Genomic DNA, 243,793 nt, shown 5'->3' with positions numbered 1-243,793 from the left:
CCCATCCTTCTACCCCCACATTCAGGTGGTTAATAAAAATCACGAAAAGTAGAAGACCCAGAACCGATCCTTGTGGGACACCACTAGTCACCACCCTCTAATCTGAATGTACTCCCTCCACCACGACCCTCTGCCTTCTGCAGGCAATCCAATTCTGAATCTACCTTGCCAAACTTCCCTGGATATAATGCCATCTGACTCTCTGAATAAGCCTAGCGTGTGGAACCTTGTCAAATGCCTTACTAAAATCCATATAGATCACATCCAGTGCACTACTCTCATCTATATGCCTGGTCACCTCCTCAAAGAACTCTATCAGGCTTGTTAGACACAACCTGCCCTTCAGAAAGCTATACTGACAGTCCCTGATCACACCATGATTCTCTAAATGCTGTAGATCCTATCTCTAAGAATCTTTTCCAACAGCTTTCCCACCACAGACGCAAGACTCACTCGTCTATAGTTACCCGGACTATCCCTACTACCTTTTTTGAACAAGGGCACATTCGCCTCCCTCCAATCCTCCGGTACTATTCCCGTAGACAATGAGGACATAAAGATCCTAGCCAGAGGCTCTGCAATCTCTTCTCACCTCCTGGAGCAGCCTGGGGAATATTCCGTCAGGCCCCGGGGACTTATCTGTCCTATTGTATTTTAACAACTCCAACACATCCTCTCCCTTAATATCAACCTCTTTCACCATCATCAAGTTCCCTCTCATTGGTGAATACTGTTGCATACTTCATGGATATGTTGTGACTGTCTTATGAGGATGATGTAATGGTCTTGCGGAGGTCATATGATGTAATTTTCCCACCGATGTGAGGTCATGTGATGACCTGTTCTCACCAGGTATATAAGTGTAGAACCCTGGTGACGCAGTTAGTTTTCAGTTAGATCGTCAGTCAGATACTGCGCTATGCTGCTTATTAATCTCATGATGCAGTTTAATTTTAAAATGGAGATTTACTGTCTATTGTAAGGTACAGAAGTGTTGGGCCTGTAGTTTCACCAATAGCTGCCAGATTTGTTGATGTACCTTTTCAGTAATATTGGAGAGTGAAAACGGGAACCTGAAGGAGTCGTTCGATGGTTTTGGAAAGGATCAACCATTACTGAATTTGTTCAACTAAGAGTGATCTGCATGAGATAACCTCTGCTAAAAGCAGCAGAAAAGGTTGTGCAGTATCTAGTCTATTCCACAGAGAAAAAAAGATCAGTGCCTTTAAACCGTTTTATTTCCGTCATTGTGAATCCTGTGGACAAGGCAGGTTTCGGCTGGAATCGACAGTAACGTCGTGTCTTCGAGGAATTCTTTACCTCAGGAAAGTCTCTCCTAATTGACTGTATAAATCTTTTGGCCTTTCAAATTTACCATTCGAAGAACTGTGTTTGAATTACCCCTTTAAGACTGTTTTCGCATTTACTGCTTTAAGAACCAGTACTGAGTTTAGCGGTTTGTTAAATGGCCGCATAGCAGTCTACTTCTGGTTAAGGATTTTCACTTTTTTTAATATTGAGCAGAGTTTAATAAATGTTTGTTTTTATAAAAACCTGACTCAATTCCATATTCATTATTGCTGGTCACGTGACAATACTGAAGCGAAGTATGCATTGCCACATGCCAGTGAGGGTAAGAATGGGACAATTTGGCAGATGAATGCATGGCTGAGGAACTGGTGAAGGGGGAGGGGTTCAGATTTATGGATCATTGGGATCTCTTCTGGGCAGGACACAATCTGTGCAAAAGGGACAGATTACACCTGAATCCCATGTGTGGGGGGTGCAATATTCTTGTGGGTAGGTTTGTCAGAGCCGTTTGGGGGAGTTTAAACTAATTTGGCAGGGAGATGGGAAGTTGAGTGAGTGCTGAGGATGAGGGAGTTGATTTACAAACAGAGGCAGTGTGTAGCGAGGGCAAAGTTGCAGTCAACATGATGAGATGCAATGTAAGCTGCAGACGAAATCGAAAAGGGTGAATACAGGACTGAAGGTGTTATATTTGAATGCATGCAGTACATGGAATAAGGTAGATGAACTTGTAGCAGAGGTGCAGAATTCACAGTCATCACTGAATCATGGCTGAAAGATTATAACCGGGAGCTTAACATCCAAGCATACACAGTGTTGAAAGGTCAGACAGGTAGGCAGCAGAGGTCGCATGGGTCTGTTGATAAAAAATGAAATGAAATGTGACATAGGGTTGGAAGGTGTTGAGTCGTTGTGGGTAGAGCTAAGGAACTGCAAGGGTAAAAAGACCCTGATGGGAGTTATATACAGACCCCTCCCCAAAGTACTAAAAATGTGGTCTACAAATTACAAGGGGAGATAGAAAATGCATGCCAAAAGGGCAATGTTACAATAGTCATGGGGGATTTCAATATGTAGGTAGATTCAGAAAATAAGGTTGGTGCTAGATCCTAAGAGGGGGAATTCCTAGAATGCCTACGAGATGGCTCTTTAGAGCAGCTCATGGCTGAGCCCACTAGGTGATCAGTTATTCTGGATTAGGTGTTACATAATCAACCAGAATTGATTAGAGAGCCATAGGTACATTTAATGTCAAAGAAATGTATACAATACACATCTTGAAATTCTTTTTCTTCGCAAACATCCATGAAAACACAGGAGTGTCCCAAAGCATGAATAACAGTTGAAATGTTAGAACCCCAAAGACCTTCCCCCCCACCAGCTGGCCTTCCCACACACAAGCAAAGCAATGCCCCGCCCCCCCCCACACACTCACCAGCAAAAAAGCATCCATGCACTCAAGCATGCAGCAAGCATCAGTAAAGTCACAGACTTGCAGTACTCCTAAAAATACTCATTCACCTGGTGATTCAACATACCACAGGCTCTCTCGCTCCCTAATAAGGGAAAAAGAGGTGTCCTGTTTCACAGCGAGAGGGGAGAGGGGAGACATAACAAACAACTTACTGATTTACAATGTCAAAAGTCTGTTGCATCGCTTTTAATAAGCTCTGTGCCCAGAGAGTCGGCGCCATAAAGGCGCAGTTCTCTGAACACACAAGTCCAGGCAGCTAACCCGATGCTCTCAATGTTCTGTGTTCTCCCATGACACTTCAGTCAGGGGCACCAGCCTAGAATCGGCACGTCTCCAGAGCCAAGAAAATCTGGAACCCTGAAGGCACGGTTGCCGCATCCTAGGGATATCAAAAAGCGGCTGGTTGTGAGGCCCTGAGAGCGGGTCCCATTCCTGTAAAGAACCGAAGTCAGAGTGCAACTCCAGGTCGGGGTCTTCAAAAGAACCTTGACAAGGAAGAAAGAGGTATCAAAGACGTAGAGTTGTCCCCAAAGATGCAAGCAAAGAAATCACTGCTTAGTGCCGTCTTGACTTTGCTCCACCTCTCCACTAGGAGAGTAAAGGAACTCTGAGGGACAAGTGACCATAAAATGATGGAATTCACCCTGCAATTTGAGAAGGAAAGGCTAAAGTCCGATGTATCAGTGTTGCAGTTGAGTAAAGGGTGTTACAGAGCATGACAGCTGGCCAAAATTGATCAGAAAAGAACATTGGCAGGGGTGGACAGCAGAGCAGCAATGACTAGAATTTCTAGGAGCAATCTGGAAGGTGCAGGATAGATACACCCTAAAGAGGAAGTAGTATTCTAAGAGCAGGCCAACAAGAGGAGTCAAAGCCACCAGTAAAGTGAAAGAGAGGGCATATAATAGAGCAAAAATTTGTGGAAGGTTAGAGGAATGGGAAACTTTAAAAAAAAACACCAGAGGGCAACTATAGAAGTCATAAAATAGGAAAAGATGGAATAAGAGAGTACACTTGCCAATAATATTAAAAAGGATATCAGAAGTTTCTTCAGATACATAAAAAGTAAAAGAAGGACAAGAGTAGATATTGGACAATTGGGAAATGATGCTGGAAAGATAGTAACGGCTGACAAAACTCAAGAAATATTTTGCAACAGTCTTCACTCTGGAAGACACTAGCAGTATCAGGGTGTCAGGGAGCATAAGTGTGTGAAGTTGCCATTACCAGGGAGAAGGTGTTTGAGAAACTGAAAGAAGTGTCTGAAGAGATTGTGGAAGAATTACTAATGATCTTTCAAGAATCAATTGATTCATGAGATGGTTCTGGAGTAATGGAAAATTGCAAATGTCATTCCACTCTTCAAGAAGGGAGGTAGAAGGAAGGAAATTATAGGCCAGTCAGTCTGACCTCACCGGTCAGGAAGATGTTGGAGTCAATTGTTAAGGATGCAGTTTCAGGATACTTAGAGGTACATGATAAAATAGACTCTAGTCAGCAGGGCTTCCTCAAGAGAAAATCTTGCTTGACAAAATCTGTTGGAATTCTTTGAAGGAATAACAAGCAGGATAGACAAAGGAAAATTGGTGGATGTTATGTACTTGGATTTTCAGCAGGCCTTTGACAAGGTGCCACACATGAGGCTGCTGACTATGGGCTCTACTTGTTATTACAAGAAAGATACCAGCACGGATAGAGCATTGGCTGGTAGGCAGGGGGCACAGTGGGAATAAAGGGAGCCTTTTCTGGTTGGCTGCCAATGACTAGTGGTGTTCCACAGGGTTCAGACCACTTTTTATATTATGTGTCAATGACTTGGACGATGGATTGATGGCTTTGTGGCCAAGTCTGCGGATGATATGAAGATAGTGGGAAGGGCAAGTAGTTTTGAGAAAGTAGAAAGGCCACAGAAGGACTTGGATTAGGAGAATGTACAAAGAAGTGGTAGATGGAATACAGTGCTGGGAAATGTACTTTAGGAGTAGAAATAGAAGGTAGACTATTTTCTAAATGGAGAGAAAATTAAAAAAAAAATTGAGGCAAGGGGATGTGGGGGTTCTCATGCAGGATTCCCTAGAGGTTAATTTGAAGGCCGAGTCGGCGTGAGGAAGGCAAATGCGATGATACCATTCATTTCAAGAGGACTAGAATATAAAAGCAAGCATGTGATGTGGAGGCTTTATAAAGCACTGGTGAGGCCTTAATTGGAGTATTGAGAGCAGTTTTGGGCCCCGATCTAAGAAATGATGTGCTGACATTGGAGAGGGTTCAAAGGAGGTTCACAAAAATGATTCTGGGATTGAAAGGCTTGTCATATGAGAAGCATTTGATACCTTTGGGCCTCTACTCACTGGAATTCAGAAAAATGAGGAATGACCTCATTGAAACCAATCAAATGTTGAAAGGCATCAATAGAGCGATGTGGAGAGGATGTTTCCTATAGCGGCAGAGTCTAAGACCGGAGGGCATCCTTTTATAACAGAGACAAGGAGGAATTTCTTTAGTCAGGATGTACTGAATCTATGGAATTTGTTGCTACAGGGAGCTGTAGAGGCCAAGTGGTTGAGTATACACAAGGCAAAGGTTGATGGACCCTTGATTAGTCAGGGTAAAAAAAGATCCAGGAAAAAGGGCACAAGGTTGGGTCTGAGGGAAAATAGATCAACCATGATGAAATGGCGGAGCAGACTCGATGGGCAAAATAGCCTATTTCTGCTCCTATATCTTACGGTATCATGGAAATGCATTATTGATATTCCGATAGTATATTCCAATGTTAATAGAATTAGAGAAAATTTATACTCAATCGTCACTTTATTAGGTACACCTGCTCATTAATGTAAATATCTAATCATGTGGCAGCAACTCAATGCACATAAGCATGCAGCTGTGGTCAAGAGGTTCAGTTATTCAGAAGAAACATCAGGATGAGGAAGAAATGTGATTTAAGTGACTTTGACTGTGGAATGGTTGATGCTACCAGATGGGCTGGTTTGAGTATCTCAGAAGCTGCTGATCTCTTGGGATTTTCGTGCACAAGAGTTCAGAGAATGGTGCGAAAAACAAAAGAAAGCCAGTGAGTGGCAGCTCTGTGGGCAAAATTGTCTAGGAAATTGAGAGGTTGGAAGAGAATGGCAGGCTGGTTCAAGCTGCCAGGAAGGTGACAGTAACTCAAATAACCACATATCAGAACAATGATGTGCAGAAGAGTATCTCTGAATGCACCACACATTGAACCTTGAAGTGGATGGGCTCCACCAGTACAAGACCATGAACGAACACTCAGTGGTCACTTTATTAGGTACAAGAGATATCTAGTAAAGTGGCCAGAGTGTATAAATCAAGGAATAACTAACCAGGAGACACCAATGCAGACCACTCGGCCACAACAATTTATCGTGCCTTCAATGTAATAAAATTGCCCCAAAGCACTTTGTTAGGGGAGATCCAACAGCAAGCACATGGAAATAATATCTTGGTCAATGACTGTTTTTCTTCAATGCATTAGTGGTGGGGAATGCTTGAGCCTAGTGTTTTGGCACTTGATGAGGGATGAAAATTGAGGATGCACAAGATGTCAGAATTGGTGAAGCACAGAGATTGGGAGAGATGGTAAAAGGATTTGAAAACAAGAAGTTTAAGACATATTGTTAGACTGCAGTCAATGTCGTTCAGCAAGATAATGTTGATAGAAGCCCAAACTGGCATGTTTTATTAACAGTTGTACAGTATATTCAGGGATCCTTTGCCTGCAGGGAATAAACTGGCCACAGAGTACTGCATAAAAGGACCAGTCTTGTATTGTAGTGGGTTTCAAGATTTATGATCAAGTGATCAAACTAATAATCTCAAAACCTTTCGGCCAAAGCATTCTAAAGTTCAATAGGATGGGAAGATACAGACTTGCATACCTAAGTGTGGCAGAGTCCATCTGTCTCACATTGACCATATCAGCAACACCAGAAGTTATAGGTGTATACAAATCACTCTCAACTTCAAGGGACTAATTGCACAGCCCAATAAATCACATCAAGATGTATTAGTCAGCAGGAGACCAAAACACTACAAAACACTATTTATTCTCATTGTAATTTGCTTTACAAGTTACAAGTTTCCATTGTAAAAATTAAAACAGTGCAACATTATTAAATATCTCTAACATTTACACAATGTACATCATTTATAAAATGCCACCGAAACATAATCGTCTGTGGCATTAAAGGCTCTCGGCCACCAGTCATTACCAACAAGCCCCCATTACAATAAGACTGACAATTTCAACCACATGTGCAAGTGTAACTTAATGTGGGCCACAAATCCCAAAGCTATTGGATTTAATATGGCAGCATGCTGATTGGCAATACAAAGATTTACTTTGGAAATCTAGGAAGGAAAATAATGGGAGATTATAGACTACCTTTCTTAACAAAGCAATACAGTACTGAAAAGGAAAGTTCATCTTAATTACATCAGGAAGGCAGTTTAAAGCTTCAACTTTGAGTCACAAAAATAAGTGGTTATGAGTTTGGCCCTCTAGGATTTATAAAAGGGGGAGTAGTGAAAGTGCACAGATTTTTGTTGGAAGGGCAGATCAAATATGCAAAGTGGCATTACATAAGAATACAAGAAATAGGAGCAGGAGTGGGCCATTTGGCCTGTCAAGCCTACCTCATCACTGTTTGCCGAACAGGCCCTTCTGGCCCAACAAGCCATACCACCCAGCAACCCAGCTATTTAACCCTAGCCTAATCACAGGACAATTTACAATGATTAATCAGCATACATCTTTGGAATGTGGAAGGAAACTGGAGCACCCAGAGGAAATCCATGCACTCACGGGGAGGATTACAAACTCCTTACAGAAAATGTAGGAACTGAATTGCGAACTTTGATGTCCCAAACTGTAATAGCATCGTGCCAAATGGACAGGCTATGGACTCAGATTAATTTACCTGCTTTTTCCCCACAACCCTCAATTCCCCTGCTATGCAAAAAAAAAAATCTAATGGTGTCAAATATATTTAATGAGGTAGCCTTTACTTCTTCCCTGGGAAGAGAATTTTCAGATTCACTATTCTCTGGGGAAAAGCAGTTTCTCCTCATTTCCGTCCCACATAGGCTTAAATCCCTCATCTTCACGACAAACCTGGTTATAGAGTAAAACTCTGGCACCACCAAAATGGCAAAGATGCTGAATTAACAGATTTCCCAGACCACTGGTTGTTACTATTAATACAACACTATTTCAATTGCTTCGTTAAGATATTTCACAGCAATTTAATTTCTTGTGAATATAGCAAACTTAAAGGAGTACACGGCTACAGGGCTGTGATGAATTCAAAGGGAGCAGGGGAAACAGAGGCCCAGGCTGCTAAAACATCACAATTTCCTAACAGAGGATGGATGAGCAGAGTTTTATTTTACTGTAGCTTTCAGATCAGAGTTACTGATGGACAGTCCTTGCTACAAATCGAACCAGATGCCATTATTCAATGTAAATGTAAAAATGTAAAAATCTTATCAACTCATCCCAATGTACTTTAAAATAAGTTTAAAAATTATGCATTCACAAGCATACTTGGTGTTCACATTTCCGAGGATCTCACCTGGTCCCTGAACTCCTCCATCCTGATCAAAAAGGTGCAACAGCGCCTTTATTTCCTGCAGAGCATCAAGAAAGCTCACCTCTGTCCCAGGATACTGACGGACTTTTACCACTGTACCATTGAGAGCATACTCACCAACTGCATCTCAGTGTGGTACGGCAATTGTCCCGTATCGGACCACAAAGCACTCCAGCGTGTGGTGAAAACTGCCCAGCAGATTATCAGCACCCAATTGCCCACCATGGAGAACATCTACTATAAACGCTGCCTGGGCAGGGCAAAAAGCATTATCAAGGATGCATCTCACCCTAACCATGGACTTCTTTACCCTCCTCCCATCCGGTAGGTGCTACAGGAGCCTCCGCTCCTGCACCAGCAGGCACAGGAAGAGCTTCTTCCCTGAGGCTGTGACCCTGCTGAACCTCACATCACAGCGCTAAGCAGTATTGCACCCATATTGTACTGTCTCAGTACTTTTATATTTGTGTGCTGTAGCACTTACTTTTTATTCGCAGTTATTTCGTAAATAACACGATTCTTTGCATTTCTGGTCAGATGCTAACTGCATTTCATTGGCTTTATATCTGGACTCGGCACAACGACAGTAAAGTTGAATCTAATCTAATCTAATACAGTATTTACAAACTAATGGACAGATTACTATTGCACCAATATTTACTGCACTTTGCCTCATTCAGATCTAATGGTGGTCACTAATCAGATCACTGGAAGTTTTAACAATGCCGCTTTCAGCCTAAGAACTCTGGATCACCATGTCTGAGTGATCAACATTATGCAGTTAAATGCAGCCACAGTCATTCAAAACAGATCATTACGTACGCATGATAGGGCAGCGGGAAGCAGTGAGGAACTGAATTAACATTTGTGATAACCTGAAAAATGAGAATCATTAACTCATACACTGTTCACCACAGCTTCACTGAAAGAAACACCAGGATCAAGTCAGAGGTCCATCAGCTGCTGACAATTTTAAATTTATGACTCTGCATTTCAGCACATGGAACAGCAGTAAATATTTAAGCTTTAAACAGGGGAACTGGTTTAAGACTTAACTAAGGCAAAAAAAATTCTTTTAAAATGACAAACTTTCAAACTATTTCCCAGCCTGCTTCTGTAATCAGAGGCCAGACCTCTAAAGAAATGCACAGGCTTCAAAGTAACAAGGCATAAGCAGTAATATTGCCTTATTTTGCTCTTCACTGTAACCAGGGATCTGAATTATCTCCATGGAAAAGCACTTGGAGATTACTGTTGGCACTTCACAAGACTACAAGAACAAGGGTGTGCAGGAGAGTGGTAGCCATTATCTTATGGAATGATTGCACAGGTACGAGGGGCCAAATGGCCTAGTTCCATTTCTTCTCAGCTATTCAGTTTGGAACAGAGCACATTGCAATACCAACCTTGTGGGATGGTTGGATGAAAATAGAGCTCTTCCTCAGCTGCACATCAGGAGTTTGCCTCAGCTTTGTCATGAAATGCAACTTTACAGTGGGGCAACATAGGACAAGGTTCTGGTGAATAGAGCTGTAAGAAACCTCTGATGCACTTTAACTGGATTAAGGACATGCCCAACCTGGAGTCAGGCTGCTGCTGAGTAATTGACCAACTACAGGTTGAATAGAAGTCTCTACCACAACCTCGAGTGAGTGACCAATGACACTGACTCACTTTCTTCCCAGTAGACAAGCCCTTGTTTTCTAGCATCAGCTCCCTCCTTTCTCCATCACTGCCCCCTCACAGAGGGGTAAGTGAATGCTTGCACATCCTAATGGTCTGGGAACTGCACCACTGAAGCAGCTACAAGCTGTAGAACTTTCCTGCAAGGTGGTTTTGCCACCCTCTACAGGTTGGGGTGTATGGGGTGGTTGGGTCCTGACTAAATGTTAGGAAATGCTAATAGTGACTATATAGCTTCTACCACCCAAGACAACTCCACCATCATGTAGGACTTAGGTCCGGGTGCAACCTGCCTCGCTGAAGGAGCTCTGTCTATGGCGAGTGTTTGGCGCCAGGAAAATAACCAGACTAAAGGTGGTGGTGTCACCTAAAATCACTGAAGTCTTCGGCAGCAGAGAGATGGATTCCAAGCTTTGGTGGAGGATTGTCTTTGTACAACAACAGCAAAGGTTGGGCGACGTCTAGTGTATGGTTCCCAATTGGGAACACCAGTAGAGGTCAAATGCTCTAGTTAGGTGACCACTGGGGCAACAGGAGGCAACGGCAAACCACTGTTGAAATTTCTGCCTAGTCAATCATGGAAAGAAACAAAAGAAGGAAACCAGACAACAGCGTGAATGGGGTTGATTCTAATCAACGGAACAACACCTCACTCAGTAGGGATAGTCATGTGCTGCAGGTGACACCAGACTGTCATCCAGAGACTGTAAGCAATAGGGAAAGGCTAAGGGGTAGCAACATGGAACATCCGTACACTTTATCAGAAAGGAAAGTTGGACAACACATTAAATGAAATGAAAAGGTTGGAAGTTGATATCTTAGGCCTGCCTGTCAGAAATTAGATGAACTAACAGTGGCAAATTCACTAAGAATAGTTCTCTGATAATGTATTATGCTGTTGACCTCCAGATGTATGGAGTTGGAATTACTTTAAACAAACAAGTATCAAAATGTCTTACGGGATATTGGGCGATATCCGACTGGCTGCTTTTAGTTAAATTAAGGGATAACCCCTTTAACATTAGCATAATCCAAGCCTATGCGCCAACAAATGATACGGATGAAGATATCAACAAGTTTTATGAAGATCTCTACAGTGCTTATGAGCAATGTAAATCTCAGGATATAAAACTAGTCATGGGAGATTTTAACTCCAAAGTTGGACAGGAAAGGGTTGTTAAGGGTTGATGGATTTGTGAAAGGAAAATCATGTCTGACGAATCTCATAGAATTTTTTGAGGATGTAACTAGTAGAGTGGATAGGGGAGAAGCAGTGGATGTGGTATATTTGGATTTTCAAAAGGCTTTTGACAAGGTCCCACACAGGAGATTAGTGTGCAAACTTAAAGCACACGGTATTGGGGCTAAGGTATTGATGTGGATAGAGAATTGGTTAGCAGACAGGAAGCAAAGAGTGGGAATAAACGGGACCTTTTCAGAATGGCAGGCAGTGACTAGTGGGGTACTGCAAGGCTCAGTGCTGGGACCCCAGTTGTTTACAATATATATTAATGACTTGGATGTGGGAATTAAATGCAGCATCTCCAAGTTTGCGGATGACACGAAGCTGGGCGGCAGTGTTAGCTGTGAGGAGGATGCTAACAGGATGCAGGGTGACTTGGATAGGTTGGGTGAGTGGGCAAATTCATGGCAGATGCAATTTAATGTGGATAAATGTGAAGTTATCCACTTTGGTGGCAAAAATTCAGATTATTATCTGAATGGTGGCCGATTAGGAAAAGGGGAGGTGCAACGAGACCTGGGTGTCATTATACACCAGTCATTGAAAGTGGGCATGCAGGTACAGCAGGCGGTGAAAAAGGCGAATGGTATGCTGGCATTTATAGCGAGAGGATTCGAGTACAGGAGCAGGGAGGTACTACTGCAGTTGTATAAGGCCTTGGTGAGACCACACCTGGAGTATTGTGTGCAGTTTTGGTCCCCTAATCTGAGGAAAGACATCCTTGCCATAGAGAGTACAAAAAAGGTTCACCAGATAGATTCCTGGGATGGCAGGACTTTCATATGAAGAAAGACTGGATGAACTAGGCTTGTACTCATTGGAATTTAGAAGATTGAGGGGGGATCTGATTGAAATGTATAAAATCCTAAAGGGATTGGACAGGCTAGATGCAGGAAGATTGTTCCCGATGTTGGGGAAGTCCAGAACGAGGGGTCACAGTTTGAGGATAAAGGGAGAGCCTTTTAGGACTGAGATTAGGAAAAACTTCTTCACACAGAGAGTGGTGAATCTCTAGAATTCTCTGCCACAGGAAACAGTTGAGGCCGGTTCATTGGCTATATTTAAGAGGGAGTTAGATATGGCCCTTGTGGCTACAGGGATCAGGGGGTATTGAGGGAAGGCTGGTGCAGGGTTCTGAGTTGGATGATCAGACATGATCATAATAAATGGCGGTGCAGGCTCGAAGAGCCGAATGGCCTACTCCTGCACCTATTTTCTATGTTTCTATAACATCATAGGACCTTTTGGTTTGGGGGAGAAAAGTTAAAATGGAGGAAGGTTTACTAATTGGTGTGTCAGAAACAACCAAGTGATCACCAATACTTGGTATAAAAACCATTCACGTAGATTGTGTACTTGGATTAGCCCTGGAGACAGAACAAGGAATCAAACAGATTTCATTATCATCAATGAGCGCTTTAGAAATAATATCACAAATTCTAAAGCCTACCCAGGAGCAGACTGTGGTTCAGATCACCATAGCTACCATTAAAACAAAATTAAAGAAACTGAAATGTGGAAGGAAGAGAAAGAAGTATATGTTGGGAGAACTTAAAAATAATAGCATACTTAAAAAACAATTGAAAACAGCTTCCTAGAAGAACACTTCAAGGAAAATGAAACAACACCTATTTGGGACAGATTTAGATATGCTATATAGCAATCAGCAGAGGAGATAATTTCAGTACAAGAAATCCAACACACCAATATATACTGTGGATAACACAAGAAATTCTAGATCTGATGGAACAAAGGTGGTTAGTGAAGAGTAATGAAATGCAATACAGACAGCTAGACAGACAGACCAGACAATTGTGCACTATTGCAAAGGAAGAATGGCTGAATCAAAAATGCAATGAAGTAGAAGGCCATATTAACAACAGCAAAGAAATGCACAAGAAAATTAAGGAAATTACTGGAATTAAGAAAACCTCCTCTACAGGATGCACAAGATCAGCAGATGGATCCATACTAACAGACCCAGATAAAGTATGTGAGAGGTGGATTCAGTACATAGAGCAGCTTTTTGAAGATAATAGAGGGAAACCCCCAGATATTAAACACCCTAATTCTGGCCCACCTATTACCAGAGAAGAAATAACTAAAGCAATGAAAAGCATGAAACATGGTAAAGCCACTGAACCTCATGGAATTTTAGTGGAAATGATACAAGCCCGAGAAGATCTGGGCACAGATACTCTTTTTGAACTGTTTAATGGCATATACGAGGTTGGTGTATTGCCTGACGATCTCTTGAAATCAGTATTGATAACTCTGCCAAAAATTCCTGGAACTATTGACTGCGAAAATTATAGAACAATCAGTCTTATGAGTCACATAATTAAGAGTTTGTTAAGAATTGTTCCGAGTCGAATTAAAAACAAGTTAAAGCCAGAAGCTTCTAAACTGCAATATGGATTTATTGAGGATAGAGGAACTACGAAGACAATCTTCATACTATGAATGTTTTCAGAAAGGGCAATTGAATATCAAAATGATGTCTTTTTATGCTCTATTGATTTCACTAAAGCATTTGACAAAGTGCAACATGAAAAATTATTTCAAATTCTCGCTAAACTAAACATTGACGGAAGGGACCAACAACTGCTTCAAAATTTATATTGGAATCAAGCGGCGGTGGTAAAAATTGATGATAATATAAGCAGTTGGACTAAAATTCAAAGACGAGTTAGACACAGATGTGTTGCCTCACCGGAAATATTTAATATCTATAGTGAAATGATTCTCAGAGAAACAGAAGACCTAGATGGGATAAAAATTGGAGGTGTTAACATCAACAATATAAGATATGCAGACGATACCACCCGAAATAGCAAGTGCTGCAGAAGACCTACAAATCCTCCTAGACAAAGTAGTACAAACAAGTGCAGATTTTGGTCTAACCATCAACTGTTAAAAAAAATATCAAATGTATGGTAATATCAAAACAGCAGGATACTCCCAACAGCCAATTGTACATCGGTAACCAAGATATTGAACAAAAGACCAGCTTTAATTACCTTGGTAGCTTTATATCACAAGATGCTGCTAGAAGTAGAAATAAAAAGAATTGCCATTGCCAAAACCAACTTCCAAAAAATGAAACCCATTTTTACCAACAGACACATTTCTATGACAAGGCTTAGGCTACTAAAATGTTACATCTGGTCAATCTTGCTTCCAAAACATGGACTACAACACCACAGCTCCAAAGAAACTTAGAAGCAACAGAAATGTGGTTTCTTAGAAGAATGCCGAAAATATCATATAGAGATAGGGTAACTAATGCGACAGTACTCCAACGTGCCAACATAAAAAGATCTTTAGTGAGAACATTAAATGAGAGGAAACTTAAATTCCTGGGCCATGTCATCAGAAAGGGAGAAATAGAATGCCTTACATTACAAGGCCATATGCCTGGCAAATGCGGTAGAGGAAGGCAAAGAAGAAAATATATGGACACTGAAAGAACTAACAGATCGAAGAGTGAGAGATATCATTGACGCTGCGAGGCATTGTTGGATGTGGAGAGCCATGATCACCCAAGCATGTAACGCGCAAGGCACATGAAGAAGACAGGTTACACACAGTGGGGTTAGAAGCACTGAAAGGTTTGCTTTTTGGGTTAGAGTGATATCAGCATGAACCCTAAAATCCATCACATCCCTTGTGTTGTCAGAAGCCAAACTCAAAACTCCAAATTCTTTACAATTTTTACAAAGGCACGATGCATCTAGTAACCTTTCAGTGGTACCATCTGAAGCAGAGATATTAGAGCAAAATCTTCCTGCTTTTAGGAACTACAGGCTTCTTTGGTAAAGGTCCAAGTGCATGCTGTAAGCAATTACTCTTTCTTTTGCCAATTTATGTAGCTGCCACTGTCCCAGTGAATAAATAAACTGTTAGAGCACCAACTCTGAGTCCTTTCAGCATGAAATCTACTGACTTTAAGATGGGGTCAAAATAAATCCAAAGGTTTGGTTAGTAAGAAGATAAACCCTTTATTTCCAAATTACTATGATGGTCTGTATTTTGCTGATAATGATTCTGCTCTAAGATGGTTTTTAAACAAACCCAAAAGGTGCTTGGCAAGATAGAAACCATACCTGTCAAGACCTCTGCTGCAGGACTCTCCAGAGAGCCCACTGTGTCAGCTCAGTCCTGCTGGCATTCCCCAGCACTTACACTAGGCATCCTGAGCTCCTAGGCTTGCATTTCACTTCAATAGAGACTGAAGGGGTCCTGGAAAGGAAAGGGAAGGGCAGCTTCATTTCTTATTAACGAGATTTTCAAGATTTTATGATTTTAAATCACCAATGACTTTTGGCTGGTTTAATTTTAAAGTTTTTTTCCTCTTCAGTTAAAACACTCATTTTAACAACACAGCAAGACCCAGGGCAAAGTCTAGCTGACAGTGAAAGTTCAAGGGCAGGGTGAAGGTTTTGGCTCCTCTCAGGCCTGGTCACTAGAATCTGGGATGTTTCACTCCTGCAAGATAAGCTTTCTGAATCGGATTAGTTATGTTAGGGCAGCAGGTGGTAACTCGGGGCAGTGGACTTTACCTGCATATCCTGTCAGATGTCATTTTGGTGTGCAGTTCCCTGTGATTTGTTCCATGCAGGGCACACTTCATCAATCAGTAAAGGCAACATCATTCAAGAGTCTCCTTGTGTCACATATTTGTGGTTGGGCAACTGGCCTGCAGGCACATAAGCACACTTTCTGCATACAATGTGGTGTAGAAACTGAAAGCTGTGCTACATGTTTATTTTGTTTTGAAGCCCTTAATTGCTCCAGCCAAACAGCTGCTTGCTGACCTTGACCCTTGCACACAGCTGTTTTCTAAATGCAAAACACCTGTAATCCGAGTGTCTTCAAAAGCTGCTCATTGCCTGACAACCAGTTACAGGGCAACAAAAGAATGTGACAACGAGTAATAACATAAGAAATGTATAGTCTCACAGGAATGACATATGGAATAGTCTCACAATCAAAGAATGTTGGGCTTCCCAGCTGAGAAATATTAAATGTAAGGTATACATTTACCAGTATGGCAATGCTCTTGGAAAGAGCTGTTGCATATTCCCAAATATAAAGAATTTTCTACAATCACAGTGTTGCAAGAGAACTAATTTGGAATCTCTGAGAGCCTCGTGTAAGGACTTTCACAGCCATTGTGCAATACGCAATTCAAACAATTACTCCACTGTCTGTTCATTCTCCCATCTGGTAATGGTTCCGATTCCCACACCAAGCCTCACTGGAAACCAGACCACCTCCCTAAACTCACTGGAGTTTAGTGACTGTAACTTCTAGGGGGTAATGCACCGCACAAATCAGATGCTGGATGATGCCAATTTATGCCATTGTACTACTTTGTATGCTACATGTAACCAAGTGAGCAAGTCGTTAGCACCAGAGTAACAGGCCACATAGGTGAAGGAGTATGTGCAAAATTGTTTCAAGATTAGTAATCTTCATTAACGATTAGAATATATAACAACTCCTGCACTACATCAGTGAAAGGGTTGACTTGTCTCTGGAAAATATTAAAGACTCAACAGCTGCAAATAGGATCATGCGCAAACTGGAATGGTGATGGTAAAATGCAAATATGATTGTAAAGCAGTGCACAGCTATTTCATGAGATGAAGGGCACTAAACAACATCAAAGAACCACACAAAGCCAATTATCCCTACAACACAAAAGGTCAAATAATTAGCAATTCAACATGAGCTAACCAAGATGCCAATTTATTTTGAAGAAACTAAACTGGAGGCTCCCCTGTGCCCTTAAAGACACAGCAATCCACCAATGCATGGCACATTGTTTTAAAATTCAGTAGCAACAAAAGCCCAATGTGCTGAGTCCTAATGAAATGACAATGCACTAGGGTAGAACTGATCATACACCAGGGTACGATATTTTCCTACCACACTGCACCAATACAGACAGCATGACAGTAGATGGGTTCTGGGCAATTGCGATCACCAGCTAGTAGGAGGGATGCTTCAGTCTGGACTGTGATAAATCTCTGGGAGCAGGTGGCTTTTAAGTTGGGGTCTCCAATTTGAAATCTTGGGGTGTAATGGAGGGATGGACTGTGTTACGAGACTGACAGTGGTCAAGAGGAAAGTTGTTAGAGGAAATCCACAAAAGGCAAGCGATTCCAACCCAAATCATGTTCACAATGAGGAGCTAGGCCATGCTCAGAGGGTGGATACCTGGACGGGCTGAGAATTCCCAACAGCAGAGACACTGAAGAACCACAGTGATTTCTCTCAGTAATTATACTTAAAGAGGGTCACACAGGGGTGGTGTTATACTGTATACATCCGACAAAGAAGTGCATTGGCAGAAAAAAGTGGTTCATGACTATAAGTGCTCAGTCAAAACTCCAGAGTACAATTTAACCCAGAGATCATAATCACTTTTTGCTCCAGAGGAAGACATATCATTCTCCTCATTTGCACAGCTTAAAAAGACCATGTAACAATTTCCAAGGTGAACTTCAATTGCACATGTGCATTGAAAACTAAATTTACTGAGGTGGAAAGGACAAGCATTGGCTGGGGAGCAGGAAGGGGGGTTGAGTTCCTTCATCTGCAACTTAAACTACTCATTTAATGAACTAAAAGATGAATGCACTTCTATTATAGTTACTCTTTGCAATAACTTTTCAGAGTACCACTTTGCCTGAAACTTGTGGTGCAGTTCAGAGACAGAGCTGCTGTGACATTGTGATTTAAGCTCACCACACAGACTCAGTAAGCAGCTCACTTTGTATGATATCATGACATTCTGTGGCTCTATAATTGCAGAAATCTGGAACAGCTGAATACAAAGATGAGAAACTGCATCACTCTTTTGCTCTGTTCTGAATGGGTTTTGCAAGAGCAACTGTCTGACCATTACTACTATTTACCTTTCAACTTCTGTACTATGCATGTGAAATGGGAGTGATATGAGCTCTAGTGAAAAGTCATCAACCTGAAATACAAACCTCCCCTCAGTTTCTGCTAGAGTATTTCCAGCATTATGTTTTTACTTTGATTCCCAGTAGCTGCAGTGATTTGTTTTTGGCATGATCCAGTCAAGATGAGCTATCAATTCCTTCACTAAAAAAAATCGCACCAAATGAATCACTGATTTAAAACATTTAAGCCATCCCTTTACCTGGTCCAATATCGAGTTATATGGGTACAATGCACAAGTCCTCTCAAATTAAATAAGATCAGCCTGGCACTGCATATACAAGAAAATAAGAACAAATGCCCATTACTTTATTCATCTGGACGAGCATGACTGGGCTTGACAAAACAAATTCTGATTCTGGTGGAGTCTCTGATCTAAAATCATAAAGCACCTCTCAACAGAGTGCAGAAGCAGTCCTGGTTGAGTGTAAAGGGGTTCCCTGCTGCCTACTGGTTACTGCACCAGGAGCTCACAAGTCCATGAGATGGATGGAATTTAAAACTGGGAGGCAGTGATAAAACTCTTACTTCCTATTTCACTCATAATGGTTAAGGGCTCCAATATACTGGGCATCATTACATTACTGAATGCTACCTGAAGGCCCCAAAACTGGAAAGGTGGGTAAACAGATCCTTTTGTGGGAAAACTACATAATTTGTTTGTGAAGCCACAACCAATGTATTTTGCTTTACTGAAGTGTCAGTTCCTCACCTCTGGGCACAGGCTGACAGATGTGCACAGTGAGAAAGAGATGCAGTGTTGATGTTTTCTCCAATTACTGGAGACTGACTTTACATAGAGGACTTTTTCCACTTTAACTTGCATGAACGTGTACTTCCAGGTACCAGTTCCTGAAGCGCCATACACCTATCTCCGTGCCCTGTGTTTGTCTTGAGGTATCTGGTAAACCTCCTCAACTGATGAGAGGTTGTCAAGTTCTAGTGCAGTTTTGAAGTCTTCATGCAGCAGTAACGTGGTGTTTGTGGGCCAGCTCCTTGACCCGATCTGCCTGAGGTCGGCTCAGAAGCTACCACTCCTCTGCGATTGACAGTTTAGCACATTAGCAATTATCCTAGTGTCAGAATGGAGAATTCATTCCAAGCTTGGTTTCAAACTGCAGCTTTTGCCTCTTCTGGTAACGGTCTCGTACCCTTCAAGGAACAGGAGAGATATGCCCGTTAGGTAAACTTAAGTGCTGAATTAATGAAGTGTAGATTATCCCTAACAAATGCGAATAAATGTTTAGTTTTACAACACTCCTACAGGTTCACAGGCACTTTTGATTATGTAATTTTATTCACAGATCTTTTAAGCCAAGTTCAAATTCTCAAACTGAAGTAAAATCACATTAGTTATTACCTCTTCATTAATGTGTCCATCATAATTTCAACTATGTGTCTTCACATTTATAAATTTCATATCGGATCATTCTAAAGAAACAGTCAGTTAATGAGCACATAGAAAAGACTAAAGCATAACTCTGAGGACACCTCACTAGTCATTAAGGGATAAATTAACTGAAAGAAAGTGGCACCTGAACCACACAATACCTGGTAATAACTTCAATTTACCTGCACTTGCAGACTCATCAATGATTACTTTATTCACCAAAATATACAAGCTAACAAAAACTCAAGGGCAGCAAAACATATGCTTTTGAGTAGTGTGCTCCACCGTTCCAGCATGGCTGATTCATTATCCCTCTCAACCCCATTCTCTTGCCCTATCCCCATAATCTTTGACACCCTGACTAATCAAGAAACTAAGAACCTCTGCTTTAAATATATTCAATGACTTGGCCTCCATAGCAGTGTGTGGCAATAAATACCAGATTCACTGTCCTATGTCTATAAAACTTCCCTCATCTCTGTTCTAAATGGACTCCCCTCTATACTGAGGATCTCTTTCATTCTCAGAATCATTCTCATGAACTTCCTCTGGACCCTCTTCAATGTTGGCACATCTTTTCTTAGGTAAGGGGCCAAAACTGCTCGCTATACTCCAAGTGCAGTCTGACCAATGCTTTTATAAAACCTCAGCATCACATCCTTCCTCTTACATTCTAGTCCTCTTGAAATGAATGCTTGCATTGTATTTGCCTTTCTTACCAATAATTCAACCTGTAAGTTAACCTTTAGGGAACCCTGCACAAGGACTCCCAAGTCCTTTTGCACTTGTGATTTTTGAATTTTCTCCCCATTTAGAAAATAGTTTACAAAAATTCAAAGGGTGAAGTGAGAAGCAGAAGTAACGTTAGCAGCTCAAGTCACGATCATGAGTCTGCATTAACTTCCATGAGTCAGGAGGCCATCCATAAACATTAGAGCATTCTGGAGCTGCAGAGCAAACCCAGGGCATAGTAATAACCTGTGGATGAGGGCCTATCCCAAAATATTGCAGCACTGTGATGCTGGGAATGGAAGCAAGAAAAATACTGCATCTTATACACTAAAAAATGGTGTGGGACTAATCCTCGACACTGCAACATTCCGTGGGTTGAGAGAAGACAGTGTAATGTTACCCTGTGTAACATCCTGTAATTAATCCAAAAGGCCTACAAGATCTATTTATATTATGAACATATTTAGTTCATAAAAAAACTGCTTATACAAATACAGCATTAGCAAAAGATATCATGAATTAACCTGTCTTTAAATCATCACATCTTTAAGTTAAACTTTCCAGAAGCTCAAGTGGCAAGAATGTTCTCAGTTTTTTGTGGAAAGGACACTGAGCTTGTTCATAGCTTACAGCTAAAGGCAATGGCCATTTATGATCCTTGTAAACCTATGTGCTTACCTTATTTCATGTAGTTTGACCACTTCATTGATAAACACCACTAGAATGACAGATAGGAAGCCAAGGAGCCAAGAGATCAATGGGATGTCATACAGGTCAAAGATCAATTGGGTATCCACATTTTTCCACAGCTTTAAATCCACCACCACCAGTACAATTTGGCTCACCAACCTAGAGATCACAAAAGAACAAAGGATACTGTCTCAAGCACAGGCTAATGTAGGTAAGCCAATCCCAAGTCACAAACCCTTTAAAAAGCTCTCATCCATTATATGCATAATTGCAAAGTTGACAAAAAGTTTAAGGCACTGAAATACTTTACTCCACAGATGACCCTCATCTGTTTAATTCCACATCAATTACATGTTCTTGTATTCCTTTTCTATATTTTTTTCTTTATAAAGAAAGAATGCACCACAAAAAGCATCCTATCTGGATGCATCATGGCTTGATGTGACAACTGCTCTGCCAAGACTGCAAGAAACTGCAGAATTGTGGACACAGCCAGCACATCACAAAAACTAGCCTACCCTTCATGGACTCTGCCTACACCTCTTGCTGCCTTGGGAAAGCAGCCAGTGTAATCCAAGACCCCACCCACCCTGAACATACTTTCTTCTCCCCTCTCACAATGAACAGAAGATACAGAAGCCTGAAGCACAGTACATCAAGCTTACCATTGAATAGTAGCCTATGATAGATGGGAGACTTGACCCCACAATCTACCTTGTCAGCCTGCACTGCACTCTGTATTCCATTCTGTATTCTGTTGTTTTATATTGTACTACCTCAATGCACCATGTGAACAGAAGACAAGCTTTTCACTGTACCTCGGTAAATGTGGCAATACTAATCCAAGTTCAATTCTTTCACTTTTTTTTAAAGCAGTCTTTAAGTAAAGTGACCATCTCACCTTGATAGCCCTGTGCTGACAAGTGAAAAACAAGTGGAAACTACATCTCTATTAAACCGCTTCATAACTGGATACCTGACATCCATGAACTCAATAATTTTCCCATTAATTTTTCCATTAGACATTAACTCTCATCAGGCCAAAATGTGAACCCATTTCATGCAATTGACAAAACAGTACCTGCCAGTGAACAATTCACAGGAGCAGAGGCAAATTCTTGTGTCAGAAGTTCACAGGCAGATCAGACTCATGAACAAGAGAGAAATCAACAATTTTCAGAGCCCACAGATTGGATGAAATCAGCCAGTTTATCAGGAGCAGCATTTAAAAAGGAATCCTTGGTTACATTTGGTTCAGTTTATGGTGCACAGCTTTTGCAGTAGTTTCTGAAAATACTTTGCAGTTTGTTCTAATGTAAGGAATTATACATTCCCCCCAACCCACCCCAGGACTACTATACCGCTAGGCTGGCTTTATTTCCTTTGGAGGGGACTGTGGGAAGATCCAACTGAACTGTGCAAGGTTGTGAGTTATAAGGATGGGAGGAAAGTGGGAAACCTATTCCCAGTGGCAGTGGAGTCTAGGAGGACAGCGCTTGGATTGGGTAGGGATCTGCTGTGGGGCTTTCTCAGCCAACGAGTGATTGGAATCTGTGAGCGCGATGGAAGCAAAGACTCTCAGATCATTCGTATTTAGATGAGCCCTTGTGCTGACAAATGGTAAACAATGCCTGCATGGCCTCACTGGGTCAAAGGTCCTGTTTCCGTGTTGTATGACTATGATTCTGAACACTAGTTGACCTTGTGCACATGTTGTGTGTCTGTGGTTCAAGTAGCTTCTTAAAACTAATGCTGCATAAAACTTAACTGTCCAGAAAACAACTGGGTAGATTCCAAATGCATATCATTCCACATTACCCTAATGTGGTTTATAGACTCTTGAATCCCAAATGTTCAAGATTTTTAATTGAACTACATTATGTGAAATGCTATCTTCAAATAAAAGCTTATCCTTAAAGTAAATAATTAAATACAATTTGTTTAATTGTGGAATAAAGTAAGTGGCTAAAAATAGAATTAGATACATTTTCAGGGAGAATGATTTAAGCTGTATTATCATCCATATCAATGATCTATCTGGATGATAATATGGTAAAGTGGATCAACAAATTTGCAGATGACAAAATGGGATAGGGAGGGGGGTTATAGTGGACAATTAGGAATACCAAAGTTTGCAGCAGGATCTGGACCAGTTGGTGAAATGGGACTAAAAAATTGGCAGATGGAATTTCATGCGAACAAGTGTGAGGTGTTGCTCTTTGGGAGGACCAACCAGGGTAGATCTTACAAGGTGATGGCAGGGCACTGAGTAGTGCGGTAGAACAGACAAATCCATAGTTCTGAAATTGGCATCATAGGTAGATAGGGTCGTAATGAAAGCTTTTGGCAAGCTGGCCTTCATAAATCAATATATTTATTATAGGAGCTGAGATGTTATGTTGAGATTGTAAAATATACTGGTGAGGTCTAATTTGAGGTATTTTGTCCAGTTTTGGTCACCCATCTATAGGAAAGATATAAATAAGATTGAGTCTGATTAAGATTAAGGATGTTGCCAGGACTTGAGCACCTGGCTTATAGGGAAAGATTGAATAGTTTAGGAATTTATTGCCTAGAACATAGAAGATTGAGGGGAGGCCTACAGAAGTATGAGTACAGATATGGTAAATGCAAGCAGGCTTTTTCCAGAGGTTGGATGAGACTAGAACTACAGGTCATAGCTTATGGGTGAAAGGTGAAATGTTTAAGGGGAACAAGAGGGAGAACTTCTTCACTGCCCAAATGGTGAGAGTGTAGAACAAGCTGTCAGCACAAGTGGATGTGGGGTCAATTTCAACATTTAAGAGACATTTGGAATAGGTACATGGATGGGAGGGGTATGGTGGACTTTGGACTGGGTGCAGGTATTGATGGGACTCGGCAGATTAATGGTTCAGCACAGAGTAGATGGGCTGAAGGGCCTGTTTCTGTACTGTAGAGTGTTCTATTACTACAAGCTGCAAAGCAGTTACTGCACCATAACAGACAGAAAGCTAGAAAGCTGACATCTTGCCCTAGATGTCACCTAGAAGTACTAGAAAGGGGAACTTTCACTACACATCTCACCTAGGGTGTACGTTCAGACTGTAAAGTGATACTTACACTACAGGTAAAGTGAGACACCACCATAAGTTACTGAAGGGACTTTTTCTCCACAGTGTTTTGGACCGATGAACATGGCTGATGGAAATGCAAACTGCAAATCAAATTAAAAACCAATTAAGGTATGATCTATGCAAAGTAGACTGCTCTGTAGTTCTACTGAAATAAAGGTAAACAAACACTTGAATACCACCTCTTGTAATTCTTAACCTACTTTCTCCCCAGCTAATGTGCTTTGTGACCACATTAACCCTCAAGGTAGCACATGGTCAGAGATCATTGTGTGATACTAGAAAAATGGACCTTCAGCCCAGAGCCCATACCATCATCCTATTTACATTAATGCTACACATTTCTTATTTTTAAAATTTTTCCCACATTCTCATCAACTCTATCCAGATACAACCATGCTAGCAGCAATTTGTAGTGACCAATTAACGTACAATCTTTGATACATCAGAGGAAACCCAACAATCACAGGGAGAATGTGCAAATTCCACAAAGACAGCGCTTAAGGCCAGGACTGAATCTGGGTTTCCGTTGCTGAGGCAGTGGTTTTACCAGCTGCACTGCCCAAATGGTGATGACTGTTCTTTCACTTCAGCTGAGACAGCCTTTATCAGAACCAGAGTCTGGATGGATCTCCGCCAAAAGCATCCAATCCATGGACATACAGCTCAGCTCTTTGCTACTCTGGAGGAAGATGATAGCATGCAACACAGAGCTCGAGGCGAGGAAGACCAACATAGAGTTCAGAAAAATACCAGAACCTCCTGAAAAGGCAATATTGGCAAAATGGTAGAACATCTCACTTATATACATGGTACAGGGCATTAATTACTTTATAATTGTGGGTGGTGTGATATGATTTACAAATGAGCTCCATGAGCAACAGATACTTATTGCTAGAGCACACAAACTGCAAAAGGAACTCAGCGGGTCAGGCAACATCTATGGAGGGGAATAAACAGTTGACTTATCAGGCTGAGACCCTTCACCATACTGTCATGATGAAAGGTCTTGCATCAAAACATCATTATCAGTATCATGTGTTGTATGACGTGAGCGATCATGGTCCTTCCATGACCATGTTTGTTCTCGGCAATTTTTTCTCAAGAAGTGGTTTGCCATTACCTTCTTCTGGGCAACGTCTTTACAAGACGGGTGACCCCAGACATTATCAATACTTTCCAGAGATTGTCTCCCTGGCATCAGTGGTCACATAACCAGGACTTGTGATATGCACCACCTGCTCCCATGGCTTCATACGACCCTGATTGTGGAGCTAGGCAGGTGCTACACCTTGCCTAAGACTAGTGGAGGGAAGGAGCGCCTCACACCTCCTTTGGTAGAGATGCATCTCCATCCTTCATTTGTTTATTTCCCTCCACAGATGCTGCCTGACCTGCAGAATTCGTCCAGCATTCTGTGTGTTTCTCGAGTCCCAACGTCTACAGAATCCTGCAGAAGAGATTTAAAAAGCAAGAAATTTTTTCAGCAGGTGTTGTTGACTGGAGTACTGCGCAGGCACAGGAGAAGTGTTTCTGTGCAAGTCTGGCGAAGAGCTTTAAAAACCCAGTCTTCATAAAAGGAGAGTACTGTCTAGCAGAGCAGTCATCATAGGAGTGTTCTGAGTCAGAGTGATAAGGCTTTGGCTCAACAGGGCTTCAGCAAGAACAGGCAGAAGGTAAGTAGGTAAGTTCATACCTTTTTTTCTTATTTAATTCTTAAGAGAATGCGGGGGGATGTCTACAGGGCCAGTGTTCTGTTCTGGGTGTCAGTTGTGGAAATTCCAGGAAATTACCAGCCTCCCTGATAACCACATCTGCACTAGGTGCATCGAGATGCAGCTCCTTAGAGACCGAGTCAAAGAACTGGAGCTATAGCTTGGTGACCTTCAGCTTGTTAGGGAAAGTGAAGAGGTGATAGACCAGGAGCTACAGGGAGGTAGGGAGGTACTCACCCCAAGGCGCTCTCCTTGCTGTTCCCCTCAAAAATTTGTCTCCATTTTGGGGGAGGGAGGGTGAGAATGACCTACCTGGGCGAAGCAACAGTGGCATTGAGTCTGGCCCTGTGGCTCAGAAGGGTTGGGAACTGAAGTGGATGGCAGCAGTAATAGCGGACTCTATAGTTAGGGGGGGCAGATAGACAATTAGGTGGATGCTAAAAGGAAACATGGATTAACATGGATGGTAGTTTGCCTCCCTTGTGCCAAGGTCCACGATGTTTCCAAACATGTCCACTATATCCTGAAAAGGGAGGGTGAGCAGCCAGAAGTCGTGGTACATATTGGTACCAAAGAGATAGATAGAAAAAGGGAGGAGGTCCTAAAACAGAATATAGGGAGGTCAGAAGGAAGCTGAGAAGCAGGTGCTCAAGGGTAGTAATCTTGGGATTGCTGTTTGTGCTACGCAACAGTGAGGATAGGAGTAGAATGAGGTGGCTCATAAATGCGCAGCTGAAGAATTGGAGCAGAGGACAGGGATTCAGATTTCTGGATAATTGGGACCTCTTCTGGAGCATGTGTAACATGCACAAACGGATGGATTGCACTTGAATCCAAGGGGGACCAATATTCTTGCTGGCAGGTTTACTAGAGCTGTTGGGAGTGGTCTAAACTAATATGGCAGGGAGGTGGTAACCAGTATGATAGAGCTGAGGATGAGCAAGTAGGTTTACAAGTAGATGATGGAAGTAACATAAATGTAAGGAAAGGACAAGCCAATGACTGGGTACAAATGCAGACAGAGCAAAGAATTGTACCACAGAGGCAAAATTCATAACGGTAAAAAATGCAGGACTGAAGGTGCTGTACGTAAATGCATGTAGCATTTGGAATAAAGTGTATGAACTCGCGGTGCAATTAGAGATTGGTTGGGAAGACATTGTGAGAATCACTGAGTCATGGCTGAAAGGCGGCCATAGCTGGAAGCTTAACATCAAAGGATGTACTTTGTTTGTATCGAAAGGACAGGCAGGAAGGCATAGGCGGTGGTGTGGCTCTGTTGTTAAGAGGTGGAATTACATCTTTAGAAAGTGGTGACGTAGGGTCAGAGAATGTTGAATCTTTGTAGGTGGAGTTAAGAAACTGCAAGGGTAAAAAAGCAATTATGGGAATTATATATAAGCATCCAAATAGTTGGGTTGAGATCCCAAAGAGAGTTGGAAAACGCACATAATAAGGGTAATGTCACAATTGTGATGGGGTACTTCAAAATGCGAGGGGATTGGAAAAATCAGGTTGGTGTCAGATCGCAAGAGAGGGAATTAAATGTTGAATGCCTACGAGATGGCTTTTTAGAGCAGCTTGAGCCTACTCAGAGAAAGGCCAATTGGGTGTTGTGTAATAACCCATATCTGATTAGGGAGTTAATGTAAAGGAGCCCTTAGGAGGCAGTGATCATATTATAATTGAATTCATACTGTAATTTGAGAGTGAGAAGCATAAGCATCAGTATTGCAATGGAATAAAGGAAATGACAGAGGCATGAGAGAGGAGCTTTCCCAGGTGGACTGGAGGAGGACACTGGGGCGGGGGATGACAGCAGAGCAGAAATGGCTGAAGTTTCTGGGAATAGTTCAAAAGGCACAGGACAGATATATCCCACAGAAGTAGTAGTTCTCAAATGGCAGGGGTAGGCAACCGTGGCTGACAAAGGAAGTAAAGGACTGCATAAAAGCCAAGGAAATGGCATAAAAGGTAGCAAAAGTGAGTGGGAAGTTGGATGATTTTAAAGTTCAACAAGAGGCAACTAAAAAGATATAAGAAAGGAAAAGATGAAATATGAAGGCAAACTAGCCAATAATACAAAGCAGGATACCAAAAGTTTTTTCAGTTATATAAAGATTAAAAGGGAGGTGAGATTTGATATTGGACCACTGGAAAATGACGCTTGTGAGGTAGCAATTGGTGAACAAAGAAATGCCAGATGGACTTAATGGGTATCTTGCATCAGTTTTCACTGTGGAAAACATTAGCAGTGTGCCAGAGGTCATGAGTGTCATTGCTATTACAAAGAAAAAAGTGCTAGGGAAACTCAAAGGTCTTAAGGTGGATAAGTCACTTGGACCAGATGGATTACATCCTAGAGTCCTGAGAGGTTTCTGAAAAAAATAACAGATTCATTGGTCATGATCTTTCAAGAATCACTTTATTCTGGCATGGTACCGAAGGACTGGAAGATTGCAAATGTCACTCCACTCTTTAAGAGGGGAGGAAGGCAATAGAAAGGAAATTATAGGCCAGTTAGCCTAACCTCAGTAGTTGGGAAAGGGTTGGAGTCCATTATTAAGAATAAGGTTTCGGGGTTCTTGGAGAATAATGATAAAATAAATCAACGTCAACATGGTTTCTGCAAAGGGAAATCTTGCCTGACAAATCAGTTGGAATTCTTCAAGGAAGTAACAAGCAGTGTGGACAAAGGAGAGGAAGTAGATGCCATTTACTTGGATTTTCAGAAGGCATTTGATAAGGTGTGCCACATGAGGCTGCTTAACAAGATAAAATCCTATGGCATTACAGGAAAGATACTGGCATAGATAGAGGAATAGCTGACAGGCAGGAGGCAGAGAGCAAGAATAAAGGGGGCCTTTTCTGGTTGGGTGCCAGTGACTAGTGGTATTCCTCAGGGGTCAGTACTGGGGCTGCTACTTTTCACATTGTCAGTGATTTAGATAATGGAATTGGTAGCTTTGTGGCAAAGTTTGCAGATGATACAAAGATAGGTGAAGGGGTATGTAGTGCTGAGGAAGCAATGCAATTACAACAGGACTTAGACAAATTTCAAGAATGGGCAAAAAGTGGCAGATGGAATACAGTGCTGGGAAATGTAATCTAATGCATTTTGGTAAAAGGAACAATAGTGTGGGCTATTAACTAAAAAAAAAAGGCAGCAGGTCCTGATGAATGAGTAATGAACAAATTATCGCCCTTGAAGATTATGGAATTGAAAAACTTACTGACTTAATCAATGACATTTATGAGACTGGAATAATACCAAAAGAGACGAAAAAAATCTGCATTTATCACTCTTCCTAAGAAACCTACAGCAATAGAATATGAATTACATAGGACCATAAGTTTAATAAGTCATATCACCAAGATACTTTAAGAATTTTGATGACAAGAGCTAAAAGTAACTCAATATTGATGTTAAGGATACTATCAGAACGAGCTATTCAAGTGCAAAAAGATTTGTTTGTTTGTTTTATCGACTACACAAAAGAATTTGATAAAGTGAAGCACAATAAGTCAGCGGCCACAGACCAGTACCGGGCCGCAAAGCATGCGCTACCGGGCTGTGAGGAAACGATATGATTTGGCCATATGAGTCAGTTGCACCTTTCCTCATTCTTTGTCACGGCCACTGTTGAGCCACTACGCATGCGAGGTCATTACCCGCGTGTCACTCGTGTCAGCGCGGGAAGGAGATCAACTCCTCCAGCTTGCAAATGACGGCGGGCCGAAAAGTATGTTTGACATAACATCTCTGCTGGCATTCCGGATCAAAGTCAAGGCTAAATATCCTGAGATAGCCATAAAAGCACCGAAAACGTTGCTTCCCACATATTTCTGTGAAGCGGAGTTTTCTGCAATGAATGCAACAAAAACTAAATTGCGGAATAGACTGGACATAAGGAACCCCCTTCGAGTATCGCTGTCTCCCATCACCCTTCTACGGGATCGTGTTGTTGCAGGAAAACAAGCCCAGGGCTCCCACTGATTCAGCGACATTGGTGTGTTGCAATTATTTTATATGTTCATACGAGGAAAATATGCGCTGTGTGTTTAATATCCAAACGTTACGTAAAATATTATGATGCTATTGACTTATATAACCATATAACAATTACAGCACGGAAAAAGGCCATCTCTGCCCTTCTAGTCCGTGCCGAATGCTACTCTCACCTAGTCCCACTGACCTGCACTCAGCCCATAACCCTCCATTCCTTTCCTGTCCATATATCTATCCAATTTTTCTTTAAATGATAATATCGAACCTGCTTCTGCCATTTCTACTGGAAGCTCGTTCAACACTTACTTCAAGCTCCCCTGTCCTCCCCGATAACTGACTTATCACTATATTCATGCGAGGAAAATATGCGCTGTTTAATATTAAATTTGTTAGATAAACCCTTTTAGAAATGAAACTAAGTGTATTAGCTACTGATCACCTATATTCCGGTCGTGATTAACACCCCCCCCCCGAACAGAACCGCTAAAACCAATTTGCAGGGGAAAAAAAATTGATAGGTGCACGTGTACGCAGGTTACGCATGTGCACTGGTGCCCGTGCAAGGCTTCATGGTCACTGTAGACTTTCTCAGGATAAACACAACATATTTGACTGCTACTCTTGTCCGTTGGCAACCCTACCCGCCCCCTCCTCCCGGTCGGCTGGTCCGCAAGGATATTGTCAATATTAAACCGGTCCGCAGAGCAAAAAAGGTTGAGGACGCCTGCAATAAGTTATTTGAAATATTGCAGGAAACTCTAGATCCAGATTCGAAAGACCTCCGCCTAATCAGAAATCTGTACTGGGAATAAACTGCCGCTGTAAGAATAGATGGAGAAGTAAGTCAGTTTACGAAAATCAAGAGAGGCATTAGACAAGAGTGTGTTTTCTCCCGATTTATTTAATGTGTACAGTGAAACAATATTACAGAAAATAAGAGACATCCTCAAAGTTGGCGGTGAAAACATCAATAATTTCAGATATGCGGATTTCACTGTGTTAATTGAAAGTACGGAGGAAGAACTACAAAACTTAATTGATATAGTTGTTGAAGAAAGTGCAAAAATGGGTCTATCTATCAATTGCAAAAAGACAGAATGTATGGTGATATCCAAAAAGGAGAATCCTACCTACAGGCTGAGAATAAACGGGGAAGACATAAAACAACTACTGAACTTTTGCTACTTAGGAAGCTAGGTGACATCAGATGGCAGGTGTGACATGGACATCAAAAGAAGAATAGGGATGGCAAAAGACACCTTTACGAGAATGAAGAGTATACTGACTAATACTAAACTAGGCATGACAACCCACCTCAGAGTGCTGAAATGTTACGTTTATCCAGTTATGTTATATGGCTCAGACTGTTGGACAATATCTAGTAACATGAGGAAACGAATTGAAGCAGTAGAGATGTGGTTTTTGAGGAGGATGCAAAGAATATCACGGATGAAAAGAATATCTAACGAGGATGTCATGAACAGAGCAAACACAAAGAGAAATAGTGTATGAGACCATGAAAAGGCAACGTAACTTCATTGGACATGTGATTAGGAAAGAGGAGTTAGAGTGCACAGTAATTATGGGAAAGATTGAAGGGAAGAAAGCAAGAGGAAGACAAAGACAAATGATGATGGAGACAGCAGCCAGAGAACTGGAAATGAATACCAATGAATCGATCCACTTGACCTGAAACAGGAGTGTGTGGGCCATGGCAGTCAAAGCTCAAACTGGGCATGGCACCTGATGATGATGATGATTATCTAAATGGAGAGAAGGTTCAAACATCTGAGGTGCAGAGGACCTTTGGAGTCCATGTGCAAGACTCCCAGAGGTTAATTTACAGGTTGAGTCTGTGGTAAAGGTGGCAAATGCAACGTTGGCATTTATTTCAAGGGGAATAAAACATAAAAGCAAGGAGATAATGCTGAGGCTTTATAAGACACTAATCAGGTCGCACTTGGAGTATTGTCAACAGTTTAGGGCCCCATATCTGAGCAAGGATGTGTTGTTATTGGAGAGAATCCAAAGGAGGTTCACAAGATTGATTCAGGGCATGAAGGGGTTAACATATGGGGAACATTTGGCAGCTTTGGGCCTGTACTCACTGGAATTTAGAAGAATGCAGGGGGATCTTACTGAAACCTACCAAATGTTGAAAGGACTAGATGGGGTGGATGTGGAGAGGCTGCTTCCTATGGTTGGAGTATACAGAACTAGAGGGCACAGCTTCAAAATTTTAGAACAGAGATAAGGAGGAATTTTTTTCAGCCAGAGAGTAGTGAACCTGTAGAAAACTCTGCCACAGACTGTGGTGGAGGCCACATCCACGGGTATATTTAAAGCGGAAGTTGATAGTTTCCTGATCAGTCAAGACATTAAAAGATATGGCGAGAAGGTAGTTGGAGTTGAGTAGGATCCTGGATCAGCCATGATGGAATGGTGGAACAGACTCAATGAGCTGAATGGCCTAATTCAGCTCCTATGTCTTATGGTCTTAATCCCTTGTGGTGCTGATATATATTGGTAATTCTGTTTGAAATTGCTGAATTGCTAATAATGAATCGACACAAGAATTTAACTGACATATTTGCCCACTGCGACGGCAGTGGTACAACTGATGAAAATGCTGTCTCACAGCTTCAAGTGCCCCGGATTCAAGACTGAATTCTGGTGCTGGCTAGTGACAATATAGGTTTCCTTACACTTCACAAAGATATCGGGGTTGGAAGGATTCTCAGCCGCTGCAAATTACCCCTAGTTTGTACATGAGCGTAGAATCTGGCAGCAACTGATGCGAAGGTGGAGAATAAAGTGTATTTAGCTTTGGATTGGTGCAAACGGGGTATGGCAATTAGTAGAATCGATGCGTTGAAGCACTTATTTTCCTGCTCCATAGCTCAATGGATCTCTGACAGATATTTGATTCAAAAGTCTACTAAATGACAGGATGGCACATCCTAGGTCAGTGACTAGGTACCAGCAAAAGGAGGCGAGGGATTAAGACCACTAATACACAAATGATCCACTTTGTCTATAGTACCACAAAGTCCACCATGGCCCTTGTTAAAAAAAAGTTACAGTTACACAAAGAAATTTGTTTCCTCTCTACCCCCTTCTTTTGGTATTGAGTTAAATAGATTCAAGAACAAAATGGATGGTGGCTGTATTAGCAGGAATTTGTGCTAAAGTAGTTAATATATTATTGTAGGAGTCATGTATTGCGCTGTGCGTTTATTATGTGTATTATGGTAACTAGTCACATGGAGATAAGTTACATTTTCATGCCTGTGTTCGTGACAGCTGTAGCTTGGGACCCCAGAGGTCTTAGCTTTGCTGACCGCTGAGATAATGCTCAAAAATGTTTAATTGTATGTTTGCTAATAAAGGATCGGAATAGTGAATTTGACTCTTTGGAACAATCATTGGAGCTGTGGGCATGCCACACGAGTATAACAACTCCAAGGGATCGCAGGCTGGTGGTAACTGTTTTGTTTTGATTTTGGATCAGTTTTTGACAATACAATTATGATGAACACACAAGCTAGCCAAAATGCATCAATCTGTGGCCTAACTAACAAACAGTTCTGATAACTACTTAAACACTGTTATATCATGCTCTGCATGCAGTTATATTAAAGTCAGCAACAGCAGCAATAAAGCCTAAAGATGGAACTCATCCAGCAGAATTAGAATTACACAAATTAATCTTAACCCACCTGAAGTAAATCTTTGATAAACTAAATAGATAACACAATTTCTTAAATTGCAACTTTGTCGCACCCCATGAAACCATAACTACTACTTTAGTTTGTAGACAAAAAGCTATAGGAGCTGAGTCCCTAGGAATGAGGACAGGGAAGGTCCCACCACTGTACCTCTATAACTCTGCAGTTTTACAAGAAACTTTTACAAGCCATAACTGGATTTGAAAAAATGTGCAGCAGGAATTTAACTAGTATGCTTGAGCCTTATATCTCTCCAGTCATTGAGGCTACCCACGATAATTTTGAATGTAAGATCTGGAACTTTTGTTCAAACAAAACTTTTTTCAATCCCAGCAAAACACGTATAGCTTTCTCACATCACATATTATGGTATATTATCATGGGCCCAGCAGTGATAATAGCACAATTACATAACAACATTTTAACTGTTTATGATAATTACAAAAGGTACTTACCCTGACAAAATTACACTGGCAAATTCCACTTGTAAGACACACACAAGTGCTTTAACTAAAAGCACTTGGCAATAAACTGTACTGAAATTTGCCAGCAAGCTATTTCACAATTTTTTTTAATCCCATACTCGATAGAAAATCAGATCCAAGTAAACCATATCATTCCAAGCCTACTGAACAGTGTGAAATTTATTAAATCTAAATATCAGCTCACCATTAACCTTCACGGCCCTTGTACTGTAGAACAGGAACAATTTACTCAATCAATTTTCAGACTGGATTTAATAAAGTACTATGGTAAAGAATCTCCATAAACTATCGTGACATGTTTATTCTTTTATAATTGAAACCAGTAAATCACACATTTCTTTTTCACCTTCTCACCTTCAGTCAGAACTGCCAAAGGCATCTTCTTGAACCCTGCGTCACACAACTGAGAAATATATCACAACAGTAATTTCTTAAAAAATTTCTTCCCCCTCCTCCCATGTTCTTGATTTTTGTTTTTCTTTTCTTCTGCTGAGTGGAGATGCCTAGTGTGAAACATCAGCTACTGCAAGGCATGGAGCAGGCTAAAAGGAGCAATTGGCCTTTGACCCTGCAAATGCTAGAACCCGGAACAACAAACAAGATGCGGGTAAAATTGGGTCAGACAGCATCTGAAGGGAACTGGACTGTGGACTCTGGTCAAGAAACATCTGGCCTGAACCAGACAAAAGGGCTCAACCAGACATGCTGACTGTCCAATTCCCTTCTTAGATGCTGCCTGACCTGCTGAATTTCTCCACATCTTGTTTGTTGCAATTTTCTGTGTACATATGAATTACTAGTGTACCATGTAGCCTACTGTATAATATAGGGCTACTTTATGTTGTAGTAATACATCATATTGAGCATGCGCTATTAGGTGCGTATTGATCTGTACGTGTATCTTCAGTTCGGTTTTAGTTAGTAAAGAACCCTGTAGATTTAGCTCTTATCTCCAACATTTTATTTATAGCTTTGTGGTGTAAACCGGCCACATACACAACAAATTGGCGACGAGGTTAATGAACCTACATCGTATCAGAACGCCGCGTTATAAGTGATAACGACACTCGGAAGGACAGCAAGGTACAAGACAAGGAGCGGGAGAAGGAGGCCACGAGTCTGAAACGAAGTGAGAGTCGGAGCCGCAACACACCCAGCTGAGACCACAGCCGGCGCTGACCTCAGGGGCTGAAGGTCTGCCTGCTCCAGAAGGGAGATTAAAAAAAAAGCGACACATGCATCTAGCCAGAGTACGCTTGCGATGCTAGCAAAAAAAAAGGTCACATGTGTCAAAAAGAAAACAAGAGGCCAGGACTAAATTAACAAGGGACTGAGGCTTTTAAACCCCAAACCGCTGGTCATTGCTGAAAGATTTAAATCCCATAAACGGAATCAGAGCAAAAATGAAAGCATTTCTGAATATTGTGCTGAATTGCACAAATTATCAGAACATTGTCAATTTGGAGCTGGTCTATCAGACGCATTGAGGGACAGGTTAGTATGTGGCATGCACTGTGAAACCACACAGAAGAAGCTCCTGTGTGAAAAAGACCTTACATTCGAGAAAGTGCTAAACATCTCAATATCATTAGAAACAGCCGCATGAGGTGCTTCTGAGATACAACAAAAATCTATGGAATATGCCATAAATAAAATGTCACTGAACAGAAATGAAGGAACGAAATGTTACCGCTGTGGGAACAGGTCACATGACCCTGATTATTGTTAGTTTAAAGATAAAGAATGCAGAAACTGTGGCAAACAGGGCCACATTGGCAGAGTATGCAAAACAGCAGAAAAAGGACAAAATACAGAGAAACAAGAAACCCCAGAAAGGAAGATACAACAATGTGCACAAAATGAAAGAAAACAATGCTGATGAAAATGACTCAGACAAAAGTGAATTGTCTTGTCTGCAACTTCACAGCATGAAAGACACAGATGATCAAAGAGTAATATGGATCACTCCACAAGTGGCAGGCGTGAGACTGAAAATGGAGTTGGACACAGGCTCAGCTTTAACAGTAATTTCTGTACAAGACTACAATCGACTGTTTTCTCACATACCTCTGAAACAAACTAAACTATTGCTAAAGACTTGCACAGAACAGAAAGTGCGTTCCAAAGGCAAAATTAAAGTGACAGTGATCTACAGAGACAAAACACAGCAGCTGAACCTCTATGTACTGAAAAATGGAGGACCACTGTTGCTGGAACGTGAATGGCTCAGGAAAATTCAGTTGGATTGGCACACCATCAAGGCACTAGATGTGTCAGCAAAGGCGGGCAGCAAGGCTACATCTGAGAGACTGTCACAAATACTTGCTGACTCTGAAGAAGTGTTCATGAAAGGAATAGGAACACTTCAGGGCATGAAGGCAAAGATTGAGATTGAGGAAAATGCATGCCCAAAATTTTACAAAGCCAGACCAGTGCCATATGCAATCCGTCCAACAGTAGAGGCAGAGCAGAAAAATCTGGAGCAGACTGGGGTCCTATCAAGGGTGGATTGGAGTGAATGGGCCACACCCATTGTTCCAGTGATGAAGAAAACCTCCAGCACAAAACCAGGAAAACCAAGCAAGGTGTGGACTTTAAAGTGACTGTCAACCCAGTGCTCCGCACAGAACAGTATCCTCTACCCCGTATTGAGGATATTTTTGTTTCCCTGTCAGGAGGGGAACATTTCACAAAAATTGATTTGACCCAGGCTTACCTCCAAATGGAAATTGAGGAAGCATCCAAGAAATACCTGACAATAAATACACATAAAGGACTTTACCAGTACAACAGGTTGGTGTTTGGGTTAGCATCAGCGCCTGCAATCTGGCAAAGGGCAATGGACCAGGTTCTGCAGGGGATTCCAGGGACTCAGTATTACCTGGAGACGACGAACATCTTTCTAACCTAAAACTAGTGCTCACCAGATTACGAGAATATGGGCCCAGAGCTAATCGACAGAAATGTGAGTTTTTAAAAAGGAAATTTCATACAGTGGGCATGTGATCAATAAGAATGGCTTACACATGTCTCAAGACAAGATAGAAGCGGTGCTTAAGGCACCACCACCTGAAAATGTGTCTCAGCTGAGAGCATATCTTGGTCTAGTGAACTACTACTACAAGTTCTTTTTAAATCACCATCAATGCACATTCCAAATGGCCATTGGTCATTGAAATGAAGTCAACCTCATCAGAAAAGACCATTACAGTTCTGAGGACCATGTTCGCCAGGAATGGCATACCAGAACATATCTGCACAGACAATGGACGACAATTTGTCTCTGAAGAATTCCAAAAGTTTATGAAGAACAATGGAATCAAGCACTTTACATCTGCCCCTTATCATCCATCCACAAATGGCCTGGCAGAAAGATTTGTACACACATTCAAGAAAGCCATCAAGGCAATGGACAGCGAAAATCAACCACTGCAACACAAGATAGACAACTTCCTCCTGCCTATCGTAATGCAGTACATGCAACCACTAATCAGATTCCAGCAATGATGTTTCTGAACAGGAACCCAAGGTCCCGCATGGATCTTCTCAAACCAGATGTACGGCATGATGTGGCGAACAGACAGTTCTTGCACGTGATTACCGGACTGAAAAGTGGCAGCCGGGTACAATTTCCACCATAGACGAACCACTGATGTATAGAGTACAGGTGAGAGAACGTATGGAGACGTCATGTGGACCAAGTACTGGATGCTCAGGTGAAAAACTCAACAACACTTTGCCCGGACTCCCATGACATAGAAGCACGTCATGTGGATCAAATCCTGAATGCTCAGGTGAAAAACACAACAATACCTTGCCCTGACTCCCTGGACATGGAAACAAACACTCCTGATATGACCACATCAGCCTCATCCACAGATAAGCCTGTCATCAGTGCTGAGGACCTACCTGATGCACCTGTGGAGACTACTTCCCCAAAGCGAACTTTTCAGGGCAAACATTACCCAGAGAGGCAGAGAAGACCCCCCCCCCAAGAGACTTTAGTTATAATAATTATTGTGTTACTTTATTATAATTTGATATTATTAAGTTACTAAGTAAACAATTGGTAAACATTATATGTTAATATTTGTTTAGCATAGTGCCCCCAGTAAAAACTGTTGATACACTATTAAAATAAAAGGGGAGCGTTGTATGTTAATATTTGTTTAGCATAGTGCCCCCAGTAAAAACTGTTGATACATTATTAAAATAAAAGGGGAGGAGTGTACCATATAGCCTACTGTATAATATAGGACTACTTTATGTTGTAGTAATACGTCATATTGAACATATGTTATTAGGCACATATTGATCTGTACATGTATGTTCAGTTCGGTTTTAGTTAGTAAAGAACCCTGTTGATTTAGCTCCCGTCTCCAGCATTTTATTTATAGCTTTGTTCTGTAAACCGGCCACATACACAACAAATAGACTTCCAGCTGACATATAAGACCATAAGACAAAGGAGCAGAAGTAGGCCATTCGGCCCATCGAGTCTGCGCCGCCATTTTATCATGAGCTGATCCATTTTATCCTATTTAGTCCCACTGCCCCGCCTTCTCACCATAACCTTTGATACCCTGGCTACTCAGATACCTATCAATCTCTGCCTTAAAGACACCCAATGACTTGGCCTCCACTGCTGCCCGTGGCAACAAATTCCATAGATTCACCACCCTCTGACTAAAAATTTTTTTTCACATTTCTGTTCTGAAAGGGCGCCCTTCAATCCTGAAGTCAGACCCTCTCGTATTAGACTCCCCCATCATGGGAAACAACTTTGCCACATCCACTCTGTCCATGCCTTTTAACATTCAAAATGTTTCTATGAGGTCTCCCCTCATTCTTCTAAACTCCAAGGAATACAGTCCAAGAGCGGACAAACGTTCCTCATATGTTAACCCTCTCATTCCCAGAATCATTCTAGTGAATCTTCTCTGTACCCTCTCCAACGTCAGCACATCCTTTCTTAAATAAGGAGACCAAAACTGCCCACAGTACTCCAAGTGAGGTCTCACCAGCGCCTTATAAAGCCTCAACATCACATCCCTGCTCCTATACTCTATTCCTCTAGAAATGAATGCCAACATTGCATTCGCCTTCTTCACTACCAACTCAACCTGGAGGTTAACTTTAAGGGAATTCTGTACAAGGACTCCCAAGTCCCGTTGCATCTCAGAACTTTGAATTCTTTTTCCATTTAAATAATAGTCTGCCCGTTTATTTTTTCTGCCAAAGTGCATAACCATACACTTTCCAACATTGTATTTCATTTGCCACTTCTCTGCCCATTCTTCCAATCTATCCAAGTCTCTCTGCAGACTCTCCGTTTCCTCAGCACTACCGGCCCCTCCACCTATCTTCGTATCGTCAGCAAACTTAGCCACAAAGCCATCTATTCCATAATCCAAATCGTTGATGTACAATGTAAAAAGAAGCGGCCCCAACACTGATCCCTGTGGAACACCACTGGTAACCGGCAGCCAACCAGAATAGGATCCCTTTATTCCCACTCTCTGTTTCCTGCCAATCAGCCAACGCTCTATCCATGTATGTAACTTTCCTGTAATTCCATGGGCTCTTATCTTTATCAGTTATATTACTTAGTTTGGCAACAGTAATGACCCAGGCCTCAATATATGAAATGTTATTAACACATAACCTAAACCTACATGTCAACGTAGCACTGAATAGAAATGCACACTGAGTCAGAGTGTACAGAAACAGACCCTTCTATTCACTGAGTCAATACTGACTGTCAAGCACCTATTTACATTAATCTACACGTTAGGGGTAGTTCATCAAGAGATTGGGCAGTTGGGGTATGTATTCATTGGCAGTATAGAAGCGCGAGGGGTGACGCCATTCAAATATGCAAGATCCTAAGGGGGCTTGCTTATCAAGGTAGACATTAAGATGTTTTCTCTAGTGGGAAAGCCATGAACAAGGCGACAGTTACAAGAGGACGGTTATTTAACACTGAGGTGCAGAGAAACTTCTTAACTCAAAGGTAAATCTCTGTATTTCTCTGTTCCTGAAGGTGGCGGTGGGTAGATGATTAGAAACATTTAAAGTAGAAATAGGTTAATATTTGAAAAATTGAAGAATTCAAGGCTTTGGGAGCTGGCACAGTTGAGGCCAGCATTATGGCCTATGATTACCCCTAATCTGAGGAAAGACATCTTTGCCATAGAGGGAGTACAAAGAAGGTTCACCAGATTGATTCCTGGGATGGCAGGTCTTTCATATGAAGAAAGACTGGATGAACTGGGCTTGTACTCGTTGGAATTTAGAAGATTGAGGGGGGATCTGATTGAAACGTATAAGATCCTAAAGGGATTGGACAGGCTAGATGCAGGAAGATTGTTCCCGATGTTGGGGAGGTCTAGAACGAGGGGTCACAGTTTGAGGATAGAGGGGAAGCCTTTTAGGACCGAGGTTAGGAAAAACTTCTTCACACAGAGAGTGGTGAATCTGTGGAATTCTCTGCCACAGCAAACTGTTGAGGCCAGTTCATTAGCTATGTTTAAAAGGAAGTTAGATATGGCCCTTGTGGCTACAGGGGTCAGGGGGTATGGAGGGAAGGCTGGGTTCTGAGTTGGATGATCAGCCATGATCATAATAAATGGCGGTGCAGGCTCGAAGGGCCGAATGGCCTACTCCTGCACCTATTTTCTATGTTTCTATGTTTCTATGATTAGACTGAATGGTGGGTCAGGCTGGCCTACTCCTGTGTGGTGTACCAATCTTTAGCATAGGCACTAAGCACTCTGGAAAAAACACACGATAGGGCAATGTACAAACATTACACAGACAGCATCAGAGGTTGGGATTGAACGCGGGTCACTGGAGCTGCATGGCAGCTGCATTACCAGCTACACCATCCAAAATATGTTTGCACATTATATAACTAAAGCACTGGGTAATGCATAACAAACAATGAGATAGCTGGACCATCTGGATCTAGTTAACTAGGAATTTTGTCCTGCCTATATTTATTCCCGAGCAATGATCTGAGAAAGTTTTCAAATAACAAGATCTTCAATGGACTGGCAACTCACCTTGAAATTTAACTCAAAGTGCTGGAGAAAATCAGTAAATCAAGCAACATCAGTGGAGGCGAATAAACAGTTCATGTTTGGGCTGAATCCCTTCATCATAAATGGAAGGCAAGGTCATTGCTTGACCTTGTCCTTTAATAACCCAGAAAGCTGTGCTTTCTAGATATTCAGCTCCCCAGTAGAGAAACAAGGCAATACTAGATGAACGGCAAGGACACCTCTGATAATCACATTGTCTACAGTAATTTTAGAAGCAAAAATGATTACCTGTATGTAGAACTATGAAACAGGCCATCACCTTCTGAGCCAGCAACAATCCATTAGAATACTTGTCAAACCAGATTGGTGCTCCCTCTGCAGAACTAGAATAAAAGCAACGTTTTTAGAATAAAAGCATGTCATCAGTCCATCGTTACCTTTTGCTCACCTCAAACTTAACCCTTTACCACACTGTACAGGCAAAATGTAAAACAGATCAAGGAACTTTGTGCACCCATGGTTAATTGCTGTTTGATCACTTCAGTGTGAGCAGAAAGCTTCATCATCACCTCACAGTGATCAGAAACCATCATTAATGTCTTAGACTGAATAGAAACCTACAAATTCTGAATAGCACAATGTGAATTTGGAGGTGTCTGCAGAGTGCAGCTCAGATTATTTACATTTTCCTGATGGTTGTGGGATTAGCATCCAATTTGTGTTGTCTGGGAATAAACTCAATCTGCGGTTAAAAAGGAAACTACTCTTGCTATATGATCTGCTGGGTGTAAGGTGGTGATAACAAAAAGAAAGACACAAAGTTTTATCTGAAAATTTTCCATGCAGGTCCCAAGGAGTAGACTTGCACTTTATACTGTTTTTCCACACATGAATGTTGAAATTGATACCTTTCAGACTCCAAGAGATTAAATACTAAATCCACAATTTGTATTTAAAACTAACTGAAGAGTCCTCATAAACATAGCCATACTCCTCATGACTGAACAGTGCCACCTGTGGACAACTATATGCCTGGAATATCATCAGCTTTTCCAATGTATCACAGTTTTCCTGCATATCTATAGCTAAGCATGTGCTTCAATGCCATATGCAACTTCAGCAATGAGACTGGACACCTGCTTGAGTGGTGCTGCAATGTTTCACTCAACGCTAGTAAAACGCTTGTTGACTTCGAGGAGAGGACGGATGACGAACATGTGCCAGTCCATACTAGCAGCGGTGAGTGTCAGAAGCTTTAGACACTGTTAATATACCAGATGACCTGTCCTGGTAATGCAATCAGTAAAAAGGCTTTTACTTTTTTAGAAATTTAAGAAGAAATTCGGTATATTGCCAAACACCCTAACAAACTTCCACAGATGTACTGTTGTAAGTTTCCTAAATGGTTGCATCATCGTCTGGAATGGCAATTCCAATGCAGAGGAACCCAAGCTGCAGAGACTAGCAGATTCAACCCAATACAACACAGGCATATCCCTCCCCCCACCATCAGAAGTGGCTACATGAGATGTTGGCTCTATCATCAAAGATTCCCACCATGTTATCTTCTCACAGTTACCATTGGGCAGGAGGTACTGATGTCCGAAGTCCCACAACACCAGGTTCAAGAACAGCTTCCCTTCAACTATTTTACCAACTGCGCAACTCTAATACATAATCTCAATGCAGCAATAATATGACCACTTTGCACTTCAGCAAACTATGTTCTAACTGGGTTCTTTCTTATAAAAAGTTATGAAAATTTGTCTAATCGATTTTCTTGAAAATGTAGCTTCTCTGATGTTATGTGCCTGTGATGCTGCTCTAAGTTTTTCATTGCACTTGCTCATACATGTTTTTGTGCATGTGACAATAAACCCAACTTTGACAAGGGAAGCCATGTAGGTTAAAGATCGAAGAATCGATTTTAAAAGAAAATGTTTTTAGAATATAAACAATTTTAGTTAAAAAAAAGATCTATACCCACTACCAAAATCGAAGCTGTTTGGGGAAAAAAAAAAGAAAAAACTTATCAGATAATAATATATACTATTAACCGACTTCTGTATTTTAACAAGAGGTCAAAGATTATGAAAATAATTTAAAAATGGCCCCCACAAATTTTGAAAATCTTGGTTAGATTCAGAAATTGAACAACGAATCTTTTCTAAATTTAGGCATGCCTTAAGGAATAAGCAACCTTGGTTCTCAAGGGACATTGCAACTCTGATAAAGAAGAAGAGGGAGTTGTATGACATGTATAGGAAGCAGGGAGTAAATAAGGTGCTTGAGGAGTATAAGAAGTGCAAGAAAATACTTAAGCAAGAAATCAGGAGGGCTAAAAGAGGACATGAGGTTGCCTTGGCAGTCAAAGTGAAGGATAATTCAAAGAGCTTTTACAGGTATATTAAGAGCAAAAGGATTGTAAGGGATAAAATTGGTCCTCTTGAAGATCAGAGTGGTCGGCTATCTGCGGAACCAAAGGAAATAGGGGCAATCTTAAATAGGTTTTTTGCGTCTGTATTTACTAAGGAAACTGGCATGAAGTCTATGGAATTAAGGGAAACAAGTAGTGAGATCATGGAAACTGTACAGATTGAAAAGGAGGGGGTCCTTGCTGTCTTGAGGAAAATTAAAGTGGATAAATCCCCGGGACCTGACAGGTGTTCCCTTGGACCTTGAAGGAGACTAGTGTTGAAATTGCAGGGGCCCTGACTGAAATATTTAAAATGTCGCTGTCTACAGGTGAGGTGCCGGAGGATTGGAGAGTGGCTCATGTTGTTCCGTTGTTTAAAAAAAGGATCGAAAAGTAATCCGGGAAATTATAGGCCAGTAAGTTTAACGCTGGTAGTAGGTAAGTTACTGGAGGGAGTACTAAGAGATAGAATCTACAAGCATTTGGATAGACAGGGACTCATTAGTGAGAGTCAACATGGCTTTGTGCGTGGTAGGTCATGTTTGACCAATCTATTGGAGTTTTTCGAGGAGGTTACCAGGAAAGTGGATGAAGGGAAGGCAGTGGATATTGTCTACATGGACTTCCGTAAGGCCTTTGACAAGGTCCCGCATGGGAGGTTAGTTAGGAAAATTCATTCGCTAGGTATACATGGAGAGGTGGTAAATTGGATTAGACATTGGCTCAATGGAAGAAGCCAAAGAGTGGTAGCAGAGAATTGCTTCTCCGAGTGGAGGCCTGTGACTAGTGGTGTGCCACAGGGATCAGTGCTGGGTCCATCGTTATTCGTCATCTATATCAATGATCTGGATGATAATGTGGTAAATTGGATCAGTAAATTTGCTGATGATACAAAGATTGGAGGTGTAGTAGACAGTGAGGAAGATTTTCAGAGCCTGCAGAGGGACTTGGACCAGCTGGAAAAATGGGCTGAAAAATGGCAGATGGAGTTTAATACTGACAAGTGTGAGGTATTGCACGTTGGAAGGACAAACCAACGTAGAACATACAGGGTTAATGGTAAGGCACTGAGGAGTGCAGTGGAACAGAGGGATCTGGGAATACAGATACAAAATTTCCTAAAAGTAGCATCACAGGTAGATAGGGTCGTAAAAAGAGCTTTTGGTACATTGGCCTTTATTAATCAAAGTATTGAGTATAAGAGCTGGAATGTTATGATGAGGTTGTATAAGGCATTGGTGAGGCCAAATCTGGAGTATTGTGTTCAGTTTTGGTCACCAAATTACAGGAAGGATATTAATAAGGTTGAAAGAGTGCAGAGAAGGTTTACAAGGATGTTGCCGGGACTTGAGAAACTCAGTTACAGAGAAAGGTTGAATAGGTTAGGACTTTATTCCCTGGAGCGTAGAAGAATGAGGGGAGATTTGATAGGGGTATATAAAATTATGATGGGTATAGATAGAGTGAATGCAAGCAGGCTTTTTCCACTGAGGCAAGGGGAGAAAAAAACCAGAGGACATGGGTTAAGGGTGAGGGGGGAAAAGTTTAAAGGGAACATTAGGGGGGGGCTTCTTCACACAGAGAGTGGTGGGAGTATGGAATGAGCTGCCAGACGAGGTGGTAAGTGTGGGTTCTTTTCTAACATTTAAGAATAAATTGGACAGATACATGGATGGGAGGTGTATGGAGGGATATGGTCCGTGTGCAGGTCAGTGGGACTAGGCAAAAAATGGTTCGGCACAGCCAAGAAGGGCCAAAAGGCCTGTTTCTGTGCTGTAGTTTCTATGGTTTCTATAACATCCCGTAACCACTGAGCATGATTAGGCGGAAAAGCACCCTTCCATTTAAACAAAAGCGCCCTCCTAGCCATAAGAGAGATAAAAGACAGAATGTGCAAATCAGATGTCTTCAAAATGATATCTTTCCTTCCAACAATACCAAATAGGGCAAAGGATTGGGCTTAAAATTTATTTTAAAGAGTACAGAAAAAGTTTGGAGTACTTCCTTCCAATATTTTCCAAGACTTGGGCACGTCCAAAACATACGAATAAATGAAGCTTCTCCATTGTTACATCTATCACAGTAGGGAGATAAATCCATATATAAACGAGATAACTTATCCTTGGTCATATAAGCCCTATGAACCACTTTAAATTGTAGGAGGGAATGACGAGCACATAACGATGAAGTATTAACCAATTTAAAAATCTCATTCCAAGTTTCTTCAGAAATTGAGGTCTGTAAATCTTGTTGCCAAAGATTTTTGATTTCGTCTAAAGAATCATTTCTCATTCCCAACAACATATCATAAATATTGGATATTGAACCATTATAAAATGATTTCATGTTAAGAATTTCATCTAATATGTTCTTATCAGGACTATTAGGAAATGTATATAATTAAGATCACAGAAAATCTCTAATTTGTAAGTACCGAAAAAAAATGGATTTTTGGTAAACTATATTTAGTTGACAATTGTTTGAACGAAGAAAGACTTCCTCCAACAAACAGATCCCGGAAACATGTAATGCCCAATCCCAATGTTTATAAACTATATCAGTCATAGAAGGCTTAAAAAAAATTTAAAAACTGGGACTAGAAAGGGAGAATCTCAATAAACCAAAGTGTTTTTGAAATTGTATCCAAATCCTCAAAGTATGTTTGACTACCACATTTTCAGTTATTTTACTTAAGGATAAAGGTAGTGAAGAACCCAAAAGAGAGATAATAGAAAATCTATTAACCGAGTTAGCTTCTAAAGAAACCCACCCGGGACAGTCTTCATGATTAATATAGTATAACCAAAATGTGAGATTCCGTATATTAGCTGCCCAGTAATAAAACCTAAAATTTGGTAAAGCTAAACCTCCATTCTTTTTAACTTTCTGGAGATGGAGCCTATTTTATCCTGCTACATATGGAAAAATAAACATCCTCAATTGAATAGAGTCCAGAGAGTCAAAAAAGGATTTAGGAATAAAAACAGGTAAAGCCTGAAAGAGGTATATAAATTTAGGTAAAACATCCATTTTAATAGAATTAATTCGATCAATCAATGATAATGAAAGAGGCAACCAATTTGATAATGTTCTTTTCATATAATTTAATAAAGTAAGAAATTTTTCTTTAAATAGGTTATTTATAATTCTTAGTAATTGTTACACTCAAATAAGTGAATTGGTTTCTTACAATTTCAAAAGGAAGGTTAATGACAAATTATTCAAAGGAAAAAGTTCACTCTCGTGAAGGTTCAGTTTACATCCAGAAAACTGACTAAAACAAGAGAGTAAAGAAAGCACAGAAGGTAATGTCGAAGAGTCCATTTGAAAAATATTACAGGATGTCAATCCATACTTGTAATTAATCTACTTCGGTACAGAATCATTATTTACATGTTAGAAAATCTCTCCAAATAGTTTCAATGTCACTTATTGAATCATTAACACATAAATATGCAAGATTACCCTTTTTGTTATCACCATCATGGAGGAAACATGGGAGCGGGAAGGCCCAGACTCAATGACTCAGAAACAGCTTCGTTCACTTTGTCATGAGCTTTCTGAACAGTCCACAAATCCAATCGTGTTATTCACTTTACTTTATTATTTTTATAACTTACAGTAATTTCATGTCTTTGCACTGCACTGCTGCCTCAAATCATATAAAGCAGATTCTGATTAGCAGCCCAATGATGTACAGACACCCATCTCAAACTATTTAACCATAAATCTAAGAGGTGCGTGTTAACACTTCATTTGATGAAATAATGTAAATCACATCTTAAGCTCAAGAACTTAATTAAATTTGCCATGAAGTTTAAATACAAATTGGTGCTAGTCTTAAAACAAACAAGAATCCTAAAGCAAAGTTTCCCGGCTCGTCTACTGGGTGCAGAGTCAGACCAACAACATGCGTGCAACCTCTACTCCCTGCGGGCAGTTTATCTATGCTATTCTTTAGAAACTTTTAATTCTTGCAATAATATATGTATAATTTAGAAAGCATCAAAAGAAATCAGTGAAGACAAAAGACACTGTAGATGCTAAAATGTGGTACAGAAACAGAATACTGGAAGAACTGTCTTCTCCATTGCCACGGAGGAGCAAATTCAAATGAGAACATCTCATCCTTTGTTTGAACAGCAGAAGACTTTCTAACTTCAGGTACTCTCACCTCAGATACTCTCCTCCCACCTGTAACACTAAGTTTTCTTTTATTCAACCCTCCCATTACCCCCACCCCACTTCTGGTTCCATTTGCCCACATCTCCTCCCCATATGGAGAAATCTCAGTATGGAGCTTCTCCTAGAGTCAGCAGTAGAGACTGTTTTAACAGACGTGTTCACTCACCTGTTCATTATTGACACACAGTTGGTAATATTCACAGATATAGATTTATTACAAAACTCCTGCAGCATAAATCCAAAGCAAACGAGGTAGGCAAAAATAGTGAGGCTGAACTTGATCAGAAAGCACACAAGGAAGTGCTGCCGGGTCTGCAGAAAGGAACACAGACAAAAATACAATCAGATTTGGGATCAGTTGATACTGATATAAACAGTATATACTGATATACTGATTAAATAGAATTTCTTTCTTTTAAAGTAATAGACTTGTCACTGTGACACCTTACAACCACTTAGTGTTTATAATTAACTCAAGTGTGATACAGTCACAGAGTTATATTGGATGGAAACAGGTCCTTCAGCCCAACTCACTATGCTGACCAGATGTCTACCCAAGCCATCCTCATTTGCCAGGGTTTGGCCCACATATCTCCAAGTTTTTCTTATTTTGTAGGCACCCAAATGTATCTTAAACTTCTGTAATGTATCTGTACTTGACATTTCCTCTGGTAGCTCATTCCACCTGCCCACTACCATGTATGGAAAAACATGCCCAAGTACCCTTTAAATCTTTTCCCTTTCAGACTAAACTCATGCCCTTTAGTTTTAAGGACTTCCTTACCTCATGAACTTACTGTACATATCTCTGAAAAGTCACCCGAAGTTTCCTATGCTCCAAGAGAAAACAGCTCCAAACTATATAGTCATTCCTTACAAATGCAAGCCCTCCAGTCCTTGTGAATCTTTTCAGCACCATTTCCAGCTTAACAAGATCCATCCTATAGCTTGGTGACCTGAACTGCACACAACATTGCAAGTACAGAACACTGACATGTACATTTATAACACGCCCTCAACAGTTTGGCCAATGAAGACAAGCATGCCAAACACCTTTTTCACTGCCTTATCACCTTTGTGGCCACTTTCAGGGAAATACATACATGTACCCCAATGTCTGTGTTCCATTAACGCTTTCCAGAACCCTCCCACTCACAAAACAAATGAGTTATCTTCCATCTGCAAATCTTTAGCCCACTTTCCTAGTTCACTGTCCTCCTTCACTGTCCACATATGTACTGAGCACACCAACTGCAATCTCACCCAAACTGTTAATAGGGATGAACACCAGTAGTCATAGGCCTCCAATCTGAAAAACAACCCACCACTACCAACCTCTGACTGTTATTACCAAGCCAATTTTCTATCCAGTTGGCTAACTCACCTTGGATCGCATGTGATCTAACATTTCAGGATAGCCTACCATATGAGACATTGTCAAAAGCCTTGCTAAAATCCATGTAGACATCTACTGCTGTTTCTTCATGGATCTCCTCTTCAAACAACACAAATTCATGAGTAATTATTTCCCATGCACAAAGCCATGCTTCCTATTCCTCATCTGTCCTGGCCTTGCCAAATGTAGGTAGATCCTATCTCTCAGAATCCTTTCCATTAACTTTTCCACCACTGATGTTAAGATTGCTTACATTAAATGAACCATTTATTTTCAAGCATAGATACCAGAAGGGGTCAAAGAAAAACTAAGCCCGTATGTAACACAAGTATTCAAACAATTTAATTTTCAAGAAAATGAACTAAAACTATAACATATTTGTATCAGAAGCATGAAATGAGCTTTGCTGATTATCAGAGCCTAGATACAACCTACAGAAAGCTATCATAAGCAAAGTAAAGCTATTTTGATTGAAGATAGAGGTGCAATTGGATGCACATCAACTGTGCCAAACTTTGCATGCCATTACTTCCTATAAGGCAAAACCTAACTTCACAAATAGCTGTGATGCTTCACTCTCAAGTGAACTCAATACCTTTTATGCACACTTTGAGAAAGAGAATTGGATTGTACTTGTGTGAATCCCTGCAGCATCTGGCAACCCTACATTATCTGCCTTGGATGCCAACATCAGAGTAAGTTTCAAGTTTCCCTTGCAAGGCATCAGATCCCAATGGTGTACCTGACTTGATATTGAAAACCTGTGGCAAACAACTGGCTGTGTGTTCAAGACATCTTCAATCACTCATCTGCTTCAAAAGGTCATCAATCATACTGGTGCTCAAGAACTTCCCGGCAGGGAGGTTTGCTAAGGCTATTGGGGAAAGTTTAAACTAGAATTGCTGGGGAGTGGGAACCGAACTGAAGAGACAGAGGAAGAGGCGGTTGGCTCACAAATAGAGAAAGCTTGGAGACAGTGCGAAAGGGAGGATAGGCAGGTGACAGTGAAGGGATGCGCGCAAACCCATGGTTTGACATGTGTCTATTTTCATGCAAGGAGTATTATGAATAAAGCGGATGAGCTTACAGCGTGGATCAATACTTGGAGCTACGATGTTGTGGCCATTACAGAGACTTGGATGGCTCAGGGGCAGGAAAGCTCAGGGCCTGGATTGAGATGTTTCAGAAAGGACAGGGAAGGAGGTAAAAGTGGTGGGGGGCTTAGCACAGTTGATCAGAGATAGTGTCACAGCTGCAGAAAAGGAGAAAGTCATGAAGGGATTGTCTACAGAGTCTCTCTGGGTGGAAGTTAGGAACAGGAAGGGGTCAATAACTCCACTGGGTGTTTTTTTATAGACCACCCAATAGTAACAGGGACATCGAGGAGCACATAGGGAGACAGATTCTGGAAAAGTGTGCAGCCCCCCTGGCCACCCTCAGGGTCGCTTGGCTTGCTGTCGTCTAGGGTAATAGCCCTCGGCCCCGCCAAACTGGGTAATTAGTTTGTGTGGATGCTGTGTGATGTACCCCACCCCGCCCAAATAACAGACAATACACCGGATCGATTAAATGATTTACAGTTTATAGATATTACTGGAACTATACAACTAATAGAGAATAACATATAAAAGGAAAATAAAAGACGCCACACTTATCAAAGTTCAATCTCTTTGTGCACAAACAGTTGGAGCTCAGGACTCTTCTTCTTCACCCTGCGACCCCTCGGACCACCTTGACCGGCCGCCTGGGATCAACAACGGTGGTCGACCAGACGCTCCACACGAGTCCGTCTCCGTCTCCTCGCTGACCGCCCTCCTCGGGGTCCGACTCCGTTAGCGGACATCACAGCACCTGGTCCATCCTCTGTCTCTCTCTCCCACCTTCTGCCCCAAAACCCCGCGCATACAATATCTTCAGATACACCAAAAACATAACAACTATCCCAATTGGTTCGTAACATATTCTTATCACACTCTAACCCAAAACAAGCTGCTAGCGCAAGAACTTTCTCAGCGTTTAACATAACAAAGAAGCATTCCCAAGTATAACATAACAAAGAAGCCATTTTAATTAGCCTACGCAGTAACATAAAAGACGAAACCCCCTTACAAGTGTAATAACAACAGGTTTGTCGTGGTGGGAGATTTTAATTTCTAAAATATCAACTGGCATCTCCCTAGAGCAAAGGGTTTAGATGGGGTGGAGTTTGTTAGGTGTTTTCAGGAAGGTTTCTTGACACAATATGTAGAGAAGCCTACAAGAGAAGAGGCTGTACTTGATCTGGTATTTGGAAATAAACCTGGTCAGGTGTCAGATCGCTCAGTGGGAGAGCATTTTGGAGATGATGATCACAATTCTATCTCCTTTACCATAGCATTGGAACAGATAAGTCAGGAAAGTGTTTAATTGGAGTAAGGGGAAATACGAGGTTATCAGGCAGGAACTTGGAAGCATAAATTGGGAACAGATGTTGTCAGGGTAATGTATGGAATAAATATGGCAAATGTTCAGGGGATATCTGCATGGAGTTCTGCATAGGTACGTTCCAATGAGACAGGGAAAGGATAGTAGGGTACAGGAACTGTGCTGTACAAAGGCTGTTGAAAATCTAGTAAAGAAGAAAGGCTTACAAAAAAGGTTTCAAAAAAACTCCGTATTGATAGAGATCTAGAAGATTATTACGCTAGCAGGAAGGAGCTTAAGAATGAAATTAGGAGAGCCAGAAGGAGCCATGAGAAGGCCTTGGCGGAGAGGATTAAGGAAAACCCCAAGGCATTCTATAAGCATGTGAAGAGCAAGAGGATAAGACGTGAGAGAATAGGAACAATCAAGTGTGAAATGTGTGTATGGAACCAGAGGAGATAGCAGAGGTACTTAATGAATTCTTTGCTTCAGCATTCACTACAGAAGGAACTTGGCAATTGTAGGGATGACTTACAGCGGACTGAAAAGCTTGAGCATGTAGGTATTAAGAAAGAGGATATTAAGGTACCCCATGCAAGGCTCATTGAGAAAGTAAGGAAGCATGGGATCCAAGGGGATATTGATTTGTGGATCCAGAATTGGCTTGCCCACAGAAGGCAAAGAGTGGTTGTAGACAGGTCATATTCTGCATGGAGGTCGGTGACCAGTGGTATGCCTCAGGGATCTGCTCTGGGACCCCTACTCTTCGCGATTTTTATAAATGACCTGGATGAGGAAGTGGAGGGATAGGTTAGTAAATTTTCTGATGACACAAAGGTTGGGGGTGTTGTGAATAGTGTGGAGGGCTGTCAGAGGTTACAGCAGGACATTGATAGGATGCAAAACTGGTCTGAGAAGTGGCAGATGGAGTTCAACCCAGATAAGCGTGAAGTGGTTAATTTTGGTAGGTCAAATATGATGGCAGAATATAGTATTAATGGTAAGACCCTTGGCAGTGTGGAGCATCAGAGGGGTCTTTTGGTCGGAGTCCAGAGAACACTTAAAGCTGCTGCGCTGGTTGACTCAGGCATACGGTGTATTGGCCTTCATCAATCATGGGATTGAGTTTAGGAGCCAAGATGTAACGTTGCAGCTGTATAGGACATTGCTCAGACCCCACTTGGAGTACTGTGCTCAGGTCTGGTCACCTCACTACAGGAAGGATGTGGAAACCATAGACAGGATGCAGAGGAGATTTACAAGGATGTTGCCTGGATTGGGGAGCATGCCTTATGAGAATAGGTTGAGTGAACTCAGCCTTTTCTCCTTGGATCGATGGAAGATGAGAGGTGACCTGATAGAGGTGTACAAGATGATAAGAGGCATTGATCGGCTGGATAGTCAGAGGCTTTCTCCCAGTTAGTACTTCATAAGCCTCCTGTGTTCTCCCCCCCCGCCCATAAACATACCACCAAGAGTTCGAACAAGCGACGGAACTTTTTGGTGGGTGATGGACCCTTGGTTGATCCCGATACGGACACTGGGTATGACCCCGACACTGATGATGACCCAGAGGACCCGAACCCACCACCCACTTTAGATGAGGTTATTGAGGGCCCAATAGGTCCCCAAGGAAATGGGGTACAGAGACAATTTCCCAACAGAACGGTTCCCAACCCTAATGCAGGGAAAGGGCAGAATGCTAACCCTACCATTCAGGTGTATACTCCTTGGAAACCTCAGGACATGTGTCTAATTATGAGCCAAGTGCCAAACTGCAAGACTAATCCCAAAGTTTTTATAGAATACATAATCGGAACTGTTCAAATGTATCAGGCCACCCCCCCGCCCCCACAAAGACCTTTTTAGCACCCTTACCCAACATGAGCAGACTAAGTGGAAAGAGTACATGCAGTACTCTAACTGGCAGGAATTTGTGGCAGCAGTCCCAGAATCAGCTGACCAGACTGACAGAATCAAGCAGGCCCTTAAGGAAACGCTAACTATGGGCTTCCGCCGTCCAGGCCCCAGCAACTACCCTTAACAATTGGGTTACAGGATGCTACCACTTTGGCGCCTCTGATCATTGGCAAAGGGAATGTCCCAATTGCCAATGGCAGTCCAGGCCTCCAGGTCGGCGGCAACCATTCACCACCGATAACTCGTTTTCTGCCTTACTAGTTGATCAGTCGAATTCTGACTCCCCGTCCTCTCTGATATTGCTGAAGAAGAGCCCATATTTAACCTATTAGTGGAAGGCAACAATGTCCCCTTTATGCTAGATACTGCAGCAACTATGTCAACACTTGAATTTTCCTGCATCAATCTACATGGTTTCAGGATGTCCGACACCTCAGTGACTCTGAGCGGTTTAATGGGACAAGAAAAATCCTACCCACTGACGGAACCCCTACCAGTCCAATTTGGGGACCAACAGAGTACAATTCAGTTTGCCCAAACCCCGGACCTTGGAGTTAACCTAGGAGGGAGAGACCTGCTGTGCTCCCTCCAATTTAAAATAAAATGTCTTGTTGCTGGAATTACTATTAGTGGTCCCGACTCCAGAAGGACCACCATCCTCCTCGGTGGTGGGCTGTAGACCTTCGGCCCGGAGACTTCGACCCACCCCTGCAGGTGCCCGACCCACATGTAACTCTGGTGTATGACCCCTCAGGGGTCTCAAAGGAATTAGAAACCCGGTATGCCCCCTTTGTGGGCAACATGGTCAGCATTACAGTCCTGGGAGATAAAGGGTAAGGAGGGAGCAGCATTATTAGTTCAGGTACTTACTGAGATATGGAGCCAGTTGGGTCTTATGTCCCCCCACATCACCTTGTCAGTGGCTGCAGGACACAAACTAAAGGAGTTAGGGTTTCTAGCCTGCCGACTGCAGGAACAGGCAGACCCAAGCCTCCTCGGAACTCCCCACATGTTACCAGATGGAACTTTGACTTATTACCTTTCCCCTTTTTCGGTAACAGGCTGTGTCCATTGTCATCAGCCTCACCACCTCCCCTCAGATGAGCCAGCCCCTGACTTATGGCCGCATCAAAGGTTGAGGTAGGACTAACCTCTATGACCCCAGTACAAATTTGGGTGAAACAGGGAGTACAGCTGCCCTCCATTCCACAATACCCACTTTGGAAGGATGCTGTTGACAGTATTACTTCCCTGGCGGACTGTTTTTGCAAACAGGCATCTTGGTCCCCTGCCAATCACCTTGTAACACCCCTATTCTACCCGTTCCCCAAACCTGGACGGACGGAGTGGCGCCTGGTACAAGATTTACAGAAGATAAATGAAATAGTTGAACCTTTACACCCTGTCGTCCCCAACCCTGCCACCTTTTTAGAAAGCCCAACTGAGGACCTCACGGAACCACCCCATGACTGTTTAATGAGGAACCACTTTCTGACTGCTCCCCGCCTGGATGTCTCGGATAAAGCTTTCCCATCTGCAGATTTAATCCTTTTCGTTGACGGTAGTTCCTCTGTCTTTGAGCCAAGACCAATTTCTCTGCCGAGGAGACAATGTAAATGGCTGTTTGCGCCGCTAATCTGGCTTCCCTGTCCGCCCGGTTGTTTCCCAGAGAAACTGTGGAGCAATCGGAGAGGTGGCAGGTGGTCCTTTTGAATGCATCCAGCTTGTGTGTACAATGTTATAAGTATTGTTTAATAGTTGTAGGTGTGTTCAGTAGATGGATTGAAGCCTATCCGACCACCAACAAAGCCTCAGTGGTAGTGAGACTGCTACTCACAGAGATCATACCAAGATTTGGGGTACCCCGACAGATAAGCTCAAATAATGGCCCTCACTTTGTAGGAAGGATAAATAAGGAATTGTGTGAGGTACTGCATACCAAGCAACAGTTCCACTGTACCTACCACCCTCGGGCGGTGGGCATAGTGGAAAGAGCTAACTGCACCTTGAAAAACAAATTGGCCAAACTGATGTCTGAAACTGGCCTAAATTGGCTAAAGGTTCTCCCATTGTCACTGTACCACATGAGGATCACTCCCATTCGACTACTGGGGTGTCGGCCGCCGAGGTCATTTATGGGCGCCCAGGAAGAACCCTATGGGATGCCAATACCCAACCCCTCACCCAAGTTGATCTTAACATCATGGGGGACAAGTTACAAAGGTATTTCAGACAATTAACATCCTCTTTGAAGTTTCTTCATTCACAGGTGCAGGAGACGTTCACCCCACAAAGAGGACCTGAGGCAGAGTGGCCTAACTTAAAGATTGGAGACGCGGTACTGATAAGGGATTGGGAGCGTCCCAAGCTTGGACCTCGGTGGAAAGGACCCCTCCAGATACTTCTCCAGACACCCACAGCGGTAAAGGTACAAGGCCAAGGCCACGACCGTTGGATTCACCCGAGTGATTGCAAGCGATGACTGCCAGAAGAGAAATGATTATTGATAGACTTGGACTCTTTATCATTGCCATCACCTTTATGGTGACCACTCCAGAGGAAAATCTGTTCTATAAAACCCATATGCAGCTGCATGGTAATCATACTGTGTGTTATCCGCTTGCCCAGTCAGTAGAAGCCATGTTTGTAGCCACCCAAGGATGGAACCCTAAGAGTCTGTACACCACTGATACCTCAGACGCCCCCTGCACAGGAAGGACAGGCAGGGGACAATAGGGCAATGTGTAGAACTTGTATACAACGGTACGAGGGAATCCCCAAGACCCAACTGCATTGGGTCTCGTCCCATTAAAGGAACAAAGGCTAACTGTTCTGACCCACAGAGTTACCCCTACTGTTTTGGAGAAGGCTGGGGCTGTGTAGTAGGTCTGGTTCCAAACAATACCTCCTGGGCAATGACTCATTGCATACGCCGGAGATGCAGAATACAAAGAGGATGGTTTAGTAACGCATGTACAGAAGTGTCTTAATGTGACCATGGGACCGCAGAGGGTCTGTGGGAAGTGTAACAGGACACATGTTACTACAGATTCCCTGATATATCCATATAACACTTCAGATTTTAATCCATATGGAGGAACTGGTAACTGGCACAAAAAACAAACAACAGGAGCAGGGAAGTCTACCATAAAATGCTACCAGGCTAAGGAGGGATTCGTTTTCCTTCTTAGTGGGACTTTTACCACAGCCACATTCACTCTGCCAGCCCTGTTTACGGGGGGAACGATTGGGCTTGTCACAGTCCCTTGCCCCCAGAAGGCTCATGTCCCGGTCAGTAAGTAGGGAGTTCTGTACGAACTGGAAGGATCCTGTTACGCTGGGCTTCTCTTTAGGCTATGGGTTTCTGAGTACTCTCTCTCTCTAGGAGGTTCGGCAGGGACCATAGCTGCCCAGAATCAGAACTATCTTATTTGTGGGCTGACTATGCTGGGAAACAGTACCATGGAAGGACTGAAGGCCATAAATAAAGAACTGGTAGAGTTGCAACTGTACGCCCAACAGACCCGGTATGCTGTAGACTACCAGTTGGCTCAGCAAGGAGGAGTATGTGCTATAGTAGGGGACAAGTGTATCATCCACGTCACAGACGAATCATATAACACATGCTATTCAGTCTATTGAGAAACAATTAGATGATTTCAGGCAAGGTCCCAAACCAGGTGATGGGTGGTTAGGTTGGCTGTTAGGAGGTTCCTGGGGTTCCTATTTGCTATATGGGCCTATTACAGTCATAATCACTCTTACTGCAATGTGTGTTTTATTAGCTTGTATTAATACGTGTTGCAAGGTGTGCCTGCATCAGCTAAGAAATTCATTTTTGGCCCCACTCTGAACGTATTATCATGAAATGATAAAAGGAGGGAATGAGCTGTTAAGGAGTTAGCATCTCATAAGCCTCTTGTGACCCTGGCTATTTTGTAAAGGTCATAGCGCATAGCGGCTAAGACTTTGCAAAAAGTATAGAAGCACAAGTGTTTCTTACAAGATAAGCATTAAAAGGAATGCCTGTTTCAAGGGTAGGAGGCTCCGAGTGGCAAGCTTGTGTCTGGCTGTATCCAGACATAGGGACAATTAAACTGTTACATGAACAATTTATGGCTGATAAGCTAACAATAATCATCTGTACGGAAAACCAAGGGGGTTGAACCCACATGTATCTGGTGTATGTGACTGCATGTGTATTAAAGAGCTGCATTTGCTTTAGAAGCCAGAGACCTCCGAAGCAGCCTCCAAGAGAGTGCTTAAGGAGGGTTCTCTCCGGTAGCTTGCTACTAATAAAGAGTTAAAGTTCCATTCACCGTAGTACGTGATGTCTTCGCATCGGGTAGATCGAAAAGAAGGCTACTGAAATGGCTAGCACAAGAGGGCACAGTTTTTATGTGCTTAGAAGTAGGATTGTCAGGGTTAAGTTTTTTTTTAACGCAGAGAGTGGTGAGTGTGTGGAATGGGCTGTCAGCAATGGTGGTGGAGGCAGATATGACAGGGTCTTTTAAGAGACTTTTGGATAGGTACATGGAGCTTAGAAAAATAGAGGGCTATGGGTAACCCCGGTAATTTCTCAAGTAAGGACATGTTCAGCACAGTTTTGTGGGCCAAAGGGCCTGTGTTGTGCTGTAGGTTTTCTATGTCCAACTTCCTTAATGCTATCGCCCAGTAGCCATCAATTATACTGGTGCTCAAGAGCAGGGTAAACTTCCTTAATGACTATTGCCCAGTAGCACTCACATCTACTGTGATGAAGTACTTCGAGCGGTTGGTCATGGTTAGAATCAACTCCTGCCCAAGGACCTGGACCTACTGCAATTTGCCTATCACCACAACAAGTCTACAGCAGCGGCTCTCCACTTGGCCTTGGCCCTCTTCCTCACTCGCAATCAACACAGACGCACTTCAAGTATGCAGACTTAGCCCACTGCTCTACCCTTTCTACACTTATGACTGCATGGCTCGGCATAGCTCAAACTCCATCTATAAATTCACTGGTGACAACTATTATTGGCAGATTGTCAAGGAGACTTACAAGAGTGAGATAGATCAGTTGGTTGAGTGGTGTCACAACAACCTCATATTCAATGTCAGAAAGACCAAGGAATTGATTGTGGACTTAAGGGGGAAATGGGTGAATATACACCAATCCTCATTAAGGGGTCAGTAGTGAAAAGGGTGAACAGCTTCAAGTTGCTGGGCTTTAACATCTCAGAGAACCCATCCTGATGCAATTAAGGCAGCGGCACTATTGGTATGTCACCAAATACTTCAGCAAATTTCTACGGATGTACTGTGGAGAGCATTCTGACTGGTTCCACCACCACTTGGAGGCTCCAATGCACAAGATTAGAAACACTTCAGAGTAGACTCAGCCAGCTTCATCATTAGCTTCCATATTATCAAGAACATCTTCAAAAGGCAGTATCTCAATAAGGCAGTATTCATCATTAAGGGCTCACACCATCCAGGACATACCCTCTTCTTCTTACTACGATCAGGGAGAAAGTACAAGAGCTTGAAAACCACACTATACATCTTAGCTTTTTCCCCTCTGCCATCAGATTTTTGAATAGTCCATGAACACTACCTTATTATTTTGGGTTTTTTTTTTTGCACTATTTTTAATAATTTCTTATTATAATGTCTTACTGTAAAGTCAGCATGGTTTCCTGAAGGAAAAATCATGCCTGCTAAATCCGTGAGCATAGACTAAGAAGCACCAGTGAGGTTTTCAGAAAGCCTTTGACAAGGTGCCACACAAGGCTGCTCAACAAGAAAAGAGCCCATAGAATTACAGGAAATATACTAGCATGGATAGAAGAATGACTGACTGGCGGGAGGAAAACAGTCAGAATAAAAGGGCCATTTTCCAGTTGGCTGCCAGTGACCAGCAATACAGGGGTCTGTGTTGGGATCAGTTCCTTTCACGTTTTATGGCTTTGTGGCCGCGTTTGCAGACAATACGAAGAAAGGTGGAGGGGCAGGTAGCGTTGAGGAAGCAGGATGTCTGTAGGTGGACTGAGACAAATTCAGAGAATGGGTAAAGAAGTGGCAGATGGAAAATAATGTAGTGAAGTGCATGGTCATGCACTTAGGTAGAAGGAATAAAGGCATAGACTATTTTCTAAATGGGGAGAAAGTTCAAAAACCAGAGGCGCAAATGGACATTGGAGTCCTCATGCAGGATTAACTGCAGGTTAAGTCAGTGATAAGGAAGGCTCATGCAATGTTAGCAGTCATCTTGAGAGGACTAGAATACAAAAGCAAGGAGGTAATGCTGAAGCTTTAAAAGGCAATGGTCAGACCAAATTTGGGAGTATTATGAGCAGTTTTGGGCCCTTTATATAAGAAAAGATGTGCTGGGCAATCATGGGTACATAGAATGAAACAGTTAGAATATGAGGAATATCTAATGGCTTTGAACCTATACTCGCTGGAGCTTAGAAGAATGAGGAGGATTTTATTGAAGCCTATTGCATATTGAAATGTCTAGATAGAGTGGACGTGGAAAGAATGTTTCCTATAATGGGGAAGGGCATAGCCTCAGAATAGAGGGACATAACTTAGAACAGATATGAGGAAAAAGTTCTTTGGTGAATCTGTGGAATTAATTGTCACAAATGGCTGTCCAGGCCAAGGCATTGGGTATGTTTAAGGCAGAGGTTGATAGGTTTTTGATTTATTAGGGAGTCAAAGGTAACAGAAAGAAGACAGGAGAATGGAGTTGAGAAGGATAATAAAATCAGCCATGATTTACAGAGCTTATGGCCTAGTAATTTTTAAAAATGTAGTGCACTGTAATATTGCTACAAAACAACAAATTTTATGGCGCATGTCAGTGATAATAAACCTGATTTTGATGCGCACAAAATGTTGAGGACCTCAGCAAGATAGGCAGCATCTATGGTGTGAAGTAAACAGTCGACGTTTTGGGATGAAACTCTTCACCAGGACTGGAAAGGAAAAGGAGCAAAAGCCAGAAGGCGAGGGGAGGCAAAAGAGCACAAACTGGCAAGTGATAGGTGAGAGGGAAGAAGGATGAAGTAAGAAGCTGAGAGGTGAAAGATGGAAGAGATAAGGGGCTGAAAAGGAGTCTAATAGCAGGGGACAGTGGACCATGGAAGAAAGGAAAGAACATGTGTTACAGGTTACTACTGTTAATACGACCTACTAAAACATTCTTAATTTTGATATTTTTCAAGATTGGTAGGTCAGACTTTTAGCATAATAGGCACAGAAATATTTTAAAATAATGTACAGGGGTGGGGGGATGTCTCACCTTTTTTGGAATGGATAGAAAATTCTTTCCTGTTGCCACCGTCATCACCGAACTGTCTGGCGGTTTCCCCAACAAAGAAGCACTAATGACAAAACAAAAATGACAATGAAATCTCAGTTTGGTTGCCTACTTTTTAAAGTGCTCTTTCTCCAAAATGTTCATCATCTACTTTATCTTAAGTTGCTGTTTGTATTTAAACATTTCCAACACAGAGCTTCAACCGGTATCCAGTTTGAGTCACTTCAGGAAGGCATTGGTAGATTGATGTCAAATTGCTTGGAAATGATCAATGTGTGCTGATCAGAGACAGGCAATCTCTGATGTGGCAAAGTCCCCTATAGAGAGACTTTTACACATGTAAACTGCCCTTTCCAAAACCGCAATAAAATTAAAATAGTTGAGAACAATCAAAGGTAATCAAGCAAAGTTAAGATTTTCATGGGGCCTGGCAGGAACAATGGGTGCTATGTGCAGTGTTCTGTGTACAGTTGGTAATGTACCTTGGCCCTGGAGGAATGGAATGCTGTTTCGTTTGGATATATTCATGTATGATTACATGATAATTAAACATGAACTTGATTTTCCCCTGGCTAGGATACCTGGGATCTAAAATACAAATCAAAGCATGTTTTCAACCAGTGTGTGGGTAATTGTCTACCCAAGAGGACTAAGTCAGTAGTGGAGATTTGTAGATTTTTAGATGCAGATCAAGGGATATGCTGCTGAAGTGAAGGATTAGTCGTAATGTTACTGTATGGCTGAGCAGGTTTAAGAGGCTGAATATCCTTCACCTGCTTCCATTTCCCAGTTTCACATACAGAGACTAAACTTCAGATCACTAGTATTGAATTCAGAGCATTTTGCTTGCTCCGTCTTTCCAGTGGTTGTCAAAATATCTACAGTGGAATTAGTTCAGGGAGATAATACCTCTGCTTCCAGTCAATAACTCACAAGAACTTTTCAGATCTTGTAAATTCAGTTACATAAAATCCTATGAGCAGAGGAAGCTTTATGCCTAAAGAGAATATAATGCTGCAAGGAGGAAGACCTCCACTGAATCTAACTAAGGGGTGTCTAATAAAACTAACAAGAAGAGTTGAGTAAAATAACTAGTGGTCTTATTCCTCATGTAGGGATCGTTGCAGTGCTCTACCAAAAGCTCAAGCACTATTAAATTGTCTTACACGTGTAGGTAAGCAGTAGAATCTGCGGGGTGTTGACAGTTCATATGGGTGCCCGATGGTCAGTGTGGACTCATGGACTCAAGAACCTGTCTCCAGGCAATTTGATTCCAACACCTCAATAACTCCTTCAATTTATGCAGAAAAACAGCGATGGGCATAAATGATTGAGTTGGCTGGCATTAAATATGACTATAAATGTCCAGAAAAATTATACAAAACAAAAAGCAATAGCTACTTACTAACTTAATTTTACCTCAGCTCATTCTGACTACACAGAAACACACAGGTTCTTGTGCTTCATAGGTCAGTGACCAGGGCATACAACATTACATCTTTTCTGCAGATGTTGTCCACTGAAGCAATTAGACAAATCCATGCATCAACAAACTGGCAACCAATAGAGCAAATCAGTGCCTGCGGCAAAATCCAACAACCTGGTTAATGAGAATTTTTAGATTATGAGAACACTCAGTCCTCTTTTATTGTCATTTAGAAATGCATACGTGCATTAAGAAATGATACAATGTTTCTCCAGAGTGATATCACAGAAAACAGGACAAACTAAAGACTAACACTGACAGAACCATATAATTATAACATATAGTTACAGCAGTGCAAAGCAATACCATAATTTGATGAAGAACAAACCAGGGGCACAGTAAATAAAGTCTCAAAAGTCCCCGATTCGATCGACTCCCGAGTCCCCGATAGCAGATGGCAAAAGGGAGAAACTCCCTGCCATAAACCTCTAAGCACCGTCAACTAGCCGATGCCTTGGAAGCAGCCGACCACAGCCAACACTGAGTCCATCCGTCCGAAAACTTCGAGCTTCTGACCAGCCTCTACGATACAGCCTCCCGAGCGCCATACTCTGCCGAGTGCCTTCGACCTCGCCCCGGCCCTGAAACACGCAAGGCTGAGGATTTTGGGGCCTTCTGCTCCGGAGATTCCAGGTACCACACAGTAGCAGCGGCAGCGAAGCAGGCATTTCAGAAGTTTTCCAGATGTTCCTCCATACTCTCACGTCCGTCTCCATCAAATCAGAATTGTGCATGGTCCCCTACTTGGCAGATAACAGACATCACCACCGAAGTGGCTGCGCGTGCTGCCGTCGTGCCGCCATTTTCTCCTCCTACCTTTTCTAATGTAGAGAGATTAAGCAGAGAGCTGAAGGTATACTGCGCATTCCTTCCAAAGTTGGGAGGAAGTTACTGATAATTATTATGCCTACGTTTGTGTTGCATGTTACTAATTATAAGGAGTCTCACTGTAATTACTAGGGAATTAAACTTTGCCTCTCCTATTAGGAGAGTTTCAAGCTTAACTTGAGACTCTGTGATTGTGTTCCTTCCAATACAGAAGATTAATGGAAGATTTTGAACAGGAGTTCCAAATCACAAAGCATTTTGACAGAATAAATAGGCAGAAAACTATTAAGGTGATTGGAAAAAGCTAAACCAGCATTAAAATTTTGCTTCTGCAAAAGTGCATTACAAAAGTGTGATGGATGCAGGATCAGTAGCTATTATGAAAAGTGGACAAATACTTGGAGAGAACTTGCAGGGCTACGCAAAGGCAACAGATTGGAACTACATAGTTCTTTCAAAGTAGCACACTTCTGAAACCATGATCAGAATGGAGGCTTTAATTATTTTTCCACCAGTAATTTTATACCCAATTAAGTTCTTAATACATCAAGAGCATCGATACCATTTCCAACTTGATGATCAGCAGAAACTAATAGCTTTCAATGTGGATGTGTTGCTCACAGGTGCCATATGTACCTACCTGAGCAATGGGTAGCAGAAGCAGGATAGCCAGAGAACATCAGTGGTGCTGAGAGGTGGAGGCAACTGAACCAGACAGGCCAAAAACTGCTCAAATACAAGAGAGCCTAGTATAAACAATGGGTCATCATGCCTGCTAGCACATTAGTAGTGAACATATTAAAGAATTCTGTACAATTACAACAGTGATATGACCAAGTCGGACATACACCTGTCTTTTTCCAGCAAAAAGAGAATCAAGAACTAGAGGGCATAGATTTAAGATGAGAGTGGAAAGATTTAAAGAGAACTGAAGGGGGAAGAGGCAGCTGTGGGGGGGGGGAGAGAGAAGGACAGAGAGAGAGCAATGTCTAAAATGATGAATGTGGCAAATTGGCAGCGCTTCTTCTGTCTTAAAAGGGCTAGACCAAAAACACAAGATAAAACACCCTCACACGAGGAAGTCTGCAGATGCTGGAATTTCAAGCAACACACATAGAAGTTGCTGGTGAATGCAGCAGGCCAGGCAGCAACTCTAGGAAGAGGTACAGTCAACGTTTCGGGCTGAGACCTTTCCGTCGACTGCACCTCTTCCCAGAGATGCTGCCTGGCCTGCTGCGTTCACCAGCAACTTTTATGTGAAATAAAACACCTTCCAAGGATTTGCAAAGTTGACTTCATACTGGCAATTAGTTTATTGTTGCCACCTGTACCAAGATGCAAAGCTTTGCCTTGCATACCATCCACATGGATCATTTCACACCAGCACTTTGAGATAACACAAAGGGAAAAGCAATTGACAGAATGTAGTATATGTTGTTGCAGCAACAGTTACAGAGGAAGTGCATGTAGAGTAACAGATGCAAGGGCCACAAGGTAGAGTGAGATAAAGAGTTCATCTTTATCTTATAAGAAGTCCATTCAAGTCTTATAGAAGTGGGACAGAGTAAGACAGCCGTACCTTCTGCACAATGGGGGGGGGAGGGGGAGAGAGAAATGACCGAGGTAGGAGGGGTCCTTGATTATGATGACTGTGATAGCACAGGAATGAACAAAGAAGCAGGTGTGATTAAGAAGGAAGGCTAATGTGGGTGGGGAGAAAGCTCTGGCCAGGAGCAGGTGAAGTTGTTTACAGTGGAGGAGGGATGTCAGAGGCAAGGGGTTCAATAGGCAGAGAAGAGTTTATACTTCCTCTACTGATCACAGCCAAAACAGCAGGAAAATCTGAATATTTACAATTTTGATATGAGGATTTGCAGACTGAAGTAAAAAACGTGACCTATGCTACGTTCATGTGAACAGAAAATAAAAATCTATTCTCCTACCTGAATGAAGACAAGTGTAAGTTGACATTGCAACAGGAACAAAAAGCATTTCCTGATTCCATACGTTGTGTGCCGTGCCTATAGAAAAAATGGAAACACTTGTTAAATTAGAGTAGCAAAGTTGTGTTCAGTTCTGTTATATGCTTTACAAGTTATACGCAAGCACTATATAGGTGGATATCAGCCACTTGTGCATGGATGACATCTATATTTAAACTAAGTTTTATTTGGTTCTGACTGAGGAACAGTGAATGGGTGAACTAGCAATCTAGCCTAATGAAAAACAGTCAGGCCAACTGCAAGATTCGTTCAGCTTCAGAGAACAGTTTTCCCATTTGGAGATTCCTGAGATGAAAGCTCGTCCACTGGCCACACACTCAAAACCTTAATCAATGCCAGGTACAAAATTGTGGGCTGCATGCTTGTTGTTTTTCCATTAGTAATTCTACCAAACAGTTTTCTTACAAAGCACAATTGTCTCAAGTTAACTTGGCTTGCTTAAACTCTGTTACCTATTTACATTCTTACAAAGGAAGATGGATTAAGAGTAAATGTCAATGAATTTAGATTAGATTATGAGGACACTCAGTCCTTGTTTATTGTCATTTAGAAATGCATGCATTAAAAAATGATACAATGTTCCTCCAGAATATCACAGAAACACAGGACAAACCAAGACTAAAACTGACAAAACCACATAATTATAACATATAGTTACAACAGTGCAAAGCAATACCGTAATTTGATAAAGAGCAGACCATGGGCACGGTAAAAAAAAGTCTCAAGTCCTGATAGCCCCATCATCTCACGCAGATGGTAGAAAGGGAGAAACTCTCCCTGCCATGAACCTCCAAGCGCCGCAAACCATGCAGCACCATTGGAAGCACCTGACCGCAGCAGACCCTGAGTCCGTCCGAAAACTTCGAGACTCCGACCAGCCCTCCGACACCCAGCACCATCCTCTGCCGAGTGCTTCAACCCCGCCCCGGTCGCCGAGCAACAAGCAAAGCCGAGGACTCGGAGCCTTCCCCGCCGGAGATTCTGGATCACACAGTAGCAGCGACAGCGAAGCAGGCATTTCAGAAGTTTCACCAGATGTTCCTCTGTGCTCTCACATCTGTCTCCGTCAAATCAGGATTGTGCATGGCACACTACTTGACAGGTAACAGATATCACCACCGGAGTGGCCGCTGCGAGCTGCGTCACGCCGCCATCTTCTCCTCCCTCCTCCAGCCTTTTTAATTTTAAAAGATCAAGGCTAATTATTTTGCTACTTATGCAATGTCTTCTAACTTCTCCCACACAGATACCTTCAAAATCTCCCAAGGATTTATTAGTCATTTCCATTTCACTTATCCAGTCACACACATCAAAGTTGCTGGTGAACGCAGCAGGCCAGGCAGCATCTCTAGGAAGAGGCACAGTCGACGTTTCGGGCCGAGATCCTTCGTCAGGACTAACTGAAAGAAGAGTTAGTAAGAGATTTGAAAGTGGGAGATTTGAAAGCCTCCCACTTTCAAATCTTTTACTAGCTCTTCTTTCAGTTAGTCCTGACGAAGGGTCTCGGCCCGAAACGTCGACTGTACCCCTTCCTAGAGATGCTGCCTGGCCTGCTGCGTTCACCAGCAACTTTGATGTGTGTGGCTTGAATTTCCAGCATCTGCAGATTTCCTCGTGTTTGTGTCACTTATTCAGTCATTCACTTACTCACTTTTGAGTCACATCAGGTTCCATGTTTGTGGGATGACACCCAGCTGCCACTTGCAGCCATCTCACTGGAGCACTTAGATTATACCACATTGTTCTCTGAAATCTAAGTGCATGACAAGAAAAATCCTATAAATTGTGAGTCAGCTGAGGCCTTTACTCCTTAGAACAAAAAACAGAAGCCTTCATCACTAAACAGATGAACTTTGGCAGTAGTGACTACACTTAAAATATTAAAGTGACAGTTAATTTCTTCCTCTGATTCTTATCCAGAATTGTCCACAAAGAAGCAAGATGGGAACAGGCATTAGGTGTAATGCCTTCCATAGATGAATGGACCACCTACAGCAGAACCCTGGAACAATAGCACTAAAGAACGTTATGAAAAATTTTGAAGATCATCTGGAAGGACAGAAGTACTAAGATCAGTAAACTGGAAGAGGCTAACATGAACAGGATTTCTACCACGATAAAGCAACACCAACTCCTATGGACAGGTCTTGTCATTTGGATGCCTAACTCAAATCGCCCCAAACAGATCCTTTTGTCCCAGCTGCAGGTAGGTCAGCGAGCTCCTGGTTGGCAAAGGAAACACTTCAAAGATAACATCAAAATCAGCTTGAGGAAGTTCAATACTACACCTAAAACCTGGGAGAATATTGCTCTTAATAGATACACCCGGAGGAAATCTGTTCAAGAGGGAACTGTCCTACATGAGAGCGACCTCCGATGTGCCACAGAGAACAAAAGGCAGCAGTGAAAGAAGAGAATGAACAACCAAAAGACCCGACCACTAACCACAGGCAACACTTACTCTTGTCCACACTGCACCAGAAAACATGGATCCCAGATTGGCCTCTACAGCCAGCTGAGGACCCACCAATAGATAATCCCTTAGGAGAACATACTCGACTCGAGTGATCATACTACAATGGCTGAATTTTATGTATCATTAGAAATGTATTTACAGTAAACTGTGAAGGTATTAAAAGGCATTCAGAAAAGATGGACAGCAGTGATGCCTGGGATTAGGGTATATGGATACAAGGATGGATCGGAGGGGGTTGGGACTGTTTATTTTGTAAAGGAGGCTAACAAATTAATTACTATTAGTCCATAACTATTTAATAAAGTTAATGAGGATTAACAGCAACATGAGGAAAGCCATTTCAAAATAAGTATATGGTTGAAATCTGAAACACATTGCTTGCAGAGCTGGTTCAGGTATATTGCACTGTGGACTTCAAGAAGAATTTGGATAAACATATGGTGGAGCAGGAATTTCAACACTACAGACATGGGAGGGGAACTCGAGATTTGCTCTGGTACAATCAGCACAGACTTAGTGACCTCATTCTGTGCTGAACTCATTGTGATTTCCATGCCATGAGGTATGAGTGTGGTTATAAAAATGTAACTGATACATACATTTTCCAGAGATTTGGTTGTAAAATTATCATCCTGCTACAGAAACAATCCGTCTTAAAATATCCTCAGCATATTTCAAGTCCTCTCTAGATTAATGTCTGGCAGCCTCTGGGTAGGTACACAGCATAAACTGGTTGGCAACTGGCCACTGAGACTAAGTATATACAAAATTTAATCCAACTTGGTTCACTGCACATTGCTTCATAAATACCTCTCAAGTGACATGGATAGCTTTAACCTTGAAAATGCTGATCATCCAAAATACTTCAGCATATATTTAGACAGCAAGCTCTTCTTTAATGATCCCATTACCAAACACCAGTGGGATCATCACTAGAACTGGCATTTCAGCAATAGGTCAGGGATTCTGTTCACAAATGTTTCAGAATTTAGTATATGAACCTTGTATTGCATTATCAGTGGTATAAACTCTGAACCAATTAGTATGCAGCTTTAAATAATTAGTACATCCACCCATATGGTTACTTGCATAAATTTAGCTTGTACTCTGATAATGAATCAGAGTCTGATGACTTCAGCAGTTCATTCAGTAGAAAGTGCAACTGTTTCTTTCCCAGCTTGACTTGGAATGGGCATGAAACATTTAGCTGTAATTCTTGCCCACATCCAAGGGAACTTGCTGCCAGCATGATGAAAGTTAGGGGTAGGTAAGGGTGCGAGAGGTAGAAATTAGAGACAGAATTGGGCTTTATTTTGTAGGCTTCCATCGCAAATCTGGATGAACTAAAGGAATATATTCTTATTGCAATAAATGCTCTTCTCTTCCTCTCTGCCATTTTACAAACACTGCAGAATATTCAATACAGGAAACCCAAGATTGCTATCCATTTCCTAACTGTAAGGGATCATCCACAATGTATCAATGCAAGTTCTATACTATGCTTTTCCTGCCTCCAAACAAGCATCCTGACTGATGGAACTCTAACCAACTGTGCCAACGATGAATGCACAATGACAGTCTCTGTGCTGCTATGGGAACACTGAGCATTGACAACAGGCACATGAACTTCATTATTCTTCAAATGGAGGTCTCCCCAAATCCTTGAGCCCAACACTTTTGCAACTCTCACTTCGGCTAGCAGCTGATAGCTGATAGGGAGTTGATAGCCCCTGACCCAGCCAAACTTAAGAAATCGCATTTGCGTGGATGCTGCGTGATGTGTCCCCTGTTCCAAATCAGTACCCGGAAATAACAAACAGTATACAATATGCAATTAAATGATTAAGCATTATAATTCTTACTTTGACTATATGGTTAGTAAAGAAAACGGAGGAAAAGAAAGGGCCCAATCTTATGAAACAGTTTATTATGCAATGTTGGAGCTCACTGATAAGTCGATTGTCCACCATCGACCTCCTCTGATCATTGCTGCCCTTCAGACCCTCGCTCCAAGTCCACCCCGTCCGGCAGTCTACCAACTCTCTCCATTCACGTCTTCTCTCCTCATCTCTCCCCAGCAAAAGACCTTGAAAATCTCTCTTCCAGACTCACAAGAACAACACCATTCCAAACCCCGTTATTTCTAATCATAACCCAAACATTGCTGCTACAGAGAAACCACTACATTAACAGTGAAACCCTACAGCATGTTACACTTTCAATACCTGTTGTGAAGTATCTGTGCAGTGCACAAATGTTGGCATTGATATTTATGCTGCTTACTGATAAATGTAGTGCCCTACCTGCTAAGTTCCTACAATTCGCTTTGAAACAATGCACCCCTGTTGAAAACATTAACTTGCATTCTGAGGTCAGTGAAAAGTCTGTTCAACAGCTGATATGGCAAGGTGAAAAGTCTATCTTCCCATCTCATTCCACATTCTCAACTCACCAATGCCACAAAATTAGAGGGAGATTGCTCCAGAAATAAAGTTTCAAAATCACAATTGCTCAAAGTGTTACCCGACGATTCACTGCAAAAAATATTTGGCAAACACTTTAGATTACTCTTCATAATGCTGCTGCAGTACACATTTAAACAAAATGTCTTGGAAGGCATCCTTTACAGAATAACATAAAATACACAGAACCATCCATTTGGCTCCATTTCACGCGCAGTTCAAGTATGGAACTCGCTACTCCATGTAGTAATTGAGGCAAAGAGCATAAAAATGTTTAAGGAGGAGCAAAACAATACAATGTGGACAAAGAGTTAGAAACTTGCTGGTGTGACTAGCAGAGGGCTAAAGGAAGCATAAATGGCAAGATAAATCTGCTAAAATGGACAGTCTGCTTCTGTACTGCGAACAGCATACCCAAACATTGTTTACTAGTGTGAAAAATTTCACTTCAATATTTATTTGCTGCCTCTCAATGTGCTGTTTGTAATTCAAGTTCTGCACTGTGTGGATTTATCTTTAGATCCTGAGGCAGAAAATACTATAGTGATTTGATGACAGACATTTAATTCCTATTTGTTACTATTATCATGTAACAAGCTTTCTAATGCTTGATCCTTAGCTAGGAAGTAGTCATGTGCTTTACACAAATAGATTAACCACTCAACAATGACTGCCCTGTTTATTTTCCTATTATCCATTTTTAACCTGAGGTGCATCGTCAACACAAGTCAGGAGAAAAATCCTTTCCCATAAACATTGTATTTCAAGTGTAGAAGATACACAGAGAACACAGAATGCAACTTCATCAGAAGCAGGAACATTAGAACACAAGAGACCCTTCGGCTCAGCCTGAATCGTCGACTGTACTTTTTTCCCATGGATGCTGCCTGGCCTGCTGAGTTTCTCCAGCATTTTGTGTGTTTTGCTTGGATTTCCAGCATTTGCAGATTTTCTCTTCTTTGACATTACAACCCAAGTGGAGCATTCATCCAACTCTGGTCTACAGCTCTATTCAATTTGATATTGAGTGACAGGACACCTCAAATTCACTTGTCTGTTTTTTTACTTCACATCCACTTAGACTTTAATTGCCCTAATTGGCCTATTCACATTTCTCATACTTTGATTTTAAGAACACTTCTCAGTATTGACAACTGTACCCAAGAATAGTTTTTCCAATTCTACTCTACCAAATTCTGAAATAAATAACCAGTACATCCACCCAGATGGTTACTTGCATAAATTTAGCTTGTACTCTGTTAATGAATCAGAGAGGATTGTCAGTCTGATGACCTCAGAAGTTCATTCAGCAGAAGGTGCAACCGTTTCTTGCCCATCTTGACTAGTGATGGGCAGGAAACACTTAGCTGCAATTCGTGACAAGATCACCCCTTTTACACTCTGTTTGGTTATGCAGTAATTATGGCTTCTTAATGAAGAAAACCTGTCTTAAATTATTCAAAATCAATATATGGTATACATGAAATACGACACTGCAAGATCTCAGGTTAAGTAGCATCTGTGGAGCAAGAAACTACTAATGAATTCAAATCAATACTTTTTCCACAAAACTTGCGATGAAAAGCAAGCAACCACAAATATAAACTCCATTTCTCTCTCCAAAGATGCTGCCAGATCCAAATTAGGGATTTAAAAAAATGTTGGAAATATGAGAAATCAGTGATCCTCCATCATTGTTGCTTAGGGTAAATTGAACAATATGCAATCTCAGAGACTCCCTTTAAAAGAAGATGTATCTGACTTATATACAACCATCAGTGCACTCGATGCAACATTATTGTATTGGAATCTTTTTGAAGGGAGCAAGATTTTGTAGATAGAAGATGACAAATTCACAAAAGAAAAAATATTCCAGTTGTTTTTTAAAAAAATATATAAATATCCCAATGCTTATCTGTTCTAAAGCATCACCTCATTAAAAGGGGACTGGTCCTTGAAAAAGCATGCAACTATATTATAGGATGGTGTCAGCAGAAAAGAAACACAATTGAAGTTAGAGAGTTGGAGCGCTGAAGGGTAGTGTAGGGAAGTAGGAAAATAATTGCCTGTGTAGTGGGGGATTATTGTGCAGCTTGAAGATAATCACCTGCTCGATGAGTTTGATGATGCTGATGCTTTCTTCCTGGTGAAAGAAAATGGAGCATGGCAGGCTGTTCAAGAGGCCAGATAACTGCAGAGGGGAAAGTTCCTCAGAATCAAATGAAACATTTGCACTGGTGGCATAGCCAAAGGTCTCCCAGGAACAGCGGGATGGGTAGAGTGGATCCATAGCAACTCTGCAATAAGCAAAGAATCACAAGTCACAGATGGACAATAAATGTTTCATGACTGCCCAGTTTATTTTCCTTAAATCTGCAACACAGTAATTCACCACTGCCTATCATTCAGTAGCAAATCACCAACCATGATACAACACCTCTTAGTTTTCTTCTCTCCCCTCATGGCTGGTACCTATTGAAAGGCCCAATTATACAGTTCACAGCACTGCTAAAGGAAGAACACTAAAGAACACCACAAACCCCCGATCTCACCCTTTCTGAAACTGTTACCTGTAGAATCTCTCTGCATGTCCCCCCCCCACATTTGTCCAAGATGTAAATATTTCTCCCAATCATCAGCTATTTGTTAAGATACTTGAAGACTGATAGCAAGATACTAACCTGCCATTTTGTATAACCCTGCTGTAAATTTCCAACATTTCAGCATTATCTTATATTACCTGAATTACCCCATGTAAAAAAAATCAGGAAAATAGACCAATAAATTTTCTATTTTTTTTTAAATTGGCCTCCAGGTGGGTTAGGAATTTTTACTTCTTACCAAGCCCACACTTGTACCGACCATGATTTATATGCTGGTTTGCTATGACTGAATCAAACTGTCAGAACACTGGTCAGCTGCAACTGTATTTGCAACCAGATCTTCTACAAATCAATGTCCAATTTTCCTAATCAATTCTTCCTTATTCTATTCTTTATTGTTTACAAATGCAAAACACAATAATCACCATGTGAAAAGACTGCAATTTGTCAGCTCAGAAACAAACACTGATCCATTAGACTTTCAAAGCAGTCTGGGTGCTCTCAATGTTGGTGCCACTGTTCACCATGGTCAAGCATACACAGCCAGCTCCACTCAGTTCAAAGTACTCCTGCTTCAAAATCTAAAGCTGTGGAGCAAGACTCATCCTTGACTGTAATTCCTAGCATCTGAGGTGCCAACTTTTGCACAAAACCAGAGGTCAGAATTGTTTGTTCACTTGGGTATCAGGCCAACATTTGTCCAAAACTCTAACTTTTTTTTTTGAGGCCTTACTGACTGAGTCCTATTGTCTGTAGTCAAATGTTCAATTACTATATAAAAATCAAACAATCTTTCAAGATAACCCTGAAAAGTAGCTAATGCTAAGAGTGAGAAAAGTTCCCTGTGGCCATTTCCACCCTTCCACATTTGAGTTCTTCAGCACTTGCTAGAATGCATAAAAGAATACTATAAATCCACTTTTACATCAGCAGAATGGACACAGGAATCAATAAGTTCCCATTGATTCCTATCCAGTACTGGATTTTCTGCATCTAATTGTACAGTCTCTGACTGGTTTACAAATGCATGGTGAATAGAATCCTCACCCAATGTCACTCTGCAGGAAAAGGCAGTTGTTTCGAAAGTTAGCAGAGCTTCCCAGGCAGCAAATCACCTCCCCATACTCTTGCATGATTTTCATCATCTCGCACATTGCTGGGGGGGGGGAAAAGCTTACATGTAACAAAAACTTTCAGGGAATTACACAAAAAGCAGTTTCCTGCATGCAACAATCATAATGACCACAATGCAATCAAACTTCTTGCACTCTTTCCTAGAACTTCCAAAGTTTGGATCCTCCACCTGCCTTTCAGCAACCAATCTGCACATTGCTGAAGGGTTAAGCTTTAAAAGGTTTCGCATTCCTTTCTCCACCCCCGTTAAGCTTGGAGGAGTAGAAGCTGCAAGCTTTGACCTTTTACCAATATAAAAAATAGCTACCGAGTTTAAAGGTAGATGACTTTCATGAAATATAAGGGAGAGAACACAGTGTAACACCATCGCTGGACCAGGTTTCCTGTGTACTGCTGAATCACATTTGTACTGCGCATAGTCTTACAGACTTATGAAAATCTTGTGTTGCTTACATGACAAATACTAAGATCTTAGAAACTGATGAGTCTAAAACTATCCAATTAGACCTCTACCTCTTCAAATAGTTACAGCATGTTCTTTTGAAAACCACTATTCAGTCTGAACCAACACCCTCAAGGCAATACCTCATTACAATTCATTGTACATAAAATAAATTTCTCCCTAGATTTTGGCAATTCAGTTATATCAGTGCCCTTCAACTGAATAGAGTCATCTGACAATATATTATTACTGCGGCTGCAAGCATACAGCCGATGGTTACTTACTGTCCTGTGTGCAGTCTGTAAACAGAGGGACCAGTAAAGGCACATTATCAATGTTTTGGAGATGTGGTCGAACTTGGTGGATTCCTCGTGGCAGCTTAGCCTAAAAGTAAGGTAGTGTTTAATTTACTTTGCTGCAAAAGAAAAATTAAAAATGGCATATGCTGATTGTACTGGAGCTATCCAAGGAATGGTTTCAAATGAAAGCTAATAAATACACCCATCAATTCCATAGTTATATTTAATTTTGCTGGTCATTACTTCTGTGGAGCATTTTACTTTATTAAAGGCTGCAATAAAGGTATTTTGCTGTCATTGCTAAAGCTGTGCTACATGAATTAATTAAAAATGGTTTGCTTGGAACTCTCTGAACTTGTGGTGTTTAACAAATGATGTACAAAGGTTACAGATTCATCACTGCCTCATGAACTTGTAAACATTGCAGTTTTACATTTATTCCAGCCATTACATCTATGGCATAAAGGGTTCAAAGCAAAATTTCAGTTTATATAATGGAACTACTCTCCACAAATTCAGCACAGATCCATGACCAAACCTCCAACTTACCCGATTATGATCTTCCAGAAAGCTGGGCACATCACTGTCAGTGGGCTGGAAGCTAATGAGGTCAGAGTGTCTCTCTTCTTCCATTAGTAATGCTCCCTCTGCATCATCCTTCGAATCTATGCAGTTACAAAGATCAATGGCTATAATAAGATTCAGTAAGGTTCAATGTCTCTACTGACTTGAAGGAATAGACTGAAGACAGCTAAAACCTCCAAAGGCTGTGTTCTCAGCACAGGTGTTGTGTTGTCTTCCTTATCCAGTATGAAAAAATATATTGGCTCAAAGTAGCTCAGATCCACAATATTAAAGGTTGTAGGAATTTAGCAGTCTGTTGGGGTCAAACAGCTGTTATTCTTTAGCTGTTATGCATAAACTTACAATGAACATTAATGATAAAAAGCATTCAAATACAAGAATATTAAATATTTGTTTTGACTGGTCTCTAACACTTAACTTGGTTACCTACAAGAGAATGATTATAGGCAGATAGAAGAGGTGCAGAGATTGGGGGGTGGGGGTATATACACTTGCATCAATATACAATACACAGGTGCAACTCATGCACCAGATTTTATAGTAGAAATCACATTCTGCATATATTACACTGATCACATTTTCCCACAAACTTCAGTAGGAAGTATTAAAAGTTTGCCTACCCTGAAGGTTATCATGTAGGGAGCCAGCGTGGCTTGGGCTTGATTGTGGGATTTCGGAACCAGAGCATCCACCATATGGTAGCAGAGAAATATGACAATTCCAGCCTGTTTCTAAACCCATCTTTTCTGCAAATACCTGACCAAACAACAGATTATTATAAACTAAGTGCTCATCTGCATTGCTTTATATGAGACGACAATTGCGAAGATAAGCACAGATTAAATCATCTGGATATTTTCTTCCCTCCCCCACAAGCAAAGCAAATTTATGCATTCAAATAGAATTATATCACATGGTTAAAAAAAGAAACAAAGGTTAAATATGCACTTCCACGAGGAAATCTGCAGATGCTGGAATTTCAAGCAGCACACATAAAAATTGCTGGTGAACATAGCAGGCCAGGCAGCATCTATAGGAAGAGGTACAATCGACGTTTTGGGCCGAGACCCTTCATCAGGACTAACTGAAAGAAGAGATAGTAAGAGATTTGAAAGTGGGAGGAGGAGGGGAAGATCCGAAATGATAGGAGAAGACAGGAGGGGGAGGGATGAAGCTCAGAGATGGAAAGTTGATTGGCAAAAGGGATATGAGAGGATCATGGGACGGGAGGCCTGGGAGAGAGAGAAAAAAAATATATGAAGGGGAGGTGGGGTATTAACGGAAGTTCCCTTCGTACCCCATTCATTATTTATTTATTATTATTACATTTTTTTCCTCTCTTTTTCTCCCTCTGTCCCTCTCACTATACTCCTTGCCCATCCTCAGGGATCCCCCCTCCCCCTTTCTTTCTCCCTAGGTCTCCTGTCCCATGATCCTCTCATATCCCTTTTGCCAATCAACTTTCCAGCTCTTAGCTTCATCCCTCCCCCTCCTGTCTTCTCCTATCATTTTGGATCACCCCTCCCCCTCTCAAATCTCTTACTAGCTCTTCTTTCAGTTAGTCCTGATGAAGAGTCTCGGCCCAAAACGTCGACTGTACCCCTTCCAACAGAGGCTGCCTGGCCTGCTGCATTCACCAGCAATTTTTAAATATGCACTTAGTGATTTTCATCATTAGTACATCCGAATCAAAGAACTTTACAATCACTTACAGACACTGAAGTTTTAACTTGCCTCTCAAATTTCGGAGTTACACCACATGAAAAGAGGCAGCATAGTACATATTTCTAATGTTGGGAGACCAAGATTAGAACAGAAACCTGGAGAACTTTTTTTTCTCAGATTAATGCAAAGGGATCTTTTCCTTGACAAGGAAACTGAAGTTAGTTTCATTCCCCACATTAAAATTATCTTTTTCAGCAGTCACTTCAGATTACATATTCTAATTCTAATTCTGGATACGAACATTCAACAAAGGTATTGAAATCTTCCACAGCAAAAGTGGAAGTTGTATTACTGAGTGCAGGATTTAAATTTCCTGACACAGTACGTTCCCTGGAGAAATTTCAGGCAAATGACTCAACAGATTCTGGAAGTCCTGAGCAACACCCACAAATGTTGGAGGAATTCAGCAGGTCAGGAAGTACCTATAGATATTTTGGGCCAACACCCTTCACACAGGATTGGAAGCGAAGGGAGTGCAAGCCAGAATAAGAAGGTGCGGTGAGTGGGAGGAGTACAAGCAATTGGTGATAAGTGAGACGAAATAAGGAGGAAGGCTAGTGGTGGAAGAAAGATGTGAGAAGCTGGAAGGGATAGGTGAAAGACAAAGGCTGAAGCAGGAATCTAAATGATGAGTACGGTGAACCTTGGAATAAAGGGAAGGAGGTAGGGAACCAAAGGGAAGTGATGAGCAGGTCATGAAGACAAGAGGATAACCAGAATGGGAATGCAGAGGGAAGAAGGATGGGGGGAGTTAAAAACAGAGGGGAGTGGAAGTTAGAGAAATTGAGGTTCATGCCATCTGGTTGGAGGCTAACCACATGAACGAGATACTGCTCTTGACCTTCTAAGTTCCTTCAGCATTTTTTGTTACACTGGATGACTGCTTCCGCCCCCACCCCCCCCCCCCAGATTGAGGTTTTAAGTATAGAAGTTTTTTTTTTAAACAAACAGCCTTGGGGAGTTTAGTGCAATTTGTAGAACAGGCACAACACAGCCAAAATGCACAAAGAAAGTGAATGTTTACTGTAGTCGGCAGAGAACCGAGTGTTGTTGCTACACTCATCAGGCAAGAAATGTTCCACGATATACGTGGTAGAAAGGTTTTGGAAAGTCAGAGATAAATAACTCATGACAGGACATCACAACCTCTGACCTGGTCCAGCTATCATACATGATTGGTCCAGCTTTTAGCCAAAGTGCTGTCCTCATCCTACATTCCATTGAGTGTCACGGGTAGATAGTTGATTTCTCTTGTTGAAGGCTATTGGTACTATCAGCCTGAGCATGACTATCTGCATCACGCAGGTAAAGTTAATTTCACCAGAGAAGCTGTCTATAGAGTTGAGCATTATGGAAGCAAAGCACAACTGCAATTCTTTCAATCAGAAGGTCAGGAGGTAGGAGTGTTTACTGATGACAGCACAATGCTCAGCAGCATTCGCGACTCCTCAGTTAACAAAGCAGCCTACATCCTAATGCAGTGAAACCTAGACAATAATAGTCCTGGGCTGATGGGTAGCAAATAACATTTGCACCACACGAGTTTCATGTAATGATAATACCCCACAAGTTAAAACCCAGCTATCACCCTCTGACATTCAAAGGCATTACCATCACTAAATCCCTCACCATCAGTATCAGAGGAGTGGGGAGGGACTTACCATTAACCAGAAACTGTGACCAGCTGTTCAACCCCCATTCAACAGGAGTATCCATGTACAGAGGATCCAGGGATCCTGCAGCAAGTAACTCGATCAACTTCCAAAGCCAGTCCACCATTTGCAAAGGTTGAGTCAGCAAAGTGATGGGGTATCTCCACTTGCCTGGATGGGTGCCACTTCAACAATATTCAAGAAGCTGGACACCACAGGAGACGTAGCAGCCAGCATCAATAGTTGTGATGCCGCCCTTCACTTACCTCACCACCAAAACATGGTAGCAGCAGTTTGCACTATTTACAGGATACATTGCAATCTACCAAAATAGCACCTTCCAAATCCCTGGCTGTATATGCAAGAAGGACAGGGGAAGCAAAAGCATACCCCAGATACCCTCTAAGCCACACACCACGCTGACTTCACCAGATCAAAATCCTGGAACTCTTCTCCCCAAGAGGTAGAAAAGATCCCCCAAAAAGGCTGCAGCAGCTTGACGACCACCACCTAGCATGGTTCGGGAGGGTTTAAATTAATTTGCAAGGAGGTGGGACCCGGAGCAATAGAGCAGTGAAAGAAGTGCATGGAGTAAAGCCAGATCTAACATACAGAGATGCTTTGAGGAAAGAGAGGCAGAATAAAGGGTGTAAAGCTAGTAAGGTAGAAGGGTTAAAGTGTGTGTACCTCAATGCAAGAAGCATCAGGAACAAAGGTGATGAACTCAGAGCTTGAATGCATACATGGAATTATGATGTAGTGGCCATTAGAGAGACTTGGCTGGCACCAGGGCAGGAATGGACTCTCAATATTCCTGGATTTCAGTGTTTTCAAAGGGATAGAGAGGGGGAAAAAAGGGAAGGAGGGATGGCATTACTGGTCAGGGATACTATTACAGCTACAGAAAGGGTGGGTAATGTAGCAGGATCCTCTTTTGAATCAGTATGTGTGGAAGTCAGGAACAGAAAGGGAGCAGTTACTCTACTGGGGGTATTCTATAGGCCCCCTGGTAGCAGCAGAGATAACCAAGGAGCAGACTGGGAGGCAGATTTTGGAAAGGTGCAAAAATAACAGGGTTGTTATCATGGGTGACTTTAACTTCCCTAATATTGATTGGCACCTGAATAGTTCCAAGGGTTTAGATGGGGCAGAGTTTGTTAACTGTGTCCAGGACGGATTCCTGTCACAGTATGTTGACAGGCTGATTAGGGGGAATGCCATACTAGATCCAGTACTAGGTAACGAACCAGGTCAGGTCACAGATCTCTCAGTGGGTGAGCATCTGGGGGACAGTGACCACCGCTCCCTGGCCTTTACCATTATCATGGAAAAGGATAGTATCAGAGAGGACAGGAACATTTTCAATTGGGGAAGGCCAAATTATGAGGCTACAAGGCTGGAACTTGCGGGTGTGAATTGGGATGATGTTTCTGCAGGAAAATGTACTATGGACATGTGGTCGATGTTAAGGGATCTCTTGCAGGACGTTAGGGATAAATTTGTCCCGGTGAGGAAGATAAAGAATGGTAGGGTGAAGGAACCATGGGTGACAAGTGAGGTGGAAAATCTAGTCAGGTGGAAAAAGGCAGCATACATGAGGTTTAGGAAGCAAGGATCAGATGGGTCTATTGAGGAATATAGGGTAGCAAGAAAGGAGCTTAAGAAGGGGCTGAGAAGAGCAAGAAGGGGGCATGAGAAGGCCTTGGCGAGTAGGGTAAAGGAAAACCCCAAGGCATTCTTCAATTATGTGAAGAACAAAAGGATGACAGGAGTGAAGGTAGGATCAATTAGAGATGAAGGTGGGAAGATGTGCCTGGAGGTTGTGGAAGTGAGCGAGGTCCTCAATGAATATTTCTCTTCGGTATTCACCAATGAGAGGGAATTTGATGACAGCAAGGACAATATGAGTGAGGCTGATGTTCTGAAGCATGTTGCTATTAAGGTAGAGGAGGTGTTGAGAGTTGTTAAAATACATTAGGACGGATAAGTCCCCGGGGCCTGACGGAATATTCCCCAGGCTGCTCCACGAGGCGAGGGAAGAGATTGCTGAGCCTCTGGCTAGGATCTTTATGTCCTCGTTGTCCACGGGAATGATACCGGAGGATTGGAGGGAGGCGAATGTTGTCCCCTTGCTCAAAAAAGGCAGTAAGGATAGTCCGGGTGATTATAGACCAGTGAGCCTTACGTCTGTAGTGGGAAAGCTGTTGGAAAAGATTCCTAGAGGTAGGATCTAAGGGCATTTAGAGAATCATGGTCTGATCAGGGACAGTCAGCATGGCTTTGTGAAGGGCAGATCATGTCTAACTCACCTGATGGAGTTCTTTGAGGAGGTGACCAGGCATAAAGATGAGGGTAGTGCAATGGATGTGATCTACGTGGATTTTAGTAAGGCATTTGACAAGGTTCCACACAGTAGGCTTATTCAGAAAGTCAGTAGGCATGGGATCCAGGGAAGTATAGCCAGGTGAAGGCAGAGGGTTGTGGTGGAGGGAGTACGAACAGATTGGAGGGTTGTGACTAGTGGTGTCCCACAAGGATCTGTTCTGGGACCTCTACTTTTCGTGATTTTTATTAATGACCTGGATGTGGGGGTAGAAGGGTGGGTTGGCAAGTTTGCAGACGACACAAAGGTTGGTGGTGTTGTAGATAGTGTAGAGGATTGTCAAAGATTGCACAGAGACATTGATAGGATGCAGAAGTGGGCTGAGAAGTGGCAGATGGAGTTCAACCCGGAGAAGTGTGAGGTGATACACTTTGGAAGGACAAACTCCAAGGCAGAGTACAAAGTAAATGGCAGGATACTTGGTAGTGTGGAGGAGCAGGGGGATCTGGGGGTACATGTCCACAGATCCCTGAAAGTTGCCTCACAGGTAGATAGGGTAGTTAAGAAAGCTTATGCGGTGTTAGCTTTCATCAGTCGAAGGATAGAGTTTAAGAGTCGCGAGGTAATGATGCAGCTCTATAAAACTCTGGTTAGGCCACACTTGGAGTACTGTGTCCAGTTCTGGCCGCCTCACTATAGGAAGGATGAGGAAGCATTGGAAAGGGTGCAGAGGAGATTTACCAGGATGCTACCTGGTTTAGAGAGTATGGATTATGATCACAGATTAAGGGACCTGGGGCTTTACACTTTGGAGAGAAGGAAAATGAGAGGAGACATGATAGAGGTGTACAAGATAAGAAGAGGAATAGATAGAGTGGATAGCCAGCACCTCTTCCCCAGGGCACCACTGCTCAATACAAGAGGACATGGTTTTAAGGGAAGGGGTGGGAAGTTCAAGGGGGATATCAGAGGAAGGTTTTTTACTCAGAGAATGGTTGGTGCGTGGAATGCACTGCCTGAGTCAGTGGTGGAGGCAGATAGAGCAGTGAAGGTTAAGAGACTACTAGGCAGGTATACGGAGGAATTTAAGGTGGGGGGGTTATATGGGAGGCAGGGTTTGAGGGTTGGCACAACATTGTGGGACGAAGGGCCTGTAATGTGCTGTATTATTGTATGTTCTACCTTAAGGGTAATCAAATACCAGCTCAGCCTAAGAAGCCCACATCTCTTGAATTAAAAAAAGAAAAAAAAATAATGGGTGAAATTATTATGACCTCATGAACTTGGAGAAAACAAGAGCCTGCAGGTACTGATTGATGCAAGTCAGGCTGACTCTCTCAAGCTGTGGATGTGAAAAGCGTTCAAAACAAAAATTGAAACCGGTCCATTGTATTGCACTGCCAATTGGTGGTGGGTAGTTACCTGCAGGCAATTACTCATTGCTGGCTCATGCTGTATCTCATAAAACACTTGGACATCAGTGTGCACAGAAAATTGGCTGAATCTAGATTTTCTAAATAATGCTCACAGTCTAGCCTTGCTCAGCAAAACACAAATACTGAATGTCAAATGACTGCAAACGTCTGAGTTGCAATATTTCTTCAATTGTAACACAGCTATAGCCATCCCAGATACCACTAGGCTTTGGGCCAAAACAGCAGAATCTAAAACTGGAAACTGTACCTTGCTTTTTAATTCATCTTCCAGGGAGAAGTAGACAAATCTGATGCATGCATTCACAAGGCCATCTATTAGTCGGACTATGTCCAGCCGAGCCTGATACTGGGAGGAGACCATTCCTATGAAGATCTGTCCACTCAAGGCTTGTATGCAGTCTTCCTTCTCCATAACTTCCACTATTCCCTCTGAAACAAGTTAGGCATGAGGAGTAATGCTTGCAGCAGTTCAAATTAAGTTTTTCATTTGTCTCAATGTCAAAAATCAATTGATGCGAGTGTTAATGCTAAATAGAAATGCACAGATTTCAGGTTTGATTCTCTGCTCCATGCCGTTGAATTGCAGATCACACCATTTTGCTTTCATGAGGAGTTAAATGGCAACAAATCCCTGGATGGCAGTGCAGCTATGCTTCAGCAAACCTGTAATCATTGTGGGTGAGGCAGAGTCGAAAAATGGCATGTAACACAAGACATTGATGAAGCTTTAAAAAGGCAGAAGAAATGAAAATATACACACACACACAATATTTAATTTTGGGAAGACCAAAAGTACCATCAGAGCTCCAGCTGTTCCGTCTGCTGCCGTGTTTAATGGGTGTGGTCCCTGGTAAGTCATAAGAGGTGAAGATGGTATTCTGACCTGGCACCTGGACCAACTCGATGCATTTCCCATTCAGCTCAGAGGACAAGTTGCAGTGCATCGGCTTGTAAGCAAAAGCTGAACAGTACCCCGAGAGACAGGCTCGCTGGTAGAAATCTAGCACTTTTTTCCTATGGCAACAAAAATGAGGGTTAGTAATTTACAAAAGTATTATCCATTTATTCAAACATCAACAGAACATGCAAGTGGCTAACAATTTTTTGAAAATGTTTTTTTAAAACCCAACAGCGAATTTTTGCTTGGTAGCTACAACTGCATTGACCGAGTTTCCAATTTGAGTGCAAACAGTGATTCAGCAGATTACTCCCATTTTAAGTAGTTTAATTTCTTCTATAGTTTTCCCTCAGACTCATTTCCATACTGCTAATAAATACAAACTCTGCGATGAACTCACGTAATCAGATCATAGTTTAAAGTGATAAGAATTCGCTACATGAAAAGGATTATTACACCTTATAAGCTGACTAAAGACCAATTATCCTGGACATACAATGAAGTAACCTTCATCCTTGTACCTTCCCTGTCAAGCTCCTAAGAGTTTTCAATATTTAAAAAAAAAGTTACTTTTAGAAAGTAATGCATAGGACCAAGAAAATATAAAAAACTGCAGATGCCGGAAATCTAAAATAAATATGTTAGAAACCCTCAGCAGATCAGGCAACATCTATGGAAAGAAAAAACAAAGCTAACCCTTCAAGTGGAAGACTGTGCTTGCTTAACTTGTCCTTGCAGGGTAATGTCCACATACCAGGAATCAACTCAATTATACTTTCTCTACTGTAAACACATTAGAACATAGAAAACCTACAGCACAATACAGGACCTCCGACCTGTAAAGCTGTGCCAAACATGTCCTTACCTGAGAAATTACCTAGGGTTACCCATAGCCCTCTATTTTTCTGAGCTCCATATACCTGTCCAGGAGTCTCTTAAAAGACCCTATCATATCAGCCTCCACTACCATCGCTGGCAGCCCATTCCACGCACTCAGCACTCTCTGCGTAAAAAAACTTACCCCTGATATCTCCTCTGCACCTACTTCCAAGCACCTTAAAATAGTGCCCTCTCATGCTAGCCATTTCAGCCCTGGGGAAAAGCCTCTGACTTTCCACACCATCAATGCCTCTCATCATCTTATACACTTCTATCAGGTCACCTCTCATCCTCCGTCGCTCCAAGGAAAAAGGTTGAGTTCACTCAACCTAAGGCATGCTCCCCAATCCAGGCAACATCCTTGCAATTCTCTTCTGCACGCTTTCTGTGGTTTCCATATCCTTCCAATAATGAGTCAACCAGAACTAAGCACAGTCCTCCAAGTGGGTTCTGAGCAGGGTCTATATAGCTGCAACATTACCGCTCAGCTCCTAAACTCTATCACACGATTGATGAAAGCCATTGCACTGTATGCTTTCTTAACCACAGTCAACCCGCGCAGCAGCCTTGAGTCTCCTATGGACTTGGACCGCAAGATCCCTCTGATCCTCCACACTGCCAAGAGTCTTACCATTAATACTATATTCTGTCATCATATTTGACCTACCAAAATGAACCATGTCACACTTATCTGGGGTGAACTCCATCTGCCACTTCACAGCCCATTTTTGCATCCTATCAATATCCTGCTTTAATCTCTGACAGCCCTCCACACCATCCACAACACCTCTAACCTTTGTGTCATCAGCAAATTTACTAACCCATCCCTCCTCTTCTTCATCCAAGTCATTTATAAAAATCACAAAGATTAGGGGTCCGAGAACAGATCCCTGAGGCACACCACTGGTGACTGACCTCCATGCAGAATATGACCCGTCTACAACCAGTCTTTGCCTTCTGAGGGCCAGCCAGTTCTCAATCCACTAAGCAACTTCCCCTTGGATCCCATGCCTCCTTACTTTCTCAATAAGGCTTGCATGGGGTACCTCGTCAAATACCTTGCTGAAATCCATATACACTGCATCCACTGCTCTACCATCATCAATGTGTTCAGTTACATCATCAAAAAAATTCAATCAGGCTCGTAATGCATGATCTGTCTTTCACAAAGCCATGCTGACTATTCCTAATCATATTATGCCTCTCCAAATGTTCATAATTCCTGCCTCTCAGGATCTTCTCCATCAACTTACCAACCACTGAAGTAAGACTCACTGGTCTGTAAATTCCTGGGCTATCTTTACTCCGTTTCTTGAATAATGGAACAACATCTGCAAATCTCCAATCCTCCAAAACCTCTCCCATCCCCATTGATGACGCAAAGATCATTGCAAGACGCTTAGCAATCTCCTCCCTTGCCTCCCACGCCTGGGGTACATCTTGTCTGGTCTCGGTGACTTATCCAACTTGATGCTTTCCAAAAGCTCCCGCACATCCTCTTTCTTAATATCTACATGCTCAAGCTTTTCAGTCCGCTGTAAGTCATCCCTACAATCACCAAGATCCTTTTCCGCAGAGAATACTGAAGTAAGTACCCATTAAATACCTCTGCTATCTCCTCCGGTTCCATACACACTTTTCCACTGTCACACTTGATTAGTCCTATTCTGTCACATCTTATCCTCTTGCTCTTCACATACTTATAGAATGCCTTGGGGTTTTCCTTAACCCTGTCTGCCAAGGCCTTCTCATGGCCCCTTCTGCCTCTCCTAATTTCTGTCTTGAGCTCCTTCCTGCTAGCCTTATAATCTTCTAGCTCTCTATCACTACCTAGCTTTTTGAACCTTTCATAAGCTCTTCTTTTCTTCTTGACTAGATTTACAACAGCCTTTGTACACCACGGTTCCTGTACCCTACCATCCTTTCCCTGTCCCATTAGAACGTACTTATGCAGACTCCACGCAAATATCCCCAGAACATTTGCCACATTTCTTCTGTACATTTCCCTGAGAACATCTGTTTCCAATTTATGCTTCCAAGTTCCTACCTGATAGCCTTATATTTCCCCTTAATCCAATTAAACGCTTTCCTAACTTGTCTGTTCCTAACCCCCTCCAATGCTATGGTAAAGGAGATAGAGTTGTGATCACTATCTCCAAAATGCTCTCCCACTGAGAAATCTGACACCTGATCAGGTTCATTTCCCAATACCAGATCACGTACAGCCTCTCCTCTTGCAGGCTTATCTACATATCGTGTCAAGAAACCCCATCTAAACCCTTTGCTCTAGGGAGATGCCAATCAATATTTGGGAAATTAACATCCCCCAGCACGACAACCCTGTTATTATTACACTTTTCCAGAATCTGTCTCCCTATCTGCTCCTCGATGTCCAGGTTACTATTGGGTGGTCTATGAAAAAAACACCCAGTAGAGTTATTGACCCCTTCCTGTTCTTAACTTCCACCTACAGAGACTCCGTAGACAATCCCTCCATGGCTTCCTCCTCTTCCTTTGGTAGGAAGATCAATGGACAATACTCCAGGTGCAATGTTCTGCATTAATTGAAGCGAAATAAACTTATAATTCTGAGCATACCAACATACTGCTCGTCTTTAGCTGTGCTGATTTGTTGCACCATATTGTTAAACTGTCAGTGTGCAAGGACACCTATCTCCTTCTGAACACCAACATTTTTCAACCATTTAAATCTTTAAAAATACATTATTCCCAAAGTAATTAACCTCATTTTTTCCACATAATAAAATACCTGCAATGTCCATATCTATTTATTAAATCTATTTTTATTGCAGCAGTGGAACACAGCACGAAGTAACACAATTCATTACTTCCTAACCAACCCTTTCAAAACACAATGCAAGTCATCAACTCTAGAGATTTACTGAATTTCAGTAACACTACTCTCTACAGCTTTTTAAAACAATGCTAATTTCTTCTAGCTCTTCACCACCAGACTAGACTTATCATTCTCTATTTTACTAAGCATCTTCTTTCAAGACTTCAGACTTAATTGCTCTACTAGCTCCTTATTCCACAATATAATTTCTGCTGCCTCAATCACTAAGATTCTCACATTATCTTTCGCTAATCATTTCCTTTTTACACATCAATAGTAACTTGTGATTCTTGCTGACTTATTCTTTACGTTTCCTTACCAATTTTTCGTTGTCTTTCAGTGAATTCTGAAATCTTCCAATTTACTTTATTGGTGACATTATGAACCTTTACTGTTGATGTAATACTAGTTCTTACTTTACTGATAGTTATGGCACTTCTCGTTATATACAACTCTAATTTCATGATTATACCTCACATTACCATTACTGTTTGGGAACCTACTGTCAATATACACACCACAACCTCCACCTTTGAACCTTGCTGTCTCTTACCTTACCTCAACTGGATTCCTTTCTTTGTACCACTTTTATTCCATCCTTTGTTATCAGGGCTCTATCCATCCCATTTTGCTTTTCCCTTTAAGTTAAACAACCCAGAATATTGAGAGATTTATTTTACTTTATGTATCACATTAAGTAACAATGACCTGTCAGATCCAGAGAGGGGATAAATATCTGCACCATCCCAGAAATCTGTGCAGGCCTCCAGAATGACATCAGCTGTGCCATGAGATAACATCTGTACACTATCTGTGAAAGAGCACAGTAAAAGGATTTTCAATTCATGGGTCAATAAAACTTTTCATAATCTGTTAAACATATCTTAAAGAAATACTAAGAACTACAATGAATGAGCACATTGTTCTACAAACCCCATTTCCAGAAAAGTTGGGATATTTTCCAAAATGCAATAAAAACAAAAATCTGTGATATGTTAATTCACATGAACCTTTATTTAACTGACAAAAGTACAAAGAAAAGATTTTCAATAGTTTTACTGACCAACTTAATTGTATTTTGTAAATATACACAAATTTAGAATTTGATGGCTGCAACACACTCAAAAGTTGGGGCAGAGTTAAAATAAGATCGAAAAGTGCACAGAATATTCAAATAACACCAGTTTGGAAGACTCCACATTAAGCAGGCTAATTGGTAGCAGCTGAGGTATCACGACTGGGTATAAAAGTAGCGTCCATCAAAGGCTCAGCCTTTGCAAGCAAGGATGGGTCGTGGCTCACCCCTTTGTGCCAAAATTCGTGAGAGAATTGTTAGTCAATTCAAAAGTAACATTTCTCAACGCAAGACTGCGGAGAATTTAGGTCTTTCAACATCTACAGTACATAATATTCTGAAAAGATTCTGAGAATTCAGAGACATCTCAGTGCATAAAGGGCAAGATCGGATACCACTGTTGAATGCACGTGATCTTCGAGACCTCAGGCGGCACTGCCTCAGAAACCATCATGCTACTGTGACAATTATAGCCACCTGGGCCCAGGAGTACTTCGGAAAACCACTGTCACTCAACACAGTCCGTCGCTGCATCCAGAAATGCAACTTGAAACTGTATTACGCAAGGAGGAAGCCATACATCAACTCTATGCAGAAACGCCGGCAAGTTCTCTGGGCCCGAGCTCATCTCAGATGGACCAAAAGAATGTGGAACTGTGTGCTGTGGTCAGATGAGTCCACATTTCAGCTAGTTTTCAGAAAAAACGGGCGTCGAGTTCTCCATGCCAAAGATGAAAATGACTATCCAGATTGTTATCAGTGTAAGGTAAAAAAGTAAGCATCTGTGATGGTATGGGGGTGCATCAGTGCCCACGGCATGGGTGAGTTGCACGTATGTGAAGGTACCATTGACTCTGAGGTCCATATTAGGATTTTAGAGAGACATATGTTGCTACCAAGGCGACGTATCTTCCCGGGACGTCCATACTTATTTCAGCAGGACAATGCCAGACCACATTCTGCACGGGCTACAACAGCGTGGCTTTGTAGACACACAGTGCGTGTGCTTGACTGGCCTGCTGCCAGTCCAGATCTATCTCCTATTGAAAATGTATGGCGCATCATGAAGAGGAGAATCAGACAACGGAGACCACGGACTGTTGAGCAGCTGAAGACTTATATCAAGCAAGAATGGACAAAATTTCCAATTGCAAATCTACTACAATTAGTATCCTCAGTTCCAAAACGATTAAAAAGTGTCATTAAAAGGAAAGGTGATGTAACACAATGGTAAACATGCCTCTGTCCCAACTTCTGTTGAGTGTGTTGCAGCTATCAAATTCTAAATTTGTGTATGTTTACAAAATACAATTAAGTTGGTCAGTAAAACTATTGAAAATCTTTTCTTTGTACTTTTGTCAGTTAAATAAAGGTTCATGTGAATTAACCTGTCACAGATTTTTGTTTTTATTGCATTTTGGAAAATATCCCAACTTTTCTGGAAATGGGGTTTGTATATGCATGCACTGTTTTCAGATAATATCATCACTCTTAAGTCAATTAAAATACAGCTTAAAATAAACCAATATCAGGAGATTAACAGGGTCTTTCACCTACCAAATTCATATGCTGGGAGCTCACATTAAGTTTTGGCGAATTAAGTTTTAATTCACTTTCTGCTTAAACTTTAAAATGATGTTTTACAAAAAAGATCGGTGTGCCAAATGATCCATCAAATACATTGAAAACTTCCAAAATACACCATTTCCTAGTGATGTTTTGACATGTGAAATGCAGCAAGGTCTCCTTGATTTACAATAGCCTGGATTTCTACTAGATTTTGACAGCTAGTTACTCAAATAACTGCTGTAAAATTTGCAACACCCATGTAAATGCAAAAGCTCCAAACCACTGGCTATGCTGCATCCAATTACTCGGCATGAAAGTTTGGACAATCTACTCTATCAGTTTGCATGAGCAGATGCATTTCAATAAGTAAACACAAAATACTCTGCAGATGCTGAGGTCAAAGTAACACTCACAACACGCTCAGGACTCATGAGTCCTGCTGAAGGGTTCCGGCCCAAAACGTCAACTGATCGTTTCCACGGATGCTGCCTGACCTGCTGAGTTCCTCCAGCATGTTGTGAGTGTTGCATTTCAATAAGGTATGTTATGGTTGAATTTTACGTGTTATCTTTCAATTATTGAAGTAACTTTTTTAGGTCACTTTTAATAATATTGATACCTATTTTATCTTAATGTTTCTGCATTTATGTGACAGTGAGAAGTATTGAAAAAGTTTACAATTTTTAAGAAAATCATCCTCATTTGTTAACGGATTCTGAGACAGTTTCATTTAGATAGATTTGCTAATAGCAAAAACATCTTTAAAATTTTGCTTAGTCAAAAATGATGCACATTTTTGTCCAAAAAAATTTAAGAAGTCTTCTACATAAAAGGTAAATTACAAGATGAGCTAGTACTGATTTAATGTTTGGGGTCTTACACCTGGGAAAGAGGCCCTTTGACCTATCATCATATAATCTCATTTTTATATCTTGGCGTGAAAGTTTTTTGTTGGTATGAAATTCATCTATCAGTGTTCTCACCAAGTCTCTATTTTTCTGAGTTTTATTCAAGATATTTGAGGAAGTGGTTCAACAAAGAGATTTCAGCTGAATGCGAGGCCCATTACTATGGCTTGTGGCAGAGGTTAGCACTAGAGGAAAGTTTCCCCCATTATAACTCAAGTATTTTGAAATTAATATTCACCAGTTACTGTATCTCTCACAAAAAGGCTAATCAGGTGACTGAGTGGTGGTCGCCTCTTGGTTACATTCAAAAGTCGCCGAGTTACTGGTTCTTTGACTATCTCTGCTGTTGGAAGCTGATACATGGTCAGATGATTCTCTTGTTTGAAAAGTTCTTTAGCACCAGGAGTAAAACCTACAAAAAAAAACAACAACAATAAATTTGTTTCTGTTTTCTTCAAAAATTTCTTTTCTTCCCTCCTCAGGTCATCCTACAACTATGGGCTGTGGCCATTGTCTTGAGTTATTATTGAAAACTGTTCACTATGTTTAGGCTCTTTTGCATTCATTCACAATTCAACAAGTTTTGGCAAATAAACGATATAGATGCAACCTGACATACTACAAGCAAAATTGGGAAATTTAAGCTGATTTTAAAATTTCCTCAATAAACATATACGAATGCTGCATCATCCAAAACAACGGTTCTCAACCTAGGCCATATACCACCTCTTCCCCCCACCCCCACCCCCCAACAGGAAGCCATGCCGGATTTTGTAGTGACAATAAGTAATAAAAAACAAGGAACTGGGGACCACAAGAGTTTCTGAATGGGCCGCTAGTTTCCTGTCTTAATGAAATATTACTGAAATACACAGTATAAAAAAATATGAACATAATTTATTTAGAACCCTGAATAAAATGAATGGAAAAATATGTTAATGATGCAAATAAGGCATGTGAATCGCTTTCTCTGCTCCTGCTTGACCATGCAAAATGCACCATTCAAATCCTGCAAACACGAGAAAGTCTGCAGATGCTGGAATTTCAAGCAACACACATAAAAGGTGCTGGTGAATGCACCTGGCCAGGCAGCATCTCTAGAAAGAGGTACAGTCAACGTTTTGGACTGAGACCCTTCATCAGGACTAACTGAAAGAACAGCTAGTAAGAGACTTGAAAGTGGGAGGGGGGGGGGAGATCCGAAATGACAGAAGACAGGAGCCAAGAGCTGGAAAGTTAATTGGCAAAGGGGATATGAGAGGATCATGGGACAGGAGGCCGAGGGACGGGGGGGGGGGGGAGCCCAGAGGATGTGCAAGGGGTATAGTGAGAGGGACAGAGGGAGAAAAAGGAGAGAGAAAGAAAGAATGAATATGTACATATCATAATAAATAAATAAATAACGGATGGGTTACAAGGGGGAGATGGGGCATTAGCAGAAGTTTGAGAAGTCAATGTTCACGCCATCAGGTTGGAGGCTACCCAGACGGAATATAAGGTGTTGTTCCTCCAACCTGAGTGTGGCTTTATCTTATCTTTACGGTAGAGGAGGCCGTGGATAGACATATCAGAATGGGAATGGGATGTGGAATTAAAATGTGTGGCCACTGGGAGATCCTGCCTTCTCTGGCGGACAGAGCGTAGGTGTTCAGCAAAACGATCTCTCAGTCTGCGTTGGGTCTCACCAATATACAGAAGGCCACATCGGGAGCACTGGATGCAGTACATCACCCCAGCCGACCCACAGGTGAGTGTCACTTCACCTCAACTTCCACTAATGCCCCACCTCCCCCTTGTACCCTATCCGTTATTTATTTATATGCACACTATTCTTTTTCTCTCTCTCCTTTTTCTCCCTCTGTCCTTCTCACTATTCCCCTTGCCCATCCTCTGGGCTTCCCCCCTCCCCCTTTCTTTCTCCCTAGGCCTCCTGTCCCATGATCCTCTCATATCCCTTTTGCCAATCAACTGTCCAGCTCTTGGCTCCATCCCTCCCCCTCCTGTCTTCTCCTATCATTTTGTATCTCCCCCTCCCCCTTTCAAATTTCTTACCAGCTCTTCTTTCAGTTAGTCCTGATGAAGGGTCTCGGCCCGAAACATTGACTGTACCTCTTCCTAGAGATGCTGCCTGGCCTGCTGCGTTCACCAGCAACTTTTATGTATGTTGATTCAAATCCTGCAGGTCAGCCTGTTATTCTGAGCCCTTAAATAGTTTTAATTTTCATATACACTGGTAACATTACAATTAACATGTAATACCTATAATATGTGAAAACATTGACTGTATATTAAATTAGTATAGTTAACCAAAGAAAAACTTTAGCAACTAACAGAGCCTATGGAGGATGAGGGCCACAGAGGTAAATAAAAGTCACATGTGTGCTGCGAGCAGAAAAAAAGTTGTGAACCACTGATCTAAAAAAAAATTCAGTGCTATTGAAAATTCTGGATCTGCAAAAATATAATATACATGCAACTTCTCTCTCACATACTGTAGATGCATTAGTATTCTAAATGATAGCGTGGTTGCAAGCTGCAAAAGACTAATTTATAAACCAAATATGACATGAAGCCTACATCCAAGGACTGAGCACCAACACCAGAAGTGAGTACTTTACATGCAAATCAGAACAACAGTTTTGGGCAGTCATTTACTACTGCATTATCTAAAATTATGAATGAACTATTAAATTATAAATTAGTGTACAATGCAATGTAATAAATTTCATTAAAGATGGCAATGACAGGGTGTCACACATATGCAGATATTCAAATATAAAATTAGGATAACAAGTGTTAAATAACCTCAGATGTTTAATCTTAAAATTAACACATTAGGCACCTTAGAAACGCTAGACACATACCTATGAGCCTGGCCAATTCACAGAGCCCCCAAGGAACATGGACTGGCATGGCTGTGCCTGATGTCTCTTGCAGGGCGATATTGGACAAGTGATCAGAGAAGCGGCATACTTGCTCGGTAACAGTGGAATAACAGAGATTCAGGAGGATGTTGAGACCCAATGGTTTCAGCGAAGAGATGTGGAGTTGCCAGTTCGAGTCATCAAACTGAATACTGGCCGGGTTCTGCTGGTCTTGTGAGAGACTCAGCATTTCCAGGTGGTAATCACAGATATAATCTTCTGCTTCCAAGTCCAGGTCTTCACCAATACCACTCATCTGCAATATGTGCAGAATCAGATATATATGAATTTAGTACACATGACACATTTCTTGTAGTATCAAGGTCTGCTGTAGAAAGATGGTTGACGGATAAAGTACTGATGTCAGATTGAATCTAAATTGGAAAATAATCTTTGAGTTATAAACCATTGCCAGTTCTGGCCAAATCTAAGCTATTAAACAAAAAACTAGGATAAAAAATTTATTCAAAAATAAAAACACTTGGTTAAGCAGATACATCTCAGATAATTTTAATCTTCATTACCTGTGTCATATCATCCTCTCTTCCTTCTGTGTCTTTGCTGAAGCTGACGTTGGACCCTGACAAATGCTTACATCGTCGATTGTCACTACGTTTCCTCGAACGTGGAGTGCTTTCAATCTTTTCCTCTTTCTCCTGTCCATCCTCATTGGTGATGTTCACAAATTCCAGGCCGGTGTTGGGCAATAGGGCATCAGCTTCCCTGGGCTAGGAGTTTTTAAGTGTCAAAAAGTTGACTCATTTAGAACAATTTTGAAGCATACAAGGACTTTGTCTTTGAATAACTGGCCATCCCCCTGCTCTTATGATACATGATTTATTTTCTTTAAATACCTATTCAACTACCATTTACATTATTAAATCTGTTTTCACTCTTTAAAGACATAGAATTTTGAGTATAACTCAAAAAATTTTCTCATCTTCCCTCTGATTTATTGCCATAACCAGAAATCTGTACCCCTTCATTTCCAGACCCAGACTTGCCACTGGACTTTTTACTCCATTTACTCAAAACTTCTATTGAGTTCCTGAATGCTGACATGCCCAAGATGGCAACATTAGATCACAAAATTAAATACCTAAGACAGTAATTTCGAATCTTCAGTCAGTGAAATGTTACAATGGATGTTGTGCTCTGCTCAAAGCAGTTTCACACCCCTACTGATTTAGTGCCCGTCCAACATATCATACAGGCATTGAGCCCAGGGTTTGATTCCTACTCAAACCACACCTATTTTTAGAAGCATGCTAAGGATAAGGATGGAGAAAAGAGCAACAGGTCATCTGTTGTTCCAGAGTGATGTGGAAACAAGTTTAATGATGAATGCAATCTGAGGGAAGAATCAGGTCTGTGCACCATGAAAGGTGGAGTAAAACAGAAACATCAAAAACACATTCAAGGCATACCTTACAACAGGGGTCCCCAACCTTTCCCGTACTGCGGACCGGTTTCATATTGACAATACTCTTGCGGACTGACCAACGTACAAGAGTAGCAGTCAAATACGTTGGGTTTACCCCGAGAAAGACTACAATGACCATGAAGCCTTGCGCGGGCACCAGTGCGCATGTGTAACTTGCGCATGCGTTTACGTGCCGATTTCTTAAAAACTGTTTTTGCCGATTCTGTTGGCAGCGGCGGCGGGGGGGGGGGGGTGAAAATCACAACCAGAATATAGGTGATAAGTGGCTAATACACTCAATTTCGTTTCTAAAAGGGTTTATCTAACGAATTTAATATTAAACACACAGCGCATATTTTCCTCACATGAATATAGCGATAAGACAATTATCAAGGAGGGCAGGGGAGCTTGAAGTGTTGAACGAACTTCTAGTAGAAGTGGTAGAGGTAGGTTCGATATTATCATTTAAAGAAAAATTGGATGGGTATATGGACAGGAAAGGAATGGAGGGTTATGGGCTGAGTGCAGGTCGGTGGGACTAGGTGAGAGTAGCGTTCGGCATGGACTAGAAGGGCAGAGATTACCTGTTTCCATGCCGTAATTGTTACATGGTTATATAAGTCACTTATAATAGCATCATAACATTTTAAGTAACATTTGGATATCAAACACACAGCGCATATTTTCCTCGTATGAACATATAAAATCATTGCAATGCATCAATATCGCTGAATCAGTGGGAGCCCTGGGCTTGTTTTCCTGCAACAAGACGGTCCTATCGAGGGGTGATGGGAAACAGCAATACTCAAAGGGGTTTCCTTATGTCCAGTCTGTTCTGCAATTTAGTTTTCGTTGCATTCATTGCAGAGATATGTTGGAAATGGAAGCAACGTTTTCGGTGCTTTCCTGACTACCTCAGGATATTTAGCCTTGACTTTGATCTGGAATGCCGGCAGAGATGCTATGTCAAACATACTTTTCAGCCCGCCATCATTTGCAAGCTCGAGGAGTTGATCTCCTTCCTGCGCTGACATAGATGACGCGCGGGTAATGACCTCGCGTGCGTTCAAACTCAACAGTGGGCATGACAGGGAATGAGGAAAGGTGCAGCTGACTCATATTGCCAAATCATATCGTTTCCTCACAGCCCAGTAGCACATGACTTGTGGCCTGGTACCGGTCCGCGGCCTGGTGGTTGGGGACTGCTGCCCTACAACACACTGCAGGAAGTGAGGCATGCTCAGGTGCTGAGTAATACATGAACTTATCATTATTGCAATTACCTAACATTTCTCATTTGAAAATTGTGTTTTTAAATCTACACTTTAGATAACAATTTATTTTTACTTAAAAATGGAAGTTTAAAAATTTTTTAAATAGGAACATGAAAGTTTCCTGTAGGCCACACAGATGTAGAACTGGCAGTCTGAATAGCAGCTCAGGTTCTAACATATCAGGAAGAAACTTACCTCATCCTTCTCTTCTTCCATCTCTGTGTGACAAAATGATCGCAGGGATAAGTCATCTTTCAGGTCCTCTAGGCTATCATGGGGTGGCTCCACACGTCCACTGAAGAACAGAACTGTTTCTGGACTGGGATTAGGCCAGGACAGTATTCCTTGTTTGTCTACACAGCAAAGCACCTAATGATTCAAGTTGACATGATAATTATAACCTGAATTTTCTACCAAAACAAATCCAAGCTACCTGTAATGGTAACATGAATTTCAGGTATGAATATAGGTAAAGGGAAGATTTTGAAAGAAAGCGATGGAAAAAGTGCTTTTTACAGGTAGCAGAGTACTAGGACTAGGATCATGCCATTCTTATGAAAAGTTAGTGTTGTATGCAGTTCTCGTACAACCCCTCTACTCTTATATTGTATGTCTCAACTAGTAAAGCACAACATATCATTCTTATTTTCCTTTCTTGCTACTTAGATTCCTGGGTATACAGAACAACCTTCATTTGCTCTTCCATACCGTTCAATACCTTCCCTTCTCTTGCTTATTCTCTTGATTTTGTTATACCCAAATATCAGTATCCCATATTTTTATACATTAAATTCCATTTTTCACTTTCCTGCCCAACTGATCAAACCATCTTTCAGGTGGATGGAGCTCGTCAGCCTGGGAAGGCAATCTATCTAAGAGGGGGAAAACTCTGACTTCAAACCTCCTCTGCCTTGCGGCCATACCCACTCATGGGAAGGGCTTCAGGAGTAAACCTTGAGGACAAATCTGGAGCTGGAGTCCCTAAGACAGTCCGACGTTGCCTTCAACCTCGTTCTGGCAACTCCTGCGACGACACTGGTGTCAAGCTGTATCGGCCCTTGCCCTTCCCTTGGACAACATCGGTGTCGTGGAGAGGAGAAACTTGCTGCATAGGCAACTGCCGGTCTTCAATACAACTTTGCCCAGGCTTGCACCCTGGAAACTTCCAGGCGCAGATCCATGGTATCGCAAAGCTAACGGATGCCACCACAGTACAACTTACATAATCCTGCAACTCTTGGGACTTTGGTAGCATTTGCACTACATTTTTGGATGTTATTCTTACCACTAGCCAAACATTTAATTCAATATTTTTTTTACATACTACACTGTGGTAATAAAATTTCTAGTCAATCCAGTTTAAAAAGGTGCGAAGAATATACAAGTTCTCCAGATACTAATTCCAATTGTAAACCACACACATTCCTGACCCCAAACCTGGCACCAGCCACAGCTCAGAGTTCAGACCCCAGCCATACACTGGATTCCCAGCTCACATTCCAAACAAACATCTGAACTACTGGATTTTTTTCTACAGATCTTTCTGCTCTGAAGTCTTTTTCCTCAATGCCAATAAACAGATGAACTATTTACTTGTCCAATCTCTCAAAGACTATATATTTGATGGAGAAGATCCTAACAGGCAGGATTTATGAACATTTGGAGAGGTATAATATGATTAGGAATAGTCAGCATGGCTTTGTCAAGGGCAGGTTGTGCCTTATGAGCTTGATTGAATTTTTTGAGGATGTGACTAAACACATTGATGAAGGAAGAGCAGTAGATGTAGTATATATGGATTTCAGCAAGGCGTTTGATAAGGTACCACATGCAAGGCATATTGAGAAAGTAAGGAGGCATGGGATACAAGGGGACGTTGCTTTGTGGATCCAGAACTGGCTTGCCCACAGAAGGCAAAGAGTGGTTGTAGACCGGTCATATTCTGCATGGAGGTCGGTCACCAGTGATGTGCCTCAGGGATCTGTTCTGGGACCCTTACTCTTCGTGATTTTTATAAATGACCTGGATGAGAAAGTGAAGAGATGGGTTAGTAAGTTTGCTGATGACACAAAGGTTGGGGATGTTGTGGATAGTGTGGAGGGCTGTCAGAGATTGCAGTGGGACATTGATAGGATGCAAAACTGGGCTGAGAAGTGGCAGATGGAGTTCAACCCAGATAAGTGTGAGGTTGTTCACTTTGGTAGGTCAAATATGATGGCAGAATATAGTATTAATGGTAAGACTCTTGGCAGTGTGGAGGATCAGAGGGATCTTGGGGTCCGAGTCCATAGGACGCTCAAAGCAGCTGCATAGTTTGACTCTGTGGTTAAGAAAGCTTACGGTGTATTGGCCTTCATCCATCATGGAATTGAATTTAGGAGCCGAGAGGTAATGTTGCAGCTATATAGGATCCTGGTCAGACCCCACTTGGAGTACTGTGCTCAGTTCTGGTCGCTTCACTACAGGAAGGATGTGGAAGCCATAGAAAGGGTGCAGAGGCGATTTACAAGGATGTTGCCTGGATTGGGGAGCATGCCTTATGAGAATAGGTTGAGTGAACTTGGCCTTTTCTCCTCGAAGCGACGGAGGATGAGAGGTGACCTGATAGAGGTGTATAAGATGATGAGAGACATTGATCATGTGGATAGTAAGAGGCTTTTTCCAAGGGCTGAAATGGTTGCCGCAAGATGGAGATGGAGTTTAATCCTGATAAATGTGAGGTGCTACATTTTGATAGGACAAATCAAAATAGGACATACATGGTAAATGGTAGGGCATTGAAGAATGCAGTAGAACAGAGGGATCTAGGGATAATGGTGCATAGTTTCCTGAAGGTGGAATCTCATGTGGATAGGGTGGTGAAGAAAGCTTTTGGTATGCTAGCTTTTATAAATCAGAGCATTGAGTATAGGAGTTGGGATGTAATGTTGAAATTGTATAAGGCATTGGTAAGGCCAAATTTGGAGTATTGTGTACAGTTCTGGTCACCGAATTATAGGAAAGATGTCAACAAAATTGAGAGAGTACAGAGAAGATTTACTAGAATGTTGCTTGCGTTTCATCTCCTAAGTTACAGAGAAAGGTTGAACAAGTTGGGTCTTTATTCTTTGGAGCATAGAAGGTTGAGGGGGGACTAGATACAGGTATTTAAAATTATTAGGGGGATAGATAGAGAGTTGACGTGGATAGGCTTTTTCCATTGACAGTGGGGGAGATTCAAACAAGAGGACATGAGTTGAGAGTTGAAGGGCAAAAGTTTTGGGGTAACATGAGGGGAACTTCTTTACTCAGAGAGTGGTAGCTGTGTGGAACGAGCTTCCAGCAGAAGTGGTTGAGGCAGGTTTGATGTTGTCGTTTAAAGTTAAATTGGATAGCTATATGGACAGGAAAGGAATGGAGGGTTATGGGCTGAGTGCAGGTCGGTGGGACTAGGTGAGAGTAAGAGTTCGGCATGGACTAGAAGGGCCGAGATGGCCTGTTTCCGTGCTGTAATTGTTATATGGTTATAAGAGGACACAGGTTTAAGGTGCTGGTGAGTGCAGAGGAGATGTTGGGGTAAGTTGTTTTTTTTAAAAAAACGCAGACAGTGGTGAGTGCGTGGAATGGGCTGCCGGCGACTGTGGTGGAGGTGGAAGAGACTTTTGGATAGGTACATGGAACTTGGAAAAATAGAGGGCTATGGGTAAGCCTAGTAATTTCTAAGGTAGGGACATGTTCGGCACAACTTTGTGGGCCAAAGGGCCTGTATTGGGCTGCAGGTTTTCTATGTTTAAAGACTTCGTGAAGCCAAGTAATGCAAGCTAAAAGTCTTTCATCGCTAAAAGTAGTTGAAGGTAAACATAATTAAATCAAAATTAATAAGCTACACTTCCACATCTCCAGGCTGCCAATTTTTTCCCTATTTGTAAGGATTTGCTGTACTTGCAGACTCAGCTGCCAGCGTATGGAATTCCACAAACAAATGATGGCAAGTACTAATGTCAAGGAGCAAAATTCTCAGTCCTATATTTGAGCATTTTTCATGTGATTATCCTTCTCCTTTAAAGAGTATTAGAACATAGAATAGTACGGCACAGTACAAGCCCTTCGGCCCACAATGTTGTGCCGACTCTCAAACCTTGCCTCCCATATAAGCCCCCACCTTAAATTCCTCCATATACCTGTCTGGTAGTCTCTTAAACTTTACTAGTGTATCTGCCTCCACCACTGACTCAGGCAGTGCATTCCACGCACCAACCACTCTCTGAGTAAAAAACCTTCCTCTAATATCCCCTTTGAACTTCCTACCCCTTACCTTAAAGCCACGTCCTCTTGTATTGAGCAGTGTATTGACTTAGCTTCATCTGCCATTCACCCATCACCTCCCCTCCCCCCCAATTTCTTACCAATAGGATGCTAACAATTTGCCACAAATTAAAGATTCCCAAGCTGAAATATTAATATGATCTTTCTCTGCAAATTTGTCCTTCCATGGCACTTATATTATCATGAGAACTGTGTTTTCCAAGGGTAACAACGATTACCTCAAAATAAGTAATGACAATGGAATCTTGACCAGGTCCCACCATAGTAAAATCGGAGCAGTGGTAATGATTCAAAAAATTGCTGAACCTACTGTTGGGTTGCAAGCTTGAAAGTGCTTAACAGAACGATGGGACAATGTGCCTTCAGCTTCATTAATCAAGTCCAAGAGCAGAAAGCATAGAGAATTGAAGCGACAGGCAGTCACAAAAATGGAGACAAAACACAGAGGTGTTAGCAAAGTGGACTCAAGGTGTATTTAATACTAGGGAAGCCATATCGTGAGGAATGAAGACAGTATGCCAAATTGATAATTGCCATGTCGCAAGTAAAGAATTTTTAACAATCTTGATAATGGAAAGAAAATTAATAAGCCTACACAGTAAAACCTAACATCATGAATGGCTGTGATAATTCACTCCCAGGTGAGCTCAACCCCTCTTATGCACACTTTGAAAGGAAGAATAAAACTACACCCATGTGAATCCCAGCAGCATTTGGTGACCCTATGATCTCTGTCTTGGAGACAGACATCAGAACCTCTTTCAAGCGGGTGAACCCACACAAGGTGTCAGGTCCTGTGGCATACCTGGTAGTGAAAATGTGCCAACCAACAGCAGGAGTGTTCAAGGACATCTTCAGTCTCTCTCTGCTCCATTCTGAGGTTCCCACCCACTTCAGAAGGGCAACAACCATACCAATGCTCAAGAGCAACATGAGCTGCTTCAACAACCATCACCCCAGTGGCACACACACCTACTGTGATAAAGTGCACTGAGGTTGGTCATGGCTGGAATCTCTTTTCTCAGTTTCTTCACCTCCGCTGCATCTGTTCCCAGGACAAGGCTTTCCATTCAAGGACATCTCCTCCATGTTTTAAAAACAGTGTTTCCCTCCTTCTATCATTAATGCTGCCCTCATTCACATCCCCCGCATTTCCCATACATCGGCACTCACTCTATCTTCCCACCACCTTAATAATGATAGAATCCCTCTTGTTCTTACCTACCACCCCATCAACCTCTGCATCCAACACATTATCCTCTACAACTTCCACCATCTTCAAAGGGATCCTACCACTAAGTATATCTTTACCTCCACCCCTCCACTTTCTGCAGGGGTCACTCTCTCCGCAATTCCCTTGTCCATTTGTCCCTCCCCACTAACTCCCTCCAGGCGCTTATCCCACTTCATCGAGCATCTCCGTACCATTCGTCACAAAGGTGACTTCCAAGTGGCCAAACATTTTAATGCCCTATTCCCATTCCAAAATGTTGGTCCATGGTCTCCTCTTGTGCTAGGATGAGGCCACCCTCAGGGTGGGGAAGCAACACCTTATATTCCATCTGGGTATCATCCAACCTAATGGAATGTATATTGATGTCACCTTCTGGTAAAGAATTCAACCCTCTTCCTCCATTTCCCACTCTGACCTTTTACTTTTTCTCACATGCCTATTGCTCCCTCCTGGGTCCCCCTCCTCTTTCCCTTTCTCCTATGGTCCACTCCCCTCTATCAGATTCTTTCTTCTCCAACCTTTGACCTTTCCCACCCACCTGGTTTCACCTATCACCTTCCAGCTAGCTTCTTTCCCTTCCCACCATCTTTTTATTCTGGCATCTTCCCCCTTCCTTCTCAGTCCTAAAGAAGGGCTTCAGCTCGAAATGTTGACTGTTTATTCTTTTCCATCGATCCTGCCGAGTTCATCCAGTGTTCTGTGTGTGTTGCTTTAGAATCAACTCCTGCCTAAGGATCTCAACCCACTGCAATTTGCCCATCGCCACAATAAGTCTACAGTGGATTCAATCTCACTGGCTCACCACTTAGCCTTGGATCATCTAAACAATACTAATACCTATGTCAGGCTGCTGTTTATTGATTACTGTTAAATGTTCAACACAAATCATACCCTTAGTTCTAATCAACAAGCTCCACAATCTGGGCCTCTGTACCTCTCTCTATAACTGGATCCTCGACTTCCTCACTGGGAGACCACTGTCAGCGAGATGATGTTATTTCAACCTGCACCAGACTATTAACATTGGCGCAGCTCAAGAATGCATGCTTAGCCCACTGAGGTACTCTCTCTACACTCATGACTGTGTGGCTAGGCAGAGTTCAAACAGTATCTATAAATTTGCCAATGACACAAGTATTGAATTTCAGATGGTGACAAGGAGGCGCAGAGGAGCAAGACAGATCAACTGGTTGAGTTTGTCACAACCGGACTCTCTTGGGGCGCTAGATGGAGTAGGTCGCATCTTGGCTTTGCTCCGCTCCTTTTTCCATCTTTTTACCACCCTTTCACTATCTATCTCAAAGTGTTTATAACACTTCTATATGCTTGAGTTTTGATTTTTAATCGATGGAAATGACTACTAGAGGAAAAAAGGCATTACCTGAAGGCAAGGAAGCCGGTAATGGAAATGGAAGGGGAGGGGAGGGAATGTCGACTCAGACCATGACAGGCCTGCGTCGGGCATTTTCATGCCTTACGAGGCACAAATTGGAAGTCTGTGTGGGGCACCACTCCTTGCACAGACTAGAGCAATGTGTGATTAAGTGCCTTGCTCAAGGGCACAAACATGCTGCCACAGCTGAGGCTTGAACTAGCGACCTTGAGGTAACTAGACAAACGCCTTAACCATTTGGCCACGTGCCCAACACAAATGGAAAGGAAGGTTTTTTTGAACAGCCTAAACAGGCTCAACTTACTTTGGAGGCTATCTCCAAGCTCCTGGATGATAAATTCGATAAAAGATTTGCTACTTTGGAAGTATTGTTAAAGGAGATCGAAGGCAGGTTGGCAGTACTTAAGCGGGAGAGCGAAAAACAACAAATTTCCAAACTCGTTGAATCTGGGAGACAGAGAGATCGCAGACTGGATCTATTGGAAAACAAATTAACTTCGACCACTCAAACACTGGAACAGTATAAAATCAAGTATAAAATCGTAGTCAGAGACAGAATTTGCGAATAGTAGGACTCAGTGAAGATGCTGAGAGTGGTGACGGTGACCTTATTAAAGTTTTTTCTCAATTTTTAATGGAGGTGTTCAGTTCTGATGTTTTTTCTTCTCCCCCTATACTCGATCGCGCCCACCGGTCTTTAAGAGTTAAACCCCCTAAGGAGTTGAAACTCCGATTTCATTATGTACATACTAAGGAGCATTTGATTCAAATTGCTCGTCAGAAAGGGGTTATTGTGCATGCAGATCTCAAGCTTCGTCTGGTTGAAGACTACAGTCCTGAAGTAATGCAAGAAAGATCGCTTCTTAAACCGGTGATGTCTGAGTTATATCAAAGAAATTTCCTATCAGCTCTGCTATTTCCAGCTCGCCTAAGGGTTGTTCTGCCTGATAAATCGTGTAAATACTTTAAATCCGTGGACGAAGCACATCAATTTCTTGAGAATCAAAGTTCGAGCTCAGATGTCTAATAAATTTGCTGTTTCTTCATGTTTGTACTCATTTGGCTTATAAACTGGTGATGTCCGAGCTCTATCAAAGAAAGTTCCAACCAGTTCTACTATTTCCAGCTTGCCTCAGGGTTGTTCTGCCTGAAAAATCGCGTATATGGTTTAAATCCGTAGACGAAGCATATCAATTTCTTGAGGATCAAAGTTCGAGCTCAGCTGTCTAATAAATTTACTGTTTTTTCATGTCTGTATTCATTTGTTTGTAAGTTAATAATCAGTTCGTAGATTTGGACTTTTAAAGTTTGAAGAATTTTGCCCTTGGTTTGATAATGCACATACATTGTTTTGGAGTATGGATATTTATCATGCTTTTATGTTAAAGTTCCTTTTTCTTTCTTTCCCTTTATTATTTTAGTCTATTACTTTCAATTGTTTGTTTTTGAAAATAATTAAGAATCTGATTTGGTGACTGATTTTTTTTCCTAAAAATATTAATAAGTTTGTATTCTGTTTCACTTTTCAAGATCTTGCCTTTCAAAATGTTTTTTATGGTATTCTCTTCTCAATGTTTTGACTGTGGGTGGTGTTTTACATTCCTTTTTCATTGGAGACTTGCTTTCAAGAGAGATGGGGGTAGGAAAGTGTCTAGATAGCTTTCTGGCTGGCTATTGGCCAGTTTTCTGGCTTTTTTTGGGTGGGGGTGGGTCTATTTTTAGTTTACTTTTTTTTCATCTGGGCTAATTTGAAAATACAGATATGTCTGAATTGTCGTAACTTCTGGTTCCTCTTTAAACCTTTTTCCCTCTTCCTGATTCATGAGTTTCCTATGCAGTGAGGTTAACCCTTTACACACAATATGGTTTATTCAAGTACAATGGATAATATTATTAACTTTGTTTCATGGAATACGAATGGTTTGAATCATCCGATCAAACAGAAGAAGATTTTTAAAGTTTTTCATAGATTGAATGATCAGATTATCTTTGCCCAGGAGACTCATGTAAGGAAGGAGGATAATCAGCGTGTTTTTTTTATATATAGGTTTTGGAAAGATAATCAAGTTCACTCTAATTCACAGGATAAGGTGAAAGGAGTCTCTATTTTTATAGATTCCTCAATTTCATTTGTTCACTATGAAAAAACTTCAGACCTGAATGGTAGATTTCTATTAATTACTGGTTTACTTTATAACCAAAAAGTTGTTATGGTTAACATCTATGCACCAAATACCGATTATCCTGAATTCTTTAAGCATTTATTTGCATCTCTTCTTAATTTAAATGAATATACGTTGATAATGGGCGGAGATTTTAAACTGTTGCCTGAATCCCTCGATGGACAGGTCTGCGCCTAGTCAGGTACTTCCAAACAAATCCACCATTTTTATCAACTCCTTTTTAGTTGACTCCAGAATCTTAGAAGTTTGGAGGTTTTTATATCCTAACGATAAAGGGTTCTCATTCTTTTCTCGTGTATATCATAATTGATAGCACTGGCCACCCCAGACTCGTAGAATATCCTCAGCATCGTCTGGCAGATGTTAAAGGATCTCAGTCTCCTCAGGAGATAGAGACGGCTCTGACCCTTCTTGTAGACAGCCTCAGTGTTATTAGACCAGTCCAGTTTATTCTCAATTCGTATCCCCAGGTATTTGTAATCCTCCACCATGTCCACACTGACCCCCGGATGGAAACAGGGGTCAGCGGTACCTTAGTTCTCCTCAGGTCTACCACCAGCTCCTTAGTCTTTTTCACATTAAGCTGCAGATAATTCTGCTCACACCATGAGACAGAGTTTCCTACAGTCGCCCTGTACTCAGCCTCATCCCCCTTGCTGATGCATCCAACTATGGCAGAGTCATCTGAAAACTTCTGAAGATGACAAGACTCTGTGCAGTAGAACATAGAATAGTACAGCACAGTACAGGCCCTTCGGCCCACAATGTTGTGCCGACCCTCAAACCCTGCCTCCCATATAAGCCCCCACCTTAAATTCCTCCATATACTTGTCTAGTAGTCTCTTAAACTTCACTAGTGTATCTGCCTCCACCACTGACTCAGGCAGTGCATTCCACGCACCAACCACTCTCTGAGTAAAAAACCTTCCTCTAATATCCCCCTTGAACTTCCCATCCCTTATCTTAAAGCCATGTCCTCTTGTATTGAGCAGTGGTGCCCTGGGGAAGAGGCGCTGGCTATCCACTCTATCTATTCCTCTTCTTATCTTGTACACCTCTATCATGTCTCCTCTCATCCTCCTTCTTTCCAAAGAGTAAAGCCCTTGCTCCCTTATACTCTGATCATAATGCATACTTTCTAAACCAGGCAGCATCCTGGTAAATCTCCTCTGTACCCTTTCCAATGCTTCCACATCCTTCCTATAGTGAGGTAACCAGAATTGGACACAGTACTCCAGGTGTGGCCTAACCAGAGTTTTATAGAGCTGCATCATTACATCGTGACTCTTAAACTCTATCCCTCGACTTATGAAAGCTAACACCCCATAGGCTTTCTTAACTACCCTTGTAGTTGAAGTCCGAGGTGTAAATGGTGAAGAGAAAGGGAGACAAGACAGTCCCCTGTGGAGCCCCAGTACTGCTGATCACTCTGTCAGACACACTGTGGTCTGCCAGTCAGGTAATCAAGAATCCATGACACCAGGGAAGCATCCACCTGCATCGCTGTCAGCTTCTCCCCCAGCAGAGCAGGGCGGATGGTGTTGAGCGCACTGGAGAAGTCAAAAAACATGACCCTCACAGTGCTCGCTGGCTTGTCCAGGTGGGCGTAGACATGGTTCAGCAGGTAGACGATGGTATCCTCAACTCCTAGTCGGGGCTGGTAGGCGAACTGGAGGGGATCTAAGTGTGGTCTGACCATAGGCCGGAGCAGCTCCAGAACAAGTCTCTCCACGGTCTTCATGATGTGGGAGGTCAATGTCACCAGTCCGTAGTCATTGAGGCCGCTAGGGCGCGGCGTCTTCGGCACAGGGACAAGGCAGGACGTCTTCCACAGTACAGGAACCCTCTGGAGCCTCAGGCTCAGGTTGAATACATGGCGAAGTACTCCACATAGCTGAGGGGTACAGGCTTTGAGCACCCTGGTACTGACACCATCCGGTCCTGCAGCCTTGCTTGGGTTGAAACGTTTCAGCTGTCTTCTCACCTGTTCAACTGTGAAGACCACCGTGGTGGTTTCGTGTGGGGAAGGGGTATAGTCATGAGAGCAGGGTGGGGGACTGTGAGGAGGGGTAGGAGGAGAGAGTGGAATATGTGTTGGTTGGGGGCCGACAACAGATGGCTCATGTGGGGGATGGGCAGGGGCCACAATGTCAAATCTGTTAAAGAACAGGTTAACTTCATTGGCTCTGTCCACACTGCCTTCAGCTCCTCTGTTGCTAGTTTGCCGGAACCCAGTGATGGTCCTCATCCCCCTCCAGACCTCCCTCTACCACAATCTTTTTATGAAGCATCTATTTCTTTAATTCTGAAAAAAAGATAAAGACCCCACTGAATGTGCATCATATAGACCTAGATCTTTGATAAATGTGGACTCCAAAATTTTTTCCAAAATATTAGCAATTAGATTGGAAAATGTATTGCCACAAATTGTTTCTGACGACCAGACAAGATTTATTAAAAATCGTTATTCATATTTTAATGTTAGGAGGTTGATGAACATTGTGTATACTTCTTCTCCTAAACCGCCAGAATGTGTTATTTCACTTGATGCCGAGAAGACGTTTGATAGAGTTGAATGGGAATATTTATTTAACATCCTTGAGAAATTTAATTTTAGCCCAAAATTCACATCTTGGATTAAACTGATATATCATTTGGCTTCTGTACTTACTAATAATCAGAGATCCCCCTTTCTTAGGCTTTTTCGAGGTACTAGACAGGGCTGTCCTTTAAGCCGTTTACTATTTGATATTGCCTTGGAAACTTTGGCAATCGCTCTTCGTGATTCACCCAATATATTTGGCATTATTCGTGGGAACAAGACGCATAAGGTATCATTATATGCAGATGACCTGTTACTATATATCTCTCATCCAGAGAAATCCATCCCTGCAGTAATATTATTACTTGCTCAGTTTAGTAGTTTTTCTGGTTATAAATTGAATCTTAATAAGAGTGAGCTTTTCCCATTAAATATGCAAGTTCCAATCACCATTTAGACTGGTTACTGGTTATTTTACTTATTTGGGTGTTAAAATAAAGAAGCATAAGGATCGATTTAAAGTTAATTTTTTTACCCTTAATTGATCATGTTAAAGAACTGCTTACTAAATGGTCCTATTGTCCCTATCATTGATTGGTCGAATCAATGCTATTAAGATGATTATTTTACCTAAATTTCTGTATCTATTTCAGGTGGTACCAATCTTCATCTATACATCCTTTTTTGATATTATTGATTCTAAAATTTCTCTATATATATATGGCAGAATAAAAATCCTAGATTAAGTAAGAAATATTTACAGAAATCAAAAAAGGATGGCGGTTTGGCATTGCCGAACTTTAGATTCTATTATTGGGCAATTGATATTCAATACCTAACGTTCTGGACACAAGATTTGGATGAAATTCAATGTCCACGAGGGGTGAACCCCAAGTGAGAGTCTGTACAGGGGTTCTTATTGGCTTCTATTTTAGGGGCTTCGCTTCCCTTTGCACTTACTAAACTGAATAAACAAACGATTAATCCAATAATTAAACATACAATATGAATATGGTTTCAATTTCATAAATTTTTTGGGTTGAATAAATTTATCCTATCAAGTCCTATTATATCTAATCTTTTTCTTCCAACCATCCAGAACTGATCAAGCTTTTCTTTTATGGAAAACAAAGGGAATAATATGTTTTCGTGATTTATTCATGGATAATTGTCTCATGTCCTTTGAACAGTTGTCTAATAAGTATAATTTGCCTAGATCACATTTTTTCAGATATTTACAGATTAGAAACTTTTTGAAGATTATTTTCCTACTTTTCCGATAACACATCAAATTGAAATTACAGAAAATTTTTTAGGTTTAAACCCCTATCAGAAGAGTTTAATAGCAATTGTTTATGATTTAGTTACGAAAATACGTTTAGGTATGGCTGATAAAATTAAGAATGAATGGGAAAGAGAACTTCAGGTATCTTTACCCATAGAGAAATGGGAGAAAATTCTCCAACTAGTTAGCACTTCTTCAACGTGTGCTAGACACACTATGATACAACTTAAGGTGGTTCATAGGGCCCATATGCCTAAGGATAAGTTAGCCCATCTTTATGGTCATATAAATCCTGTCTGTGACAGAGGTAATTATGAGGTAGCTTCCTTGACGCATATGTTCTGGTCTTGCCGTCTTTTGGAAAAACATTGAAAAGACATTTTTGATATTATTTCAGTAGTTTTACGTATTGCTTTACAACCTCATCCTATTACTGCAGTTTTTGGATTACTTTAGTCATTTATCCCCTTCAGCTTGTCGTTTGATTGCATTCGTTACATTAATAGCCAGAAGATCCATTTTATTTAAATGGAAAGATTCTAATCCCCCTACATTTCAATGGTTTTCCCAAACTATAACATGCTTAAATTTGAAAAAAATTAGGAGTGGTACCATTGATCCTTCGGTTAAATTTGACGAAACTTGGAGGCCATTTATTCAACATCTTCATATGATGTAAGCTGACCTTTTCCGAATCCTTTTTAATAACTTTTTGTTGCATATAGAGGAGCGGAGTTCATGACAAATAATGATTTTAACCGATGAAATATGGCAGCCCAGTTTTTGTTTTGTTTTGTTTTTTTTAGTGTAGGGGGTAAAAACGTTTTTTTGGAATCTTTTTCACGTTGTTATTAAGAGATTGGGAGGTTTAAATTAAATATGTTACTCGGGGTCTGTGTCTGTATACGTTAACCGTTACTAATGTAATTCCGATCTCTTTGTATCATTATCATTGTTATGTTTAGCAATTTGAAACTCAATAAAAAAGATTGAAAAAGAGTTTGTCGCAACCATCTTGCACTCAACATCAGGAACACCAAGGATTGACTGTAGACTTCAGGGAGGGGAGTCAAGGGAACACACACCAGTCCTTATTGTGGGGCCAGCAGTGGAAAGGGCGAGCCGCATGAAAACCTATCCTGGGATCAACACATTGATGCAATTAGAAAGAAGGCATGACAGCAACTATATTTCATTAGTTGCTTTAGGAGATTTGGTTTGTCACCAAAGATACTTGCATATTTCTACAGATGTACCCTGGAGAGCATTCTAACTGGTTGCATAACTGACTCTTTTGGAGGGGCCCTTACACAGGATCAAAAAAAAACTGCAGAAAGTTATAAACTCAGCCAGCACCATCAAAGACACCTTCAAAAGACGATGCCTCAAAAAGGGAGCATTCACCCACATCATCCAGGATATGCCTTCTTCTCATTTCTACCATCAAGGAGGTGGTACAGGAGCCTGAAGACACACACTCAATGTTTCAGGAACAGCTTCTTCCCCTCTGCCGTCAGATTTCTGAATGGACAATGAAGCCATGAATATATCACTATTTCTTTTCCTGTTTTTGCACTTGTTTAATTTAAATATACTCTTACTGTAATTTTTTTTAAAAAATTAAGTATTGCAATGTACTGCTGCCAGCGATACTAAACCTGATTCTGACACAAGTGGAATCTTGCATGCTAATGACTGAGTAGATATACCTAAAGAATATCAAAGTGAAATGTAACATTCAAAGCAGATATATAAACGTAACATGCAAAAACTGAGTTTTTTTAACTTTAGTAGTAACCTTCTCTGGAAGGCAAATTACTGACATACAAAGATTAGATATGCCAGAGGAACTATCTGTTCAGTAACACTCTATTTAGAGTTAGCATTTGCTTATAAAAAGGTAATAATTCAGATATTATTTGAATAATAACATATACGAATAATATCAACACAGCAAAATATCCACAAAATCTGAAATCAAATCTGCTACAACAATCTGCTAAACTGGCCAAGATTAAACAGAATCCACATACTTATATCATAAGTGCTCACTGATAAAGGATGGACCGTGTTATGGCTCCAGCAGCAGAGAAACAAAATTATATCAAGCAGTGTAGACGTGCTAAAAACATTCTTAACCAATGCCACTTAAACATAAACTTTCTTGCAATATACTGGTGTTTTACCTCTTCCACTAAAATTAAAAGAAGCAAAAGATAATTTCTTTGTTGATTTTTCAATGATCATATTACCAGAGAACATCATTACTACTCCTAGAAATGGGGATGAAATTATGATCTTGGATGTCTTTCCTATAGAGTTTTCATATTTTCCCCGTGATTAGTTGGGCTTCTCCCAGGTGCTCCAGTTCCTTCATATTTATGGGTTGTTGGGCTATTGGTTAATGTAAACATTGCCTCCAGGATAGCAGCAAAATCAAAAGGCACTTGAGATAGGTTACAGGGAAATAAATGGGGCAATGGAACTGATGAAAATGTTGTGACAGCTAGCAAAGATTTGACAGGCCAGATGGCTTATGTCATAAAGAAATGTGAGAGGTAATTACACCAATATCCATCACTGCTTTTCACAAAATGTTTGTGTTACCTCTGACATCAGGTTAAGAATATGTCCATAATACTAGATAAATGTACTGACCGTTACAGAGCCCAAGTTCTGAAGCAGACTAGAAGTGTAGCAGAGGGTAAGAGATTTTCCTCGTAGTAGTGACCAGAAGTGACTCCAAATACAGAGCATCATTTCCTGTTGTGGAAGATGAGTATTTAACCAAGTACAGAACAGAAAGCAGGAGCATTCCCCGCCCCCCACCAAAAAAAAACATTCTGGTGCACGTACAAAATTCCTGCATTACTGAAATGTTTGGGAAGTTTATATTACGGTTATTCAACAGCTATTGCATTCCCCATATAAAAAGTGGAAAATGCAGGCTCCTGCCTCCCCTTTCATGATCACCAGATCCCCCTTCAGTTCACAGCCTCTCCATTCAGAATGCAGCACCCCATCCCTTGGCTCAAGCCAATCAATCTAACTCCATTAACACTTCTTTTGCAAATCATTCTCACAAATGCTCTCCCCCATGTCATTATCTGGATAGCTACAGAACTCAAGAACAGGGCTGCTCATAATTTAAAACAGCATTCTTTTGCCCCTTATTCTGCAGAACTAGCAAAATATATTACACTAACTTGACTGAGTAATGAGGAGAAAATTGTGAGAGATTATGCAGAATATTGTTTATAAAGTTCCCATAGACATCCTCATTATGAGTATGATATTACACATTCTTCTTTCTCTCGTTCTAAATATAGGAAAAAATGCAATCAAAGCAGCTGCATAGGAGGGAAGGCCACATCACATTATCTTCCTTGATTTCTTTCAGTCATTTACTTTTCAATCAAAAATATTTAAACAACCAAACAGCTAGAGCTGGCATCTAGCTGGGATGCATTAACAATTCCAAAATGAAATACAAGAAATGTCAAAAACCTAACTTGGTTTAGGACCCCTTTTTAAAAGAAAAATTTCCTTCCTCCCTGGGTAATCCAAGAGCTTGATCCCAGAGAGGAAGGATTACAGTAGGGGCTTAGCCATTCACAGAGGTATAAACAGGCATTATAAAATCTGATAAATAACTTATGCCATTTTTCAATGCTCTGTCCAAAGCAATAGCACTTGTGGCAGACTTGTGATTTCACATTGTTCAAATGACAATTCTGGATTGAATGGGAAATTAAATTCAACATTGTAATTGGTCACCACACTGCCACACTTGCAGAGGTGTTTTAACCACAGGCAATTTACATCCCAGTAAGATTGCCAGCAACCAACTTGGTTGGACACAAGGAAAACAGGAGCACACAGAATGAAATATGAAACTGATTGAAATACAAGGTTGGTAATAGTTGCCAAGGAAAATACCAAGTTTTATTGACAAATTTATATTTCTTCACCCCATCTTCTACAACACATGCTTTGCTTCACAACAAAGCAACAAAACCTGAATGAAATATTGCATCAGATGAATACAGATTCAGAACCCAAGAAAGTCTGGAGCTTGCTGTAACCAAAGGACTCTACCTTTGAAGAAACCACTTCTGTGTAACTGCTGAGTGTATCCTCGGAGAATTTCGCCAGCTGCATGGAAAGAAGCATCAGTAAATAGCAAGTTGAATTACTGAACTCACACCCCAGTATCGTGGAGTATCAAAACTAGTGATCAGTAATCTACATTATATTTAGCAATAGCTACAGTTTAGCAGTGCAACACAATGAAGAATCTGACTACCAAAATGGGCATTTTTTGTTCAAATTACGTTTTCGTGTAAAATATTGTATATAATTTATTTTTCTGTTGAATGCTGCTTATTGGATGTTATGTACCTATGTTGACATTGCAAGTAAGTTTTCATTGCTCCCATGGATACATGCACTTGTCCATATAATAAGGTCAACTGACAAAAGGCAATTGTCTTAACGAGTTCATTCACTTTTTCTATCTCCACTGACACTTATACCGAGCATTTCTAATATTTTGCATTTGTATATCAACTTGAACCAGAATAGCCTGCTCCTGCATTGTACATATTAACCTGAACACGTTATCCAAAACATATTAATCTTCCATCTTGAAGAAGTTACCTTTTGGGATTCCTAAAATTCAGGAAATTCAGGCAATCTGGGATTAACACTCAACACAGGCTACTCACATAGCACTCTTCACACCCAGACGGCGGAACTATTAACCCCACACAATACAAACGTATTCAGATACACTCCTTATCAGGTCCAAAAACTTTGACAAACAAACCATCACAGAATCCTTAAACAGGCATTGCTGCCTGATGTAGGGATATATTTTCATCCCACAAATACAAGCTTAAATTTTCTGTATCAATTTAATTAATGAGCAATGATTTCACAAAACAGATCTATATAGCTATACAAAAGCTTTAAACATTTTGAATGATCATCAAGAAAGGTTATTAAAAGTTTGTTTAAAATGATGTCAGCAAGTTTTGGCCTCCTCTGCACCTATCTAAGCTACTGGCATCCGCTGTTTGAGATGGGAGAAAACTTACCAGGCCAACAGGAGGAGCCTTGCTGAACTGTGCTAGAACTCTAGCTTCTCCATAGGCCGTGACCAACACCCACACCACAGGGAAGAACAAGGGAAGAATTGGCAGAACGCCATTCACCTAAACATAAAAAACAATCATTGCAAACTATAATTATCTTCTTTATACACACACATACATATACACACATACACATCCCCATTAAGATTGAAATCAACAAACATAGCATCACTTGTGAATGGAAATTAAAGCATGGATACAAGCAGGAGACAACTCAGTAGCAATGTTATGTCTTGGGAACAGCATTCTGAAGGTATTGATCCAAACACAGGTTCATATACACTACAAAAATAACTGGACTTAATGTCGATTAATTAGATTAGTCTGCCAATAAGAGAACATTATTCTAAAAAGTTAAAGCATTCTGATCATTAATATCCTTTAGCAAAAGTACATCTGCCATCTTCAAGAGGACTTCAGTATGATTAGTTCTTAATGCCTCAAAATGGCTTAGCTATCCACTCAGTTGTAAAACTTCACAAATTCAGAACCTGGTTTTGAATTACCGGAGGCAAATCTTACCTAGTTAACCCAAAAAGTCTTCCTTTCTGAGACCTTGGGACACATTTTAAAAAAGATCAAAGCTGCCTCAAAGACTAGTCAACAAACATGCAGGCAGACAGGCACAAAAAGAATAACAGAACACCGTAACTAGAGAGTCTCCAGTTAAACCTCAAAAATCATCAAAATACTTCTAAAAACAATGAATTACAGAGACTGACATATAAACACACAAATAACTGCCATTTAGCTCTCAAATATATCTCACAATAAAGTTAATTTTATTTTAGCTGGGTTAAGTTAATCAGGATATACTGAGCTCCACATATTTGTCCCTAACAGCAGCAGTATGAAATCCCTGTTATGTATGTGATCTAGAGATACAGGACTCAGAGATTCATCTGTCTTAAAAACTGATGTTATATCTTTCAGTGCAGTGGGGCTTATGAGCAAACCACTGAAATGTCAGCCCAACAAATAATGTACTTAAGACTTGCCGGGAGATATTAAATGCCACATTTTGGGATTGTCAAGAATAGCACAAGCTTTACTGCAACTTAAAGATAAGATTACCTGAAGTTGGAAGAAGGTAAATTTCCAGTTGCTTATTCCAGGAGCATCAAGAGCAAACCGTACAGTATTTGTAATCAGAAATGCAACCTACAACAAAAAAAAACTGTGGATAAAAACCCCTATTAATAGGAAACCCTTCATTATACAACAAGGTAAGAGATCCTCTAACAGAATGCAATTGCTGGCCAAACTAACCAAAACCAATTATGAAACTGATTTCAGCATTATATAAAATCATGCTAGAAATTTAACCGCTCGATGAAACTTCACCAGGCATTTGCAATTAATACCCCTCATCATTTATTCTGCAATGATGCAACCAAGGTTCCTTAAGGTTATTATAGCCGGGGGAGTGGGAGGTAATGGGGATAATTTATTAAATGCTCCCAATAAGCGCACCTCAAATAGTTTCTGACAGCTCCGGCCTTCACATGTGGCTTAGCTGTGGAACCGTTTTTACTGACATGAGAAGGGGCAAAGGCGGGTTGCTGGCACCTTATAACCAGTCACTTCGGGCAGATAGGGCTTGTTAACCGTGGTTGGCAGCTCATTTTGGAGAAGGGAAACTCTGCTGTCTAGTAGATATACCCACTCATGGGGAAGGCTTCGGGAGTAAAGCCCAAAAGGAAATATCCAGAGCTAGAGTTCCTAAGGCAGTCTTACATTGAGTTCAACGCTGACTGGAAACTCCTGCGGCACAACTGGTGCCATCCTGTATCAGCCTCCGCTGTTCCTTTGGGTTAATCAGATACATGGAGAGGGGGAGCTTGCTATGCTTGCTCTTTATATTGTACTGCCCAGGCTTGTGTATCTAGACAGCTAGGATACAACATCCGTGGTCGACCCTGACCAAAGGAGGCATCAAGATATAACCCACTAGTTATTTCATTTGAGTTGCAGACACATTATAATGCACACTGCAACTAGCATTGGAACACTTCAATTTATGGTCAGTCTTACTCGACTGCAGTGCAAATCAACTTTGAGCAGACTATATCCTCCAGAGGCTGCACAAAATCTCAATTTGCATTGAATTTTAGGCAAAACTATATTTTTACCTTTTACAGTTTCGATGCAAATGCTTCAAAAAGGACATCGGGAAACCATTTCACCCAGTGCATTAATGAAAAATATGATATTCACCAAAATAACATCAAAGACAATAGATTTTGCTGATGCTGGAAATCCTGAATGAGACACAAAATGCTAGAGGAACTCAGCAAGTCAGGCAGCATCTATGGAGGGAAATAAGCAGTTCAGACTGAGAGTCTTCATCAGGACAGGAAAGGAACAAGGGAGAGACAACAATTAGAAGGTAAGGAGAAGGAAAGAATATGCGAGACCACATGAGGGGGAAGTGGGGCGGGTGATTATGTGAGAAGCAGGTGGTGATAGGTGTAAGTAGTAGAGGGCTGAAGAAGTAATCTGATAGGAAAGGACAGTGGACCATGGAATAAAGGGAGGGAGGTGTTGGGCAAGTCCTCCCCCCTCCCCACCTTATTCTAAGCTCTCCACCCCACCCCCTCCACTCCTTTCCAGTTCCAAAGGGTCTTGGTCTGAAATGTCAACTGTGTATTTCCCTCCATGGATATCGTCTGACCTGCTGAGTTCCTCTCGCATTTTGTGTGGATTATGCAAAATAATGCCAACTGCTGAGAGGGCATGCAATACAAAGTGTCATACCAAAGATATACCAAAGATACCAATGTAATACTCCCTCAGAACTCGAGAGGTGGTGTGAATTTTTATTTAATTTCTGGGGAGAGTACAAGATCCAGAACATCCTGATCCAAAAGCAATCTTTCTTCAATCTGAGCCAAAGTGATAAGCTGTGACAGTTGACAATTGTACCATCACTACTAAGCCGCATAAGAACTCAGTTCAGCACATAAATTGATTTATGTGTTTCCTGCTCAACATAAGCCTCTAGAGCCGTGCATTTAACAATACACACATGCTCCTCCACCCCACCTTGTGCGTAGATCTGTACCAGATGTCCTAACTACTCCACATGATGACCTTAACATCCTAAACCTTCTGGATACATTTTTTTTCCAGAATTCCACACTATAATAACTCTTAGTTTTGATTTCAACAAATCTGGCAGTTTCCATTAATAGTCATAAATGATTAAAGATAATGATTAGTTTTATTTGTCACACGCACATTGAAACATTGAAGCATGAAGTGAAATAGGTCGCATGCGTCAAAAACCAACAGTGCAAGATATGCTGGGGGCAACCCACAAGTGTCATCGCGCTTTCGTCGCCAACATAGTATACCCACAACTTACTAACTCTAACTCACATCTTTGGAATATGGCAGGAAACAGAGCACCCGAAGGAACCCCACAAGGTAATGGGTAGACTGAACCAACTCCTTAGCGGCAGTGGTGAGAATTGAATCCCAAATTTACAGTTGCACTTTTAAATGTTACGCTACCTGCTATGCTACTCTGCTGTCCCAATCATAATGATTCCTGGGATGGCAGGACTTTCATATGAAGAAAGACTGGATGAACTGGGCTTGTACTCGTTGGAATTTAGAAGATTGAGGGGGGATCTGATTGAAATGTATAAGATCCTAAAGGGATTGGACAGGCTAGATGCAGGAAGATTGTTCCCGATGTTGGGGAAGTCCAGAACAAGGGGTCACAGTTTGAGGATAGAGGGGAAGCCTTTTAGGACCGAGATTAGGAAAAACTTCTTCACACAGAGAGTGGTGAATCTGTGGAATTCTCTGCCACAGCAAACTGTTGAGGCCAGTTCATTGGCTATGTTTAAGAGGGAGTTAGATATGGCCCTTGTGGCTACAGGGGTCAGGGGGTATGGAGGGAAGGCTGGGGCGGGGTTCTGAGTTGGATGATCAGCCATGATCATAATAAATGGCGGTGCAGGCTCGAAAGGCTGAATGGCCTACTCCTGCACCTATTTTCTATGTTTCTATAACAGTGAGATCACTAACTGAAAATGTTTCCAACCCAATGCAATTTTACAGCATAAAATAAAATCATGTTTATAACCAATCAAGAACTCAGCCTTTATTAGAAGAAATGACACTGCGTTCCTTTGCTGAATGGGTAGGATATTTTAATCTGTAGATGTCTCCAAGGAGAAACACTAAGAAACTGATCCAGATCATGAAAGGTACAAAACTCAAGACAGGCGTGGGGGGAGGAAGGAAGGAAGGAAGGAAGGAAGGAAAAAAAAACACACACACTCTCTCAATGCGAAACTGTACCACAAAATCAGTGGTCATATTCAGGGTTTGAGTTTTGGGTTTCAGAAATTTACAGAGACCATCACATCCAGTCAGACAAAAACTGAGCTATTTCAAATTCCCCACTTCCTGGCTCAAGATATGCAATCATGTCAAAGGACAAGAAGTCTTATTGCAGGTTCTTGTGGTGTGGGTTTTTCTCTACCATAACATCAAGTTCTGGACCTCCATGTACCATCCTCACATGCTAAATGTTTAATTTCTGTCTCTGTAATAAATACCAAGATTCTACAGTCTATACTTTTCTTTAGGCATCACTACATAATTCACTTTCATCTATACTCCCAATCTGCCAACCATTCAACAATTCCCTCATTCTGTTGATATCACACTTTCCAAAACATTTGCCACTTTCTTTACTTATCAACCATACTAGTAAGTAAACTTCTTAAATATGACCCCTACAGTATAACCACAAGAAGGGGACCTAAATGGGCCCTGTAAATCCCCACACCACCTAGCCTTGTTTGCTTCCTTTTACTGTATCAAACAGCCAATTTTGAATCCAATGCCATTTTCGGGGACCTTATGCACTTTCACATTTTTGAAACTCTGACAGCCTGGATTTAACAAACATTACACAAACATGTACAGAGAGTATACCAAGTACCCAGTACTCATTAATGGTCAAGTCCTAAAAGTTTAATTAAGCTCAGACATGCTCGCTCTTAACAAGCCAATATTGAATGACCTTCGCAAATATTATGCTACCTCTCAGAACTCCGCCCCCCCCCCCATTAAAATGCCTAACACTGATGCCAAGTAGAGGCCATTTTACAAAAAAAATCAGTCATCTTCTAATACCAGCCTGAAATCAAGAACACTCTGCTCATCATTTCCATTGCTTCTTGCTCAATGTCAATGTTTGTGTAACCCACTCCTTTACAGTAGTTCAAAGTATTTGCTTAGAAATATCTACATCTTCTGTCTTCACATCAATTTCAGTCTCAAATAGGAACTACCATTCTCTTTATTTTTACTTTTCTCTATTCAAATCAAAAATAGTCTTGCTTGATTTTACTTGTATTTCCTAATTTTTGTTTGAAATTTTAATTTCACCTCTGCACCCTCTATGCAACACTAGGCCTTCTATAGTGCTGATGGGCTCAGTACTAATCACAGTCTTCCTGCTTTATGCCTTATCTTTATGTCCAATTGCATAGATTTGGGTACACTTGCTTTGGTTTTACAGGGAACATTTGCAGACCATAACCCCGATCTTCTCTTTGTATTTTTCCCATTGTTGACGATGATTTTCAACAGCTGTTTGTGGTCCAAGCACCAAATCATATTTTAGCCTAAACTGCCTGACCAACTTAAAACATTACTTGTCATTTTCATAACTTTTGAGCTTTTGAACTGTGCCTTCAATTCCATTCCCCCCCCCCACTTATTTTCCTATAACCCACAGCCCCACCTGGGAAACAAATAACTAACTTGTCAGCTGCTGCATGCATCTTCTGCCAGTTAGAATAGGGTATTTCTGTGTCCATTCTCATCCCACTCCTAACGACAACAATTGGGACCTGATTGAACTGAGCAGACCCACTGATTGAGTCAATGAGGCTGGTTGACAGCCACTCTTCCTGAGCCTGTTCACTCTCCCAACATGGCTGTTTCTGTGATCCTCTCCCACATGTGGTTTCATTTCATTTCAGTTCTCAGAATCTGTACCCTGTCATGACCTGGGACTGCCTATATTCTCTTTCCTCATTAAATGACCTACCATCTCCAGGGGTAAATTGATGGCCAATTAACCTACCAAGTAGCAGGCTATTGGAATGTGGGAGGAAACGTAGAAGAAACACATACCACAACAGGCAGACCATGCAAACTCCACACAGACAGAACTGAAGTCAGAAGAAATTCTGGGTTAATAGAGCTGTGAGACAGTAGTTCCACTTGCTACACAACTGCACCCTTCCTTAGCAAGAATTAATGCGAAGAGGAAAAAATATTTGGAATATACATGTTATATATCTAGTCTACTGTGAAAGGTTCCAAGGTTGTCAAGCTGAGGAGTGGTAGTGGGGACAAGCTCTCACTACCTAAAAGTGCTCCTCACAGCATGCGCCTCAAATACCCTCTGACAACCAAGTCTAACTCCTGGCCTTCTCGTGTGGCTTAGCCGCTAAGCCCGAAGGAACTGTTTCTACTGACAGGAGAAGGGGCGAAGGTGGGTCCTGGTGCCTGAAAACCAGTGCTTCGGGTAGATGGAGCTCGTCAGCCTGGGAAGGCAGTCCACCTAAGACAGGGAAAACTCTAGATTTCAAACCTCTGCTGCCTTGCGGCCATATCCACTCATGGGAAAGGCTTCAGGAGTAAACCCTGAGGACAAATCTGGAGCTGGAGTCCCTAAGGCAGTCCGACATTGCCTTCAGCCTCATTCTAGCAACTCCTGTGACGACACTGGTGCCAAGCTGTATCAGCCCTTGCCCTTGGACAACATTGGTGCCGTGGAGAGGGGAGACTTGCTGCATGGGCAACTGCCGATCTTCCATACAACCTTGCCCAGGACTGTGCCTTGGAGAATCCAGGCGCAGATCGATGGTCTCGCGAGACTAATGGATGCCACTGATACCGACTGTGAAACAAGCCTGCCATCTTGGATTCAAATGGTCCCTTTGGCTATGCACACCAACAGATACAATGAAAACCTGGAAAATACTTTATACTTTATTGTCACCAAACAATTGATACTAGAACGTACAATCATCACAGCGATAATTGATTCTGCGCTTCCCGCTCCCTGGATTACAAATATTAAATACTAAAAATATTAAAAATAGTAAAAATTAGTAAATATTAAAAATTTAAATATAAACCATAAATAGAAAATAGAAAAATGGAAAGTAAGGTTTGGAACCTGGAATTTTAACTTTTCCCAGACATAGGGGAGGGACAGAAATACCCTGGTAACAAAGAAATATTAAATGAGCACAATATGCAACATTTTGAAATACATTGCTTCCCTGCTGGCATCTTCCTACAACTCAGAAGTAGTTCTCCATCTCTGTATTGTAAACTGATGTGATAGAACTTACCAGAACACAAGGAACAGTGTATTTTTCCATCGCTGATTGCACTGTGTAGCGTTCATTATCGAGTGCAGTGACCGGTCGAGAGAACGCCAGATCCAAACTCCGCCTGATAGGCAAAACACAACATCTGTGACACCAACACCAAGATGATGCCATGAAGGCAAACACAATCAAATCCTGTGTCAGACTTATTCCACTACTTCCCCATACCCCTTCAATCTATTCTCTTTCACTGGTTCATCAACACCTCTTTGGTTCTTTTGCCACTTACCCACACAACAGATTATTTACAGTGGACAATTAATCCAATTATGATGGCAACAAAGCGGGACTGAAATAACACAGCTCTGTACTATCAATGACACAAAAGCCAGAATAACAAACTGCTTAAGTGACTTCCGTACTGTGCACTATTAACTACACGATATATTGCTTGGAAGAACTCAACAGGTCAAGCAGCATCTGCAGAGGGAAAAGGACAGTACAGAAGAAAGACTGTCCATTTTCCTCTAAAGATACTCTAGATTCAAACATCTGCGGTCTCTTGTGTCACATAGCTTGGTCCACACTGCTCCTTAACCAGTTCTATATTACATAGTCTAAAAGTTTAACTTATAATGATCCACTTATAATGGAACTGATTTGTTCAGTACTGCACAGAAGTCCATTACCATACAGTACAATAATTTATAGAATTCCCCAGACTCAGAACCATCAGCTGGAACTATTCTGTTGCCTGCATTACCTGCAGCTACTCTCTGTACTGATTCGTCTAGAGCTCCTCTATTCTTTGACAGCATATGATCTAAAACTTTCCATGGCCTATTAGATATACTGAGTGAAGTTTCCCTTTATGATCCATTTCTGAAAGGGAACAAGTGTTTCACCAACCTCACTGCCCAATCATTCAGGAAACAGGCTTCTCTCTTTTACCCACTTGTTAACTCAGAACATTTCTAATTCTTAGGGTTTATCTGAAGACACTTCTGCTCAGAACAACATAGCTTTATGTATACACAGCCCTCACTTTATTGTCACCAAACAATTGATACCAGAGTGTACGATCATCACAGCGATATTTGATTCTGTGCTTCGCGCTCCCTGGAGTACAAATCGATAGTAAATATTAAAAATTTAAATTATAAATCATAAATAGAAAATAGAAAAGGGAAAGTAAGGTAGTGCAAAAAAACCGAGAGGCAGGTCCGGGTATTTGGAGAGTACGGCCCAGATCCGGGTCAGGATCCTTTCAGCAGTCTTATCACAGTTGGAAAAAAGCTGTTCCCAAATCTGGCCGTATGAGTCTTCAGGCTCCTGAGCCTTCTCCCGGAGGGAAGAGGGACGAAAAGTGTGTTGCCTGGGTGGGTCGTGTCCTTGATTATCCTGGCAGCACTTCTCCGACAACATGCGATGTAAAGTGAGTCCAAGGACGGAAGATTGGTTTGTGTGATGTGCTGGGCTGTGTTCATGATCTTCTGCAGCTTCTTCTGGTCTTGGACAGGACAACTTCCATACCAGGTTGTGATGCACCCCAGAAGAATGCTTTCTACGGTGCATCTATAAAAATTAGTGAGGGTTTTAGTGGGCAGGCCAAATTTCTTTAGCTTTCTCAGGAAGTAAAGGCGATGATGGGCCTTCTCAGCAGTGGACTCTGCTTGGTTGGACCAAGTCAGGTCATTTGTGATATTGACCCTGAGGAACTTAAGGCTTTTGACCTGTTCCAAACGCACCACCGATGTAAAGGGGGTCGTGCGGTCTGCTACTCCTTCTGAAGTCAACAATTATTTCCTTTGTCTTGCTGACGTTGAGGGATAGGTTATTGTCTTCACACCATGCCAGCAGGTTCGTAATTTTCTCTCTGTACTCAAACTCATCATTACTCCGAGATATGGCCTACAATTGTGGTATCATCAGCAAATTTATATGTTGAGTTTGATGGAAACTTGGCTACACAATCATGGGTGTACAGTGAGTACAGCAGGGGGCTGAGTACACAGCCTTGTGGGACACCGGTGCTCAGAGTGATTGTAGAGGAGAGCTTGTCCCCTCTTTTTACAGCCTGGGTCCTGTCAGTTGAAGATCCAGTTGCAGATCTGAGTGCTAAGGCCCAGGTCCCGGAGCTTAGGAATCAGTTTATTTTGAATGATGGTATTGAAGGCAGAGCTGTAGTCAATGAAAAGAAGCCTTACATATGCGTCTTTATTCTCCAGGTGTTCTAAGGAGAAATGTAGGGCCAGAGAGATGGCATCTGCCGTTGACCTGTTGCTCCGGTAGGCGAACTGCAAAGCATCGAGGTTGACCGGTAGGCTGTGGTTGATGTGTGCCATAACCAATCGCTCAAAGCACTTCACAGCAATTGATGCCAAAGCCACAGGTCGACAGTCATGCCACCTTTCTCTTCTTCGGCACCGGGATTATCATTGCCTTCTTAAAACAAGAGGGGATCTTAGACTGAAGCAAGCAGTTGAAGATGTCAGCAAACACTCCAGCTAGCTTGCTTGCACAGGCCCGGAGAACCCGTCCCAGGACGCCATCTGGGGCTGTCGCCTTCCTTGGATTTATCTTCAGGAAGGCCCTTCTAACGTCCTCCTCGGTGACGATGAATCTCGATGCCACCAGGTCCAGTTCATCCAGAGGGAGCGGGACGTGCCTCTTCTGTTCGAATATTACGTAGAATACATTAAGTTCGTCAGGAAGAAAAGTGCCACAGTTATTGATATTCCCAGCCTTTTCTTTGCGCCCAGTGATCTCATTTAGACCCTGCCAGCATCACTCTGGCTAGCCTGGGCTTCCAACTTGGCTCGATATTGCCTCTTGGCGCCCTTAATGGCTTTCCGGAGCTCATGCCTGGATTCCATGTAGCGACTTGTATCCCCGGACCTAAAAGCTGCAGTTCTAGCCTTCAAAATGGACCTGGCCTCATAATTCATCCAAGGTTTCCGGTTAGGGAATACCCGGATCGTCTTGCGAGACACACAGTCCTCTGTGCATTTCCAAATAAAGTCTGTGACAACTGAGGCATACTCATCGAGGTTAGCTGCCGAGTCCTTGAAAACTAACCAGTCCATTGATTCAAAGCAGTCATGGAGGACCTCATCCATTTCCTCCATCAAACGCAACACCACTTTTGACACCGTGACCTCCCGCTTCAGTTTCTGTTTGTAAGCCGGGAGGAGGAGTACGGAGGTTGTGGGACGGAATGGTATGCATCCTTGACTGCTGTGTAGCAGTGGTCAAGTATATCCGGGCCTCTAGTGGGGCAGGAGACATGTTGGTATAACTTTGGCAGCACCTTTCTGAGGTTGGCCTGGTTAAAGTCCCCAGCTGTATTGAGCAAAGCCTCCGGATACCTGATCTCAGGTTCACTGATGTTGGCATACGGTACATTCAGAGCACACTCCACGTCCGCCTGGGGGGGAATGTAGACCGCTGTCAGTATGACCGAAGTGAATTCCCGTGGCAGATAGTAGGGACGTCACTTCACCAACAGGGGTTCCAGGTCCGGGCCGCAGGAGCCTGTCAGTGCCACTGTGTCTGAGCACCACGCAGTGTTGATCAGTAGGCGGGCACCACCTCCCCTCGTCTTGCCTGAAGGCGCCGTGCGGTCAATCCGATAGATCGAAAATCTCTCCGGTCGGATGGCATAGTCAGGGGTGGCAGGGGAGAGCCAGGTCTCGGTGAAACAGAATACAGCAGTTCTGCATCTCCCTGCAGTAGGTAAGTCTCCCTTTAAGATCATCCACCTTGTTCTCTATGGCTTGCACATTAGCTAGTAGGATGGTGGGCATAGGGACCCTGAAGCCCCTCAGCTTCAATCTGACCAGCAGCCCAGCTCTTTTCCCACGCTTCCTCTGTAAACAGTGCATCTTTCCAGGTTTCCATCGATGCAGTGTGTTGTTGGCAGCTCTTTGAGGTTGGTGGACGGGTCCCGCAGCGATCGATTGGCGGGTCACGTCATCGGGCACTCCGGGTCAGGCCGAGTGACGGGGAAGGCTCTGCTGTCACTTCCAGCTGCAGGGGACTCGGGCTGTCGATTGGATTGGGCCCCAAAGCCGACACTTAATCCCGGAGAGCTGAAACAAGTCCGTGAGCTGAGTCACCCGAGGCCTCCGCTCCAGCTAAGCCTCGGGCTCAATTTCCGCGGTCAGCGGCGGAAACCTCACTTCCGGCAGCTGTGGATGGCCACCAACGGGTCTTCATGGTGGTCACTCCGGGGAAGCGTTTGGGGCACCTTGAGGTCTCCAACATCATTTCTGTGTGGTCGTCTGCTCCGGAGAGGTGTTGGTCGGAATGGGCTGCGTCTCCAAGCACTCCGACATGGTAGCAGGCCGTGGGTCTCCAGGAATGTGGTGGGTCTCGGACCAGGCCTCGCTGGTCGGGTCCAGGTGCAGTCCAGAGTTGAAGAAGCAATTCTGGCACGGTGATCTCTAGGTGGGTCAGTAGCTTCGCCAGGGTGTTGTTGATCTTGCTAGATGTAGCAGATTGGAGCAACACTCACAACATTCAGGAGGAACTCAGCAGGCCAGGTAGCATCCGTGGAAAAGATCAGTCGACGTTTCGGGCCGGAACCCTTCGTCGGGACTGTAGGGGGAAGGGGCAGAGGCCCTATAAAGAAGGTGGGGGGAGGGTGGGAAAGAGAAGGCTGGTAGGTTCCAGGTGAAGAACCAGTAAGGGGAAAGATAAAGGGGTGGGGGAAGGGAGGCAGGGAAGTGATAGGCAGGAAAGGTGAAGAAAAAACAGGGGAAAACACAATGGGTAGTAGAAGGAGGCGGAACCAAGAGGGAGGAGGTAGGCAGCTGGAGGAGGGGGCACAGTGACACAGGGATAGGGGAAGGGAGGGGGAAGGAATTACCGGAAGTTGGAGAATTCTATGTTCATAAACCGGAAGTTGAAGAATTCTATGTTCATATCGGAAGTTGCAGATTGGAGGTTTAGAAGGGTTTCTCGGGTATAGCATAGTGTAGAGGGCAGTTTGCTCAGGATAGCACGCGCAGAGTCGCCAGATACCGGCACCATCTTGAAACGGTTACACCACTTCCACAATAACACAAATGCTCCAAATGAAAGTGATTTGGGTTTAATAAATTACGATATTTGTGCCTCACTTTAATTATCCCTAAAACCCACTCCGTTGTGAAGGTCACACAATGAACAATAACTACCAATTCTCCAGTGTCAAGTTTATTAATAAGCATTGTTGTAATTAATTTACTACCTTTACATGCTGTACTAAAAAAAAACACTGCACCCCTGGTTAACTATAAATTCTCCAATACAACACAATAATTAAAAGGATAAAAATAGCTACTTAGCATAAGCATTGCTTATATAATCAACTCCTTACTTATCCAAGGTACAAGGTTTTGCATTGTCTACTGCAGCTGCATGTAATCAGATTTCTTACTTTATGTCCTGCAGTCAACTTTATACAATAATATGTCAGAGAAAAAGTTAGATATCAAATATCAAGTATAAATAGTGATTGTAAAGCTTAGTGTATTCCACAAAGTCACTCTACGCTGACAGATGAAATTGAAGTACTTTCACTTGCACACAAGTAACTAACTTCTCATACCTAACATTTTCAAGAACTGGGGTCCTCACTACTCTGAAGAGCCTATGCTGTTGAGGAACTTCGGGCCCTTTCTTTCCTTTTCCTCGGGGTGTTGGTGGGGGAGAGAATGGCGGAAACAAATCACCAGGCTCCAGTACTATGTGCTTGTCATCCTGCTCCAAGAAAAAACAGCAATAGACACAAGGAAGTAAGATAAATTATACACATTGATAGCCTTTATCACTAATGATGATAAAATACAGTCATATTAAGCAATCTATTTCTTGATCTTCAGAGAACAAAATTCACTTCTGTCACGTTGACACGTTATGCAATATTCACTGCCTTTCATCAGGGTGTTGTTCGGAGTTTCTGATGACAATGTTTATCTGATCATGCTTTTAATTTGTTTCATTCAAGATTGAAAGTAATCATTACCATTTACTTCCAGAAAATCCCACAATCACACAGCTCAATCAACCCACATATTTCAATTTCTGCAACTGCATTCCTTCATTTATAACATTCTATTGAATTTACATTGCATCTTTTCCATTTTATATGCAGTCAAAATTAGTTTAGTCAAAGCCACTAAAATGATAAATAATTTCTTGTTCTTATACTTTGAACTTTAGATGTAAAAGTATTTAACTTCAATGTCCTTGTATTCTGAAATGGAAACATTTCTGTGCCTGAACACCTGGGCAAAGTCTTCTCTCAAAATGTTATATTAAATTTACTTCCTTTCATAATCTTGATGTCAAAAGTGACTGCATGTTTTAACACAAGTATCAGCTATCAGTAGGTTCCACAAGCCTATCCATGCCCCATTGCAGTTTTTTTAAAAGAACAAACCTAAATACTTTACCCTGCAAAGCTGCTTCATCATTTAGTCAAATAAATGGTCTACCCACAATTTTTCCTATCTTTACTAAAATACCAATCAATCACTACCTTAAGATTCTGCTTCCAAAGGCTTAAACCCCCCAAAGAACTACACCGCAATTAAACAAATATGCCTTATTTTTTAAAGACTGGCTCATTCTAGATTATATCTTCTTTTCTCCCCACTCTCACCAACCCCTCACTGTCTCCTCTTTAAAAGAGAGACAACACACTTATCACCACCCAGTACATCAGACAAATTTTCAAAAGACTGATGCACATAAATAAATAGAAGGAAAATAGCTAAGTTTACCTTAATACCTCTCAAAGAAGCAAAGGACTCTTGACCTGGTCTGAGTGCAATGATATCACCTTCCACTAATAAACAGACAGGAAGATTAACTAGACGCCCATCTCTATAGGCCCAGTGGAGTGACCAGGACGGAGCAGAAGGCATAAAGAGGTCTGGGTATGATGTATTCTCCCATTTCAAATCCTCATTACCCACAAGAGTTTCTGCAAACATTAAACAAGACATAAATTAGCAATTAAAACTAACATTTACTTCACACAAATAAAAAATAGGAGTTTTAAACATTATTTAATGCCAATCCATGTTTAATCAGGCATTCATAAAAGCTATCTGTTTTGAACATTCTCAATGTATTATGTACAAAAATACAATTTCAAAATAGTTTGAACAATACAGAGGGTGCAAGTTACAAAAATAGCATGTTTTTAGAGATAGTCATCCTACAGTTTAAAAGAATGCATTTAAGGGAACAAGTGACTGCAAGGCAGGTAAGGAAGGCAAGCAGGTAATCAAGGTGCACTGCACTTCAAAATTCAAAACTCAGTATTGTTAAATAGGAGAGCAAATTTAACTTTGGATAGTCTAGCAAGGGTCCAAAGAGAATGGACAGGTAATTCTATGATCCTGGCACCAGCAAGACAACACACATGCCTGGATTCAAGGACGTCACAATTGATGGAAGGAGGTTTAATACCATTGACCCACTATGGTATGAACAATGTGGATAAGAGGAATAGGGTCCTGATTGAACAGCAAGGATGCCCAAAGTTGTATTCTCTGGAATACTTCAAGTGTTGTATACCATTGAGTAGAAGAATATGATTATAGTACAAATGAATGGGTGACAAGAGGGGTGCAGAAGGAAGGGCTTCAGATTTCAGAATCACTGTTTCTAGAGAAGGCAGGAACTATAGAGTTTCTTCTAAATGGATCCATCATCATTGGGCAGAGATTCTCTGGTGGTGCTTTGGGGGAGGCTACAAAGGATTTGGTAGAAGACAGGGGCACAGTGAATATGCAACTGGAGGGATTGTAGAATCAGTTATAAGAAAATTAAGTCTGTCCAATAGGCAGAGTAGATATAGATGTGATTAGGCAGAGAAGAATGAAAGATAAATAGGCATCATTTTTAATGTAAGGAGTCTTAAGGCTTGTTGACAAGCGCACAGGAATGTTATTTTTGCTAATACAGAGAATAGATTAAAGCAGGGCAGGATTGGCAACTCAACTCAAACTTCAGGAAAACCAGGAATGAATATAAAGTGATGACTGCACTGCATTAACAGTTCAGGAGTCCATTACTGCAATACTGAGGGTGCTTATCCCAGATAGCTCTTCAAATGACAGCACTTGGGTAGAGCTGAGAGTCAAAAAAGGAATGGTCACTTTGCTGGTGTTGCACTGCAGTGTCCCACTCTTATTTTCTTGTTCAGAATGGTTATCAGATCCAATAAATGTTTGTGTTTATTCACCATTTAGCTTCTTGATGATTTCTTGTAGTCTGGCAACGACCTCTCCCTTTTTCAGTCGCCCCTGTCTTCCAATCACATACAGGTTGAGGAATACCAGAAGGAACAGAACTCCTGCATTCAGTACTGCACTGCCCTGGCTATCAGAAAGTACAATTATCTGCCTTTAGTCAAAGTTAGACAACATCAAGAGCATTCAGTAACCTTAAGCAAGCACTGCGATCCCAATCAGTGATCTGCTTAAGGTCAATATTGTGAACCCTTACTTTAATCTTTTCCAACATTTAAAAAAATCTCTGCATCAATAATGCTGCAGGCTATCAATGAAGGCTCACAGACAAAGAATTGGGAGTTAGAAAGATGTCATACTAAGGTAACTGTGGTAAGAGCATAGTAGTAACCCCATTCCCCCCCCAACTTGCACCTTACTGAGTGCACACACAGACATTTAGCGCACTGGCTCAAGAATTCCTGTAAAGACAGACAATGCTAAACCACAGAAGAGGTGAAATATTTAATCTGAGACAGTTGCCGACCTAGGAAACCTGGGACACCTTTCTACATGATAAGACATTGGAGCAGAATTAACCCATTCAGCCCATCGAGAATGCTCTGCACATATTCCTAAGCAATACTTTGTAAATGTCAAATCTCAAAAGGAGCAAAATGTAGAGGATGAGTGGCATAATTCTTGATCAGCTACTGGATCATTTTATGACTAGTCTACATATAAAGATTAGCAACCAAACTTTACATAAACAGGATATAATTAGAAATTGAGATAAGGGAAATGGCAAACATCTTTTTCTTAGTTTTCTAAGATGAATGCAGCATTAACTTTTAACCATTAAGGGAGGGAGCAGTTACCCTATTAGGAGTATCCTATAGGCCCCCTGGTAGCAGCAGAGATACCGAGGAGCAGATTGGGAGGCAGATTTTGGAAGGGTGCAAAAATAACAGGGTTATTATCATGGGTGACTTTGACTTCCCTAATATTGATTGGCACCTGATTAGTTCCAAGGGTTTGGACGGGGCAGAGTTTGTTAAGTGTGTCCAGGATGGATTCCTGTCACAGTATGTTGATAGGCCAACTCGGGGGAATGCCATACTAGACCTAGTATTAGGTAACGAACCGGGTCAGGTCACAGATCTCTCAGTGGGTGAGCATCTGGGGGACAGTGACCACCGCTCCCTAGCCTTCAGCATTATCATGGAAAACGACAGAATCAGAGATGACAGGAAAATCTTTAATTGGGGAAGAGCAAATAATGAGGCTACAAGGCTAGAACTGCGGATGAGAATTGATATTATGTTTTTGCAGGGAAATGTACTATGGACATGTGGTTGATGTTTAGGGATCTCTTGCAGGATGTTAGGGATAAATTTGTCCTGGTGAGGAAGATAAAGAATGGTAGGGCGAAGGAACCATGGGTGACAAGTGAGGTGGAAACTCCAGTCAGGTGGAAGAAGGCAGCACACATGAGGTTTAGGAAGCAAGGATCAGATGGGTCTATTGAGGAATATAGGGAAGCAAAGGAGTTTAAGAAGGGGCTGAGAAGAGCAAGAAGGGGGCATGAGAAGGCCTTGGCGAGTAGGGTAAAGGAAAACCCCAAGGCATTCTTCAATTATGTGAAGAACAAAAGGATGACAGGAGTGAAGGTAGGACTGATTAGAGATAAAAGTGGGAAGATGTGCCTGAAGGCTATGGAAGTGAGCGAGGTCCTCAATGAATACTTCTTTTCGGTATTCACCAATGAGAGGGAACTTGATGACAGCAAGGACAATATGAGTGAGGCTGATGTTCTGGAGCATGTTGCTATCAAGGGAGAGGAGGTGTTGAAGTTGTTAAAATACATTAGGATGGATAAGTCCCCGGGGCCTGACGGTATATTCCCCAGGCTGCTCCACGAGGCAAGGGAAGAGATTGCTGAGCCTCTGGCTAGGATCTTTATGTCCTCATTGTCTATGGGAATGGTACCGGAGGATTGGAGGGAGGCGAATGTTGTCCCCTTGTTCAAAAAAGGTAGTAGGGATAGTCCGGGTAATTATAGACCAGTGAGCCTTACGTCTGTGGTGGGAAAGCCATTGGAAAAGATTCTCAGAGATAGGATCTACAGGCATTTAGAGAATCATGGTCTGATCAGAGACAGTCAGCATGGCTTTGTGAAGGGCAGATCGTGTCTAACAAGCCTGATAAAGTTCTTTGAGGTGGTGACCAGGCATACAGATGAGGGTAGTGCACTGGATGTGACCTATATGGATTTTAGTAAGGCATTTGACAAGATTCCACATGGTAGGCTGATTCAGGAAGTCAGAGGCATGGGATCCAGGGAAGTTTGGCCAGGTGGATTCAGAATTGGCTTGCCTGCAGAAGGCAGAGGGTTGTAGTGGAGGGAGTACATTCAGACTGGAGGGTTGTGACTAGTGGTGTCCCACAAGGATCTGTTCTGGGACCTCTACTTTTCGTGATCTTTATTAACGACCTGGATGTGGGGGTAGAAGGGTGGGTTGACAAGTTTGCAGACGACACAAAGGTTGGTGGTGTTGTAGATAGTGTGCAGGATTGTTGAAGATTGCAGAGAGACATTGATAGGTTGCAGAAGTGGGCTGAAAAGTGGCAGATGGTGTTCAACCCAGAGAAGTGTGAGGTGGTACACTTTGGAAGGACAAACTCCAAGGCAGAGTACAATGTAAATGGCAGGATACTTGGTAGTGTGGAGGAGCAGAGGGATCTGGGTGTACATGTCGACAGATCCCTGAAAGTTGCCTCACAAGTAGATTGGGTAGTTAAGAAAGCTTATGGGGTATTAGCTTTCATAAGTCGAGGGATAGAGTTTGAGAGTCGCGAGGTAATGATGCCGCTCTATAAAACCCTGGTTAGGCCACACTTGGAGTACTGTGTCCAGTTCTGATCGCTTCATTATCGGAAGGATGTGGAAGCATTAGAAAGGGTACAGAGGAGATTTACCAGGATGCCGCCTGGTTTAGAGAGTATGTATTATGATCAGAGATTAAGGGAGCTAGGGCTTTACTCTTTGGAGAGGAGTATGAGAGGAGACATGATAGAGGTATACAAGATATGAAGAGGAATAGATAGAGTGGATAGCCAGCGCCTCTTCCCCAGGGCACCACTGCTCAATACAAAGGGACATGGCTTTAAGGTAAGGGGTGGAAAGTTCAAGGGGGATATTAGAGGAAGGTTTTTTACTCAGAGAGTGGTTGGTGCATGGAATGCACTGCCTGAGTCAGTGGTGGAGGCAGATACACCAGTGAAATTTAAGAGACTACTAGACAGGTATTTGGAGGAATTTAAGGTGGGGGGGTTATATGGGAGACAGGTTTTGAGGGGCGGCACAACAATGTGGGCTGAAGGGCCCGTACTGTGCTGTACTATTCTATTACAGAATCAGCTAAAAGTAAAACCTGAATGGCAAAAACACAAAATGGACATGCTTACCTTATGCTACAATAACTTGCATTCATTCCTACCACCTTGCTTAAGAATGAAGCTATTTATGAAATAGTTAAAACAGTGAGAAAAATGCAAAGTAAATCTGGCAGTATAATCCCGAAGGAACTTGATCTGACCTTTATGCTGACAGTGAAACTGGGAAACAATTCCCTTTCAAGATCAACATTTCTCATCTTAAGCAGTATACAACTGCCAGCATTACAGTCTCTACAAGTAGCTGTTGTACACAATAGAACACTATATTCCTATCTGCAAGTCTACCAAACAGCTGAAACAGATAACCAAATTTAAGAAGCATCTTACATGTGACAACAGATGTGTGCAAGGCATGTTTATCTCTAACCTTTGATGTTTAGATGCATTATTCTTAGGAGTTTATGATGTTAGCTGGCAGTGTTTTGTCATTTTCTTTGGGTTATTCATAAGCTTATTGGTAATTAGTCATCATCAGGACCAACTAGGTAGCGATGCTCCTAATTGGCTTAATACTTGCTCCACTGCATCTTGTTTCTGCACCAAAAATGATCACTAGTCTTATGACAAACACTAGATTCAATGAGATTCTGCTTACCTTCCAATTGGCTGGCTGCCATAGCAACAAAGCAGCAAGACTGCTGCTAGCACCATGAGAGCTGCCCCTGGCCAGTGGAAGCTGGAGGTTCGGTTGTTTGGGTTGAGGAAGCCCTTAAGCCACACTTCCTACAATTAGATGGAGTGGAGGTCACATTTCCATAGAAATTACACACAGTTTAAGTATTTAATAAAATGTATGTAAAATGCCCACACCAACTATGTAACTCAAGTTCTTACATGAATCCGAAGTCAAAATAAACTCTGCAGTTCAAGACTGTGAGAATGCTAACACAGAATCAGCAGTCATACCAAAACAAAGGGAAGACAGATTATAAACTGACTCAGTTATAAGTAGTAATATATATACTGCTATCAGATTATTTTGATTGAGGAAGTATCATCTGCAAGAGTGGTTTGTGTCATCTACTAACGGAGGCTAGAGCCACAGCTTCCAGTGAAAGGCACCATCTCCCAGCTGAAACCTGAAAATCTCCTTGTCCATTCCAGTCTTAACTGCAGCAGGACATGATAAATTCAACATGCAACAAACTCCTAATGATGTGTGAAGGTGTTTAGGTATCCACTGAAGGTACAGAATTAAGGAAATAAAATTACCTATGGTTTGAATGGTGGAATGGCTGAAAAGACACAAAACATCAAGACTGTGGAGGATTGAAATGCCTTGGCATGATGGCCGTTTCTGAACGAAGCAGTGATGAAGATAGAACATGAGTTAATTATCTTCATAAATCTTACAGCCATATCTCTAAATTCAGAAGTAATTCATTTGAGATGGAACAGGAGATTAAATACAACCCAGTTTGACATCAAAGTAGGAAAATTGCTAGAATTTATTGGTAGGATTAGGCAAAGTCAGTATGGATTTATGGTAAGAAAACCATGCTTGACAAACTCGTTAGTTCTCTTTGCAGGTGCAACATGTAGGATATGGGGAACTAGTGAATTTGGCAGATTTGAACATGTGAGAATGGCAACTGCAGCCAGGACAGACATAGCATTGTTGTGGACCTTGGCATTAGAGCTATCATTACTCCTGACCTTCCAAGAATTCTTTTTACTCTGCTGCTTCTGGTGATCTTCTAGGATTGCAGTGAGCTGATTACGTAGCATCATCAGAGCTTGTCTAGTGGAAAGGCCCAAATTTGCCATCTCATCCTGTAAAATAATAATAGAAGGATTTAACTATGTCCCTATTCTTCCTATCAAAAAGGTAGTTAAATCATCATACCACAAAAATACTCCTAAATGGACTGAGTCTATCCTGGCAACATAGGTATCAACAGTATTTCAATTAATTAAGATTGAGAATGTAACTTAACCTATGTTCATGTCAACTGCGTAGATTTGCTTTCCCAGTGCAACCGCAAATAGCAATAATATACTGGGTTTATATATTGTTGGTTAAGGTTTTGACATTTATAAATGTAATTATAAATACCATCTTGTTATAGTAGGAATTTTAAATTATTCGCCGATGTTTATTGTTTCCTGGGGCCTGGTTCCACAATGATTCCAAACAGAAATGCCTCTGTGCATTGCTGAAAGAATTAGCAAGGAGGACAGAGGCTTCTGAGGGTTTGGAAATGTCGTGGAAGCCATCAGAAGTGGTACACAGCAGGATGCTACTACAAATGTACTGCAATCCCAATACTTAAGAACAAAGAGCTTACTTTCCTAGCCAGTCCAACATCAGACAAGGCAATGCACTAAGAGAGGAACATTGACTTATAGGGAACTTGCACCCAACATAGATTTAATTCCAGTTCATCAGTGAGTGGCACTGAGGTAACTGTCGTTCATGGGCACAATTCCCAGATAGCTTTATTGCAATTGATGTCTCGGACAAATGGATGCAAGTAAGTGATGCATGGTGAGTTATCGTTTCTTTTTCCCCCAGCATACTACATGACATGACCCCTGTTCACAAGGTTTTCAGCAGGTCGACCAGATCAGTTTTGCACAGAACAGCGGATGTTTTAAGTTCTGCTTAACTACAGCATGTTTGAACCTGCACAATTGCTATCTGAGAAGCCTTCCCATTTTGGCTTTACTTTCACTGTATGACTTCCGGTAAGATGGCAGTACATTCAGATGTAGCAGCCTCTCAGGAACCAACCAAAGGCGTTTTTGTCTTTATTTTAAACAACTGCAAGACAATGCTGGACGTTAAGAACATCAAGTCTGGCAGGTCTACCCCATCAGTGAGCTGCTCATTGGCAGAAGAGCAGGACTTGGTGTGAACTGCGTTACAGCCTACTACAGAAAGATGTCACAGTCACTGTACAATGTGCAGACTGACAGCAAGTAATTATCTTGGATGTTTCGTTTATGATTGCAAGACCTTGTTGGGCATTGATAATGTAAAATGATGCAAGCTTGTTTCCCCTGTTTATTGGTGAGACAGACGGTGGGGGAGTTGTCTGGCCTTGGTTGTAGACTTGAGACTAAGTCTTAAGCCGTGGGCTTGCTTACTTCAGCAGTCCAGGGGAGGGTAGCACATGGGCTGGCCCTCCTGTTTCACCGGATGGGATGTCCAGTATCAGATCAGAATCTCAAAATAACAGTTGGCCATCTGGGCTGAAATAAGGAATTTTTTCATACAAACGATAGCAAATCTTACTGGAAACAAGAGAAAATCTCATTTGTTTTTCTCCAGTCTCCTGAAGGGTCTCAGCCCAAAACGTTGACTTTACTCTTTTCCATAGATGCTACCTGGCCTGCTGAGTTCCTCCAGCATTTTGTGTGTGGAAAATCTTATTGGAATTACTCAAGAGAGCTGTGGAAGCTCAGCGGCTAATTTCAAAGCCGAATTTCATAGGTTTTTATACATCAAGGGAATCAAGGAAAACAGCACCAAGGCAAAAGAACCACCATCTTACTGGAAGGCAGAGACACTGAACCGGCTAGTTATGTTCTTACAAAATGGATTTTTGGTACAAGTGGAGAATGGATTTGACAACAGGTTTCCTTTGCTCTGGGTAACTGAGAAGAGAACTATGCACAAAAGTGAATGTACTTGGGATTTAAGAGGGGTGGCAAGTGGGGCAATTTGCCAAAAAAAATGGCCATAACAATCATTGGAACCCTTAGTGAGGTAGGTCAGTTACCTTTGACAAGTGTGCATGCATTTGGAGCATCAAATTACAGTGAGGAACAAGCCAGCAGCACATCAAGGCAGTGTCCTGAGCAGTTTATGAAGGCGAAAGCACTTAAAGCAGGAGCAGAGGCTAATAGCTTTTATCCTATAATATTAGAAAAAATTTGGTGCAACCTGAAAATGTAGCACCAGCCTAATGTATAAACAGTGGTTTCTACAGTTGCAAGAAAAAGTTTGTGAACCCTCTGCAATTACCTGGTCTTCTGCATTAATTACTTAATAATGTGTTCTGATCTTCATCTAAGTGACAATAGACAACTAATAACACAAATAATTGTACTACTTCTCGTAAATACTGAGTACATCATCTAAACAAACACAGTCTAGCTTCAATAAAGTATGTGAACCTCTTGGGGTAATGCCTTCTATTAAAGCTCTTTGGAGTCAGGTGTTCCAATCAATGAGCTGAGATCAGAGGTGTGGGTTGTAGAGATGCCCTGTCCTTAAAGGGGGAGGGAGGGGAGGAAACGTCGACTCAGACCATGAGAGGCCTGCGTCGGGCATTGTCATGCCTTACAAGGCACAGATTGGAAGTCTATGTGGGGCGCCACTCCTCCCACAGACTACAGCAATGTGTGATTAAGTGCCTTGCTCAAGGGTACAAACACACTGCCACAGCTGAGGCTCGAACTAGCAACCTTGAGGTAACTAGACGAACGATTTAACCACTTAGCCATGTGCCCAACACTTGCCCCACATGTCCTTAAAAAAGTCACACAAAGTCAGGTTACTGACAGAGCCTGCACTTCTCAAGAAAGATCTGTTTATGTGCACCATGCTTAGAATAAAACAACTTCCAGAGGACCTTGGAAGAGGAACTGCAGAGATGCATTAGGCTGGAAAAGGCTACAAAAGCATTTCTAAAGGTCTGTTTATTCATCAGTTCACAGTTAAGAGAAATTATCTACAAATGGAGGAAATTCAGTACTCTTGCCATTCTAAGAGCGAACATCCTGCAAAGATTACACTAAGAGCACAACATTCAATGCTGAAGGAGGTGACAAAGAACTTAAGTGTAACATCAAAAGACCTGCAGAAATCTTCAGAACTTGCTAATCTTTCTGTTCATGTGTCCACTATAAGAAAAACACTGAACAAAAATGTTGTTCTTGAAAAAGGAAACAAAGGAAACCACTGCTCTCCAAAAACAAAAACCATTGTTGCATGTCTCAAGTTTGCAAAAGACCACCTGCAATGCTTCTGGGACAACATTCTGTGGACAGATGAGACAAAACTTTTTGGCAGAAGTTCACACTGCTATGTTTGGAGGAAAAAGGGCACTACGTACCAACACCAAAACCTCATCCCAACTGTAAAGCACGGTGGAAGGAGCATCATGGTTTAGAGCTGCTTTGCCACCTCAGGGCCTGGACAGCTTGAGGGAACAATGAATACAAATTGTATCAAGATATGTTACAAGAGTATGTTAGATAAGCGGTCCGTCACCTGAAGCTTAATGGAAGTTGTATGATTCAAGATCATCCGAAACACAAGAGTAAATCAACAACAGAATGGTTTAAAAAGAAGAAAATTTGTGTTTTGGAATGGCCAAGTCAGAGTCCAGATGTTAACCTAACTGGGATGCTGTGGCATGACCTGAAGAAGGCTGTTACAGCAGGGTAACCCAGAAATATTGATGAAATGAAACAGTGTTAGATGGAGGAACGGTCTAAAATTCCTCCTCGCCATTGTGCAAGTCTGATCAGCAGCTACAGGAAATGCTTGATGGAGGTGATTGCTGCCAAAGGAAGTTCTACCAGTTATTAAATACAAGGGTTCACATACTTTTTCCAGCCTGGACTGTGAATTATTGAACAATGTGTTCAATAAAGACATTAAAAGTACAATGGTTTGTGTGTTATTATTTAGGCAGATTGCGATTGTCCATTATTGTGACTTAGATAAAGATCAGACCACACTTTTTGAGTAATTAATGCAGAGAACCAGGTTCACAAACCTAGTCTTGCAACTGTACATCTATCGATTGTTTATTCATTTCCATAGATGCTGCCTGACCTGTTGAGCTCCCCTGGCATTTTGTTTGTGTTGCTTTGGATTTCCAGCATCTGCAGAATTTCTCATATTTATGATTTTGGATGTTTGTAGTTTGCAAACTAAAATGACAGTTACCTAGGAATTGTGTTGCAGCTACTATTTAATGAAGAAGCCTGTTACTTGTGGAACCACATGAGCAAAGACCTGGTTATTCAAGGCTTTCTGAATTTGTTGGGTATCTCTCATTTGACTCACAGTTCCAGTGCTATAGTTACAATGTGATAAAAGCATTTTTATACTTTTCATACTTAAGCGAAATGCCCTTCACTGCCATGACATGCTTCCTCAGGTCACAAAGTGCAGGAACAAATCTCACTGCACCAAAGTAAACAGTACACTGGCAGTCACTGACAATCATTTTAGATTTAATGAAATTCCATCATTTCCCACCCAATGTTTTTCTTGTTTAAAATTTTTCTTCTGTATATAACTCCCCACTTTGAAAATGAGAAATCAAAACATTTTCCGCTAACATGGAGAACTGAAACTAACAGAAGCTAGAAATGGTGGTCTTAGAACTATAACACAAGGAGACTGGTTAACGTCCTCTACCCTTCTAAATATAATGCTGCATACGCTCATCCATGCTTCAATATCTCAGTCCATCAAAGGCTACATGAAAAAAGCCTTTGAAAAATGCATTACATTTGTTAATTGCTACCATAAGGGAGGAGGTACTGAAGACTCACACAGTGGATTCAGGAACAGCTTCTTCTCCACTGTCAGATTTATTCCTTTTTTATTGAACTAATTACTTCATAATTTAAAGAGATCCTGTATCTTTGCACCATACTGCTGTTGCTGACAGCACATTTCATGTCATATACAGCAAGTGAAAATCAACCTGATTTTATTCTAACTGCTATCAAAACACACTCCATATGGTGACAAGGAGGCATAAAGAAAGGAGATAGTTTGACTGGTTGAGTGGTGTCACAATAGAAATCTTGCACTCAACACCGGCAAGGGCAAGGAACTGATCGTGGACTTGAGGAAGAGGGAGTTCGGAGATCACACACCAGTTCTTATTGAAGGGTGGCAAGGGTGAGCACCTTCAAGTTCCAAAGCATCAGCACCTCAGAGATCTATTCAATCATGAAGAAAACATTCCTTCATTACGAGTTTGAAGAGATTTGGTACGTCACCAAAGACATAGCTTGATAATGTGACATTTGCAAAGGTTAACTTAAAGATTTTACTCAAATCATTCATGGACCAATTCTTCTTCAAACCTCACCCTTTCTGAAGTGGCTATTCCTTGTGCCTGCCCACAATAATGTTTGTCTAGCCGCTGCACATGGCAAACCTACTCCACTGGTTTGCAATTGACTTCCACAGACTTAAGCATGAATCATTAGGTGTTTTTCAGAAGCTGTGGCATGAGAGTTACAAACTATTGCAATTATTTAATCAACCAGAGATTGCATTATCTTTTTATTCAGTGTGCAGAAAGTTCAAGTGGGCACTCAAAAGTGCAGTCAGGAATTATTTTTTTCAAAAAAGGCAAAACCCCTGCTCCAAACTTCAAAAGTATGCCCATGGGAAGCAAATATTTTAGTGATAATATTTGGCAAAGTAATAAAGTAATAGTTGAACCATCAGATTCTAAAAGTAAGAGGCTATGAGAACACAGCTTATAATTCTCCAACAATCCATTTGCCTGGCTCCCAAATGGACAGACTCATGTCTGCCCCTACCAAGCCACACTTGCTATACAAAACAACATGTACTCGTCCTATTCACCTACATTTCGACAGGAGTACTTTGATATACTTCTAAACCAAGCAATGTAGAACCCTGCAATAGAAACACAGGCAATCCAGTTGTATACCAATTTCTCATTTTAATACACTTATCTTTTAATGGAAGGAAATCCAGGGAAAAAAATTCTAGTGTATTCTTCATTATTTACAGGACAATGAGAGAGAGGCTACCTAATCTCGTCACAGTTCATTCTCTGTAGTTCACAGGGATAGAGGAAACAGCACAAATTCTTTCCATCTCCTGAGTTCTGCAGGCTCTTCCTATTTTCAAAATTCAATTGGATAATGAGTGTATTTTACACCAGTCACTGATAGACTCTGCAGTTACACTATGAATAACCATAGCAATGTAACAGAATGTGTAAGAGCTACTATGACAAGATTAGGTAATAAAAGATAAAATAGTAAAGTGAATGCACTGATTTTTTTTTGTGCACATCATACTCCGGGCTCCCCTCCCCCATTCTCTTTCTCCCCAGGCTTCCTGTCCCATGATCCCCTCCCTTCTCCAGTCTGGTATTCCTTTTGCCAATCAACTTTCCAGCTCTTAAATCCACCCCTCCCCTCCTGTCTTCTCCTATCATTTTGGATCTCCCCCTCCCCCTCCTACTTTCAAATCTCTTACTATCTTTTCTTTCAGTTAGTCCTGACGAAGGGTCCCAGCCCGAAACATCAACTGTACCTCTTTCTATAGATGCTGCCTGGCCTGCTGCATTCCATCAGCATTTTTTGTGTGTATACTATTTAGTGTCTTTTGTATAATAAACTGGGGTCAATAGAGATGGGGACATTTTCCCAACAGTCACACTGTGCTGCCTCAAGTCAGTTATTTTATTTGTCATTTAGCACCCTTTGCTGGTATAGTTTTGTATAGCAGTCATTTAGGTCATGTGATCTGTGTCTCTAGTTGATGACATCATCTGTAGGCGTCGAGACAGTCTCCATGTAGAGTTGAGAGAGTGTTTGTGCCCTTTCATTAGACATCATCCTGACGTTCAGGTCTTTGAAAGCGTCGTCGTTTTACCTTATCGCCAGTTGCTATATTAAAGTCAGTCAACTTGGAACGTCTTTTGTCAGTGTGGTAATTGGGGATGGAGTTTATCTGCCTGTCAATTCATGCAAGGCGTGTGAAGAGGACAGGACACATACCAATCTGAATCAGTTTGAACTTTAATTTAAAAAATTCACAATCAGTAATTTCAAAAATGCCCATTTCCTTCCATCTTAGTTGCTTTTCCTGGAATAACAATAATGACATGCAGTGGATTCTGGTTAAATGGATTCTGGTTAAATCACAGCAGCCATTTAGAAACATAGAAAACCAACAACACAATTTATTTGGGATAACTCTTAAAGAACAAAAACTAATCGAGAAAATAACTGGGATTCCCCTTGTTTATTTGGGACACTATGCCACTTAATTAGGCCAGGAGTCTTGCTAAACAGTTTCTAACTTGCGTCAGTCGCATGCACATATGAGGCTATTAGACACTACCCTGTACTTTAGAGCAATCAGTTTTTAAAATAATGCTGCATGTGGAACCGTGTTCAAAGAGCAGTGATTTTTGTCACTGATAGCTGACGAGAAATAAGCAGAAATTCAACGTGGAACTGCTTTGCAGTTTCAAGCACTCAGACTTAGAGAAGCCAGAAGCAGCCAGAAGAAAAAAAGATGAAATAATTTCACTACTTCAAAAAGTTAGAAATTATGAAGAATTTGAAGGTTTCAACAACTATGTTGAATGCTACAATGAAAATGAAGATTTGGAGAATGCAATCGTCTAAAGCATTGCAGATGAAGGCAGTCCACTACCTGTATGGAATGTCTGCACTGATTTTGTTCATTTATAGTCAGTCAAAAGAACATGGCGGATGAATTCTTTCTTTGACAACTATTAGGAACTAACACAGTTTTATAGACCTGTAGAGATATTGGTAGTGTTCTACTTTGTTCTGTATTTTATGTCATGTGTGATGCCAAGAAGAGGTACCGGATGGATGATGCTAATGAGAGAGATAAGAAAGACAATGGAGAAACATTCAAAATGTTAATAAGAGAGAAGAGAGGGATTAACCGGAAAGAAACACAATTCAGATATTGACAGACCGGTCGCTTTGAACCTGAACTGTTTGAAGTTTGATGGACAGGTGACACCCCAGCAGGGGGATAAAAGGAGCAGGTTTGCTAAGGCACGAGACACACCACGAGACCCTGGGAAGAGCAGTGTGCCCCCACAAGTTGGTGGGAGTTTGGAGGACTGGTTCGCGAGGACCAACCAGAGGCTCACAGGGTGTAAAGGTACAATCGGTGGGAACCTGCGGTGTGTGCCCGCCCTTGCCTGGGTGCCGGGTTCACCGCGGAAGAACGATCGTATCCGGAATGGAAGAGTCACAGTCGGTGACCACAGCGGGATAGAAGACATCAAAAGGTCTGCCTGAAACCAAACTGCATCTCTCTCTCTCCCCCCACCTCCTAATGGTACGACAACAGCGATTACTGCGAACTGCTCTAAACTGAACTCTGCTTCACTGAAGACTGATCATTTTACCCCTAGACTGTGATAGAGCTTGGCTGATTCCTATTACCCTAGTTCTGTGTATATGTGTGTAATATCATTGCTAACCTGTTACATTTATATCCTTACGATTTGTGTACTGTATTACTTATTTCTTTAATAAAACTTTATTAGTTCTTAGTAATCCAGACTCCCAACGAGCGTTCCATTTCTGCTGGTTTGGCAACCCAGTTATGGGGTACGTAATGTTTATTTAAATACACAATTTGTTACTCAGTTAAACAGCAGAAATTTTTTTTTTAAAAAAAAAGGACCTTTTAACTATTTCCATGAAACTTCAGCTAACTGGGGCAGCCACTTAATTGGGCCAACATGTACTTGTCCCATTATGTCCCAATTAACTGGAATCTACTGTATTTGAAGTGAGACATGGATGAATGACGACTATGGATATAAACGTGATTTTGTGTAACCACTTAAATGTGGATAATTACGAATCTTTACTTCCAGTTTGCTTCAATAAGTTAAAAAGTGACACAGCCCAGTTAACCCATAAAATTGTTACTGGGTTTCAGACTTCAAGTACTTTATTTTTCACATCACTAGTTTTTATAATCTAAAATCGACAATGCAGATACTGATACAGATACAGATACTAAGAGAACTGGAATCTGCTGCAAGCATTTGGTATTTGCTATTATTAGTAAAAATGAACATTCAAATTGGACTACACAGGGACTAAAGGGAATATTTCCTGGAATATCATGTAAAATAATCATATGTCTACAACAATATCCCTTGCTACAAGCCAGTAGTGATTAATGATTATGAAAAGCAAACAACATCTTCACTGTTAATTTTCAGGTGTAGTGTGCATCTAACAGCTTAAAATAGGAATGCAAAGCATTTTCCAAATTAACTCTGATTGCAAAGAAAGCACACAGGATTTTATCGTAACTATTAATTTCCCTCACTTTTATTTCTCCATATAGGAACATACAGTACTAACCAACAGCACAAATTACATAACTTAGAGACAAAAAAAAACATTTCCAGTCACATACTGTAAACTCCACATCCTTTTTGAGCTTTGAAAAATCATGTCAAGAGGCAAGACACACTTTTACATAACACCAAGACGCCATTTTTTGCTAAATAAAATCTAAATCAAGACTCACTTGCATCCTGGTCCATCTCTGGAACTTTGCTGTAGCTATATTTAGAATTCCAAAAATTCCTCAGGTACAATTTATACATCACATGATCAAGAACAAGCAGGTTGTGGGGTGGGTGGGGGGAGAGAGACAGAGAGAGAAATCTGGGATTTTAAATGCAGCATCAGTAGGCAAAAACATCTCAAAAACATGCTTCTGGTCATGTCCTTGATGGACTCCTCTACTATAGGGGTGCCCAACCTTTTCTATGCCATGGATCAATACCATTAAGCAAGGACCCCAGGTTGGGAACCCCTGCTCTACCAACTAGCTGGGATAATGAAACCATTGATAAATTTTGTACGTGCAGGTCTTTGGCAAAGATCTAGCTCACATCTAAGGGTATGGCACTTTAACCCTTTTGGACTCATTTTAAACAATGTAAGTAATCCCAATCAACATGCACAAGTCAATTCTAATGTAGGGGTTGGAGACAGGTGAAGAAAAGATAACTCATAGATCCAAATAAAGGGAGCTCAGGTTGTTTTCCTCTCTAATGTTAAATATCAGATATTGGCAATAAAATCTCTCATCCAAGTCAGATAATTATAGCTCAAGCACTAATTCAGAGCACAAGCAATGCATCGTACTGTTATAGTGAGCATGGGGTGGGGGGTGTCAAAGGGTGATATAATTCTCACAAAACAAGTTAACTATTGCAGTGGATGTTACTGATCCCTCAATGCTATTCATAACCTAAAAGCATTATAAACCGATAATGCAGTTATTTGTGGGATCCTGCTGTACAACAACTACTATATTGGGAATGTTTAATTTATCAGAGTGGCATATAAATACACTTTTACAGAAACAAGCAAATCATTAATATTTAAATAATTAATAATCCAAAAATTAATTAAGACAACCAATGCACATGGAGAATCAAAACCAAATGGAATTTTTCAGTGTGGGTAAACAGATGACAGATTCATTTCCAAAACCTTTTTAATAGATTACAGACCAATAAAAAGGCCATAATGGCATCTATAAGAACTGTCATTAGTTGTCCATGTGCACATAACTCAAAATATATCAGCCGATATATTTTCTTACCAATCACACCATAACTGAGCACCAGCATACTTCACCAGAGAAATAACTAATATAAATGCTTTGCTACAGTTCTGTGCCACACAACTATGTCACTGACCACAGCCAGCCATGATATAGTTCCGACAGCATCTCTAGGAAGAGGTACCTCTTCCTAGAGATGCTGCCTGGCCTGCTGCGTTCATCAGCAACTTTGATGTGTGTTGCTTGAATTTCCAGCATCTATTGAATTCCTCGTGTTTATGATATAGTTCCAGCCAGTCCGTATTCAATGCCCTTGAAGGCCAGCCCGACGCTCTACACTGGACTATGGAGCACTCTGAGTACTAGACTCCAGGGGCTTAATTGGTCTTGGGCTAGAAACTTAATAAAAAGATACAAAGGACCACATTGAGCTCTCACCAAATTTCTTGGGTGCAAGAGCATTACCATCTCTAGAACCTAGCGTTTAGTAACACTTGTCCCAGTGGAGTAGACTACAGGAAGTGAAGTTCAGCCAGGGCATTAAAATGAGGCCAGACAAGGCAGTGAGCAGAAAAACATGAACTGTTACTTAGCTAAAGTTATCAGTGTCTGGTTAAGGAGGGCTAAAATATTCTCATGTGAGTTGCCTTTGGAAGTGTGAAGATTCAAAGCCTGCTCCTCCTTGCAAAGAAACTTGTGTGCCATTGCTGTAGCTACTCCATACTTTTAGTAGCTAATGTGGTACCCAGGTTGATAAGATACTGCAAGCATGGGACAATAATTAAGGCACAGGAAGGAGTTGTCTAAAATTGGAGTATTTAGCTTTGCTCATTGAGCTGGATTGAAAAAAATGGAGTGAATGACCTAAGGATACCACCTGAAACATAGAAACATAGAAAATAGGTGCAGGAGTAGGCCATTCGGCCCTTTGAGCCTGCACCACCATTCAGTATGATCATGGCTGATCATCCAACTCAGAACCCTGCACCAGCCTTCCCTCCATACCCCCGATCCCTTTAGCCACAAGGGCCATAACTGAATTCCACAACTGAACTGAATTCCAGTAAACCAGATGTTGCATCACGATACACAAATGTAACTGATAGGCATAACTGTAATTGTAACTTACAACTTGCACTCACCATTCATTTGCATTTGGATGCTCAGAGGTGATAGGCCCGTGATTAATAAGGGTGTCAAAGGTTATGAGAAGGCAGCAGAATGGGGTTGAGAGGAATAATAAAATCAGTCATGGTGGAGCAGACTCGGTGGGCCAAATGGCCTAATTCTGCTATGTCTTACGGTGTTATATTGCTAGTTATGACTGTCAAAGTACTGGGGTAGACACTGTTTCTGGTTATGCCAGATGTGCTCTATTTAACAATGTTAAAGCCCAAGACAGCAGTATTTATAACTAAGTTGCAAAAATCACAATCTATAATCAATTTTCTACATGCTTCAAACAGAATAGTGACCCTGTGACAAATATAATTGACAGCCAATGAATTTCCTTTTTAACAAGAGAAGTATCTTAGGGCAAGAATCTTTAACTTTCACTCCATTTCCCAAGAAGTTGAACCTTTACAACTTAAGAATACGAGAGGTGATTCCATTGAGTATCAAAAATGATTACTTGACTTGCAAAGGTAATCTTGGGGTGATGTTTCCCTATTGACAGGCAAGTCTAGAATCAGATGATACAGATAACCATTGCAAGCCAAAAAGACAAAAGGTCCAAGATATAAAATTTTTTCAGATGGGTCCAATTCTCTACCCAAAAGGTAGAGGCTCACTGCTCTATATATTCAAGGCAGAGTTTTATAGATTTTTAGTTAATATAAGGACTATGGTGTAGGGGCAGTAAGTCAGATCAGAATCATCTTCTTCAGTGGTAGTAATGTATAGGCACTTGGGGCTGAAAGGCCTACTCCAACTTCTAATTCTGATATTCATATGCAAAATACTATTTTGAACTCACCAATAAGCAGATAACCGGCACAATGCCAAACCAGAGAGTTTACTACATTTTCCCTCCCAGATTTCTACAACATCCTCCATCACTCATTATACAGGTATGTCAATACCATGAAAGACAACTACTGATTAACCAAGCACGAATGCAGCTTTGGATATCGGCACTTAAAGAGGGCCCATGGGGTAGAACCCAAGTGGATACTAGAATGAACTGTTTACACAACCCAACTGACCTAAAGAGGTAATATGACTTGGATATTTAAATTCAGAAATACAATTAGGTTATCTCACGGAAACAGCACAAGTATGTCATTTAAAAAAATAATGATATGTTTTCTCCTTTTTGGTTGGGCAGATAATAGAGCTGCTGCCTCACAGCACCAGACACCCAAATTTAACTCTGGATGTCATTGCTATCTGTGCAGTCACATTATCCCCATGATGCACAGGTTTCCACTGGATGCTCCAGTTTCCTGCCACATCCCGAAGATGTGTGGGTTGGTAAGTTAACTTGCCACTGTAAATCGCCCTATTGTGTAAGTAAGTAGTAGAATCTGAAAGGCAGTGGTGGGTGCGGGGAGTGGGGAAGAGGAAAGGGTGGTAGGTAAAGAATGTGGAGGGAGTAAAAATTAAATGCAGGATTAGTGTCAATATGTTCCTAACAGTCAGTAGTGAATCCGTGGGCTTAAAGGGCAGCTTCCTGTACTGCATTTCTATGAAACTACGAATCTACAATCCCAAGAAATATTGTTAATTTACAGTTATAACGTATAATTACACCAACAAATCTTGTTTCAAGAGTTTCTAGGAATATGAAAATGCCATTCGTCAGATAAAATGATCAGGCTGAATAATCTAGAGATTGCTAAAGATCTACTGACAAAGGTACGTTTAAAAAAACACAACAATAACAAAATGCTGGAGGAACTCAGCAGGTCAGGCAGCATCTACAGAAATGAATAAATAATCAACTGTTCAGGTCGAGGTCCTTCTTCAGGATTGGAAAGAAAAGGTGAAGATGACAGAAATAAGGAAGTTTGAGGAGGAAAGCTTAAGAAAGAAGCTGGAAGATGATAGGTGGAAAAGGCAAAGGGCTGGAGAATAAGGAATCTGATAGGAGAGAAGAGTGAACCATGGAAGAAAGGGAAGGACGGTGGGCATCATGAGGAGGTCATAGGCAGGTGAGGAGAAAAGGTTAGAGGCCAGAGTGGGAATAGAAGAAGAGAGAAAGGAGGAGGAATTTTTTTTAAAAACAGGAGAAATCAATGTTCCATTTGAAGTTCAGTTCTTTGTTTATACAACTCCTCAGAGGGAGCTGTAACATATTTCTTATCAATTTCCTTAATCTTGTCCACAACGACCAGCTCCCCCTGCTTCAGCTTCTTCCTCAAAGCAGCAGAATACGAGATAATCTGATCACGAATATAAGCTTTAAAAGTATCCCAAAGAATGTTCACAGAAATATCCTCTGTATAGTTGATTGTAAAAAAAAATCAATCTGTTCATTCATAAAGTTAACAAAATCCAAGTCCTGAAGCAACAACGAATTAAAACGCCATTGTCTATTATTTTGTGCGTTGACCTGAATTTTAATAGAAAGCTTAAGTGGAACATGATCCGAAATGGTTATAGAGTCATAATCACATTTAATCACTGAAGAGATAAGCCGAGATTCAATAAAGTAATCAATTCTTGAATAGGAATGGTGAACATGTGAAAAAAAAGAAAAATCTTTTTCCTGAGGATGCAAAAAACGCCAGATGTCCGTCGACCCAGAATCAGAAAGGAATGAATTAATCAAAGTTGCAGATTTATTGGGTAAAGTCCGTAAAGGAGCCGAACGGTCCAAAACTGGGGATAAGCAAGTATTAAGATCGCCACCCCAGATCAATGAAAACTCATTCAAATTCGGGAACCAATTAAATAATAATTTATAAAATTCCGGACAGTCCATATTGGGCGCATAAACATCCACCAAAACTACCTTTTTATTAAATAGTAGACCACTAACCAGTAGAAATCTACCATTCGGATCAGAGATAATATCATGTTGTACAAAAGTAACTGAGGAGTCTATAAAAATAGAGACGCCTCGAATCTTAGCGTTAGAGTTCGAATGAAACTCTTGCCCCTTCCAGAATTTAAAAAAACGTAGTCTGTCCCCCCTCCGCACATGAGTCTCTTGTAAAAATAGAACATGTGCTTTAAGTCTCCGGAATACTTTAAAAACTTTTTTCCTTTTAATAGGATGATTAAGACTATTAGTATTCCAGGAGACAAAATTAATAACAGACTCCATAAACCCTAAAGTCAACCCGCAAAAAAAAGGATTGACGATAGGTTCAACCCACGAACCCGGAAAGGGGGCAGAACAAACCAGAGATAACGGGAAGGAGAACGCAACCAATACTTCAGTAATGTAAATAGCCCAAGAAGAAAAAAACTAAAATGTGAAGGCCCTCCCACCACCCCCCACCCCATAACCCCAAGGCTAAATCTAAAGCAGACCCGCCAGAAAGAAGCAAGCACTAAAACTACCCCCATGACTTCCGATAGACGCTCACTAAAAAAAGTGTAAATATAAAAAAGATCAGCTAGTTATAAAACAGTAGAATTAAAAAAAGGTAAATCAATTAAGACAAGCACAATGTAAAACAGAGAAAAAGCCTGAAAATATAAAGAAAACCGTAACAGACCACAGACCCTATGATTAACCAAAACAAAAGAAACGAAATTATTAATATAAACTAGTTAGGAAAACCTACAAAAAAAAGTACATTTAAAGACTACGAAATTTAAGGCCTCAGAGGAAATACGCAAAATGATACTAAGGGAATAACCACCCATAATCCCCAGGGAAAAAGAAAGGAATGACGCAGTTATAAAGTTTGGCAACCATATTAATTAATCAAAAATAAACTTTTCTGCCCATATAAAACAAACAAAAATTAAACCCGACAGATTCACAACCTCCGATCAAACAGAGATAGTTAAAAAATTACGATTAAGATGTTGAAGGTAAAAATTGATCCAGATAACTCTGGGCATCCGATGGAGATTCAAAAAAACGGGAAGCTCCGTCAGGCGTGCGGATCCTTAAACGCACTGGGTAAAGCAGCGCTGATTTTAAATCCATCTTGTAGAGTTCCGACATCACAGATCTGTAACGAACCCGTTGATCCCGAATCTGTTTGCTGAAGTCCTCCACGAACCGGAACTGAAGATCCAAAAAATCAATGTAACCTTTAGATCGAACAAATCAAAGCAGTTTCTCCTTGCCTTGAAAGTAATGAAAACATAAAATGACATGCCGAGGTTCATCTGACTTAGACGAATATGATGGAACTCTGTGAGCCCGATCCAATAACGGTGGTTGGTCAGGAAATACAGTAGGAAATGCATCTTTTAAAAGTTGAGAGAAAAACTTTATAGGGTTGTCAGATTCAGCAGCTTTACGAACACCAATAATTCGAATATTCTGCCGTCGCATTCTGGATTCTAAGTCAGAGTTTTTAAAAGTCAGAAAGTCAAGTTTTTTCTTCATTGCAGTAATTGTTTCTTCAATTTTCTCCATCGAGTTCATTTTGTTGCGTGGATTTTTGAAGATTAGATATAGCCGACTGATGTTCCGTGATAGATGTTTGCATTTTATCGATTGAATTGGCAATTTTCTGGAAATTAATGGAAATTTCCGCATGAATCAGCTCCTTTATAGAGGTTGAAATTTCCCTTTGAATTAGATCCAATATAGCTTTCAGAGTCAAAGGTGGTTCAGTCGGAGGGAGATCGGTACCCTTCCGTCTAACCGGAGGTTTGCCGTCTTTCCCATTTTTTCCGTTCTTAGACATAGCAGACCTTAAAAGCATCCAAATATCAAAAAGCCCAATTTATTTCAGATTATTGTAAAAGTCAATGCCTTAATGGTTAGTTAAATATAGCTGATCATAGGAAAAAAAACTCAGAGGTAATGGAGCGAGTCAAGAACACGACTTCACTCCATGAGCTCTACCGGAAGTCTCTCCTTTTCCCAGTTCCTTCATCTCTGCCACATCTGTTCCCAGGATAAGGCTTTCCTTTCCAGGACATCAGAGATGTCCTTCAAAGAAAGGGGCTTCCCTTCCTCCACCATAGATGCTGCCCTCACAGCATCTCCTCCATTTCTTAGAACACCCCCCCCCCGCTCTCCCTGTCATCTTGTGAAATGAACCCTCGTAAGGTGACAGGCCCCAATGGGGTACGTGGTAGGGCTCCGAAAACATGTGCCAACCAACTGCAGGGTCTGTTCAAAGATATTTCAGTCTCCCATTACTATAGTCGGAAGTTCCTACCTGCTTCAAAAGGGCAACAATCATACCAGTGCCCAAAAAGAGCAAGGTGGATTGCCCTAACGACTGTCATCCAGTATCTCTTACATCTACAGTGACGAAGTGCTTTGAGAGGCTGGTTATGGCTAGAATCAACTGTCTCAGTAAGGACCTGGACCCACTGCAATTTACCCATTACCGCAATAGGTTTACAACAGATGTGATCTCATTGGTTCTTTGTTCGTTCTTGGATCGCCTGGACAATACTATTACTTATGTCAGGCCGCTGTTTTTTGATTACAACTTAGATTTAATACAATCATTCATATAGTTCTAATCAAAAAGCACCAAAACCTGGGCCTTTGTACCTCCCTCTGCAACTGGATCCTCAACTTCCTCATTGAAAGACCAGAGTCTGTGCAGATTGGAAATAACATTTCCACCTTGCTGATAATCAACACTGACACACCACAAGGATGTGTACTTAGCCCACTGCTTTACTCTCTCTACAGCCATGACTGTGGCTAAGCACAGCTCAAATGCAAACTATAAATTTTCTGATGACAACTATTGTTGGCAGAATTTCAGATGGTGAGAAGATGTACAGGAGCAAGATGTATCAACTAGTTGAGTGGTGTCACAGCAAGACGAAGCCAGTAATGCCAAAGAACTGATTGTGGACTTCAGAAAGAGAAAGATGAAGGAACACATACCAGTCCTCATAGAGGGCTCAGAAATGGAAAAAGTGAGCAATTTGAAGTTCCTGGATGTCAACATCTCTGAGGATCTACCCCTGGACCCAGCATATCAATGCAGTTACAAAGAAGGCACAACAGCAGCTAGATTTCACTAGTAGTTTGAGAAGATCTGGTAGATCACCAAAGATGCTCGCAAATTTCTACAGATGTGGTGAAGAGCATCCTAACTGGCTGCATCACCATCTGACATGGGGGCCACTGCACAGGATAAAAAGAAGCTGCAGAAAGTTGTAAACTCAGTCAGCTCCATCATTTGCACTAGCCTAAGCAGCATCCAGAACATCTTCAAGCAGCAATATCTTAAGAAGGCAGCACCCATCATTAAAGATCCCCATCTTCCAGGATATGCCCTCTTTCCCAACAGATGCAGGTGATATTAAACGCAAACAACAGGAATTCTGCAGGTCCTGACGAAGGGTCTCGGCCTGAAACGTCGACTGCGCCTCTTCCTATAGATGCTGCTTGGCCTGCTGCGTTCACCAGCAACTTTGATGTATGTTGCAGGTGATATTAAACCTGATTCTGATTCTTCCCACGGCCTTAATGGGGATAGAGTTTCTCTTGTGCTCATCTACCACCCCATGAGCCTCCACATTTAACATCATTCTCTGCAACTTCTGCCATCTTCAATGGGACCGTACCACCAAATACATCTTTAGCTCCTACCTCCCAGTCCCCACTCTCTGCTTTCCGCAAAGATTGTTCCTTTATCCATTCATCTCCAGCCTTCCCTCTGTTCAGAGCCTCAGACACCCTTTCCAGGTGAAGCAACACTCACCTTCAAACTTGTTGGGGTCATCTACTGTATCTGGTGCTCCCAATGCAGCCTCCACTACATTTGTGACACCCAACATAACTTGAAGGATCACTTTGTCAAACACCTCCGTTCCATCTGCAAAAAGTAGAATTTCCCAGTGGCTAACCATTTGAATTCCTAACCCTATTCCCATTCTGACATGCGAATCGAAGGCCTCCTCTTCTATCATGATGAGGCCACTCTCAGGGTGGAGAAACAAGACCTCATATTGTCTGGGTAGCCTCCAATGATGGCATGAACATCAAATTCTTCTTCTAGCTTAAAAAAAATCCTCCCCCCGCTTCCCCACTCTGGCTTCTTACCTCTTCTCTTCACTTGCCTATCACTTCCCTCTGGTGTCCTTCCTCTTCCCTTTCTCCCATGGTCCACTCTCCTATCCGATTCCTTCTTCTCCAGCTCTTTGCCTTTTCCATCTATTACCTCCCAGCCTCTTATTTCACCCCCCCCAACACACCTGGCTTTATCTATCACCTTCCAGCTTGTCCTCCTTCCCCTTCCCCCATCTTCTTGTTCTGGAATCCTAACTCTTCCTTTCCAGTCCTGACAAAAGGCTTTGGCCCAAAATATTGACTATTTATTCATTTCCATAGATGCTGCCTGATCTGCTGAGTTCCTCCAGCATCATGTATGTTGCTGTGGATTTCCAACATCTGCAGAAACTCTTCTGTTATGGAATAAAGATTGCATAGTTCTCTTCTTTTTATAGATTTAGTTATAATCTGGTGATTTTCTGGTTACTCAAGGAAGATCTACGTCATGCTTTAAAAATTGTAAAAAGCCAATGTCTCAAAATGTTTTTGAATCCAGACTGACTTTACTCAAGTGAAAATTAATACTTATTCATCTTTGCAAGTTTTACATAAATGAATCACAACTCGTGGACAGTTATATACTCAGTGGACACTTTATTAGGAGCCTCCTGTACCTAATAAAGTGCCATAGAATGTATGTTCTGCTGCTGCAGCCACTTCACTTCAAGGTTTGATGCATTGCGCATTCATAGCTGGCCTTCTGCACACCATTGTTGTAACACACAGTCACTTGAGTTACAATCACCTTCCTGACATCTGGAACCAGACTGGCCATTTTCCTCTGTCCTCTCTCATTAATCAAGGTGCTTACACCCACAGAACTGATGCTCACTGGATATTTTTGTTTTTCGCATAATTCCCTGTAAACTTGAGACTGTTGTGTATAAAAATCCAAGGAGATCAGGAGTTTCTGAGGTACACAAACTACCCCGTCTGGCATCAACAATCATTCCACGGGCAAAGTCACCTAGATCACATTTCTTCCCTACTCAGATGTTTGGTCTGAACAACAACTGAACCTCTTGATCACGTCAGCCACATGATTTCCTGATTAGATATTTGCATTAAGGAGATTTTACAGGTGTACCTAAAAAAGTGGCTACTGAGTATAGATTACCATGCTGTTGGACTTAAAATGAGACTACTTCTTGAACGAAAATCTGGACTGTTTCTTTCCCAAGATTCACTCTAGCCATCCTGGACCTCCAACTTGGTATATACAGTGGGCTCAAGTTAAATGGGACACATCGGGACCGGTAGTACGTTTTGGCCCAATTAAGCAGTTGTCCCAACAGCTGAAGTTTCATGGAAATGCTCAAAAAGGTTTAAAACAGACCAACGGCCATTTAACTAACGAATCATGCATTTAAATGAAATACAGAACAAATTAGGAGACTAACAATACAATATAAAACTATACATTAGTTCCTAATAGTTATCGGAGGAATTTACCCAGTGTACGCTGCCATGTTCTTTTTATTAACTGTAAATGAACAAAATCCGAACAATGCAAACACGAGGAAATATGCAGATGCTGGAATTTCAAGCAACACACATAAAAGTTGCTGGTGAACACAACAGGCCAGGCAGCATCTCGAGGAAGAGGTACAGTTGACGGTTCGGGCCGAGACGTCGATTGTATCTCTTCCTAGTGATGCTGCCTGGCCTGCTGCGTTCAAAATCAGAACAAACACCTTTTTGTGGCATCTTGGAAAGTGTCAGAAGGGGGACTTCCGGTAGCGCTCATGGAGTGAAGTCGCGTTCTTGACTCGCTCCATTACCTCTGAGTTTTTTTTTCTATGATCAGCTATACTTTAATTAACCATTAAGGTATCAACTCTTACAATACTTTGAATTAAATTGAACTCTCTGATAACTGGATGGAACTTAGATCTGCTATGTCTAAGAACGGGAAAGACGGCAAGGATGGTAAACCTCCGGTTAAACCGAAAGGCATGGATTTTCCTCCGACTGAATCACCGGTGACTTTGAAAGCTATATTGGAGTTAATTCAGAGGGAAATTTCAACCTCTGTTAGGGAGATGATTCGTACGGAAATTGCAGGTTCTGTTATGGACCTGATTCATACGGAGATCTCAATTAATCTCCAGAAAATTGTCGATTCAATCGATAAGATGCAAACATCCATTGCGGAACATCAGTCGGCTATATCTGATCTTCAAAAATCTGCGCAACAAAGTGAGTTTAAGATGGGGAAAATCGAAGAAATAATTAATGTAATGAAGAAGAAACTTGACTTTCTGACTTTTAAAAACTCTGACTTGGAATCTAGGATGCGTCGGCAGAATTTACGAATGATTGGGGTGCGTGAAGCTGTTGAATCTAACAACCCCATGAAGTTTTTTTCTCAACTTTTAAAAGATGCATTCCCTACTGTATTTCCTGACCAACCACCGCTACTGGATCGTGTTCACAGAATCCCATCACACTCGTCTAGGTCAGATAGACCTAGGCATGTTATTTTACGTTTTCATTACTTTCAAGATAAGGAGAGACTGTTTCGATTCACCCGATCTAAAGGTTTTATTGATTTTTCGGATCTTAAGTTCCGATTCGTGGAAGATTTCAGTAAACCAATCTGGGACCAACGGGTTCGCTACAGAGTTTATGTTAATAATCTTATTTTTTCTTGTTGTTTTTTTGTTTATTCATGGGTTTGGGGTTTATTGTGGATTTTTTTAATATATATTTTCTGGCTTTTGTTCTGTTGTGTGTGTATTTTAATTGAGTTACCTTTTTTTTACTTTTTTACTGTTTTACAATTAGCTGATCTTTTTCATATTTATACCTTTTTTTTAGGGAGCGTATACCGGAAGTCATGGGGGTAGTTTTAGCGCTTGCTTCTTTCCGGCGGGTCTGCTTTAGATTTTGCCTTGGGGTCTTGGGGCGGGGGGTGGTGGGAGGGGCTTCACGTTTTAGTTTTTTTCTCTTTGGGCTATATACTGTACTGGTTGCGTCCTTTTTCCCGGTATCTTTTGTATGTTCTGTTTCCTCTCCGGGTTCGTGGGTCGAGCCTATCGTCAATCCCCCTCGATGTGGGTTGACTTTAGGATTTATGGAGTCTATTATTAATTTTGTCTCCTGGAATACTAACAGTCTTAATCATCCTATTAAAAGGAAAAAAGTTTTTAAAGTGTTCCGGAGACTTAAAGCACAAATTTTATTTTTACAAGAGACCCATGTACGGAGGGGGGACAGACTACGTTTTTTTAAATTCTGGAAGGGACAACAATTTCATTCGAACTCCAATGCTAAGATTCGAGGCATCTCTATTTTTATAGATTCCTCAGTTACTTTTATACAACAGGATATTATTTCTGATCCGAATGGTAGATTTTTATTGGTTAGTGGTTTACTATTTAATAAAAAAGTAGTTTTGGTTAATGTTTATGCTCCTAATATGGATTGTCCGGAATTTTATAAATCATTGTTTAATCAGTTTCCGAATTTGAACGAGTTTTCATTGATCTGGGGCGGAGATCTAAATACCTGTTTGTCTCCAGCTTTGGATCGTTCGGCTCCTTTACGGACCTTACCTAATAAATCTGCAACTTTGATTAACTTTTTCCTTTCTGATTCTGGGTCGACGGACATTTGGCGTTTTCTGCATCCTCAGGAAAAAGATTTTTCCTTCTTTTCACATGTTCATCATTCCTATTCAAGAATTGATTATTTTTTTATTGATTCTCGTCTTATTCCTTCAGTGATTAAATGTGATTATGATTCTATAACCATTTCGGATCATGCTCCACTTAAGCTTTCTATTAAAATTATGGCCAATATACAAAATAATAGACAATGGCGTTTTAATTCGCTGTTGCTTCAGGATTCGGATTTTGTTAACTTTATGAATGAACAGATTGAGCTTTTTTTTTACAATTAATCATACAGAGGATATCTCGGTTAACACTCTTTGGGACACTTTTAAAGCCTATATTCGTGGTCAGATTATTTCGTATTCTGCTGCTTTGAGGAAGAAACAGAAGCAGGAGGAGATGGCAATTGTGGACAAGATTAAAGAAATTGATAAGAAATATGTTATGGCTCCTTCTGAGGAGATATACAAACAAAGAACTGAACTTCAAATGGAACACAGTTTATTAATATCGTCCTCGATTGTAAACCAATTAAAGAAAACAAGAAGTGAATTTTATGTTCACAGTGACAAAATTGGCAAGCTGCTGGCTAATCAATTGAAATCTAATTATGTTAAATCTCAAATCAATCAGATTTATGACCAAAATGATCGATTGATACTGGATCATGTGGGGATTAATCAAACCTTTTGTGATTTTTATTCTTCTTTATATCAATCAGAGTCTCCTCGAGATTCTAAATATATGAATGATTTTTTAGATAAGTTAGACTTCCCTAAGATTTCACAGGATATGTCTTCTATATTAGATACTTCCATTACTATGGATGAGATTAAGAATGTTATTTTTTCTATGAATCTGGGGAAAGCTCCTGGCCCGGATGGGTTTACCGTTGAATTTTATAAATGTTTTGCTTCTTTATTGATCCCTTGGCTCTGTAGGGTCTTTGAGGCTTCTCTGAAACTTGGTAAACTTCCTGAATCTTTTAATAGAGCGTCAATTTCTTTAATACTAAAGAAGGATAAAGACCCTGCTCAATGTGCATCTTATAGACCAATATCTTTATTAAATGTTGATTCTAAAGTTTTTTCTAAGTTATTAGCAAATAGACTAGAAAAAGTACTTCCTTCTATTATTTCAGAAGACCAAACAGGTTTTATTTAAGGTCGTTACTCTTTTTATAATATTCGTACATTGTTAAATATTGTTTATACTCCCTCACAAAATGTTCCTGAGTGTGTTATTTCTTTAGACGCCGAGAAAGCTTTTGATAGAGTAGAATGGCCCTATTTATTTAAGGTGCTTGAAATGTTTAATTTTAGCTTGAAATTTATATCCTGGATTAAACTGTTATATCATTCCCCTGTAGCCTCGGTCCGTACTAACTCTTTAAACTCACCTTTTTTTCCTCTCTTTCGAGGTACTCGACAAGGCTGTCCTCTTAGTCCCCTATTATTTGATATTGCATTAGAACCTCTTGCAATTGCTATTCGAGAATCTTCAAATATTACTGGGATAACTCGGGGATTAAAGTCCCATAAATTATCACTCTATGCTGATGATTTACTGTTATATATTTCTAACCCTGAGAAATCCATTCCTGCTGTTTTAGAGTTATTAGCACAATTTGGTTTTTTTTCAGGTTATAAATTAAATCTTAGTAAGAGTGAACTCTTTCCGATTAATAAACATCTTCCCTTATATTATAAATTTCCATTTAAATTGATTGATAATTATTTTTCTTATCTTGGGATTAAAATTACTTGTAAATATAAAGATTTATTTAAGATTAACTTTTTACCATTAATAGACCATATTACTCAACTTTCATCTAAATGGTTTCCCTTATATTTAACTTTGATTGGTCGTATTAATGCAGTTAAGATGTTTTTTTTGCCAAAATTTTTATGTGTTTCAGGCATTACCAATTTTTGTTCCAAAATCTTTCTTTGATAAAGTTGACTCTAAAATTTCTTCATTTATTTGGCAGAATAAGAATCCGAGACTGGGTAAAATACATTTACAGAAAGCTAAGAGAGATGGAGGTTTAGCATTACCTAACTTTAGATTCTATTATTGGGCTATTAATATTCGACATATGAAATTTTGGTTACTTGATCAGGATATACTATCTATTCCTAAATGGGTAGCATTGGAACTACAATCTGTTCAGGGTTATACACTTGGCTCTATTTTAGGCTCCTCTCTCCCTTTTGATTCGAAACGCCTTAAGCAGGTCTCTAACCCGATAGTTAAATATGCTTTGCGCATTTGGTTTCAATTCAGAAAATTTTTTGATCTTAATCAATTCGGGTTAGCGATTCCTATTTTAGGTAACATATTTTTTCCTCCCTCTTTTACGGATCGCGCTTTTCAAACCTGGAAGACTAAGGGTATTTTACGGTTTTTGGATTTATTTTTAGATGGTTCCCTTCTGTCTTTTGAACAATTATCTAATAAATATAATTTATCAAGAATACATTTTTTTAGATACTTACAAGTTAGAAATTTCCTAAGTACTATACTTTCTTCCTTTCCAGTGCTTCCTCCTACATATATTTTAGATTCGATAATTAACCTCAATCCATGTCAGAAAGGTGCATCGGCTATGATTTATAATATTATTATGAAACTTAGGAAAGCTCCATTTGATAAGATTAGGGTAGATTGGGAACAGGAATTGGGGCTTACCATTTCTGTGGATGATTGGGGGCAGATTTTACAATTAGTTAATACTTCCTCTATTTGTGCTAAACATTCCCTAATTCAATTTAAAGTGGTTCATAGAGCACATATGTCCAAAGATAAGTTAGCGCGTTTTTACTCGCATATTAATCCTTTTCGTGATAGATGTTCGGGGCAGATAGCCTCTTTAACTCATATGTTTTGGTCTTGTCCTACTTTGGAAACTTTTTGGAGAGATATTTTTAATATTATTTCTAAGGTATTAAATATAGATATCTCTCCTCACCCTATTACTGCTATCTTTGGACTTCCTAAAATTTCTAGTAATCTTTCCCCTTCAGCCCGTAGAATGATCGCATTTCTTACTTTAATGGCGAAAAGGTGTATTTTACAACATTGGAAAGAGCTTAATGCTCCAACTACCTTTTTTTGGTTCTCTCAGACGATTTTATGTTTGAATCTGGAGAAAATTAGAAGCAACCTTTATGATTCTTCATTTAAATTTGAACAGATTTGGGGACCTTTTATTCGATACTTTCATTTAATGTAATACATACCCTTCTTGTTTTTTTTTCACTGTTTTTAAAGGAGGTCGGGATTGAGGACGTGATTTTAAGTTTAACTCTGTTTGGTTTCAAGTTAGCCCATTGCTTTGCTTTGCTTTTAGTTAGTTGCACGGTGGGTTTTTTTTGGGGGTTTTTTTTTTCTTTTTTTTCCATTGATATATATATAAAATTTAGTATACTATTATGTTATCTTGGTTTTTTATGTTTAAATTACATTGTTTGTAGTATTTTTTTTGGTATTGATACCTTCTGGAATTCTATTATATTTTAACATTGTATTAATGTTTATATGGTTTACCTTTTTGTATACTTATTCAATAAAAAGATTTAAAAAGAAAAGGAAAGTGTCAGAAAATTTTTTGAAGTCAAAATAAAAAAATATCAAAGACCACTTTTTTTTGGATTGGTGTCCATCAGTCCAAGTAGATGACATAACACGAGCTCATGCAACTGACCATTCAAAAACCGTTCTCTCCAAGCATGTTGTAGTGTCTAATCACCAAGTCCACGGAACTGATGCTAGTTAGAAACTGTTCAGCAATAGTCTCCTGACCCAATTAAGCGCATAGTGTCTCAATCAGATACACGCATCACGCATTAGATAAATCCTGTTTGCTGGACATGCTACATTATTGAATATTACCGCAGTTTAACTTCTAATAGCCTAAATCCTATATGACCTGATTACTTATGTAAGGCTGAATGAATCGAGTAAAACGTTTTTTTCCCCACAATTTCCTCGCTCTTTAAAATAAATAAAATTCTAACCTGCTTCCAATTGCCCAACAGCTGCAATGAGTTTGAAAAGCTCATTTACTGAATAGACTTTGAAGTGCCTTTCATCCCAATACTAACATGCAGTAAATCTTTATTTTTAATTTCTGGACTTTTTTCTTAAGGCTCTAAGGAAACCTACCAGCAACACACACAAAAAATGCTGGTGAACGCAGCAGGCCAAGCAGCATCTATAGGAAGAGGTACAGTTGACGTTTTGGGTCGAGACCCACCCTGACGAAGGGACTTGGCATGAAACGTCGACTGTACCTCTTCCTAAAGATGCTGCCTGGCCTGTTGCATTCACCAGCATTTTTTGTGTGTGTTGCTTGAATTTCCAGCATCTGCAGGTTTCCCCATGTTTGCATTTTTAAGGATGCCTACCAGCTGTTATTGGCCTCAGGTTTGTCACAGGACTGGTAGCAAACAAGATAAGACAACTATCTTATCTGATTTTTGTTCCCTTTCCTTTAGGCACTCTGACTGCGGCACCAAAACAGAATCAGAATCAGGTTTATTATCACCGGCATGTGACGTGAAATTTGTTAAATTTAGTAGCAGCAGTTCAATGCAATACATAAGCCAGCAGAGAGAAAAAAATAAAATAAAAACATAATAAACAAGTAAAGCAATTACGCATATTGAATAGATTTTAAAAATGTGCAAAAACAGAAATGCTGTATATTAAAAAAGTGAAGTAGTATCCAAAGCTTCAATAAAGTTGCTGGTGAACGCAGCAGGCCAGGCAGCATCTGTAGGAAGAGGTGCAGTCGATGTTTCAGGCCGAGACCCTTCATCAGGACTAACTGAAGGAAGAGTGAGTAAGGGATTTGAAAGTTGGAGGGGGAAGGGGAGATCCAAAATGATAGGAGAAGACAGGAGGGGGAGGGATAGAGCCAAGAGCTGGACAGGTGATAGGCAAAAGGGGATACGAGAGGATCATGGGACAGGAGGTCCGGGAAGAAAGACAAGGGGGGGGGACCCAGAGGATGGGCAAGAGGTATATTCAGAGGGACAGAGGGAGAAAAAGGAGTGTGAGAGAAAGAATGTGTGCATAAAAATAAGTAACAGATGGGGTACGAGGGGGAGGTGGGGCATTAGTGGAAGTTAGAGAAGTCGATGTTCATGCCATCAGGTTGGAGGCTACCCAGACGGAATATAAGGTGTTGTTCCTCCAACCTGAGTGTGGCTTCATCTTTACAGTAGAGGAGGCCGTGGATAGACATGTGAGAATGGGAATGGGATGTGGAATTAAAATATGTAGCCTTTTATATATTGGCGAGACCCGACGCAGACTGGGAGACCGCTTTGCTGAACATCTACGCTCTGTCCGCCAGAGAAAGCAGGATCTCCCAGTGGCCACACATTTTAATTAAGGTGGCTGGAGTGTCTAACAAATTGATTGTATTTTTGTATCAATAGTCCAATGACTTGACCGGAATGGTTATCAAACTGATTGTTCTTTTGTATCAGTGGCCTTATAACTTCTGACAATTCTGACATCAGGTAATGAATTTGTAGAACCACCGGGGAGATGAGAAAGGGTCTCTCCCTGATGTCGGGTCCAAGTTCACTCGCCGGCTGAGCTCGAAGAAATAAACGGGTGAAAAGTAATGATCTTTTTGTGCTGTCGTTATTTGATCCAGCAAAGTTACGTTTACAGGGCGGCACCTAATTAATTAGCTTGTATATTTCGGCTTTTTTCTTAAAGATGTGCTGGGTGCGCCCCGGTTACCGCTGCATTCTCCACGGCAGTGTATCGGTCCATGGCCCGGGGGTTGGGGTGGTGGGACACTGGGGTGTCATCTCATTGTCGTCTGCTTCCATCAGGGCTGGCAGGTCATCTTCTTCTATGTCTGCCTGCCTCGATGTCGAAGGTTGAGGTCCGTCGCCTGCTGTGGCTGATGTGGAAGGCTTGAAAAATGGTAGTATGCTTGACTGCTTAGCCTTGCGCATTTTTCTATCATACAGTTCTTTGTAAGCACTCAAACCATCCTGCAAATATGCCCTAAACCTACGTACCCTTTCAAAATTAAAGTTGTACTTTTCTGCAATCATTGTTATCGATTGCAGCGAAAATCTCATGCAGTTGCCTCACGTTCAGTTCCTGGACGACTTCACTTCTGGTCCGTTCGCTACTGCATTCAGTTTCGATTGTTATCCTTCCCTCTTCCAATTGCATCAGCTCTTCATCTATCAGTTCTTGGTTATGGGATGCCAAAACCTCTTCAACATCATCTTCGTCAACTTCCACAAGCCAAACTCACTTTGTCCTTACTTCAAGCAACACACATCAAAGTTGCTGGTGAACGCAGCAGGCCAAGCAGCATCTATAGGAAGAGGCGCAGTCGACGTTTCAGGCCGAGACCCTTCGTCAGGACTAACTGAAGGAAGAGTGAGTAAGGGATTTGAAAGCTGGATCGAAACGCTTTTATGTCTAGTTTTATGCTAAGTTACACCCTTACGAGCTCTTTTAGGCTTTTTCGATACCTTAGAACTCATCTTGCTAACGGCTGCTCACAGGCACGTATTTAAGCAATGCCGGCTAGAATGCAGTTCCAGGGGAGGAGCTTGGCTGCTCGGGGCACGCATTGCCGTTTATCGCACGCTGCTTTTTTCGCGCACTGCCTTTTTTTTGTAATAGTGAAAACACCTTCTGTTAGCAAGAACAGGTAACTAATGAAGGTCTTTCATAACAGCGAGGTTTCGTAAAGCAAACGTTCGAAAAGCAGGGAACACCTGTATCTGTACCCCTTACCTCCATAATGTCTCAGCTTCTGTTGTCATTCCCACCTTCAATTTGCCTATCACACCTCACCTGGAGCCACCTATCACCTGCCGGCTTTTGCCCCAGCCCTGTCCATCTCCCCTCTATTCTTAGTCCAGATGAAGGGTTTTAACGATCTTTTTCCCTCTACAGATGCTACTTGACATACTGAGATCCCCTGGCAGTTTGTTTTTTTTTCCCACTACAGATTCCAGGCTCTAGCCCAGGCATCTTAAGAGGGGGAGAGAGAGAATATCAACTAACCAAGACCACTGCTTACTCTGCAGATGTGAACAGTGTACAGACTGAGCTCTGCACATTACAGCCTGTGGTAATACGTAAAATTCAGAGCACAGCAGCAAAGAAAGTTCAACGTCCTTGGAAGTCAAGCCCTCTTTTTCATTTCCACAGTACACGTATGATTTAGCATTCCTTCCTGTCTTTGTACAGCTATTTTAAGAGGGGTATCTTGTTTTCAAGGCATACCAAGTTCTGCACACAAAACTTGCCACAATTTTTTGAACCGCAAAGATTCATAAAGTTCTAAATGTTTATTCTTAAAAGCACCAGGCAGAATAAAAACAAAAGCTGCAGTAAGTTGTGCCTCTGTAGTTATGTCCAAGTGTCCCAAGTTGAGAAACATCTGTATTAAGGTCTTTCATTACAATACTGACACAGTCTGAACATACAACCTCAGTCAGGAGACTGGCTGAGGCACACCATTGCTTCTTTTAAAGTGCATACACAAGGGGAAAGAATGTTTTACAATATGTGGCAGAGAAATTGTCTTTACTTAGGAAGGAATATTCTTAAATCAAATGAATGTAATAAAAAAAATCTGGCTTGAATTTTCATTGAACTTACATAAAACAAGAATGGCACAGTTATTCTCATATTTTGAGGAACTGGTTGACAGATTCAAATCTGCTTTGACTTTAATGGTTAATATGGTGATTGGTAGAGGCTCCAAATAAAATCACTCAGATGTAATAGATCTCTAAAGGCCTCCACCAGTTGTTCTGGACAAACATGTCTGTACTTCTCCGAGAATGAGAAAAACACAAACGATTGAGCCAAGCTCATCATCTTTACTTTAAACAAATAAATACCTTAATTACAGTAAATCCAGAGGTCCAGTTCACTAATTCCAGTGAGCCCCTTCCCCCACCAAGCTACTCAGTCTGATTGCTCAAGCTACTGTGACAGGATGTCTTTTTTTTTTCCCCCAAACACACCCACTCAGCTAACCTACAAGACAGTGATCTTAGTTTCCAGGCCAAATGTCCCACAGCGTCATCAGCAGGTCATCCCCACCCCACACTGCCAAGGCCACAAAGCTGCAGCAACCCAGCCACCAATATCCCCTTCTCCTCTATCAAACCCACAAAAGTTGGACGATAAAGCAAAAATCATTAAAAGTTGTGAGTAATTGGTTAAATGGCAGTGGCAGCCAAAATGCTTCCTTTTCCTTGTGTTTCTACAGCACCAGGGGAAAACACTAAAAATGGAACATGCTCTTTATAATGATTTCACATTTCAAGCAAAATTGTTCAATAAATGTGATATTCCCAACATAAAGACTATAAAAAGACAAAGTACGGGAATGAGAGTGATAAGCACAGGTGGTGAGATACTGACTCGCCATTATTTATTGTCCCATCTTTATCCGTCAAAATATATTAAGAATACAAGTAGCAATGCCACATGCAATTACAAATGCAAAAAAAATGGTTTACCTATACCAAACACTCATTATCCATAGCCCGAAGACCTTTACATGCCAATCTGTAAAATTTCCAACATATCAATAAAACTGGTTGACATAAGTATTACATGAAATTAACAATCAGATTTTGGATTATTCTACTTCATTGAATGTATGGCTTTAAGATTACACTTTTTTTAAAAGAGTACCGTCAGAACAGTTGAATCTTGAATAATTACTCTATACTTTATTGTCACCACACAATTAGGCTATTTTATGCAAGATACACATTTTTTTAAGTTAGTATCCACAAGTCAAAGACCTACCACTTACTCAAATTATTGACACAGTTCTGAATTTTTAGTTTATTCACTGTAACATACATTCATATTTGCAATTAGGATTATTCAGTTTATGATCAGTGGAATTACTCCCACTGAGTCAGAGTAATATAGCATAGGTCTTTCAGCCACTGGGTCTGTGTCAATCAGGGTGCCCAATTTCTTGCAGACATGCCCCCTCCATGTACCTGTACCAATCCACGGAGTTCAAAATCTTAGCCTATTGCACCTGCCTCCACCACTTCCTCTGGCAGCTCGTTCCATATACTGAAGTAATCACATTCAATTCCCACTCCAATGACCTGATGCAAATAGCCGGGCTGCCACTTCAAAGCAGAAGCCGATGTTATTTCTGATATGTAGCATTACTTTTAAGATGCGATCTTAAACTACAGCCAATTATCTCCTCTCATCTGATGCAAAAGACATTGCACCATTCCAAGAATAGGAATGCCCCTCAGTTGCCTTTGTCAACACTTACGCCTCAACCAACACCAAAAACAAAACATTTCTGTGCTATATGCAAACAACAGGAATTCTGCAGATGCTGGAAATTCAAGCCACACACATAAAAGTTGCTGGTGAACGCAGTAGGCCAGGCAGCATCTCTAGGAAGAGGTGCAGTCGACGTTTCAGGCCGAGACCCTTCGTCAGGTTAGGTTAGGTCAGGTTAGTCCTGACGAAGGGTCTCGGCCTGAAACGTCGACTGCACCTCTTCCTAGAGATGCTGCCTGGCCTGCTGCGTTCACCAGCAACTTTTATGTGTGTTGATTTCTGTGCTATATGCAGGATCCGGCTGTAAATGAGTTGGTTCATGTTCTACTCAACAGGCTACAAACAGTTCATTTGTGTAAAGTGTTTAGGAATGTCCTGATATTGTAAAAAGGAATAATTGCTTAACTTTGGGAAAAGGACTACATCCAACAGCCATTCACATGAAACTTATTTGAACCATATGTAGCCAGACACCAATATTTTATGATTAAATATACAAATGCCATAGTTCTCAATGTTCTAAGTAGGTTTTTTGGTAGTATTAGCAAGCCACTTACTGGCAGTAAGAAATTGTATGGTTCTCTGAAGACTTCACATGAATTCTTAATTGTTCACATTTCTAGTTAAATGTTAAAATATGTGTATAAAATGTGTGCACATTAAGTCGCTTTGTTCAATTTTTATAGCTAATAAACTGAAAATATTTCTACCTCACAGCTCTTGAACAGCAAAGCTGTTGCCCATTTTTTGATGTGTGCTACATCTCCCTTGCAACTTTCCATTCTGACAGACCTACACCCACCAATATTGCACACTGCTGTTACGCAGTAACAGACTTGCACCCATTCAGTTCTGTATGCCACTGGAAAGTAGTACTGTACCCATTTTACAGTGACAGTACAGTGTACCTGATCTACAGCTGCTTCTGGCTTTAAGCCCAAAGTGGGATCAGGGCAAGAACTGGGTATCACATCACTGGGTCTCATCTCCTTAGGTGTGGTGAAGTCCTTGTTCCAGCACTAGAAAGGCCCCAGTCTCAGCTGTAACCAGAGTATAGGCTGGATGTGGCGGAAGGAGAAGATGGCAGCATGATGCAACTCGCAGCGGTCACTCTGGTGGTGATGCCTGTTATCTGTCAAGTAGGGTGCCGTGCACAATCCTGATTTGATGGAGACAGATGTGAGAGCATGGAGGAACATCTGGTGAAACTTCTGAAATGCCTGCCTCGCTGCTGCTGCTATTGTGTGATCCAGAATCTCCGGAGGGGAAGGCCCCGAGTCCTCAGCTTTGCTTGTTGCTCGGCGGCCGGGGCAGGGTTGAAGCACTTGGCAGAGCATGGCGCTCGGTGTCGGAAGGCTGGTTGGAGGCTCGAAGTTTTCAGACGGACTCAGAGTCCGCTGCGGTCGGGTGCTTTCAATGGTGCTACAGCGGCAAATTTGCAGCACTTGGAGGTTCATGGCAGGGAGAGCTTCTCCCTTCTACCGTTTGCGTGAGATGATGGGGCTATCAGGACTTTTAGACTTTTTTTTAAACCGTGCCCATGGCCTGCTCTTTATCAAATACAGTATTGCTTTGCACTGTTGTAACTATATGTTATAATTATGTGGTTTTGTCAGTTTTAGTCTTGATTTGTTCTGTGTTTCTTGTGATATCATTCTGGAGGAACATTGTATCATTTTTTAATGCATGCATTTCTAAATGACAATAAACGAGAACTGAGTGTCCTCATAATCTAATCTAATGGCTCAAACATTCTACATCACAGTGCTACAGAAAATGGCAATTCTCTTTCAGTTAGGTAAATGAAAATACTCAATTGTCATTGAGACCGACCAGTACCTCCACCAAAATATACAAGTTTCAGCACCCATTCTGAATACAGAAGTGAAAATTAAAGAATATGAAGTCCTAAGATGTGTGATATATAAAAAATCTGATATACTGTACTTAAACGAGATGGCAGCCTCATTAACCCCACACTATTGCTCATTTCTGTTCTTCATTTTCTCTAGCTGACACTACTCACAAGCTCCTACCATAAGCCAGCTGTCAAATCTATCAGTGAAGCCATCATTCATGGTTTTTGTAACTTTAGATTTGATTACATATACACTCAGTTGGATGGTCTTCCACCTTCTGTTCACAAATGGCAACTCTCTATTATCTGCTACCCATATCACATTAACTATTACCCATTTGTTGGTTCTTGTCATGCCACATTAAACTTAAAATTCTCACCCTTTTGTGCCATCTTTTCTCACCTCCTCACTTCCCCAACATAAGTTTACTGTGCCATTTTTCCCCTTCATCGCACAACTGTCTTTTCAACATTCCACTATTGACTTTTTCCCTCAACTGCTCATCTCACCTTATAGGCTTCTTAGAAAAATTTTAGGTGCAGCCTGACTCCCTCTCAGCAAGACATACCCTTCTCCTCATACCTTCGCTAAAAGATATGGACCCAAACAAAAATATGCAACTACTAAAAGGAAACAAGTAACAGGAAGGATATGCTTGAAAAGGCAAAAATGTATACCGACAGTACTCTTGATTCTATTACATACACATTTTTAAAAGTAGTTTCCACTCTGAGTAGTGCAGTGGAAGATTCATTTAGAAAAATACTCAGGGTAATTGAAACAGCTCCTTCATCAAGTAAAGTGCTTAAGTTCTTGGTAAATTGCCTGGAGCTCAAGTCAGAGGGTGGTCTGTCTGACTAATTCAGGGAAGTTATAGGAAGCAAAACAAGTAGGTTGTAGTACCCTTCAAGCGTGGGTACTGTTATGGCCTCAAGGCATATTGATGCTGAGTTGGTTTCAATGAAAGTTGGAGATTGGAATTTGCAATATGAAATGATTAATTAATAGTGTAGTGTACTATTGGTATTCTCTGCACCGTGTTTTTCTTTCTCCTTTGCACAATGACAGCAATTTTTTTCCTCTATAGTTTTAAAAAAAAGTTCTTCACAGGCTGCAACAGAAGTGCGACACAATATTCTGTATTATTGATATTTCATTCGATATGGTTAAAAACAAGGGTAAGCTGTGTATATCATGTTGCATGGTATCAGTCCCACTACATTACTGTGCTCCCCGTGGTAGTTTAGTGAAGCACATTACCCTACTGTACTGTCAAACATATGACCACATTTTAACATCCAGCATGTGTTTGTCTGGAGAATATCTGAGGCACTACTTAAATTTAGATCTGCAGCAGTTGTGAGTCAACTTAATACAATAACTTAATGGTTAGATATCCAGGTGAATAACTGGTAACATAAGAAATTCTGGAGATGCTGGAAATCCAAAGCAACAGAAAATGCTGGAGGAACTCAGCAGGTCAGGCAATATTTGTGGAAATGAATAAACAGTCGAAGTTGCAGGATGAGACCCTTCAGCAGGACTAAGGGGAAAATGCAGATACAATAATTGATAAATGGTTTACTGTTGGTTTATAATAATTGATACAATTGGTTTACTGCTGGTTTATAATGATGGTTCACTAAATCAAGGTAAACAGTAACAGAGTGCAGAATAAAGTGTTAGTTCAAGGTAAACAACAATGAGCAACACATAACAAGGTAGTTGTGGTCAAGAGTCCTCAATGCAGGGGTCCCCAAACTTTTTTGCACTGCAGACCAGTTTAGTATTGACAATATTCTTGCGGACCAGCCGGGGGGCGGGGGGGGTAGGGTTGCCAACAGACAAGAGTAGCAGTCAAATACGTATTTGTTTACCCAAGAAAGACTACAATGACCACGAAGCCTTGCGCAGGCACCAGTGCGCATGTGTGTCCCAGCCGAATTTTTTTCTGCAAATCGCTTTTGGCGATCCTGTTGGGGGTGGGCATTAATCACTACCGGAATATAAGTGGCTAATGCACTCAATTTCGTTTCTAAAATGATTTATCTAACGAATTTAATATTAAACACACAGCACATATTTTCCTCGCATGAATATAGCGATAAGTCAATTATCAGGGGAGGACAGGGGAGCTTGAAGTAAGTTTTGAACGAACTTCCAGTAGAAGTGGTAGAAGCAGGTTCGATATTAACACTTAAAGAAAAATTGGACCGGTATATGGACAGGAAAGGAATGGAGGGTTATGGGCTGAGTGCGGGTCGGTGGGACTAGGTGAGAGTAGCGTTCGGCACGGACTAGAAGGGGCAAGATCATCTGCTTCCGTGCTGTAATTGTTATATGGTTATATAAGTAAGTCAATAGCATCATAGCATTTTAAGTAACGTTTGGATATTAAACACACAGCGCATACTTTCCCCATATGAGCATATAAAATCATTGCAACACACCAATATCGCTGAATCATTGGGAGCCCTGGGCTTGTTTTCCTGCAACAAGACGGTCCTATCGAGGGGTGATGGGAGACAGCGATACTCGAAGGGGGTTCCTTACGTCCAGTCTATTATGCAATTTGGTTTTCATTGCATTCATTGCAGAAAACTCCACTTCGCAGAAAAATGTTGGAAATGAAAGCAACGTTTCAGTGCTTTTGTGTCTATCTCAGGATATTTAGCCTTGATTTTGATCCAGAATGCCGGCAGAGACATTATATCAAACATACTTTTCAGCCCGTCATCATTTGCAAGCTCAAGGAGTTGATCTCTTTCCCGCGGTGACATGGATGACGCGCGGGTAATGACCTCGCGTAAGTTCAAGCTCAACAGTACGCGTGTCAGGGAATGAGGAAAGGTGCAGCAGACTCATATCGCCAAATCATATTGCTTCCTCGCAGCCCGGTAGCACATGCTTTGCGGCCCGGTGGTTGGGGACCGCTGTCTTAATGTACTAGGAAATCATTCAATATACATTATAGCAGAAAAGGAGCTGTTGACTGCACAGTACAAGAAACAAACTATAGATCCTAGAGTTGTTCCAAAAGCAAATAAAAATGAACAGAGCAGCAGAGTACAAGTATTCAGAACCACTCAGTCCAAGCCTTACACAGCTTTCTGGCAATCCCAATATTCCCTTCATGCTGGTTTCCCTTGTGGATTTTTTTTACTGAGAAAAATGTTTATTTTAACAAACAATATCTAGGAGGAAGTAAAAACAGTTTCCCACGAGAGGTTTGGGCAATTTCTGACACCAAGCACAAAGTTCAAGCTTTTCCCTTACCCTATCTAGATCCATTAAGTTAATCTGTGACACTTGGATTTCTTATTACAAACAGTTAAGAGTTTTTCACATAATTGCTCCACTCGCTTTGCCCTGAACCAGTTGACATGAAGAGCAGGAAGATACCATTATTTCTGTAACTACGCAAAGGTTAACTATAAATTTAGAGCTCTAACATTAAATACTCCAAAATACAAATGGATGCAGTAATACTAAAAGCACCAATACAATATTCCAGAACGCAAGCGTTTAAAATGAAATCAAAATTTCATTATTTCTTGTGAAGACACCATCCCAAGCAAGCAAATCTTTCTGATAATTTTAAGATGAGCCAATGTTATGGTGAATACACAATGCCTCATCATCTCTGTTCCTTGCAAACCCCAACATAGATACCTCAACCATAACTAGTTTTCCCGAATACACATTTCTTTCACCAGCCCCCAACCTCGCCAGTACAGCTTCCTAGACCCACACCGCAGGCCAGTGAAGACCCTCCTACACTACGAGACCGCAAAACAGGGCACCCCCCCCCACCCCGCACGCCATGAGACTGCGCAAAGGTGCAGCCCCCCCCAACACTAGAGCGCGTGAAGATGCAGCACCCCCTCCCCCGACAACGCGAAGGTACATCACCTAACGCCGCGACAGCGCGCCGAAGGACAGCACCCCCCACCTCACCGCGAGAGCGAGCGAAGGTGCAACTCCCCTCACCGCGAGAGCGAGCGAAGGTGCAACCCCCCCTCACCGCGAGAGCGAGCGAAGGTGCAACCCCCCACCTCACCGCGAGAGCGAGCGAAGGTGCAACCCCCCACCTCACCGCGAGAGCGAGCGAAGGTGCAACCCCCCACCTCACCGCGAGAGCGAGCGAAAGCGCAACCGCCCCCCCGCGAGAGCGAGCGAAAGTGCAACCGCCCCCCCGCGAGAGCGAGCGAAAGTGCAACCGCCCCCCCCACCGCGAGAGCGAGCGAAGGTGCAACACCCCCCCACCTCCAGGAGGGCGAGCGAAGGTGCAACCCCCCCCCCCTCAACGAGAGCGAGCGAAGGTGCAGTCCTACTATACTGGTCAGTGCCGTATCCCGCCCGGCCTCTTCCTCTGCGGTCCCCGCGTTCAGTGTCTATTCGCCTTCTGCAAACAAAGAGCTGCGACAGAATTCCCCGCAGTTAGCTACCTGGCCCTTCGGCTCCTGCATCTCCATGGCGGTGGTGCGAGAGAGGCTGAGCCGAACCGGATTGTCCCCGGAGCCAAGGCCGAAACTCAAACAGCATCGGAACACTAACCGCAGCACTCGGCTTCCACCGAGCTCGCCCAGCCGCGCAAGCGCACTGCCGGCCGTCGGATCGGCGGGGGGGGGCACTGCGCTTGCGCACTGTTCGAGACGGCCGAGGGCGTCTGCGGAGAGTTTCCTAGTGCAGTATTTTCTCTCGCAAATATCCCAAAATGTTTATGCACAGTGCGATATTGGTTAAGCATCGCTTTAGGTCGAGAACAGCTTACTTTCATTGCGGTTCTGTAGTGGCTGAGGAGCTCCGCAAGCGTGAAGAAAAATATAGACCGCATATGCTAGAATCCGGAACAAAATGCAAAGGAGCTCAACGGGTCAGACAGCATCTGTAGAGTGAAACTTGCATCAGGGCTGAGAGGTAAAGGAAAGTAAACAAGTATAATCAGTATAAGTGGGGGGAGTGGATGCACAACCCACTGGTGTGAGCATTCTGTATTCCAATTCTACGTAACCAAGAGTCCAGAGTTCTTGCCTGCAGCATTTTGTGTCTGCAACCAAGACACCTGGTGCTTGACTCCCAAACACACTCACCCGTTCACGCGTTGTTCTGCAAGTTTTGTTCAGCCTGCTCCGTTCACCACGTTCTTTCGGACCATAGGCCCTCTTCTCCATCTGGTTCTTCCTATCACGACCAGCCTCTGTCACAGCTACCTTCCACACCTGCTTCCATCCGTTTATCTGTACCTCCTCATTTGGTTCTATCCATCATCTAACGCCCTCTATCCTAGCCCTCTATACTATACTGACAATCCTTCATCTTCCTTCACAGTCCTGACGCAGAGGCTTGATGCAAAACATGGACTTGCATCTTGTGTCTCAACAGATGAATCAGAATCAGGTTGATTATTACGGGCATGTGACGTGAAATTTAAGTTAGCAGCAGCAGTTCAATACAATACATAATCTAGCAGAGAAAAAAATAATAATAAATAAAACATAATAATAACAAATCAACAATTAAATCGATTACGTATATTGAATAGATGTAAAAATGTGCAAATACAAAAGTACTGAATATTAAAAAAAAGTGAGGTTGTGTCCAAAGTTTCAATGTCCATTCAGGAATTGGATGGCAGAGGAGAAGAAGCTGTTCCTGAATCGCTGAGTGTGTGCCTTCAGGCTTCTGTACCTCCTACCTGATGGTAACAATGAGAAAAGGGCATGCCCTGGTGCTGGAGGTCCTTAATAATGGATGCTGCCTTTCTGAGACACCGCTTCTTAAAGGTGTCCTGAGTACTTTGTAGACTAGTACCCAAGATGGAGCTGACCAGATTTACAACCTTCTGCAGCTTCTTTCCGTCCTGTGCAGTAGCTCCTTCATACCAGACAGTGATGCAGCCTGTCAGAATGCTCTCCACAGTACAACTATAGAGGTTTTTGAGTGTATTTGTTGGCATGCCAAATCTCTTCAAACTCCTAATAAAGTATAGCCGCTGTCTTGCCTTTTTCATAACTATATCAATATGTTGGGACCAGGTTAGATCCTCAGAGATCATGACACCTAGGAACTTGAAGCTGCTCACTCTCTCCACTTCTGATCCCTCTATGAGGGATCTATGAGATGTTTCTTCATCTTATAGATCCCTTCCTGAAGTTCATAATCAGCTCTTTTATCTTACTGACGTTGAGTGCCAGGTTGTTGCTGTGGCACCATTCCACTAGTTGGCATATCTCACTCCTGTACGCCCTCTCATCACCACCTGAGATTCTACCAACAATGGTTGTATCATCAGCAAATTTATAGATGTTATTTGAGCTATGCCCAGCCACACAGTCAGGTGTATATAGAGAGTAAAGTAGTGGGCTAAGCACACACCCCTGAGGTGTGCCAGTGTTGATCATCAGCGAGGAGGATATGCTATCACCAATCTGCACAGACTATAGTCTTCTAGTTAGGAAATCAAAGATCCAATTGCAGAGGGAGGCACAGAGGCCCAGGTTCTGCAACTTCTCAATTAGGATTGTGGGAATGATGGTATTAAATGCTGAGCTATAGTCGATGAACAGCATCCTGATGTAGGTGTTTATGTTGTCTAGGTGGTCTAAACCTGTGTGGAGAGCCATTGAGATTACATCTGCTGTTGACCTATTGTGGCGATAGGCAAATTGCAATGGGTCCTGGTCCTTGCTGAAGCAGGAATTCAGTCTAGTCATAACCAACCTCTCAAAGCATTTCATCACTGTCGATGTGAGTGCTACTGGGCGAAAGTCATTAAGGCAGCCCAAATTATACTCCCGCTAGTTGGTTGCCACAGGTTTTCAGAGCCTTACCAGGTACTCCATCAAGATCTTCTGCCTTGTGAGGGTTCATTCTCTTCAAAGACAGCCTAACACCAGCCTCTGAGATGGAGATCACAGGGTCATCAGGTGCAGCAGGGATCTTCACAGCTGTAATTGTGTTTTTCCTTTCAAACATGTATAGAAGGAGTTGAGTTCATCTGGTAGTGAAGCATCGCTGCCATTCATGCTATTGGGTTCCGATCTATTCTTACTTTCTTCTTCTTACTTTTTAATTTACGTTATTTTTTGTATTTTTTTTCTCACGGCAACACGTCAAAGCTGCACTCTCTCTAACATGCTGGTAAAGAGAGTTTTATTTGGGTTTTCTTTAGCGCTGGAAATGGTTACATCCTGACACGCGGGACAGAAGCAAGGTCGCATTGTGTATTCCATGGACCAGCAAATACCGGCCAGTTTAGCAAACAGAGCAGCGGACACCCCTGCTGAAATCCAGAGGAAAACACACAGAGGATGCAGAGGGGGATCACAAAGTCGAGGAAAGAGGACTGGGTCAAGACAACAGAGGCTTTTGGAGAAGAAGAGTTCGGTGGGTAATACCGTTCCGGCTGACTGGACGTTCACTGAGAGCGGTAAGCGTAAAGGAGTTGGGTGCTTACTGATCTGGTTAACAATGGATAGTGCAAACCGGGGCATGTTATGATCGAGGAACGTGTTTGCAGACTGGATATTGAACTTTTTACTGTTGGACTTCGGCCACATTCCACCGTGATACAACACTTGGCGGCAAAGGGGGTCGTTCCTGCCTGTGGCCATCGAACGTGCAGCTTCTCCCGTGGAGGGTCAGACACCCTGAGCCAATAGACTGGTCCTGGACTTATTTTCTATCTGGCATAGTTTGCATTTTGTTGTTTGATTGTTGGGGGTTTTTGCATTGCTATACTTATGCTCTATTCTTGGTTGGTGCGGCTGCAACAAAACCAAATTTCCCTCGGGATTAATAAAGTATATCTATCTACCTAGCTATTTATAGGAAGTACTGTCTTGCAGACCCTGCCAGATTTGTCGTGCATCTGATGCCACCTCCAACCTCATTCGAAATTGTCTCTTGGCCCTTGAAATAGTCCTCCGCAAATCATACCTGGTTTTCTGTTACAGGCCTGGGTTCCCAGACTTGAATGTGACAGATCTAGCCTTCAGCTTAGCCTTCAGATGCTGCTTGACCTGCTGAGTTCTTTCAGCAAGAGGTGCCTGCACCTTGTGTCATCATTCTGAGATCTCCCTTGCAAGTGAAGAGACTCAAGGTTCTCAAAGCCAGGAACTGTAGGATGTACTGATTCAAAGATGAACAAGCAGCGTTTCAAGTGCATAAAAAAGCACAGTGGGACAAACACCAATCACTTTTTTCCTGAAAATGATTATCCAGTTCCCTTTTGGTTGTAAAGGATGAGGAGCAGATACTAAAAAAAAGAATCCTGGAAAACCTTAGTAGTTTGGGTAGTAGGAAGCACTGTAGCATAGCAACTACTGTAACGATTTACAGCACCAGAGATCAAGGTTCAAGTCCTGCCACTGCCTGTTGGGAGTTTGTATGTTCTCCCATTGGCCATGTGGATTTCCTCTGGGTGTTACGGTTTTCTCCCATGTTCCAAAGACGTAAATTATGGACATGCTGTTTTAGTGCTAGAAGCATGGCGACACTTACAAACTACCCCCTGCACATCCTCGTGCAGACACCGAAAACGCATTTCACTTTACATTTTGATGTACATGTGGCAAATAAAGCTAAGCTAATATTTAATGCCCCTGAAGATTCTCCACGGATGCTTCTCTCTTTCGATGCTACATTACCTCATGGGTATTTACAACATTTTGTATTTCTGCTTGCTTTGAATTTAATGCAATTTTATTCTGATTAGATATTCAGAGGAAGGAGAGGTAGCAAGACAAGGTCAAATTACAAAAACAGAGGCAAAGGTCTTTGACAGCAGTTTAGTCACACTAATCTCAATTTAGCTAATGATATTAAAATAGTCAAAACATTAACAAAACGAATTTCTGAATGTGAAACATTCAAAATGTTAACAAAATAAACTTTAGAAACAAAAAACCTAGAAATTGTATTTTAAAAATGAGTTGTTTCAACATTCAAGAACTTGATTGTAGTTTGTAAAACTTTCCAATAAAATACAGAAGGAAGTTCTTGTATTTGAAAAGCACTTTTCATCATTTCATTATTTCCCAAGTCAAGGCAGCACAATCCAATAAACAGCATTAAATGCTTTAGTTATAGAAGGATAAATATTGGGAAGGGTAGTGCAGAGAATTCACCTTTTGGTTTGAAATAACGACCTTTAATGTAATGCAGTATCCTGCCATGAGCTGTTGTGAGTGCAGTGCCCTGACTTTATATAATAGCTACAGAGAAGTAAGCTATTACACAATGTGACTTTCCTTAATTTCAGTTAATATCAAGCAGATTTAGTATGTTTCAATAGGGATACTGATGCCCTCATTGGTTAATACTGCAACTCCTAACCTCGGACTTCAACTACTGCACAGAGTCTTGTCATCTTCAGAAGTTTTCGGATTACTCTGCCGTAGTTGGATGCATCAGCAAGGGAGATGAGGTAGGGCTACAGGGCTACGGTAGGAAACTTTGTCACATGGTGTGAGCAGAATTATCTGCAGCTTAATGTGAAAAGGACTAAGGAGCTGGTGGTAGACCTGAGGAGGGCTAAGGTACCGGTGACCCCTGTTTCCATCCAGGGGGTCAGTGTGGACATGGTGGAGGATTACAAATACCTGGGGATACAAATTGACAATAAACTGGACTGGTCAAAGAACACTGAGGCTGTCTACAAGAAGGGTCAGAGCCGTCTCTATTTCCTGAGGAGACTGAGGTCCTTTAACATCTGCCGGACGATGCTGAGGATGTTCTACGAGTCTGTGGTGGCCAGTGCGATCATGTTTGCTGTTGTGTGCTGGGGCAGCAGGCTGAGGGTAGCAGACACCAACAGAATCAACAAACTCATTCGTAAGGCCAGTGATGTTGTGGGGATGGAACTGGACTCTCTCACGGTGGTGTCTGGAAAGGGGATGCTGTCTAAGTTGCATGCCATCTTGGTCAATGTCTCCCATCCACTAAATAATGTACTGGGTGGGCACAGGAGTACATTCAGCCAGAGACTCATTCCACCGAGATGCAACACAGAGCGTCATAGGAAGTCATTCCTGCCTGTGGCCATCAAACTTTACAACTCCTCCCTTGGAGGGTCTGACACCCTGAGCCAATAGGCTGGTCCTGGACTTATTTCATAATTTACATATTACTATTTAACTATTTATAGTTCTATTACTATTTATTATTTATGGTGCAACTGTAACAAAAACCAATTTCCCCCGGGATCAATAAAGTATGACTATGACTATGACTAAATTTTCCACCTCATGGACTTGATTTTGCAGAGCATGAATTGTATTTTGAAATAGTTGATACTAAGTAGTCCAGTCCTTGAAGATTTGGCCAAACTCAACTCATGGATTCAAGCCAATTACAAATAGAGTTTAAAACTTTCCAGCTGTGGAACATTATTAAATCAAACAACTAATAGTACATTTAACATAAGATACATGGCTTTTTATTTCGCTGCTGAAACAACTCTATTTTTCTCTCTCCACAAATGCTAACGTGTTGATTATTTCTAGCATTTTCTGCTTTTATTTCAGTATTCCACATCAGCAGGGTTTATCTTCTCCAGTGTTTTATCCCAAAGATCTACCATTTTTCCCTCTTTCCTCTGCCTTCCTATATTTCCATCCCCTCTAACCAGCACCACCACTTCTGCTGTTCATTCTCTCTTAATCTTCATCTGATCACCTACTCTTTTCCACCTGCAATTTAAATACTTCCAAGTTCCTAACTTTTATTAGTTAATTGAAATAAAATATTAATGCTTTTTCTTCCCAAGTTTTCCCTCTTGTTGTTCTGTTTGCCACCTGCTGCAGACCTAGCGAAGATGTTTAGTCCTTGAGGACATAGACAGTTCAACGAAAGGTAGTATTCCACTCTTGATGAGAAGTCATATCTCGGCACATTGTGGCCTTACTTCTCTCAGTGCTATATACAAGTAATATTCAGTATGGAAATGTACTGATTCATTAGATGAGTGAAATAAGCTACTAGAAAAGCTACTACTAGGAAATAAGCAAAAAGTGTTCCTACCCAGGCTGGACTTAATGTTATCAGACTTTCAAATCTGGAGTTAGTATTGAGTACTTCCTGGGCCATTCCTTCTTTATTGTAAACCACTTGTCTCAACTTCCAGTGGGTTCAGAATAAAACAGATTTATTATCACTGACGTATGTCATAAAGTTTGTTGTTTTGCAGCAGTACAGTGCAAGACCATAAATATTATGTTACAAAAATGAATAGTACAAAGAGGAATAATGAGGTAGTGTTGACAGATATTCAGAAATCTGAAGGTGGAGGATAAGTAGCTGCTTCTAAAACCTTGAGTGTGGTTCTTCGTGCACAAAGGCGCCTGGCCCAGGTGTAGAGGGTCTTTAATAATGGATAGCGCCTTCTCAAGGCATCACCTTTTGAGATGCCCTTGATGGTGGAGAGGGTTGAGCCCATGATCGAGCTAGGAGAGTCTACAACCCTCTGCAGTCTCTTTTGATCCTGAGTATTGAATCATCCATACCAGGCTGTGCTACAACCACTCAGAATGCTCTCCACCTGAAGAAATTTGTTAGAATCTTTGGTGACATAAACTCCTCAAACTCTAATGAGGTATAACCACTGATGTGCCTTATTGGTAATTGCTTTGATGTGTTGGGCCAACTGTATTTCCTCAGATGTTGACACCCATGAACTTGAAGGTGCTTTCCAGCACTGATGTGGCAATGAGTATTGGTGTGTGTTCTCCCAATTTCCCCTTCCTGGATCAACTCTATCTTGCAGTTGATCATTGATGGTAAAGGATGGGTCTGGAATGTCCTCTGTTAAGGTATAATTCTCTGACTATAGAACAGCACAGTGCAGTCTCTTCAGCTCACAATGTTGAGTCATGATCAATGTGACCCTTCTCTCTTACACAACCCATAACCCTTTGTGTTTATTACATCCATGCACCTATACAAGTTTTTCAGGTGCCCATATTGTATCAGCCTCTGCCACCGCCCTTGCAAGTATTCCAGGCACCCACCACTGTAAAAAAAAAATTCCCCTGATATCTCCCTTAAACTTTCCTACATCTGTCTTAAAAGGATGCCCTCTGGAACTGACCATTGGTCTGGGAAAAAGACCCTGGTTGTCTGCTATCTATGCCTCTCAATCTCATACACCTCTATAAAGTTCCCTCTCATCCTCTTTTGCTCCGAACAGAAGAGACCTATCTCACTCAACTTTTCCTCATAAGGCATGTCCTCTAATCCAGGCAGAATCCTTGTAAATCTTCTCTGTACCCTCTGAAGCTTCCACATCCTTCCTATAACGAAGCAACCAAAACTAAACACAATACTTTTAAGTAATGCTAGTCATCCTCCTGTTCCTCACATATGTCTAGAAAGCCTTAGGATTTTCTTTTATCCCACTTGCCAAGGCTTTCTCATGCCCCTTCTAGCTCTCCTAAGCCCTCTGGCTACCTCAACTTTCAAGAGGCGTGTATGAATTTTGTTTCTAAACACCCAAGTACACTTCTTTCCTCTTGACTAAATGTTCCACCTCTTGTAGGGTTCCTTTATCCTACTATCTTTTCCATCTCAGTGGGATCCATGCAAGTGGTCCTGAAAGAAACTCCTCATGTCTGCTGTGCATTTCCCTAACAACATCTGTTCCCAACTTACACACCCAGGTTTCTACTCAATACCTTTGTAATTAGCCCTCCCCAATTAAATGCTTAGATTAGCTTATGAGGCGACTCAGTCCTCGTTTATTGTCATTTAGAAATGCATGCATTAAAAAGTGGTACAATGTTCCTCCATAATGATATCACAAGAAAACACAGGACAAACCAGGACTAAAACTGACAAAACCACATAATTATAACATATAGTTACAACAGTGCAAAGCAATACCATAATTTGATCACGAGCAGACCATGGGCACGGTAAAAAAAAGTCTCAAAGTCCTGATAGACTCATCATCTCATGCAGGCGGCAGAAGGGAGGAACTCTCTCCGCCATGAACCACCAACTTGCCGATGCAGCACCATTGGAAGCACCTGACCGCAGCGGACTCTGAGTCCGTCCGAAAACTACGAGCCTCCGACCAGCCCTCTGACGCAGCCTCTCCGAGCACCATCCTCTGCCGAGCGCTTCAACCCTGCCCCAGCCGCTGAGCAACAAGCAAAGCTGAGGACTCGGAGCCTTCTCCTCCGGAGATTCTGGACCACACAGTAGCAGCAGCAGCAAAGCAGGCATTTCAGAAGTTTCATCAGATGTTCCTCCATGCTCCCACGTCCATCTTCATCAAATCAGGATTGTTCACGGCACCCTACTTGACAAATAACAGACATCACCACCGGAGTGGCCGCTGCGAGCTGCGTCGTGCCGCCATCTTCTCCTCCTGCTCCCATATCATCTTGGAACTGACTGCAGCTGCAGCCATTGGCACTCCCCTCAGCAATAAACCTGGCTACACAGGTGTGGATATAGCCATCAGGCTCCTGGACTGGCGGCAACACTGGACTGGCTACGTGGTCACTGTGGGCTTACTTTCGAGGTGCTCTGTGGTTCATGTTCTGTGGATTGTTGGTTTGCTTTTTATTTTTTACACAAGTTATTCTTTCTTTTTCACCTATTGACTTTGTGGTGTGGGGTTTTTCATAAGTTCTATTGTTTCTTTGTTTTGTGGCTGCCTGCCAGAAGACGAGTCTCAAAGCTGCATATGATATACATACTTCAATAATAAACTTTGTCCATGGCCTTACTTAAAGTCAATTGTAGCCACCATCTCTGAAATGCTCTCCCACCAAAAGATCTGTCACCTGACTCGGTTCATTACTAGATCCTCTTGTATGGCTTCTCCTGTGGTAGGCTTTTCCACTTTCTGTGTCCAGGACACAGCTAATAAATTCTGCCCCGTATCTTAAGCACTAGGGATTAATATTAGGGAAGATTAAGTCAAGCATGACAACAACTGTTATTTTTGTACCTTTCCAAAATCTGCTCCTCTGCTGTTATATTGGAAGACCAACAGAATATTCCCAACAGAGTGATTGCATCTTTCCAGTTTCTGATTTCCACCCACTCTGACTCATTGGACAGTTTCCCACAATGTCCTCCCTGTCTGCAGCTGTGACGCTATCCCTGATTAGCAATGTCACTCTTCCACACCTCTTACCTCACTCCTTATCCCTTTTGAAACATCAAAGCCCCAGAACATCAAGCAGCCAGTCCTGTCCTTGCAATAGCCAAGGCTCTTATGGCCACAACATCATAAGTCCTTGCCCTGTTCCATGCTCAAATCCCATCACATATTCTCAATACTTCTTGCATTGAAATAAATTCAGTCAGTCTCTCTGCACATTACGTCTATTTTAATGGGAACTGCTACATCATCTGACCTAACACTCTGGGTCACATTCCTGCCAGACAGGTTTAAAACCTCCCCAGCAGCTTTAGCAAACTGCCTTTAAAAACACTAATTTCTCTCAAGTTCAGATACTTCTTGCTTTTTGTACAAATTATGCCTTCCCCAGATGAGATCCTAATGATTGCAGATCTGAAATCTAGTCCCGTGTGCCAACTCTTGAGCCATGCATTCATTTGCCATGTCACCCTGTCTCCTCCCTGGCAGGTAGCACAAGCAGCAATCCAGAACTTTACCACGAGGTCCTACTCTTTTTAGGCTTCCTTCCTAACTCCCCATATTAACTTTGCAGGACATTATCCCTTTTCCTAGCTATGTTGTTAGTACCAATGTGTACCACAGCTTGTGACCGCTCCCCCTCCCCCTTGAGAATGCTGTGGGTACAATTTAAAATGTCTCTGATCCTGGCACCTGGAGGCAACGTACCATCTGGGAATCTCATTCACATCCACAGAATCTCCTTTATGTTCCCCTAACCAATTAATCACCTATCATTGCCAATCTCCTCTACCCTTTCCTCTGAGCCTCAGAGCCACAGACTTGACTATTATGGCTTTCCTCTGCCTGGTCATTTCCACCAACACTTTCCAAAACAATATACTTGTTAGTGAGGGGAGCAACCACAGTGGTTCCCTGCAATGACCATCTATTCCCTTTCACAACAGAGTGACCTGCATCCTGCAGTACAGGTGTAACTGCCACAATGTAACTTTTGTCTGTCTGTGCCTCAGGCAATGATCCCAAGTTCATCCAGTCCCTCAACACAGTCTGCAAGGAGCTGCAAGATGCAGTCCTGGCAATTATAATCATAAGGGACACCAGAGTTTACCCTGACTTCCTACATCCTACAAGAGGAGCATACCACTGCCCTACTGTCATTACACTGCTTTGACTATACAATAAGAAAAATAAGAACTTAACTAAAGGCAAACACGAGGAAATCTGCAGATGCTGGAAATTCAAGCAACACACATCAAAGTTGCTGGTGAACGCAGCAGGCCAGGCAGCATCTCTAGGAAGAGGTACAGTCGACACTTCAGGCCGAAACCCTTCGTCAGGACTAACTGAAAGAAGAGCTAGTAAGAGATTTGAAAGTGGGAGGGGGAGGAGGAGATCCAAAATGATAGGAGAAGACAGGATGGGGAGGGATGGAGCCAAGAGCTGGACAGTTGATTGGCAAAAGGGATATGAGAGGATCATGGGACAGGAGGGCCAGGAAGAAATAAAAGGGGGAGGGGGGAAAAACCCAGAGGATGGGCAAGGGGTATAGTGAGAGGGACAGAGGGAGAAAAAGGAGAGAGAGAGAGAAAGAATGTGTGTATATAAATAAATAATGGATGGGGTACGAGGGGGAAGTGGGGCATTAGCAGAAGTTTGAGAAGTCAATGTTCACGCCATCAGGTTGGAGGCTACCCAGACGGAATATAATGTGTTGTTCCTCCAACCTGAGTGTGGCTTCACCTTTACAGTAGAGGAGGCCATGGATGGACATATCAGAATGGGAATGGGACGTGGAATTAAAATGTGTGGCCACTGGGAGATCCTGCTTTCTCTGGCGGACAGAACTTACCTAAACCTCACTTTAGACTTGAATCAAAGCCAAACAATGATGACACAAAATACTGCCCACACTGTCTCTCTGAAGCTTTTGTTTCACCCTAAAAAACTGCTCGCTCTTCTCACACTTGGGCCACTTATTCCACCTCTTCTCACCAAATCCTCTTGAGCCAAAGCTGCAGCTTAACATGCACAAAATGCTGGAGAAACTCAGCAGGTCAGGCAGCATCTATGAAAATGAATAAACAGTCGATGTTTCTGGCCAAGACCTTTCATCAGGACTGGAAAGGAAGGGGGAAGATGCAAGAATGAAAAGGTGGGGAGGGAAAGGAGCATTAGCTAGAAGGTGAGAGATGGAACCAGGTGGATGATAAAGGTAAAGGACTTGAGAAGAAGGAATCTGATAGGAAAGGAGAGTTGACTAATGGGAGAAAGGGAGGAAGGAGGGGTGCCAGATGGAGGTGATAGGAAGGCGAGCAGAAGAGATAAGGGCCAGAGTGGAGAATAGACGAATATAGAAGAGGGAGGGATTTTTTTTTACTGTAAGGAGAAATCAATGTTCGTGCCATCAAGTTGGAGGCGACCCAGACGGTCTATAAAGTATTGCTCCTCCACCCTGACAGTGGTCTCATCGTGGCAAAAGAGGAGACCATGGACCAACATGCTGGAACAGGAATGGGGAAAAAATTAAAATGGTTAAAATTTGACTTTTGGCTGATAGAGCAGAGGTGCTCAACAAAGCTGTCCCTATTTACGTCGGATCTCATCAATGTAGAGGAGGCTATGTCAGGAGCACTGGATACAATAGACCACCTCAAAAGATTCACAGGTTGCTTCACCTGGAAGGACTATTTGGGGTCCTGAATGGAGGTAAAATAGGAGGCAAATGGGCAAGTGTAGCATATCTGTCGCTTGAGGGGAATGTGCCAGGAGGGAGTTTGGGGGGAGGGACAGATAGACAAAGGAATCATGGAGAGAATGAGCCATGCGTAAAACGGAGTGTGGGGGGGGGCAGGTAAAGATATTTTATCGTGGTAGGATTCCATTGAAGATCGTGGAAGTTGCAAAGAATGATGTGTTGGACGAGGAGGCTCATGGGGTGGCAGTTGAGGACAAGATAAACTCTATCCCTGTTTAGGCAGTTGGAAAATGTGGTGAGTGCAGATGTCCAGGAAGTGGAAGAGATGTGGGTGAGAGCAGCATCAATGGGAAACCCCGTTCCTTAAAAAACCAAATCCTAGGAACAGATGCTTCATCCTAGGAGATGAAGGAACTGTGAAAAGAGAATAGCATTTTTACAGGAGACAGAAGGGGATGAAGTATGGAAGACACTAGCAGTGTGCCAGATGTTGTAGTGTGTGAAGGAAGATAAGTAGGTGCAATTACTATTTCAAGGGGAAAGGTGCTCAAAAAGCTGGAAGACTTAAAGGTATTTAAGTTAAGTTACCCGGACCAGATGAACTGCACCCTAGGGTTCTGAAAGAGGTAGTAGTGAGATTGTGGCGGCATTAGAAATGATCTTTCAAAAATCATTGGACTCTGGCATTGTGCCAGAAGTCTGGAAATTTGAAAATGTCACTCTGCTGTTTAAGAAAGGAGGAAGGCAGCAAGAAGGAAATTAGAGACCAGTTAACCTGACCTTAGTGGTTGGGAAGATGTTAGAGTCAATTGTTAAGGATGAGGTGATGGAGTACTTGGTAACACAGGACAAGACAGGACAAAGTCAACATAGTTTCCTTGAGGGAACATCCTGCCTGTTGGAATTCTTTGAGGAGATTATACATAGGATAGATAAAGGGGATGCAGTGGATGTTGTATATTTGGGCATTCAGAAGGTCTTTGACAAGGTGCCACACATGAGGCTGCTTACCAAGTTAAGAGCCCATGGTATTACAGGAAAGTTACTAACATGATGAGAGCATTGGCTGGTTGGAAGGAGGAAGGACTGGCTGATAAAAGGATCCTTGTCTGGTTGGCTGACAGTGACTAGTGGTGTTCTGTAGGGGTTGGTGTTGGGGCCACTTCTTTTTATGCTGTATATAAATGATTTATATGCCAAGTTTGCAGATGATACAAAGACAGGTAGTGTTGAGAACACAAACAACGGGAATTCTGCAGATGCTGGAAATTCAAGCAACACACATCAAAGTTGCTGGTGAATGCAGCAGGCCAGGCAGCATCTCTAGGAAGAGGTTCAGTCGACGTTTCAGGCCGAGACCCTTCGTCAAGACTAACTGAAGGAAGAGAGAGTAAGGGATTTGAAAGTTGGAGGGGGAGGGGGGAGATCCAAAATGATAGGAGAAGACAGGAGGGGGAGGGATGGAGCCAAGAGCTGGACAGGTGATAGGCAAAAGGGATACAAGAGGATCATGGGACAGGAGGTCCGGGAAGAAAGACAGTGGGGGGGGAGAACCAGAGGATGGGCAAGGGGTATATTCAGAGGGACAGAGGGAGAAAAGGAGAGTGAGAGAAAGAATGTGTGTATAAAAATAAGTAACAGATGGGGTACGAGGGGGAGGTGGGGCATTAGCAGAAGTTAGAGAAGTCGATGTTCATGCCATCAGGTTGGAGGCTACCCAGACGGAATATAAGGTGTTGTTCCTCCAACCTGAATGTGGCTTCATCTTTACAGTAGAGGAGGCCGTGGATAGACATGTCAGAATGGGAATGGGATGTGGAATTAAAATGTGTGACCACTGGGAGATCCTGCTTTCTCTGGCGGACAGAGCGTAGGTGTTCAGCAAAGCGGTCTCCCAGTCTGCGTCAGGTCTCGCCAATATATAAAAGGCCACATCGGGAGCACCGGATGCAGTATATCACCCCAGCCGACTCACAGGTGAAGTGTTGCCTCACCTGGAAGGACTGTTTGGGGCCCTGAATGGTGGTAAGGGAGGAAGTGTAAGGGCATGTGTAGCACTTGTTCCGCTTACACGGATAAGTGCCAGGAGGGAGATCAGTGGGGAGAGATAGGGGGGACGAATGGACAAGGGAGTCGCGTAGGGAGCGATCCCTGCGGAATGCAGGGGGGGGGGAAAGATGTGCTTAGTGGTGGGATCCCGTTGGAGGTGGCGGAAGTTACGGAGAATAATATGTTGGACCCAGAGGCTGGTGGGGTGGTAGGAGAGGACCAGGGGAACCCCATTCCTAGTTGGGTGGCGGGAGGATGGAGTGACAGCAGATGTACGTGAAATGGGATGCGTTTAAGAGCAGAGTTGATAGTGGAGGAAGGGAAGCCCCTTTCTTTAAAAAAAGAAGACATCTCCCTCATCCTAGAACTACTAATGCCCCACCTCCCCCTCGTACCCCATCTGTTACTTATTTTTATACACACATTCCTTCTCTCACTCTCCTTTTTCTCCCTCTGTCCCTCTGAATATATCCCTTGCCCATCCTCTGGGTCCCCCACCCCGCCTCCTTGTCTTTCTTCCCGGACCTCCTGTCCCATGATCCTCTCGTATCCCTTTTGCCTATCACCTGTCCAGCTCTTGGCTCCATCCCTCCCCCTCCTGTCTTCTCCTATCATTTTGGATCTCCCCCTCCCCCTCCAACTTTCAAATCCCTTACTCACTCTTCCTTCAGTTAGTCCTGACGAAGGGTCTTGGCCTGAAACGTCGACTGCACCTCTTCCTAGAGGTGCTGCCTGGCCTGCTACGTTCACCAGCAACTTTGATGGGTAGTGTTGAGAAAACAGGTTGGATGCAGGAGGACTTAGACAGGTTAGGAGAATGGGCAAGAAAATGGCAAATGAAATATAATGTTGGAAAATGCATGGTCATGCACTTTGACAGTAGAAATAAATGTGCAGACTATTTTCTACACAGGGAGAAAATCAAAAAATCAGAAATGAAAATGGACTTGGGAGTTACCTTGCAGATTGAATCGGTGGTGAGGAAGGCAAATGCAATGTTAGCATTCATTTCAAGAGGTCTAGAATGCTAGATCAGGGATGTGATGCTGAGGCTTTATAAGGCACTGGTGATGCCTCACCTTGAGTATTGTGAACAGTTTTGGGCCCCTCATCTTAGAAAAAATGTGCTGGCATTGGAGAGGGTCCGGAGGAGGATTACAAGAATGACTACAGGAATGAAAAGGTCATCATACAAGGAGCGTTAAATGGCTCTGGGCCTGTAGTCACTGGAATTTAGAAGGATGGTTGGGGGGGGGGGAGATCTCATTGAAATCTTCTGAATGTTGAAAGGCCTAGACGGGGTAGATGTGGAAAGGATGTTTCCCATGCTGGGAGAATCTAGGACAAGAGAGCACAGCCTCAGGATAGGGGGGCATTCATTCAAAACAGAGAAGCAGTGAAATTTCTTTAGCCAGAGGGTGGTGAGTTTGTGGAATTTGTTGCCACATGCAGCTGTAGAAGCCAGGTTGTTGGGTGTATTTAAGGCAGAGATTGATAGGTTCTTGATTGGACATGGTATCAAAGGTTAGGGGGAGAAGGCTGGGAAATGGGGTTAAGGAGGAGGAAAAAAAAAGGATCAGCCATGATTGAATGGCGGATTAATTCTGCTCCTATGTCTTATGGTCTAACTATAGTCAAGATAACCATGGGAATCAGTTAGTTTATATAAGATGTTAGTAGACAGTTTACATCTATAGATATTCACTGAGGTATTTGCAGGATTGATTGAGGTACCCCTGCATCCTTGTGGCTGATTCAAGTGACAGAACTGATGCTGAACAGTCTGTACTGTTTCACTCTAATTAGTCAAGATATTATTCCATGCCATTTTTTTTGGCTTGAGCAATATTTGTGGAAGATACACAAAAAGCATCACAAATAAGATTGTCCATTTTCTTCACTGTAACGTCCCTTTGAAGCTGACATCATTGATTTCAGTGTACCCAACTGATGTGTTGCAAGTTCTCACAGCTTGCAGAATATAAACTTCAGGTGTGATTGTTGCTACTGCTTTTTAAAGGGGCATTCCACAATATAAACAGCACTCTTCCAGCTGCAGGGAGGGTCATTCCTGAATAAATGATTCCCGTGAAATAAACTTTCCAATCATTGGAAGGGAAACGGAGAATGCTGCCAGAGAAAATATTTTCAGCAGGAGTTATGTTCTTTGTGCAAAGAAGTCACAGTCCTTTCTATAGCCAGGTGTTTCTGGCAGGAGGTGTTTATCCCCAAATGCGTGCACTTTGGAGAAGGCAAAATGCAGCAAATTCCCATGCCAACACGAGGAAATCTGCAGATGCTGGAAATTCAAGCAACACACATCAACGTTGCTGGTGAACGCAGCAGGCCAGGCAGCATCTCTAGGAAGAGGTACAATCGACGTTTCGGGCCGAGACCCTCCGTCAGGACTAACTGAAGGAAGAGCTAGTAGGAGATTTGAAAGTGGGAGGGGGAGGGGGAGGGATGGAGCCAAGAGCTGGACAGTTGATTGGCAAAAGGGATATGAGAGGATCATGGGACAGGAGGCCCAGGGAGAAGGAAAGGGGGGGGGGAACCCAGAGGATGGGCAAAGGGTATAGTGAGAGGGACAGAGGGAGAAAAAGGAGAGAGAGAGAAAGAATGTGTGTATATAAATAAATAATGGATGGGGTACGAGGGGAAGGCGGGGCATTAGCTGAAGTCTGAGAAATTCCCATGCCTCCTTTGCTGCGGACTGACAACAGAGTAGATGAATTCTATTATTGAGTGATCCCTTTAATAGGGTGGGCAAAAAACTCTGAGATGTAGCAAAGTTCAGCTGCATCATCCTGGAAAGATCATGAAACCAGGAATCCAAGATTAAACATGGCATAGACTTGCATAGACTAAACAAACCAGGCAGGTGTGAGCCCATATTTGAAGTAATAGAAGATCCTAGATGTCCCTGAAGACAAAAAATGCAGTGTTGATCCTTTGAATTGCATAATTTCAGTAGAAATAGGGTTCATAAACTCTAATTGCTTTTTTCTATAAGTAACATCTGTGCTTTTTAATCAGTGATGTTGAAAATTTCATAACAGGCAAATTTTATTTGGCATTTTTACTATTTGAGTGAATTTTATGCCAGAAAGAAAAGCTTAGGAGAACTAAATTGCTGCCAAAAAAAAGAAAAAAAATAAGTTTGTAGTTATGGAGGCAGTTGGAATCATATGGAAGATGACATTACTACGTGTTAACCCAAATTTTAACAGCATTGTACCATTATTTTAGAATTATGAACCATTTTCTAACCCATTGGGTTTGTGGGTAGTGATTTTGTACAACTGAGCAGTTTGATAGATCACGTCCAAGCATTGAAAGATTCAACTACACTGTTATAGCTGTGAAGTCATGCTAAAGCCGCATACAGTAAATGTTGTCCTCACAAGCACTGAATGATTCAAATACTGTATTGAAGTTTACAAAAATCCAGTAGTATTTTAGTCCTTTTCACCCAAGCTAACTTCCCACTGACTAAGAGGTTGTGAGTTGGTTCAATGCTATTTAAATAATTCTTATCTAAATGTTTTAATTAACTATTGCTTCCACCTTGTCTTTCACCTCAGGCACTTATGTCCTCCGGAACCCCGCACCTCTATCTTACAGATCCGCTAACTGGCAGCCTAGGACGTCATTTCCTTCCAGCAATTTTCCCTCCCACCCACCCCACCCCCCCCGCCGCAATTTGATCATTTCTTCTCAGTGCCAATATTGTCAATTACTGGAACTCTACTACCAACCGACTCAAGCAAACCCTTCACAAACAAGAGAAAATCTGCAGATGCTGGAATTCCAGAGCAACGCACACAAAATGCTGGAGGAACTCAGCAGGCCAGGCAGAATCTATGGAAAATGTCGACTGTACTCTTTTCCATAGATGCTGCCTGGCCTGCTGAGTTCCTCCAGCATTTTGTGTGTCAGGCAAACCCTTGGTTTTTTTTTGGGAGTCAAAGCTTTTGAGAGCAAAAATGAAATAGATCTGAACCCAAGGTTAGATCAGCCACATTCATATTGAATGGCAGAGCAAGCTCGAGAACCTCTGTGCCCACTCCTGCTACTATCTCTCACCTTAACACCACAAAACAATAAGACACAGGAGCAGAATTAGGGCATTTGGCTCATCGAGTCTGCTCCGCCATTCCATCATGGCTGATTTACTGTCCCTCTCAACCCCATTCTCCTGCTTTCTCCCCTTAATCTTTGACGCTTCAATTAATCAAGAACCCATCAACCTCTGCCTTAAATACTTTATGAGTTAGCCTACACAGCAGTCTGAGGCAATGAATTCCAGATTCACCACCCTCTAGCTGATGAAAATTTTCCTCATCTCTGTTCTAAATGGACGTCCCTCAATTCTGAAGCTGCGGTCTCTGGTCCTAGACTCTACCACTATAGAAAACATCCTCTTCACATCTATTCTTTCCGGGCCTTTAAATATTCACTAGGTTTCAATGAGATTCCCACCCCCTCCATTCTTCTAAATTCCAGCGGGTACAGGCCCAGAGCCACTAAACGCTCCTCATATGTTAACTCTTTCATTCCTGGGATCATTCTCATGAACCTCCTCTAGACCCTCTCCAATGCTAACACATCGTTTCTTAGATAAGGGGCCCACAATACTCCACATATAGTCTGACTAATACCTTATAAATCTTCAGTATTACATCTTTGATTTTGTTTTCTAATCCTTTAGAAATGAATGCTAACATTGCATTTGTCTTCCTTCCCACTGAATCAACTTACAAGTTAACCTTTAGGGAATCCTATATGAAGACTCTGAAGTCCCCTTCCACTTTTTATTTTTGAATTTTCTTTCCATTTAGAAAATAGTCTATGCCTTTATTCCTCTGCCAAAGTGCATGGCCATACACTGCCCTACACTATATTCCATCTGCCACTTTGTTGTCCATTCTCTCAATCTGTTTAATTCTTCTGCAGACACCTTGCTCCATCAACACTATTTGCCCCTCCACCTATCTTTGTATCATCCACAAACTTGGCCACGAAGCTATCAATTCCTTCATCCAAATTCTTGATATATAATGTGAAAAGAAGCAGTCTTAACACCGATCCTGCGACACACCACTAGACACTGGCAGCCACCCAGAAAAATGTATTTTCACTCTTTGCCAGTCAGCCAATCTTCTATTCCTTGCTAGTATCTTTCATGTAACACCATGGGCTCTTTTCTTGTTTAGCAGCCTCATGTGTGGCATCTTGTCAAAAAACTTCTGAAAATTCCAAATAATCAACATCCACCGACTCTCCTTAGAAGGAATCTGTAAGCAGCCTGTTAATGTTCGGCTCGCTGTGGTAGACCTCTCTGCCTTGTGTGGTGTCCCTCTCTCTCGATGAACGTTTGTGATATTGGAGTATGGTATAATGGTTCTGTGTTTTTGGATTAGACTATTGTGTTTATGGAGGACCTGCTTTACAGCTTTCTGCTCAACTCCTCCCTCTTCCAATCACAAACAAGCAAAAATCTGCAGATGCTGGAAATCTGAACAACACACACAAAATGCTGGAGGAACTCAGCAGGCCAGGCAGCATCTAGGAAAAGAGTACAGTCGATATTTCGGGCTGAAATCCTCCCTTTTCCTACCGATATCATTGATACTAATACGTACCACAACTTCTGGCTGTTCACCCTCCCCTTTTAGAATGCCATGGATCTAATCTGAGACATCCCTGACCCCAACACCTGGGAGGCAACATACCATCAGGGTGCCTCTTTCACATCCACAGAATTTGCTTTTCGCTCCTCTGCTTATGGAATCCCCTATCGTTACTGCATCCCTCTTCTCCCCGCTTCCTTTCTGAGCGACAGAGTCAGACTCAGTGCCAGAGGCTTGGTCACTGTAGCTTCCCCCGGTAAATAGTTTCCTCCCCCCCAACAGTATCCAAAGCAGTACATTTACTATTGACGAAACAACCACAGTTTCATATTGCCCTGTCGGCCTATTCCCTTTCTCTCTCCTGCCAGTCACCCAGTTAACTACCTCCTGAAATTTAGAGGTGACTACCTCCTATCTATCACCTCTTCGTTTTCCTGTATGAGCTGAACATGGTCTCCAAGGAGCTGCAGTTCGATGCACTTCATGCAGATATAGTTATCAAGAAGACTGCAGGTATCACAGAGTTCCCACATCTCATACAAAGAACATACCACTACTTGTGGATCCATTTTCAGCACACTAGCTATTTCTAACACAAAAATAAACAACTTATTAGAAAATTATTTAGAGCCTGTGCCTATGCTTGCCCAAGCCTGTTCTCACCTAAGCCTGTTGAGCCAAAGCCGGACCACTCTAACAGTGCAGTTTGCCCTCCAATGGGACCACAACCTTAAGTGCCTCAATGATTTGGAGAGCTATGTCGGCTGGAGTCAGGGCTTTATGGTTTGGCTATTGGTAGGGTCATCCATGCCAAACAGGTGGAAGGGTAGAGGCCAGACTAAGAGTGGTCCAGGTTTTGAAGTTCATCTCAGGGCTAACAACCCTGACTGGTAAGACAAAATTGTTACAGAAACAGCAATGATGAATCCTTCTACATCTGAGTGTGATGGTATTCCCGAGTCTCTTGCTGGGACTTGCATGACTGATGGTAGTGAAAACCGAGAGGAAGCTACTGACATGGTAAAGAAAGTCCTGTACACCACCAGAGATGGAGGACCTTTATTGCTGCCCTAAACACCAGTGGCATAACAGGCAGTAAATAAGTGAGTGCTGTTTGCAGCTCAATGAAAAATGTATGATGCATTTGTTATGCTCTCCTGAATTCCAGGCAAGCATGGCTTTCAGTTTCCAAGGGATTGTGCTGACATGAAGCTAGGAAGTGAGCAACTATGTATTCGAATAACATATTGAAAAGGCCAAAGAAAAGAAAAAGACTAGTTTTGGCATAATGGACATTTAATTTTATAGTTAGAACAAAATAGCATGGCAGTAAATCTATAAATTTGATGTAAGAACTAAAAGCATTAATATTTTTAATATGCTGGGCGTATGCAAATATAACAAAGTATGACACAACAGAAAAATAAATCACAGGGCAGTTACACTTTGCAGATCCTTGATAGAAAGGATATGTAAGGCTTTGGTTTAATGTGCAATGCAGATGACTGAGGGTTCAGGAACAGAGCACTCCAGATGACCACACAGCACTGCAAGCCTCCATGGACTCAAGGTTCTGGGGTCTGGGGTGTCACTGCAAACTGCAGCACTGTAGCTTATAAACTAGAGTTCCCCATCTGAGTCATGGCCGACAAATTTGTGATTGGACTTTAAGAAGCATACATATTCATGGGCGAAATAACACCAGCCAAATGGAAAAACACAGATTTAAACGATCTTGACAAAGGTGTCAAAAGAGTTCGAAGGAAAATTGCATCTTGCTACTCATACAGTATCTAAACGCACAGCAACATTCTCTCTCACTGGTAGCTTGTAAATGAACACTCAGTGCACAGGTTGATTGGAAAGCTGGTTTTAGAAGGTACTACATTTAATCATTAATTCCAAAGCCTGCACAGATGGATTAAGCACTGAACCAAGACGAAAGAAGAACAAAGAATAACCATCAGAAACACAGTAACTATTTAGCAATTATTGACTGGTACCAAATTGTAACCCTTCACATGCTTTTCAGAAGTTTTAATTGAGAGGTCCTGTATGATTTCATCCATATCAAATTCTTTTCTGCAATTTCAGTAAGGCAGCTGATGTAAAAAATATCCTTTTTAAGGCGAGGCTACAGATTTTCCATCTGTGGGAGCAATGGAAGGATGAAATGTGAAGAGAACCTTACTGACTAAATTGGCAAGCTTTATTGACCTGAAAGAACTGCCTCTTGATTATCTGCTTTTGCTTACATTTAACTTGAATAAGTTGAATACACTTAACTTACGTTTTTAGATTAGACAAATAGATATTTTTCTCAGACTTAATTTTATGAATTCCTAGATTTGGGGAATGGAGGAACACTTTTTTTTTAGCAAGTACCATCATTCAGTTATATTTACCATGGTTGTGAAAACTGTCGAAGATGAAAGAGGTTCCAAACTGTATTAAGACCAATGTTACAGTTCTAAATAAAGATTCAGCAAATTGGACTGGAAGCAGCTTCTTGAGGTCACTGAGTCACAGAGCAATGGGATGAATATGAGGAGAATCATGAAGTTCAGGGTAAAGAGGTTCCCTCAAAGGAAAAGAGTGGGACTACTTTCATACCAATGTGCATAGAGAGTAAAGTGGTGTCCGGGCAAAGGGTCCAGAGACAAGAAGCTTAACTGAACAAATAAGGTTTTTGTTTTGAACAACAGCTAATTTCCACCCACAAACTTAAGTGTCAATTTATTTCACAATGTGAAATTCATTATGCTTTGCCTAGAATTACTCAACGGTGAATCAAGGACTGAGAACTCCTGCCCAAACCTAAACCCTCAAAATTTACCCGCGATTCCAGGAATTGTGGGATCCAAAAGTTTAAGATTCTTACCCTGTTCCAGGACTTGAGACTTTCATAGAATTTGTCGATTTTCCTTGTGTAGGTGAGTACTAGAACCTGAGCAAGGAGAAATGAATTGATGAAAAGGTGGAGAGAATAAAATGGATTAAGGTAGGGTTAGTGTAAAAATGGGTGCTTGACTGGCTCACATTCACCAGGCCAAATGGCCTGTTTCTGTGCTGTATCTCTGAGTCCTAAGGATATTGGCTTTTTCTCCTATCATTACAATGTCCTCTCTTAAAGTAGCAACATCACCTTGTGTGGCTTGTAATGTCTGTTTGTCCCTCCGCTACCTTCGGGATCTGTAAGGCGAAAACCACCAGCTTCAATGGATCAGTCAAGGACTGAAATACTGAAATTGGTTCAGAACACAATGACACAGAGGAATTTAACAGTGTTGTTCTGGAAACGTTGCAAAATGCAGATTAGCCTTATCCTGCTGCTGCCTGTATGGAAAACAAGAAAAAATCTGCAGATGCTGGAAATCTGAACAACACACACAAAATGCTGAAGGAACTCAGCAAGCCAGCATCTATGGTAAAGAGTTTTGGGCCAAGACCCTTCAGTAGGAGTCCTCTTTTAGATAGATGCTGCCTGGCCTGCTAAGTTCCTCCAGCATTTCATGTGTGTGTTGTGCTGCCTGTATGGAGTTTGTACGTTCTCCCTGTGACCCCGTTGGTTTCTTCTGGTTACTCCAGTTTCCTCCCACAGTCCAAAGATGTACCGTATGGTAGATTAATTGGTCATTGTAAATTGTCTCATGATTAGGCTGGGATTAAATTGGGGGATTGCTGGGTAGTGTGGCTTGAAGGTCTGGGAGGGCCTGTTCTCAATAATTAAATAATAATGGTGTCAACCTGACACATATTGCTGCTTTTTATGCTATTAAAAGTAGTAAAGTAACCATCTCTCACTGCTCCCCATCTGTAATTTCTTCGGCTCTTCAACTTTTCGACCACATTTTGACTCAGACTCGCTATCACAGCCATATATCCTTTCTTGGAACGAGCCTCCACTGCCAACTTACTCCAGTTGGCTTTAGGATTCGTTTCCGAGCCTCTCAGTTTGGACCTTCTCAGGATCCCAGGTACTCACATTTTATTGACTCTGCCTCTCGTCGCTTCTCCCGTCAAGCTCCGAAGGCGACCCTCTCTGCCATGAGGAGGTATCTGGTGTCCCTATCCCCGACCCTTCCACACCTTCAGGACACTTTCTTCGCCATCTGTAATGGTCCTACCCGTTACTTCATCCTCCGTCGGATCCATGCCTGCAATCGCTGTTTTTTTGACTTTGTCATGTTAGGCAAAGATCGCAAGATCTTACATCTGCACACCCCAGAGCCTGCTGGCCCTGACGCTAGCAGGCATGAACTTCAGATTGCAGACATCCCACCCTGCAAAAACTTATTTCAGGGAGGTAGCACCATCAATTTGTGGGAGACTCCCAGAACTTCCGGGAGAGGTGGGATGTTTGCAATAGAGTAGCTCCTGAGCAGCTAGCCAACTAGTTTAAATAATGTTAGCTATGCTAATGAACGAATGACACCTGTTAAACTTACCTCAATATGTCTTTTACAGGCTTAACCCACCATGGGCAATAGAAAAGTCACTGTTGCAAACAGTGCAGTGAGCAACACTGTCATTATTTTGACCTCTATTAGGCAGGAGTACACTTTAGGGTAGTCTGGGGTGACGTACGTTTTATATTTTCTTTTTTTGGAACACTGCCATGGTGCGCGCGTGCGCGCGTACTCTCTCTCTCTCTTGTGGTCACTCTCGCTTGCTTGCTCTCTCTCTCGTGGTCACTCTCGCGCTCTCGCTTGCTTGCTCTCTCTCTCTCTCTCGTGGTCACTCTCGCACTCTCGCTTGCTTGCTCTCTCTCTCTCTCGTGGTCACTCTCGCGCTCTCGTTTGCTTGCTCTCTCTCTCTCGTGGTCACTCTCGCTTGCTTGCTCTCTCTCTCGTGGTCACTCTCGCGCTCTCGCTTGCTTGCTCTCTCTCTCTCTCTCTCTCTCGTGGTCACTCTCGCGCTCTCGCTTGCTTGCTCTCGCTCTCTCTCTCTCGTGGTTGCTCTCGCTCTCTCTCTCTCGTGGTCACTCTCGCGCTCTCGCTTGCTTGCTCTCGCACTCTCTCTCACTCTCTCGTCACTCGCGCTCTCTCTCTCTCTCGGTCACTCTCGTGCTCTCTCTCTCTCTCTATCTCTCTCTCTCGTGATCAGTCTCGCGCTCTCGCTTGCTCGCTCTCTCTCGTGGTCACTCGCTCTCTCTCTCACGTGGTCACTCTCTCGCTCTCTCTCTCGTGGTTGCTCTCGCTCTCTCTCTCTTGGTCACTCTCGCGCTCTCGCTTGCTTGCTCTCGCACTCTCTCTCACTCTCTCTCTCGTGGTCACTCGCGCTCTCTCTCTCTCTCGGTCACTCTCGTGCTCTCTCTCTCTCTATCTCTCTCTCTCGTGATCAGTCTCGCGCTCTCGCTTGCTCGCTCTCTCTCGTGGTCACTCCCTCTCTCTCTCACGTGGTCACTCTCTCGCGCTCTCTCTCTCGCTCTCTCTCTCGTGGTCACTCTCTCGCTCTCTCTCTCGTGGTCACTCTCGCGCTCACGCTTGCTTGCTCTCTCTCTCTCTCGTGGTCACTCTCTCTCTCGCTCTCTCTCTCGCTCTCTCTCACTCTCGCACTCTCTCTCTCTCTCGTGGTCACTCTCGCGCTCTCGCTCGCTTGCTCGCTCTCTCTCGTGGTCACTCTCGCGCTCTCGCTCGCTTGCTCGCTCTCTCTCTTGTGGTCACTCTCTCTCTCTCTCTCGCTCTCTCTCTCGTGGTCACTCTCGCACTTTCTCTTTTTTTCTCTCACTCGTTCTCAAAAAAATTGATTTCCGTGATATTGTATATAATTTGCGGGCATCAGGGAGCCATATTACTACACGGGAGACTCCCGGAACTTCTGGGAGAGGTGGGATGTCTGAGATTGTGGCCCCTGCCATTGATCTCGCTGGCCCCAGCACCCCAGGGCATATTCAAAACCCAGACTCCAGCAACGACCATGGACACCTTCAAAGCAATTGCGCAACCACCAAATGCGACGCCAGCCTTGAACTCCAGGCCGGGTCTTTATGTGCTGCTATTGTGACTCCCATCTCCCCTTCCCCCACCACCACTCTGCAATCCCATCTCCCACAGATCCCACCATCAGCTCCTGTGCCCTCAGCGGCTCCATCTTCCTCTCACCCCAACCCTCCCCACTGACACCCCCAGCCTCCCCCCTCCCCCCTCTGATCCCAGCTCTCATCCGTGCTGGGTCTTTACCATCCCCTCTGACCTTCAACTCTCTGAGGCAGAACGCTCTGTCCTCAGTAAGGGCCTCACCTTTGTCCCCCTTCGCCCACACCTCAGCGAGTTCCGCGTTCACCATGACGCGGAACTCTTCTTCCGCCGTCTCCATCTCCGAGCCTACTTCTTCGGCAAAGACTCTTCCACCCCCACCAATGAGCCCTTCTCTCGTCTTCAACCCTTCTCCTCTTCATGGACATCCCACTCTGGTCTTCTGCCTACTCTGGATCTCTTTATTGCTAACTGCCGACGGGACATCAACCGTCTCGACTTCACCGCACCTTGTCCCCATTCCAACCTCACTCCTTCAGAACGCTCTGCTCTCAACTCCTCCGCACTAATCCTAACCTTACTATAAAACCCGCCGATAAGGGGGGTGCTGCTGTAGACTGGCATCCTGACCTCTACCTTGCCGAGGTACAGCGACAACTCGCGGATACCTCCTGCTATTTACCCCTCAATCGTGACCCCACTAAGGGGCACCAGGCCATTGTCTCCCACACCATCACCGACTTTATCCGCTCAAGGGATCTCCCATCTACTGCTACCAACCTTATGGTTCCCACACCCTGCACTTCCCATTTCTACCCCCTACCCAAGATCCACAAACCTGACTGTCCTGGCAGACCTATTGTCTCAGCTTGCTCCTGCTCCACCGAACTCATTTCTACATACCTCGCCACGGTTTTATCCCCCCTTGTTCAATCCTTTCCTACCTATGAACATGACACTTCTCACGCTCTTAAACTTTTGGATAATTTTAAGTTCCCTGGCCCCCACCACTTTATTTTCACCACGGATGTCCAGTCCCTATATACTTCCATCCCCCATCAGGAAGGTCTCAAAGCTCTCCGCTTCTTTTTGGATTCCAGACCTAATCAGTTCCCCTCTACCACCGCTCTGCTCTGTCTAGTGGAATTAGTCCTTACTCTTAATAATTTCTCCTTTGGCTCCTCCCACTTCCTCCAAACTAAAGGTGTAGCTATGGGCACCCATATGGGCCCTAGCTATGCCTGCCTGTTTGTTGGCTTTGTGGAACAATCTATATTCTAAACCTATTCTGGTGTATGTCCCCCACTTTTCCTTCGCTACATTGACGACTGCATTGGTGCTGCTTCCTGCACACATGCTGAGCTCGTTGACTTCATTAACTTTGCCTCCAACTTTCACCCTGCCCTCAAGTTTACCTGGTCCATTTCCGACACCTCCCTCCCCTTTCTAGATCTTTCTGTCTCTATCTCTGCAGACAGCTTATCTACTGATGTCTACTATAAGCCTACTGACTCTCACAGCTATCTGGACTATTCCTCTTCTCACCCTGTCTCTTGCAAAAATGCCATCCCCTTCTCGCAATTCCTCCATCTCCGCCGCATCTGCTCTCAGGATGAGGCTTTTCATTCCAGGATGAGGGAGATGTCCTCCTTTTTTTAAAGAAAAGGGCTTCCCTTCCTCCACCATCAACTCTGCTCTCAAACGCATCTCCCCCATTTCACGCACATCTGCTCTCAATCCATCCTCCCGCCACCCCACTAGGAATATGGTTCCCCTTGTCCTCACCTACCACCCCACCTGCCTCCGGATCCAACATATTATTCTCCGTAACTTCCGCCACCTCCAACGGGATCCCACAACTAAGTACATCTTTCCCTCCGCCCCTGCTTTCTGCAGGGATCGCTCCCTACGCGATTCCCTTATCCATTCATCCTCCCCATCCCTCCCCACCGATCTCCCTCCTGGCACTTATCCTTGTAAGCGGAACAAGTGCTACACATGCCCTTACACTTCCTCCCTTACCACCATTCAGGGCCGCAGACAGTCCTTCCAGGTGAGGCGACACTTCACCTGTGAGTCGGCTGGGGTGATATACTGCGTCCGGTGCTCCCGATGTGGCCTTCTATATATTGGCGAGACCCAACGCAGACTGGGAGATCGTTTCGCTGAACACCTATGCTCTGTCCGCCAGAGAAAGCAGGATCTCCCAGTGGCCACACATTTTAATTCCACGTCCCATTCCCATTCTGATATGTCTGTCCATGGCCTTCTCTACTGTAAAGATGAAGCCACACTCAGGTTGGAGGAACAACACCTTATATTCTGTCTGGGTAGCCTCCAACCTGATGGTGTGAACATTGACTTCTCAAACTTCTGCTAATGCCCCACCTCCCCCTCGTACCCCATCCGTTATTTATTTATATACACACATTCTTTCTCTCTCCCTCTCCTTTTTCTCCCTCTATACCTCTCACTATACCCCTTGCCCATCCTCTGGGTTTCCTCCTTTTATTTCTCCCTGGGCCTCCTGTCCCATGATCCTCTCATATCCCTTTTGCCAATCAACTGTCCAGCTCTTGGCTCCATCCCTCCCCCTCCTGTCTTCTCCTATCATTTTGGATCTCCCACTCCCCCTCCCACTTTCAAATCTCTTACTAGCTCTTCTTTCAGTTAGCCCTGACGAAGGGTCTCGGCCCGAAACATCGACTGTACCTCTTCCTAGAGATGCTGCCTGGGCTGCTGCGTTCTCCAGCAACTTTGATGTGTGTTTCTAGTAAAGTAATTACAATGTTTTAATCTGTGAAGTCATATAATTCCTGCAGTTCGTCACTTTTTTTTGTTCTTACAGATACTGAGATCCATGTTCATAATGGAATCTGCTTCTGTAAAAGTATTAATTTGAGTTTGTTTTTGTCACAAATTTTTCTTGTAAATTATGTGAATTTTAATGACAAGAGCCTCCCTTTCACACATGGTAACTTAATCCTCTTGCCAGTGCAGATGCTGGAGTATTGTCTTGCAGAAAAGTCAGTGGATTGGAAGAATAATCCCTGGCATTGAAGGCAGTTGTACTGATTCACAGCCAAGCGCACAAAATGGGCAAACATTTTGCAGGTCAGAATCAAATCAGGGATATGCTCGCATGGTTCAATTTCACATGAAGTAGCAACTTCTATTTAAATAGTATTTTCACATAATTAAATAACCCTAGTCATTTCATCCAGACGTCAACTAAAATTGGGCGCCAGCCACATAAGGAAGGATGACTAAAAATAAGGTGAATGAGGTGGAGAGAAGTTAGGAAGCTGAGATTCAAAAAGCCAGTTCCAAAGATTGGGTCCTCATGCTGTAGGCATGGTTGAATCAACAAAGTAATCAAAGTACAAGAAAAGGAGGACTGCAGATATCTCAAGAGTCATTTCTATTCCTGATATAACATCTACATCTTTGTTGCAAAGGAAAGTGGAATACTCACTCCTGATTTCAAAATTTATTTAACTACATCAGTCGTGCATTTAACAATTGAATCAACAGAGGCAGTTAGTTAGAGTCATACAGTCTCAGAAAATTACAGCACAGAAACAGACCCTTCATCCCTTCTAGTCTGTGCCGAACAAATTAAACTGCCTACTCCCAACGACCATCGAGGGAGAAGAGGAATGCGGCAGTCATCAGGGATTCCATAGTCAGGGGAACGGACAGGAGATTCTGTGAGCCTGATAGAGATACCCGCATGGTGTGTTGCCTCTCAGGTGCCAGGGTACGGGATGTCTCGGATCGGGTCCTGAATATTCTGAAGGAGGAGGGTGAGCAGCCAGTTGTCTTGGTACATGTTGGTACCAATGACATAGATAGGACAAAGGAGAAGGTCCTGAAGAGAGATTTCCAGGAGTTAGGAAGGAAGCTGAGAAGCAGGACCTCCTGTGTAGTAATCTCGGGATTGCTACCTGTGCCACGTGCTAGCGAGGGCAAGAATAGTAGGATCAGGCAGATGAATGCATGGCTGAGAGACTGGTGCAGGGGCAGGGCTTCAGATTCTTGGATCATTGGGATCTCTTCTGGGGGAAGTATGACCTGTTCAAAAAGGACAGGTTACACCTGAACCCGAAGGGGACCAATATCCTGGTGGGAAAGTTTAACAGAGCTGTTAGAGAGAGTTTAAACTAATTTGGCAGGGGGATGGGAACCAGAATGACAGAGCGGAGGAAGGGGAAAACAGAAATAAATCTAAGATAGTGAGCAGTAAAGATGTCAGGAAAGACAGGCAGGTGAAGGGGCAAATTTGTAGCCATTGGGATGAGTTGCAGTGCAATAAAGTTGCAGTGAAATCAAAGCAAAAAGTACAAAATACTGGTCTTAAGGTGTTATACTTAAATGAACGCAGCATAAGGAATAAGGTGGATGATCTTGTCGTACAGCTACAGATTGGCAGGTGTGATATTGCGGCCATCACTGAGACGTGGCTAAAGGATGCATGTCTCTGGGAGCTGAACGTCCAAGGATACATGGTGTATCGGAAGGATAGGAAGGTAGGCAGTGGGAGAGGCGTGGCTTTATTGGTAAGAAATGATATTAAATCATTAGAAAGAGGTGATATAGGATCGGAAGGCGCAGAATCTTTATGGGTTGAGCTAAGAAATCGCAGGGGTAGAAGGACCCTGATGGCAGTTATTTATAGGCCTCCAAACAGCTGCAGGGATGTGAACTACAAATTACAACAGGAAATAGAAAAGGCTTGTCAGAAGGGCAGTGTTATGATAATTGTGGGGGATTTTAACATGCGAGTGGATTGGGAAAATCAGGTCGGCACTGGATCTCAAGAGAGAGAATTTGTAGAATGTCTGCAAGATGGCTTTTTAGAACAGCTTGTTGTTGAGCCCACTAGGGGATCGGCTGTACTGGATTGGGTATTGTGTAATGAACCGGAGGTGATTAGAGAGATTGAGGTGAAGGAACCCTTAGGAGGCAGTCACAACATGATTAGTTCACTGTGAAATTTGAAAAAGAGAAGCCAAAATCCGATGTGTCGGTATTTCAGTGGAGTAAAGGAAATTACAGTGGCATGAGAGAGGAACTGGCCAAAGTTGACTGGAAAGGGACACTGGCCGGAAAGACAGCCGAGCAGCAGTGGCTGGAGTTTACGCGAGAAGTGAGGAAGGTGCAAGACAGATATATTCCAAAAAAGAAGAAATTTTTGAATGGAAAAAGGATGCAACCATGGTTGACAAGAGAAGTCAAAGCCAAAGTTAAAGCAAAGGAGAAGGCATACAAGGAAGCAAAAATTAGTGGGAAGACAAAGGATTGGGAAATTTTTAAAAGCTTACAAAAGGAAACTAAGAAGGTCATTAAGAGGGAAAAGATTAACTATGAAAGGAAGCTCGCAGATAATATCAAAGAGGATACTAAAAGCTTTTTCAGGTATATAAAGAGTAAAAGACAGGTGAGAGTAGGTATAGGACCGATAGAAAATGATGCTGGAGAAATTGTAATGGGAGATAAGGAGATGGCAGAGGAACTGAAGGAGTATTTTGCATCAGTCTTCACTGAGGAAGACATCAGCAGTATACCGGACACTCAAGGGTGGCAGGGAAGAGAAGTGTGCACAGTCACAATTATGATAGAGAAAGTACTCAGGAAGCTGAATAGTCTGAAGGTAGATAAACCTCCCGGACCAGATGGAATGCACTCACGTGTTCTGAAGGAAGTAGCTGTGGAGATTGCGGAGGCATTAGCAATGATCTTTCAAAAGTCGATAGATTCTGGCATGGTTCTGGAGGACTGGAAGATTGCAAATGTCACTCCGCTATTTAAGAAGGGGGCAAGGAAGCAAAAAGGAAATTATAGACCTGTTAACTTGACATCGGTGGTTGGGAAGGTATTGAAGTCGATTGTCAAAGATGAGGTTACAGAGTACCTGGAGGCATATGACAAGACAGGCAGAACTCAGCATGGATTCCTTAAAGGAAAATCCTGCCTGACAAACCTATTACAATTTTTTGAGGAAATTACCAGTAGGCTAGACAAGGGGGGTGCAGTGGATGTTGTATATTTGGATTTTCAGAAGGCCTTTGACAAGGTGCCACACATGAAGCTACTTAACAAGATAAGAGCCCATGGAATTATGGGAAAGTTACGTATGTGGATAGAGTGTTGGCTGATTGGCAGGAAACAGAGAGTGGGAATAAAGGAATCCTGTTCTGGTTGGCTGCCGGTTACCAGTGGTGTTCCACAGGGGTCCGTGTTGGGGCTGCTTCTTTTTATATTGTACATCAACGATTTGGATTATGGAATAGATGGCTTTGTGGCTAAGTTTGCTGATGATACGAAGATAGGTGGAGGAGCTGGTAGTGCTGAGGAAATGGAGAGTCTGCAGAGAGACTTGGATAGATTGGAAGAATGGGCAAAGAAGTGGCAAATGAAATACAATGTTGGAAAGTGTATGGTTATGCACTTTGGCAGGAGAAATAAATGGGCAGACTATTATTTAAATGGGGAAAGAATTCAAAGTTCTGAGATGCAACGGGACTTGGGAGTCCTTGTACAGAATTCCCTTAAAGTTAACCTCCAGGTTGAGTCGGTAGTGAAGAAGGCGAATGCAATGTTGGCATTCATTTCTAGAGGAATAGAGTATAGGAGCAGGGATGTGATGTTGAGGCTCTATAAGGCGCTGGTGAGACCTCACTTGGAGTACTGTGGGCAGTTTTGGTCTCCTTATTTAAGAAAGGATGTGCTGACGTTGGAGAGGGTACAGAGAAGATTCACTGGAATGATTCCGGGAATGAGAGGGTTAACATATGAGGAAGATTTGTCTGCTCTTGGACTGTATTCCTCGGAGTTTAGAAGAATGAGGGAAGACCTCATCGAAACATTTTGAATGTTGAAAGGCATGGACAGAGTGGATGTGGCAAAGTTGTTTCCCATGATGGGGGAGTCTAGTACGAGAGGGCATGACTTAAGGATTGAAGGGCGCCCATTCAAAACAGAAATGCAAAAACATTTTTTTAGTCAGGGGGTGGTGAATCTATGGAATTTGTTGCCACGGGCAGCAGTGGAGGCCAAGTCATTGGGTGTATTTAAGGCAGAGATTGATAGGTATCTAAGTAGCCAGAACATCAAAGGTTATGGTGAGAAGGCAGGGGAGTGGGACTAAATGGGAGAGTGGATCAGCTCATGATAAAATGGACTCGATGGGCCGAATGGCTGACCTGCTCCTTTGTCTTATGGTCTTATGGACCTGCACCAGGACCACAACCCTCCATACTTCTACCATCCATGTACCTATCCAAACTTCTCTTAAACATTGAAATTGAGCTGGCATGCACCACTTGTGCTGGCAGCTCGTTCCACAATCTCATGATCCTCTGAGTGAAGATGTTTACCCTTATGTTCCCTGTGGTAACTCCTACCTTGAAAAAGGCACACTTGACATCTTCATGCCCAAAGAAACAACTTTATCTCGAACATCAAAACCGTTATGTATATACGGAGGCTTTTACAACCCCTATGGCATGGCGGGAACACTATATACAAAACACAGCGGCAGTAAAAAAGAAGGAAGTAAAACTCCCCCATTATCCTAATTCGTATTAAGTTACTTTTAATGATGCTCACATTACAACACATCTCCCCCTTTAAAATCCAACATTCCCCAAATGTAAAAAACTAGGAAATAAAAACAGTGGTGTTATTAACTTGCGTACCCCTGAAAACTTATACTAGTATCTCAGCAACAGTTTACCAATACAAAACATTTGGGAAACATGACAGATTCAGCATTCAATCTAACAACAACAACAAAAAAACTGTCCTGTCAAAGATTCGTCTGTTAGGAGGTTTGCGAGTGCGCTGTGATCTGCGCACTACCCCCGGTGACCCAGCAGGCACCGCTGGTGTGGGTGCTTTGGGTGGATCTGGTTTTGGGAGCATGAGAGGGGTTTGTGTGTCTGCGTGAGAATGTCCATCCTCTTCAGGGGACCCCGACCCCTCTGCCAGCGTCGTGCCCTCTGGCAAAGTCACTGGTGGACATGCTTCCACCATAGTCTGTCTCACTTTTGCCTTCATGTCCAGGCACAGCAGGTCCAATCTTGACTTGGGCCTACTGGAGTCAACTGCCAAACCATTTGAGATGACTGCCCGCATCTCTGCTGGAGTGTGGGCAGTCATAGTCTGTGGCATGAGGCGATATTGTTACATACCTCATGGGTATCTTGTGACCATGATGTAATTGAGTATCTTGTGAGCATGATGTAACGGTCTTGTGATGGTGGGGTGATGTGATTTTCCCACTAGTGTGAGGTCATATGATGACATGTTCTCAACAGGTATATAACAGGAAACCCCTGTTGTTACACAGTTTAGTTCGTTGTTTAATTTGTCAGTTACTCCATTATGCTGCATATTCGTCTCATGACGCAGTTTCGTTTGAAAGTGGAGTTTTACTTTCTATTGTAAGTCTAGTATTGGAGAGTGAAGACCTTACTAAAGTACGGGAACCTGAAGGATTGAGTAAATTTGGTGTCGTTCAGCAGTTTCATAAAGAATCGACCTTAGTAAATCTTCGTTCAGAAATAGTGACCTGCATCTGAGATAACCCCTGTATGATCAGGAAGGTTTTTTGCAGTGTTCATTTGCCAGGGAAAGGTCAGTTCTTTTAAGTTGTTTTATTTCCTTCATGGTGAATCCTTTGGACAGAATCAGCAGTAACGTTGTGTCTTCGAAGAAATCTGTTTCCAGAGAAGTCTCTCCTTATTGACTGTGTAAATCACTTGGACTTTCGAATTTACCAGTTTAAGACTGTGTTCGAATTTACCACCTTAAGAACCGTTCCAGAGTTGCGTTATAGCAGTTAACTTCCGGTTAAGTTAGTCGTTAGAATACTTCTCGCCATTGTTGAGCAGAGTTTAATAAATGTTTATGTTTGTTTATAAAACTTGACTCCATTATATATTCATTGTTGCTGGTCACGTGACAGTATTTAAACAGGAAACGTGAAAGCCGAATGCTGAGAGAGACCCCCGCCATCTGCTTCAGGCCTTCCTTCACTGATTGAACAGCCCACTCATCCAAACCATTGGAGGCTGGGTGGAAAGGGGCTGTCCGAATGTGATGAATGCCATTCTGCTGCGTGAAATCACTGAACCGCTCACTGGTGAACGTCGGGCCATTATCAGTGACCAGAGTGTCAGGCAACCCGTGGACTGCAAACGCTTGCCTGAGTTTGTCTGTGGTTGAGGGGACTGTGATGTTGCTCATGATGCGAGCTTCGATCTATTTAGAATGCGCATCTACCATTACAAGAAACATCTGCCCCATGAAAGGGCCAGCAAAGTCCAAATGTAGCCTAGACCAGGGGTGGTCTAGCCACTTCCATGGGTGCAAAGGAGCTGGTGGTGGCATATTCTGATTAGTCTGACATTCCGTGCATGATTTTACCTTGTTCTTCAGATCCTGATCCATTCTTGGCCACCAAAAGATGAAAGTGTTTGACTACAAAAACAATGGCCTTCTTTGTCTAGCTGTGAATATCCCTTCTCAGCAGCTGTCAGGGTACGTGAAGCAAAACCAATAGGCTTCTCTGACATGTGAGAGAACTGCCCCGACTCCACAGGGCGAGGCATCGCATGCAAGGGTGATCTCCTTGTCTGGGTCATAGTGAACAAGCAGCTTCGCTGAGTGGAGGAGTTCTTTCACTTCCTTGAAAGCGTTCTCCTGCTCTTCATCCCACTGCCACTTAGTGTCATTGTGAAGCAGCTTATACAGTGGGGTCAAAACCCTTGAGAGGTCAGGAAGAAACTTGCCATAATAATTCACCATGCCCAAAAATGATCTGAGTTTCGTGACGGTCTTGGGGCTTGGGGCCTCCTTAATAGCTCTCACTTTGTCCTCCACGGGGCAAAGCCCCTCAGCTGTGATCGTGTGTCCCAGGTAAGTCACACTCTATGCCAGGAACACACATTTTCCGTGTTTCAACTGCAGCCCTGCGTCTGACAGCCTCTTCAGCACCCGTTCTAAATTAGCCAGATGCACCACCTCCGTAGCCCCTGTGATCAAAATATCATCAAAGTACACTGCTACGTGCGGAATCCCCTGCAGCAAAGTGTCCATTGTCCTTTGGAAAATGGCAGGGCTGGACGCCGCTCCAAACACCAGGCGATTGTACTTGAATAATCCCTTGTGCATATTAATTGTGACATACTCCTTTGAATCCTCGTCGAGCAGCAGCTGTTGGTAGGCATGGCTCATGTCCAGCTTTGTGAACAGCTTACCCTCCTGACAGGGTCACAAACAGGTCATCCACCCGTGGCAATGGGTACTCCTCCAGCCTAGAGACCTGATTCACCGTAAGTTTATAATCCTCACCGTCTTGTCTGCCTTCAAAACTGGAACAATGGGAGCTGCCCACCTTGAAAACTGGACGGGCTCAATAATGCCCAGCCTCTGTAAACGTTCCAGCGCCTCCTCAACTTTGCCTTTCATGGCATAGGGCACCGACCTGGGCTTAAAAAAATATGGTGTAGCCTCAGGGTCGACATGGAGTTTCACTGTCACGCCCTTCAGTGTTCCTGGCTCGTCCCTGAAAACGTCACTGTACCACTGCAGAATGTCCTCCGTCGTGTGTGCATACTTAATTTCATGTCAGTTCAGCCGGATTTTGCAAAGCCAATCGCAACCCAAAAGACTGAGCCCCCTGCCCTTAGCTATCACTAGCCTGGCTTCAGCCTTCTGACTCCCGGCTGTAATGTCCACATATAACTCCCCTAAATGAGGTATGGGCTGTCCCGTATAGGTCCTGAGTTTGAGCTTTGACGGTCTAATGAGAGGCAGGTTGGACCCCCATGTCCTCCTGTAGGTCTCCTCACTAATGACTGATGCCGTAGCCCCTGAATCAATCTCAAACTTAATGTCCTTTCCCCAACAGTGACTGCGGCATAATATGGTTCAGGTGGTTCCTCATCTGTTTTCACTCCAAACATACTGTAGGCACACACTGCCTCTTCATTCGCTTCTTCTAGACGGTGTGTGGCTGCCTGATCCTGTTGAGCTTCCCCCTGCCCAGGCTTAATCTTACCCTTTGAACTCCTGCACTTTTTAGCTAAATGTCCCTTTTTGCTACAAGCATGGCAGACAGTGTCTTTGAATTTGCAATTATTTGCATAATGTGTCCCTCCACACTGGAAACATTCCACCCGCTTTGCCTGTTTACCAATCTCCCTCCTGACTTGGTACACTGCCACCAACTGCAACCCCCCCATGTCCTTTCTGGATATCCTTGACATTATTAACAGCCATCTCCATGCCTTGGGCAATCCCTAAGGCTTTCTTGAAAGTCAGCGGTGGGGTTTCCCCTAACAGGCGGCGTTGTATGCTGTCATTATTAATGTCACATACCAATCGATCACGGAGCATGTCTTCCAACACCGCTTGGAAATCACAATGTTCTGACAGCCGCCGAAGTTCGGCAACAAAATTGGCCACAGACTGACCTGGCTTCCTGAAACAGCTGTGAAACTTACACCGTTGGACTATCACAGAAGGTTCCGGATTGTAGTGGTTCCCCACGAGCTTGACCAGTTCATCATATGGAATGTCCCCCGGTTTCCGCGGTGTGGCTAAATTCCTTATTAGCTTTTAAGTCTTTGCCCCCCGCACACGAAGGAGAAGAGAGCACTTCTTAGCCTCCTCAGTAATTCCATTAGCACAGAAAAAGTGTCCCAACCTTTCCTCATACTCCAGCCAGTCCTCCGTTACGTCCACAAATTCAACGATAGTCCCAAACGTAGCCATCTGAACGTGAGGCCCCTTATCGGTGCTGCTGCTCCCCTTCAAAACGTGCCGACATGTCCACAAAACCAGTTCACTTCATCGCCAAAAATATGTGGCAACTTCTACCCTCAAAAAGGCACGCTCGACAACTTCATGCCCAAAGAAACAACTTTTATCTCGAACGTCAAAACCGTTATGTATATTCCGAGGCTTTTACAACCTGTACGGCATGGCGGGAACACTATATACAAAGCACACCGGATGTAAAAAAGAATGGAAGTAAAACCACCCATTATCCTAATTAGTATTAACTTACTTTTAATAGTGTTCACATTACAACATTCCCCTTAAACCTTTCACCCTTAACCCATGACCTCCAGTTGTAGTCCCACCCAACCTCAGTGGAAAACACCTGCTTGCATTTACCCTATCTACACCGCTTTTATTAAATACCCAGCTTTGTGTGAAGTACATGTGTTTCTAAAACTGTATATTTTCTAAGTCATTCATAATCACTTTTAAAGCTCCTTTGGGTGTCTAATACATTGTTCAATGATACCTCTTCCTGGAGTTGAAATCGTCTAGGAACCTTGGTAATTATCCACTAAAGTTCCACCATGAATTAAGTGAGTTGGGGGCAAATCATTCCCATAATCTGGATGTTAAGCAGCCTCCTATACATTTCATCAAGGGGCCTGTGTTGACCTGATGTGGAAAGTTAAATGAGCAGTTTACCGAGGCTCTCCTCCAACCACATTAGGAAAATAAGAGTATAGGCAAAAATCAAGATGATGCCAGCATATTCCTTGGGTAATATCTTCCAGATGACTAATCTCTTAAATTATTTCACTTTCTCTGCATTTTCTGCTTGTTCTTTTTGTTTTGATTGTGTCTTGGAAACTGTTGGAGCCTGTGACATGCTGTTTGGAATTCGATCTAATGATCTAGCATTCTGCTGTCTCCGGAGAGGATCAAGCACATGCTTGATGGAGAATACCAGAGAGCATGATCGACTCCAATTCTAAGCACCGAGGAAGACTGAAGCATCAAAGTGAATGTGGAGGAGATCAGCATTCGCTCTCCACAGAGGCATAGGGTTGATGGCGGTTGCTCTTCACAGAAGGACTGAGTTCATACAGCCGCTCTCCTCACTGCTGACGGGAGGACGTTTTTGAAATTCTGAGCTTTATCTGATTATTGGACTGTAGTTTATATTGTCCTGCTCCAGTTTTCTGTGTTTTCTTTCTTGTTGCTGATTGGCGGGTGGGCGATATGAGGGAGGGGGTTGTGGGATTTCAGGTCTGATGTTCTTGTTAGTGTTTTTCTGTGAGGGAGATCTGTTAGTTTTTGTGTGAGAGAGGGGGTTGGGTGTTTGGTGCTATTGGCACTGTTCTTTTCTGCAAGAGAAGGTTTCGGGGGATTTGATGTTATCGTCACTTTTTTTTGCAAGGGAGGGAGTTGGGATTTGGGGTTTTTAATGTTCTAGCTGCCTTTTTCCATGTGGGCGATGTTAGTTTTTGTGTGAGGGAGAGGTTGGGGGTGTTTTGAGGTTTGCAAGTTTTGTTCCTTTTTCATTTTCATGCAGGGGGTGGGGGGGAAAATCAATGTATTTTCTTTCAACAACTCCCATGGTTTTTCTGTATTCATGGCTATCTGGAAAAGATAAATATCATAGATGTATTGTATATGCATACTTTGACAATAAAAGGAAAATCATGGGTTGTTTGGCCTTGCAGATCTGGCTTTACATTTTATTCTTCTTTACAAATACAAGGCAAAATTTCTTTCAAGTAATCATTCAGGATGGGCAGTGGCAAAATCAGGTTACACAGCCTGATCTTTTTGTCAATCTATTGTGATGATCCAAGCAGCCAATGACCTATCACCACACTCCTGAGCAAGGTCAAATTTGCTTCAACTCACTGAGAAGCACAGAGGGCAATAACTTGCCTTGTGGCCTTGAATGCAAGATGTGCAAAGCAGACTCTAGTGTGACCAGGACTTCTGGCTTGCCCAACTAATGACCAGGCAGATTCCTCCAATCACTGAGCTTGAACTGAATTTATCCAACCTTATGCTGAACCATAATCTCTAGAATTTGGAACTACTCATAAACTGAGCAGCTAAGAAGTGACCCTTGTCGCAGCTGGCTAAGTAATTTCTTCAGTTTTAAGTTTCCTCACACAGAAATGCAGTGAACCCAGTTGCAGAGAAAAGTCACACAAAATTAGAGGGAAAAATCCAAAAAACATTAACTAGTTTCAGAAACTTGAGATTCCTACAAACAAAAACAAAAACAAAAACAAAGCTTTATTTACAAAAGACGATTTCAAGACTGAGCAAAAAAATAAGGGACAAGGAACTTACATAGAGCTACAAACAAGGCACAGGTGATAACATTGAACTAATAATTAGCCTAATAGGCAGGTGAGCATGAAGAGGTTGGCCTGGGTGAGCTGGCTGGCTGGAGAAGGGCTAATTAGGGATAATTTGGCTGGAGTGGTTGTGACTGGAAAATGGCGGAGAGAGAGAACATCAAGGAAAGAGCCAAACTGTTGAAGGAAGTTTTTGGTGAGAGTGGAAGTGAACTAGAGATGGAGCTTGGTGGGAAAGAGGAACAGAATGGAAAGAGGAAGAAAAGAAAGCAGAGCTATGAGATATCAAACTCTGAGGAGTCAGCCGATGATCAAAGCAGGACAGCAAAACAATGGAAAGAAGATGAGATTAAAGCAATTATAGAACTAATTGAAGACAGGGTGTCATTTGGTGATTGGAACCCGATTCGTTTGATGAAGATGCTCAACAAAATTATAGGCAAGATTAAAGGAGAAAAGATTTTACGAAATGGATCGCTATTAGTGATTCGTTGGGATAGTGCTCAGCAAGGTAAAGTGATAAGATTATGTAAAATGAACGGGAAAGAAGTACAATGCTCAATACCCAAGAGTAGAAAGTGGACTAGAGAGATAACAACAAAAGTTACTATGGATGAGATTAAACAGAACATAAAAGGAGCAAAAATTATTCAGGCCAAGCGTTTGAAAGTTACAAGAAATGGGAAAAAGTGTGATAGTTTATCGGTAATGATAATAATAAACCGGGGAATTATCGATCAGTTAGCTTAACATCGGTGGTGGGGAAAATGCTAGAGTCAGTTATCAAAGATGTGATAACAGCACATTTGGAAAGCGGTGAAATCATCGGACAAAGTCAGCATGGATTTGTGAAAGGAAAATCATGTCTGACGAATCTCATAGAATTTTTTGAGGATGTAACTAGTAGAGTGGATAGGGGAAAACCAGTGGATGTGGTATATTTGGATTTTCAAAAGGCTTTTGACAAGGTCCCACACAGGAGATTAGTGTGCAAACTTAAAGCACACGGTATTGGGGGTAAGGTATTGATGTGGATAGAGAATTGGTTAGCAGACAGGAAGCAAAGAGTGGGAATAAACGGGACCTTTTCAGAATGGCAGGCAGTGACTAGTGGGGTACCACGTGACTCAGTGCTGGGACCCCAGTTCTTTACAATATATATTAATGACTTAGACGAGGGAAGTAAATGCAGCGTCTCCAAGTTTGCGGATGACACGAAGCTGGGCGGCAGTGTTAGCTGTGAGGAAGATGCTAAGACGATGCAGGGTGACTTGGATGGGTTAGGTGAGTGGGCAAGTTCATGGCAATTTAATGTGGATAAATGTGAGGTTATCCACTTTGGTGGCAAAAACAGGAAAACAGATTATTATCTGAATGGTGGCCGATTAGGAAAAAGGGAGGTGCAATGAGACCTGGGTGTCATTATACACCAGTCATTGAAAGTGGGCATGCAGGTACAGCAGGCGGTGAAAAAGGCGAACGGTATGCTGGCATTCATAGCAAGAGGATTCGAGTACAGGAGCAGGGAGGTACTACTGCAGTTGTACAAGGCCTTGGTGAGACCACACCTGGAGTATTGTGTGCAGTTTTGGTCCCCTAATCTGAGGAAAGACATTCTTGCCATAGAGGGAGTACAAAGAAGGTTCACCAGATTGATTCCTGGGATGGCAGGACTCTCATATGATGAAAGACTGGATCGGCTAGGCTTATACTCGTTAGAATTTAGAAGATTGAGGGGGGATCTTATTGAAACGTATAAAATCCTAAAGGGATTGGACAGGCTAGATGCAGGAAGATTGTTCCCGATGTTGGGGAAGTCCAAAACAAGGGGTCACAGTTTGAGGATAAGGGGGAAGCCTTTTAGGACCGAGATTAGGAAAAACTTCTTCACACAGAGAGTGGTGAATCTGTGGAATTCTCTGCCACAGGTAACAGTTGAGGCCAGTTCATTGGCTATATTTAAGAGGGAGTTAGATATGGCCCTTGTGGCTAAAGGGATCGGGGGTATGGAGAGAAGGCTGGTGCAGGGTTCTGAGTTGGATGATCAGCCATGATCATACTGAATGGTGGTGCAGGCTCAAAGGGCCGAATGGCCTACTCCTGCACCTATTTCTATGTTTCTATGATTAACTTTGATGAAGAGGGATTGCCGACTAACGTTTACTGAGGGTATATGTGTTATGCGGTTAGAATATATATACCACCGCCTTTAAGATGCTATAAATGTCAGAAGTTTGGGCATAGTGCGGCGGTCTGCAGAGGAAAACAAAGATGTGGGAGATGCACTGGAAAACATGAATATGGGAAATGTGAAGTGGGAGCTAGGCTGAAATGCTGCAATTGTGGCGACGAACACAGCACAGCTTATCATGGGTACATTTATAGCAAGAAGGCAGCTGAGAAACAGTATGTAAAAGTAACTCAAGGAATCAGTTATGCAGAGGCAGTGAAAATTTGACAGAAAAAAGGCCGTCAAGCAAACAAATACAGGGAATAATAAACTGGTGAATTGTGAGAGCTGTAATATGAAAAATAAGGATACACTATTCATGAGTAGAAAGGAGTTCGTGCTTTTTATGGTGGATGCAATTAATTGTTCAGCGCAAACAAGCAAAAGAACTGAGAAAATTAAAATTCTCATCAAGTCTGCAGAAAAGTATCTTGGTATTAAAGGGATGAGGTGGGAAGAAGTCAAAGAAACGCTGAATGGAGGATCCAACGGTTCACAGGCAGGGGAGATGGAATCTTAATGGCAGTATATTTATCATAAATGGTCAAGAATTTAAGAAATGTTTCAGAATTTAAGGAAAATCCTCAGATTTTATGGTTGAAGCCCAGGGTAAAAGTGCAGAACTCCAACAACAAAGAAGTACCCGACAAGAACAACGGTGGAAAGAGATTGGAAAACGGAAGAAATTATTACAAGGATACAAAAGGAAAAGGAATTTATTGCAAAGTGAATTATCTACATTCAGATTATAAAATGAAAACATGGAAGCAAATGAAGAAGAACTCCGAGGTCTCAGTAAACAACTGCAGGCTACGATCCAAGAAAAGGAAAACATGAAAAAGCAGATAGACTTGGAAAAACAGCAATTTTAAAAGTATAATGTGCGATAATTACTATTCTTTAACAAGACAATTTTAGTCTTACAAGTGATGTAGATGGAATCAATATAATTGAGGTAATGCAACTACGCAAAAACATGTGACATAATTAGGGAAGAATAGCAGTTTGCGGCATTGTCAAATGAGCGCATTAAGCATTCACGAGGAATTGCAACTACAGAGTGATGCTAATAGAGAACTGCAGGCTGAATTAAATTGTCTAAAGTAGAGAACTCCAGGACATATTTGGTTGGAACACCACAAGTCTAGCAGGTGGCGGTAATGCACTGAAAACTGGTTGCCAACAAAAAAGAAGAAGAAGAAGAGGTTGGCCTTGTTATTGCTGCCTTCCTCCGGTAGCCATTTCAAGATGTGACAACCCCAGGTGTTGTAACAGAAGTAAAGTAATGTTTTCCATAGTATGAGCAGATGCCGTGGCAGGAAAAGAGGAAAAACCTGATGAACTTGCATTTATGTAATCAAAAGAAAATCTGCAGGTGCTGGAAATCCAAGCAGCACACACAAAATGCTGGAGGAACTCAGCAGGCCAGGCAGCCTCTATGGAGGAGAGTATAGTTGATGTTTTGAGCAAGACTCTTCGTCAGGCCTGGAGAAAAAATATGAGGAGTCAGAGTAAGAAGGTGGAGAGAGGAGAGGAAGAAACCGGGAGTGGTAAAGTAAAGAGCTGGGATGTTGATTTGTGGAAGAGATACAGGGCTGGAGAAGGGGGAATCTGATAGCAGAGGACAGAAGGCCCTGGGAAAAAGAAAAGGGGGAGGAGCACCAGATGGTGGTGATGGGCAAGATAAGAGATAAAGTGAGAGAGGGAAATGGGAATGGTGAAGGAGAGGGAGGGCATTACTGGAAGTTCGAGAAATTGATATTCAGCCATTAGGGTGCAGGCTATTCTCATTCCCATTTCCCTCTCTCACCTTATCTCTTTTGTTGCCCATCCTTTTCACCACCACCTCTTTTTAGTTTCACTGATCACCTTGTGTTTCTTTCTCCCCTTCCCCCACCTTCTAACTCTGGCTTCTCATCTTTTTTTTTCTCCAGTTTTGAAGGTCTCGGCCCCAAACGTTGACTGTACTCTTTTCCATAGCTGCCTGGCCTGCTGAGTTCCTCCAGCATTTTGTCTGTGTTGCATTTATATAATGCTGTCATGGCCTCAGATAACCAGAAAGCTTTACCACCATGTCGTTATGTTGATTCCCTCACTGGAAAGTCACCATGAGCTGGAAACAGACCTGTACCCACTGGTACAGTGAGACCAGGCAACAGATTCAGAGTGATTGTTAGGATTAAAGAGAAGGTGAGAAGCAACTTCACTAGGTACAGGTTTGCAGCTCACTGACTGAAGTAAATCAGCATTTGTGAAAGAAAAGAACAGTATTGGAGAAATTAATGAGATTGGAAGGCAATAAATCTCTAGCATTGGGTGACCTACCTCCTAATGTTTTGAAAGAGTAGGCTATGTTCCACAAATTCTAGAATAGTTCCTCACTGATTTGATCATCACATTTGGTTAGAGCTTATTAAAGACCATTGGCTTTTGTTCTTTGCTACCAAATCTTATTCTCCAGAATTTTCTGAAGAGCTGCATTAATTATATTATTTCTTCATTATCAGCTCTCTTCTTAACCCCCCCCCCTAAGTATATGGAAGGAACTCCAAAGACATCTTTATCAGCAAGATTAGGCTGTCCAGTCAAGTTAACTGGTAGTTTCACCCAGGTCTTGATAATTTAGTGTAAGGGGGTTTCTTTTTTTTTGTCACTGCATAGTCTAATTAAAATGGCTTCTTTGTTATGTTATAATTGAAAGGGCTTCTTTGTTATGTTAATGGCTGAGAAAGTCCTTCCCGCTAGCAGTTTGTTTTGGATTATCTATTGATACGAGGGCATATAGTTGTTATGCTGAAGATATTGTATGCGCGGGGTTTTGAAACAGAAGGCGGGAAAGAAAGACAGAGGATGGACCAGGTGCTGTGAGTCCACTAACGGGGTCGGACCCTGTGCGGGGCATTTGGCGAGGAGAGGAGACAGAGATGGACTCGTGTGAAACGTCTGGTCGACCACCGTTGTTGGTCCCAGGTGGCCGGTCGAGGTGGTTCGAGGGGTCGCAGGGTGAAGAAGAAGGGTCCTGAGCTCCAACTATTTGTGCATGAAGAGATTGAACTTTGATAAGTGTGGCACCTTTTATTTTCCTTTTATATTTTATTCTCTATTAATTATATAGTTCCAGTAATATCTATAAACTGTAAAACATTTAATCGTATCTGGTGTATTGTCTGTTATTTGGGTGGGGTGGGGTACATCACACAGCATCCACACAAACTAATTACCCAGATTGGCGGGACCAAGGGCTGTTTCCCTAGACGACAGCAAGCCAAGCGACCCTGAGTCTGGTCAGGGGGACTACATTAGCAATGGCCGTGACACGCCTGAGGTCAACTTGTACACTGATGGGTAAAGTAGTTCAGTGGTTAATTTATTTAATTAGTTATCAAAAATCATGGACTTACGATCTAGGGAAGCAAGTTCAAATTTTTAACATGAAAGCTTGGAATTTTAAATGTAATTCATTTAACTGGTAGTCATAAAACGAAGCAGCTCAGTTATCCCCTTTTGCTAATGGGAAGGAAATTGTTACCCATTCTGTTTTAGGTGAAAATCCAGATTCACACACAATATATTTAACTCTTACCTGTCTTCTGAAATTACTTAGCATGCTACTCTGTTGTATCAAATAGCTACGAAAATTGGACAAACCCCACAAATCTGGGCATCAGACACATCAAAGGTATACTCTGCCTCCTCACCAATAGCTGAAGACTGTTCCACACTAGTCATAGAATTATACCTTCCAGTCAACAATCCCAAAACTCTCCATTACCTGCTCTGTTGGTGGGATAATACTACCAGAGATGAAGGCACAGTCATGAACACTTGGGATGAAAAAGCTTTCCTCCGAAATACCTGAGTATTTGTCCTGAACCTCAAGAAGTGCCATGCAAGCAGAGATACCATCTGAATTTGACAAAATAACATCTATTCAAGTCTGCTGTCAATACTAAACCAGACAGGATTGTGAATACAGAAAGGAATGTAAAGTTGCTTCACTAGACACCAGACACTAGAATACTACAGCACAGTACAGGCCCTTCAGCCCCCGATGTTGTGCCGACCCATATATTCCTAAAAAAAAGAAAAAAGTACTAAACCCACACTACCCCATAACCCTCTATATTTCTTTCATCCATGTGCCTGTCCAGGAGGTCTTAAATATCCCTAATGTTTTAGCCTCCACCACCATCCCTGGCAAGTCATTCCAGGCACCCACAACCCTCTGTGTAAAAAACTTACCCCTGATGTCTCCCCTAAACTTCCCTCCCTTAACTTTGTACATATGCCCTCTGGTGCTTGCTATTCGTGCCCTGGGAAACAGGTACTGGCTATCCACCCTATCTATGCCTCTCATAATCTTGTAGACTTCTATCAAGTCCCCTCACATCCTTCTACACTCCAAAGGGAAAAGTCCCAGCTCTGCTGACCTTGCCCCTTTAGACTTGTTTTCTGATCCAGGCAACATCCTGGTAAATCTCCTCTGCACACTCTCCATGGCTTCCACATCCTTCCTATAATGAGGTGACCAGAATTGAACACAGTACTCTAAGTGTGGGCTCACCAGAGATTTGTAGAGTTGCAACATGACCTCTCTACTCTTGAACTCAATCCCCCTATTAGTGAAGCTTAGCATCCCATAGGCCTTCTTAACTATCCTATCAACCTGTGCAGCGACCTTGAGGGATGTATGGATTTGAACCCCAAGGTCCCTCTGTTCATCCACGCTCTTAAGTAACCGACCATTAACCCTGTACTCAGCCTTCTGGGTTGTTCTTCCAAAATGTATCACATCACACTTATCCGGATTGAACTCCATCTGCCACTTTTCTGCCCAACTCTGCATCCTGTCTATATCCTCTTGTAACCTTCGACAACCTACAGCTCCAACCACAACTCCTCCAATCTTTGTTTCATCTGCAAACTTACTCACCCATCCTTCCGCCTATTCATCCAGGTCATTTATAAAAAAAATCACAAAAAGCAGGGGTCCCAGGACAAATCCTTGCGGCACTCCATTAGTCACCGACCTCCAGGCAGAATACTTTCCTTCCACTACTACCCTCTGCTTTCTTCCTGTAATCTGATTATTTATCCAAACAGCCAAGATTCCACTGATCCCATGCCTCATGACTTTCTGGATGAGTCTCTCATGGGGGACCTTGTCAAATGCATTGCTAAAATCCATGTAGACCACATCCACTGCCCTACTCTCTTCAAAAAACTCAATTAGGCTTCAGATGAGATCTGGGAAAACTGAGAACATGCAGATGGAGTGTAATGCGAGAAGGTTTCAAGTGCACATAACAGAAAAGCAGAGTGCTAAAAGTATTGAGAACAGGTAGTGCTGATGCTTCTATATAAGTGACTCGAGGCTAATATGCAGGTGAAGCAACTGATTAGCAGGTCAAATGGTAAGCTGGCCTTCAGTGCAAAAAGTTGACTACAGAAGTAAGAAAGTCTTTTTGCAATGAAATTGAACCTTCTTGAGAGCACACCTGAAGTATTGTGTGCAATTTTGATTTCTTTACCACCAAAATGTTCACTGCATTGCCATTGAGGGAATGCAGTGAACATTTACTGCACTAGTTCCAGGAGGGCAGGTTTTGCTATATCAGGAGAGATTGAGTGGACTGGGACTATATTCACCAGACCTTTGAAGAATGATAGGAAATCCCATCAAAACTGACAAAATTTTTTTAGAATTTGACAGGCTGGAACAGGGGGATGTTATTCCAGCTGATCAACCCATGACTGAATACTGAGCAAAGATTCTAGGGCCAGGAGGCACACAATGAGAACATGGCAAAGCAACTTAAGACTCAGGAAAGGAAGAGGTTCCATCATTGTACTAATTCGAAATTTAGAAAGATAGGTTTATGAAAATTAAAGGTATCGAGTAATATAGGGTTAGACTGGAAAATGACTCTAAGGTAGAAGATCAGTCATGATCTTGATGGATGTTGGAGTAGGTTTGAAGCACCAAATGGCCTACTCCTGCTCCCAGGTCTTGTTCTGATCAACACCAACTCTTCCCCCTCAGCTGAATGATCTGAATGTGGCAGGGCTGATAGGAGTTACTGCTGGAAAAAATGCCTCTGCAGAAAACACATTGAATGATGAGATTGTGTAGGTTTTTCCTCACACTTTTGTTCACTCACCATTTTGTCTTTCCATCAGCAAGCTCTATTATGTTGTGTTACACTGTATTTTAATGGATGGGTTGGTGTTCAATCCCATTCAGATCTCCACAGCACAGGTGTGCACAGGTATTCAAATCTGAATGCTTTTGGAAGAGCATGTTAAACTCACTCTAGTGGCGTTTTAATGTTTGCTAGGGCTGCCCAGAGCGCTACTGCTCAACCTGTCAACGTATACCCTGTTCCACAGATAATATTCCAGTTCACAGTTGCATGCAGAAAGGTTTGGGCAGCTTTCAGTCATGGGTTGATCAGCTGGAATAACATTCACTCGACATGTGCCAGGTAATGACTGTCTCCAATAAGTCAGCATCTTATCACCTTGCCTTGAGATTCAGTAGCATCTCATAGCTGTTCCCCATCTTTAATGTCCTGTAAATGACCATTGACCAGAAAATTAACAAGATCAGTCATGTAATTGCTGTGGCTATAAAAACAGATCAGAGGCTAGGTATCCTGCAATGAGTGACTTGCCTCTTGAGTCACCCACTACAGGAAACCCAGTTACTGACTTGCACCAAGTCTTGTCATATGTTAGATACTCATAAATTCAATGTTCAAAGTTCATTTATTACCAAAGTACATACATGTCACCATATACAACCCTGAGATTTATTTTCTTGCAGACATACTCAATAAATAGAATAATAACCATAACAGAAGTAATGAAAGACCTCTCCAACTTGAGCATTCAACCAGTGTGCAAAAGACAACAAAGTCTGCAAATACAAAAAGAAAGAAATAATAATAAATAAATAAGCAGTAAATATTGAGAACATGAGATGAAGAGTCCTTGAAAATGAGTTCATAAGTTGTGGGAATATTTCAATGATGGGGCAAGTGAAATTGAGTGAAGTTATCCTCCTGAAGATAGGTCTTGGCCCGAAACGTCAACTGTTTATTCTTTTCCATAGATGCTGCCTGTCCTGCTGAGTTGTTTCTGCATTTTGTATGTGTTGCTTTGGATTTCCAGCATATGCAGACTTTCTCATGTTTATGAGTCCATAGTTTGTTGGAACATTTCAATGATGGGGCAAGTGAAATGATCTCCTTTCTTCAAGAGCCTGATGGTTGAGGGGTAATAGCTGTTCCTGAATCTGGTGGTGTCCAGAGGCTCCTGTACTTTTTTCCTCACGGCAGCAGTGAGAAGGAAGCATGTCCCAGGTAATGGGGTCTCTGATGATGGATGCTGCTTTCTTGAGACAGAGTTTCATGTCGATGTGCTCCGTGGCGGGGAGGGCTTTACCTTGATGTATCCATTATTATTGCAGGATTTTCTGTTCAAAGGCGCTAGTGTTTCCATATCAATCTGCAATGCAGCCAGATACACAGCTACAGAAGTTTGTCAGAATTTTAGATGTCATACCGAATGTTCACAAACTCCTATGGAAGTAGTGATGCTGCTGTACTTCCTTTGTAATTGCCCTTATGTGCTGGGCCCAGGGCAGGTCCTCTGAAATAATAACACCAAGGAATTTAAAGTTGGTGACACTCTCCATATCTGATCCTCTGATTAGGACTCGCTCATGGACCTTTGGTTTCCTTCTTCTGAAGTCAAGAATCAGCTCCTTAATCTTGCTGACATTGAGTAGGAGGTTGTTGTTATGGCACCACTCAGCCAGATTTTCAATCTCCCTCCTATATGCTGGTTCATCGGCACCTTTGATTTGGCTATGACAGTGGTGTCATCAGCAAACTTGAATATGGCATTGGAGCTGTGCTTAGCTTCACAGTCTGAAAGAGTGAAGCTTCAACTATGGTAGTAAATAAGCTGAAAATTGGCAGGTGGAACTTAATGCAGGCAAGCATGAGGCATTGCTCTTTGGGAGGTCAAACCAGGGTAGGACACTGAGGGCTGAGGTAGAACAGAAGGATCTGGGAATATAGATCCACAATTCCTTGAAAGAGGTGTCACAGGTACATAGGGTCAGAAAGGGAGCTTTTGGCACAAGAGCTTTCATAATTCAAAGTACTGAGTACAGGAAATGGAATGTTATGTTGAAGTTGTATGAGACGTTGGTGAGGCCTAATTTAGAGTATTGTCTGAAGTTCTGGTCACCTACCTACAAGAAAAGCATTAACAAGATTGAAAGAGTACCAAGTAAAAGGAATGTTTTAGTAGGTTAGGAATTTGTTCCCTGGAGCGTAGGAGAATGAGGGGAGATTAGATAGAGGTATACAAGATTATGAGGAATATAGATTGGGTAAATGCAGCAGTCTTTTTCCACTCAGGTTGGGTAAGACTAGAACTAGAGGTAATGGGTTAAGGGTGAAAGCTGAAATGTTTAAATGGAACATGACAAAGAACTTCTTCACTGAGAGGGTGTTGAGAGTGTGGAACAAGCTGTCAGCAGCAGTGATGGATGTAAGTTTGATTTCAATATCCAAGACAAGTTGGATAACTACGTGGATGGGAAGGGTATAATGGGCTATGGTCCAGGTTCAGGTCAATGGGACTAGGGAGAGTAATAGCTCGTATGGACTAGATGGGCTGAAGAGCCAATTTCTGTGTTGTAGTGCTCTATGACTCCATAACTCTGAAGAAGGCATGTGGCATGCTTGCCCTCATCAATCAGGGTATTGAGTTTAAAAGTCGGGAAGTCATGTTGCAGGTTTATAAAACTTCTGTTGTGCCACATTTAGAGCATGTGTAGTTCTGGTCACCACGTTTACAGGAAAGATGTGAAGGCTTTGGAGAGGGTGCAGAAGAGATTCCCCAGGTTGTTGTCTGATTTAGACAGTAATAGCTGTAAGGAGAGGTTGAGCAAATATGAATTATTTTCCCTGGGGTGTGGAGGCTGAGGGGAGATCCAGAGTTATGAGAGGCTAGAGTTATATACAGAATCATAGATAGCTAGAGTCTTTTCCCCAGAATGGAAATGTCAAATACTAGAAGTCATGGTGAGAAGGTGAGAATGCTTAAAGGGAATGTGCAAAGGCAATTTTATTTATATATACTGTGTAGAGTGCTAGGTGGCTAGAATGCATGGCTGAGTGTGGTAATGGTGGTGGGTTTCAAGTAGAAGGCACTGTTAAAGAGTTATTTAGCCAGAAACATGAACAGGCACAAAATAGAGAGATATGGGTCATGTGTAGGCAGATGGATTAGTTTAAATTGGCATTATAGTCAACTAAGACATCATGGACCTTGATGTTCTGATACTCAGAAATACCAACATCATTGCGGAGAACATTTGCTTGGTTATCACATGGCAGCACCTTTATTTCCTTAGGAGTTTGCAGAGATTCAGCATGACATCTAAACTTCAGTGAACTTCTGTAGATGTATTGAGGAGAGTATGTTGACTGGTTGCATCACAGCCTGGTATGGAAACACCAATACCTTTGAATGGAAAATCATACACAAAATAATGGATTTAGCTCAGTACATCATGGGTAAAGCCCTCCCAACTACTGAGTACATCTATATCTACCCCGTCGTAGGAAAGCAGCATCCATCATAGAAACATAGAAACATAGAAAATAGGTGCAGGAGTAGGCCATTCGGCCCTTTGAGCCTGCACCGCCATTTATTATGATCATTGCTGATCATCCAACTCAGAACACTGCACCAGCCTTCCCTCCATACCCACTAATCCCCGTAGCCACAAGGGCCATATCTAACTCCCTCTTAAATATAGCCAATGAACTGGCCTCAACTGTTTCCTGTGGCAGAGAATTCCACAGATTCACCACTCTCTGTGTGAAGAAGTTTTTCCTAATCTCAGTCCTAAAAGGCTTCCCCCTTATCCTCAAACTGTGACCCCTTGTTTTGGACTTCCCCAACATCGGGAACAATCTTCCTGCATCTAGCCTGTCCAATCCCTTTAGGATTTTATATGTTTCAATCAGACCCCCCCCCTCAATCTTCTAAATTCCAACGAGTACAAGCCTAGTTCATCCAGTCTTTCTTCATATGAAAGTTCCGCCATCCCAGGAATCAATCTGGTGAACCTTCTTTGTACTCCCTCTATGGCAAGGATGTCTTTCCTCAGATTAGGGGACCAAAACTGCACACAATACTCCAGGTGTGGTCTCACCAAGGCCTTGTACAACTGCAGTAGTATCTCCCTGCTCCTGTACTCGAATCCTCTCGCTATAAATGCCAACATACCATTCGCCTTTTTCACCGCTTGCTGTACCTGCATGCCCACTTTCAATGATTGGTGTATAATGACACCCAGGTCTCGTTGCACCTCCCCTTTTCCTAATCGGCCACCATTCAGATAATAATCTGTTTTCCTATTTTTGCCACCAGTGGATAACTTCACATTTATCCACATTAAATTGCATCTGCCATGAATTTGCCCACTCACCCAACCTATCCAAGTCACCCTGCATTCTCTTAGCATCCTTCTCACAGCTAACACTGCCGCCCAGCTTCGTGTCATCCGCAAACTTGGAGATGCTGCATTTAATTCCCTCATCCAAGTCATTAACATATATTGTAAACAATTGGGGTCCCAGCACTGAGCCTTGCGGTACCCCACTAGTCACTGCCTGCCATTCTGAAAAGGTCCCGTTTATTCCCACTCTTTGCTTCCTGTCTGCTAACCAATTCTCTATCCACATCAATACCTTACCCCCAATACCATGTGCTTTAAGTTTGCGCACTAATCTCCTGTGTGGGACCTTGTCAAAAACCTTTTGAAAATCCAAATATACCACATCCACTGGTTCTCCCCTATCCACTCTACTAGTTACATCCTCAAAAAATTCTATGAGATTCGTCAGACATGATTTTCCTTTCACAAATCCATGCTGACTTCGTCCGATGATTTCACTGCTTTCCAAATGTGCTGTTATCACATCTTTGATAACTGACTCCAGTAGTTTCCCCACCACCGACGTTAGGCTAACCGGTCTATAATTCCCCGGTTTCTCTCTCCCTCCATTTTTAAAAAGTGGGGTTACATTAGCCACCCTCCAATCCTCAGGAACTAGTCCAGAATCTAATGAGTTTTGAAAGATTATCACTAATGCATCCACTATTTCTTGGGCTACTTCCTTAAGCACTCTGGGATGCAGACCATCTGGCCCTGGGGATTTATCTGCCTTTAATCCCTTCAATTTACCAAACACCACTTCCCTACTAATATGTATTTCGCTCAGTTCCTCCATCTCACTGGACCCTCTGTCCCCTACTATTTCTGGAAGATTATTTATGTCCTCCTTAGTGAAGACAGAACCAAAGTAATTATTCAGTTGGTCTGCCATGTCCTTGCTCCCCATAATCAATTCACCTGTTTCTGTCTGTAGGGGACCTACATTTGTCTTTACCAGTCTTTTCCTTTTTACATATCTATAAAAGTTTTTACAGTCAGTTTTTATGTTCCCTGCCAGTTTTCTCTCATAATCTTTTTTCCCCTTCCTAATTAAGCCCTTTGTCCTCCTCTGCTGAACTCTGAATTTCTCCCAGTCCTCAGGTGAGCCACTTTTTCTGGCTAATTTGTATGCTTCTTCTTTGGAATTGATACTATCCCTAATTTCTCTTGTCAGCCACGGGTGCACTACCTTCCTTGATTTATTCTTTTGCCAAACTGGGATGAACAATTGTTGTAGTTCATCCATGCAATCTTTAAATGCTTGCCATTGCATATCCACTGTCAATCCTTTAAGTGTCATTTGCCAGTCTACCTTAGCTAATTCACGTCTCATACCTTCAAAGTTACCCCTCTTTAAATTCAGAACCTTTGTTTCTGAATTAACTATGTCACTCTCCATCTTAATGAAGAATTCCACCATATTATGGTCACTCTTACCCAAGGGGCCTCTCACGACAAGATTGCAAATTAACCCTTCCTCATTGCTCAAAACCCAGTCCAGAATAGCCTGCTCTCTAGTTGGTTCCTCGACATGTTGGTTCAAAAAAACCATCCCGCATACATTCTAAGAAATCCTCTTCCTCAGCACCTTTACCAATTTGGTTCACCCAATCTACATATAGATTGAAGTCACCCATTATAACTGCTGTTCCTTTATTGCACACATTTCTAATTTCCTATTTAATACCATCTCCGACCTCACTACTACTGTTAGGTGGCCTGTACACAACTCCACCAGCGTTTTCTGCACCTTAGTGTTATGCAGCTCTACCCATATTGATTCCACATCTTCCTGGCTTATGTCCTTCCTTTCTATTGCGTTAATCTCATCTTTAACCAGCAACGCCACCCCACCTCCTTTTCTTTCATGTCTATTCCTCCTGAATATTGAATATCCCTGAATGTTGAGCTCCCATCCTTGGTCACCCTGGAGCCATGTCTCTGTGATCCCAACTATATCATAATCATTAATAACAATCTGCACTTTCAATTCATCCACCTTGTTACGAATGCTCCTTGCATTGACACACAAAGCCTTCAGGCGCTCTTTTACAACTCTCTTAGCCCTTATACAATTATGTTGAAAAGTGGCCCTTTTTGATGCTTGCTCTGGATTTGTCGGCCTGCCACTTTTACTTTTCTCCTTACTACTTTTTGCTTCTACCCTCACTTTACACCCCTCTGTCTCTCTGCACTGGTTCCCATCCCCCTGTTGTGAACTAACCTCCTCTCGCCTAGCCTCTTTAATTTGATTCCCACCCCCCAACCATTCTAGTTTAAAGTCACCTCAGTAGCCCTCGCTAATCTCCCTGCCAGGATATTGGTCCCCCTAGGATTCAAGTGTAACCCGTCCTTTTTGTACAGGTCACGCCTGCGCCAAAAGAGGTCCCAATGATCCAAAAACTTGAATCCCTGCCTCCTGCTCCAATCCCTCAGCCACGCATTTATCCTCCACCTCATCGCATTCCTGCTCTCACTGTCGCGTGGCACAAGCAGTAATCCTGAGATCATCAGAGATCCCCACCACCCAGGTCATGCTCTCTCTTCATTGCTGCCATCAGATAGAAGGTACAAGAGCCCCAGGACTCACACCACTAGGTTTAAGAATAGTTACTACCCCTCAACCATCAGGTTCTCGAATAAAAGGAGAGAACTACATTCACTTGCCCCATCATTGAAATGTTCCCACAACCAATGATCTCACTTTAAGGATTTCATATTCTCAAGTTCTTGTTATTTAATGCCATTTATTTATATTTGTATTTACACAGTCTGTTGTCTTCTGCACTCTGGTTGATCCTTGATTGATCGTGTTACAGTTATATCGTATAGATTTGCTGAGTATACCCACAAGAAAATGAATCTCAAGGTTGCATATGGTGACATAAAATGTACTTCGATAATACGATTTACTTTGAACATCTTATAGAAAATAGAGATTGGAATGAAATGGTCATTTAAGGCTGAAAGGATTCTTTTGTCCTCGATTATTCTCTATTTATTTTAATGATCTAGAGGGGAAGGGGGAAAATGTGAAATATCCAAGTTTGCCAATGACGTGAAAATTAACAGAAAGCTATATTGTGCCAAGGGATATTGCAACAGGATATAGATAGATTGAGTGAGTGGGCGAAAACCTGGCAAATGAAATTTAATGTGGGAAAATGTGAGGTCATGCACTTCAGTAAGTGGAATTCATAGGCATATTATGTGAAAAGAGACTATAAAGGGGAGGTGCCTAAAAGGATCTTCATATTCTTGCACAATTGAGATGCAGCAAGTAATCAAGAAGGCACATGTCATATTGGCCTTTATTATAGAAGGGTCAGAGTTTAGAAATAGGGAAGGTTTGTTACAGTTGTGTTGGGGGCAGTACCTGGAACACAGAGCATTGTTTTAACCCCATACCCAAGAAAGGATATATTAGCATTGGAGTCAGTCCAAAGGAGGCCAGTTACTGGGAGAAGGAAGTTGACCAGAACCTACCCTTATTCTCAACTTTTCCAGCTGTTTTCTTGTCTGATTGACACCACTCAAATAAAGCAGATCATCAGCTTTCTCCCAGACTGCAGAGTGTGTTATCTATGGGACGAAATTCAAAAAGTTCACCAGCTTCTTCAATTACTTAATTAAGGAGGCTATTCAGTCCATCTCATTCATGCTGGTTCTCAACAAAGAAGATTTTCTTTCCTCCTTCCTTTTCCTTGCACCTTATTCTTTTTCACACTTTTTCTTGCCTACCTACAACAACATGGAGAGTAGATGAATGAGATTGCCATTACTTGCAGATCCCTATTCACAGACCATTCTCCAACTTTGTGAAACCAAGCCTTTGGTTCAACAGGCCAGGCAGCATCTCTAGGAAGAGGTGCAGTCGATGTTTCAGGCCGAGGCCCTTCGTGAGTCCTGACGAAGGGTCTCGGCCTGAAACGTCGACTGCACCTCTTCCTAGAGATGCTGCCTGGCCTGCTGCGTTCACCAGCAACTTTGATATGTGTTGCTTGAATTTCAAGCATCTGCAGAATTCCTGTTCTTTGGTTCAACATTTGTTTTTGGATGAGTTGCAATTTTTCAGCAATTAAAATTCAGGCAAGTTGTTGTTTTCATACCTTCACAGCCCTCCCCAGATCCCTGTTGCAATCATAATACATTTGGCACAAAATCCATTTCATGTCCAGACCACCATCACAGGCTAAATCTTTATGTGAACCAAAGATAAGCCTCCAGCCTTAAATTTTGTCCATGACAGGATCTGCTTGCTTCTCTCTTTAACATACATAATCCACCCCTGTCTCAGGTTCATTGTTACTTAACCTGTTTTCCATGTCTTCCCTGATTCTTGATTAGTTTTCTGTTGTACTCATGAGTCTCCACTTCTAAAAACTTCAGCTTATTCTTATCTGTTGGGTTTCCTGTCCCACAACCAATGAGTAGTCAACATATGATCCTTGTGTTCACACAAACCTACACCTACAACGACCCCACATAAGCTATTTGTTTTTTGACCCTGATGTCTTTTGCATACTCCACCATCAGTGACCATATCTTCAAATTTCAAGTTCTATGCTTCCAGGAATTATTATCTTCAAAGATTCAAAGTACAGTTATTATCAAAATATGTATGCAGTATACAACCCTGAAATTCATCTTCCCACAGACAGTTATGAAACAAAGAAAACCATGAAACCCATTTAAAGAAAAACATCAAACCCCCAAGGCACAAAATAAAGAACAAATCATGCAAACAGCAAAATTAAATGAGTGGAAAACATAGAATATAAAACACCAAGCCAAAGAGTCCAGGTGTATTCATAGAAACATAGAAATCCTACAGCACAATACAGGCCCTTCGGCCCACAAAGCTGTGCCGAACATGTCCTTACCTGAGAAATTATCTAGGGTTACTCATAGCCCTCTATTTTTCTGAGCTCTATACACCTGTCCAGGAGTCTCTTAAAATACCCTATCGTATCTGCCTCCACCACCGTCGGCAGTTCATTCCATGCACTCATCACTCTCTGAAAAAAAACTTACCCCTGATATCGCCCCTGTACCTTTTTCCAAGCACCTTAAAACTGTGCCCTCTCGTGCTAGCCATTTCAGCCCTGGGAAAAAGCCTCTGACTATCCAAACGATCAATGCCTCTCATCATCTTATACACCTCTATCAGGTCACCTCTCATCCTCCATTGCTCCAAGGAGAAAAGGCCGAGTTCACTCAATCTATTCTCATGAGGCTCCCCAAGCCAGGCAACATCGTTGTAAATCTCACCTGCACCCTTTCTATGGATTCCACATTCTCCCTGTAGTGGAGGGAGGGAGGAGAGGGGAGGGAACGTCGACTCAGACCATGAGAGGCCTGCGTTGGTCATTTTCATGCCTTACAAGGCGCAGATTGGAAGTCTGTGTGCGGCGCCACTCCTAACACAGACACGAGAGCAATGTGTGGTTAAGTGCCTTGCTCAATGACACAAACACGCTGCCACAGCTGAGGCTCAAACTAGCGACCTTTAGATCACTAGACGAATGCCTGAACCATTGTTGGGCACGTGGCCAAGTGGTTAAGGCATTCCTGTAGTCAGGTGACCCGAACTGAGCACAGTGCTCCAAGTGGGGTATGACCAGGGCCCTATATAGCTGCAACATTACCTCTCCGCTCCTAAACTCAATCCCACAATTGATGAAGGCCAATGCACTGTATGCTTTCTTAACCACAGAGTCAACCTGCACAGCAGCTTTGAGTGTCCTATGGACTTAGACCCCAAGATCCCTCTGATTCTTTACACTGTCAAGAGTCTTACCATTAATACTATTTCTGTCATCACACTTGACCCACCAAAATGAACCACCTCACACTTAGCTGGGTTGAACTCCGTCTGCCACTTCTCAGCCCAGTTTTGCATCCTATCAATGACCCGCTGTAACCTCTGACAGCCCTCCACACTATCCACAACACCTCTAACCTTTGCGTCATCAGCAAATTTACTAACCCTTCCCTCCACTTCTTCATCCAGGTCATTTATAAAAATCACGAATAGTAGGGGTCCCAGAACAAATCCCTGAGGCACACCACCTCCATGCAGATTATAACTCATCTACAACAACACTTTGCCTTCTGTGGGCAAGCCAGTTCTGGATCTACAAAGCAATTTCCTCTTGGATCCCATGCCTCCTTACTTTCTCAATAAGCCTTGCATGGGGTATCTTGTCAAATACCTTGCTGGAATCTATATACATTACATCTACTGCTCTACCATCATCAATGTGTTTAGTCACATCCTCAAAAAAATTCAATCAGGCTCGTAAGGCATAACCTGCCTTTCACAAAGCCATGCTGACTATTCCTAATCATATTGTGCCTCTCCAAATGTTCATAAGTCCTGCCTCTCAGGATCTTCTCCATCAACTTACCAACCACTGAAGTAAGACTCATTGGTCTGTAATTTCCTGGGCTATCTCTACTCCCTTTCTTGACTAAGGGAACAACAGCTGCAAACCTGCAATCCTCTGGAACCTCTCCTGTCCCCATTGATGATGCAAAGATCATTGCCAGAGGCTCAGCAATCTCCTCCCTCGCCTCCCACAGTAGCCTGGGGTACATCTCATTCGGTACTGGAGATTTATCCAACTTGATGCTTTCCAAAAGCTCCAGCACATCCTCTTAATATCTATATGCTCAAGCTTTTCAATCAGCTGTAAGTCATCCCTTCAATCGCCAAGATCCTTTTCCGTAGTGAATACTGAAGCAAAGTATTCATTAAGTACCTCTGCTATCTCCAGCGGTTCTATATAGTTTTCCACTGTCACAATTGAATAGTTACTTTGGTTCTGTCTTCACTAAGGAGGACATAAATAATCTTCCAGAAATAGTAAGGGACAGAGGGTCCAGTGGGATGGAGGAACTGAGCGAAATACATGTTAGTAGGGAAGTGGTGTTAGGTAAATTGAAGAGATTGAAGGCAGATAAATCCCCAGGGCCAGATGGTCTGCATCCTAGAGTGCTTAAAGAAGTAGCCCAAGAAATAGTGGATGCATTAGTGATAATTTTTCAAAACTCGTTAGATTCTGGACTAGTTCCTGAGGATTGGAGGGTGGCTAATGTAACCCCACTTTTTAAAAAAGGAGGGAGAGAGAAACCGGGGAATTATAGACCGGTTAGCCTAACGTCGGTGGTGAGGAAACTGCTGGAGTCAGTTATCAAGGATGTGATAACAGCACATTTGGAAAGCGGTGAAATGATCGGACAAAGTCAGCATGGATTTGTGAAAGGAAAATCATGACTGATGAATCTCATAGAATTTTTTGAGGATGTAACTAGTAGAGTGGATAGGGGAGAACCAGTGGATGTGGTATATTTGGATTTTCAAAAGGCTTTTGACAAGGTCCCACACAGGAGATTAGTGTGCAAACTTAAAGCACATGGTATTGGGGGTAAGGTATTGGTGTGGGTGGAGAATTGGTTAGCAGACAGGAAGCAAAGAGTGGGAATAAACGGGACCTTTTCAGAATGGCAGGCGGTGACTAGTGGGGTACCGCAAGGCTCAGTGCTGGGACCCCAGTTGTTTACAATATATATTAATGACTTGGATGAGGGAATTAAATGCAGCATCTCCAAGTTTGCGGATGACACGAAGCTGGGTGGCAGTGTTAGCAGTGAGGAGGATGCTAAGAGGATGCAGGGTGACTTGGATAAGTTGGGTGAGTGGGCAAATTCATGGCAGATGCAATTTAATGTGGATAAATGTGAAGTTATCCACTTTGGTGGCAAAAATAGGAAAACAGATTATTATCTGAATGGTGGCCGATTAGGAAAAGGGGAGGTGCAATGAGACCTGGGTGTCATTATACACCAGTCATTGAAAGTGGGCATGCAGGTACAGCAGGCGGTGAAAAAGGCGAATGGTATGCTGGCATTTATAGCGAGAGGATTCGAGTACAGGAGCAGGGAGGTACTACTGCAGTTGTACAAGGCCTTGGTGAGACCACACCTGGAGTATTGTGCAGTTTTGGTCCCCTAATCTGAGGAAAGACATCTTTGCCATAGAGGGAGTACAAAGAAGGTTCACCAGATTGATTCCTGGGATGGCGGGACTTTCATATGAAGAAAGACTGGATGAATTGGGCTTGTACTCGTTGGAATTTAGAAGATTGAGGGGGGATCTGATTGAAACGTATAAGATCCTAAAGGGATTGGACAGGCCAGATGCAGGAAGATTGTTCCCGATGTTGGGGAAGTCCAGAACGAGGGGTCACAGTTTGAGGATAAAGGGGAAGCCTTTTAGGACCGAGATTAGGAAAAACTTCTTCACACAGAGAGTGGTGAATCTGTGGAATTCTCTGCCACAGGAAACTGTTGAGGCCAGTTCATTGGCTATATTTAAGAGGGAGTTAGATATGGCCCTTGTGGCTACGGGGGTCAGGGGGTATGGAGGGAAGGCTGGGGCGGGGTTCTGAGTTGGATGATCAGCCATGATCATAATAAATGGTGGTGCAGGCTCGAAGGGCCGAATGGCCTACTCCTGCACCTATTTTCTATGTTTCTATGTTTCTATGATCAACAGTGCTACGCCCGCACCAATTTTGCCTCCCCCCCCATCCTTTCTGAAACATCTAAAGCCTGGCACTCGAAGTAACCATTCCTGCCCATGAGCCATCCAAGTCTCTGTAATGGCCACAACATCATAGCTCCAAGTACTGATCCACATTTTAAGCTCATCCACTTTGTTCATGATACTCCTTGCATTTCTCTATTCGTGAGCCAACTGCCTCTTCTTCCATCTCTTCAGTTTGGTTCCCACCCCCGCCAGCAATCCTTGTTGAAACTCTTCCCAATAACCTTAGCAAAGCTCCCCGCCAGGATATTGGTCCCCCTGGGATTCAAGTGCAACCTGTCCTTTTTGTACAGGTCACTCCCACCTCCAAAGAGGTCCCAGTGATCAGAAATCTGAATCCATTCCCCCCCGCTCCAATCTCTCAGCCACGCATTTAACCTCCACCTCACTCTGTTCCTGTACTCACTGTCATGTGGCACAGGCAGTAATCCTGAGATGACTACTTTTGTGGTCTGCTTTTCAATTTCCTTCCTAACTCCCTGTAGTCTGCTTTCAGGACCTCCTTCCTTTTCCTGCCTATGCCATTGGTACCAATATGTACCACAACCTCAGGTTGGTCTCCTTCTCACTTCAGGATATCTTGGACGTGATCAGAAACATCTCAGATCCTGGCACCTGGGAGGCAAGCTACCATCCGTGCTTCCTTCCTGCATCCACAGAATCGCCTGTCTGACCCCCTAGCTATAGAGTCCCATATTACTGCTGCCAGCCTCTTCTTTTCCCTACCCTTCTGAGCCACAGGACCAGACTCTATGCCAGAGGCACGGTCACTGTTGCTTCCCCCAGGTAGGCCGTGCCCCCCAACAGTACTCAAACAGGAGTACTTATTGATAAGGGGGACAGCCACAGGGGTACCATCTAGTATCTGCCTTTTGCCCTTCCCTCTCCTGACTGTTACCGACTTATCAGTCTCCCGAGGCCCCGGTGTGACTGCCTGCCTATAACTCCTCTCTACCACCTCCTCACTTTCCCTGACCAGATGAAATACATTGAGCTGCATCTCCAGTTCCCTAATACAGTCCATAAGGAGCTGCAGCTTGAAGCACCTGGCCAGGAGGCTGGGAGTCTCCAGAACTTCCCACATCTGACACCCAGCACAGAACACTGGCCTCGCACACATACTTCCTGTCTGTATTCTACTCAGGCAACCTACCTCGCCTTGACCCATTAACGCCTAAGCCCTGCTGAGCCAAAGCCTTCCTACTCTGTCTCCCTCTACTCCGATACCCGCTCTATAAAGTGTCTTCTTTTAAATTCTTCTCGCTGTTCTCACTGGCTGATGTCCATGTGCTTGTGCAGTCGTGCCCCGATCAAACCGCTGAAGAAATAACTGTCTCCCTTTAAACTCTTCTTACTTTTAATCTCTTCTCGTTGTTCTCACTGGCTGATATCCACACGCTTGCGCTGTGTGCCCCGATCAAACCGCTGAAGAAATATTCAGTCTGTCTTCGTTATCTGCAGGCCACAGAACCAGTCTGTCCCAATCAAAATTGGACAAAGAAATGAACCAAAAAAATGGAACAATCGAAATCAGAAACACATCATAACATTGTAAAATGAACAGCAGAGTCCAATCCACAAAGCCAGTTAATTAAACCTTGCCCAAAACCTAGGAGTCTGGCACTGTTCTCCGGCAGCATTGAGTGCAAGGTAGAGAGAGAGAGAGAGAGAGAGAAAGAGAGAGAGAGAGAGAGAGGGAGAGAGAGAGAGAGAGAGAGAGAGAGAGAGAGAGAGAGAGAGAGAGAGAGAGAGAGAGAGAGAGAGAGAGAGAGAGAGAGAGAGAGAGAGAGGGAGAGAGAGAGAGAGAGAGAGAGAGAGAGAGAGAGAGAGACCATTCACATGCAGACACTTTCCTCAGGGAGCAGCAGGTAGGAAGGAGAGAGGGACCAGTCACCCACAGGTAGTCGGCGTTTAACACCCTCCTGCCTTCTGCTCTTGACCTCGTTGATTTCAATCTTCCTCAACATTTTAATCAGTGAGATCAGTGGGCTCCTTGGCTTCCAGACCCCACACTTTGCTTGATTCTTCCCCAAACTCACTCAGAAACAGCAAAGCACCAGATCACTCAATTGGCCAGAAAACACACCACTAAAATGTAGATCATTGGCTCCAACAGGAGCAGAACCACATTTGAAAGAAAAAGAAGTAAAATAAGTGAAAGAAGTAGTTTTGTGAACTGCCTGGAAGATGTCACCCTTGGTTGTGTTGTTCGCTGGCACCGTCTTCGTCCAACCAAAAAAATCTTAAACATGTTCCTTTAAGCCCCTCACAATCCACCTCAGTAATCTAGGCTTTGACGCCTTTAACTAATGTCTCCTTTCAGAAGCTTCACCAACATCTTTACTTCCTTATTAGGAGTACAGAACGTTCAGTGCCTATTCTTTATCATTACTGTTCTACACTAAAGACATGTGCCTAATGCCACCAATAACAGGTATTATGGAAACACACTCAGTAACAACTTTCAAATAAAAATTGGACATGGAGGGAGAATGTGCAGGACCATGGATAAAGATCAAAGGAAAGTATAGTCCACAGGCAGAGTGAGCTAAATGGAACCTATGAGCTTCCGTGAACCATATTACTTACTGATTATAACCTTTGGTGGGTGCACAGGTTAACTGGCTGCTCTTGCTGTGACGCTGCTCTCTTTGGAGGAGCATTCACCATTTACTTTGATCCAGTAAACAGCACCTGTAAAATCAGGACTCTGACTGAGCTTACCAGATGAGGAGGGCAGAAATATGAACAGTTCCAGGAGTATACGTCTAGTTGAAACATCAGGATGGGTCTGGCATCAAGTTGAGCTAACTTCTCCACCTCTTGTTCAAAAAAATTCTTAGCCCTTAAATCTGAAACTGAGATTCTTCTTAAACCCATTGGAAACCCCAGCATTTCAGTTGGAATTCTCCACCAAGATTGCCGTGGCTGGAATGTCAAGGTTGAAAGTTTACATACATAATTTATAGACCACTGTTGACACACTTAATATTATCTCCTGTTTAATATTATCTTTTGCAAACAGAAAAGTACATAATGGAATCCTCTTCCAAGAGGTGACAGTGTTATAACAGAAATAGTCATCTAGAAAGGGCTGCCTTCATGGAAAGGAGAAAGAATAGAAAATTTGAAGATTGAAACCGAGAAATTGAAGTATATCATCTCCATTTTTCAAGTGCTAATCAGGCAAAATGCAATCCTATCTGGACTAGATCACAGCAATGATAATTTCCTGGTGAAATTATGCCATTTGTGAAATGGACTTAATGTATTTCCATGGAGAGACCATCTTATCTCGCCTAAAAATGCTTTCACCTATCAGCATTATCTGATGTGAAAGGTTTCTCAAAAGTGACTGCCTTGGAATGTTGTAAGTAGAACTAGAGGTACAAGGTGCTATCTTGTTGCCTTTCTTGCTGTTTTTTGTAACTCACTGAAAAAGTTAGGACATTTTGTTGGCAGTTTCAGACTCCTTCTGAAGTCTGGAGAATTGCTTTCTCAGTTATACGACCTTTCTACGGATTCCTCAATATGATATCAATGGCACCATCCCATTGTTATGGCCCAAGCTGACCACTCAGGATGAGCTGGGGACTTTCTGCCCATTCCAAGCCCCTATTTCTAGAGAGTTGTCATGGACACAACTTTCTACTACCCTGATGAAAAAAGTAATCAGACGTAGATATTACAATTCTGTAATACTGAAATATTCTTGGGAATACCTTCAAGCACACTCTGACTGTTGAGGTCAAAGTTATGTTGATTCTCAGCTATCCGGATAGTTGCCATAGACTTCTGCCCTATCTTCCAATTTGTAGCTCACCCACACACTGTGAATCATGAAAATACGATTTCAAAGAGGTGCAGGTGGCATCTAGACCAGTGGATGTGTCCACACTGTTGCTTTCCATGAATCAGAATCAGTTTTATTTTCACTGAAATATGTTATGATATTTGTTCTTTTGTGACAGCAGTCCAGTGCAATTAATAAATACAGCAAAAAAGGAATACTGAGGTAGTGTTCATGGGTTCATGGATCATTCAGAAATTTGATGGCAGAGGGATAGAAGCTGTTCCTAATATATCTGCAGGCCCCTATACCAACCATTGACTACAGGTACTCTCAAAACTCCTGTTAGTAGATAAACAATTTCATCAACAGTACAGGTTTCCTCTCCCTCACTGTGTAGCTTGTTGTGGATAATAAGGAGAATTGTATCCTGCTATGTTTCTAGATATGGGCATGTGGCCAAGTGGTTAAGGCATTCAACTAGCGATCTGAAAGTTGTGAGTTCAAGCCCCAGCCGAGGCAACCTGTTGTGTCTTTGAGCAAGGCACTTAACCACCCAGTGCTCTGCGACGACACTGGTGCCAAGCTGTATGGGTCCTAATGCCCTTCCCATGGACAACATCAGTGTCATGGAGAGGGGAGACTTGCAGCATGGGCAACTGCCTGTCCTCCATACAACCTTGCCCAGGCCTGTGCCCTGGAGAGTGAAAACTTTCCAGGCGCAGATCCATGGTCTCGCAAGACTAACGGATGCCTTAAATATGTTTCTAGGAAGTACATTTGTATCCTTCCAAACACATCTGGGTAGTTACAGGGCTGGCACTGCCCTGGCTGTAGAATTGTGGGGAATAAGGGCTGCCCTCCACTCTCCTAGCTATTCATATCTGCATTATCTTGAGCTAAACTGCTGGGTCCAGATGCAGTGAGAGAAATTCATGGGCTAGAACATCAATGATCTCTCCAAAGCAAAGATTTCCTTGCCTGTATTAGGCCGGGGTATCCAGCTGTGCACTTGGAGCAGATATGGAGACTATACCGTCTGTATTGTTTGTTGAACTATCCTAGAAACAGCAACAGGTGCCTAAGGAAGATATGCAAAGAGACATAGAGCCTGAGGGCCATGGGGTAGGACCGGGGAGCCGGGGAGCAATAAGAAGGAGAAGAATTCTAGGGGATGCCTAGAATCTGTTCTAAGATGATTGATGGAGGGAAGCATTGTCAGCATAGGCTGGAAAGAACTTCCTGATAGATAGGTATTTCTCAGCTAATTTCAAAATGTAGCCCTAATTTCAGGCCCACTGACCTTCCTCTACACAATGAGATAACAAATGCATTGGTCATGATCTTTCAAGAATCATTTGATTCTGGCATGGTCCCGGATGACTGGAAGATTAGAAATGTCACTCCACTCTTTAAGAAGGGAGGAGGGCAAAAGGAAGGAAATTATAGGCCAGTTAGCCTAACCTCAGTGGTTGGGAAAGTGTTAGTGTCTAGTATTAAGGATGAGGTTTCAAGGTACTTGGAGACTAATGATAAAGTAAGTCAAAATCTGTCAGAGTTCTTCAAGGAAGTAACAAACATGGTGGCAGTGGATATCATTTACTTGGATTTTCAGAAGGTGTTTGATAAGAAGCCACACATGAGGCTGCCTAACAAGATAAAACTCTGTGGCGTTACAGGAAAGGTACTGGCTTGGATAGAGGAATGGCTGACATGTTCCTTAGGGGTCAGTATTGGGACCGCAGCTTTTCACATTGTTTGTCAATGATTTAGATAATGGAATTGATGGCTTTGTGGCAAAGTTTGCGGATGATACGAGGATAGGTGGAAGGGTAGGTAGTGCGATTGCAGCAGGACTTCGACAAATTGGAAGAATGGGCAAAAAAGTGGCAGATGGATTCAGTGTTGGGAAATATATGATAATGCATTTTGGTAAAAGGAACAATAGTGTGGACCATTATCTAAATGGGAAGAAGGTTCCAACATCAGAGGTGCAGAGGGACTTCGGAGACCTCATGCAAAACTCCCAGAAGGTTAACTTACAGGTTGAGTCTGTGGTAAAGAAGGCAATTATAATGTTGGCATTTATTTCGTGGGAAATAGAATATAAAAGCACCAAGATAATGCCAAGCCTTTATAAGACACTAGTCAGGTTACACTTAGAGTATGGTCAACAGTTTTGGGCCTCATATCTCAGAAAGGATGTGTTATCATTGGAGAGAGTCCAGAGTGGGCTCACAAAGATGATTCCAGGAATGAAGTGGTTAAGACATGAGTAGTGTTAGGCAGCTTTGAGCCTGTACTCACTGAAACTTAGAAGAACGCAGGGGAATCTTATTGAAACCCACCTAACGTCGAAAGGACAAATAGGGTGGATGTGGAGAGGATGTTTCCTATGGTGGGTGCATCCAAAACAAAGGACACTGCCTCAAAATTGACAGTCAACCCTTTAGAACAGAGGTAAGGAGGATTTTTTTAGCTAGAGAGTGGTTAATCTGTGGAATGCTCTGCCACAGACTGCGGTGGAGGCCAAATCTGTGCGTATTTTTAAGGTGGAAGTTGATTATTTCCTGTTTGGTCAGGGCATCAAAGGATATGGCGAGAAATCAGGTGTATGGGGTTGAGTGGGATCCGGGATCAACCATGATGGAATGGTGGAGAAGACTTGATGGGCAGAATGGCCTAATTCCGCTCCTATGTCTTATGGTCTTACATGCTCCACCCCTCACTACCAACACTGTATGTCGATAATCAGCCAGAGAGCTCAGATGGTGCATAAAAATCTTTACAAACAGCACCTCAATTAAAGAATTGGAAATCCTAGCAGGAGCTCCACTCTACTGATGCAAATAGCGATGTGCAGATCATTCTGAGAGTATTCTGTACAGATGTGAATTTTTTTCTTTCAGCTTCAGTTTCCAGTCCTTGGGGAGATGACTGCAGCCAGCTCTGCTGATCTTATCTTATGGTGAGCCCAGACAACCTTCTGGTCCACCACCACTCAGGGTATCCCTCCTGTCCTGTATCTTGTTGACTAGGATTTGCATGTCCCTCTGAGTAAGTCTGGGTGCTTCCACTCTCACCCCTTCAGCCTCCACTTATCCCATGGCAGCCATTATGTTTGTGGTTGCTGTGTAGTTGTCATTGGATGTGCACCTTTAAAGGCTGGTATCCTACTGTAATCGCTAAGCAACAAAATTTTAGGACCGCAAACAACAGGAATTCTGCAGGTGCTGGAAATTCAAGCAACACACATCAAAGTTGCTGGTGAACGCAGCAGGCCAGGCTGCATCTCTAGGAAGAGGTACAGTCGACGTTTCAGGCCGAGACCCTTCGTCAGGACCAACTGAAGGAAGAGCTAGTAAGAGATTTGAAAGTGGGAGGGGGAGGGGGAGATCCAAAATGATAGGAGAAGACAGGAGGGGGAGGGATGGAGCCAAGAGCTGGACAGGTGATTGGCAAAGGGGATATGAAAGGATCATGGGACAGGAGGCCCTGGGAGAAAGACAAGTGGGGTGGGAGGATGGGCAAGGGGTATAGTCAGAGGGACAGAGGGAGAAAAAGGAGAGTGAGAGAAAGAATGTGAGTATAAAAATAAAGAACGGATGGGGTACGAGGGGGAGGTGGGGCATTAGCAGAAGTTAGAGAAGTCAATGTTCATGCCATCAGGTTGGAGGCTACCCGGACGGAATATAAGGTGTTGTTCTTCCAACCTGAGTGTGGCTTCATCTTTACAGTAGAGGAGACCGTGGATAGACATGTCAGAATGGGAATGGGATGTGGAATTAAAATGTGTGGCCACTGGGAGATCCTGCTTCCTATGGCGGACAGAGCGTAGGTGTTCAGCAAAGAGGACTCCCAGTCTGCGTCGGGTCGCCAATATATAGAAGGCCACATCGGGAGCACCGGACGCAGTTTATCACCCCAGCCGACTCACAGGTGAAGTGTCGCCTCACCTGGAAGGACTGTCTGGGGGCCTTGAATGGTGGTAAGGGAGGAAGTGTAAAGGCATGTGTAGCACTTGTTCCGCTTACAAGGATAAGTGCCAGGAGGGAGATCAGTGGGGAGGGATGGGGGGGATGAATGGATAAGGGAGTCGCGTAGGGAGCGATCCCCGTGGAAAGCGGGGGGGGGAGGGGGAAGATGTGCTTAGTGGTGGGATCCCGTTGGAGGTGGCGGAAGTTACGGAGAATAATATGTTGGACCCGGAGGCTGGTGGGGTGGTAGGTGAGGACCAGGGGAACCCTATTCCTAGTGGGGTGGCAGGAGGATGGCTTGAGAGCAGATGTGTGTGAAATGGGGGAGATGCGTTTGAGAGCAGAGTTGATGGTGAAGGAAGGGAAGCCCCTTTCTTTAAAAAAGGAAGACATCTCCCTCGTCCTGGAATGAAAAGCCTCATCCTGAGAGCAGATGCGGCGGAGACAGAGGAATTGCGAGAAGGGGATGGCATTTTTGCAGAGACAGGGTGAGAAGAGGAATAGTCCAGATAGCTGTTAGAGTCAGTAGGCTTATAGTAGACATCAGTGGATAAGCTGTCTCCAGAGACAGAGACAGAAAGATCTAGAAAGGAGAGGGAAGTGTCGGAAATGGACCAAGTAAACTTGAGGGCAGAGTGAAAATTGGAGGCAAAGTTAATAAAGTCAACGAGCTCAGCATGCGTGCAGGAAGCAGCACCAATGCAGTTGTCGTATTAAAGTATAATACTTTAATACTGCTCAACTATGGCTGGGAAAAGATCAAAAGCTTCTGCAAAAGAAAGAGAAACAGAAGATGAATCCCCAGTCACTTTGAATTCAATCACTGCTTCTTTAAGCGGCAAAAATCAGAATTTTCTGAGGAGTTTCAACGACTTAATGGCAAGTTGGATACAATTCAACGAACTTTATCTGAGCATGAGAACCAAATTCAGGAAAATACTACGAAGCTGGTGACACTTGAAGAGGACGTTGACAATACAATTAAACTCTGCAAAGAGTTATCTTTATCCAATGATAAAATGATGAAAAGGATTATCAGTCTAGAAAATAGAAACAGAAGAAATAACTTGTGAATCCTGGGTCTAGAAGAATCAATTGAAGGCGCTGACCCTACGAAGTTTTTTGCAAACTTTCTGAAACAACTATTCCCTGCTTTATTCACTTCCGAGCAGAAGCTCGATCGAGCATATCACTTGCCGACTTTGAAGCCATTGCCGTCGTCGGCGAGACCCAGATCGTTCATTCTAAGTCTTCATGAATTTTATATTAAGAACCTTTTAATTCACCATACCCGTCGACAAGGAATGATCGATTTCCAAAGTTATAGGGTCAGATCTGTGGAAGGCTATTCGTCTGAAGTTATGGTTGATCGCATGAAATATAAAGAAGTTATGTTGGAATTTTATAATAAAAGATATAAACTATCCCTTCAGTTTCCCGCCCATCTGAGTATTGTTTTGAAGAACGGATTGCAA

General features: G+C 42.3%; 1 protein-coding gene across 7 annotated transcripts; it reads right to left on the bottom strand.

Moving 5' to 3' along the window:
• Window positions 1–6,809: 6,809 nt before the first annotated feature.
• tmem94 (transmembrane protein 94) lies at window positions 6,810–173,805 on the bottom strand. Of its 7 annotated transcripts, none has more exons than XM_063030944.1 (31): window positions 173,667–173,805; window positions 134,920–135,036; window positions 133,859–133,986; window positions 129,819–129,955; window positions 128,347–128,549; window positions 127,170–127,321; window positions 121,598–121,700; window positions 115,275–115,361; window positions 114,144–114,260; window positions 113,143–113,199; window positions 111,703–111,807; window positions 96,298–96,471; window positions 93,930–94,133; window positions 93,346–93,661; window positions 90,720–90,893; window positions 87,638–87,740; window positions 83,179–83,309; window positions 82,543–82,724; window positions 75,780–75,915; window positions 75,124–75,239; window positions 74,560–74,659; window positions 73,747–73,855; window positions 72,204–72,393; window positions 65,099–65,176; window positions 63,796–63,881; window positions 60,824–60,905; window positions 47,983–48,128; window positions 41,504–41,598; window positions 24,225–24,318; window positions 21,111–21,281; window positions 6,810–19,462 (listed from the first exon to the last, which is right to left on the bottom strand). In XM_063030944.1, exons 1-31 carry the CDS (start codon window positions 173,745–173,747, stop codon window positions 19,390–19,392), a joined length of 4,047 nt encoding a protein of 1,348 aa, XP_062887014.1. In that variant the 5' UTR covers window positions 173,748–173,805; the 3' UTR covers window positions 6,810–19,389. The 7 variants fall into 7 exon arrangements, with proteins under 7 accessions (XP_062887014.1, XP_062887013.1, XP_062887017.1 ...); XM_063030943.1 differs by having other exon boundaries at window positions 83,092–83,309; window positions 173,667–173,804; XM_063030947.1 differs by lacking the exon at window positions 173,667–173,805 and adding an exon at window positions 173,022–173,290 and having other exon boundaries at window positions 83,092–83,309.
• Window positions 173,806–243,793: the final 69,988 nt, after the last annotated feature.

The sequence above is a fragment of the Mobula hypostoma genome, chromosome 22, assembly GCF_963921235.1.
Source record: "Mobula hypostoma chromosome 22, sMobHyp1.1, whole genome shotgun sequence".
NCBI lineage: Eukaryota > Metazoa > Chordata > Chondrichthyes > Myliobatiformes > Myliobatidae > Mobula > Mobula hypostoma.
This window is presented reverse-complemented; position numbering and strand designations above follow the sequence as displayed.

Coding starts and splice junctions, on each gene's coding strand:
- tmem94 (XM_063030943.1), bottom strand. CDS start 173,747: ATGGAGAAGAGGGCCTATGGTCCGAAAGAACGTGGTGAACGGAGCAGG. Junction 121,701..127,169: donor CCAGTTCTTGAAAATGTTAG/GTATGAGAAGTT, acceptor TTTGCCTATCAG/GCGGAGTTTGGATCTGGCGT. Junction 114,261..115,274: donor TTACCTTCTTCCAACTTCAG/GTAATCTTATCT, acceptor TTTTATGTTTAG/GTGAATGGCGTTCTGCCAAT.